Source organism: Loxodonta africana, chromosome 25, assembly GCF_030014295.1.
Source record: "Loxodonta africana isolate mLoxAfr1 chromosome 25, mLoxAfr1.hap2, whole genome shotgun sequence".
NCBI lineage: Eukaryota > Metazoa > Chordata > Mammalia > Proboscidea > Elephantidae > Loxodonta > Loxodonta africana.
The window spans coordinates 19,508,482-19,796,839 of NC_087366.1; the positions used below are offsets into that span (position 1 = coordinate 19,508,482).

A 288,358-nucleotide genomic window follows, 5' to 3' on the forward strand; every position below is an offset into this window, starting at 1 on the left:
AGACAAAATAGAGCTGCCCCATAGCGTTTCCAAGGAGCGGCTGGTAGATTTGAGTTGCCAACCTTTTGGTTAGCAGCCGAGCTCTAAACTACTAAACCACCAGGGTTCACTTGATGGTCAGAAGGTCCCTCTAAAACCTGGTGAGATTGCCTCTGTTTATATAGGTAATTTCAAGGCCTAGCCTTCCTAGCAGGATGAAACGGACCAATCAGTTCCCTAGGTGGACACCAAGTTGCTCAGTCCTGTTGTGTGCATTACAAGCCATTTATGTGTCTGGTAAACTGACCAGTCTCTGCAAGCTGCTTATGCTATAGCAAATAGACCAATGGCTTGCTATACTGGGCCTTAGCCAATGACTTTGGGAAGAATTACAAACCCAGGGCCAGAAGGCCAAGTTAAGGGAAGCCCATTGCACTGCACTGATGCTCCCTAGTAATGTGACAGAAGATGTCTTCTACTTCAGAAGTCCCTTCCTAAAAGCGTTTTCTCTGAGAGTTCCATAGACCTCTGGTTAAGCATCAGGAATAGAAGAGCTTTGCCCAAGTCTTTTTCCTCCAGGAAACATTTCATTTCCTCTGGTATAATGACCCTTTTCCCTTTTCACATAATCAAACAGGCTCCAACACTTAGACAAAAAGCTACTATTTGATCCTTTAAAATACATTTTTCTGATCATAAAAGAGATACGTGCAAATTGTAAAGCTTTTCGAAAAGAAGAAAATGTGGAAATACGTGAAGAACTAAATAAAAATCCACTGAGAAGCCCTGAGATAGTAACTGTTAACATTTCTGTGTATTTCCTTCCAGTATATATATATACACCTTCATGCTGTGCTTTTTTTCATATTCGGTTATATGGTATTCCTGTAATTCTTTTTATTGTGGCAAAAATACATATAACATTTGCCATTGCAACACCCATAATTCTTTTTTTTTTAATTAATTTTTATTGTGGTTTAAGTGAAAGTTTACAAATCAGGTTAGTCTCTCATGTAAAAATTTATATACACCTTGCTATACACTCCTAATGGCTCTCCCCCTAATGAGATAGGACAGCCTTTCCCTCCACTCTCTCTCCTCGTGTCCATTCAGGCATCTTCTGACCCCCTCTGCCCTCTCATCTCCCCTTCAGACAGAAGATGCTAACATAGTCTCATGTGTCTACTTGATCCAAGAAGCTCGTTCTTCACCAGTATCATTTTCCATCCCATATTCCAAATCCCTGTCTGAAGAGTTGGCTTTGGAAACGCTTCCTGTCTTGGGCTTACAGAAGGTCTGGGGACCATGGCCCCCGGGGTTCTTCTAGTCCCAGTCCGACCATTAAGTCTGGTCTTTTTATGAGAATTTGGGGTCTGCATCCCACTGCTCTCTTGCTCCCTCAGGGGTTCTCTGTTGTGTTCCCTGTCAGGGCAGTCATGGGTTGTGACTAGGCACCATCTAGTTCTTCTGGTCTCAGACTGATGTTTATGTGGTTTATGTGGTCCTTTCTGTCTCTTAGGCTCATAATTACCTTGTGTCTTTGGTGTTCATTCTTCCTTGCTCCAGGTGGGTTGAGACCAATTGATGCATCTTAGATGGCCACTTGCTAGCGTTTAAGACCCAAGATGCCACTCTCCAAAGTAGGATACGGAATGTTTTCTTTATAGATTTTATTATGCCAATTGACTTAGATGTCCCCTGAAACCATGGTCCCCAAACCCCCACCCCTGCTACACTGGCCTTCGAAGCATTCAGTTTATGCAGGAAAGTTCTTTGCTTTTGGTTTAGTCCAGTTGTGTTGACTTCTCCTGTATTGTGTGTTGTCTTTCCCTTCACCCAAAATAAAACTTACCGAAAAACAAACCCAGTGCCGTCGAGTCGATTCTGACTCATAGCGACCCTGTAGGACAGAGTAGAACTGCCCCATAGAGTTTCCAAGGAGCGCCTGGAAGATTTGAACTGCCGACCCTTTGGTTAGCAGCCGTAGCACTTAACCACTACGTCACCAGGGTTTCCAAATAAAACTTAACTACTATATAATTAGTGAAAACCCCTCTCCCTCCCACCGTCCCATCTCGTAACCATCAAAGAATGTTTTCTTCTCTGTTTAAACTATTTCTCCAGTTCTTGTAATAGTTGTCTTATGCAATATTTGCCCTTTTGCAACTGACTAATTTCACTCAGCATAATGTCTTCCAGATTTCTCCATGTTATGAAATGTTTCATGGATTCATCATTGTTCTTTATTGATGCGTAGTATTCTTTTGTGTGAATATAGCATAGTTTATCTATCCATTCATCTGTCGATGGGCACCTTGGTTGCGTCCAACTGTTTGCTATTGAAAATAGTGCTGCAATGAACATGGGTGTGCATATATCTGTCTGTGTAAAGGCTCTTATCTCTCTAGGATATATTACAAGGAGTCGGATTGCTGGATCGTAGGGTAGTTCTATTTCTAGTTTTTTAAGGAAGTGCCAAATCGATTTCCAAAGTGGTTGTACCATTTTACATTCCCACCAGCAGTGTGTAAGTCTTCCAGTCTCTCCACACCTCTCAAAAATTTATTATTATGTGTTTTTTTGGATTAATGCCAGCCTTGTTGGAATGAGATGGAATCTCATTGTAGTTTTGATTTGCATTTCTCTAATGGCTGCCGATTGTGAGCATTTCCTCGTATGTCTGTTAGCTACCTGAATGTCTTCTTTAGTGAAGTGCCTGTTCATATCCTTTGCCCACTTTTTTAATTGGGTTGTTTGTCTTTTTGTTGTTGAGTTTTTGCAGAATCATGTAGATTTTAGAGATCAGGCACTGATTGGAAACGTCATAACTAAAAACTTTTTCCCAGTCTGTGGGTAGTCCTTTTACTCTTTTGGTAATCAAACAAATATGAGCATAGTTGTTTGATTTTTAGGAGCTCCCAGTTATCTGGTTTCTCTTCTGCATTTTTAGTCATGTTTTGTATACTGTTTATGCCATGTATAGGCATCCTAACATTGTCCCCCTCGCCCCTCGACGGCACTGGGGCTGGCTGGGTAACATTGTCCCTATTTTTTCTTCCATGATCTTTATCATTTTAGATTTTATGTTTAGGTCTTTGGTCCATTTTGAGTTAGTTTTTGTGCATGGTGTGAGGTATGGATCTTGTTTCATTATTTTGCAGATGGATATCCAGTTATGCCAGCACCATTTATTAAAAAGACTGTCTTTTCTCCAATTAACTGACATTTGGGCAAATAACTGCTCATATGTGAATAGATTTATGTTTGGATTCTCAATTCTGTTCCATTGTTCTATGTATCTGTTATTGTACCAGTACCAGGCTGTTTTGATTACTGTGGCGATATATAGGTTCTAAAATCAGGTGGAGTGAGGCCTCCCACTTCGTTCTTCTTTTTCAGTAATGCTTTACTTATCCGGAGTCTCTTGCCCTTCCATATGAAGTTGGTGATTTGTTTCTCCATCTCATTAAAAAATGTCGTTGGAATTTGGATGGCAGTTGCATTGTATCTATAAGTTGCTTTTGGTAGAATAGACATTTTTACAATGTTAAGTCTTCCTATCCATGAGTAAGGTATGTTTTTCCACTTACATAGGTCTCTTTTGGTTTCTTGCAGTAGTGTCTTGTAGTTTTCTTTGTATAGGTCTTTTACATCTCTGGTAAGATTTATTCCTTAGTATTTTATCTTCTTGGGGGCTACTGTAAATGGTATTGATTTGGTGATTTCCCCTTTGATATTCTTTTTGTTGATGTAAAGGAATCCAACTGATTTTTTTACGTTTATCTTGTATCCCGATATTCTGCTGAACTCTTCTATTAGTTTCAGTAGTTTTTTTTTTTTTTTTTTTTTTTTTAGGATTCTTCAGGGTTTTCTGTGTATGAGATCATGTCATCTGAAAACAGAGATACTTTTACTTCTTCCTTACTAATCTGGATGCCCTTTATTTCTTTTTCTAGCTTAATTGCTCTGGCTAGGACCTCCAGCACAATGTTGAATAAGAGTAGTGATAAAGAGCATCCTTTTCTGGTTCCTGTTCTCAAGTACAATGCTTTCAGACTCTCTCCATTTAGGGTGATGTTGGCTGTTGGCTTTGTATAAATGCCCTTTATTATGCTGAGGGATTTTCCTTCTATTCCTATTCTGCTGAGAGTTTTTATCATGAATGGGTGTTGGACTTTGTCAAATGCCTTTTCTGCATCAATTGATAAAATCATGTGGTTCTCATCTTTTGTTTTATTTATATGGTGGGTTACATTAATTGCTTTTGTAACATTGAACCATCCCTGCATACCTGGTATGAATCCCACTTGGTCATGGTGAATTATTTTATTGATATCTTGTCAAATTCTATTGGCTAGAATTTTGTTGAGGATTTTTGCTTTTAAGTCGAGGGATATTTATCTGTAATTCTCTTTTTTTGTGGTGTCTTTACCTGGTTTTGGTATCAGGGATATGCTGGCTTCATAGAACGAGTTTGGGAGTATTCCTTCCTTTTCTATGCTCTGAAATATCTTTAGTAGTAGTGGTGTTACCTCTTCTCTGAAAGTTTGGTAGAACTCTGAGTGAAGCCGTCAGGGCCAGGGCTCTTCTTTGTTGGAAGTTTTTTGATTACTTTTTCAATCTCTCCTTTTGTTATGGGTCTATTTAGTTGTTCTGTCTCTGTTTGTGTTAGTTTAGGTAGGTAGTATGTTTCTAGGAATTCATCAACTTCTAGGTTTTTAAATTTGTCACAATTTTTCATAAAAGTCTGATACGATTCTTTTAATTGCAGTTGAGTCTGTTTTGATATAGCCCATCTCATTTCTTGTTTGGGTTATTTGTTTCCTTTCCTGTTTTTCTTTTGTCAGTCTGGCCAGTGGTTTATGAATTTTGTTGATTTTTTCAGAGAACCAGCTTTTGGTCTTGTTAACTCTTTTAATTGTTTTTCTGTTCTCTAATTCATTTAAGTCTGCTGTAATTTTTATTATTTGTTTTCTTCTGGTGCCTGAAGGTTTCTTTTGCTGGTCTCTTTCTTTCTATATGTTCAAGTTGTAGGGACAGTTCTTTGATTCTGGCCCTTTCTTCTTTTTGTATGTGTGAATTTCTTGATATAATTTGACCTCTGAGCACCACTTCTGCTGTGTATCAAAGGTTCTGATAGGAAGTGTTTTCATTCTCATTGGATTCTATGAATTTCTTTATTCCATCCTTAATTTCTTCTATAACACAGTCTTTTTGGAGCAGGGTATTGTTCAGTTTCCAAGTGTTTGATTTCTTTTCTCTGATTTTTCTGTTATTGATTTCTACTTTTATGGCCTTATGGTCAGAGAAGATGCTTTGTACTATTTTGATGTTTTGGATTCTGCTAAGGCTTGCTTTATGACCTAATATGTGATCTATTCTAGAGAATGTTCCATGTACACTACAGAAGAAAGTATACTTGGTTGTTATTGGGTGGAGTGTTCTGTATATATCTATAAGGTCAAGTTGGTTAATTGTGGCATTAGGTCTTCTGTGTCTTTATTGAGCTGCTTTCTGGATGTCCTGTCCACCAAAAGTGGTGTGTTGAAGTCTCCTACTATAATTGTGGAGCTGTCTATCTCACTTTTCAATGCTGTTAGAGTTTGTTTTTTTGTATCTTGCAGCCCTGTCATTGGGTGCATAAATATTTAATATGGTTATATCTTCCTGGGAAATTGTCCTGTTAATCGTATAGTGTCCTTTCTTATCCTTTGCGGTGGATTTAACTTTAAAGCCTATCCTGTCAGAAATTAATATTGCCACTCCTGCTCTTTTTTGATTGCTGTTTGCCTGATATTTTTTTCCATCCTTTGAGTTTTAGTTTGTTTGTGTCTCCAAGTCTAAGGCGTGTCTCTTGTGGGCAGCATATAGCTGGATTATATTTTTTAATCCAATCTGCAACTCTCTGTCTCTTTATTGGTGCATTTAGTCCATTTACAATCAGCATAACTGTAGATAGGCATGAGTTTAGTGCTGCCGTTTTGATACCTTTTGTGTGTGTTGTTGACAGTTTCATTTTTCCACTTACTTTTTTGTGCTGAGAAGTTTTTCTTTGTGAATTGTGTGTTCCTCTTTTCATTGTAGTCAAATTTGTTTTTGCTGAGTCTTTGTGTTTGTCTTGGTTTTTATTTTGAAGTATGGGATTGTTAGTCTTCTTTGTGATTGTCTTAATATTTAGCCCTATTTTTCTAAGCATACACCTAACTTGTATCTCCATATATTGCCTTGATTTCACCTCCATATGGAAGATCTATGCCTACTGTATTTAGTCCCTCTCTATTGATTATTGTCATCCTTTACATAATTGCATCAGTCATTCCCTGTTTTGAGCCTTTTTTTTTTTAGATCTTATTTTATTTTTGTGATTTCCCTATCTGAGTTGATATCAGGATGCTCTGTTCTGTGTCCTTGTGTTGTGTTGATATCTGATATAATTGATTTTCTAACCAGAGAATTACCTTTAGTATTTCTTATAGTTTTGGTTTGGTTTCTGCAAATTCTCTAAGCTTGTGTTTATCCGTAAATGAGTTAATTTTGCCTTCATGTTTGAGAGACAGTTTTGGTGGACATATGGTTCTTGGCTGGCAATTTTTCTCCTTCAATGCTTTATATATGTTATCCCATTGCCCTCTTGCCTGTGTGGTTTCTGCCAAGTAGTCCGAACTTATTCTTATTGATTCTCCTTTGTAGGTGACTTTTCATTTATCCCTGGCTGATCTTAAAGTTTTCTCTTTATCTTTGGTTTTGGCAAGTTTGATGATAATATGTCTCGGTGACTTTCTTTTGCGATCTATCTTGTATGGGGTTCAATGAGCATCTTGGATAGATATCCTTTCATCTTTCATGACCTCAGGTAAATTTTCTGCCAACAAATCTTCAACAATTCTCTCTGTATTTTCTGTTATCCCTCCCTGTTCTGGAATTCCAATCACATGTAAGTTATTCTTCTTGATAGAGTCCCACATGATTCTTAGGGTTTCTTCATTTTTTAAAATTCTTTTATATGATTTTTCTTCAAATATATTGGTTCCAAGTGCCTTATCCTCCATCTCCCCAATTCTGCATTCCAATACCTCAGTTCTGCTCTTCTGAATTCCTGTTGTCTAATTCTGTAATTTTGTTGTTAATCTTTTGAATTTCTGAATGCTGTCTCTCGATGTATCCTTGCAGCTTATTAAATTTTTCATTATGTTCTTCAATAATCTTTTTAATTTCTTCAACCGCTTTATCTGTGTGTTCCTTGACTTTTTCTGTACATTGCCTAGTTTTGTTCCCAATGTTGTCCCTGATGTCTTGAAGCGTTCTGTATATTAAGCTTTTGTATTCTACATCTGGCAATTCCAGGAATACATCTTCATCTGGGAGAGACCTTGATTCTTTGTTTTGGGAGTTTGTAGAGGAAATCATGGTCTGCTTCTTTATGGGATTTGATATCGACTGCTGTCTCTGAGCCATCTATAAGTTATTGTAATATTTTTTTTTGTGTTTGCTCACCGTGTCCTATGTTCTTGTTTTGTTTTGTTTCAATATACCCAGATAGGCTACTAGAGTGCACTAACTTGATTATTGGAGCCTTTGAAGCACTAATGTCCTGTTACCAGATGGTTAGAGCTGTTACCAGGTATGTGAGCCTATGAGTCCATTCACTATTCTTGAATAGAATCATGTCAGTTGTCCTGATAGTCAGTCACCTAGTGTGTGGTGTAGGCTCTCACCTACTATCTTAGAGGAGTAGTGGTGATGGTTGTATGAGCTAGTCTCTGGTAGCATCAGGGGGTCACACTCTGAGGAGGGCAGGGTGCTGACAGCCTTCCCGCAAGTGTCAGTGAGGAAGAAGCATCTCTGTTCTCCAGAGCACTCTGGTGGGTGGGCTCTGCCGCTGTACCTTAGGCACCCAGTGCTTATACCTGTAAATACTGGTAGATGCCACTATCTTCAGACCCCTTTCATGGGTGGCTAGGTGGTGTGGATGGAGCCTCAGACCTCAGGTCCCTGCTGTGGGTAGGTGAAGGCTCTGTTTAACAGGTAGAGCGGTATCAGACCTCCAAAACCTGCCTCTTCACTACACACGTGAAACAATTACAGTCAGACGTCTAACAGATTTGCCTTTGCATTATAATAGCCACCTGGTTCCATGCAGGGGTAAAAGCCAAAGTCTGTGGATCATTTATGCCTGGACTGGAGCCGTTTCTGCTCTGATCTTGCAGTTTAGGGGAGTTGGGGAAGTATTTTTCCCCTGTTTGTTTTTTTTGTTTTTGTTTTTGTTAATTAGCTTCTTCTCCCAGGCCAGGAGAATGGGTCAGAAAATGCACGGCACTTCTACCTGAGGCCCAGGGAACTCAAATGTTAATGAAGCCGGCTGGGGCAGGGAGGGGAGGAGTCATATAGATAGGAGAGAGTGCTTTCAGGAGGAACTATTAGATCCACTCGGTAAAATAGACAAAATAGCTTATCTTGTGTCAAGGGTACTGTTTTACCTCAGATTCCAGAGGCATGTGTAGCTTGTGTGTGCTGGCTGAGTCCCTGCTGAGATTGCCCCGGGGGTTAGGCCTGCACCCTGTACTTGCCATGTCTCAGGAAACTACCATCAGCCCCACCACATTCACGCCAAAGAATGGCACCAAGGAATCAGAGCTGAGGTGCTGTGTGGGCTCAGCAACTTGTTGCTGCTTCTGTGCAGTCTCTCACTCCCCTGTCTCATCGATTCCTTAGTTCTGTGTTTGATGGTCAGGGTTCATAGATTGTCACATATGTAATCAATTCACTTGTTTTTTTCAGTTCTTTGTTGCAGGAGGGTTCAGGGGAAGCTTCTGCCTAGTTAGCCATCTTGGCCCCACCTCCCATAATTCTTTTTTATTGTAATTTAGATGAAGTTTTACAGAGCAAATTAGCTTCTCATTGAATAATTAACACACATATTGTTTTGTGACATTGATTGCCAACCCCATGACATTTCAACAGTCTCCCTTTCTTGGCCTTGGGTTCCCCGCCACCAGCTTTCCTGTCCCCTCCTGCCTTCTTGTCTTTGTCGCTGGGCTGGTGTGCCCATTTAGTCTCATTTTCTTTAATGGGCCTGTCTAATATTTGGCTGAAGGGTGAACCTCAGGAGTGACTTCAGTACTGAGTTAAAAAGGTATCTGGGAGGACATACTCTCAAAGTTTCTCCAGTCTCTGTCACACCAGTAAGTCTGGTCTTTTTTTGTGAGTTTGAATTTTGTTCTACATTTTTCTCCAGCTCTGTCCCAGACCCTCTATTGTGATCTCCGCCAGAACAGTCAGTGGTAGTAGACAGGCACCAGGCACCATTTAGTTCTGCTGGACTCAGCCTGGTAGAGGTTGTGGTAGTTGTGGATCATTAGTCCTTTGGACTTATCTTTTCCTTGTGTCTTTGGTTTTCTTCATTCTTCCTTGCTCCAGATGTGGTGGGACCAGTGGAGTATCTTAGATGGTTCCTCACAAGCTTTTAAGATCCCAGACACTACTCACCAAAGTAGGATGTACGTTTTCTTTATAAACTCCATTATGCCAATTGAGCTAGATGTCCCCCAAGACCACGGTCCCTAGACATCAGCCCAGTAATTCAACCCCTCAGGGAGTTTGTATGTGTCTATGAAGCTTCCATGACCTTGCTTTGGTCAAGCTGTGCTGGCTTCCCCAGTACTGTGTACTGTCTTACCCTTCACCGAAGTCTTACCCTTCACCGATGTTACCACTTATCTATTGTCTAGTTATTGTTTTCCCTTCCCATATCTCTTCTCCCTAAACCTGTAAAACCAAACTCATTGCTGTCGAGTGGAATCGAACTGCCCTATAGGGTTTTCAAGGAGAGGCTGGTGGACTCAAACTGCTGACCTTTAGGTTAGCAGCCCTAGCTCTTAACCACTGTGCCACCAGGGCTCCCTCCCTTCCCTACTAACCATCAAAGATTGTTTCTTTCTGTGCCAACACCCATAATTCTTGAGAGTAACAACTGTGTTCATCTTGATCAACATTATATTCTCAGGGTCTAGCACAGTGCCTGGCATATAACAATAATTTAAACCTAAGTATTCGATTTAATTAATAACAATAATTAATAAGTATTTGCTGAAAGAATGACTGCCATAAAATATCCTTCCAAAACTTTTTAAAAGGCTACATAATTATAAATCTGTGAAATAAAATGTAGCTGTGAAATCCCATTAATTACGTAACTAATTTTCAGAGGTTTCACCAGGGTAAAATCAAAGCGGTGTAACAGAAAGAACCCTAGCTCAGCCATTTTACACATAACAAAGCACATGCCACCTTATTGCTTAACATCTCATTTTCCTCATCTGTGAAATGAAGGGGTTGATTGGACTGCTTGCTGAGATTCCTTCTATTTTCATACTATGTCATTTTTTTTCTCTTTTAAATGGTGTTATGGTTTTTAAAAAGATGCACAAGTGCTATCGGTGATCAAACTGACAACAGTAACTTAAAAGGGTAGAATGAGAAGCTTAGGGGGCAGTGAGTTTATGTTAATGGTGGTGAAATACTTTGGGAAAGGACAGTGAGAAAGGCGGCACAAAGTAAAGAAGGCCACCAATGTCACTGAAATGTACATGTAGAAATTGTCGAATTGGTGCGTCTTTTGTTATGCATATTTTCACCTAAAAAATTTTTTTTAAATCACCTGTGAGTAATGTGCCCCCTTAAGTAATCGACTGTATGAGACCAAACACCCAAGAGCAAAGATGAGACGGTAAGGAGGGGAAGGGAAGCTGAATTAATGGCAACGGAATGGAAATTACGAGAATGCCGACACGTTGTGAAAATTGTAACCAGTGGCATGGAACAATCTGTATAAAGATTGTTAAATAGGAACCTAATTTGCTGTGTAAATTTCACCTAAAACACAATATTATTTTTAAAAAAATTTTTAAAGATGCACAAGTAGTACACAAATATATTTTATTTGAAAATATTTTAGTTTAGAATTAAGGAGGTAAAACATGAAATTCCCTTTCACAACCACCTCCATCTCCAATACCATTCTCCTCCCCAAAGGTTACAGCACGTACCAGTTTGATGTATATTCTTCCATCCTTTTCCTATGCTTATATACACGTATCTCCAAACACAAATATGTAACTTAAAAAACCATAAATGGGATCATATTATATGTATTATTCAGAGACTTACTTCCTCTTCCTTCCCCCATTTTCCCATAATATGTCTTTGGGGCTCTTTCAAGTCAGCACATTTAAAGTGACTTCATTTGTATAATATGGATATGGATGTCAGTTATTATTCCACCAGCGGCAGGCATAGGAGTTTTCCAGTGTTTCACTGTTAACAACACTATAATAAATATCCTCACACTGCATAGCATAGTGGTTATGAGTATGGGCTTTGAGATCAGTCTGCCTGCCTTTGAATCCTGGCTTCATTACTCCATGTTACTGAAACTCTCTGTGCCTCAGTTTCCTCATCACTAAAATGGGGATCACCGGGCTAGTTTTATACTAGTTAGTATATAAGTAAAATTCGTGGAACAGTGCCTGGTACGTAGTATGCTAAATGCCTTGCTATCACCATCAACATTATAATTATCATACGTGTCTTTGTGCACATGTGCAAGAATTTCTGGGGGACTGATTACTAGAGATGGAATTGCTAGGTCAAAGCTATGCACATTTAAAATTTTTGAAAGTTTTTGCCAAACCACCTTCCTAAACAGCTTGAACAATTTGGGCTTCCATCGGCAGTGGCTGAGAGCACCTGTTATCTTGCACTCTCACTACACTGGTCGTTATCAGTTTTAAGTATACTCCATTGCTAGGTATCTATGCCCTTTTCAAAATGTAGGCTAATTACCTGCTGTCTTCCTTAGTGTCCTTTACTGTCGGGACTGAAATATAAGGCTTCTGCTAGTTTCTAAGGCAAGTGTTGGCCATAGCTTTTGACCAGGGTAGCTATAAAACCAAGTCAAACCCATTGCCATTGAGTCAATTCGAACCTATATTGGACAGAGTAGACCTGCTCCATAGGGGTCCCAAGAGCAGCTGGTGGAGTCAAACTGCCAACTTTTTGGTTAGCAGCCCTAGCACTTAAGCACTGCACCACCAGGGCTCAGGGTAGCTATACAGCAACAACAACAAAAAACAAACCCATTGCTGTCCAGTCGATTCCGACTCTGTAGAACATAGCAGAACTGACCCATAGACCTCCCAAGGAGCACCTGGTGGATTTGAACTGTTGATCTTTTGGTTAGCAGCCATAGCACTTAACCACTACACCACCAGGGTTTCCCAGGGCAGCTACAGTCAGTGGTTTTAGGCTGATCTTGTCCATATCTTCTATTGCCTCTCTGTAGTGATGAAGTCCATGTGCTTTTTAACACATCTGTTTTTTGTATGGTTTTATGTAAAATGAAACTAAAATCTTACATTTACCTCAAAAAAAAAAAAAGAGCTAAAAACAAAAACAAAAGCAGAACACAAAACAAGCATCAGGGAGTTAGTACACATTGTCAAAGATTAAAGATTTAACAGAACATCACAGTTGAGTTTAGAGAGGTTTTAGACATTAGAGAAATGTGTCCGAGCGTGTCCTTAGCGGAGTGGTGTGCAGTCAGCTTCTGAGTCAGGGCTCGAGCGGCGCCCGGCTGAAGGAATGCTTCAGGCTCCACCCAGTCCTTTGGGATTGGGGCCCTTCAACAGCCGAAAGCTCTCTAGTGCCCTCCTCTGGCCATAATAAGGAGCTACATGCTTCAAAGTTCCCTCCATTTATAGCATTTGTTTAAAGGTTAACATCAAAGGGTTAAGAAGGTGGGAAAAATTAATATTCTAGGAGAGAAAATTGAGTCATTTGGGAATAAATTTCAGACTGGAGTTTTTATTAATATTCTTATTTAATTGTTCACTTGAGGAAACCAAAAAGAAAAATAAATACAACTACAGTTCACAGCGTCCTCTTGTGTGTACTTTCAAAACAATAAAAGTCAAATCTCTACTATTCGAAACTTTCCAATTCCTAAATCCCCAGATGTACCCATCTAGTGTGAGCAATGCAAGCCTTATTTAAAGCCTGATAATATAGGGAAATATGAGAATAATGTTAGTAGTATCAAAGACTTTCTAAAACTGTGGTTATTCATTTAACTATGTTCTTTATATATGAATTGCCCTATGGGGATGACCGGGTGATGGGAAAACGTTCCTTTCCTTGCAGCTCTTAAAGTCTGAAGTTTTCCTTTGACCTTTCTCTGATCTTTACTCAAATGTCACCTTATCAGTTAAGACCTTTCTTTATACTCTATATGGAAACCCTGCGGGCATAGTGGTTAAGACCTATGGCTGCTAATCAAAAAAAAAAAAAAAAGGCCAGCAGTTCAAATCTACCAGCTGCTCTTTGGAAACCATATGCAGCAGTTCAACTCTTTCGTATAGGGTCTCTGTGGGTGGGAATCAACTCGATGGTAACGAGTTTGTTTGGTTTTATCACCCAGCCTCACCTTCTACAACTCTCGCATCCCTGCTCTGCATCTCCCATAGTTGTATCATTCTTCATAGCACTTACTACCATTTAATGAATTATAAATTTACTTTTCAAAGATTGAGATATAATTATATGCCATACAAGTCACCCATTTAAGGTATAAAGTTTAATGCTTTTAGTATGCTCTGAGAGTTGTGCAACATCATTGCAATCAATTCTTGGACATTCTCATCACCCCAAAAAGAAACCCTAGACCCATTAACAGTCATTCTCCTTAAACCCCCTAACCCTTACACCGCCCTGTTGTTGTTAGCTGCCATGGAGTCAGCCCCAACTCATGGCGACCCCATGCACAAGATGAGTAGACCCTAATCCTGGCCGAACGAAGGAAAAGGACAAAAACACGTTTCAGCCCGAAAGTTGGAAAATATATTTTTTGTACTACTATAGCGTCACTAGGAGTCAGAATTGACTCTATGGCAATGGGTTTTTTTTTTTTTTTAATAGTACAATTGTACTACTATAGTTATAAAAAAAATTATATAACTACTATAGTTACACAATTCTTAAAACTTTCACTAGTTATAGCATTGTGTTAAATACTGGGGATAAAAAGTATGAATGCCATTGTCCCTACCCATGAAGTGTTTTCAGTGTAGCATAATGCTGTGCAAAAAGTACTCTAAGAGCATGGAGGAGGGATAGATTCATTGTGGTCAGGCCCATGTAGAGTTTTGGCAGGTGGAGAAGGTGGGCAAGGCATGCCAGGTGAAGAAAACAGCATGAGCAAGGCAGAACAACGGCTACTGGTCTAATCCCTGGGGAAAAGAGACTAAGAATGTCCAGGACCTCAGAACTCTCAAATCCAATTTTGCCAGGGCCAATCATCCCCTTCAAGGTCCTTATGAGAGACAAGACAAGATCAGGAGGTTTTGGCCCCAAAACCCAGTACAGATACAATCCCATGCATGCAAGGACCAAGGACTCTCTCACTGTTCTTAGCAAGATCCTAAATGCTCACACAAGCCCAGCAGCATCCTGCCCTTTCTGTGCGGGCCTCCCCATTCAGCTGCCAAGCTCATGCATCTTACCACCTCAACGGTAAAAAAGGGCCAATTCAAGGACAATCTTCCTAGACAAAAGAGAGGGAAATAAAATTTTTTTTCCCCTGAAGGTCTAGAGCAGTGACTGCCTCATCCAGGACCCAAGGCCTTTCTATTCAAAATCAGTATTCAAATGTGAGAATTAACATTGATTGGGGCACTCATTATGTGTCAGGCACTTTGCTAAACGACTAGTGTTCACAATCTCATTACTCCAACAGTGTTATTTAAGTCTATTTTACACATGAGAAAACCAAGGCCTTACTCATGGTTTTATAGTAGCCAAGCCATTGAACTCAGGCTGTCTGACCATACATAGTTCATGCTCTTGACCATTAATTATATTCAATACAACTTCAACAAAGAAATGAGGGGGACTAACATTGTGTACTCCAGTGTAATCTAGTGTGGTTGAGTGATGTTCTGTCAATACCTGCAGCTAAGTTGGGTTGACTTCAAGCCAATAATTTCAAAGTCTGAAACTAATCCTGCCTTCAGGGCCAATAGCTGAGATGAGCCAGCATCAAGTCCAATGTTTTAGAGTCTATTCTACCTTATATCCCAATTCTGATAACTGCATGTGGTGGATGCTGTGGTGTGCTGCTCTGACCCCTTTTTTGGGACCAAGACATTCATTCTGTCACCTGATGGAAGTGTGGACTGCTGAAAACTCACACCTGAGTGCCTCTCTGGGTGTTGTCCTGGACCAAAGGAAGCTGCCTCATCAAGGCTACGTCCCCTCCCCATGGCGAGCCCACAGCAAAGACCAATAGATACAAGGATGCAAAAGCCTACCCCTTGCCTCAATACAGGACAACTCTGAAGGGCCTTCCCTGTCCAGAGCTTCCTCTAGGAATGGCTAAGGACTCTGTTACAAAACAAAACAAACAAAAACAAACCTGTTGCCGTCAAGTCGATTCCAACTCATAGCAACCCTATAGGACAGAGTAGAACTGCTCCACTGGGTTTCCAAGGAGCGGCTGGTGGATTTCAACTGCAGCTTTTTGGATAGCAGCCATAGCATGCAGTAGCTCTCAACCACTGCATCACCAGGGCCCCCTCTGTTACAAATATATATCACAATTCAACAGTGCTCTCATTCCTTTAGAGGTGTTCTCAAAAGTACTCCCCTAAATCCTCTTTATGCAGATCTTTGCCTTGTACATGGTCTGTTTCCCAGGAAACCCAACCAAAGACAGTTGGATGGGGAGGTGCTGGATCACCTACCAGCCAGCTGTCAGTAGTAACACTGTCTTTGGTGTTAGGTGGAATACTGAGAGCTCCTAGCAAGCTAGACAGCTATACAGGTGCAACTGTTAAAACTTTCACCAGTGGTGAAAGGGAAGAGAATTTACTGGTGGTGCAATACCTGAGGAGTTTCAGAGGGTTTGGTGGAAACAATAACTATAAGGGATATGGAATCAAATGGATCTTGCTGGGTCTCATTGATTCACTGGCAAAAGACAAAGAAAGGCTGAGGGTAACTAATCAACAATTTCAGAGGAAGTGTGAAAGCCAGAAGGCCTACATAGCAGCATATAAAGAGACCCTCAAATCCTGTGGGAGGGCAGAAAAAACTAAAGTCAGGGTTTTTATAAGGGTGTTGAGTCCCAGAGGTTGATGTCTCAACTCCAGCAGGACTGCTACACCAAAATCAGGCTCTGATAGGGAATGAGCAGTCCTGAGACTTGGGGTGGGGATGTCCTGTCTGATGCACTTTAAAATATTGAGCTGTCAGATTCTCCTGAACCCTCTGAGCTCACTTCTCCCCGTAAAAGGCTAGACTCCCCACCCTTGAAGATAACGCATAGACTTCTGACTTAAAGAATCACTCCTGAGAATCTACCCCATATTCCCTCCTGGCCACCAGTCCAATAAATACGGTTAAATCACAATATAACCCAGGAAAGGAAGTGCTGGATTGGCTAAAGGAGGAAAAAGAGGATATACTGAAGAAGCTAGCCAAATATACAGGCAGCCCTTGACTTATGATGAGGTTCCATTCCAAGGACTGTGTTGTAAGTCTATGCGATATAAGTTGAATACCTCATTTTTTTTTTTTTTTTAGTTTTTATTATTATTGCCTTTTATTTTCAGCATCTTCATAAATCTGATGTTTATTTGTCTTTACAGGTTGGAAATATTACATATAAACTTACAGATATGATGGCGTAAGCAAATTACACACTGCAACATTATATGTAGTACATATTACAAACAATAAGATGTACCAAAAAAAAGACAGTTGTTAAGTGCAGTTCATCATAACTCCAATACATTGTAAGTTGAGGACTACCTGTATAAGCAGGACAGTGAAAATTAACATGGAAATGGATTTTGAGGGAGGATGGAATATAAAGTTGGATATGGGAAAGTTTATCCATATGGTACACACTCAACTCATTAACATAATACCTATGACCCTTTGCGATAATGGTTTTTGTATATCTCTCTAGCTTGACTTGACTTTTTGCCCCAACTTAATCTCTATTCTAGCAATACCAAGCTACTTAGACCATGCTCTAAGTAACTCTACGTTCTCTATAAAACCACTACCTACTTTCTCTGCCTAGAATATTTACCCTACTTCAACCTCTGTTTTGCCCCTGCTTAGCCTACTTCTCTTTCAAAGCTCAGCCCATCTGAGAATTTTATATGTTAATGGAAGCATAGACGAATAAATCTTTTTGGGGAAATAATCTGGCAGTGCACACTGAGAGCCTTAAAATGTTTATACATCCTCACTCAGTAATTTCACTTTCCCCTTGGGGAGTGGGAGTCTGAAATGTAAACAAAAACTTAAGCACAAAAGTGTCCAGAATGGCATCTTTACTATCACACACACAAATATATATATATAACCCAAACATCTGAAAATTTAATTATACAAACTACATCATACAAAGAAATTGTTTGCAGCTATTGAGAGGTATGTTTAAATAATTTTAATGATACGAAGATGCTTATAATATGTTAAATAAAATATAAAATTTAATATGACCTAAACTTTGTAATTAAAAGCAGAATTGTGGTGTTGGCAAAGAATACTGAATACAACACGGACTGCCAAAGAATGAACAAATCTGTCTTGGAAGAGGTAAAACCAGAACACTCCTTGGAAGCAAGGATGGCAAGACTGATTCTCACATACTTTGGACATGTTGTCAGAAGGGATCAGTCTCTGGAGAAGGACATCACGCTTGATACAGTAGAGGGCCAGTGAAAAAGAGGAAGACCCTCAATGAGATGGATTGACACAGTGGCTACAATAATGCGCTCAAGCATAGCAACAATTGTGAGGATGATGCAGTACTGGGCAATGCTTTGTTCTGTTGTGCATATGGCCGCTATGAGTCAAAACTGACTCGACGGCACCTAACAACAACAACAAGCGTTGTAATAATCTGATAGGAAAGCATATTTAAAGAAAATATGCCAAAATCTAATGGTAGTTATTGGTAGAAATATAGCCGATGTAAGTTTTCTTCTTTAAGATGCTTTTCTGGTACAACAACAGACACACAGACCAACGGAACAGAATTGAGAACCCAGATATAAATCCATCCACCTATGGTCACCTGATGTTCAAAAAAGGCTCAAAGTCCGTTAAATGTGGAACAGACAGTCTTTTTAATAAGTGGTGCTGCCAAAACTGGATGTCCATCTGTAAAATAATGGAACAGGACCCATACCTCACACCATATACAAAACAAACTAAAAATGGATCAAAGACCTAAATAAAAAACCTAAAACTATAAAGATCATCGAAGAAAAAATAGGGACAACACTAGGGGTCCTAACACATATCATAGAGAGAATACAGAGCATAACTGATAACGCACAAACACTAGAGGATAAACTAGATATCTGGGAGCTCCTAAAAATTAAACACTTATGCTCATCAAAAGACTTCACCAAAAGACTAAAAAGAAAACCTACAGACTGGGAAAAAAATTTTGGTTATGACATATCCAACAAGGGACTAATCTCTAAAATCTATAGAATACTTCAACACTTCGATAACAAAAAGGCAAATACTCCAGTTAAAAAATGGGCAAAGGATATAAACAGACACTTTACCAAAGAAGACAATCAGGTGGCTAACAGACATACGAGGAAATGCTCACAATCATTAGCCATTAGAGAAATGTAAATCAAAACTGCAATGAGATACCATCTCACCCCGACTTTACTGGCACTAATCATAAAAAAACAGAAAATAACACATTGGAGAGGTTGTGGGAGACTGAAACTCTTATGCACTGCTGGAAGGAATGTAAAATGATACAACCACTATGGAAAACAATGCAGTGCTTCCTTAAAAAGCTAGAAATAGAAACACCATAAGATCCAGCAATCCCACTTCCTAGGAATATATCCTAGTGAAGTAAGAGCCATTACACTAATAGACATAGCATGCCTAGGTTCACTGCAGCATTATTCACAACAGCAAAAAAATGGAAACAACCTAAGTGCCCATCAACAGATGAATGGGGGAACAAATTATGGTACATACACACAATAGAATACTATGCAACAATAAAGAACAATGATGAATCCATGAAACATTTCACAACATGGATGAATCTGGAGGTCATATGCTGAGCAAATTAAGTTAATCACAAAAAGGCAAATACTGTATAAGACCACTATTATAAAAACTCAAGAGAAAATTTACACACAGAGAAAAACACTATTTGATAGTTACGAGGGAGGGAAGGGATGGAGAAGGGGAATCACTAACTAGATAGTAGACAAGTGTTAACTTAGGTGAAAGGAAAGGCAACAGACAATATAGAAGAAGCCAGCACAATGTGACCAAGGCAAAGTTGTAGAAGCTTCCCATATACATCCAAACACCTCGAGGGGCCAAGTTACTGGGGCTGAAGGCTGGGGACCATGGTCTCAGGGAACATCTAGGTCAACTGGCATAACATAGTTCATAAAGAAAATGTTCTACATTCTACTTTGATAGTAGCATCTGGGGTATTAAAAGCTTATAAGCGGCCATCTAAGATACATCACGTTCAGAGCAAAAGAGAATGAAGAAAACCAGAGACACAAGGAACAAATTAGTCCAAAGGACTAATGGACCGCATGAACCACAGCCTTCACCAGAGCCCAGAAGAACTAGATGATGCCTGGCTACCACCAGTGGCAGCTCTGACAGGGATCACAATAGAGGGCCCCAGGCAGCACTGGAGAAAGATGTAGAACACAATTCAGATTCACAAAAAAAGACCAGACTTCCTGGTCTGACATAGGCTGGAGGAACCCCTGAGAGCATGGCTCCTAGACACCCTTTTAGCTCAGAACTGAAACCACTTTGAAAGTCCACCTTCAGCCAAAGATTAGGTAGGCCTATAAAACAAACAATAACACATGTGAGTAATGTGCTTCTTAGATTTTGGAACGGTGTGTTTTTATTTCAGTTTCTAATTTTAATTTAAAACACATGGAAGTTGATTAACGTTTGAAAGAATTACCTCCCACCCTACCCCCAAAACGCTTCTCTGTGTTGCCTTAATTGGCTGAGGGAACAGGCATTGCTTTCATAACCAGTAAAAAGTAATAAAGATTATTTTTTAGACTTGGCTGAAATGACACTTTGGGCAAAAGAAGGCCCCTTTTTTCCACAATATCATGGTCCTTACCTTGCTCCTTGGAATTCCTGGGCAGTGCAAACTTTTAATGCATTTGGCTGCTAACCGAAAGGTTGGAGATTCGAGTCCACCCGGAGACACCTCAGAAAAAAAGGCGTGGAAATAACTTCTGAAAAATCAGCCATTGAAAACCTCATGGAGCACAGTTCTACTCTGACACACATGAGGTCACCATGAGTCAAAATCAATTCAATGGCAACACAATCATGTGTTGACCAGTCTGTACCCTTCACTAGATTATGAGGGCAAGAATTTTGTCCTTTATCTCTATACTTCAGTATCTGTACAATGCCTGGTACATAGCAGGTTCCTAACAAATATTTGCTTTGTTAGAGGGGACTGTTGTTTTTGAACTTTAGACTGGGACAGGTAGTCTCTATTATTCTAAACCTAAGAATAAAAACCCCATAATTTATTAAAAGCTAATGGTTTTGAAGAAACACTACAGCAATAGATTTTAGTTTTGGTGAGTGAAATCTGTATTGTTTTAGGTTGGTAGTTCAAACCCACCCATCAGCTCTGCAGGAGAAAGAGCTGGTAACCTATTCCCATAAAGATTATAGCCTAGAAAACCCAATAGGGTTTTCTACTCTATTCAGTTCTACTCTGTCACACGGGGTTGCTATGAGTTGAAAATCGATTTAAGGGCATCTAACAGCAACAGGTACTGTTTTAAACAAAATCCAGGACTCCTGACAAAGAGAAAAAACTAAGAATAGAGTCAAAGCATGACGAATGCTGTAATTATTCCCAGAACTATAGTAACATATTAATATGAATATTTTCCTCAAAATTTAACACAGTGTCCTTCCAGATGAGTGTGAAGGAAGGCAGATGTTTTCCCAGTGCTGTTCTACTCCTTGGGAGTTGTCAGCCCCAGTGCAGTACTTGACCGCTAGACTGTAAACAAAAGTTAATCCAATTGGCTCAATGTACATGCAATAGTAAAATACCAGAAAAAAGTTTTCTCTATTTTTCTCCAAAATGCATTCTCTTGAACAGATTTTTACTGTGAAAGTCTTCATAGTGTGGGCACACTACTCCCAGTTGGAAATTTGGGTCCAGTTTAAGAATTACATAATATAATCTTCTATGTGAGGATTTTGAGCAGCACAGCAGAGGCATGAACACAGACTAACCTATCCTTGTTATTACCACATCTTAGTAGAAAGTGTCTTATTTAATATGTAAAGGGAACTTTAATTTGGGAACTGTGTGAATAGGTTCAGGAAAAATTTAGGTTGAAAATTTGTTCGCTAGGGTTTCCTCTGATAATAACCAGAGGGTTCTAGTTGCCACTGCCTTCCTCGTATTAAAATTTTCGGCCGGGATGTGCTTGTGCAGAGAGGTGTGTAGAGGTGGCACATCTGTTAGGCCCTGGTAACTCGTTTGGCTGCTAGCTGAAAGGGTTGGAAGTTCGAGTCCACCTAAAGGCGCCTGGGAAGAAAGAGCCTGCATTCTACTTCTAAAAATCAGCCATTGAAAATCCTATGGAGTACAGTTCTACTCTGATGCACGTGGGGTTGCTATGAGTTGACATGGACTTGACAGCAGCTGGTTGGTTGGCTGGTTGGATGGATGATTTGGAGGGTGCCTCACAATCACCCTATGAACACATTAAAACCAAAAACCAAACCCATTACCTTCCAGTAGATCCTCATAGTGACCCTATAAAACATAAGACACAGTAAAACTGCCCCATAGGGTTTCCAAGGAGAGGCTCGTGGATTCAAACTGCCGACCTTTTGGTTAGCAGATGAGATCTTAACCACTGCGTTGCCTGGGCTCCCTCAGACACCCACACCTGGCTCTTAAACCCAGGAGCCTTGTCCTATCCCACTCAACCCAGAGCCAGCCCCAGCTCCCTGAGCCGCGTCCCCCAACACCTCACCCGACCTATATCCCACCCCCTCCCAGAGCCGTTCACCCCTCATGCCCGTCCCCCTGCCCTTTCCCGGCCCCGAGCCTCACTCTCCAATATCCCACCCACCCAACCCCTCGCCCCACCCCGCAGGAGCCCCTCGAGCCAAGGCGCTCGTTGCTGGGCCCTAAGGGCGCAGCTCACCCATTGGCCAGCTTGGCCCAGGGCGGGAAGAGTGGCTAACGGCTGCAGCTGGCCCTCAGGGTGCCGGGGAGATGGCGTCGGGCCCGAGGGCTACGGGGCCCGAGGACTCGGTACGAACCATCAGCCCCGGCAGGCGAAGCGACCAGGTGGTGACCACGCTCACCGGGGACACAGTGGCAGCAGCGACCCTGAGGAGCACCGTGTCCGCGGTGCGGTCGGTGGTGGCCTCTCCTCGGCCTGTGAAGGGGAAGGCTGGCCGGGAGGCGGCCCGGCGGCGGCTCCAGCTCCTGCCGGGCTCTCAGGCCAGGGGCTCGGGAGCGGGGGTGGAGGAGGAGGAAGAGGAACCCCTTCTCTCCGTGCCGGAGGACGAGAAAGAGGAGGTGCAGCCGTTGCCTCCAGTCTGCGTGTCGCCTATGAGGGGGATGTGGCGGGACGAGAAGGTGGCGTTGTACTGCGACGAGGTGCTGCAGGGCTGTAAGGTGAGGCAAAGGGGCCCCAAAGAGGGAAACGCGCCAATTCGACCACAAGGCCCGTGCACTACCTCACAGCTAGACTGTTAAAAAAAAAAAAAAGAAGAAGAAGTTATTTGGAGTCTTCCTTCTAGTGTCATAGGGTACAAAAGGCCCAAAGAAAAGCCTGCATTTAAATATATTAAATTTACTCGACATTTGTAGAGCTTCCACCTTATTAGAGATATCCAGGCCATGTCCTTAAGGAGTTAAAATTAGATTTTCCTTCAAACAGAAAAAATTGTACTCAATTAAAAAATGGGCAGACGATGTGAAAAGGCACTTCACCAAAGAAGACATTCACTGGGCTACCAGATACATGAGGAAATGCTCACAATCATTAGCCATTAGAGAAATACAAATCAAAACTACAGTGAGATACTATCTTACCCCAGCAAGGCTAGCATTAATCCAAAAAACACAAAATAATAAATGTTGGAGAGACTGGAACAGTTACACAGCGCTAGTGGGAATGTAAAATGGTACAACCACTTTGGAAATCGGTTTGGCACTTCCTTAAAAAGCTAGAAATAGAAGTACCATACAATCCAGCAATCCCACTCCTTGGAATAGATCCTAGAAAAATCAGAGCCATCAAACGAATAGATATATGCACACCCATGTTCATTGCAGCGCTGTTCAAAATAGCAAAAAGATGGAAACAACGTAGGTGCCCATCAACCAACCAATGGATAAACTATGGTACATTCACACAATAGAATACCACACAACCGTAAAGAACAGAGATAAATCTGTGAAACATCATTGTTCTTTATCAGGGTGGAAAGGAGTGTGCTGTCACATTTTAGGGAGAGCGTCTAGGGTCACATAACAATATGTGTATAAATGTTTTCATGAGAAATTAATTTGAACAGTAAACTTCCACTTAAAGCACACACACACACACACACACACACACAAAATTGTCCTTTAAGGGAACAGCCCTGGTAACGTGTTTTTTGCTTTTTCCAGAGCTCCTAACAGCTGAAGATATATATATATCTTATATATCTTAGGAATACCTATTAGTATTTTTATTTAACAATTTGTGTCAAAACACAAGGGTATGATGGACCATTGTTATTAATTACTTAGCTTTGATTTTTTCACTGGAATGCTAAAAATGTTTGGAATTTAAGAATGGTTCCCAATCATAAATATTTAGGATGTGGAATGATGTTTTGTATAGAAGATACATATCTGGTAATAATGAATTGAGCAAATATTGTATATTTCTAACCTATTTTGTTTTAAAAGGAGTTATATAGCAGGAGAATTTATGTATCAGAATATTCATTGCAGTGATATTTATGAAAATTAAAATTTAGAACCTAAATTTCCAGCCAACAGGGACAGTAAAGAAACTATGGTGGCTCCATATGAGGTACAACCACACAGCTGTAAAAATTGTGGTTTCAAGAACTATAGATATTCTTATGGTGAAGTGTTCAGTGAAAAAAAAATCAGGAGAGAAAACTACAGTATGCTTTACATGAATGAATGAATACATAGCATAGGAAAAAATACTGGAAGGAAATACATCAAAATGTCAACAATAGTTATCTGGCTGCCAGAATTAGGGGTGATTTTTGTTTGCCTTATATTTTCTATAAAAATTAGAACAGTATTAATGACCAAAATACATTTGAGATTGAGGGTTGGAGAAGGCCAAGTCTGTTAAAGGCAGTTTAAAAACTTCGATAAAGTTATTGTGTCATTACTAAGACAGGGTCTAATGACTGAGCTTTGTAATAGTTTAGATTATTTATAATCCTTGAGGTAGCTGAAATTAAGTTTAAAACATCAAATGTGCAAATATTTATAGATTGCTTAATACATTCATTTGTTTTATAGAATAGAATGCTATTTTAAATTTTTATGCGCTAAAAATGTTTAAATAGTTCATTATATCTTTAAAGTCCAGAAATATTGCTAGGTTTTTAATATAATAATTTCTAGGTTTTTAATGTATATAATTTCAGCTCTTTCTGCTGAGTGGGTTAACAAATTATTTGAAGACATAAATAATAAGTAAATGTCTCATATCTGAATTATTCTGTTGAATGAATAGTTCAGTTTATTTTTTTTAATGCTTAAGATATTTTTCATTAAATACATTTTCAGTTAAAATCTCTAAGTTCCCAGGGTTTTCATTATTTAAGGCCATATTGGTTCCATAGTTTTATATATTTAGATGTTTGTTTATTCGCCAGGCGGAAGACGCTGATGGAGCTATGAGTAAATACCTATCCGAAAAATTAAAGTTGAAAGACAAATGGCTTGGAGTCTGGAGGACGAATCCTGAATTGTTCTTTGTGACATACGAAGAAGCTTCTATCCCTTTTGTTGGCATACTGGTGGAGGTAAATCATTTTTACCTGATCTTTATTCTTTGAATGAAATTATCAGCTCTTTTTTTTTTAAGACTATAAAATATGACCTTATTAAGCTTGAGGCTTTGATACTTATACATGGCTTGACAAAAACTTACCTCTATTTTAAATTTCTAAGCAAATTAAGAGAGTAAAAAGAAAGTAAGTGGGGAATATTAGCACCCATTTACACGTAGTTATCATGTAACAGCAGTATCAGACAACATGTGACAGCAGCATCAGACATTTATTAGCCTAGTTGCAATTGCCAAAATAGCTTAAAAGTAACAAAAGTGCATTTCTTGAAATATTAGTAATTTAGGCCTTAACAAACCTGGGCGATTTCCCTCTATTTCCTTTCAATCTTCAATTATCTGAGTTATGAAGTTTAGTTAATTCATATTAGAAAAGAAAAAGAAATTCATCAGAAAACTATTGATAAAACCTGAATTTTTTTCCTTTGAAAATTACCCTTTTAGTATAATACATCAGCTTCCAAGCCTTCATCTGATATGATTTTGCTTTTTAGATTTGTAGGTTAAATACTGTGGCGTATTTGATGTCTTAGGTTGGGCTCTCTAGAGAAGGAAGACCAGTGAAGCAGAGAGAGAGAGAGAGAGATTTATCTCAAGAAAATGGCTCACACATTTGTAGAGGCTGGCAAGTTCCAAGACTGTGGGTTAGGCATTGGTCTGGAGGCTTCTCCTGACTTGTGCAGCTGCAGGGGCTGACGGATCCAAGATTAGCAGGTCAGACGGCAGGCTGCTAGCTCACAGGCTATGCAAAAAAAAAAAAAAAAAAAAAAAACCCATTGCCATTGAGCCAATTCCAACTCATAGTGACCCTATAGGACAGAGTAGAACTGCCCCATAGAGTTTCCAAGTAGTACGTGGTGGATTCAAACTGCTGATCTTTTGGTCAGCAGCCGTAGCACTTAACCACTACACCACCAGGGTTTCCCTCATGGGCTATGGAGGCTGATAAATCCAAAATCAGCAGGCAGTACAGCAGGCCACTGGCTAAAGTCCCAAGAACCGGAGGTCAGATGATGAGCTGGATGCAGGATACAGAGCAAACAAGTGAGCTTTGCTAGGACATCCATATCTATATTGGCTGTAGGTCACACCCCCAAGGAAACTCCCCTTGCAACTGACTGGCTGATCACATCAGATCACATCATGGAGGATGACTACATCATTACATAACTGCCAAACTATATCATTACATAGCTGCCAAACTTCATCATTATGTAACTGCAAAACCACTGAGAATCATGGCCCAGCCAAGGTGACACACAACCTTAACCAGCACATTTGATATAAGTTTGATTCCTTTAAATGTCAATTATCTTTGTATAGAAATTAATCTTTATAATTACAAACCGTACCCCTGCCTCAGGTGGATATCTCAAATCTGTCGTTTTGGTCACAAGAAAAATTTGTGTTTAGAACTCATTACATATTACTTGAAAACAAATAAAAAATACATGTTCTATGGAAAAATATTACCACCTGCCTGTCAGTTTGTCATACTGTGGTGGCTTTTATGTTGCTTTGATGCTGGAAGCTATATTACTAGTATTTCAAATACCAGCAGGTCACCCATGGTGGACAGGTTTCAGTGAACCTTCCAAACTAAGACAGACCAGGAAGAAAGGCCTGGTGATCTACTTCTGATAATTAGCCAGTGAGAACCCTGTGGATCACAGCAGAATATTATCCAACTGGACTCAAACATACCAATGATCATGAGGATGGCACAGCATTAGGCAACGTTTCATTCTGTTGTACTTGGGGTTACCATGAGTCAGAGCTGACGCAATGGTGGCTGACAACAATGGAAAAGTAAGTGACATCTTTACAGCTGAAGAACAGTATATTTTCAATCATAGAGACCACGAAGGAATATAAAAGTCTTTGAATTAGTTGATTTTTCAATGATGCTCTATTTTTAGTATTTCCTGGAGGTTTGCTCATAGCTTTTGCCTGGAATTTTCATAGCTTCCTCGGGATAAAATAAGAGGAGGTGGACCATATCAGTGGTTTTAACTTTTTTTTGTTTTTAGCAGTATAAGTTGTTTTGTTTTGTTTTTTTCCAATCAAGTTTTATGTGGAAGCCCAGCATAACACATCAAAACCACACTAAGTCATGTTAAAGTACCAGGCCTGCCTTGGTATACTGTAGAAGAAGGTATCCAAAGCCTTAGGGAAACTGGCATGTTAGAGTGGATTTATCAGGTTAGACCCACAGACCCACACATGGAGTACCCAGAGTACACAGCTTTTAGCACACGGTGAGGAATAAATTTGTGAAGGTAGCCCCAGCATCCTTGAAGACTGCTGTGATTGCTATTTTATGTAAGTCAGATTTGACAGTGGGAACTGCCCTAACTGAATGAAGACACCTAACTACAATGGGCTGATTGGACCCTATGTTGGTAGGGGCCAAGTGGTGGCACTCAACAAAGACAGAGTAGGCATAGTTACTGTATTGGACAGCAGAGTCGAAGCAGTAATCAAAACAGTCTGACTGGTGTGGGCTTATGCCACTGGCTTCTTAGTCATGGTGTCCCTAGGAGTGAACCCATTGCCACCAAGTCAATTCTGACTCATAGTGACCTTATAGGACAGAGTAGAACTGCCCCATAGGGTTTCCAAGGAGTGGCTGGTGGGTTTGAACTGCCAACCTTTTGGTTAGCAGCCAAACTCTTAACTACTACACCACCAGGGCCCCTCCAGGAGTGAAATAGATGGGAAATCTATTAAATATTTACTTGGTCTGTACAAGCAGAAGAATTCTAGGTCATGTGAACAGCAGTTTAATGTGAAAAGCAAGAAGAGGAAGTCATGGCCCCTCAATCAATCCCTAGACTTGAGCCAGTCTTGAATGAAGGGGTGGCTAGGTCCCCTTGAGGAAGGACCCCACTCCATTGCCAAAAATTTACACTGCTGCTCTTTCTTCTTGTCTTCTCCAAAGGGATAAACAGTTTTTTATGAGAGTGACTGCTCACTGGGAAAAAAGAAATAGACTTTTTGGGAATTACTGGACACTGGGTCTGTACCGACACTAATTCCAGAAGACCCAAAAACGTTACTGTAGCCCACCAATCAGTGTAGGGGTGTATGGAGGTCAGGTTATTACTGCAATCTTAACTCAGGTCCATCTTACAGTAGGTCCCTGAACCCATTTCTGTAGTGATTTCCCCAATTCCAGAATGTGTAATAGGAATAGACATACTCAGCAACTGGCAGAACCCCCACATTAGATCCTTGATGTATGGAGTAAGGGCTATTATGGTAGGAAAAGCCAAGTGGAAGCCATTAGAACTGCCCCTACCTAGGAAAATAGTAAACAAAAAACAATACTATGTTCCTGGAGGAATTGCAGGGATTGGTGCCACCATCAAGGACTTGAAGGATGCAGGGGTAGTGATTCCCACCACATCCACATTCAACTTGCCTATTTGGCCTGTGCAAAAAACAGATGGATCTTGGAGAATGATAGTGGATTATTGTAAACTTAACCAGGTAGTGACTCCAATTGCAGCTGCTGTTCCATATGTGGTTTCATTGCTTGAGCAAATTAATACATCTCCTGATACCTGGTATGTGGCTATTGATCTGGCTAATGCTTTTTTCTCAGTTCCAATTTCAAAGGAACACCAAAAGCAGTTTGCCTTCAGCTGGCCAGGGCAGCAATACACCTTCACTATCCTACCTCAGAGGTATATCAACTCTTCAGCCTGTCTTCGTCATCTAGTGCTGCTATAACAGAAACACCACAAGTTGATGGCTTTAACAAAGAGAAGTTTATTTCCTCTCAGTAAAGTAGGCTAAAAGTCCAAATTCAGGGCATCAGCTCCAGGGGAAGTTTTCTCTCTCTGTCAGCCTTCTCATCAATCTTCCCCTGGACTAGGAGCTTCTCCACACAGGACCCCAGGTCCAGAGGATGTACATGCTCCTGGCACTGTTTTCTTGGTGGTATGAGGTACCCCCCGTCTGCTTGCTTCCCTGTCTTTTTTATCTCTTGAGAGATAAAAAGGTAGTGCAGGCCACACCCCAGGGAAACTCCCTTTACATTGGATTAGGGATGTGAACTGTGTAAGGGTGGTGTTACAACCCCACCATAATCCTCTTTAACATAAAATTACAATCACAGAATGGAGGACAACCACACAATACTGGGAATCATGGCCTAACCAAGTCGACACATATTTATGGAGGACACAGTTCAATCCATGACAAACCCTATTTAGTTCACAGGGATCTTGATTAACTTTCCCTCCCACAAGACGTCACACTGATCCACTACATTGATGACATTATGCTGATTGGATCTAGTAAGGAAGAAGTATCAATGATTCTAGAGTTACTGATAAGACATTTGTGTGCTAAACTGTGGGAAATTAATCTGACAAAATTTCAGTTGCCTTCCACCCCAGTGAAATTTCTAGGAGTTTAATGGTGTGGGGGATGTCAAGATATACCTTCTAAAGTGAAGGATAAGTTGTTGCATCTGGCTCCTCCTACAACTAAAAAAAAGGCACAACACCTACCTAGCGGGCCTCTTAGGATTTTGGGGCAACACATCCCTCATTTCGGTGTGCCACTCTGGCCTATTCATCAAGTGACTCAAAAAGTTGCTAGTTTTAGCCTGGTACTGGTACAACAACAGATGCATAGACCAATGGAACAGAGCTAAGAATCCAGACATAAATCCATCCTCATATGGATAGTTATCCGACAAAGGCCCGAAGTCAGTTAAATGGGGAAAAGATAGTCTGTTTAACAAACAGTGCTGGCATAACTGGATATCCATCTGCAAAAAAATGAAACAAGACCCATACCTCATACCATGCACAAAAACGAACTCAAAATGGATCAAAGACCTAAATATAAAATCTAAAACGATAAAGATCATGGAAGAAAAAATAGGGACAATGCTAGGAGCCCTAATACATGGCATAAACAGTATACAAAACATTACTAACAATGCAGAAGAGAAACTAGATAACTGGGAGCTCCTAAAAATCAAACACCTATGCTCATCCAAAGACTTCACCAAAAGAGTAAAAAGATTACCTAGAGATTGGGAAAAAGTTTTTAGCTATGACATTTCCAGTCAGCATCTGATCTCTAAAATCTACATGATACTGTAAAAACTGAACAACAAAAAGACAAATAACCCAATTAAAAAAGTGGGCAAAGGATGAGGAAATGTTCACGATCATTAGCCATTAGACAAATGCAAATCAAACCTACAATGAGACTCCATCTCACTCCAACAAGACTGGCATTAATCCAAAAAACACAAAATAATAAATGTTGGAGAGGTTGTGGGGAGACTGGAACACTTATACACTGCTGGTGGGAATGTCAAATGGTACAACCACTTTGGAAATGGATTTGGTGTTTCCTTAAAAAACTAGAAATAGAATTACCATACGATCCAGCAATCCCACTCCTTGGAATATGTCCTAAAGAAATAAGAGCCTTTACACGAACAGATATATGCACACCCATGTTCATTGCAGCATTGTTTACAATAGCAAAAAGATGGAAGCAACCAAGGTGCTGGGTGAATGGATAAATTATGGTATATTCACACAAGCAAATACTACCCATCGATAAAGAACAATGACGAATCTGTGAAACATTTCATAACATGGAGGAATCTGTAAGGCATTATGCTGAGTGAAATTAGTCAGTTGCAAAAGGACAAATATTGTATAAGACCACTATTATAATAACTGGAGAAATAGTTTAAACAGAGAAGAAAATATTCTTTGATGGTTACGAGAGGGGGGTAGGGAGGGAGGGAAGGAGAGGGGTTTTCACTAATTAGATAGATAGTAGATAAGAATTATTTTAGGTGAAGGGAAAGAACACAATACAGGCAAAGTCAGCACAACTGGACTAAACCAAAAGCAAAGAAGTTTCCTGAATAAACTGAAGGCTTCGAAGGCCAGTGTAGCAGGGGTGGGGGTTTGGGGACCATGGTTTCAGGGGACATCTAAGTCAATTGGCATAATAAAATCTATGTAGAACACATTCTGCATCCCACTTTGGAGAGTGGCGTCTGGGGTCTTAAACACTAGCAAGTGGCCATCTAAGATGCATCAGTTGGTCTCAACCCACCTGGAGCAAAGGAGAATGAAGAACACCAAAGACACAAGGTAATTATGAGCCCAAGAGAAAGAAAGGACCACATAAACCAGAGACTACGTCATCCTGAGTCCAGAAGAACTAGATGGTGCCCACCTACAACCGATGACTGCCCTGACAGGGAACACAACAGAGAACCTCTGAGGGAGCAGGAGAGCAGTGGGATGCAGACCCTAAATTCTCGTAAGAAGACCAGACTTAATGGTCTGACTGAGACTAGAAGAACTCTGGAGGTCATGGTCCCCAGACCTTCTGTTAGCCCAAGACAGGAACCATTCCCAAAGCCAACTCTTCAGACGGGTATTGGACTGGACTATGGGATAGACAATGTTACTGGTGAAGAATGAGCTTCTCGGATCAAGTGGACACATGAGACTGTGTTGGCATCTCCTGCCTGGAGGGGAGATGAGAGGGAAGAGGGGGTCAGAAGCTGGCCAAATGGACACGAAAATAGAAAGTGGAGGGGAGGAGTGTGCTGTCTCATTAGGGGGAGAGCAATTAGTATATAGCAAGGTGTATATAAATTTTTGTATGAGAGACTGACTCAATTTGTAAACTTTTACTTAAAGCACAATAAAAATTAAAAAAAAAAAGCTGCTAGTTTTGAGTGGGGCCCAAAACAAGAGAAGGCTCTGCAACAGGCTCAGGCTGCTGTGCAGGCTACTTTGCCACTTGGGCCATGTGATCTGGCTTATCCAATGGTTCTTGAAGTGTCAGTGGCAGATAGAGACACTGTTTGGAGTTGTTAGCAGGTCCCTATTGGTGAATCACAGCGCAGACCCTTAGGATTTTGGAGTAAAACCCTGCCATCCTCTGCAGATAACTAATCTCCTTTTGAGAAACAGTTTTTGGCTTGTTACTGGGTGTCTTAGTCATCTAGTGCCGCTATAACAGAAATACCACAAGTGGATGGTTTTAACAAAGAGAAATTTATTTCCTCACAGTAAAGTAAGCTAAAAGTCCAAATTCAAGGCATCAGCTCCAGGGGAAGGCTTTCTCTCTCTGTTGGCTCCAGAGGAAGGTCCTTGTTATAAATCTTCCCATGGTCAAGGAGTTTCTCAGGCGCAGGGACCCCATGTCCAAAGGACGTGCTCTGTTCCCAGTGCTGCTTTCTTGGTGGTATGAGGTCCCCAACTCTCTGTTTGCTTCCCTTTCCTTTTATCTCTTGAGAGATAAAAGATGGTGGAGGTCACACCCCCACGGAAACTCCCTTTACCCTGGATCAGGGAGGTGACCTGAGTGAGGGTGGTGTTACAATCCCACCCTAATCCTTTTAACATAAAATTACAATCACAAATTGGAGGATAACCACTCAATACTGGGAAGCATGGCCTAACCAAGTTGATACACACATTTTTGGGGGGACATAATTCAATCCTTGACACTGGGCCTTGGTAGAGACTGAACGCTTAACCATGGGCTGCCAAGTTACCATGCAGCCTGAACTGCCCATCATGAACTGGGTGCTGTCTGATACACAGAGCCATAAAGTCGGACATGCACAGCAGCACTCTATCATTTAATGGAAGTGGTATATACGAGATTGGGCTTGAGCAGGACCTGAAAGTACAATTAAGTTGCATGAGGAAGTAGCCCAAATGCCCATGATCTCCACTCCTGTCACATTACCTTTCCTCTCCCAGTACGCAGCTGTGGCCTCATGGGGAGTTCCTTATGATCAGTTGACTGGAGAGAAATCTCATGAAATCGATGACAAGGAGGTATGGGGAAGAGGTATATAGGTAGATCTCTCTGAATGGGCCAAAGAAGTGAAGATAATTGTGTTTCATGTGAATGCTCACCAAAGGGTGACCTTGGCAGAGAATGATTTTAACAACCAAGTGGATAGGATGATGCATTCTATGAAAACCAGTTATCCTCTTTCCCCAGCCACTCCTGTCATTGCCCAGTGGGCTCATGAACAAAGTGGCCATGGTGGCAGGGATGGAGTTATGCATGGGATTAGCAACATGGACTCCCACTCACCAAGGCAGGCCTGGCTACAGCCCCTGCTGAATGCCCAATCTGCCAGCAGCAGAGACAAACACTGAATCCTTGATATGGCACCATTCCTCACAGCAATCAGCCAGCAACCTGGTGGCAATTTGATTACATTGGACTTCTTGCATCATAGAAAGGGCAGTCTTTCATTCTTACTGGAATTGACACTTGCTGTGGATACGGATTTGCCTTCACTGCACACAACACTTTTACTACAACTACCACTGTGGACTCACAGAATGCCTTATTGACCATCATGTCATCCTGCACAACACTGCCTTGGATCAATGGACTCACTTCATAGTTAATGAAGTGCTGCATTTGGCCCATGCTCATGAAGTTCACTGGTCTTACCATGTTCCCCATCATCCTGAAGAACCTGGCTTGATAGAATGATGGAATAGCCTTCTAAAGGCACAATTACAGGGCCAGCTAGGTGGCTGTACTTTGCAGGGTTGGGGCAATGTTCTCCAGGAGGCTGTATGTGCGCTAAACCAGCATCCAGTATGTGGTGCTGTTTCTCCCATAGCCAGGATCCATGGGTCCAGGAATCAAGGGGTGGAAATGGGAGTGGCACCACTCTTTATTATCCCTAGTGACCCACTCACAAAATTTTTGCTTTCTGTCCCTGTGACCCTATGCTCTGTGGGTCTAGAGGGAGGTTCCAAAGCGAAGAATGCTCCCATCTGGAGACACAACACGGATTCCATTGAACTGGAAGTTAAGAATGCCTCTGGCCACTTTGGGCTCTTCATGCCTCTAGATCAACAGGCAAAGAAGGGAGTTACTATATTGGCTAGTGCGAGTGATCCTTGTCTTAGTCATTTAGTGCTGCCCTAACAGAAATACCACAAATGGACGGCTTTAACAAAGAAAAGTTTATTCTCTCACAGTCCAGTAGGCTAGAAGTCCAAATTCAGGGTGCCAGCTCCAGGAGAAGATTTTCTGTCTCTATGGGCTCTGGAGGAAGGTCCTTGTCATCAGTCTTCCTGTGGTCTGGGAGCATCTCAGTGCAGGAACCTCAGGTCCAAAGGATGTGCTCTGCTCCTGGCGCTACTTTCTTGGTGGTATGAGGTCCCCATGTCTCTCCACTCGCTTCTGTCTTTTATATCTCAAAAGAGATTGGCTTAAGACACTATCTAATCTTGTAGACCTCATCAGTATAACTGCAACTAATCCATCTTATTACATCATAGTGATAGGATTTACAACACATAGGGAAATCACATCAGAAGATAGAATGGCAGACAATCTCATACAATCATACAAGGGAATCATAACCTAGCCAAACTGACACATATTTTGGGGGTACACAATTCCATCAGTGACATTCCACCCTTTGGCCCCCAAAAAGTTATGTCCTTGCCACATGTAAAACATATTCACCACATCGTATCATAGCAAAAGTCTTAAATGAACTCCAAGTCCAAAATACAAAAATTCCTCTTCATACATGAAATCTAAAATACAAGTTATCTGCTTCAAAAGTGCAATGGCAGAACAGGCACAAGCTAGACATTTCCATTACAAATGGAAGGAATTTGATGGAAAGAAGGCATAACAGGCACCAAGCAAGTCAACAGAACACATTACATTAGCCCTCAAGGCTTGAAAATAATCCTCTGTTCTCGGAGACAATTTACACAATAGCCTTGCCCTCCAGACTCTAGGTATTGGCCACACTGTCCGGATTCCCAGTAGAGTCCCCTCGGCCCCGGGCTTCAGCAGTGCCTTCCAGGCCCACTGGGACGGCAACTCTGCCACCTCAGCTTTAGGGGCACCATTCCCCAAGTTCATCTGAGTGGCAACTCCACCCTTAGAAACACCAGAGGCCATGGGTCCACCCTTTGAAACCCCAAAGGTCGTGGCCATACCTTTCGAGACTGAGGCAGCTTGGCTTCTTGTGTTCCTTGTCTCTTCAGCTTCTGCTTCCTGGTTTCTTGGCCTCTTGACCTCTCGGCTCTTGGGCCTCATGCCCACATTTGCCCTACCGGGGCAAGTGTTCCAAAGCTCTGTAGCTCCACCAATAAGTGCCTGGAGGCACCCAACTCTGCCAGGAAGCCTCCTGCATATGGGCACTCAGCTTTCTTACTCCATGAGCTGGCAAGTCTAGCTCCACCAGTAAGTGCCTGGATGCACCCTACTCCGCCAGGAAGCCTCCTGTGCACAGGCACTCAGCTCTCTCACTCTGTGAGTTGTCTCCAGCATTGTTTGGCGCTAGTATTCTGGTTCTGCTACTGCCAGTTCTCTGCCACTGCTGCTTCTCTGCTGCTTCCGGTCCTCTATCCATTCAGTTTCAAAACCACTTCCACATTTTAGGTATCTGTTAGAGCAGCACCCCACTCTTGGAACCAAATTCTGTCTTAGTCATCTAGTGCTGCCATAACAGAAATACCACAAGTGGATGGCTTTAACAAGATAAATTTATTTTCACACAAAGACTAGAAATCCAAGTTCAGGGTGTCAGCTCCAGGGGAAGGCTTTCTCTCTCTGTTGGCTCTGGAGGAAGGTCCTTGCCCTCAATCTTTCCCTGATCGAGGAGCTTCTCAGGCACAGGTACCTCAGGTCCAAAGGACATGTTCTGCTCTTGGTGCTTCTTTCTTGGTGGTATGAGGTCCCTAATTCTCTGTTTGTTTCCCTTTCCTTTTTATCTCTTGAGAGATAAAAGGTGGTGCAGGCCACACCCCAGGGAAACTCCCTTACATTGGATCAGGGAGATGACTTGAGTAAGGGTGATTTACACTCCCACCCTCATCCTGTCAACATAAAATTACAATCACAAAATGGAGGACAACCACACAGTACTGGAATCATGGCCTAACCAAGTTGATACACACATTTTTGGGGGGACATAATTCAATGCATGACAATCCTGATTATCAAGGAGAAATCAGGTTCATATTACAAAATGGAAGTAAAGAATAGTATGTCTGGAATACAGGAGATCTCTTAGGGCATCTCTTATACTTCCATGCCCTGTGATTAAAGGCAATGGAAAACTACAGCAACCCAATTCCAACATGACTACCAATAGCTCAGACCCTTCAGGAATGCAGTTTTAGGCCACCCCATCAGGCAAAGAACTAGCTGAGGTGATTGCTGAGGGCAAAGGGAGTAGGGAATGAGTGCTAGAAGAAGGTAGTTCTAAATATCAGTTATGATCATGTGACCAGTTGCAGAAAAGAAGAGTGTAATTGTTATGATTATGTCTTCATTTTTTTTAATACCTCTGTGTGTGTGTATACACACACATATATATAGCAAATATTTTTGTTTTCTTCCCTCCATTATATAAAATATAAAATGAAAACAGGGCTAGTGCATTTTTGGTTGCGCACATGCTAGCTGTATCATGTTAGGTACAAGTGTGAACTTATAATTGTCTTTATTTAGAGATTATGTATAGGTTAAGGAGATGTGTACAGGGGCTAAGCTGACAAAGGGTGGATTCTGATGGTTAATGGTATGTGTCAAGTTGGCTAGGCAATGATTCTCAGTATCATATAGTTATCATACATTTTGTGATCTGATATAACTATCCTACATTTGGTGATCTGATAAAATTACCCTCCATTTTGTGGTCTGATGTAATTATCCCCCATTTTGTGATCTATAAGTAACATAATGTAATCACCTCCATGATGTGATTTGATGTGATCAGCCCATCAATTATAAGGAGAGTTTTCTTGGTGGTTTGGCCTGCATAAAATGTATGGACATTCTGGAAAAGCTTGCTTGCTTGCTCTGGATCCTGCATATGGCTCATCATCATCTGACCTCTGGTTCTTGGGACTTGAGCCAGTGGCCTTTTGTATTGCCTACTGATCTTGGGTTTGTCAGCTTTCATAGTCCCAGAGCCAGTGGCTTGCCATATGACCTGCTGATCTTGAGTTTGTCAGCCACTGCAGCTGTGTGAGTCAGGAGAAGCCTCCAGCCTGACACCTGTCCCATGGACCTGGGACTTGCCAGCCTCTACAACTGCGTGATCCAATTCCTTGAGATAAATCTCTCTCTCTCTATGTACATGTGCTCCACTGGTTTTGCTTCTCTGTGGAACCCAGCCTAAGACAGTTTCTTTTTGTTTTACGTAGGGTCACTATGAGTCAGAGTCGACTCAATAGCACCTATCAACAAGAAAGACAGAACACAACATTTGCCAATTCAATCCTTTTTACATGTACTATTTAGTGATAACAATTACATTAATAATGTTGTGCAACCATTACTGATAATTGTTTCCAAAGTTCCATCACCATGAACAGAAACTCACTGCTTCCTAAACAATGACCCTCCCCTCTAAATTATGGTCGATGTTTGAAGCAAAAATTATGACATTGTCTAATGTGGCTCTCAATGTATGTAGAGGAAATATTTAAGACAGTCAGAAATGGGGGGAGGGTAAATGGACATAAGGAGTGGTAAAGGAACTTGACTCTAACTGGGAAAATGTTAACACCAGTAGATTGGTTAAGTTATATGTATATAATGCAGCCACTAAATAGTTATAAAAAGTGATACACTCAAAATCACTGTAGATAAACCAAAATGGAATTCTAAAAACTGTTCAAGAAACAGATTTCCCACCCCCCCAACTCCACACTCTTGGGTGACTGCTCCCCCTCCAGCCTGACAGATTAGAAGTTAATTTTCTAAAGGGAATAAACCAAAAGGTTCTGGGTTGGGAGGTATGGTTAATAGTAGGAGTATCCCATTGACAGGAAGGGAGTTAAGTGAAAGTTCAGTGGTATTAAATGTTGGGGTCCCCTACCTTCTACTCTCACTTAGCTTGTAGTACATAGTCAGCTAGGCATGTTTCTCCAGGCATAAGAATTGGAAGAGTTTTCTCTGATCAACTCAAAAGAAGAGACTTAAAGATATGGAGTTCCCATAGAAAGAGTCACGGGAGGTTATTCTACAGTGAAGCCCATTGTAGCCTTATTCTACCCATCTATCTACACAGACCTTCCAATCATCTATTTAGTGCAGCAAAAAAATTTGACAGCCAAAGATCACTAGACATTGGAGGAAACTCCAATATAAAAGCAGTTATAGGTTAAGTCAAAATAAGCAAAAAAGAAAATGTTTGAAGGAAACAGAGATGAGTAGTGTGTGTAGAGGAATATATATATTAAACCTATTAATATCTCGGAAAGAAAGTAAGATAAAGCATCCATACAAGAACTGGAAACTATAGGAAAGGAGCATTCGAAGAAAGAGTGCTTGGAAATTAAAAATATGATGGCAGAAATGGAAAATTAAAAAGAATGATTAGACATATCAAAAGACAGAGTAAATCTCCCATAAAGTAGAGCTAAAGGAATAAGAAATGGAATAGAGAAGAGAAGAAAGAAATTAGTGGATCAGATCTGACATCAGGGTTCCAGAGAGAAAGGGGTGAGAACAGAGAGGGAATGTTGGGGTGGAGGGAGTGGAGAAAGGGGACAATTGTCAGATTGTAAACTTTTCCCAGAACCAAAGGACATGAATTCCTAGATTGAAAGGGCCCACTGAGTATCTAGCACCTCATAGTGAAATTTAAGAATCCTAGGGCCAAAGGGAAGATCCATCAAACTTCCAGAGAGGGGGAAGAAAAAGTTAATATAAAAGATTAAGGGGCAGAACAGCATCAGACTTCTCAACCCAACAAAAAAAAACAAACCCGGCGCCATTGACTCTGTTCCAAATCATAGCGACCCTGAAGGACAGAGTAGAACTGGCCCATAGGGTTTCCAAGGAGCGACTGGTGGATTCAAACTGCTGACCTTTTGGTCAGCAGCTGTAGCTGTTAACCACAAGGCCACCAGGGTTTCCAAAATGTTAAAAGGTGAAGCAAAACACATTTTCCAAACTTTTATGTGATATCTTAACCTAGAATTCTATACCCAGTCGCACTATCAATTAAGTATAAAAGCAGAAAAAAAGACATTTTCAAATATGTATGGTCTCAAAAATTATGTCCAGTGAACACTTTTTAAGGGAGTTAATGGATGTCTTCAGCCAAGGGAGTAAATCAAGAAACTTGAAGACATCGGATGCAAAATACAGAAAAGCCAATATAAGAGAAAAGTAAAGAAAATTCCCTGGATGACAGTGAACAGATAACAGCTACGTATGTAGCAGGCTTAGAGAGTCAGTTCAAATTTGAACTAGTCAGAGAACCCTGGAAAAGATTGCTTCAAAAACTATGAAACTGATACAGTAAGTCCCTGGGTTATGAACGTCTGCCTTACGGGACAACTTGTGCTTGCCCTTTAATGTTAAGTAAACTTGCCGTCATTTTGAAACCCCTGAACCAACCCCTATCACAACAAATTCTTCATCACAATTACTTCACTTGCTGCACTTGCAGCTTTTAAATCATTGAAAAGGCTTCGAGCCTCTTCTTGCACTAAAATAAGGCTAAATAAGAATCGTGTGCATCTGTTCTGACTTACTTATAAATTCTTAAAGATACGTTTAGGAACGGATCTCACTCGTAACACAGGGACTGCCTGTATTTCATTTCAAAAACAACCTATTGTGTTTGAATATATAGAAAGGAGATTTATACAACTTAGGTGATTTGGGGTTAAATCAACGAAAGGCACATAGAAAAAATGAAGCAAATGAAAACTAATACAATTACTAACACCAGGGAAAACAAAACTGCATGCAGGAAAGGAAAATTAGTAAGTTTAAATTATATGGCTCACCTGCGAATAGTATTTTCAACCGTATTAAGGTAAATATAAATGAGTACTAAAATATAGCCATATTGGTGGATGGAGGGACAGGAAAGTGATGGTGTATGTGATGAGCATGGGGGTAAATGAAAGAGACAGCTGAATTCTCATCTTTCAGAATGGGGAGTCAATATATAATGCCAAAAACTAAAACAAAACTACAAATAGCAATATAAGCATGTTATTTAAAGATACGGAGATAAATGTCAAAAAAATTAAAATTGGGTGCCTCCGGGTTTGGGTCCGAGGTCTAGGAAATAGAAGGTGGTGGGAAGCTGTCAAAGAATTCTATTTTTCATAAAAACTGGGCACATCTATTTAATTCTAAACTATATTCATGTATAAAACTGATTTAAAAAATCAGAACTAAATCTTTTAAAATATAAGGCTCAATATCAAATTTTATACCTACTTTTTGGGAATATATTTGCTCTGTCACACATATGGATCATATATTATCTTCAAACACCCAGTTTTAAATTGTTACTGTATTTGGCTAGTTGTTTTTTTTTCTGTCCCAGAAGTCCCTAGGTGGAACAAATGGTTAAGCACTCGGCTGCTAACCAAAAGGTTGGTGCTTCCGCCCAGAGGGCTTTGGAAGAAAGGCCTGACAATCTACTTCTGAAAAGTCACCCACTGAAAACCCTATGCAGCACAGTTCTACTTTGACCCATATGGGGTCACCGTGAGTCAGAACCGACTCGATGGCAGCTGGTGTTTGTTCATTTTAAACTGTTTTGAAGAATAGAATTAGTATTTGATTGATTATAAAATTTGTATTTTAAAGTTTGGTTGGTGATTTGAAGATATTTCCTATATTTTAAATGATTATTGTCATATATTTGATGATATAACATCCTGCTATTTGAAATGTGTGTTTCTTTACTTGACTATACCTAAAAATAATGTTGAAGCACATGTACTTGAATTTTTCAAAATTGTTTACTGGTAGAGATAAGTTTGTGTTAATATTTAATATAGTTTGTTAAAATTTAAAGACACTGAGGACTTCAGAGTCGTTGGTTTTCAAACACTACATTCAGAGAAGTGCTGGAGGTTATCACTGTACTGTGGTGAAATGAGACGAACGAACACAGCAGAGTCTGTCATTTATGAAGCTAAATTTATTCCACTTAAGGAGTTTATTCTTTGATTATGTCCTTTCTACTTTTTTGATATTGAATAGTTTTTCTTTTGCAAATGATATAATATGGATAGTAGTTTTATTTGGTTTTTAAACATACTTTTGTGGCAAAATTAGTCCAGGGTTTTTTGTTTGTTTTTTTTTTTTTAATATTACTAGCCTATGAAATCCAAAGTTTTGGCAATTCAGAAATAAAAAAATGAAGGAGATATGAAATTCCTCTCTTGAAACTTAAAAACTAATGGGTTTAAGAAGTAAGGTTTAAAAAGTAAGGTTATTTATATTGATCTGTAATTATTCTGTGTGTTTATTGTTAGAGAAGTAATAAAAATGTTAAAGAAGAAAGCTTATAATTAGCCCATATACAAAAAAGAAATCATTGCGATTTACTTTGATTTGTAATTACATATCTTATAATATTTACCTTAGGTAACTTGTAAACCACACCAAAGCTCATCATCTTGTTTCAAAGTTACCGTTTCTGTTGCTGAGCCCTTTTCTTCCAACATTGCAAATATTCCAAGGGGTTTGGTTAATGAGATCTTGGAAGAAGCGGAGCACAGCGTACCTCTCTTGGAAGTGTATCCTGTCGAAGATCAAGATTCTGATACACGTGACATTGCTCTGGCCTTGGAAGTTGTGAGGTATGAGGGCTTGTTACTTCTGAAAGTTAAAATTATATTCAAAAAGTTAACATAATATTGTAAGCCTTCCTCATATAAGCACTTTATATTTATTGCTCTAATTTTATTCACTGCTGGATTCAATTTGTCCATTTTTAATTAATATATTTTACTTGTAACTCTCTTTTAACTAAAACTTTTTTTGCAGAAGTGTTATATATGGGCAGTGAAAAGTTTGCCATTGTTCTTGCATTTTATAAAAATTGAATTAAAACATTTTGTAGATAAAAAAATTTTAGAGATAGGTAACATTAAATTATGTCCATATTTAAGCACTTTAAATATATTTGACTTCATTTTGTATAGTTAAGTGCATTACAAATCATAGATGTCATCATTCATATTATGATGGTTCTTACAAGTTGATACAGTTTGAGAGAAGCTATCCATAAACGAAAAACAGATTTTTTTTTAATGTGTTTTTGTTTCTCTAATGCTTCCCCTCCCAAATTTTTTTATTATACCTTGAGTAAGATTTCTTTGGTGAACGAAATCATAGCCAAAATCTATGAAATTTGAAACTCGATTTTACAATCCTTCTTTAAGGAATATCTTAGCTGCAGTAATACCCTAAAATAGAATGCAGATCATCTAATTTTTTAAGTTTTACCTTTTATTGTTAGCTCATTGGTAAGTCATTTAAAAAAATTTTTTAAGAATTAAGATTTATGTAGAGAATTCTGACATCAGAATGTCTTTTTAATTCTAAACATGGTAGTGACTATTTGGTATCTATCATCTTAATTTGTTTTATCTTAGGTTTTTTTATGACTTTCTTTTTAGGTTTTTTTATGACTTTCTTTGGAGAGACTGGGATGATGAAGAAAGTTGTGAGAATTATACTGCTTTGATTGAAGAAAGAATTAATTTGTAAGTATAGTTTAGAAAATTATTCAGCACATTATAGAAGATAAGCATTATAATTATATTGATACTTTTCAGGTGGTGCGATATACAGGATGGAACAATACCTGGTCCTATTGCACAACGTTTTAAAAAAACTTTGGAGAAGTATAAAAACAAGCGTGTTGAGCTCATCGAGTATCAGAGCAATATTAAAGAAGATCCATCTGCAGCAGAGGCTGTCGAATGTTGGAAAAAATACTATGAGATAGTAATGCTGTGTGGATTATTGAAAATGTGGGAAGATTTACGCCTTCGGTAATTGCTCTATTTTAAATGGAACCAAAATTTTACACGGTCATTCTTTTTTTCATATCACTTAACTTGTTATATATGTTACCCTGATTAAGATAGACTATAAAATTAAATGTCTAATTTATGTCTAAAAAAGAAATTATCAATATTGGAAAATTATTTAATATTAGCTGAATTCACTGGAATCATTGTTTTCTGGGAGGAGGGGCAAGGACTTCATAAATCCAGTCATTTCTTTATGTTTCATCTTTGCCTTCTTGACCCTGACCAAACCATCTGAGAAGAGGAGGTAGCCTAAGTCTCCACAGATAATATGTGAAGTAAATAAGAGAAAGTTGCCTAATTTGGCTGCCTCATAATTTCAGCTTTTCTAACCAACATATTGATAGCTTGGTGTTGATGCTAAATAATGTAGATGTAACCAGCATAATTCTCCAGAATACCTCAAAATGTATTAAAATATTTTTACATTACCGTGCAGTGAAGAGAAGTATATATTTCTGTCTTTGTTCTATGTATGGAGAAGCAGGGATTCTAGCTCATGGTTCCAAACTTCACGGAAAATCCTGAATGGAGCCAAAGGACTTCTGACTGTTTTATATTAAGTTATTCAATTCCTTCTCTTGTGCACCACCCTTACTTGTTCTGCCCTTATTAATTCTGAGCTCTTTTTTACTCACCTAATAATTAGCTCTCAGCCTAAATCTTTTCTTTTCCCCCAAATGTGACCTGTTTTCTAAATCATAAGAGTCCCATCCTTGTGCCTGTTTTTGATGCTTTGCTGTTATTGGGACATCTGTATAATAAAGCCTTGGAATTACTTTGGAAAACCAGCATAGATAAAATTATGAAGCCCTCTTATTTAGAAATCAATAGACGTAAGTATAGTTATGTTGGATGTGTTGAATTTGAATACAAGTTACTATCGCTAGTAACATATACGGTTCTCTCGTCTTAAAGAAACACTGAGAGCTCATTTCCAGGAATGATGGAATGAACTGATTGAGCAAACCTTTTTAAAAGATAACAATTATAAAACTTGGACAAAATATATTAAAAATACCCAACTTATTAAAAATACTATCAAGTGTCCAAAGCAGGCAGCAACCAGAAAAGGGTTTATCCATGAAAGGTGGCAACTGGAATGGGTGAAAAATGAGAATCTGTGGTTTTTTTTTGTCTGAGAGTGCTCCCCAATTTTCAGCACTATGGCAGCAAAAAAAATTGCCGTCTACTGTTTCAAGGTGACAAAGGGCAGAGTTTAGGGCTGGCAAAGCAGTTAGAAATTTAGGGGGGATATCCCAAAAGTAAGAGAAGTACAAAAAAGATTGAAATCCAAAATTTGAGCATACACTGCCCAAATCCTTGGTTGACCACTAAACTGCTGACATGGGAGACAGGCAATCACGCCAAAAAAGGAACAGCTGGAGGTTGAGAGAACTGAGCAGAGATGTCAGCTGCTACATACCTCAAGGGAAACAGTTTTCAGTTTTAAGCCAGACAAGTTAACTGCCTGCAAGAAAACTAACAACCCTCAGAAGAACATAACAGAATCCAGAGTTGCTAGAGCATACTGTCCAAAACACCCAGTTTTCAATCAAAAATAATTCCAAACCAAAACCCAGTGCCATCGAGTTGATTCTGACTCATAGCGACCCTATTGTTGTTGTTGTTAGGCGCCGTCGAGTCAGTTCTGATTCATAGCGACCCTATGCACAACAGAACGAAACACTGCCCAGTCCTGCGCCATCCTTACAATCGTTATGCTTGAGCCCATTCTCCAGAGACTGAAACCTGCTGACAACATGTCCAAAGTATGTAAGACGCAGTCTCACCATCCTTGCTTCTAAGGAGCATTCTGGTTGTACTTCTTCCAAGAGAGATTTATTCTTTCTTCTGGCAGTCCGTGGTATATTCAACATTCTTTGCCAACACCACAATTCAAAGGCATCAGTTCTTCCTTATTCATTGTCCAGCTTTCACATGCATATGATGTGATTGAAAATACCATAGCTTGGGTCAGGCGCACCTGTCTTCAAGGTGACATCTTTGCTCTTCAACACTTTAAAGAGGTCCTTTGCAGCAGATTTACCCAATGCAATACGTCTTTTGATTTCTTGACTGCTGCTTCCATGGCTGTTGATTGTGGATCCAAATGAAATCTTTGACAACTTCAATCTTTTCTCCATTTATCATGATGTTGCTTATTGGCCCAGTTGTGAGGATTTTGTTTTCTTTATGTTGAGGTGCAATCCATACTGTAGCGACCCTACGTAATAGACATACAAAAAAGAAAACAAGCAAACAAACAGAAAAATTAGATCCATATTCAGGAAAAAGGGTAGTTGATAGAAACTGACTCATAGTGGGCTGAGATATTGGATTTATCAAACAACGGCTTCAAAGCAGCTATTACAAATATGTTCAAATAATTAAAAGAAAACATGATTATATAATTAAAGAAAAATATGGTCTTAATGAATGCACAGATAGGGAATCTTAACAGAGAAATGGAACTAAAAAAAGACCCAAGGATGCCTGGTTTCACCTCCGACAAGAGCTTGTAATTCATCACCCTCATTCTTACAACAAGAAAAAGGCTTAACATATTGAAAACAATGTTTCTTGGACCCACTGGAGAATTGAGGTTGTAGGGAAAACCCAGAAATTTGGAGAGAGAGCAAATTCGGAGAGTCACAGCTGAGATATGCTTACCTGGACCAGAAGCCACTGAAGCCATAAAGTGGGAACACTTAAATGACAATTTTGATAAATTGCTGAAGGCTCAGTGTGGACTAGTATGAGACTGGGAAATTCCCTAGTCTTAGAGAGGCCCCACACCTTTTTACTCCCGGGAACCCCACCAGATTCTCAAGTGAAGAATCAAGAAAGATACCATTGTGGCTCTGGCAGAGGCGAGGAAAATAACCTTTGTGAAATACATCCAGAACATTCTCTAAAACAAAAGTTTACTCTCCAGGGTAAAAGACTTTATTAGAGCCCTATCCCACCTGGGGGAAGGGAATTTCCCCAACCCTTAGCTCCCTCTCACCTTCTTGCCTCACCTTAAAGGTAAGAGCTGGGGGAAGAGCTAAGAAACACTTGTCAAGTTCCCTGCCCAGGGATACAGGCCCAGTATAAGATTTAGTCATAACATTATGAGAAATTTCTCCTCTCCCACACCTTACTACCATACCAACAGGACTTCAATATAGTAACAGTTGAGAGCTAAAAGAGCTGCAATTCTATATCAACTGAAATTATCCTTCAAAAATGAAGAAGACCTACTAAGACAGGCAAAAACTGTGAAAATTTATCACCAGCAGACCTGGCTTCAAGAAAGGTTAAAAGAGATTCTTTAGGGAGAAGAATAGTGGTTAAGGTAAAAAAACTCAGATCTGCATAAAGAAGGGAAGATGGTTAGAGAAGGAATAAATGAAAGTTACAAAATCTTATTTTCCTTTACCTAAGATATAACTGTTTAATAGTAACAATGTATTGCATGGTTATAGCACATGGATAAGTGAAATAAATGACAGCAATGTCATAAGGGACAGGCAGTAGGAATTAGGAATTGTCTGTTATAAGGCATCTGTACTACACATGAACTAGTATAGTGTTATTTGAACACGGACTTAAGTTAGTTAAAAATGTATATTGCAAACCTGGCTAGGGAAAACATGAAAAATATTTTAAAAGATGTATAATTGATATAAAGAGAGGAGATAAGATGGGATCATAAAATGCCCAATTAAAACCAGAGGCAGAAAAAGAGGGAAAAAGAAGAAACAAATGCAACAAATAGAAAACAGTTATAAGTTTGGTAGATATTGATCCAACTATATCAATAAAAAAAAATAGTCACTTTAAATGTTAATGATCTAAATACTCAAGTCAAAAGGCAGAGATTGTCAGAATGGATTAAAAAACAAAACAAGACTCAAATATTTATCATCTACAAGAAATCTGGTTTAAATATAAAAACCCAGATCCTAGACAGGCTCACACAAATATAGTCAACTGATCTTTCACAAAGAAGCAAAGGAAATTAAATTGAGAAAAGATACTCCTTTCAACAAATGTGCTGGAACAATTGGTCATCAAATAAAAAAACAGTTACCTAGATACAGATCTTACACCTTTCACAAAAATTAATTCAAAATGGTTCATAGACTTAAACATACAGTGCAAAACCATAAAGCTTCTAGAATAAAACAGAATAAAATCTAGGTGCTTTGGGTTTGGCGTTGAGCTTTTAGACACAGCACCAAAAGCATGATCCATGAAAGAAAAAAATTGAGAAGTTGGATTTCTTTAAAGATGTCTGCTCTGTGAAAGACACTGCTAAGAGAATAAGACAAGCCGCAGACTAGGAGGAAAGATTTGCAACACATACACCTGATAAAGGTCTTGTAGCCGAAAAATGCAAAGAACTCTTAAAATTCAACCATAAGAAAACAAATAATTTTTTTAAAAAGTGGCAAAACATCTGAACAGACATCTCACCAAGGAATATATGCAGATGGCAAATAAGCATATGAAAAATACTCAACATCATTTGTCACTAACCAACCACCAGTTGCCACTGAGTCAATTTTGACTCATGGTGACTCTGTGTGGAGAGTACAACTGTGCTCCATAGGGTTTTCAAAGCTGTGACCTTTCAGAACCAGATTGCCAAGGCTTTCTTCTGAGGTGCCTCTGGCTAGGTTTGAATCACCAACCTTTCAGTTAGTCATCGAGCACTTAACCATTGGCACCATCCAGCGATTCCTCGTCTGTCATTAAAAAACCCAAACCCATTGCCACTGAGTTGATTCCGACCCATAGCAACCCTATATAGGGATTCCAAGGCTATAAATCTTTAGAGAAGCAGACTGCTACATCTTTCTGCCACGGAACGACTGGTGGGTTTGAACCACTGACTGACCTTTTGGTTACTGAGTGCTTAACCACTGTACCGCCAGGGCTCCTTTGTCATTAGGGGATTGCAAATTAAAACAACGATGAAATACCACTACACACATTAAAAAAAAAAAAAAAACCACACACACATTAGAATGGCTAAAATCTAAAAAACTGAAAATACAACGGCTGGTGAGGATGCAAAGCAAAAGGAAGCCTCATTCATTGCTGATGGGAATCAAAATGGTACAACCATTTTGGAAGACAGTTTGGCAGTTTTTTACAAAGTTAATCATACGATCCAGCAATTGTGCTCCTAGGTATTTACAAACTGATCTGAAATGTTATATCCACACAAAAATCTGCACAGAAATAAAAATCATTGAAAGGAATACTATGAACAACTGTATGCCAACAAATTAGATCATCTAGTTGGAAATGGACAAATACCTAGAAAGACAAAAACTACTGAAACTGATTCAGGAAGAAACAGAAAATCTGAATGGGTCTATAACAAATAAAGAGATTGAATTAGTAAGCAAAACTACCCACAAAGAAAATCCCAGGACCTGATGGCTTTGTGGTAAATTCTACTGAGTGTTTAAAGAAGAATTAACACCAGTTCTTCACAAACTCTTCCAAGAAACAGAAGAGAAGGGAACTCTTCCCAACTCATTCTATCAGTCCAGAATTAACTCTGATACCAAAACCAGACAAAAATAAAAAAAATCACAAGAAAACTTCAGAATAATATCCCATATGAATATACACACAAAACTCCTCAACAAAATTCTAGCAAACTGAATCCAACGACATATAAAAAGGATCATATACCATAACCAATGGAATTTATCCCGGGAATACAATGTCTGTTTAGCATATAAACAGCAATCAATGTAATACACCATATTAATTATATAAGGGACAAAAGCCACATAATCATCTTGATAGATGCAGAAAAAGCATTTGGCAAAATTCAACACCCTTTCATGACGAAGCTCTGAATAAATGTGGAATAAAAGGGAATTTCCTCAACTTGTTAAAGGCCATCTACATCATACTTGGTGGTAAAAGACTGGTTTTTTTTTCTCCCCTAAGATCACGAACAAGACAAGGATGTCTACTCTCACCACTTCTATTCAAATTGTACTAGAGGTTCTTGCCAGGACAATTAAGCGAGAAAAAGAAATAAAAGGCATCCAGATTGGAAAGGAAGAAGTACAATTATCTCTATTTGCAGCTGACATAATCTTGTATATAGAAAATCTTATAATGAAATACTACTCAGCTTTAAATAAAAGGAACAAGTTGTTGATGTATGCGGTAACATGGATAGATCTCAAAATTAGGTTGAAAGAGACCAGACACAAAAAAGTATATAGTGTATCATTCCATTTTAAAACTCCATTTATAAATTTCTACTGAAAGAAAATATATAATGATGGAAAACCTATCTATGGTTGCCTGGGAGTGGGTATGGAGGACTGACGACAAAGATGTATGAGAGCACTTATCAGGGTGATAGAAATGTTCTATACCTTAATGCTGTGATAGAGTTAAATGGGTGTATACATTTGTGAAACCTCATGGGCCCAGTTCGCTTAAAACAAATGTCTTTTATATAAGAGAGAGAGTAAATTTCTCTTTGTTGAGGCCATCCACTTGTGGTATTTCTGTTATAGCAGCACTAGATGACAAAGACAGAGTCTTTCTCTATTTCTCAAGATCAAAACCACTTATTTAAATAGGTATAAAAATGCCGAGTGTGTTTGATTTTGAAATGTTTAATGAAACTTTTGCTTTGGGAGACATTGCTAATATATTCAAATTCAAATTTTAATAGCCTGCATGGTAAATTCTTAGAAGCAATTTTCTGAAATATTAAGCTTCACAACAATATTTGATAGTTGAGATATAAACCAAAAAATATTGCACTAAAGTTGCATCAAACTTAGCATCAGAAAATAGTCAATCTTCTGCAGAAAGGGCAAAAAATTACACTAAGTACTGGTATCCAGATCTACTGGAAAGGAGTGTTCTGTTTGGGTTACAATAATGATAAAGGCCAATGGTTACACTAAAAAAATTTCTCTGACTTCTTTGTGAGAACAAGGGAAGAAGAAATGTAAAGAAAAGCAGAAGCGAAAGAATGGAATTAATTAGAAGTGCTGAATAGCAAACAATACAAAAACAATTAAGAGAGAAACCAGACTACCACTGAGAGGCCAACAGCTAACTGTACCTATGGGGACCATATCTTTTGTGACCAAATAATCTGTTAATTGAACATAGTATCTAAAGTTAGACCTGTCCCAAAACATTCTTATGCCTCAGTAGCACAAACATACCCACCTCTGCTTTGTGTGAGTCTACAACTCAGTGGATTATGAAGGCATATTCAGGATATTTTTCTTCTGTATAAAAGGATAAAGTGGCTGAGGCAGTGGTTGTAGTGGGTGGCATTCAGATTCGCAGGTACAAACCATTAAAATGAAAAGATTTTAGAGTTCAAGGATCTAAACACTCAGTTATCTAAAAGATCTTAATCATTCCATTGCTCTCAAGGAACTCATTGCTCTCAAGGAGCTTATAATTAACTAATGATGCTTAGTACCAAGTTTTATTCTCTAAGTAATATAGTTGAGTCTTTTTAATGTTAATTTAATCATAAAATGTTTTTAACTATAGAGTTCATGGACCTTTCTTTCCAAGAATTCTGAGGCGTCGGAAAGGAAAAAGAGACTTTGGAAAGACTATAACACACATTGTAGCAAAAGTGATGACTACTGAAATGGTAAGGATTATACTTTATTCTTATTTGTTTATTTAAGTTTTAGCTGCATATAATCAGAAAAGAAGCTCTTTGAAGGTAGGGTTCTTATCTGACCCATTAATAGTTTATTTTCCTCCTTGCATTCAGCTCAGTAATTGGCATATAATAGGTAATAAACAAACAAATGTCAACAAATATTTGCCAGGCACCATGCTAGTTGCTATGGGGAGGATGGAGCACAAATATGAGAAAGGCAGCATTGGTGGGGGAGAGGGAGTGTCATGAGTTGAATTGTGTCCCCCCAAAATATCCATTCACTTGGCTAGGCCATGATTCCCAGTATTTTGTGATTGTCCACCATTTTGCCATCTGATGGATTTTCCTATGTGTTGTAAATTCTATCTCTATGATGTTAATGAGATGGGATTAGCGGCAGTTATGTTGATGAGGCAGGACTCAATCTACAAGTTAGGATGTGTCTTAAGTCAGTCTCTTTTGAGATATAAAAGAGAGAAATGAGTAGAGAGACATGGGGACCAAGAAACAAGAGCCTGGAGAATAGCGTGTCCTTTGGACCTGGGGCGCCTGCACTGAGAAGCTTCTCAACTGGGAAAGACTGATGACAAGGACCTTCCTCCAGAGCCGACAGAGAGAAAGCTTTCTCTTGGAGCTGGCACCATGAATTTGGACGTCTAGCCTTCTAGACTATGAGACAATAAATTTCTCTTTGTTAAAGCCATCCACATGTGGTATGTCTGTTATAGCAGCACTAGGTAATTAAGATGGGGGTACAGTTGCTTCTTCATGTATGCAACAAATTTAAAGTATGGTGGAGGTATGTGTGGACACATACCATATTTTTACACAAATAACATGCACCTTCTACATTTGTTTACCTTGCAGGGGTAGAAAGTGGTTGGCAAAAAAAAAGTAGGTGTGCGTTATTTGAGTAAAATTACAGTAAATAGGAAATCACAATTATGACACAGAATAATAGAGGCTATGATAGGGATATGTACAAGATGCACATATGATGGGTACATAAGCCAAACTTAGGAATTCTGGCAATGCTGGCTGGACGAAATAGCTGAAACCTGAAGGATGGGTATTAATTTAACCAGCCCAAGATGGATGTTATAAATTGAACTGTGTCCCCCCAAAATGCGTGTCAACTTAGCTAGGCCGTGACTCCCAGTCTTGTGTGGTTGTCCATCATTTTGTGATCTGACATGATTATACTATGTGTTGTAAATCCTAACCTCTCTGATGTTAATAAGACAGAATTCAATATACAGGATTAAGTTGTATCTTAAGTCAATGTCCTTTGACATATAAAAAGGAGAATCAAGCGGAGAGGAGAGGGGCCTCATTACCACCAAGCAGGAAGAGCTGGGAGCAGAGTGCATCCTTTGGACCTGGGGTCCCTGCACTAAGGAGCTCCTAGACCAGGGGAAGATGGAATTTGGTTGGTACTGGGAGTGGGATGCTGCTCTAACAGATAAGTAAAATGTGAAGCGGTTTTGAAACCGTGAATGGGTAGAGGCTGGAAGAGTTTTAAGGTGCCTAATAGTAAAAAACTAGATTGCCTTGAAAAGACTGCTGGTGGAATTATGGACATCAAAGGCAACTTGGTGAGGGCTCAGAAGGAAGTGAGGAGAGCTGTAACACCGGAGATGGCACAGACAGGGAGAAGCAGTAGCCAAGAAATGGTAGCCACAGAGCCAGGAGAGCAGCATGAGATGGCATGGGAGCTGACCCATGGAGCAAGAGAGCTGAGTGCCTTTGGGCAGAGGCTTACAGGTGGAATGGGGTGCCCCGGGCACTCATTGGTAGAGCTAAAGAGCTTTGTAACACTTGCCAGAGCAGGGCAGAGGCTAGGCTAGCCCAAGAGGCCTCAGGGGCCAACAGGCCAAGGAACCAGGAAGCAGATGCTGAAGAGATAAGGAGCACAGGAAGCAGAGCTGCCTTGGACTCAAAAGGTAGGGCCATGACCTCTGGGACCTGAAAGGGTGGAACCATGGCCTGCTGGGTCTTAAAGGGTGGGGCCGTAGCCTTCTAGGTTTCAGAGTCAGAACTTAACAAACTCAGTTCTGGAGTGTGGGGCTGCTGTTCATGAGTGCCAGGGCAATGGGGCTGTATCCCCTGCCCAAAGCTGGGGGAGAGGGGCTCCCATGCCAAAGGGGCAGAAGAATGGGGACTGCTGGGGCCAAGGGTGTAGGATCACCACTCAGACTAGGAGAATGGGTCCACCCAAATCCAAGGGAGCAGAGTTGCCATCCCAGTGGGCCTGGCCCAGGGCTGAGGGTCCTCCACCTACAATCTGGAGAGTGTGGCCAACACACGGATTCTGGAGGGCAGCGCCATTGCCTAAATATGGTCTCAGAGAACAGAGGATTACTTTCAAGCCTTGAGAACTAGTGTAATGTGTTCTGCTGACTTGCTTGGGGCCTTTTATCCCTTTTTTCCCTCCAATTTCTCCCATTTGTACCTTGCGTCTGATCTGCTATTGTACTTTGGAAACAGATAACTTGTATTCTGTATTTCACAGTTGAAGAGGAATTTTTCCCCAGGAGATTTTGGACTTGGAGTTGATTTAAAACTTTTGCTATGAGATGATGGGGTAAATGTGTTTTACGTTTGTCAGGGACATGAATTTTGGAGGACCAAAAGGTTGAATGTCATGGATTGAATTGGGTCCCCCCCAAAATGCATGTCAACTTGGCTAGATTGTGATTCCCAATATTGTGTGATTGTCTACCATTTTGTGATCTGATGTGATTATCCTATGTGTTATAAATCCTAATCTCTAAGATGTTAACTAGGCAGGATTAGAGGCAGTTATGTTAATGAGGGAGGACTCAATCTACAGGATTAGATTGTATTTTGAGTTAATCTCTTTTGAGATATAAAAGACAGAATCAAGGAGAGAGGAGAGGGATCTCATACCACCAAGAAAGAAGAGCTAGGAGAAGAGTGTGTCCTTTGGGTTTGAGGCCCCTGCGCTCAGAAGCTCCTAGACCAGAGGAAGATTGATGACAAGGATGTTTCCCCAGAGTTGACAGAGAGAGAAAGACTTCTCCTGGAGCTGGGGCCCTGAATTTGGACTTCTAGCCTCCTAGACTGTGGGAATAAATTTCTATTTGTTAAAGCCATCCACTTGTGGTTATTTCTGTTATAGCAGTCCTAGATAACTAAGACAAGGGAAAAAGTCCTAAGCCGAAAAGTAAATATTTCCATTCACCTGGCCTTAGCATTTCACAGCTCTCTCCTGAAATATTTTCTTTTCTTGTTTTTTACTATACTCTCCTGATTTTCATTCTCTCTAGTTGCCTTTCTATCCTCCTGTCCTCCAAAGGCTTGGTTGTTGTCTTTTGTTCGGTGCTGTATCATTTCTAAGTGATTTATCTAATCTTCTCCCATCACTTTGATCTTACATACTGATAATCCAAAATGTATATCCACAGACCAAACTTGTTCTGAGCCCCAAACCTGTATGTTCAACTGTCTCTCATCACCACTTGATTATCTCACAAGTACTTCAACTGAAAAGTCCATAATTAAATCCATGATCTTATTCACAGACTTACTTATATTCTAGTGTTGCCTGTTTATGTAAATGGCACCACCATTCACCAGTTACTAATTACAATTTTCTGGGAGTCATCCTAATTATATCCCTCAGCGCCTTTATTCATTCACTTTTCTCCCTCATTAATGCCACACCCTGGTGTAAGCCGTTGTTTCCTCTGCCTGCTGAACCTCTTTTCATCCTTCAAGTCGCAATTTAAACATCATTTTGCCAAAAAAGGCCTCCTTTCAACCTTCCAAAATACATGAATACTGTTATATGCTCTCATAGCACCATGCACTTTCCCTTACTGGCCCTTATCAAAGACTGTATTTAATACTTTCTGTGGATATCTATTGAATGTCTGTCTCTTTAACTAGAATATAAGCTTCTTGAAAGTAAGGAGTGTGTGTCTATTTAGACTCATCCAGTGACCTACCAAGATGCTTAGCATATGGTAGGCACCCAACAATTTTTTTTGAATGAATAAATGAATGCATGTGTACATGCATGTAAAGGCCTGGTGACAAGAGAGTATGGTATATTTGAGGAATTGAAAGAAGTCCAGCAAGGCTGGTGTTTAACACATAAGAGGAGAATGGTGAGAGAGAAAGCTGGCTTCTTTTATTGTCTGGTTTTGTTGTCTTGTCTGCTATCCTACCCATTTTTATTATTTTCAACAAAATTTAATTTTCTTTTTAATTGTTTATTGGGTCAGATTACTCAATAATGTTAATTATTCTACCAACATCTTTGTAAACATCCTTTAAAACATCTTTGTTAAAAGTATAGAGTTTGTTTTTATCCCTAGCCTTATTTTATCATTTTTATTTTTACTTCTCTTTTTTATTTTGAAATGTTTCAGGCTTTATTTTCTTCACTTTCCCATGTGACAGCAAGAAATGTCTTTGATTTTTATCTAGTGCTTTGCAATCCTGTCTTCGTTTGTGTTAATAATCATGGCTGAAGCTCTGTGGCCTATATAACGAGAGGCAGGCCACTTTGAGAAGACAGCATCATCAGCTTCTCTTTGCTTAGACCTTGGATTTTAGGTTTACCTTACTATTGCCTTTATGCTGGTAATCTTCTCAAGAAGTGTAGTGGAAAGACATGAACACTGTAGTCTGCTAGCCCAGTATTACGTAAGGATGTACTCTTGGGCAAGCTACCTAACTTCTCTGAACCTCAATTTGCTTATTTGCAGGGTGTTTTAAAAAGAGAGAGATTAAAATAGTGAAAATAGTACTATTCTGGCTAAGAGATGAGCTCTTGAGTCAAACTGCCTAGATTCAAATCCTGGCTTTGCTACTTACTAGTTATGTGATTTCTAACAAATTATTTAACCTATATATACCTTTTTTTTTTTTTAGTTCCTCATTTGTAAAATAAGGATAATAATACTATGGGCCTTATTTATAGAGATGTTGTGAAGATTAAATGAGTTTATATTTGTAATATGCTTAGAATAGCGCCTAGCTGCTACTATTACCGCTGTTGCTGCTGCTGCCGCCGCCGCCACCACCACCACCACCACCACCTCACAGGGCTTTTAAATGAGATGTTATGCATAAAACACATACCAGTGCCCGGCACATGTTGCAATTCAGTAAATGTGTTCCCTTTTCCCTTTCCCTTCTTGCCTGTATTCATTGCTGACCAATATATCCACACGTCTTTCTAAGCATCTTTAGCTGGAGGGCTCTCAACAGTTCTACATTTGAATTTATTATTTTATGTCCACAGCCCATCCCTAAAAACCAAAACCAAACTTGTTGCCATTGAGTCAATTCCAACTCATAGCGACTGTATAGGACAGAGCAGAGCTGCCTCATAGGGTTTTCAAGGAGCGGCTGTTGGATTCCAATTGCCGACCTTTTGGTTAGCAGCTGAACTCTTAACTACTAAGCCACCAGGGTTTCCAAATACAAAGTGAAGATGCTGGAGAATGAACCCAGGGCCCTACTGTATTCTCTAGCTCAGTTAATGTCATAAATATCTTCCAGTCAATCTAATTAAAATATCAGTCCTTACCTTCTCTCTTATTCCTCAAGTTCTCAAGTTGTGATGACCATGTTTAGGTTTAAACCCAGTCTGGCTGCTGATTATCTTGGCAAAATAAGTACTTGTTCCAGTACCTGATCTAAAGATAAACATTAGCCATTTTCCCAGATCTAAGAGAAACAAAGGTCTCCCCATTTTTCATCACAGGACTCTATGCTGTTCCTTCTCACAGTTGGGAGAGACATTACAGTGTAGTGGTGAACAGCATAGACTTTGAAATCAGAAAAACCTGGGTGTGATTCATGGTCTTGCTTCTTAATACTTATATAAAACTAAATAAATTATATGGTTCTCTTATTTCCTCATCTGTAAAATGGAGCAATGAAGTTATCCCACAGGGCTGTTAGGATTATGTTATGGATTGAATTGTGTTCCCCCAAAAGATATGCTGAAATTCTAACTCCTGTACCTGTGAATAGGAGCCCTGGTGGTGCAGTGGTTAAAGCACTCAGTTGCTAACCCACCAGCAGGTCCGTGGGAGAAAAATACGGCAGTCTGGTTCTGTAAAGATTACAACTTTAGAAACCCTATGGGGCAGTTCTGCTCTGTCCTATACGGTCACTATGAGTGGGAATTGACTTGAAGGCAATGAGGTGAATGGGGTACCTGTGAATGTGACCCTGTTTGAGAATAGGGGTTTAGCTTTTGTTATGTTAATGAAGTCATACCAGAGTAGGGTGGGTCTTAAACCTAATCCCTTCTGAGTGATGTCTTAGAAAGGACAGTGCATACACAAAGAGACACACACACAGGGGGAAGATGCCATGTGAAGGTATGAAGACAGAGGCAGATGAAGCTACAAGCCCGGATATGGCTGGAGCTACAGAAATGGAAAAAGGCAAGGATCTGCGTCTAGAACCCAGAGAGAGAGAAAAAAAGACTAGCCCTGCTGACACCCTCAATTTGGATTCCTAGCTTCCAAAGCTGTGATACAATAAATTCATATTGTGGTATTTTTCATTACAGCAGCACTAAGGAACTAAGACAGCTTAAGTGAAATAATTTACATACATCTCTTAGCAAAGTACATTGTTGTCAGATGTTCCCTGTAATGCTACAAAAGGTGATAACCATGTCTGAAAATAATCCAGAGGTACAAAGGAGAATTTAATCAGTTCCCTTCCACCTATACAACTGATTCTGTTGCCACCTGCTTCCTGAGAGACACTGCTCTTTGTTTTTGCTTTTCTTTCTTTTATCTTTTTTTTCCTTCATTTTTTTAAATTGAGGTGAAATTACATAAAACTAACCACTTTTAAAGTGAAAAATTCAGTGACATTTAGTACATTCACAACGTTGTATAACCACCACCTTTATCTAGTTCCAAAACAATGCTATCACCCCAAAATAAAACTCCATTCCATTTAAGCAATTACTCCCCACCCCTCTCTCCCCACAGCCCCTGAAACACATCAGTCTGCTTTCCATCTCTGTGGATTTGCCTGTTCTGGATATTTCAAATAAATGGAATCGTAAAATATATGACCTTTTGTCTCTGGTTTCTTTCACTGAGCATAATGTTTTTGAGGTTCTGCCTGCTGCTTGTCCCATTCTCAGTCCCTTGCCCCAGGTGGCTATTGGCAGTGTATTTCCTTAAATGCTTGTGTCAAATACTACCTGGAAAGCTGCTCCAGTCTGAGGGGTGTGAAACAAAGATCTGCTTCTGTATCTATGTCTTGGAATTGTCAGACCGGTCAAAATGCACGGCCACAATTTTTTAGAACAAGGTCCATATCTCACCCCCTGGTACCAGCAACCCACACTAGGAACGTGGGCTCCCATTTCCACAGTCATTGCTGAGCTAAGAAATGGAGGATTGTAGGTGGATAAGCAAAAATGCCACAGTGCTTTATTACTCAATTTTAGCAGCTTCTTTCTTCATTAAGCACTCCTCTTGTTTTGTGTTTGGCTAGATCCCAGAGTTCCAAAAAAGTTGATTCTGTCAGGTTTACCAATCGTTGGAACTTTCTACTCCGTCATTTCCTCGGCATCACTTCTTGTATCTTTAACTTCTCATTTCTCCTTCTTGAATACATTGAGACATAGTCAATTCCATTCTATCTTAAGTAACAAAACAACACCTACCCTAGACACTACATCTCTATCTCTTCCCTTGCAGAGAAAAACTTCTTGGAAGTGTTCGTTGGCACTTGTCTCAACTCCTTTCACATTCACGCTTCTATCCACCATGATCTGTTTTCTGCCTCCAGCTTACCACTGAAAATACTCTCGTGGCCCTGTGGAAACTTCCTGTGGTTAAATCCAACAGTCACAATTCAGGGCTTACTGTCAGGCTTAATTTTTCAGTAGCATTTGACCCTATCACCTATGTCCTTCTTCTATGACATCTTATTCTCCTGATTTTCTTTTTACCTCTTTGGCCACTCCTTTTTTTTTTTAGTGGGTTCTTTTGTTTCTGCCTGTCCTTGAAATGTTGTTCCTCAGTGTTCTGTCATAGGGTGCTACAGTCTTTCCTTCCTTTATGAATTCTTGTAGCTAATGTCATCCTTTCCCATGCATATTATCATATAATAATGCCAAGATCTCTATGCATGGTCATACTTCAGTACTATATTCTAGATCCTTACATCCATAGTCTACTAGATAATTTTACTTAGCTTTTCTACTGGAACCTCAAATTAACTGGTACCAAAATTAAACTCATTATCTTCTCACATAAAATTTTCTTCTCCCTCCTGTGTTTACTGTTTCAGTGAATAAAATATGTATATATGTGTATATATATATATATACATATATATAAAAATGAGGATTTCAGGGTTCTTTCAAAATTTTTTATTAAAAGAGGTAATTTTTATACTGTCTGCCTCAAAGTATTTGGAGTATGTAATATGTAATTACCAGCACAAATTAATTTATAGGATTATGAGTTTACATATATAAAACTTCACTCTCACTTATCGAAGGAATGGAGATTAAAATGAAGCCCAAATAGGATTTTTGCTATTAAAATGGAAAATATTTTAAACTTACAAATGCCCCAATGTTGATGGGTTTGCAGCAAAATGAGCATTTTCAAACCAAGCTTTTGTTGGTTAAACATTACTGGAGGGCAATTTGTCAGTGTGTATCAAAGAGTCTTAAAATGTTTTATATCCTTTGACGTAATAATTCCCTAAAGAAAGGACTGTTGTTGGGTGACATCGAGTTGATTCTGATTCACAGCGATCTTATAGGACAGAATAGAACTATAGGGTTTCCTAGGCCGTAATTTTTATGGGAACAGATTGCCAGGTCTTTTCTACCTAGGAGTAGCTGGTGGGTTTGAACCACTGACCTTTTGGTTAGCAGCCCTTTAAGGAAAGGACTAGAGATATACATAAGAATTTATTTGCTGTAGTATTTTTATAATAGTGAAAAATGGTACACCATCTAAATAAACAAGAGTAAGAAAATCATAATATAAATTATTGTACATATCAATATATGTTATGCTATTATGTAACCATTAAAAATTAGGCTTTGAAAAGATATTTAGACATGAGTATACATGATGTAATGAAAAAAATCAGGATTCAAAACTATACAGGGTATGGTATATTTGTTAGGAATAAATGAATACATGCATGGGGAAAAGGCTAGAAAGAAACATCTATATTAAGAGGGATTATATTTAGGTAAAAATTTACAAGTTAATTTTTCCTTTTTTGTTATGCTTTTATTTTCTACTTTTTTAAAATAACAAGTATCACCTTTACAATAAGAAAAAAGGTACATGAATGATAATGCCATTTCCATTGGGATAAAAGAACAATTGGCATTTTTTTCAGAGTGTATTCTCAGTTCCCAAATTTCATTTTTAAAGTCTTTCACTCTTCATAACACTAATAATGTCTCCCTTCTTTTCTACTCCCATTGCAGATTCTTGGAGCTTTTTGTTTTTAGCTCCAAAACCAAAACGAACCCGTTGCCATTGAGTCGATTCCGACCCATAGCGACCCTATAGGACAGAGTAGAACTGCCCCATAGGGTTTCCAAGGAGCGGCTGGTGGATTCAAACTGCCAACCTTTTTTTGGTTAGCAGCCGAGCTCTTAACCACTATGCCACCAAGGCTCTGTTTTTAGCTCCAGAATCTTTAATATATGAAATTTTGTAGATTTACCAAAATTGGAGTGTCAGTTTGAATTAAAGAAAACAAAGTAGTATATTGGCAAGAGCACAGACCTGGATTTAAAGTTCACTCACTAACTCAGCATCCTTAACAAATCATTTTTTAAAATAATAATGTATTCTATTTTTGTAGTTGTTGAGAATATACACAGCAGAACATACACCAATTCAACAGTTTCTACATGTACAATTCAGTGACACTGATTATATACTTCAAGTTGTGCAACCATTCTCACAGTCCTTTTCTGAGTTGTTCCTCTCCATTAACATAAACTCACTACCCCAAGGGTCCTATCCAATCTTTTGAGTTGCTGTTGTGAATTTGATCCCATATAGATAGATCGTAAAAAAGTACAATGCTCAAGGCAGACATTCTTTACTAGTTAAGCTAAACTATTATTTGCTCCTTGGCAAATCATTTAATATTACTGAGCTTTAATTTCCTTAACCTTATAACAAGGATAATAATACTTTACCTCAAAGAGTTGTTGTGAGGCTTACCTGCTACTGTCAAGTTGATTCTGACGCATAGTGACCCTATAGGACAAAGTAGAACTGCCCAATATGGTTTCCAAGGAGCAGCTGGTGGATTCAAACTGCCGACCTTTTGGTTAGCAGCCTGTGCTCTTAACCACTGGGGCACAAGGGCTCCGCTGTGAGGCCTCGGAGGCAGTATTAACACTCAAAACATGACTTCTGGCATGTAGCTCATACCCAGCAAAATTATTAACAAAGAAAATGTCATCTTTCATCATTCATTTAATTAATGGACTGACACTTAGAGCATTTAATGAACATAAATAAATAAATCTTTGGGAAAAGCACTTGTCACCTACAAGTAACTGATTAAAATGACAAGTTTCAGTTGAACTTCTTGTTGACGGTGCATTGCTTTATTTCTTCTTTTCAGGTAAAGGACTTATCTTCAGACACACTTCTCCAGCAGCACGATGATCTGGATTTGGCTCTGGATAGCTGTTACAGTGGAGATACAGTAGTAATTTTTCCAGGAGAATATCAAGCTACAAACCTTGCTTTATTGACTGATGACATCATTATCAAGGGTTAGCAGGGCATCCTTTGCAATCTTTTTAAAGCACTGTGTACTGGACATACTACATAGTATAAACATGCTTAGTGACATTATTTATTAGAACAGTTTGTTTCACAAAAACCCCTACGTGCTTTTTAAAATCAAAATTTGTTTATGATATTTTCTATTATTTCCTTATATACTTTTACCCAAACTACTTATTTCTCCTCTATTCCCACTGTTCTTCCTATCACTTTACTAGGAAAACTCAGATGTTAAAGCAAAAACCAAACCAAACCCACTGCTGCCGAGTCGATTCTGACTCATAGTGACCCTATAGGACAGAGTAGAACTGCCCCGTCGAGTTTCCTACGGCCACATGAAAATATGATCAGTAGTATTTTCTCAGAAAAGCTAATTCACATGCAAACTTACTAAAATGGAAGAAGAAAAGCAGTTAGCTAGATTTATTTTAGATTCCGAACATATTTAGTAACTTTAATTCTGCCCTTTTACTTTGAAATAAGGGTATTTTCACTGGTCAAAAGACAACACGTTAATTAAAGTTTGCCTATTAATTCAAAAACTAAGTGAAATTTTCACTAGATTTTGATGGCTGTAATAAGTATTCTGCTGGACAGTATGGGTAATAAGGATCATATTTGTAATTTAAAAAATTATAACCTTTTTTAGGATCTAATACCGTATTTCTGTATTGATGTTAAATTTAGATTGCGTTGCCTACTGTAGAGTAAATTTATGAGTACGATTACATTAACCTTTTGAACTAATTCAAGAATCTCTGCCACTCTTTTATTCAGTTATGGTAATTTATTACGGTTTTGAAACCAAATCATGGAATGATGTATTCTTTGTATCTTAGATATTTTGTAGATGACTGCTGGTTATAAGATTTACACACGTATACAATGAAACGAGCATGTTGAATAGATAACATAGGTAAATGTAGATTGATCACAAACCTAGATTTTTCCCATCATGCCATCAAAATAAGGACAAAAGGTAATGTTATAGTTCAGTATCTATTTGTTAACAACTGAATAATGGTAACGTAGTAAAAGCATATGTAAAAAGAAAAACTTAAAAAGTAGTAACAAGTATTGTTGAATTGAATAAAGGCTTTAGAAGTTGGGATTACTTACTTAACTGTATGCTTTTGTCCCCGTGAATTAGGAGTTGGAAACAGAGAGGAAATTATGATTACTTCGGAACCTTCTCATGACAGTTTTGTGGTGTCCAAAGCTGACAATGTGAAACTAATGCATCTGTCTTTGATACAACAAGGGACAGTTGACGGTATTGTGGTGGTGGAGTCTGGCCACATGACTCTAGAAAACTGTCTGTTAAGATGTGAAGGAACAGGAGTGTGCGTTCTCACAGGGGCTGCTTTGACCATTACAGACAGTGAAATTACTGGAGCCCAGGTATTTCATCCCATAAACACTACAACTTCGTCTGACTAGACCTACCAACCCTGAGTGATATTAACGTGCAAACAAAGCGTAGCAATTTCTTCATCTTTGGATCTTTGCATGGAATTAGAATTACTTAGACTTAGAAGCTGATAGAAATAAACAAAATGAGGACAAGTATAAGGGTGTCATAGTACACTTAGGAAAGGTGAACTGCCTAAGTCCAAAGTAAGGGGTTATTAGCTTTGTTTTACATGTAATCTTTAAAAATTCTAGGATTCAGTGGCTATAATACAAATGAAGAGTTAGTTACTTGATGGTTTATTTTAAAAGAAACAAGTACTTATAAGCTATCAGGCATTATTATAAGGTATTGTGATAAGTTCTGACAACCTCTAAATAATCAGGACATAGCACACTTGAGTGTGCTCTGATAACAATCACGAAGATCATTAAAGGAATAGAAAAATGAATGAAAAAAAAAGATTAAAGCAGGAAAACAAAAGAATCTTTTTTTTAGAATCACTTTTTCTTAATTTCCACTAAATGAGGGAATAGACTTTAGCGGCATTATGAGAGATGTAAACTGGATATGAAAAAATTTTGATAACTATTGAAAAAGACTTGCTTAATGAGGTTTTGGACTTGCTTCTAGGGGATTCATTTGGGTTGGAGGGCAAGGTAATGGACTGTATGACCTCAACCTTCCGTCTAGGCTTACTCATTCTCTAACACAGACAATAAATATTTAGTTTTCAATATTTTTAACATAATTTCTATAATAAATTGCTGCATGCACTATCATATATTTTCATGTAACGTAAGCATTTAGATTGCTAACATTGAATTACAGTTTTCAAGTCTAACAAAAATTTTGGAGCTATTCGTGTGTGTGTTGTGTAGAATATTTTATTTACTTTTAATTTGCAGGGTGCTGGTGTTGAACTGTATCCTGGGAGCATGGCCATTTTGGAAAGGAATGAAATTCATCACTGTAATAACCTCAGAACCAGTGACAGTTCAAAAAGCACCTTAGGTGGAGTTAATATGAAGGTACTCTCCTATTTCTTTATAAAAGAATTGAAATAATTATTAGAATAGGTAATGAAATGTTAATTTTAGTCTTACAATTTAGCCTTTCCATTCCTTTCTTGTTCCAAGCTTTCATGTCCAATATAAAACTTAAAATACCTTATCATCATTGATTTGGAAAAAAACAATAGCACAAGTAGTAATTAAAATATGGTTAAAATGATGGGAAACAATTTTAGTCTTATAATTTGATAATTTCAACTTAAATTCTTAGCAAACTATTTTTTATTGTGTTTCAGATGAAGGTTTATAGGGCAAATTAGTTTCTCATTAAACAATTAATACACATATTGTTTTGTGACATTGGTTGCCAACCCCGCATGTCAACACTCTCTTCTTCTTGACCTTGGTTTCCCCATTATCAGCTTTCCTGTTCCCTCCTGCATTCTCATCCTTACCCCTGAGCTGTTGTGCCCATTTGGTCTCGTTTTGTTTTATGGACCTGTCTAATCTTTAACTGAAGGGTGAACCTCAGGAATGACTTCAGTATTGACTTAAAAGGGTGTCTGGGAGCCACACTCTGGGGGCTTCTCCAGTCTCTGTCAGAGCAGTAAGCCTGGTCTTTGTGAGTTAGAATTTTGTTCTATATTTTTCTCCAGCTCTGTTCAGGACACTCTATTGTGTTCCCTGTCAGAGCAATTGGTGGTGGTAGCCAGGCACCATCTAGTTGTGCCAGACTCAGAATGGTGGAGGCTGTGGTAGTCGTGGTCCACTGGTGTTTTGGACTAATCTTTCCCTTGTGTCTTTGGTTTTCTTCATTCTCCCTTGCTCCGGACGGGGTGAGACCAGTGAAGTATCTTAGATGGCCGCTCACAAGCTCTTAAGACCCCAGACACTACTCACCAAAGTAGGATGTAGAAGTTTCTTTATAAACTATGTTATGCCAATTGAGCTAGATGTCCCCCGAGACCATGGTCCTCAGCCCTCAGCCCGGTAATTCGGACCCTTGGGGAGTATGGATGTGTCTATGATGCTTCCTTGGTCAAGTTGTGCTGGCTTCCCCAATATTGTGTACTGTCTTACCTTTCACCAAAGTTACCGTTTATCTATTGCCTATTTAGTGTCTTTCCCTCACCATCTCTCTCCTCCCTCCTAACCATCCAAGATTGTTTCTTTTTGTGTGTAAACCTTTTCATGAGTTTTTATAATAGTGGTCTCATACAATATTTGTCCCTTTGTGATTGACTTATTTCACTCAGCATAATGCCCTCTAAATTCATCCATGTTGTGAGATGTTTTGCAGAGTCATCATTGTTCTTTATTGTTGCTTAGCTTTCCATTGTGTATATGTACCATAGTGTATTTATCCATTCATCTGTTAATTGGCACTCAGATTATTTTAGCAAATAACTTTAAATACAAGTATCAGATTCTGCTTCGGTGGGTCTGGGATTTCTAACAAGCTACCAGGTGATGCCAATCCTGTTGGTCCACGGATGAGCAATAATAAGTATTTTAGATTTTTTATGGGTAGGATGTGTAATACATTTTGGAAAGTAAAACACATTAAGAGAAAAGAAGAAGAAACATTTTAAGTCTAACTTTCAAAGTTGCATAAAAGATTTTAAGCTAACCAATCAAAACATTAATAGCAATAACTTACAGGTGAAATGCCTTCCCATTCCTTTGTTTCCCAAATCCTACCCTTCTAGGGCCTCTCTAGGCTTGTGTGGTTAATGACATTTTTCCCTAGAACTCTAGTTTACTTTTTAATTCTTTATTATTTAATGAATGTACACCGTCTCCTCAGTTTACAAACTGCTTAAGGGTAGAACTTGAATTTTATGTATTACTAGTAGAACTATCCCCTCAGTCTAGCATGATTTTGGACACTAAGCCAGATAATTCGTTGAAAATAAGGTGCAAAGAGTAAACTGGAGCAACGTGGGGGCAATTGTGAAATCCTTGATTTACCTTAAAATATCCTTTTGTCTTTATTTTTCAGTGGTTCTCAAACTTCAGCATGCATCAGAATCACTAACCCCTGCTTCTGATTCAGTGGGCCTGGGGTAGAGCCTTTTAATTAGCATTTCTATTAAGTTCTCTGGTAATAACTTTTACCACTAGTCAGAATCACACTTTGAGAACCACAACCCTGCTACTCAGAGTGTGACCCACAGACCAGCAGCACTGGCATCGCTTGGGTGCTCGTTAGAAGTGCTGAATTTTGAGCCTTATCCCGCCGAATCGGAATCTGATTTTTAGATTCCCAGGCGATTTATATCTACATGAAAGTTTAATAAGCATGGTTTCTACAATCTGACAAGATCTCACCCCCGCTGTCTCCAGCTCCTCCTCTCCTACATTATACCCCAGCTACACTGGCTTTCCCTGTGTTCCCAGATCTTATCAACCTTGTTTTTGTTCCAGGACCTGTGTATTTGCTGATCTTTACCTTGAAACACTTTTCCTCTAGATCTTAAGGTGGCCACTTCATTATTCATGTTTGAAAATAATTCTCCCTTTTCAAAGAAGTCTTTCCTGTAAAGAACACTCCAGTCAAGTGGAACCCTCTCCCTATCCAGTCATGCCATTGCATCGCCCAATTTTATTTTCTCCGTATCACGTATCCTTATCTGAAATTATTTATTTTCATGTTCATCATGTTATATTAGAAGTCAGCTTCATGGGATATTGCTGTATCCCCAGCATCTAGAATCAGTTATTTCTAGATAAAGTGGAAACTTCATTTACTATTTTCTCATTAAATATTTTATAGTTAAATATTAATCATTGTGAGGAAAACGGCACTTGTTCAAAACCGAGATAGTTTCAGTTGTTTTAAAGAAAGCTGTTTTTCCAAGAAGTTCTAGAGTAATGTTTAATGATGTGTTCGTTTATATTATCTTTTTCTAAAAATTACTGAAAAACTAATTTCTTTGAATAATTTAATAGGTTCTTCCTGCACCCAAGTTGAAGATGACTAACAATCATATTTATAACAACAATGGCTATGGAGTAAGCATTCTTCAACCAACTGAACAGTTTTTCATTGTAGCAGAAGAAGCTCTCAACAAAGGGGCTGCCTCAGGAGACAAGAAAGATGATAATATGCTCTCCAAAGTAATGCAAAACCTGAATCTGGAAATGAATAATAATAAGATAGAAGCAAACGTAAAGGGGGATATCAGAATTGTCACAAGTTAAACCATCTGGATTAAGGCTTTATATATCAGATATTTGTTTAATAAATCTCATATCCCACAGAAGTGGTGATTTTCATTAAATATAAGGCTTATTCAAAATATTTTAAACACTAGTACTTTATCATTGCATGATTCATTTTAACATGTGTTCTTTCAAATAACAGCTTTACTGAGATTTAATTCACATGCCATAAAATTCACTCTTTTAAAAGTATACAACTTAGTGGTATTTAGTGTATTTTTAGTATATGGTACAACTATCACTAGTATCTAATTCTGGAAACAAATATGGTTTTAAACACTGTGGTTAAGTACTCAGCTGCTAACTTAAAGGTTGGCGGTTGAAATCCATCAGCCGCTCCCCGGGAGAAATAATGTGGCAGTCTACTTCTGTAAAGATTATAGCCCTGGAAACCCTATGGGGCAGTTCTACTCTGTCCTACAGGGCTGCTATGAGTGTGAATCAACTCTACCACAATGGGCTTATTTTGGTTTTAGTCCAATAAAAGGAGCCCCTGGCTGGTGCAAATGGTTGGAGGTTTGAGTCCACTCAGAGGTGCCTCGGAAGAAAGGTCTGGTGATCTCCTGAAAAATCGGCCATTGAAAACCCTCTGGCTGGACTCACAAGGACCTATCGACTGGGCCCTGAGGTATAAAGACAGTAGCTAGGATAATCCTGGCAAATATCTTTCAGAGAACCTTTCACATAAGCCAATCAAACAGAACACAAGACTTTCTCCACTCTTCTTCTATTAGCATTTAGTGAATAGAAAAGCTGTTGGACCAGTAAAGACCCTCCCGACTGTCCTTACTGAAAGCTGTACCAATAATTGTTAAGAAAGACAATTCAAAATGTAGGATCCCAGTTTCTAGCCAATCTGTGAAAAGCTGAAGCTTTCAATGGTTTTGCCCATTTGTAACATTAATATATACTAATGCTTCTGTAATGTTCTTTGGATTCGAGCAGACATTACTGTGGCAGCGCGCTTGTCCATTTTCCCATTCTTGCTTATTCTGTAACATTCTTTGGATTCGGGCAGACATGCCTGTAGCAACATGCTTGTCTGCTTTTAACTTTTGCCTTTTTGAATACATGCCGAATAAAACTTTCTTTTGCTTTAAAAAAAAGAAAATCCTATGGAGTACAGTTTTACTCTGACACAGATGGGGTTGCCGTGAGTCGGAACTGACTCAACAGCAACTTTTGTGCCCAATAAAAAGTATTAGGTGTTCGGTGTAGAGAGTAAATAATATTTTACAGCCAATTCTTGTTCATTCCCAGGTATGTGTGCTAGTAAACAGAATATAGGGTTAGGTTCAACTGCAAGAAACAAGGAAATCCAAAATAAGATGTCAAACAATATAAAAATTCAAGAATTCCGTAAGTATTCAATATAGGGCTGGGCTGGTAGGTGTTTCATTACCGTCAGAAACCTCAAGCTTCTTCTATGTTGTTTTATACTTGTATAGTTTCTATTCCTAAAATCAACTCATGGTGCAAGACAGCTGTTGCTGCTCAAGCCATTAGGTCCGAATTCCAAGCAGGAGAGAGATGACCTTTCTATAAGGACTTACATATTTCCATTTTTATGCCTTAAACTAGAATCTAACCACAAGGCCACAGCTAGCTGCAAATGAGACTAGGAAATATAATCTTGAATTGAGTCTTGAATTGGACGGCCATGTGTCCTCTAACATAGGGCATTTATTTTCTAAAGAAGGTAAAAAGTTATTGGGACACAACTAATCATCTTTTTCACAAAACAGAACTTATACTGACTTTAGGATATAAAAAGAAATAAGCCCTCAAGCTCAGACACTTAAACCTTTCCTTCCCCATTTTGACTTTGACTTCATGTTATCTATAACCTAGTATAGGTGACCTCAAGTTGCTAGAGTCTCTATTCAGGCTAAATTTTGATAATATATTTTTCTTCAGGCATGGTTGTTCATTGTTTTACTGAAGTCTTTTTTTTTTTTTTTTTTAAGTAGTTAAAATCTAATACACAAGTACGTAAATCTTGTTAGCTGGATGCAATAAAAATTACTGAACATGAGGCCTTTAACAAGAACAATCTCTCTCCAATGAATTTAATGAGCTGTAGAGTGAGGATTTTCCCTTCCAACCCTCTTCCTCTGCCATCCTCATTTCTGGCTTCCAAGAAGAGGTGATGGGCAAAGTTAGGCTCTTTGAGGTGAGCAGAAAGAGCAAAATTCTCACTCATTGGCCATTAACTTTCCTTCTGTGTTGTCATTGGTATCTTTCCAGGCCCACTTAAAAAAAAAAAAACCCCAGTGCCGTCGATTCTGTGATATAGTTTTTCCATTCTGATTCCTAAAGTATGGCCAAAGCACTTTCAAGATTTTCTAAGAATTTTGATTTCATAAAGTTAAAAGCTTCTCTCCTTCCTCCACCTCTCCCACTACATACACCTTATATCTGAATTTATATCGTGCAGTGGTTAAAGTGCTTGCTTGCTAACCAAAAGGTTGGTGGTTCAAACCCACCAGTCACTCTGTAGGAAAAGGATGTGGCAGTCTGCTTGCATAAAAATTCACAGCCTTGGAAACTCTATGGGGCAGTTCTACCCTGTCCTATAGGAACACTATGAGTCGGAACTGACAGCAGGGGGTTTGGTTTTCGCAGCTTTTGTTTTCTCCATCACTTGTTTGACAATTTGTCATACTGTGGTGACTTGTGTGTTGCTATGATGCTGGAAGCTATGCCACCAATATTCCAAATAACAGAAGGGTCACCCACAGTGGGCAAGTTTCAGTGTAATTTCCAGACTAAGACTAGGGAAGATGCCTGGTGATTGACTTCTGAAAATTAACAGATGAAAACCTCATGAATCATAACAGAACCCTGTCCAACTCGCTTGTTTTGGACACATCATGGGAGGGATCAATCGGTAGAGGACATCATGCTTGAAGTAGAGGGCCAGGTGAGGGCATGGAAGACCCTTGGTGAGATGGCTTGGCATAGCAGCTGCAACAAAGGACTTGAACTTGCTGGCAATCCTGATGATGCAGGACCAAGCAACATTTCTTTCTGTTGTACATAAGGTCGCCAAGAGTTGGAATCAACTTAAAGTGGCTGTCTTAGTTTATTGCTGCCATAGCAAAGTACCACCAATTTGGTGGTTTAAGCCATGCAAATTTATCACCTTAAACAGTTCTATAGGTTAACAAGGGCCTCAGGAGGCTAAAATCAAGGTGTTCACAGGGTCGCAGTCTTATCCGTAGGCTCTAAGAGGATGATCTATTTCCGTGCTCATTCAGGTTGGTGACAGAATTCAGTTCCTTGCAGTTGCATAACTGAGATTGACGTTTTCTTGCTGGCTATCAGGTGAGTGTGGTTCTTACCTTCTAGAGGCCACCCATATTCCTTGGCTCATGGCCATCTTCTTCCATTTCTTCCCCCCTTCCTCCACCAGTAATGGCTGATCAACGGTAGCTTCAAATCTCTCCTTCCATCTTATCTGACACACTCATCTGCCGTCTTCCAGTATTAGGAACTCTTGTGATTAGATTGGGCCTATTTGGATAATCTCTTCATTTCAATCACATTTGTCAAGTCCCATGTACCATGTAAAATATGTACTTACAGGTTCTGGGGATTAGGACCTAGGAATTTCTTGGAGGCCATTATTCTGCCCGCTGTATGTTATCTTAACCAGTTTTCTAGGCCAAGGGAAGACAAACCCTACTTCTACTTCTCTAGTGGGATTTAAGAAGCGTTTCCTTCACCAGGACCAACTATCCAATACACAGCTTGCATAAATCTAAGAGATTCTCATTTGGAACATTAAGAGGAATAGTTCCTTATTTCTGCTCTGCCCTTCCCTTTTGCGCACCAATCAGGCTTTCACATAGGCACCATTTTAGTCATCTAGTGCTGCTGTAACAGAAATACAAGCTGATGGCTTTAACAAAGAGAAATTTATTGTCTCACAGTCTAGTAGTCTAGAAGTCCAAATTCAGGGCACCAGCTTCAGAGGAAGGCTCTGTCGGCTCTGGAAGAAGGTCCTTGTCATCAACCTTCCCCTTGTCAAGGAGCTTCTCAGGTGCAGGGACCCCAGGTTCAAAGGACATGTTCCGCTCCTGGCACTGTTTTCTTGGTGGTATGAGGTCCCCCGCTCTCTGCTAAGCTTTCCTCTCATCTCTTGTAAGATAAAAGATGGTGCAGGTCACACCCTAGGGAAACTCCCTTTACATTGGAGTAGAGATGTGACTTTAGCAAGGGTGTTACAACCCACTCTAATCCTCTTTAACATAATCTTTTTTTATTAACCACAGAGATTAGGATTTACAATACATAGGAAAATTATTATCAATAACAAAATGGAGGACAACCACACAATACCAGGAATCATGGCCTAACCAACTTGATACACAAATTTTTGGGGGGACACAACTCCATCTATGACAGGCACTGTATCTTTGTAACCATTATATCCCCCATCATACTGTGCATTTCAAGAAGCAACTGTTTAATAGCATTTTTAAAAAATGCTACTAGTGGGGCTCTGCCTAAGCAAAAGACTGAACTGAGTTTCACAACCAAGAAGGACATTTAATCCTAGGTGCTGGGGATAGAAATATTAAGATTCCATAGGTGAAAGGCTGGACAAATCAAGGCTGGAGGAGTGGCCCTGGAGTGGAATGAGAATGGATGCATTAGCTCTCCTTTTTCTTTTCATAAGGGGCTGGCAGTGGAAGTAGAGTGGCGATTTCCCTCACTCCACTGTCATGCCAGTAGCAGCTGGGGTAGAGTCTCAATTGAAGAGGAGAATAGGAATCATAAAGCAGATGTCTTCTCAGTTTATGAAGTAATGATGTACCAGCTGGATAAAAACCAAAGGACCAAATGACACTCCTAAGCAGCACAAAGTACCAAGAGAAGTTCTTTGGTTACAGAAGAAGCTGTTCCCAAGTGGGAAGGTGCATGTGTTTGATTTTATAGATTTAACAGTTAGGTTGGCTAGAATGGAATGTATTTGAGGACAGGGGTCTAATTTTCCCAAAGTATTAAAGTGAAAAATTAGAAAACTAGTCTACACATTCAGTGACTGGGGTAAATCAGGTGTTCTTAAACTGAAGTACACACATATAGCCATTTAATATAACTTCGATGGACTTTAAATTTAAACTTGAGACATTTTAACACTGAAACAGCTATACCATTATATATTTTTGTAATTTGATATTTTGCAGGTTTTTGGTTACATAAGATGAACATCTACTAAATTTTAAAAGACATTCGCAGTTATCATTGGGATAATTTGCAAATGCTTAGAATAAATACTATTGCCAAGGAAAAATTTTACTTAAATCAACGGGCTAACTGAATACAGTTGTGCTTCCTAGTATTTTAGAAAGAGCTATGCATTTTTGATCAATTTAATTTTTAAAGTAATTACCAAAGTATCACAAATAACCACTCAGTACATTACAGGTATGCCAGTTGAGAAAAATTGAATGTTGCATCATATAGCCAGTTCCTTTGTTACCTGTATCTTAAATTCATTTCTAGGTTTGGGAAAAAATGTGGAATTTCAAAGTCTAAAAATTCCTAAAATATTTCAACTTGATTCATCCTAGGGGGACCAACTTACCCCAATTTGCCCAGGGCTTTCCCAGTTTTAGCACTTGGAAGTTCAGTCTCCAAAAATCACTCAGCCCCAGGCAAACCAGACAGTTGGTCATCCTAATTTGCTCCCAGGAAGTGGGCTTTAATATTTTTTCTTGTTGTTAGGTGCCACTGAGTCGGTTTCAACTCATAGGGATCCCATGCACAACAGAACGCAACACTGCCCGGTCCTGTATCATTCTCACAATTGTTGCTATGCTTGAGCTCGCTGTTGCAGCCAATGTGTCAAGGCATCTTGTTGAAGGTTTCCTCTTTTTCACTGACCCTGTATTTTACCAAGCTTGATGTCCTTCTCCAGGAACCAATCCTTCCTGATAAAATGTCCAAAGCATGTGAGATGTAGTCTTGCCATCCTTGCTTCTAAGGAGCATTCTGGCTGCACTTCTTTCAAGACAGATTTGTTTGTTCTTTTGGCAGTCCATGGTATATTCAATATTCTTTGCCAACACAATTCAAAGGTGTCAATTCTTCTTGTCTTCCTTATTCACTGCCTAACTTTCACATGCATATGAGGTGACTGAAAACACCATGGCTTGGGTCAGGCACACCTTGGTCCTTAATGTGACATCTTTGCTTTTCAACACTTTAAAAAGAGGTCTTTTGTGGCTGACATGCCCAACGTGTCTTTTGACTTCTTGACTGCTGCTTCCATGGCTGTTGATTGTGGATCCAAGTAAAATGAAATCCTTGATATCTTCAATCTTTTCTCCATTTATCCTGATGTTGCTTATTGGTCCAGTTGTGGTAGTTTTTTGCTTTATGCTGAGGTGTAATGCATACTGAAGGCTGTGGTCTTTAATCTTCATCGTTTCAAGTCCTCTTCACTTTCAGCAAGCAAGGCTGTGTCATCTGCATAGTGCAGGTTAATGAGTCTTCCTCTAATCTTGATGCCCATTCTTCGTATACTCCAGCTTCTCTGATTATTTGCTCAATATAGATTGACTAGGTATAGCATAAGGATACAACCCCAACACACACCTTTCCTGACTTCAAACCATGCGGTATCCCCTTGTTCTGTTCAAACAACTGCCTCTTGATCCATGTACAGATATGTGCTTGGTCAAGTTTGAAGATACCCTGTTTCTAGCTGTCTGGGCTGACCCTAAACTGGCACAACTGTTCATGTCCTCCTGATTTGTTCTTTTGACACAGGTGATGTCCAGAGGCTTTTGCATGTAGCTTCATGGTGCAGGAGAGCCCATGAATTTGTAGTTGCATCACATGCTCAAGGACTATCAGTGCCCACATTCTCTAGACACAGATCTGTGGCATGACTTCCTGGGACTGCCATGTTAGCTTATTCTTCAAGTTAACCTTCTAATGTCTTGCTGGACCCAAACAAAGTTTACAATTCCCTTCCACACCATTCTCAGCCCCTCAGGAAGCTCTTGTCATCGCCACTATCCTCCAGCTTACAAGTGTGCAGTAAAGATGCCAACTACCAACCAAAAGAATGGGAACAAATCCTGTCCACTCATCCCTACCTTAACTGTTAGGGCAGGCCCAATTTGGTCAGTGCCAGCTACCACTAAACCCCCGAGCCCCAATATGCACAGTGGGAGAGGCAGTGGTGGATAGAAACTCCACCTTTCCACACATCCTTTCTTCCCAAATTCTCTCCGTTTCCAGCCCCCTTTATCTCCCAACCTGGGAGGAAGATAAGGTAGGGATCGGCTCTCGTTTTGAACCAACTTTCCAATCATCTCACACCTGCTGCAGCATCCCTTCAACTCAATATTGTCTTTGTTCTAGGAAGACAGTAGATGGATGGTTGAGGAAGAAACGCAACATACTGCTGATGCCCGAAACAATTAATCTGCCTCAAAATAACACTCCATGTAGTACCCTTGCTCTGCAAGTCTGATTATTTCAAAGGAATGATTTTTGGATTTTAGGTCATAATGGATTCCTTGACAACTAAAACTGATGACCTAAGTGGACATGCACTTACAGCTATGGCAGCCTAACTGGTACTTGACCATCGCACCCATGTAAACTAGAAAATTGAACAGTGTAATGCATGAAACAACTCTATTCAGACATTGGACAACATGCAACACACAACTGTGATCCTTAAGAGAAACAAGTGAGATGAGCCCTATAATCACCTAGACTTCCGTGTGGATGTAGTTTGTTATGGCAAAGGGAGAGAACCAAGCAAAGCACAGGAGTCTTGCTGAGCTACAGATGGGAGTTTGGGAAGAGTAGCTGGAATCTGTGGAGCAGAGTACAGGAAAAAAGAGTTCTAGAAATCTGCGTAAAGAATCTCTTCAGCTGAATGCCAAGATTACACCCCATAAATAAGTCCTCCCATTAAGAAGAAACAAGAGGAGGTAATATAGAAAAAAATCAAGAAGTTGTCTTGACTGCAAGCTGACCCAGTAATGGCAGAAACTGCAGATGAGTTAAGCCAAGATGAGTGAATTGAATGTGGCACAGAAACCAGAAAAACTTCTGGGGCATTGCAAGGACTGACCTGCCTGTAAAAATGGGGACAAGTTTGCTTACTACCACCTGGTTTCACCTCCCAAAGCCTTTCCCACCTGTAAATTTGCTGGAAAATGTTTGTTCATCCAAATTGTAAACATGATAAAAAATATACTGACCAGTCTTCTCAGAATCTCAGTACTGCTTTTAAAAACCAGCAGCTTCAACACTAGCACTACCTTCCAATAATTCAGCTGTTGGTTACTTCCTGTGTTTAAGAAAGTGGAATGTCTCTCCTATTATCCAAAACACTGTAGAGATTCAACTCTGTGTACAAGATCCAACTGTATGTTTTACCATTCCACTGTCACTGTGCCATGGTGACATGCCATGAAATAGATTTGACCTCAAATCAGCTGATGACACCCAGTCCTACCCGGCAGAAGACAATGGGTTTTAAGTTTCCATGTACTGATGCAAGATATTTTACAAGACTTGTAAACGTGAAATATGGAATATACTGCTTTCATAAAATGAAAAATAAGATTAACAAATGTCCTTTGTGATGCTTAATACAGAAAGATTTTGTCAAATTTTAACTTTTATGCTAGGTGACACTTTCTTTCCTTGCCTAAATATAATCTTTATTCAAGAGTTTTGTGGACTGATCATATGACCTTTAATTTTTGCAATGGAAACTAATTAGAAAAGAAAATGTTTGCCTTGGTCTTCAAAAGATTTTTCAAAGACAAAGCTTGGGAGGCGGCCAAAATGTCCAACCCTAGGTCTAAATAGTTTCATTCAGCTGCAGAAGTCCATGTGAATTTGTGCACCAGTCAGTATGTTTTTCAGTATTTACTGCGAAAGGTTAACACTCAGTTTCAAGACTATTTATTCTAACTGCTACCAGTAATATACAATATTACCTGGTATATTTCTGAAACCCAAGAGTACAATTTTTCCTCTGATGTTTTTAATACAGATGTTAACTGGTAATGTAAAATGATCCTAATATGTAAGATCAACAAATACACTGCCAGTATTCAGCATAATACTTTATTGCCTATTGTATTAAACTAAAGCCAAGAAAATATCAAGTTAATTTTAAAGGCAAATCTTTACTCCTTAAAGAAAAAATACAAACGGTGAAATTTTTATAATAGATCATTATCTTTTACATAATATAAACAAAATCACTAATGTATCTAAATACGTGGTTTCCTTAAACTACAATGAACCACAGAGTGGGTGGAAAATGGGTTTACTTACTGGTTGCTAACAAACATCTTGGGAAAATACACAGCATGCAATTTTTTTTTTTACTACCTATGGGTAGATGCTGACATAACCAGGCTTTAATAGCCACCACCTCCTCTTCCTTGTCCAAAGTAGCCACCTCCAAAGCCCCCCCTGCCTCCCCCTCGCTGGAATCCCCCAGATCCTCTGTAGCCTCCTCCACCAGACCCTCTGTAGTCTCCTCCAGAGCCACCTCTATAGCCACCTCCTCTAAAGCCTCCACCACCTCCTCCACCATATCCTCCCCGATAGGAGTTGGAGCCACCGCCATAACCGCCACCACTGTAGCCGCCTCCACCACCTCCGTAGCCTCCGCTACCATACCCTCCACCGCCATAGCCTCCACTGCCGTAACCACCGCCATAGCCTCCACCACTGTAACTAGAACCTCCCCGTCTATATCCACTTCCATTGTCGTATCGGGCCATCTTGGGAGGACGTGGACCATCTCCATACCTGAAAAAAGCAGAAAACAACCCCTTTAGCAAATTATAATACTCTCAACTACTCACCAAATGCACACATTTGATCACATTTAAAATTTAATGCATAAAGGCAATGAAGCCAAACGAACAAATACAAGCTGAAATGAAATAAAACTGCTACCCCAAAACCGACACAGGAGACAATATCAACTCTAACCACCTGTTTTCTAAGGCTCATTCTGGTTCATGCTCAAAGGTCATCGGTTTTGGCAGTATGTCCTAACAACTTTAAGAACAGGTCTCTGTGACTCACTTCAACTACACAGCATTCTAGAAAAACAAGTATTATATAATGTTAAGAATACTATCATCTTGGAAATGGCAATAAGTTGTTTGGTCTTCATCACCAAATACTTTTCTGCTTTATACCTCTGAACCAGACTGGTAATTTGTTCACACCTGGATCTCCTTCATGTGGTCAACAAAGGCTAATGAAAAGTTACTGATATTAAGGTGTCCCACCAATGAGCTCAATTTAACACACTCCTAACCAGTTATTCCTCCTGTGCAGCTTCTCTTAGCAACTAGCACTACCAACTCAGCAGTTACACAAGTCAAGAATAGGACTGACTGCTCTCTTCTTTCCTTCACTGCACTGCTCCCACCTGCCTTTCAATCCATCAGCAGTTCCTACTGATTCTACAATAAACCTATCTATTCACTTCTCCCCGTTCCAATTGTTTCTACTGTAATTCAGGCACTGCCACATGCATACACACTAAACTCTTTCATACCCAACCCTTTCCGGTCCTAACGGCTTTATCAACATCACCTCTTTATATGCAATACTCATCCCTTGGAGCAGATGATCTGTGATGTCTCCCTCCTCCAAAATAATTTCTCCTCTCCTGAACACCTGTGGCAGTGCATCTGTATTTGCCATTTGGCACTTATTTTCTATTGAATGATACAAATAAATATTCTCAATAATAACTCTACACATCTGACCAGCTGGGAGGACCACAGTATCGCATAATAAACATGAACACTGTTTCAGGAGCCATACTGCCTGAGTTTGAATTTGGCTTTACCATTTAGTTGTATGACCTTGGGCAGATACTGTGACCTGGCTTAACACTTCTTCCTAGCTTCCTCATTTATGTTAAAGAGAATAATAACATGCCTACCTCATTTAGTAGAAAAATATTTAAGTTAGTATCAGAAAAGCACTTAGCACAGTGCCTGGCACACACTAGCTACTACATGTTTAATTAAAACTAGAAAGTTATTGACTTGGTTATAACCAAAGCTTACAGCCAAATGCAATAAACTGACCCTTTATGAAATAAAAAAAGCAATACAGGACATTTTTTGGATAACCAGAAAAGTTTGAATATGCTTGCCTATCAGCCTTTTCACAACCTTTGGGATATACAGTTGCCCACCTATATTTTCTGGCTCTAGGGTTTATTGGGAAGTTGCTTTCCTACTGACAGTGCATGCTGCCAGCAAGGGGAGATCCGTATGATAGTTTGAAATGGGAAAAATGGGCATGTGCCTCAAATTAACTGTTTTTACAGGGTATTGTATGTGCTGGTGTTGAATCTATGTTCCTGGTTATGAAAAATACGGATGTGATAAAAAAAAGTTTTTCCAGCATACATGTCCACTGGACTCGGGGAGCAGAATTAGTGTGACACGTATGTCCCTCTGGAATCTGAGGGTAGACTGGTGGGATGAGGCAAGAAAAAAATCCACAGTACCTACCAAAAATTCAAATACACTCAACGATTCAGTATGCATTCCATTAAAAAAACAAAACACATGGAATCAATGAAAAATTTGAAGCAGAAAATAATTGGGTCTTGAACGGGTTAGATGATACTATTTTAACACTTAAATTTTTTGAGGGCGATCATGGTATTATGGCTGTTCTTAAAAGATGCATGAAATATACTAATGTAAAATAGTATATACTAATGGTTACTTCATAAAGTCTGCAACTTAATTCTAAATAATTAAATATGTTTGTATAGTATGCATATGAAAGCAAGTGTCACAAAATGTGAACAAATTAGTGAACCTAAGTGAAGATTGTATGTCAAATGCACTATTCTTTGACTTTCCTGCAGGTGTCAAATATTTCTAAACAAAAAATCATGGGGAAATGAAAAATTAAAAAGGATTAAAAAAAGAAGCAAATAAAAAAGTTTAAGACGTAAGAGAAACTTCATGTTTCTTTGCCTTAAGATAACCATACTTTTCTACTTTGGTAAGAGAAACCCCGAGACTTTCATTTGAGGAAGTAATTTAACCCCTTGTCGACATTTTATTAAAGATGGCCCACCAGTACAATGGAGAGAGAAATGGCTGGGCTCTGTCATTTTAGTCATGTCACCTACTCTGTACTATTATGTATTCTTAGGGTCGCTTTCTATCTCTAACATGCAACAATGTAATACACAGATTATTAACACAGAAATAAAAGTAAATGAAAATTTTTTGTTCCAGGTATTTATCAGTACACATTAGTCTCTGATTTACTATGTATTTGAGTTATGATGAACTGCACCTACAACATCCATTTTTTTGTACAGTTATCGTTAGTAACATGTATTATATACAAATTGCAGTGCATAATTTGCTGATGTTATCTTTCTCATGCCAACACCCAAAGACAAAGACTGGATTTATAAAGATACTGATAATAAAAGGCAGTAATAAAGAAAGCTTAAAGAACTTACATCAAAACCGACTTAAAACGGAGTAGTCAGAATGAAACCATGTCCTAAGTCAGGGACTCCCCGTACTAAATTCCATGTTTAGTTTTTGTGTAGAATTTTAACTTAAAACAAAACAAAACAAAAAACTATGCCTCTATCAACTACCTGAGAATTCTAGGCCTGTATACGATTACTGTTCTCTGGTGGGTTCAAAGAGAACTTAATGTGGTACTCACCGTACACTGCCAATCATAAGGGTGATGCCAGCAGCCGAGGGCCTAGAGATTTGACGGATCGTGTTCAGCATTCTTTCATTTGCGGGGTCCAACTTGCTGATGATGTCAGGCTGTTTGGTTACTTCAACAACCAGAGCCTCCATGGCTGCCCGGAGAGCAGTGATGCAAGCAGCAGCTTCATGGGATATTTGCAGTTTGATCCTGAAGGAAAAAATAATAAAAATGGGAGGGATACATACAGAAAGAAACAATTACCTTTCAGTTGCACACGTAACGAGTGATGGAATGAATTTAACTTCTTACCAAGAATCAATACTTTACACTACTGTAATGGCCTCGGACTTAGGCAATCACAGTATAAAGAGTAACAGTAATCTGTACCAACCTCTTAAAATTCACTGCTAACTATTAAGTCTACAGAGCACAATACTGACAACGTGGAGTTTTCAAGGCTTACAAGAATATGGCTTAACCTACTAGCTGCTCATTAGGTGTTACTCCATTTTTGCTAAGTGCTTACTATGTGCTTACCAAGAGTCTCTAATCAATGTGTAGAGTATGTGATCAGAGGTACCCAGGTGCCAATAAAAAACTACGATTTTATAGTGGTAATACTGATGATGAAACATCGAATCCCTAATTTGCTTCTATGGGTATAGTCAATTTAAGAGCTTAGTTTACAGTAAACTGTATCACTAAAATTTACTAGTTTTTAAGACAAGAAAATGTTATAAAGCACCTTACTTGTGCCAGCAAACTTTGCCATATTTGTTTTACAAATTAAATCAGGTTAGCACATGAATGCCATCACATCTCAATTCTAAGAAGAATTCAGTTTGGAGTTCACATACCAGTCATCTACAAGCACAAGCTGCCCATCAGACTGGACTTTCTTGGAGGCAAACAGTAGCAACTGCAGGGGCGTAACCAAGGTCATGCCTTTAGCAGAGATGGCTCGGGTTCGAATCTGTCGATGGAGAAAGAGACAAGAGAAAATAGTTGAGATTCCAACTGCCAATAAACTGCCACATAATGACAATGAAATATGCTCTGAAAATTAAAACTCATATTCCCACTGATTAAAAACTAAGGTAATTTCGGTCTTTAGTGTAAACGTCCCTCATCTTTCCTTACCTTTTCACCAAATACAAAGAAGGGACAAGGGTACTTCATGTCCTGACTGCTAAAGGGGCAATTAACAGACGACTTGTGGATAAGCGCATTACGCCCTTCAGTGGTGAGAATCTTTCTCTTTTCCTTATGATAGCACACATTGGGATATACACCAAAGGCCAGGAGAGAGATAACAACATCCAAATTATTATCCGGTCCAGTGTTAGTAAACACTTGTGTCAGCAAACATTCTATAAAGAGGAATGAGACAGATCATCAGTTAACTGGCTAACCCTCATATTACATCCAAAGTAAACACAGTAATAAAATGTCGAGTTTTCTTATAGACTCAACCACAGTGTAAGCTTGGGGTGATTACTTATAAAAAAATCTCCCAATAACCACTTACTCTGAGAATAAGAACTAGACTGATAGAACTATAGTCAAATATTCCATTTGCGTATTCTTGAATAGTTGTTACTTCTAGAGAAAAGTACCCACTGGAATGGGCACTGATGTTTTCACCCAGACTATACTTTGAGTATTTTATCATTTGTTGGAAAGCAGGAAGTGCTAAGAGCATGGATACATTTTGTTCTAAACAATGAGTTATGGACAAATGACAAACTTCTGTTTCCTAATTTATAAAATGGAGTTAATATTACCTACATGTCAGGACTGTTGTGAAGATTCAAACAGACCAATGACAACAAAACCAAACCCACTGTCGTCAAGTCAATTCCGACTCATCGTGACCATATATGACAGATTACAACCGTCCCCACAGGGTTTCCGAGGCTGTAAATCTTTATGGGAGCAGACTGCCACATCTTCCTCCCGTGGAGTAGCTGGTGGGTTTGAACCAGACCTTTTGGTAAATAGCTGAGTGCTTAACCATGTACCACCAGGGCTCCTATAAAGATTCTAGCACATAAAAAGCTGATCTTCCTCTTGATTTTGTGAACACTTAAAATTCAGTCAATTTACAAGTTTTTTTTTTTTTTAAAGAATAACTTTCAGTTATTTAGATCATCTTCCTTTAAAACTTATCATCTTGCCCAACTACCCTGTATCTCCCAACTAAACCAGCTGTTTTCGCTTACACATTCCAGCTCATCATGTTTTAGAAAGTAATTCTGCCTTTTCACCTGGCCTGAGAAGAAAAGTACTACAGCTCAATTTTATATCAAGTGAAGAGCTGGATCACTGTGTCTGCATCACAGATCATAAAATCATTTGTAACTGTACACTCAGAATTTAAATAAAAACCAACTAAAATATAAGGTGGAGGAATTTATAAGTCTAAAAATGAACATACAGCTAGACTGATAAATCACTTTTCAAACCACTATTTGAGGCTCTTCAACCTCAAAGCGCTCATTTTAAAGGTTCTGAAAGGTAGCCCAGCATCCTTCACAAGATAAAAAGAGGCAAATAACATCTTGATCAAAACAGACAATTGTCAAAACAGCTATTACCTGTGTACTACACTACAATTGCTTTTATTGCCTTTCTGCGTAACTTTTGCTTCCTTTATTAAAGACTGAATTCAAAAAAAAAAAAAAAATTGAAATCACAAGTGTTCAAAAAACTAAGAAATGGCTGACAACACAAAGCATCTAGTACAAAGTTTGAAGCTAAAATATATCACACTATCAATCTGCACTATGTAAATGTCCATTCAGATATATCTTGACAATGTGGAGAGTCTTACCTTCTGGAAATCCAGAATTAATCAGAATCTCTTTGAGCTGAACTTTGGCTTCCCAGGTCATTCTTAGTGTAGCCATATTGAGTCTTTTGTGCTCACAAAAACGTATCTCTGCCTCTTCCCCACCCATTCTAAAACAAATACACGTAATACAGAGTCACTCTCAAGGACCAAGTAACTAGAAGCCCATTAGAAACTAAGGAGAGTACAATGAAATCTTATGACTCTTTCAAGCCCATACCTAGCATCATCCCAGGCTTGAAATACTGATAAAAGGGCCACATGATCAGAAAATCTGTTCCCAGCGAAATTTCGATGAATATAACCCAGTCGTTTTCCTTCACTGATGAAAGGCTCTGGAAAGCAGGTGGCAGCAGCGATGGTGCAGACAGCATCTCCCACACTGAAACAGTTAAATCCAGACTAGATGAGCATCTTGTCAGCAACTGGAACAATAGTGTTAATAGAGAACAGGATTCTTTTTATTCATTATGGTACTGCTTCTGTGAGCACCAAAGGTGGCTTAAGACCTCTACAACTGTTCTCTCCAGAGGCAGAAAATAATGAACTGTGATATTAACTGCTGCATATTTACCTTAAATCATGACGAAGTATTATATTTTTCCTCTCATATTCTCTCTTCTTCATATTACCAAATTTCTTAATCCTCAAAACTTTCTGATAAAACATGCCTCTTCTCCTAATACTATCCTCTTTCATGGGACAACTAAATTTACCTACTGGGATGAAATGACTTCTCTTTTGAGAAATCTACACTCTTTCCCCCAGCAAAGAGGGCCCAGAAGTCCATGTACTGGAACAGTTCATTCTTCTTATGTTGGGCTTCATCCCTCGGTAGCTAGAGACGCCATGTCTCTCTACTTAAGAACACTTAGTTGTTTCCTCTATCTAAGCCAATCTGCCTTTTCTGAATGGGGGAGGGGGAGGGGGGGGAATAAGATTCTGAAATTGTTCTATCATTTAGCTACCAGCAATAAAACAAAGCACTTACTAGAAAATACACCCCATTATCATCATTTTGCCAAAACGAGGCTCAATGGGGAGCTTAGCCAGGATCCGGCCCAGAGGCGTCAATTCATCATTGGCATCTAATGCATCAAGCTCTGTGGGGAGATATTTCTCTGTGAGTAAAAACAGTAACGACTACCCACTTAGCCTAGGCACAACGAAACACTTCTTTGTAGATTAAGGTTAGGATAGAGCACTCAAAATTTCATCATTTGTTAAGCCAACTGCCAGCACCATACTCCCAGCCAGCAATTCTCTTCACTCAAAAATACAACAAAACCAAACCAATTTCCAGAGCACCTAATGTAAGAAGGTACTGGCACTAGGCCCTGTAAGTTATAAAGCTGAATACAGCCTATAAATTCAGTAAGTATTATAATAGCAGCATAAATATTTACATTTAAGTCCTATAATCATCTTTTGATTTTTAGAGAGAAAAATGAAACTCGGACAAGGAAAGTCTGAAGTCCACATAACAGGTATACGCTAGATTCAAAATTTGAGTTCAGATCCATCTGGCTCCAAAGCCCTTATTTTTTCCTACCATGCTACACTGCTTCTGTAATACGGCTGATAAAAAAAAATTAATAGATTATTTTAGAAGATGCACATAAAACATTGTGGGTGTCATAGGTAATCGATATTATGGTTTTTAAGTATTAAGAGATGACACCCTGCCTTTTCCTTTTTTTATTTCTCAAAATAAAATTCACATTACTCCCTTCTTCCCGCATGTTGCTCATAACAACACTGACCATATTAACTACATAAAGCAACACTGGAAGCAGCCCTGTTGACTATACCTTCTTGATTCATTTGTTAAGTGTTACCTTCCAGGACAAAACAGATGGTATAATTAACACTTGTGTAAAGCAGGTCTGTATTTACAGGTACCTCTGAGTGTGTGCTCTGCTTCAATCACAGCATCCAAAGGTGGAGGTTCAATGGCCTTGGCCAAGAATTGACCGATTCCTCCCAGACGAAGAAGTTTTATGCTCAAAGCTATTTCATGCAATGGTGTTCGGAACATCTCTGGTGTCATGTGGGTTTCAAGTCTAAGAGAAAGTAAACATAAACTAACCATCCTTCGTGTGTATAGACAGCTGTTTAATAAAATCTGTGCAGAGAGGTAAGAAAGGATATACAGCTGCCTTTCCCTTTTAATATTCACTACAAAGCCTCTCTATTGACAAGACCCTCTTAACTGCTTTAGTAGTAGCTTCTGACCTTACCTTACAGCTTGATGGCATTTTCAGCTGAGGGACACTCAACCAAAAACCAGAATCCATTGCCATCATCAATTTCAACTCATACTGGCCCTACAGGACAGGGTAGAACTGCCCCATAGGCTCTCCAAAGAGCAGCTGGTGGATTCGAACTGCTGACCTTTGAGTTAGCAGCTGAGCTCTTAACCACTATGCTGGAGGACACTTAGGAAGATGAAAAAATTATTCCAAAGCCCTAATGTATGTACCCCCTACCTATAGCTTCTTTAGGTCTTGCCTGTTGACAAATGTGGGTTAAAAATGATAGCAGAATGTTCTGTGGGACAGTCTTCTCTAACTTGAAACCAGAAGAACTAGATGGTGCCAGGCAACCACTACTGACCACTCTGACTGGGATCACAATACAAGTGTCCCAGTTAGAATGGGTTAAACAACATGGAACAAAATTCAAGAACAAAACAAAACAAACAAGACTTACTGGTCTGAAAGAGACTGTAAGAACCCGAGACTACTGCCCTAAAACAACCTTCTAACTTGAAACGGGACACTCAAGGAGGCCAACTTTCAGTCAAATAATAGACGAGACTATAAAACAAGCAATTCGCACCTGTGAAGAACGTGCTCCTTAAAACAATCAACTATATGAGACCTAAAGGGCAACATTTGCCCAAAAACAAAGATGAGAAGGCAGGGAAGAACAGGGAAAGAGGACTAATGGAAATGGAGAACCCAGGGAGGAAATGGGGAGAGTGCTGACACAATGTGGGCATTGCAGCCAATGTCACGGAACAATTAGTGAAGAACCATTGATTGAAAAACTGATTTGTTGTGCAAACTTTCACCTAAAGCACAATATTAAAAAGAAATGTTCTGTGGGAGATGGGGGCTAATACAAACATCTCCCCATACCTCTCTTCCTGGTCTAGGAATCTCAGTGCCACTGGAAAGAATCTTACAAATTATCTAACCCTTCAAAATTGTAATAATAAAACTATTATTATAATATTAACAGTTATAATAAGTAACATTTACTAAAAGCTTACTATGTGTCAGGCACTGTTCTAAGTATTTTACATTATTAATGCATTCAGTCCTCACACAAATTCTATGGGTTACATATTACCATCTTCCTTTTATAATTGAGAAAACAGAGGATAAGAACAAACTTATTTTCTAGGAATTCTATGGTATTTCATAGAATGAGGCTTAAAGACTGTAAAGGTTTAGGGTTATATAATGTATTACACACAACTAGTATTAAAACCCAAGTCTTTACATTTCTAATTCAGGCTTATTCCCTAAGAAACCATTTATAGTGAAGATTCATGGGAATCATTTAAAGGTGATTTCAACACTGCTGGCAGGTCTTAGACCAGCTTAAATCAGGTTCACATTAAAAAAAAAAAAGCACATATCATACCTGTTTCCCACCCTATGAAGAAGAAAATCCTTTATTAAAGGTCTATTTATGCTGTTACTAATAAGTGGTTTTACTGTAAGTACGATGCTTGTTTCTTCAGTTCAAGGCCAACCCAAAGTTTAAAAACAATTATGGATATTCCAAACGTTACAGTCTCCTGAGTTACACTTCTGATGTTCAAAACCCACACTGATACAATTTAAACAAGAACCATGTATTACCAGTGTAAAAGCAAATCAAAGCTTTCTTGAGATTTCTTCAGGATATTTTATGTATCTGGTCACCTAAACTAGTCTGTCCCACATTTTATTGTAATAAACACACCCAAATGCTAACTCTACCTTTATCATCAATCGGTTATGCTAATGTATACCACATGAATTCCTACATTAAATACCCATCTTAAATAAAACTATAATTCAGACACAGATAGGTGTTTTTCACCATTTGGCTCCATCCACAAACATTCCCAAAAAAGCCCTGCAGTACAAATGAAACTGGACAGGGAATTAAGAGACGTGGATTTCAGTCCTGGCTCTGGTAGAGTCTGGTTAAGTCAGCTAAACTCTTCAAGCTTTAGCTTCCTTATCCAAGTAAGGCCCTCAGGGATGTGATAAGGACCACAGGAGAAGGTGATGTGGTAACACCGAACAAAAAAAATTTTCTATGAATACAGATGTACCATTATTTTTACCTTAAATTTTCAGAAAATTAACCATTCCTCAAATATCAGTAATCCCAAAAAGATAAAGCTATCTGAAGCCAAAATAATACCTATATAGCCTCCTTTAAAAAAGTTATTAGTAATCAGATAAGTGGGATCAAACATGCCACCACTGACAATTTCTGATTTTTCATTCATACCACAATTTTGCTGTCCAAGCTAAGTTTCCTCCAATATACTTAACCGCAGACATTTGTCTTAAATTCATAGTGGGACAGAGAGGGAGACAGAATGTGTAAAGGTGCTTTAAAAATACAAAAATAAAAACCTTCAATCTTTATTCAAGAATTAGTCTCACTCTCACCAAAGTTTCATAGTGGTTAGCAGGAGGGAGGGAGGAAGGACATTTAACAGTCTTGGGAAAAATCACACTGAAAAAAGGTAGGGTTGCACAGCCAATTATCGTAGTAGCTATCAATGCCAGTAAGTTGTACACTAGTAAAAAGTTGAACTGACAAAAGTTGTGTAATAAAATATTTACAATGACATTAAAAAAAAAAAAAAAAAAAAAAGAGCAGCAGCTGAGGTGCTTAAGTACAACCAAAAACCTCACAGAATTTGGTTCCTTGAAGGTTCCAGGTCACGGTTTCATAGGATACCCCAAGTCAATCGGCCTAATACTGTTTTTAGTGCTTCTATTCTACCTTCTACTTTGTTGACTAGTGCCTGGGGTCTTAAAAAGCTTGCAAGTGGCCACCTAAGGCGAGACAATTGGTCCGTATTTGCCTGGAACAAAAGAGGAAGGAGAGACAGGAACAGGAGAATGTAGACTATGGAATGTGTGGTCAATTGCCTCCATGAACAATGAACTGCCTCCTTTGCCATAAAACCAGAACTAGATGGTGGCCAGCTACTATTGCCAAACATTTTTATCAACTAGAAGAATCCTGATCAAAAGGGGGAAAATGCAGAACAAGATACCAAATTCTCATGGACTCCAGACTTTCCGGAGCTGTGGCAGCTGAGTTAACCCCTGAAACTATTGCCCTGGGATAATCTTTATACCAAAAATATTCCCTGAAGTCTTCTTAAAACCAAACAGTAGTCTATTTAACTAGTAAAAGACTTCTGACTTAGGCATTATGTTCTCTTAAGATCTATACATGAACAAAGTGACAATAGCAACCTGAAAGATTAGATAGGAAACTTAGGAGGCACTGAGTTTATGTTAATGGGGGAGGAACAACTCAGAAAAAGAGGGTGAGAATGGATGCACAACTCAAAGAATATAATCAATGTCACTGAATTGCACATGTAGAAGCTGTCTGAACTGATGTTTTGCTGTGTTATCTTCTCAATAACAGCAACAACAAAAAAAAGTCAGGTTCAAAAATAATAAATACTCTTACCTCTCAAAACGAGCTCGGCTGCAGAGGTGAAAGCAGAATCCAGGCCGCACACGACCTGCTCGTCCTTTCCGCTGCTCAAGGTTTGTTTTGGATGCCCATACTGTAGCATAGTTGGTCATGTTGTTGTGAGCAGTGAATAGCTTCACCTTCTGCCTAAATAGGTAAGGGGGGTTAATTCTAAGGCCAATATACATGGACTACCAGTGACATCTATTATGTTTTCGCAAAGTTTTTTAATGGATGCTTTTCAGATGGCCCCGCCTACATGGGATGCCTATTTGTGAACAGTACAAACAAGAACTAGCAATTTGACTATGCACTTACTCTCCCCTAGCTGTCAACCTACTAAAAGGCAATGTAACAGGCATGTGCCAGTTACCAGCTGGATGACCCTGGCCAAGTTACCTAATTTCTCTGTGCCTCATTTTCCTCATCTGAAAATTAGACAATACTGCTATCTACTTCACAGGATTTTTATAAACTTTAAGTGAATAAACGTAAAGCATTTAAAACAGAACCTGTGACATACATGTAAGTGGTAATTATCCAAGTCGTCTCTACTCCAAAAGTTTAGTGTAACTTTTAGGGTATCATCTACAGGTTAGCTGCTAAACTGGAACGTGTGGCACACCTGAAACAACACCAAACCTCACCAAGCAGCTCCTGCACGGCCTTGTTGAATGACTAAGCAACCTAAGAACCTTTCAATTTTACATATAGGCGGCTGCCAAGGATTAGGATTGGCACAAGAGAGCTGAATGCTATTCATCATTCCCTAAAGTAGGCACTGGCAAATTTTTCTCAATTCCCAGGATAGACTGAAGGACTATAGACATAGAAGACATGGGGCACAAACTGTCCAGATATAACCGAGTTAGCCATCCTCTCTGTGTAGCAATTACCATATAATTATTTATACACAATGCCTCCCCATGTACCCCCCAGGATCATCTCACACCAAATATGAAACCCTTAATTCTTAAATGAGTGCCCTGCAGTAGTAGTTCATTTGTTATGTGCTAAGTATCTGCATGCCATTGTATGGCAGTGGTCAACAAAATACCCAGTGGGAAATGAGCAGACCATCAACAGACAGAAACAATAGGGTGCAGTCAGAAGTCAGTTACTTTCTATCATAACTCATTTGTGATGTTGCGGAACCAAGAGAGTTACTCAAAATAATTATTAATTAGCTCATAGTCCAGTATACACAGATCCACTATAATTGTGAACGTACAATAAGGTGTTTTTGATTGTGTTAACTTGTATTTAAAGTAAGAAGTTTCCAGCTGGTAAGACAACATTCAAATGATTTATTCTAGGCAAAAGGTTCCCTGGGAACTCACTTGCAGGAGTCAATGACATAAACAACATCATTTATGGTGATGCTTGTCTCGGCAATATTTGTGGACAATATAACCTGTGAAGAAATGACACAAAAATTGCACTTCAGAAAATATTCCTATTGTGCACTTGAAAGGATTGATTTGCTTATGCAACGAATGATAAGAGAATTATAGAAACCTTACACAACCAATCATCCAGAATTAGATAACAAGAAACCTACTTAGCTCAGGGAAAGACAACTCCTTCTTTCCTCCTCAATTAGGTGAATTTTCCCGCCTCAATATTTTTGGTAGCTCTTTGAAGAGTTGTAGTATTTGTTGAATATATCTAAGTCACTTCCCACCCCAAAACTGTAATGTTTAGTATTTACCTTGGTTACTCCCACTGGTACTGGATCAAACACTTTGCGCTGCTCCTCTCGAGGAATCTGAGAATGCAGAGGGAGAATCTGATACCTATGGCTCCCTAAAATACAGCAAGGTTAAGGATTAAAATAGGAGTCTGGTTAAAATCACTCTTCAGTACGTACATTTTTACTCAAAAGATGGAAGTAACACTAAATTTTCTGTATTTCTCAGGTTGGCTATGATACAAAGAAAATTATACCTCAAATATATGAGAAAGACCCATACCAAAGTGTGCATTCATTTCCAAATGCTTCTGCATAGTATAAATCAAATTCCAGCCAGGCAGGAAAACCAACACAGCTCCAGGAACATTGAGGGTTTCGATGTACTTAAGCAGAGCCTCAATGAGCTCAAAAGGAGTTTCCTTTTCATTCAACTGAGCCATGCTCATCCTTGTTTCTGGACCATACTCATCACCACAGATCAGGTTACAATTTGCCTGCAAAATAGGGAGACAGGTCATGAGATAAGTCTTTCAGACGTGGTCTTAATGTTCAAATGACACCTAATGCCCTTATTAATTAGAACTGATTAATCATATGCTGACATACAGAAGGAACGTAATCTCCAAAGATGTAGAACCTATTGCACAATTAAGACATACTTAATTTTTCCAATACTAACTATACCTAAACTTAGCAGATAAATAAATCTAGTATTTTAGCAAGCTGTTGTTAATTGTCAACATTGACTCACAGTGACTTTAGTAAAACAGAACAAAACATTGCTCAATCTGATCACCAGCACGTTCAAGTCTAGCACTGTAGCTATTTTGCCAGTCTATCTTGCCGAGGGTCTTTCTTGCCCTCGTCGGCCCTCTACTTCACCAAACATGTCTTCTAGTGACTGATCCCTCTGATAGCATGTCCAAAGCAAGTGAGTCGGACAATGTTCTCTTGTAATTCATAAGGTTTTTATTGGCTAATTTTCAGAAGCAGATCACCAGGCCTTTCTTCCTAGTCTATTTTAATCTGGGAGTTTTGCTGAGCACTGTCCACCATGGATAACCCTGATGGTATTTGAAATACTGGTGGCACAGCTTCCAGCCTCAAAGCAACACACAAGCTACCATGATATGACAAACAGGTGGTGGGTTTCACTAGAACACGACTAAAATTCAAGCACAAACGCTGCAACTTCTAACTGCTCCTTCTATAGAGCGTTTCTTTCTGACTATAAACTCTCGGTTTTTAAAAAATATTTTCCTTACTGATTAATGAACTGTTCCTATGACCTTAATAATCTTGATCTATTTCTGAAATAACTGTGGTCTGTATTTCCCAAATTACTTTAAAAATCAAGGTAAACTAAGACTCCCGTAATGAGAAATAAACTAGTCATTGTTAAAACTGGCCTTTTTTTTTTCCTGCTAAAATTTTCCTTTGCTATTCATTTACACCCTCAGGTTTTCTGATTAAAAACATCCAATCTCAGGTGATTTCCTATCAAATGCTAAACTGCTATCTTACAGTATTTGTTCTGTTCAAATTTCCAGATCCAAGATTCATTTTTTTAAATCATTTTCCTTCAATTATCAAAAATACAAAGTGTCACTCTTTTCCTCAGAAAATCTTTCATTACTCCCTAATACTCCTTCCACCTGAAAATGTCACCACCACCTACTCTTTTTTTTAACTTTACTATACACATGGAGCTCCTTGGAATCTTGTTAAAATGCAGATTGACTCACTAGATCTAGGGTGGGCCCTAGATCCTCCCTTTCTACCAGTTTCCCAGATGCTGTTGGTCCACTGAACATACTTTGAATAGCAAAGCCCTCAACGCTGGAGCTGTTTAAGCATCTTACTCTTTCCTCTTTTTTCTTTTGACCTTTATGCCGAGATGATTTGGCTGATGGTAGAAAAGACCTTGTCACTGAACTTGGAATTCATTAGTGAAATACATCATTTAATCCAAAGACAGACATTATAATCCATTTCCAAAGTTTTCCGTATTTTCCGTAACGCTAACCCACTGCATACTTTTATCAAAGTCATTCTCTTCGCTGCAAAAACAATTTTCCTGTAAGGAAAAATCTTCATGAAATCCACTTACATCATCCTCCTCACCACCATCATCATCCTTATCCTTCTTCTTCTTGTCCTTTGGTGGAGGAATAAAGTGGGTCATCTGAATACAGTCTTCCAGAAAATATTCTGCCAGGAACAACCCAGTCATGTAAGTACTACCAACTTTCAGAATGGAGTTGTTTTAGACTCAGCTGCTAATTCATAATTACCTTAAAACCCTTCAATCTGATTCTACACAACTGACAAGAAATTCTAGTGGTAACAGCCTTTTTGTCCCCAATCAGTGCTCACCTCTCTTAGATTCTGAAGAAGGGTGAGGTATCTATGTTTCCACAAAGCTTGTCAGGGTATGCTTTGTACACCAAAGTCAACCAAACATTTACAGAATGCCTACTGTGTAGAAGCACTATGTTGTATACACAAATGTGAATATACAACTGTCTCCACTCTTAAGAGACAAGTGTGGTATGGGAGTTATATGTGGAAAGAAATAACCTCAATATAATAATGTCCACTCCTTTCTCTATGAGAATGAACACATGAAACGGGTTCCTGTTAGTTCTTACTCTGAAGAGGGATCTCAACGTGAAGACTGGAAGATCTGCTGAACAATTATGTCCGAGGTTCTCTGATGGTCCCAGAAGAGTCTCTATAATCTGAACACTCCCCACTCTATACCCTGAGAGCCCCAAAGTGCCATTCTCATCACATCATATAAGTAAACACACATACTACCAACAGTGTTCACCAACGATGTTAAATTTGATCACATGACCACAGAAGTGTTTGCCAGGTCTCTCCATAATAAAGTCACTCTTCTCTCCCCCACCCCTTGATTCCTTACTCTTCGGAACAAGTCATTAACCACCATCCACTCAAGGGATAGGTAGTTAAGTCTCACTTTTCCTGAGGTAGATTACAGAATATCCACATAAATTATTTGGAGTTTTTCTACATGGGAGATTTGTTTCTATGCATCACTCAATTTATATCAGTGTAGACTCATGAATAGTTACTTTACACTCTGGGTTATAATCCAAGTACTCTGTTACTTTCTGGTACTACAATATGCTCCAGAGGCTTATCTTGTATATTCCCTGCTGCAGTCCCACAACGAGTCGTTTCTCCAAGAAGTACTGGTTCCTTTTATTGGAGAATGGTGTTAGAAACCAAAATCTGGGTGCCAGGCATGATCCTTGCTACTGGGGTGTCACTGCTTTTAGGCTCTCTCACCAGAAAGAGCTGTGTGTATGTATATGTAGGAAATACATGTATGTATATACTAACCACGTATACACATGCATTTATAACCTGTAATTATTTCTGTAACTATCCACATCTGCTAAACATGAGTTTATACTGATGCCTAAGGCTGTAATTCAGTACCTCATGTTTCATTCTAGTCTTTCCCTGTCCTCATCTATAACCTTTCACTCCAACAGTAAGAAACGTGGCTCCCACCACCTACCACTCATTCACTTTTCAATCCCAGTATACACGTATAGCTGTTTCAGAATTGTTAACACGTATCCCCATGAGAGGAAACCCTGATGGCGTAGTGGCTAAGTGCTACGGCTGCTAACCAAAAGGTCGGCAGTTCGAATCCACCAGGCGCTCCTTGGAAACTCTATGGGGCAGTTCTACTCTGTCTTATAGGGTCGCTATGAGTCGGAATCGACTCGATGGCCCTGGGTTTGGTTTTTTGGTTTTATCCCCATGAGAAACAACGCCACTGGCTTTATTTCACAGCTACCGTTCAAAAATAAGTATCCCCCAAAAGAGCCATTCATCATTTCATACCCACACTGCTGACCTCTTACTTTCATGCCCTTAATTAGATTTTACCATAATTCATTTTTTAAATTAAGCTACCTGATGATTGTCCTAGAAAATGTGGTAAAATCTCCTAAAGAAACTATAAAGAAGCTCTTTCTTACCTATCAAAAAAATCAAACTCTGCTGCTTGACCCTGAAATACTCACCTTAATCTCATTTCTCAATCTGCCTATGGTTAACTTAAACCTGGCTGCTTAAATTTTTAACAGAATTACCATGAACATCTACAGATACTACTAATTTAAACTTGACTATATAACTTTTTTTTTTTATATATAACTTTAGAAGTTAAGTCTGGCTATGAGTAAAGGCCAGGAAATTTACTAAATATGCAAACTCAAGTAGTGTACGAAACATCTCTACTTCTCAGAATGTACTGAAAAATACACTGTCTGGCTAAAATCACTGGCAAGAAACTAACCAAGAATGCTACAATGTATTTGATACTCTAAATTGGCCTGTATTTTAAATGCTTTAAAATATTCCTCCAATCTCCAGGATTAAGAAATTCCAAATGCTGCAGACACAAACGTTCAATACCCCATCCCCCTCAACGATATTTACCTTGAACTGGAAAAGTCCTTCCATAAACTTCGATGATGGGGCAATTGAAGAAATATTCACAGAACATGCTGGTATCAATAGTTGCAGACATGAGAACGATGCGAACTTCAGGATAAGCCTGAACCACATCACGAAGCACTACCAGGAGGAAGTCAGTCTATTGAAACACAAATGGAGGGGGGAAAAAAAAAAAACTGCGTAATAAGTTTACGCTCATGGGATACACCTGAAAGATTTCTTGGGCTATATACCCACAAGACATCAGTTTCTTAGGTGGCATGTAGAAGTAGAAGAAAAAGAGATTACAGCGGAACGGAATAACAATGTTTTAAGATTGGGTGTAGCCTAACAGCTCTGCAGATTAGAAGTGGGTGCTATCTGGGTGGGGAAAGTAGAGGAGAACGCATCATTAATGAGAGCCAAGGAATTCGTTTCAAAAATTTCAGTGAAATACAAATTTGTAGATGTACAACTTCAACTAAGAAAAAGTAAAAGAAAAGCCCATGATGAGCTATCATTTGTATGGCTAATCAAAAAATGTTGAAAGGTCAGATTTGGTTTCCTCAAACAAAATACTAGCTGAAAGATTTATTTTTAATAATATAAAGGCTCTGTTAACTGTGAAGTCAATCACAAAAGAATAAATATTTTAAGGCCTCACTTATATGAAACAGCTGCTCCAACAGGCAAATCAATGGAGACCAAAGTTTCTTAGGGGAAAAGGGGGGGGTCATTATTTACAAGTCCTGAGTTTCTGTGCATGCAGATGGAAACTTGGCAATGGATTATTGGTGATTGTTGCACAATGTGATTAATGCAACTGGTGTTACCAAACTGCCAAGTGTTATGTGTGGTCCTTCCACTTATCCCAACCTCTGCTTCCCTAAACCAGAGAAACCACCATCCTGAATCTAATGTTTTTAATTATTCCTTTTTATACAGTTTCTATTTCTTCTATATATGTACCTAAATACATAGATAAAGCCCTGGAGGTGCAATGTTAAGTACTCAGCTGCTAAGATTGGCGGTTTGAACCCACCCAGTGGCTCCATGGGAGAAAACACCCAGGAGTGGAGACTACAGCTTAGAAAACCCTATGGGGAAATTCTACTGTCACACTGCATCACCATGAGCTGGAATCAACTTTATGGGGAAACATGACATTGTGTGTAATCTTCTGAAACTTCCTTTTTCATATATTATAAAACTGGTAGAATTTATCCATACATGTTGTTACAGTCATTCTCCCTAAAGACTCCTTAATATCCCAAAGTATAAATATGTAAGTTACATGTAATTAGTTCACCTACTCTCTAAAGTACCTGGATTGTTTCTGGGATTTTACTACTACGAACATTTGCTATAATGATCATTGTTGTTAACGTCTTCCGTGGTGCATATGCAAGTTCCCATGGGTATATGTAGGTATGGAATTGCAAAGCTATGGCCATGTAAATGTTTTGGGAAATAATGCGAAACTACTTTCCTAGGTGGTTCAATCTATTTATGTATTACCACCAGCAGTGAAAACCAGATCCACAAGCTCTCCAACAGTTGGTACCGTCATCTAAGTTTTATTAATCAAATCACATTAAATCATTACCTTAATCTGTACTTTCACCAATGAGGCTGAATACCTCTTAATGTTTATTAGTTGGATAGGCTTCCTCCTCTTCTATGAAATGCCTGTTGATATATCTACTGAGTCATCTCTACTTTTCTTAGCGACTTATAGGAGATGTTTATGTATTTTTATATTATTCCTTTGCTGGATGTATTGGTAACATCTTCCAGGCTGTGGTTTTCTTTAAAGTATCTTTTGAGGGAACACATAATCTTAATTTTCATACGGACAAATAATAGTGCTTTTGGTGTTTTTAGGAAACCCTGGTGGCATAGTGGTTAACAGCTATGGCTGCTAACCAAAAGGTCGACACTTCAAATCCACCAAGCACTCCTTGGAAACCATATGGAGCAGTTCTACTCTGTCCTATAGGGTTTCTATAGGTCGAAATCAACTTGACAGCAATGGGTTTGGTAGGTGTTTAAGAAATCCTCCCAGAAAGTCTAATTATGCAGCCCAATATAGCAGCCACTAGCCACATGTGGCTACTGAGCACATGAAATGTGGCTAGTCCAGAGTGAGATGTGCTTTAAGTATACAGGTCTTGAAGATCATATACAAAAATAAGAATATAAAATATCTTTTTTATACTGATTACGTATTGAAAATATTTTTAGCATATATGGTTAAGTAAACATATTAAAATTTTTCTCTTTACTTTTTAAAATGTGGTTACTAGAAAATTTTAATTATGTATGTGGCTTGTGGAAACCCTGGTGGCATAATGGTTAAGTGCTACGGCTGCTAACCAAAGGGTCAGGAGTCTGAATCCGCCAGGTGCTCCTTGGAAACTCTACGGGGCAGTTTTACTCTGTCCTATAGGGTCACTATGAGTCGGAATCGACTTGGCGGCACTGGGTTTGGCTTTTTGGTTTATGTGGCTTGCATTGTATTTCTACTGCACAGTACTGCCTAGGAGATGTTTACTTGTATTTTCTACTTAACTGCTTTAAAATTGCTTTGGCATTCAAGTCCTCATGTGGAGTTGATTTTTGTATTTTGTTATAAAGTAGGGATCCAATATCAACTATTTCCTTATGGATGACCATTTGTTCCCAGCTTCATTTATTAGTCTGTCCATTCTCTTTCTCATTCAACATGCCACCGCTCCCTTATAACCAAAGCTACGTAAAACAAATGACAGTCTGTTTCTGGGCTAGGTACTGTTCCATGGGTCAAACTGTCAACCCCTTTAACACACTGGCCAAATTTGTATAACTTCAAGGTGAGTCCTCATACCTGTGAGACAAGACTCTTATTCTGCTCTTCTTCAGAAGTACTATTTTTGGCCATAATCTTCAGTCTAAGTATTTATAACCAGCTTGTTAAATTTTATTAAAAACCCTGCTGGGATTTTGATTAGAATTGCATTCAAAGTGTAGGTCAACTTGGGGAAAATGTGACGTCTTCTGTATGTGATATTAAATCTTTCTATATCCCTAAACATGATCTAGTCTTTTTAAATGTTTTGTAATAAAGTTTTATATTCTTTCCTGTGAAGTTCCACATCTTTTTCTTCTTGCATGAGATTTATTCTAGGTACTTGCTAATCTGATACAGACTTTTGTACATTAACGTTTTATCCAGCTACTTTGTTAAATTCTCCTATTGTTTGTAATAATTGGTCTACAGATTCTTTTGGACTTACCACAAAAAGTAACAAATTAAGATGAGGTTTATTCTGAAAAGAGTGTAAGTATCTACAAAAGCTTTTTTCCATTTTTCACTGTAAATGGCATATTATTAGTCTTGACAATCTGTCAAGGAAAGCTGAGCAAAACCACTTATTTTTTTACCAAAATAGTAATAATAATCCATGTTTCCAGTACGACTTGCGTGTTAACACAGATGTAAAGACAATATTGAAACATTTGTCAATTAAGTTAACGAGAAAAAAAGTTTTCAAAATACTATGAATGATAAAAACAGCATTACCTTGTCCTACTAAATAGATTTTTTATTTACAATCGTCTGACACACCATCCAGACTATCTTTACTTGCTTTAGCTCAGTCATAAAGGTCAAAACTAAAGATAATAACAACGACTACAGAGGTATTCTCTGAAGACGAGGTACTCCAACACGTTTTGAGTAAAGACAGCTTGCTGACAATTTGAATGAGCGTATGACAATCCACCAACACCTATGAAAGAAACTATACTTGGTTTGGCTATGCAAACAGTGGTATATATTTTTTAAAAGCCATTACTTTATGGTGGTTGTTACAGCCAGGCACTGTCAAGTCAATTCCAGCTTATGGCGACCCCGCGTGTGCAGAAAGGAACTGCTCCGAGGGGTTTTCAAGGCTGTAACCTTTCAGAAGTAGATTGCCAGGTCTGTCTCCCGAGATGCCTCTGGGTGGGTTTTAACCGCCAACCTTACAGAGTAGTTGAGCGCTTAACCGTTTGACCTAGTATCACACTACGGTTTAGGAAGTCAATTCTGTACAGGTTTTGCCAGGGGTCAAAAGGGGGGGAGGGGTGGGAAATAAATTCTAGTTTCTTCCTAAATCTGTTATGATTACCATTAACACCTGAGAAGATTAGCGTTGCAAACACCCAAAATGATACTGTTAACTCTATGAAGATAAAAAATTATATAGTTTAACATACATAAACTTTCAAAGAGAAACTAATCATTATTAAAATTCCAAAATTCTCTTCATCGATTAGGCCAGCTCTTACTCAATCACTGCACTTATACTTAATGTATAAGTCATCTTCACTTTTGGAATTCTTTGAGTGAGTTTAACTCTTTTAAAACAAGAAAGGTTTGATAATCTTACTAAAAAATTCCTCTTTTCATATAAAGGAATTCAGTATCTTAATGACTAAAGTTCATGGTTCTGATAGAAAATAAACGGTATAAACAATGGGGAAAAGAAAAAAGAAGCAATCACATTCAATTTTAGTTTCTCTCTATTCTATCTGTAATTCTCAATTTACTTACATTTATGTCTCTTTCATGTATTTCATCAACAATTACGTGACTAATTCCTCGAATACCTGCTTCCAGTTTTCTTAGGAGCACACCTTGAGAAGAAAATCAGAAGAACAACTGGAGGTGAGTTTCTATGCTTATTAGAGAAAAATTAGGGAGGTATAAAAAAGCACAAAAAAAGCAAATTTCTAAACAATCAACTATGGTTCAACAAATACAACCCCAGCATCATTTTAGAGAAAAACCACCCCTTGTATAAATTATTAAAGTGGTGTAAGTATACTCTGTAATACATTTGTTTAATGAAAAGATTATTAAAAGACAAGTTTTGTTGTGTGCCACTGAGTCAATTCCAACTCACAGAGACCCTCATAGGACAGAGTAGAACCACCCCACAGGGTTTCTTAGGTGGAAGTTTTTTATGGGAAAAGATTGCCGGGTCTTTTCTCCAGTGGAGCAGCTGGTTAAGTTCAAACTGCTGGCCTTTTGGTTAGCAGCCAAACACTTAACCACCGGACTCCTATTAGAAGACATAACCTCTACTAACTAAAGATTATTTCTACTGGTGTAACAGACAATTCAAAGGAAAAAAAATGGCAAAAACTTCTACTTAAGAATTCTGAAACTAGCTCTTTATTATTTCCAACCATCCTGTGCTATTACCAAATTCTCCCAAAAATACAATACAAATCCCAAACAGACCAAAACAAAACACATTACTGACCTACAGTACAAAACATTATACTGGCATGAGGGCGGGGAAGTATAGACTCAAATCGAACACTATAGCCACAGCTTTTTCCAGGCTCTTCTCCCCTCTCATATGCAACTCGCTCTGCCACAGATACTGCACTGATCCTCCTGGGCTGAAATAATAAAGAAGTGATTTAAAATCTATAAAATTAAAGTTACACTTACCAGTGTCATTAAATTATTGCTAGCACAGCTGCCTGTTCCACTGCCAGGTCAGTAATTAACAGAAACAAGAACAGCAGATCAGTATCTTTAGAAACTACCTAATTTTTTTTTTTTTTAATTCTGGAAGAAAAATTACCACCTAAGTCTGTGGCAAACATTTTAAAAATTATCAATTTTCACTTTACATAAGGTAATTCCATGGTTTCTTCAGGTAATAAAAAAGGAAACTCTACAATTTTTTGCCACTGGCCGAAACTCTTAATGATGCTCTGCAGTGATTTTCCAAAGTAGCAGTGGAGGGGAGACAGCACCCATGGGAGCCAGTTACTGTTACCACCTGCCACACTGAAGACACGCTTCGAGAAAAACTCTTAAACTGAGCTTTATGAGAATTAGAATTAGTAGATATTGTATCTACTGTGACTACCCTGCACTCACTTATTAACTCATAAATCAAACATTCATTGCCCATTTGCTTCAGGTGCCACAGAAAGCTCTGTAGATACTTGAGTTAAATGAAACCACTGTTCCTAATGAGTTTATAGAGCAGAGAAAACTGAGTATTTATGACTGTTCCCAGCAATAAACCTGTAGAACCCTGAGGGGAATCCGTTTTTCTCAACAGCAGAATTTTCTTCATAGCTAAAGGTTAAAGTTTTCAATGGCAGACCTTGACTTTTTTGAGAACTTACCTTCTAAGTACACAAAACACTCCTTGCTTGGTGGGCACAGTGGCTATGATAATGCGCTGGAAGCGCAGATATGGAGGTACATGCAGATATGACACTTAAAAAAACGGAATGCTTTAAGTCACCTTGAATTTGATTTTGTCAAAAAGTTCCTAGTGACAATTTATATTTTAATCCCTTGTTTGAGAAAATTTTTTGTAAGTTTCATACATAGTACCTATATGACATTCCAGGATATTACATGGTTAATTAGGAAATCAGAGGCTGATAGAATCTCAAAAAACAAAAATCAAGCCAGTAACTTTAAACCGTGATTTATTAATTTGCACATCCCTAATTCAACAGAGCCCCTTAGGCTATGGGACAGTTGAACAAATTCGGTAAAGTGTATAATCATCTAGTTCGTATTTATCCTGTTCACAAAGTCAAGAGATTGAAAACTGCCTCGGTGAACAGACTGTGTAAAATTTTTCTGAGCTACCAGTTTATAATTCTGTCTTTACTTGCTCCACTATGCTAGTTTTTACTGACCACTACCTTTATTAAACTATTCCTTTAATAACCTTATTTAGCAATGGATAAAGGTATTCCTAACTAGGCTACCATTTTCTTGAATTTCTCTGTTAACTTCAACTTTTAAACAGAAGAGTTTCATAGAAACTACACAAATTCTAAGGTAGCAACTGCTACAAGCCAGATCAACTGTTTTAAATGTATTTTATATATCGCCCTTATCCACAGACTTACTTAATGAGATCAAAATGAGGTAGTGGCAGCACTCTGTACCTCAATGACCTGGGTATCAGGTGACATAAAGGAATGAGCTCTCTATCTGTCCATCAAGAGAAAGGTTCTGCTACATACTTAAGTAAGGCAATGTGAAAATAATGGTACAAAAGACAAACGTTTTCTTGCCTTTTCAAGAAAGTTTCCTTCTTAAATTCTGTAAGCAACAGGTAAATGCTCAACTCTATTATTATCTCCCTTCTCTACTTTTGTTTTCCTATAATTTTCAGTATTTCTACTTCAGAGCTGGCTTCTGAAGAACTTCAAAATCAATTAGGGCATCTGACTCTTCTGAGGTATGTTTATATGCTATTGAGTACTCAGGGACTACTTTACCACCTTGTGGCCACTTTAACATCTACCATCTTTGTAGTGTTTCCAGCCTTACCCTACCATGAATATGGGCAGATGACATATTCCTTAAGCAGTATCTATTTTAGTTCTTAACTCTATTGCCCCCAAACACAACTGTCTTGAAATTCAAGGAAACAATGATACAAGCCATTGAAAAACACCCCACCTTCAGAAGCTCTGCCTGCTAAACTTCCTTGAATATTAAACAGACCATCATTATCACATGACTACTCAAACAGCAAAGAAACAAATGATCTTGCTACTTCTTTCTCATTATTTTATATGCTTTTCTGACTTATCAGCTTCCAGTTCCCTCAAAAGCCCTGACTCAAAAAAACCCACAACACTTAAACTAAAAAGGAAAGTGCTTCTTTCATTCAAAGGTGATTTACATCGCAAGTCAGCGCAATTTTTCTGGACAGGAATATGGCACAAAGTGTATAAAAGTTATATATGCAGGTTCCTTGATCCAACAATTCCACGTCTAGAAATTTATCCCACTGAAATAACCAAACAAATGTACAAAGATACACGCATAAGTATGTTCAATCCATAGTATAAAAATACTAGAAATAATCTAAAAAGTCCATCACTTAGGAATAAAGTGTGAATTTATAAAATGGAAAATTATGAAGCTGTTACAAAATTACACTGTAGCTCTAACACCACAGCGTTGTTACACAGGGGGACAGGCTGAAGACGGTGTGCATGCAGTTCATGTATACAATGAGGTCTGAAAAGATGTACACCAAGAGTGATCACTTCTGGATGGCGGGATCCTGAGCGAGCTTTGGTTTCTTAAAAAATAACCTTCTAAATCTCGTAATTCTTAGCTCATAAATATTTGTAAGACAGGCATTTTGTTGGGGCATTTAATGTAAGATGACTGGTAAGTGTTTCAAATGTCTGATTGCATGCCATCTGATAGTCTATGAAGAACTTGTTCTACCTATCCCTTCAATAATTTATCCCTTTTCCCCTTGATCTTCTATGCTTCCATAATTGTTTTACATACTGTCCCACTGTGCATAAATACAAGGCAAGGCTCACAGGTAAAAAATCATTTTCAACCTACACCTGCAGAGCTGCCTTTCCATATATGGTTTAACTATTCCTCCCCACAAGTAATTATCAAAAGGATCAAGATAGCAAAGACCTTCATTCAGAATGATCAGAGTTAACACCTATGTAACATCAATCAGCTTGTTGCCATCAAGCTGATTCCGACTCACAGTGACCCATGTGTGCAGGGTAGACTGCACCACAGGTTTTTCAAGGCTGTGACCTTTGGGAAGAAGATCGCCAGGCCTGTCTTCCGAGGCCTCTGGTGAGTTTGAACCGCCAGCCTTTTGGCTAGTAGTTGAGTGCTTAACTGTTTGCAACACTCAGGGATCTCCTATCCCACTGATGTTGTCTGTTAGTTGTTGAGTCAATTTCGGTTTATAGCAACCCCAAGTGACAGAAGAACTGCCCCATAAGGTTTTCTAGGCAGTTAACTTCATGAAAGCAGGTCACCAGGTTTTTCTCCCATGGAGCTGCTGTATGGGTTCAAGCTGCCAGCCTTTGAGTTAGCAGCCAAGCGCCATGCACTGCACTACCAGGGCTCCTTCATTATCTCGTTACTTACTATTAAAAAAAAAAAAAGGTCACAAGAGGTTAGTGCGTTTTCAGTAGTATGCATGTTAACTGTACTGTCTTAGGTGAAACACACCTTTGTAACCATCTTTATATGGAGATCATGTATGGTTTAAGGAGAGTGCACAGGTGCCAAGTTCACAAAGGGTGAATTGTGATGACTCATTCACGTGCCAGCTTGGCTGGGCTACAACTCTCAGTGTGATATACAACACAGTAAAACCACGGTCAGATACACTATCTTACTGCTTTAGAACAATGGTGTGAAGTAAATATTTTTCTCATTCTAACAAAAACATAAGCTCAGAGAAATTATTTTGCCTAAAGGTATTAGGCTTAAGCTCAAATTTTCTTTACTCCCAATCCAATCCTCTTCCCAGTTACTCTGCCTTTTACTGTAACTTTATGTTGAATTTCGATGATTAATATGTTAAAAAGAACACAGGAATCCCTGGTGGTTCAAACGGTGAACGCACTCAGCTGCTGACCAGAAGGCTGGAGAGCGAGTCCACCTGGAGAAAGGCCTGGTCACCTACGACTGACCAATCAGCCACCGAAAACCCTAGTGGGCACAGTTCTAGTCTGACACACATGGTGTCGCTGATTTACACGAGCCTAGTACTGGTGATAAAAGCAAGGGACAATATTCTTACGCTCTTCCAACAGAATATTTTAAATCATTCTCAAGAGGTGAGCTTTCAATTTTTATTGCATATATGTGCTGAACCTGTTTCCTCTATAAAATCTTATTACTTCTGCATGGAGTTCAGTCATAATAGTAGATAGTTTCAAGTGCTTATCTCTTCTTCACACTTTCGTCTGGTTTAATAGATTAACTGAAATAGCTAGTATCTACTGAGCACTCATTAGATCACCTGCTATGTGCATCAAAGAATATGCAAATTTTAACTTTTATAACACCTTCCACGCCACTGGAGGTTGAAAACCTATCAAAAATTATTCTTTTGCAGTATTTCAGGATCTGCATCTTTGATGCACCCCATTTGACAATTACCCAGAAGTCCTGTTTTCTTATCTCAGGGATTGCTCAACTAGCGAAGTACAGGTCCCAGAACTTTGTTCCTTTATTTCTCATCTGGATATTTAAAAACATGGTAATAGAACTAGGCTGCAGTAAAATGCTTCAAGATTCCTAGGTACCTGATATACCAGGCTCAGCTTTATTTTCAAAGTTCTGAGTTTATTTTATATGAAGAACAGCTGTCTCTTGAAATGATGGGGTGGGTGGATTGACAAAATAGCCACAGGAGATATTTAACATCCTGATTTACATCCCACCAACTGTAATTCATCTCTCTCTCTCTGAAGGTCAGAGAATAACTATTTCTGATTTTCAAAATTTCTGCACAAGTTTTAGATGGCTTGGGTATAGACAGCCTGAAGGCACAGATGAATTCAACAGGTTTGGTTGAGAATTTACATTTAGACTTCTAATAAGGTTAGCGGCAATAGTTTGAGCTACTCAGTCTAATTCCAACTTGTGCTGTATAACCTGGGATAAGCCACCTCGACCAGACACATGAACAGATAGTACTAAGGTAATGACTTCATCATGTGGTTTTCTATACATACAGCTCAAGTGGAAGGAAAAGGAAAAATGATAGAACAGAGTGACTACTATCAAAATTACTAATGTAATCTCAGACTGTTTAAAGCAGTACTATACGATATTAAAAAACAAGGCAAATAATAACTTTATTATATTCTGTAATGGGCAACTGGTATGCTCCGGTCTACTTTTCATATTATAAGTAGGACGCTAATGCATTCAGAAGTAACTAACTAGATCTTACACTCTATGGCTAAACTATGGATGTTTATTTTTCAAAGTACAGCTACTAAGACACTACAGATTTTTTAAATTTTGAAGGCTTGTAACAGATATGAGGTATCAAAGACGGATTTGGGACAAGAAGGACAGCAGTATTAGAATGAAAGATGAAAGCCACAGGCTGTAGATCCAATATGACAGTTCAGAGTCATTCATCCAAAATCAGAACACACAGGCTTGTACTACACAGGTAATACGTATCTATTCCACTGGACATTTTCAAGCACAAGTTAGGTAAACATTCATTAAGAACATCCTATTTTGGGTAGGAAGACTGAATAATTCTCTTCCAACTCCATGATTCTACTACTTTATAAAGGAATAAACGAGGACTAGCTGTTCTCATACTCCAAAAAAGTACAACATATGGCCCACCATTCCACCCTGTAGTTCAGTGCTATACAGTTGTTACAGCCTATATACAGAAACCTGTGCATTTTACAAACCAAACAATTGAGAATGTACAAATTATCTGGGAAGGGACACAAGTTAGTAAACAATACAAAACTGACCATAATGCAAAGGGCCATTTTTAGAAATAATCTAGTTTGAACTACTGAACTTTGTAAGTTAGACAGGCAATGAAAAAATTTCTCACTTGGGCAGGAACTGGTTTTATTCTACTCGTGACATGTAGACAATCTCTGTCTTTAGTTCATTTGTTAAATTCTGCATTTCTACTTATATGCCTGCCCTGTTTTTGAGATTAAAAATGGAAAGTGGTAGTGAGGCAGGAGGGCAGGGCAGAGCTCAAGACTCCTCTCCTGTAAAATAACACCACCTTAAAAATATTCCTCCTGAAAGATCGGGTAAGGATCTAGAGCACGGATATTAGATAGTCACAGTACTTGGGAACTTTCACTGTGAGGCAAAAGATTAATAGTCAGTTTTTGGGGGTAGGAAAGTCAAAGAACATTTTGAGAACAAAAAAGCTAGGGATCCTTTCCCTGAAAAGTGTACTTCGTATTTTTCCAAGTCTAAAATGTCATCAATCTTAAGATGCAACATTCGTTCCCTCACTGCTTCCTTGTCAGACTAAAAAAATCTGACTCAGAAAACACAGATATGCACCTCAGTGTTAGAAATGTTAGAAAAGGAACTACGGTTTGTACATGTATACACAAATGCACACATGCAAACTTTTTTTTACCATTCAAGGTTCATGAACCTCCCTCAAGGATCAATTATGTGCCCAGGTTAATACCTAAGTCAATTATGTACCTCGGGTTAATGCCTAAGTCAAAGTCTCAGCCTACCTAAGAGGTGGTATCTCTGCCTATGTGCAACATTATCCTTCCAAGTGCCAGAAGTCCAGTGTTAGAGCTGTTCCCAACTGCTTCAACCTGAGAAGGCTTGGGAGGCCTAATTAAGTCTTCCCTAAGCACTGGGTCAAACTTACGGGTCTTCCTGCTGGTAAATACAATATACTTGTTAACAGGAAGGATCCAGAAGCCAGATTAGTTGGGTTTGAATCCTAGTTCCAATATTTACTTTGTTAACCTCAGGCAATTTATTTAACCTGTGTCTTAATTTCTGAAAGACAGACGTATCTTAGGGTCATTATGGACTTTAAATGAGTTAAAAACATCACCTATTTGGAACACAACCAGACATTCAGTAAAGGGAAACCATTACCTGTTTTGCTGCCTTGCCTATTCTTGCTCAGACTGGTACTTACCTAGGTAAAATAGGATCAAGGTTTGTATGGGAACTTTTAGGAGAATGAACTCTCAGCCTCATCTCATTCTAGGCCCAAACCTCCCTCTAGCCTAGACAAAAAGAATCCAGTACATGGTCCAGTTTACTGAATCAGTGAAGGATACTGGAGATTGGAACAAGGCTCAAGTTTGGTTTTTTTCCCCTTAAATTTTGATGAACCTAATCCTCTGCCACTCTCACAATCTTATGTGGCTACAAAGGGAGTTGAGCAAAGAAAGAGCAATAGTCTGCTTCTAGGCATTTCCACCTCTCAAACTCTATCCATAGGAGACACACCTAATAATAAGTAGGCTTGCTACTTACCTGAGTTACTACGATATTACACTCTGCTGCTCGGTCATTCTGGATACAGTCGTCAAGAATGAACTGGGGCACCTGTGTGGTTTTACCACATCCAGTAGCACCTCGAATAATGACAACTGAATTTTGACTAATTGCGTCCAGGATTTCATTTTCAAATTTCTTCACAGGCAGTAACTCTCTCTCCTGCAAGATCTATATTAGAAAAGTTACATTTCAGTTAAATTTCTAGCAACACACATCAGAAGCAACTATCTTAATCCTAAAAAAAAAAAATAAAAAATAAAAAATTCCATCTCTAAAAGGGCTCATTCCTTTCCACTGGCTGACTCTCGAATATGTATTCTTTTTCATAGAAGAATATATATATTTATATCTGTAACAGAACTGTCTCTTTTCACTAAGAATCTATCTTGTGGCCTTTTCTATACCTTTTTCTCCAAACACTGCGTGTGTATTCCCTTTCTTTTGACATTTTAATGTCAAATTTTATTTGAAAAATACTGAAAAAACATTTCCCTACCTCTCCAAAAAAGTTACTACTCAAAATCTCTCTGTATTAAGTAAGAAGTAAAATTCTCTCCCACACCATTAATTTACAACTACTACCTTCAGAAGTAACTAGTATCAGTAGTTTGGCACATTTTAATCTACCCTCCTAGAAAGGACAGAATACTTTATGGTCCTTTTGCCCATGCATACAAAGTTCTGAAGCTCTGAGCACCATATGTCTAAATACTTCAGACTTACTCCTTGCAAATTACGATCGTGTTCCAGCTGGTACATTAATTCATTCTTGAGGTCGGTGCTTATTTGTTCTGGAGTAGCCTATAAAAATGGGAAGGCAAGTCAAACAAAAGCACATTAACTTAGCTTCAAACTGGATCCATTTTTTACCTAGACATTCTGATGAAGCACATTTCACAGTAAAACACAAGAACTGGATCTCAAGAACAATGATGCACTCACATAAGCCAGGGGGCCCTCATCAATGTTGCTACTAGTCCAAGGATTCCAGTTGGATTGTGGAGGTGACCAAGGAACCACGCCCATTTGGTTTTGTCGCTGCGATGGTTCAAAGTGTGCTAATTTGTCAATGTTGAGTACAACTGGCACAGAAGGATCCTCAGGCTATTAAAAAAAAAAAAAAAGGAACAAAAATAGCAGTAAGAGCTGCTTGTCTGACTGGAGACGTTACATGCAAAGGTAAACTATATAGCCATATGCTTACTGGTGGCACGATCTCAAGATTTAGCTCTTGAACGACGTTTTGCAGCTGATGTTCCAAGTCGTGAGAAAGGTTAACTTTGTAGGGCTCCAACTACAGAAAAAGCATAATTGCAAAAATCATGTAACCCGCCTATAAGCACTAATCAAATCTACTACAGTGGGTTAAGAGAATGCAGTCAACCCTGGGTCTACTATATTACTAAAGCTCCCTTTAGTGAAAGAGTAACAATTATGTACTTATTTGCCCACTATGAACACACAGCATTATGCCAAACAGAGATGATGAGTAAGGCCATTTTCATTTTTTGAGGTTAGAGTCCTAGAAATTTGAATTAAATTTCTCTAGCCAAATATAAAACAAAAGTTAAATTAAATTTTATGTATCACCGTGGTATTAATTCTATAGACTCACTGTTTCTCCTTCTTTCTTCTTCGTAAGTCCAGAGTATGCTTCAATCACTCCAAGATGGTAGAGTTGCCTAACAAGCGACAGGGCACAGGACTGTGCTGCCAGTTTCTTATTTGATCCATGTTCACGTGCAAAAATCCCTACGATGTAAGATCAAGATTACCAAAGACAGAAGGATAAATCCCCTGAGTAAAGAAACATTTTACCACAAACTAGGGGCTTCAGTACAAAAGAAACCCCAAAATCGAGTATGTCATGGATTCCTTCTAAGTTCTTTTTCAATTTATTTTTTAACCAAAAGCAACTACAGATTACCAACTAAATAACCATTCTTGATTACAGGCTGATATTGAAGGCACATACAAATCAATGTATAAAAGCAAATAACCTATGTTAACAAAGCTGTCATCATTATCATTTGGCATTAAAATAGAAGTAAACATTCAGTTTAACTTTTGAAAAACAAAAAGGTCAAAAAGCAAAACTATCAAAATAGGTCCCAAGCGATCATTTAGACCAGTGGTCCGCAAACTTTTCCTGTAAAAGGTCAGATAGTAAAGATCTCAGGCTTTGTGGGCCATATGGTCTGTCACAATTATTGAACTCTGCCTTCAAAGCATGAGAACAGCCATAAGCAATACTTAACCAAGGGCTGACAAACTACACACTCAGAAACTAAGAATAGTTGTTACATTTAAAGAGTTACAAAAATAAAATAACAACAATACATGACCTGAGAAAATCTACAATATTTACTACATGGTCCTTTACAGAAAAAGTTTTGCCAACCCCTGACAAAAACCAATAGGCGTAGCTGTGTTCCAATCAAACTATCCATGAAAACAGGCAGTGGACTTATAGTTTGCTGGCCCCAGCATTAGACTGAAGCTAGCAGTTACTCACACTCTTAAAGAAAATGCTATGAGAAAGTTTCCTCTAATTCCATAGCATTCAGCTTTAGGGGAGATGACCAGAAAGCAAGAAAGGGAACACAGAAATACCTTCCTGCCTAATCAGCCAACTCCGTCCAACTACTCCTGATGATGAGATCGATGGGCTGCCAGAAGTTAGACTTTATCATCTATCCTTCAACACCCCATCCACTCATTAACAACTAATTCTCAGAATCTAGAACACAAAATTCAACATTATCCCCTGGTGAACCATTCAAAGGTTTGATTCTTTCAGATACTCAGGGACGGACTACCCAATAAGCAAAGTAAGCACGTGCTTAGGGCGTCAACAAAACAGGGGTGCCAGCTGTCCAAAGCAAAGACCCACAGATGCCAAGCAGACAGGCCACAAGAAAAAGCAAGCACAGAACAATTCAAGAAAGACTCTATTCATTATCCTTATTATGCATGTAAGTAGATACTTTTAAAAAAAAAGATACTTCTAGGCAGCTTAATTATGACAAAATCACTGAAGAATTTTTAAGAGTAAAGAATACTTTATAACATGCTGGAGATGAAACATCTACCCTAAAAATAAAATATAGCTATTGTAATGTTTTCTTCTGATTGTTAAATTTTCTTTTATGATTTTTTTTCATTTATAATTATAGCATTTATTATGAAATAAGCATCAAAATTGAAGTATGAGCCACGCAAAATTGGTGAAAGTCAATTTTTCATTGTGGGAGATCAACAGAACTTTACACTGACTGTTGAAACAAGTTCACTGACTCATTTTCTTTGTTGTAGACTATGTGGAATATTCTCTTTGTAGAAAATGCAGTTATACTAAAAACCTTAGTACCACGCATCCACTAAAAATTTTATAATCCAGTTCATCTCATTCTGCTAAAATGGCATGTGCCGTTTTTGCATTTAATCGCTATTATAGTCCCATTTAAAAAGAAGTTACATCGTGGACAGCTAAGACGCACACACATACACAGGTGTATGTCTAACTCACATATCCCATTCAAATGCATGAGTAAGCACCACAGGTTATCAATGCTTAGGGTCCTCACATGCTTTTTAATCCAGCTCTGCATATACTCAATTTAAATCATTCATGTTAGTTGCAGCATTCTCAAGTTGAAAAGAATCTCAGGCAATTTCTCTCAATTTGAAGGTAAGTAAACGGAGCACCAGTGATGTAAATGTGATTTTTTCAAAGTCACAAAACTTCTTAGTGGCAAAACCAGCAGGTGTGCTAGGTTCCTCATCTTTTAAGTTTAACACACTGCCTGCCATAAGTTTGTGGGTAAGAATACACCCATTGTATTTTAACTTTCTTACCTCCTTTATGAATAGCTCCATCTATCCTTAGGCTTCTACTCATTATCATCTGGTTTACTCCTTTCTAAATTTCTCTCACTAGTTTTACCTGAACAAACTGAAAGAACATTTTTGTGAAGATGAAAAAAATGTTTTAAAGTTCTTTGAAACTGACAGGATTTTACTCTTGAAATATTGCACTAACATGAATTTTCTCATGTGCAAACTGGTAGGCTGGGCCCTCTAATTCATACACTCACCCTACACACTACCATATATCGCATGCTCTTTCAATTAACAGGGCTTTACACATACGTAGCCCAAGATTTTAATGTGAAGACTACTGCTCTACACAAAGACTTAGAACATCAGAGAAGCAGTAACACTTACTTCTGCCCAGCTGCTTGATATAAATGGTCATTTCTGCAATAAAGCTCCTGTAACAACATATACAAACAAGGTTAGGAATTTTAATGTTAGGAATTCCTTAATCCAGGATTCCCAAATCAGGCAGGCTTTCCAACTGCTTAGGCAAATCACAGCAAAAACACCACTGTACACATTTAGTCCTGTTCAATCCTAGAACAAATGAAGTACATAAACTTCAAATAATACATAACATGGCATGAGACAACTATAATCAAAGTTGATAAGCCAATTGTTCTTGAAAAAAAAAATGTTATGGTTTTAGATTCTGTATTTACTTGTTCTCATTGTAAAGATTAGCATCTGAATAACTAGGATACATTCAATGAGAACGAATCTTCCACTTAGCGTGAGGCAAGAAATAAAGTAGGCCCCAGAACTCTTCAAATTAGTTTGTGATTATCTTAAGATTCCTTTGCACAGGCTACCCATTAATAACTGCAATGTGTTAGGCCAAATATATGCACCCATGCACACACACACGCACGTATGAATGGTTTGCGCATAGCAGTGGCTCCGAGGCAGGTTCTGGGATCTGCCTGCAGTTGGAAGCCGCCCTTGGTAACAAAAAATTCAGCCTATCATTACCGTATTTATTTAAATCAGGTCCTGGAGAACAAAACACATTTTTTAATATTATAGCTAAAACTGCTAGCAGATTCTAGGGAATAAATTTAGGTTTTAGCAAGGGAAAAACTGCTCTCTGAAAATTATGCATTCTGGTCCTTCCACTGCTCAGGTACATTCTAACCTTGACTTTGTGCTGTGAATAAAAGGTTAGATGAGGCTTAAAAAAAAAAAATGTTAGGCTCCTTCCTATACCTCTTGTGAACTGACCTTCAGGCACAGCGGCTTCAGGGGTCAAAGGCCACTGGCTTTCAGGGAAACAACATCCACCCTTTCATTAATGACACCGATGCCAGTATGTTTCTCAGCCAGGCTTAAAGTCAGCACTCAATCTCATTCTCCTCCACCTAGGGGGAACAGCGACACCAGAAATCAGTTTACAATAGTTTCCCATGTGATTGCTTAGTTCAGCCTAAGCAGCAGCACATGTGTGTATGAACACAGACCTCTGGTGTTGCTGTCTGTTATGCCTTTATATAAAGGCCATACAAAGACCAATGCTGTCTTAGATTGCCAGTGGAACCCCCAACTGTCTGCTGCCTTCCACCATTGCCATATCCTGAATTCTTCAATTCTTTGTATCAGAAACCAATGGTAAGGTACTGATATCAAAAAACGTTTACAACAATGAGCTTCAGGCACACATAGGTATTTTACTATTCTTTAAAGTCACCAAGTGCTAAAGCCCCATCAGTTCAGAAGGACAAAATATTAAAGAAAACAAATCAACAATTCCATTTTTCCTCTGAAGGTTTAAAAAAATCTTCTGACACATGAAATACATTATTTGAGAACTCAGGATTGAACAAAACAGTGGGAAGAAGCAGGGGGAACCACGCTTTGAACATTATTTTGACCAGTGTCAAAGTTTTATTTCAGTAATTATTTTAGAATGGCTAGATGCATCCAAAGGAGAACACCTTGATTTTCAAGGAGGCTGTTTTTTTTTTTTTTAAACATATTTTGAGTAATTTATGCCATATAATTAAAGACAGCGAATTGAATCATCCAGAACCTCCCTCTATCCCCATAAAAATAGTGCTCTCCAGAAGAGTCTAATCTATACGAGCCTTCCTGGGAGTAATAACTACTACACCCTGGAATGCTCTCAGGAAGAACAGCAAGCAGGCTGAGAAACATACTGTCACTGTTACAACAACCTTCCATTATGTTCAGTTTTATAAACATAACGAAAAAAGCACATGCTAATTTAATCCACATAAGACGACGGAGGCCCTCCTTTTTCAGCGTTATAATAAGCCCTTATATTTCAACAACAAGACTCCTATGATAGTTGACAACTTTCAAGGCTGAAGTGAGACGTGGATGCACATCTAGATAAAATCCAATCTACCTCTGAGACTCTTAAACGTAAGGGCCTAACCAAACCCGTTAAACAAACAACTCAGTTGTCTACAATGATACCACCATGAACAAAAAAAACCACCACCTCTGGCTGGTTAAGTCAATTAGGGACAAACCACCACTCGTCAAACAAGACCCTTAAAGGTCTAGCAACACAAGATTTCTGCAGAAGGATGAGCTTCTTACACAACTAAATCACACTCAAGTGAAAACCATGGTAAATTGCACATTACGAATCGATGACAATTCTTTTTGTGCAAAACAAGATCTTCTTTCCAACAATTCTAATCCACAAACTGAACTAGCTAACAGTACAACAACGGAACACATTCAACAACAAACATCCAAAACAACCCCAACTTATTACAGAAAGAAAAGAGCGAAACAATCAAACCTGTTGTGATCAGGACCCACTTGGGTGTACTTATATTCGCCTTGGATCTTTTCTTTTTGGAAATACTGGTTCAAGCGAGCCTTAGCATTTTCCAAGGTCCAGTTTCCATGAAGTCCAGCATTTAAATCCACTTCTTCTGATTCTAGGGTCTAATGAACCAATGATAATTAAATTTTGCTGCACTAATTTTACTTTAGCTATGCATATTTAAGGTTCAGAAATATTTAATAATACCTTATTTATACCACCCTTTACAATGCAAAACCTGTTTTTAATAGTTTCTAAACCACCCGTCCCCCCCCCAATCCACTGCTGTCAAGTCGACTCTGACTCATAGCGACCCCACAGGACAGAGTAGAACTGCCCCATAGAGTTTCCAAGAAGCGCCTGGTGGACTCAAACTGCCAACCTTTTGGTTTGCGGCCGTAGCACTTAAATATGCCACCAGGGTTTCCTAACAGCTTCTAGTACTAGTCAAAACTGGGCAAGAATTAGTTTTTACTGCATCTGAAGGCCCAACAGTATAAACAAGCTCTACTAGTTAACGTACTGAATTTAAATAGCTCCTAAGAAACCCCTGGCAGTATTCTTTTTTTCCCTAACAATTTTTAAATTGAGTAGAAAAATAAGCTGTACTATCAAGACATTTTTACTAGGACAGCCCATGAAATGAGGTTTCCTAATTACAGATTACAGACATGGAAACCTTTTACTACTATGAGGAAAAACTTTTTTTTATACACAATTCCACTGACCAGATTTAATGGGTAGTTTATGGTGACTTATGAGGACAAGCAGCCTCAAATAACCACTTAAAAGAACTCCCAAATTAATTGGGAACATCCTAAACCTTGCTGTGCACCGAGTCCCAATCACATTCCCGGAGATGCAATACAGCGCAGTAGTCTTACCGCTTGTGCTTCTTGTTCCTCCTTCCTTGAATAGTAATCCTTCAAGTTGGCTCCCCGATCCCAGGTGGGCCCAGGAACACCATAGCCAGAGGCTCCAACTCCAGAATTATTTTCTATAAAGAAAGATTGTTTGCTCAATGAGCCAAACTAGAAAAAACTCCTAAATTTTTTTTAAATTGTGATTTAAGTTTCAGTTTATAGAGCAAATTAGCTTCTCGGTAAACAGTTAATACACAAATTGTTTTGTGACACTGGTTGCCAACCCCATGACATACCAACACTTTCCCCTTCTCTACCCCAGGTTCCCTGTTTCCATTCGCCCAGTTTTCCTGTCCCTTCCTGTCTGCTTTGGGGCTGGCATACCCATGTGTCTCATACACGATTGAACTATGAAGCACGCCCGTCACGTGTGTTATTGTTGGTCCTATAGACCTGTCTAATCTTTGGCTGAAGGGTGAACCTCAGGAGTGACTTTAGTACCAGAAAGGGTGTCCCGTGGCCATACTCTTTGGGTTTCTCCAGTCTGTCAGTCCAGCAAACCTGTTTATTGTGCATGCATGAATTTGAATTTTGTTCTACATTTTTCTCCTGCTCTGCCTGGGACCCTCTATTGTGATCCCTGCCAGAGCAGCAGGTGGGGGTAACTGGGCACCATTTAGTTATTCTGGGCTCAGTCTGGTGCAGGTTGTGGTAGTTGAGGGAACTCCTCAATATTTTAAAGGAAGTTTCTATTTTGCCTTTGGCACTCAATGATTGGAAATATAAGGTTTCAATTATTTGGAAAGGGGCCCGATATGTTTAAGACTTACCTGAAAAGTGATGGCTTATGTGTGTAGGTCTAAATTGCACACACCAAGGCTGGTATGCAAGGGGAAGCCAGTTTACTACTGAATGATGTTAAATGACAGACATCTAGCACATGGATCAATGTAGCTTTGTTCTCAACTTGTTCACTATTCAGTAACTGGTTAAATCAGAAAACTAGTTACTAAATATGATGCTAAAAACAAAGCTAATTACTAGTGTTGGTGATGAAAATAAAGAGAAGCTGAAGAAGTGTAAAAAAGTGATGAATACTTATGAGAGCAGAAAAAAAGGGCAGCTAGCCACTGACTAACTACTAATTCTACTAAGTTAATCATATATATACTTTTTCCTTTACTCCTCAAAACACCTTTACAAGGCAGATACTACTGCTATTCCCGCCATGAATACTGGATTTGAGGCAAGTGATTTGACCAATATCCTAGCTAATCTACCCTGCAGTGGACATCCCAATAGTTTTGGCCATATCAAAGGGTAAAATATAGAATTCGGCAATGGCTTGGATTCCAAAGGTAAACAAATAAGCCTACATTTGGTAGAAGTAAGTTAAAAACAGGGAAGTGCAATTCATAAGACCCTTTAACCAAATGTTCTAGCCCGTGCAAAACCTATTCAAAGATAAAATTTAGTAAAAGCTAATGACAGTAAAGAAATTACACTGTACCACACTTTATAAAACAAAGTAAACGATCTGATGGTATCTGCACATGTATGCACGCCTTGGGCTGTCTCTCTTAACATCAAGAGTTCACAGGAGTCATTTCTTTTTAACCAGTGAGAAAGAAGGAAAGAGAGATGATGACCAAGCAAGGTTAGTGTATATTTTATTCTTGCAGTCATGTATACACATTCAAGTCTCTTACCTGCCTTGAGGGCCAGATGTGGAGGAAGTGGTCCTCCCATGGTTGTGGGCAAACTTCCATCAGTGCTTGCTGTGCCATCAGAAGAATCAGTAAGTGAAGGCGGAGGGGGTGCTAACTGCAAAAGGGAAAAGTCAAGGTGGTGTCAGTGCTTTTACTTTCATAGCCAAAAAAACCCCCTCACTGCCGTTGAGTCGATTCCAACTCATAGCGACCCTACAGGACAGAATAGAACTGCCCGATAGTTTCCAAGGAGCGCCTGGCGGATTCGAGCTGCCAACCTCTTGGTTAGCAGCTGCAGCACTTAACCACTATGCCACCAGGGTTTCCTTACTTTCACAAGGACTAATAAATTCTTTTAATACTCAAGGAGGCCCACATTTAATAACATGTGTAATCAACACCTTTGTTTTTAGTGATTACAAAACTATTGAGGTCTCATTTAAGGTGGAAAAGGATAAGAGCAGTAAAAATTATTCATAATCTCCCATCTGGAGATGTGCATATATTACACACACACACAAGCTCACTTTACTTTGGACACCTTATCAGGGAAGACCAATCGCTAGAAATGAACATCATGTTTGGTAAAGGAAAAGGTCAGCCAAAAAATGAGAGAAACCCTCAATGAGATGGACTAACACGGCAGCAACAACAATGGACTCAAACATACCAATGATCATAAAGATGTCACAGGACCGTGCAATGTTTTGCTCTGTTATACCTAAGGTCACCATGAGTTGGAGCCGACTTGATGGCAACTAACAGCAGCAGCCTGTGTGCGTATATATACACGTACACACGTTACGTAAACAAATATAATTTTTCCACAAAAAGTTATGTGAATCAGTTTTTGTATAGTAATCTGTTTTGCATTTATTATGTTCATTAATGCATTCAACATTCAGCAAGAATTACTTAAGCACCTCCTAAATGCTAGACATTGTTCTAAGTGCTGAGATATAGCAGTGAACAAAACAGACAGAAGCTCTGTCCTCAAAGAACTGTATTCTAATGGGAAAAGCTAAATAATAAGTACATATGTCAAGTGGAGATGAATGCTACAGAGAAAAATAAAGCAGGAAAAAAATGTACAAGACTGTGAGAGGTCACTAGTTTAAATAAGGTGATCAGGAAAAGCCTCACTTGTTAAGGTGATATTTGAGAAGAGACTTAAGCAAACGAGGAGCTGGTAACAGAGGATCTGAGGAAGAATATTCCCGAGAGGGAATATTAAGTTTCAAAGCAAATTCACAATGTTTCACATACATCTTCTACCTCTTTAAATACTAGCCTATACCAATTTTAATGACTTACTACTCCAATGTATGGATGTATATATGTAATTTAACTCAATCGATATCATGTTGATGGGCATTTAGGTTGTGAACAGTTCTAAACAAGTTGTAAAACTGCCACAAACACCTTTGTACTTAGGTTTATTTCCTTTAGGAAAAATTCATGATGGTGAAATTCCTGGGTCAAGTGGCACCAACATTTTAAAAACCATCTTACAAACTCCCACCAGCACCATGTATGAGGACCTATTTTCCCATACCCTAACACTAATTTTACATGTTTACCAATCTTAGGTTTCATTTTGTTTTTATAAAAGTAAACTCTTTTCATTTACACTTTCTTTGCCCATTATTCTATCTGGATATTCACTCTTCTCGGTAATTTCTAAAAATTTTTAGTATTTTAGTGCTATTTATCCCTTGTTATAAAAGTTGCAAATAGTTGTCCGGTATTTTCTTGTCCTTTTCACTGTTGCTAACGTACTTATTGCACTATCAAAAAAAAAAAAACAAAAACCCAACCGCGTTGCTGCTGAGTTGATTCCGACTCATTACTGCACCAGAGGGGTGTATTTTTTGTTTTGTTTCTGAAGCCGAATCTATGGTCTCTGCCTTTGGTGTCCTCCATAAAATGGTCTTCCCTATTCTAAGTTCTGTTTTGCGTTATTTTCTAATATTTTTTGGTTTCTCTTTACTTTGGAAACAGTATCATTCAAATTTAGTTATTTTAAGACTAAAATAATTCAAACTTTTATTTAGTCAGTCTCCCTTTCAGCTTTTTAAAATTCTTGGGTATTCTTTGACAATTATTTTTCCTAAAGGACTTTTTTGTCTACCTTCTCAAATAATGCTAAATTTATACAAGTAGTCAAAGTGAACTGATTTCTTTACAATACTGAACTGACATCTTACTATAATGAAGTTTTCCATCCAGAAACACTGCGTGGCTCTACATTTAGTCAAATCTTCTACCTGTTCAGACAATTCTGGATGCTACTTTGTATCCTGCAAGTCTTATTTACACTTCTTTTCAAGGATGTTTGGACAGCAAATAGCCTTAGCCTGTACAGGCGTAATACGTTTCTTTAAGGGAAAAGGGAGATTTGTTTTCCAGGATACGATAACGTTGTCTTGAGGCAAAGGTTCAGAAAGTTTGCCCCAGTAGTCCCCTTTTAAGATTGGGTGGTTTCCTAATGTGGAAGAGAATTTCAACTTACGGAATCCAGACTTTCTGGAGCCACTGAGGCTGGATGAACCATTGAAACTACTGTCCTGAGGTAATCTTTAAGCCTCAAACCAAATCTCCCCTGACATGTCTTTAAATCAAACAGCAGTTCAGCTTAACTAGTAAGGAATGCCTGCCTTAAGCCCTTTTAAAGAACTATCCTTTGCACTGTCCATGTCGATATTGTCGAATTGGTGTATGTTCTCAGCAATAATAAAGGACTGAGGGTTTCCTAAGCTCATAGCCCCTAAGCTGTGACACAAACCCACTGTATGCACTGTGTCCACCTGGGCCTGCTCAATATTGTCTCCACGGATTTGGGGACAAAAGGACATGGTGTAAACATGAAACTCATGCTGCTTGCTATGCCGTAAGTAATAACAGTGTGTCTCTGACTTGGAAGTCTTATGTCTTCTGCCAGGACCTATTACACTGTGCAGGCTAAACTGTTAAGCTTGTAAGTATGATAAAATCGCAGATCCTTCAGAGTTCTAGACACTGTCCTTCAGTAAAGACTTGTTTCTTGGTCTTATCCACCACCACCAACTACTTTCATCAAGTCAACTCCAACTTTTGGCAACCTCAAGAGCGTTAGGGTAAATCTGTGCTCCATAGGGTTTTCGATGGCTGATTCTTCAGAAGCAGATTGCCAGATCCTTCTTCCTAGGCATCTCTAGGTTGACTCAAACTTCCGACCTTTTGGTTAACGACCCACCTTAACAGTTTGTCTGCACCATCCAGGGACTACCATTGGTCTCAGAGGCCCTACAAATGACATATTCCCTCATTTCTTTACAATTTTTACTACTGTGAATAGGATATTTTTCCAATTAAAAAAAAAAACCATCTCTGTTGTGTTGATTTTTATGTATTAATCTTACACCATGTTACCAATCTTTTAATAGTTTCATCAAATTATTACTGATTCACTTGTCTGAATTTTTTAGTCATGCTACCATCTACAAAATACTGACATTTTTGTCTATGCCTTTGTAATACTTACACTTCTATTTCTTATCATGCTACATATCTCTCATTTCTCTTCATTAAATGCATTACACTGAACAATGGTGGTGATAGGAGACATCTTTGCCTGAACTCTAAGGGAATACACCTCAAACTATCTGTAATCAAGAACTGGTTTGATCCACTGGGAACAAAATTTTTGTAAAACATACCAAAAGTGGACTATTAAAACTACGAAACAGAAAGACATGAAATCCAAGCCCAAATTTTCTGATTCAACAAACATAAAACTGCTCTGTCATACCCAAAAACCCAGTGCTCTGTCATAATGCTAATCAATTTCTCTACTTAGCTTCTCAAGAACTATAACAAATACTTTGAACAGCACTGCCCTAAGGGCTCATTTTTGTGTTTACTACTGATTTTATTTAGGTGGTAACTTTTAGCATGTCAAGGATGTAGTTCTACTGCACTGCCTGAACTACTCTACTGGTAATAAGTGTTGAATGTTAGTAAATGCTTTTTAAAACATCTATTAAGATGATTACTGGTATCTGGGTGACAAAAATGGTTTGCACTTGACTACTAATCTGGTAGCGCAGTGGTTAAGAGCTCAGTTGCCAACCAAAAGATCGGCAGTTCAAATCTACCAGCCGCTCCTTGGAAACCCTATGGGGCAGTTCTACTCTATCCTACCGGGGTGCTATGAGTTGTAATCAACTTGACGGCAATGTTTTTTTACTAACCTAAAAGTCGGTGGTTTGAATCCACCTAGCACTGCCACATGAGCCCCGGTAAGCTGTTTCCGCAAAGATTGTTGTTGTTGTGTGCTGTCAACTCCACATGTTATAGACTGTTCCAGAGTGTTCTTGGCTATCTTAGTGGAAGCAGATCACCAGGCCTTTTCTTCCACGGTACCATTGGGTGGGTTTGAAATGCCAATCTTTTGGTTAACAATTGAGCACAAACCATTTGCACCACCTAGGAACCTCCATGAAGATTATTTACAGCCCCCAAAAACCTACAGGACAGTTCAACTTCATAAAATGGTTCAAGCATTCTGATAATGATCAATGGGGTTGCCGTGAGTCAAAATCAATTTGAAGGCAATGGGGTTTTTTTTGTTTTGAAGATCTGACTATTGAGTAGTAGTGTTGACTGAACTGCATCCTGCAAAAAACGTGTGGTTGCCCCTCCATTTTGTGATGTAATTATCCTGCAATTCACGATGTGCTATAAATCCTAACCTCTGTATATTAACAAGGCAGGATCAGTGTGGGGTGCACCCTGAGTCAGAGCCTTTATGAGAGGGTGTGGCTCAAGTCATATCCTTACTTAAGTCATACCTTTTATCTTACTAGAGATATAAAAGGAGAAACAAGCAAGCACAGAAGAGAGGGAACCTCACCACCACAAAGAAAGAATACCCAGGAGCAGAGTGCATCCTTTGGACCCAGGGTCCCCATGCTGACAATCTCCTAGACCCAGGGAAAGATTGATGCCAAGACACATAAGATCCCCAAGGAATGCCAGCCCACAGATACTCAAAGGAGACAAGGCCTTCCCAAAGAGCTGAGAGAGAATGCCTTTCCCTAGAGCTGGTACCCTGAATTCAGACTTCACTTCTCAACTGTGAGAGAATTTCTGTTCATTAAAGCAATTTACTTGTGGTATTTGTTTATAGCAGTACTAGAGAACTAAGTAGACAGTCTTTTTCTTAAATTTAATAAATATACCATATTAAGAAAGTCTGATTACAGAGTTCTGCCTCGGATTAGCTGGTGGTGTTACAGATTTAAGTATATGCACGGTATTATTTTCTAAAATATGAAAGATTCTGAATTCTCAAACCCATCTAGCCACATGGGTTTTAAACAGGGATTGTAAATCTACAAAACTTTTTTCTTAATTAGACCTGGGATGAACTAACTACCTTTTTCAAAGAGCATATAAAAGTTTTACTTATCACTTGACTTTCTTTTGCCTTCTAATTCAGTAATTTATGCTTTTCTTTGTTTTCTTAATTTTGTTCTACCTTCTTGAGTTAAAACATCACATCATTTAAAAAATATTTCTTATGCAATAATAAAGGCATTGACTGTTCTTAAATAATAAATGACTGTCCTCTGAGTGAGCCCTGGTGGTGTGGTGGTTATGACCTTGGCTGCTAACCAAAAGGTCAGCAGTTGGAATTCACCCGCTCTCCCTGGAAATCCTGTGGGGCAGTTCTACTCTGCCCTACAGGGCTGCTATGAGTCAGCGTAATCCACTGGATGGCAATGGGTTTGGTTGGTTGCGGGGGGCGGGGGGGGCCTCTGAGCACCCCAGGGTTTATCTATAGGTGTATAATCTTAAATTTTCAGTTAGATCCAAGTGTTCGAACATCCAAATGTTTTGTTTTTTTGTCCTTTTGTTACTTCTCACATTACTACTTTAGTTTTGCCTACACACACAATAGCGTTTCTAATACCAGAGTTGTAGATTTTCTTCTTAAAAGTTTATTTCGATGTTAATGTTCCTATTTTACTTCACACTGTATTTGCCTAGTGTAGTTTTATCAATGCTTTTATTTTCAGTCTAAGGTAAAATTGCAACTCCAACGTTAGGGTTGTGGAGTTTGGTAGGCAACTAGGGCTTAGGGCTTCTCTGGGGACAGCATTAACAGCCAGGTCCCCAGAAAAATTACTTGGAAGCACTGGTGCCATTATGGTTACTTGTCCTTCCTCTTCCCACCACCTTCCCCAACCCAGGGCCACAATTCCTTTCTACCTCACTTACCAATCCCAATTTAGAGAAAATTCCTTCCTCAGGTCTTACAGCATTTGCGTGGGACAATTCCCTATTTTCCAGTGGGGGAGGGGGGTTTCTTTTTTACATTTCTTGGTAACGGGGGAGGGGGAAGAGGTAATAAAAGTGTGTCACAAATATAACTTTGACTCTGCCTAGAGATGTAGGTTTAATGACATTAAAAAATGTTTATATTAATATAAGTGTAAAAAGCAAGTTTTAAAATACGTATTCCACCATATTTAAATATTTAAACAAAAAAAAGATTTTAGCAACTTTGACAACATTTAGTTAATTTACATTTTCTTTATATCTTTTTGAGTATTCCAAAATTTCTGTAATGAACATGTATTATACTTCTTAAAAAAATTTATTATAAAGGAACCCATACACAGTAAAACATGAACTACTAACAATGGACAATTCAAAGGGGCAAAGGAGAATCAGTTAATGCTTTCAAGATATATTCTATTTGTCAGTAACTGAAGAAATACACATTAAAACAATAAACTATCCTTTTCTTTGAGTAGCAAATAATTTTTTTAAAAAAAGGACTACCAAAACTAATACAGATATAAAAACTAAACCCGTTGCTATGTCTTTGATTCTGACTCAGCAACTCTAAAGGACAGAGTAGAGCTGCCCCCAGAGTTTCTAAGGCTGTAAAATCTTTATTAAAGCAGCCTGTCAGATCTTTCTCCCACAGAGCAGCTGGTGGTTTCAGTTAGCAGCCAAATGCTTAACCACTGCACTACCAGGGTTCCAGTAACACAGCCATCGAGTTGGATCTGACTCATAGCAACCCTACAGAGCAGAGTAGAACTGCCTCATAAGCTTCTAAGGCTGTAAACTCTTTATGCAAGCAGACCGCCACATCGTCCTACTGTGGAGTGGCTGGTGGGTTTGACCTGCAGACCTTTTGGTTAGCAACTAAAAGTTTTAACCACTGTACAACCAGGGCTGCTGTAATATATAGACTTAAAAACAAAAACCCAGACCCACTGCCACTGAGTCCATTCTGACTCACACCAACCCTACAGAACAGAGTAAAACTGCCCCATAGGGTTTCCAAGGAGTGACTGGTGGACTTAACTGCTGATTTTTTGGTTAGCTAGCAGCCGAGCTATAGGCACTGATAAACTAAAATGTAAAATGGTTCCAGCATTCTGATAACCTTGCAATATTAAGAATTCACAGAAGGCATTCAGCATATACTCACCAACAGACTGATGTGACCACTTCCTGCCCCAAACGTGATAAAATAGGTTCCCTATTTCAGAGGGTATATTGTTCCTAAGACTAAACAAAACCCCCATCAAAACCCAAAGGATTTTTAACTAACAGAAGGAAGAAAGGCGAGAATAACCACTCACCATACACAGTTTGTTAAAAATTCAAGTTTAAGAAAGGTGAAAAGTTGTACAGGGAAGTTCCATAAATTCTTACTGTATTCACTTTTTTTTAATGCCTGTTTGTTTAAAAGGGATCTACTGGGACTAAAAGTTTTATTCAAGGTGAAGAAACATAGAGCCTCCTGTCAAATAATAACAGAAGATTAATTATCAGTCTAGGTTAACAGAAGAATCAATGCATTCATTATAAAAAAGGGTATCAATACCTGACAGAATGCCCAAGCTTACAGAGTAGTAGGGTACTACAGGTGGGATATTTAAGGTATGGAACACTTACACATAAGGATATAATACCAAACTCTAATAAAATATGGGAAGACAAAAAACAGAATTAAGGAGTAGCCAGAAGCACAGGAAGATAAACAGGAAAGTCCTGTGCTAGGGAATGATGGGAGAGTGTGCTGAGACGAAGGGTGTGAGCAACAGAGCTAAATGATGACGAGTGGAAAAAGGGGGCGGGGGGGCACGTTTTATGCTAAGAAAAACTTGGGTGGGGAGGTGGGGTATGGCAGAAACCACCACAAGCAAAAACAAAAATACAAATGACAAACTGGGAAAAAATACTTGCAACACATCTATAATGTATAAATAACTTAAAGAAAAGACCAACAATCCGAAAGAAAAATTGCCAAAACATGACAGCAAGTCACAGAAAAAACCCGGAAGACTCTTCGACATCAAAAGATGCTCATCTTCACTCAAAATAATAATTTAAGAAATTCAAATTAGAAGTACAGTGAGGTACGTATCACAGATTGACAAAAATCATGAGGTTCAACAAAATACACTATTGGTGAGGCTGTAGACCAAAGTTTCTAAACCCTGGCACTACTGACATTTTGGCCTAAATAATTTTTTCGTGTGAGGGTTGTCTGAACATTGTGCAACATTAAGCAGCACTCCTGGCCTCTATCTAGCAGATGATAAGTAGTACACACCCTCCTCGAGTTGTGACAGTTAAAAATAGCTCCAGAAGTGGGCTGTCTCATTAGGAGGAGAGTAACTGGGAGTACGTAGTAAGGTGTAAAAACCAAAAAAAAAAAAAAGTCAATGGCACCAGGTTTTTGGGTTAGTAAGGTATATGTAAGTTTATAAGTGAGGGACTGACTTGATTTGTAAACTTTCCCTTCAAGTATAATAAGAATTGAAAAAAAAAAAAAAGCTCCAGATACTGCACTGTTGGGGGGACTGCAAAATAATACAATTCTTGCAGAGAAGAAAATGGCAATGGCTTGCAAAAACACATATGCATGTAACATTTGACTCAGCAATACCATTTCAAGGACTTCCTACCACAGATACACTGGCAAAAATATAAATGTACAAGGCTATTCATTTCAGCACTATTTGTAGTAGTACAAGAATGGGGGGCGGAACCCCAAATGTTCATCAACAGCAGCTAGCTGAATATACTTTGGTACTATGGAAGTGAAAAACAGGCAGACAGAAAAAAAGAAAAGTACACAGAAAGACACTGTTAGTATAAAAAATGAAAGTTCAGGTAGCCACACACACACACACACACACACACAATTATTTGCTTACAATTAGAAAAAGGATAGTTAACACCCCAAGCCCCAATACAAAACACAGGAGATGGGGAACAGAAGAAGGAATAGCAAGAGACAAGCTTTTCTGAATATACCTTCCTTTGTAGATTTAACTCCAAAACTTTATACATTTTACATAATTGTCAAAATGTAAAAGGCAACTCCTAAAAGGCAAAAGGAAACAAACCTGCATATACAGATGATGGCATAACCAAAGAGGAAACATTTCAAAGTATACCAATTTGTGTATCTGTAGTGGGAAGTATCCTAAGTATGAAAACAACCCAGTATGCAGTGCCGTCAAGTCGAATCTGAAACAACTACATAAAAATTTTAAACTTTGTATTTTAAACTGTGTGTACTGTTGGATAAAGCAAAAAAACAATTATGTTGGAGCTTTATAGGGCACCAAGGTTTTTTGTGTAGAGGAAAAAAAGACAGATGTGAAAGTCCTACCAAAACGAACCAAAAACCCCTCTACAGCCATAGCGTAGATTCCAACTCATAGCAACCCTATAGCACACAGAACTGCCTCTTGGGTTCTGGTTAGCAGCCAAGCACTCTAACCATTGTGACACCAGGGTTTCTCCAAAAAAAAAAAAAAAAAAAAAAAAGTGTTGTAGTCCCGACTATATTTCAATCTAAAAAAATTTTCCTCCGGCTCTGTACACTGAAAAGGCTAAAATGACTCATCGAGTAGTAATGAACATTCCTAGCATTTAGTTTTCGGCTTCTAAAAACCAGCCCCCACTATAAAGAACCAAGGCTCCTGAAGAAATGTCTGATTTCATGTCTAGGATAGAAAATTCAAGTTAAATCAAATATATGGTATACCAAACGCAAGAAACTGATCAAGACTATGAAGTACAGTTAAAAGGACACAGGAATCAATTTGAAGAAGCATCTGGTGGCCAAAAATCAAGACAATTTGAACATCATTAAGAAAAGTTAAAACCCACTATTTATTTGAAGAGGAGCCCTGGTGGTACAGTGGTTTTAAGTGCTTGGCTGCTTACCAGAAGGTCAGCAGCTTGAATCCACCAGCAGCTCCGCAGAATAAAGATGTGGCAGTTTGCTGCTGTAAAGGCTGACAACCTTGGAAACCCTATGGGGCAGGTTCTCTGTTCTACAGAATAGCTATGAGTCAGAATCCACGGACAGCAATGGGTTTTTTTTTTTTTTTGGAGGGACCAACTTATTTTTTATTGTCAAATAAGGGAAAAGGACCAAACATTTATCTTGCTTTTCTTATATACAAATTACACCTCAGCATGACAAATTACTGATAAGGAGAGGCGTTACTTTATAAAAATGTCCTAGCTAAAAACAAAGAACCCTTAATGAAACACTGGGTCGACACAGTGATCATCAATGACTAGTAACATCACAGCATCATATGCCTCCTCCAGATGGAGGTCTACAACATTACCTTTTACTTTTTTTTTTCTGCCCATCTCCCTTCCCAAGTCAAAACTGAATCTCAGCAAACCCCTAGTTCTAATTACTCATCTATAGGAAATACAGGGGCAGAGGAACATGTTAATTGATACCACAGAAACGTAATCTGCACAACTGAAGAATAAATGACCTGGTTTCTTCAACAAAACAAGTTGCAATGAAAAAGAAGACAGAGACAGATAGAAGACAGCAGAGAGAAACTGGTGATTAAGACTTAAGAGATATCAACCAATTGCAATATATGAACACCACCTGGATCATGATTTACACGAACCGCAAAAAGAAAAAAAAGCACTTATGGAACAATTAGAAAACTTTGAACCTTAACTGGATACTTGACATTAAGAAACTATTTCTTTGACAACGACACTTTTTTTTTTTTAAAGTATTTTAGAAATACACATTGAAATATTGAGACGACTGATAGGATGCCTGGGATCTGCTTCAACATAATCTGGTGGGAAGGGAGTAGTGAGGAATCAAGATTGCCCATGTTGAAAAGTATTGCAGTTGGATGATGGGAACACAGGGATTCATAATAAAGAATCACAGTAAAAAAAAAACTTAAAGTCTCCTTTGCACTTAGAAACATGTAGGTCACGTAAACTCCACTTGTGGAGTTTAAGGCTAACTCCAAAAGGAGTGGCATGAAGGATTTGACTGGACTGGGGAGGCTGAGATGGGCTTGTAATATGAACTTCCTCCAAATTCATTCATTCATCATTCAACCAAGAAATGTTGAAGTACCTGTTACAGTCCAGAAACTATTCCATTAGGGAACCAAAGTAAACTGAACTAAAAACAGACAAAAACCCCTGTCCTCATGAATTTACATTCTAACATGAGAATGGGGGGGTGGGGGTGGGGGCAAATTAAAACAGGGTTTCTCAACCTTGGCACTACTGACATTTTGGGCTGGATAATTCTTTGTTGCAGGGGGAGCTATTCTGTGCATTATAGGATTTTGAGCATCATCCCTGGCCTCTATCTACTAGCCCCTCTACCAGCAGCCCCCTCTAGTTATAACAACCAAAATGTCTCTAGACACTGACAAATGTCCCTAACAAGTAAAATCGCCTCTAGTTGTGAACAATCAGGTTAGACAGTTCTAAGTGCTATGGAGAAAAATGAAGCGATGAAAGGGAGAGGACGGCAATGACCTTGCAATTTTAAACAGGATGGCTGGAAGACCTTATTGAGACGATATTAAATGTCCCATGGATAATCAGGGAAGAGCACTCCAGGCACCAGAAAAAGTACAAAAGTCTTGAGGCAGAAAATTAACTGAAGTATTTGCAAGAACAGGTAGAACCAAAGAATTGAAAGACAGATTAGGAAAGAGTATTTTATGGGAAAGAAAAGGCCCGAGCCTGTTAAAACGTTAATGAGAAAGTAAGGTACTGCTTCTGCCAGGCGAAGTAAGCTTCTATTAGATCTATTAGATCGACCCTTCTGCAAACAGAAATTCTAGGGCGGAGCCGAAGGGAAACAACTATAGGAAGGCACTGAAGAGTGAACGAAAGCAAGGAGATTCTGGAGGAGAGTTGATATAGGGAAGCAGGGAACAGCAAGGGTGTAATTTCTGCTGATTAAACCTTCTAGCCTGAGGGAAGGCTATGAGTGCCAGCTGAATTCTTTCTAGCCTGAAGAACCAGGGGATGGGGGGGTGGAAACCAAAGCTGCTAAATGTAAGAGCGTATCCTAGAAGAGCCAGAAACTCCGCCCAAATCTCTGGCTAACTCCTGAACCATGCATGTGGTTCAAGGGCAGACTCCGATGCCATCTAACATAGGATCACAGAACTGAAATGAGTTGGATTTGAGCTCACAGTGTTTGCAGTTTGAGCCCAACCAAATTAACTGCTTGATAAAATTGACAACAAAATCGATCTTTTTGGAAGAATATAACATTTTTCAGAGTTGCCACAATGTAATATTCACAATGCCCAGGATACAGTCCAAAACTACTTGACATACAAAGAGAAAAATATGATTCAATCTCAAAATATGATCAACAGCGACCAATTCTGAGATGACCCTGATGCCAGAATTAGTCATCAAGGATTTTAAAGCAGCTATTATAACTATACGGAAACCCTGGTGGCGTAGTGGTTAAGTGCTACGGCTGCTAACCAAAAGGTCAGCAGTCCAGATCTGCCAGGCACTCCTTGGAAACTCTATGGGGCAGTTCTACCCTGCCCTGTAGGGTCGCTATGAGTCGGAATCGACTCGACAGCTGTGGGCTTGGCTTTTTTTTTTAAATCATTATAACTATGTGGAAACCTTGCTGGCGTAGTGGTTAAGTGCTATGGCTGCTAACCAAAAGGTCAGCAGTTGGAATCCGCCAGGCGCTCCTTGGAAACTCTACGGGGCAGTTCTACTCTGCCCTATAGGGTTGTTACGACTCGACGGCAGCGGGTTTTCTAGGTTATTACAACTATGCTCAATGACATAAATGAAATTCACATTCACCATGAACACACGCTTGCATGAATGCAAAGATACGAAATGCCAGCAGATAAATAATATATAAAAAAAACAGCATGCTGGCAATTCTAGGGACAAAAAAGACTATCTGAAATAAAAAAAATTCACTGCATAGTATAAAGAAAGTGACAGAGAAAAGTCAGTGAATTTGGAGACTGTTGCTGGGTGCTGTTGAGTCAGATTTTGACTCAAAGTGACCCCATATGACACAGCAGAACTGTCCCAAAGGTTCTTCTAGGCTGTAACCTTTACCGAAGCAGATTGCCAGGTCTTTCTTCCACGGAGCTGACTGAATGAGTCTGAACCACCAACACTTTGGTTAGCAGCCTTTGCACCATTATGGCTCCTTAAAACGAAACAAACACATTGCCATGGAGTCGATTTCAACTAGTGCTGACCCTAGAGATCGGAGTAGAACTGCCCCCGCCCCACAAGGTTTCCAAGGAGTGGCTGATGGATTCAAACTGCTGACCTTTCGGTTGGCAGCTGAGCTCTTAACTACTGGACCACCAGGGGTTCCTCAGATTAACAGATTTCATTTAGCTGAAAGACCAGGACATAGAAAAAAGAAAAAAGGAGACCCTCAGGGACCTGTGGGATAAGAGCAAATGGTTTAACATACTTTGTAACATATGAGTCCTGGAAGAAGAGGACAAAACAAAAAAATACTTGAAGAAACAATAACCAAGCCTTCCCAAATTCAGTGAAAGACATAAATTTATGGACTCAAGAAATCTCAGGAACCTCAAGCACAATAAAAATAAAGAAACCCATGCCCAATCACATAGTCAAACTGCTGAAAATCATGGATAAAGGAAAAAAAGAATCTTGAAAGGAGCCTGAGAAAGCAGCACATTACATTTAAGGGGAAAATAATTCAAATACAGCTTGACTTATCAGAAACAACGGAAGTAAGACAACTACAGAACAAAACCTTTCAAGTGCTGAATGGGGAAGAAAAAACAAAAACCTGGAAACCCAGAAATTCTGTATTTAATGAAAACATTCTTCAAGAAAGAAGGTGAAATCGAAATAATCTTGGATAAAATTAAAGAATTTGCCACCAGCAGACCTACACTCTAATAGAAAGGAAGCGGTTAAAAGACAGGTTGTAAGAGGTGAAGCAAACTCCAAGGACATCAAATATTTGCAAGACTATTTGCAACATTCTTTTCATAGTAAGCATCTTAAAGGTCATCTTGTTCAAACCCGTCATTTTATAGATAAGCAAACCAATGTAATTAAAGACTTTAAAATTCTATAATTATTCAGGATTTAAAACTCTAAAATCCTGTAGTCATATAATCATTACTAGAAAATCTCCTGACTTCTTAGCCAAAATAAAATAAGGAAATAAAACACGTATTTTTACTTTTATAAATAAGCCAGAATACAAAAATTCAGTGAAAATTCTGACTGTTAAAACTGATTATCAGTATCATTCCTAAACCTTTTATAAAAAATCTCATGTTATCTACAGGATTTAAACTACATGAATCTTTTAATGTCAACAATCCCTCTATTTTTTGTAAAAACCCAAACTTTCTTTTTTTTTTAAATTAAATGGGAAATAAACTTTATTTTTTAAAACTACAATCAGAGAGAGGTTGCTAAATAGTCACATAATTAAGCCAATCATGGTATCAAAAACACTGGACTATTATTCCACTGAGTGAAATACTTTGGTTTAAAACTTGGCTACTAACCAAAATGTCGGCAGTTCAAATCCACCAGCTACTCCTTGGAAACCCCACAGGGTGGTTCTACTCTGCCTTAAGAGTCACTAAAAGTCAGAATCATCGACTCGATGGCAATGGGTTTAGTTTGGTTATAAAAGGAAGTGCCAAGACAGCAGAAATAGTGTCCAAAATGTCACTAGTTTTTATACTTAATAAAAATGTCTAATATTTTTAGGGGTCCATGGAACCAAATAGGTTCTGAAAAATCTAGTGTCATGACTGAATAAATAAAATCATAAGACAAACAGATTAAAAGAATTTCTCCAACCCATAAAATAGGTACATAATGAGAATGAATTTCATATTTTCAGAAACTTATCCCAGTACTCCCAGAAAACAAAATGTCGTATCTGTACGTACTGGGTTAGCATAACCGTAGAATACATACATGTTGAGTACTTACCCCAACAGCTGGGACTTCTTCACTCTTTACTTCATTTATTCGAACCAAATAGTTAACAAAGTCTCTGGCAGCATTGCTCTGTGCGTCTTTTTTATTGGTGGAATTGCCCATGCCAGTATAATTATACCCTTCCACTCGAACCTTCAACAGCCAAGAAAAAAAAGTCTTAAGAGACTGACCTGGGTAACTCTGGGATTTTAAAAATTCATAATTTAACCATCTATTAAGGGACAGCATACAGCTAACTGCTGGAAATACAATCTATAATTACACTAATACATTTAAGAAAATTCATGAGCTACCTTATAAAAAACTTGAACCATGCTGTCCCTTAATAAACTAAACCAAAAATATTTATTTGGCTCAAATATTCTCTTCTCACATGACAGAACATTCCACACTAAAATCTGATTTTGTCACAACTAAGAATAAGTTCTCCATTTGTCTATATTTCAAACCAGGGCTTCAAACCAGTTGTGTTCTAGTTTGAACGCTGGCTGAGAATTTTCATTTCTAACAAGTTCCCAGGCAATGCTAATACTGCTGGTTAGGAACCAATTCTGAGAACCACTAGTAGAGCAGTGGATCTTACAATTTATTATACGTAAGAATCACCTGGAAATCTAGTTAAAATGTAGATTCTGATTCCGTATATCTGGGGTGGAAGCCCCGTTTCATACATTTTGAAATAAAACAGTCAAGAACTGCTCCTACTTTCTGCCAGTTAATAAACCAACAGCTGATCCAACTTTTTCTAATCTGCACTACTGGTACTAAGGAAGCTGAGGAGGAAAGGGGCTGTAATTAGAATTAATCTACTCGTCATAATGAATTATAATAAAGAACTACTCTTCCCCAACCTGCAACACATTAACATTTCCAAACAAAAAACATTCTTCTTTTAATTCCCACATGTTCCTCATAAATTACACAGATATATTCTTTAGTACCTCGCACATGAATTTCTGCCTGTTTTTGTTTCCCACTGCTCTAATTTCATAGGATGGGGTCATCTTCTTTTTGCCACACCAGGCATACAGAAAATTTTTGACGTCACCCATGATTCAAGTGTCTTCTTCAGACCTAAAAAAGTTATTTACAAACAGCATTATTTACAATACTAAAAACAGAAAATAACAAACAACTGAAAATTCAAACTAAGTACAGAATAATCTGTCATGAAACTATTTAAATTGCCCATGAGGAAATTTTAATGACATTAACTGGAAAGTTTATGAGACGCTACAAGACATAAACTTTGTAATTTTAACTACATAAAAAGTATATATGCATAAATCAAGACTGAAAAGAAACACTTCAAAATGGCTACCTTTGGGTGACTGACTTTTTTGTATCTTTAAAAAAAAAAAAATTTACCTCTATGGAATGTTCTACTTTCTACAACAATCACCTTATGTATTTTAACTCAATTTTCATTACGAATGATAGCTAGGGTAGACACTATTATATAAATACCATAATTGCTTTTAAACAGAGAAAATAACTAGGGCTTAGAAAAGTCAAGCAACTTTTCCAAGACACCCACTGTGGCGTCCTAAACGCAAACCCAAACTACTATATTTAAGAAATCAATCATATCGTATATAAAACAAACGGCTTGCTACCATTCTGATATGACTGCTAACAGATTACCTTCAAGGGTGTAAGATACACATATGTGTATGTGTACATGTATATAAAGTCCAAATACAGTCAGTATTCAGTAAATGTTTACATGCCTCCGAAGTGTCCCTCATGTCCACTCTTAGCTCTAAAATTGCCTCATCACTTCAATCCTTCTGAAGCCCAATGTTCAAAGTGCTCCCACGTAACTCACTTCTGTTCCTAAGATACTTGTACCAAATATCAAAATTAAAAAAAAAAAAAAATTGCTTAACGCATTAGAGAGATAACTGAACGAATCCTTTTTCATACTCTAACAGTGGAAACAATGTAAGGAACACTATCAGGGAGCAGTCGACCTTTTAATTTTCCCTTTGCCAAGTGCATAAATGCTTGCTATTACTTATAAATTGCTAAATATCCTCTGGTTGCCTCTCATTACTTTGTTTAAAAAAAAAAAAAAAAAAAAGTCTGTTGTCTGAATGTAAGGGGGCAGAGTACCAAATGTGTCCTTCAGGCCTTGTTACTTGATGATGAAGTTTTCCTGAATTGTATCAAGACACTGGAACAAGCATCATACTTGCTGGCACTCCCCCTGCACCCCAGATTATTGGCACCTGAATCTGAATTACAAGCAAGATATGAGTCTGTATTTAGAACCAGAGAAAACATCCTATGATTTGTTTGCTGTGAGGAGAAATCTCTACTACCAGTGTTAAACTAAACCTCTGTCTTCTGTTCATGCTTGGTACATCTGTTAACACCTAAATCTAATGTAATCAAACCAGACCTTGGTGTAAGGTTAGATTTATTCTGTGGCCACAGGGTAATCCTGATCAGTCATTTGGTGAAGGGCCACCCTACTCGAAAAGCTGAATATACCTAGCTGTACATTCCACCCGAGATTAATTTAAAAAACAAGCCCTCAGGGTGGCTCGGTATCATGAAATAGAAGGACTACACTACCAAATTCCTTTCTTCCTAGATAGTCTCATCTAACCCCAAGATATTCAATACCAACTATATGCTAATGATGCCCAAATATGTACCGAAAGCTCAGTCCAAAACCATAATTCATCCAACTGCAGTATTAACATACTCATTTGAATGCTTACTTTGCAACCCAAGAGGAAAAACCGAATTTTAAATTTCCTCCCCAAACTTGTCTCTATCTTTCCTTCCCATTTCCATAACGGCACCATCATCCACCTCTTTCATCACAATCTAGGAGTCATCTACTCCTCAGGAGTATCCACAGCAACCCCTTTGAAAGCCCTTACTATGTGCCACAGTATCTTAGAGGATCATCTTCATGAATTTATATAATCCTACAGAACTGCTACTGCTACGAGTCGGAATCGACTCGAGGGCAATGTTTTTTTAAAAAACAGCTCTAGAACCTTGGTGGCACGGTGGTTAAGAGCTCGGCTGCTAACCAAAAGGTCGGCAGTTCAAATTCACCAGGTGCTCCTTGGAAACGCTATGGGGCAGTTCTTCGGGTCTCTAAGCGTCGGAATCGACTTCCCAATGGGATTTTTTTTTTAATCATTATTCCCCTTTTACAGGCGAAGACACTAACACAAAGGATAACTTACCCTAGAAAACACAACTAGTAATTGGAGCAGCCAGAATACCAAGCAAGGTTGGCAGTCTGACTCCAGATGTGCCATCTGCCACCGTTATGCAATTCTGCCTCCAAAATGTCTCCAACCCATTCGCTTCTCTCCATCTTTCCCTGCCAGCACGACTGCACACCCAGAGTACTGCAATAGAGTCTTAAAATGGCTTCCTTTTCCAGTGTTGCTAAAATCTATTCTTAAATCCTTCTCGCCACACTCCAGTTACGTGGCCTTTCTTTTTTCAGCCCCTTTCCAATTTCTGGCTTTACGGCTAACTAATCCCTTCTGCAGCTCTGCTTTGCCTCCGCATCTCGATGACGCATTCTCGGCCTTCAGCTATCAGCTCAAAAGTCCACTTCCTCCGAGACCCATTTCCCTGCCACACTATCTCAAGCAGCTCTCTGCCTTTACACTCTGATTACTATTTTTTACAAAAGCCTGCAAATACTCATTTTTGTATCGCCTGCCCCTCCCCGCAACCTCTCGAGGGAAGGGCAAGGATTCTAACTTGCTTACTGCTCCATGAGAGTGCCTGTAGGATGGCAACGAGTATTTGCGGCACGAATGAATGGCGCTAGGCCTTGCCTGGGGTCTCCGCCGGCTAAGAAGTAGACAAGTCACCCCCCTCTCCCTTAGCGGCACAGCGCCACCACCGGCGTTCGAAGGCTGATGGAGGAAGCGGGGGTTGCGCGTTAGAGGCTGAAGGGAGAGCTGGGCGGAGGACTAGCGGCCCACAGCGCGGCCTCGAACTGCGCAAGCGCGCCTCAGCGAGCAGCGCACACAATCCGCAATCCGGGGACTCGCAGGGCCGTTCGTCCCTTCCCCCACCCGCCGCCGCCACCCGCGCTACGCAACAAAGCCAGGCTGCAGTGCCGCAGGGCCTCTGGGCCAGCCGCCCCGCAGAGTGGAAAGGATGGGAAGTGTATCTTCTCCTTACCAGTCTTCGCCTTCTGGTGCCCGAGAGCACAGCGCGCTTAGGGCTGCCCGTAACTCCGGCCTTCCACAGAGACGCCTGCAGAGCGCACCCCAACCAGCATGGAGACGGCGGCGAAATGGCTCCGACCGTCGCGAGAGGGGCGGGGTTAGTGCACGCACGCATGCGCAGAGGGCGAGCGTGGGGGCGGGACGCCCGGGTGGGGGCGGGGCGGGCCTGCTGCAGCCTCGCGCGGCTTTCATCTTACCGCCTGGGAGCTTGCTGCGCTTAGGGCGCCATTGCATAGCTGCTAGTTTTAATGCTTTTGAATATTTTAGGGAGGGGACGGCGGGAGGTGTTTAGCTTTTTAATGCAACAAGATGTTTCCCAGTTTATGTCATAAGGGCCTCTGGTGAGAGAGACGCCCTTCTTAGACAGAACTGGAAATTTTAGTGTTTATTTCATTGGATTGTAGTGATTAAATAAGAAGACAAAGGACGAGGCTTAACTCAGTACCTGGCACATACGTATAAAAAATAGGGGCTCAATAAATGGTAATGAAAGTTACTAGTGATTCAGATACTCTGAATGTGAACATCCCCTGAGAAGGAAATAAGCTCTATGAAAGCTGGGACCTTCATTCATACGACCCAAATGAATAAAACCAACACGGCCATTTCTGCTTAAATTGAATATCCTTTTGTCTTCACAGTCGTTAGAATAATTTATATCCTTAACTACATAAAACCCAAACCAACCCACTGCCATCAGTAGATTCTGACTCATAACGACACTATAGGGCAGAGTAGAAATGCCCCAAGGGATTTCCAAGAGTGTAAATCTTTACGGAAGCCAACTGCCTGCCCCATCTTTCTCCCGCTGAGCAGCCAGCAGGTGGGTTCAAACCATCGACCTTTTGGTTAGCAGCCAACTGCTTTAACCACTTCACCACCAGGGCTCCTCTTGACTAGATACAAAAAAAAAAAAAAAAGGCCCATTGCTGTGGAGTGGATTCCATTCATAGAGACCCTATAGGACAGGGTAGAACTGCCCCATAAAGTTTCCAAAGAGCAGCTGTGGATTCAAATTGCCAACCTTTTGGCTAACAGCCAAGACTCTTAACCATTACACCACTCATGAAGGCAACAATACAAAGTATTTTTTTTTTTTTTTGCTGGGGTTGTTCTGGAGACTACAGACCAATCAATAATATGAGAGCATCATACCTATCCATCCTTATTTTTCACCTCTTTCATGACATTTTTTCTCTTAACCCTTCTAGTTTATAGTGATCAATTCCTTCTTTAAAACTCTCTTGCACTTACAATCAGAACAATACAGTTTAGCATTTATTCATCCTTTTATTTTCCTTATGTGAATTGAGAATCAAATCATTGAAAGACCTTAATCTTTTCTTTCTTTTGTATCCTTCAGCGTGCTTAAGCTGCAGGTGTTATTGATACTTATTTATGCTCTTAATAAGGAATCAACAAGCATAGATGGATTGCAAGTGTTTTGTAGTAGATAATGAACACAGCAAAAGTGCCAACATATTTCATTAAGTGCAAATAAAATTTTCAGAAGTGGATCTTTAACTTTCAGGGATTAAGGAGAATTTTGTTATTGACTTGGTTCTTAGTTTAGGCTTTGCACCTGAGACCCAGAGCTCCCCAGGGACTGGATCCCATAACTGGCATTACCATTGTAGGTTGCCCTGGCAACTGGCACCTTCTAAGATCTTCATTTGCAGATGAAACCTGAAAGCACTCAACTGGCCCAGAAGTCCAGAGAGTGGCTGGATTTACACTAGATGTTCTATCTAGGAGACTGCAGAGATTAGCAAAGCAGGGTAGGAATTTTTTTTTTTTTTTAGCTTATAAGAAAATAAGTAATGTTCTTGCTACCTAAGAGTTTGGAACTGAGGCCACAGGTCAAATAATGAGAGGTCTGTTTCAACTGGACCACTTAACATTTCACATTTACCTTTCTGGCTAGAAATAAGTTTAGAAACATTGACTTCATTCCTAAGTTTGGTAGATGCAAGGCGTAGTTTATCCCTTGCACTAACAATTCAGTGTTTGGTCCTGGTTCCAAAGAGGCCTGAGGCCAGTGAGTGGAGGCTGATCAAACCAAGAGGAACTGCTTGAGGACCTGATGCTGACTAAACCTCAGGAGGCATGAACAAGCAATTTTCAGAAGAGGAAAACCAAAAGGTTACCAAGTGTACTCAAGGTGGTCAAAAACATCAGTAACAATAAAAATGCAACTAAAACAATATCACAACCTGCCCATTAAAAACTAAAATTAGAAAAGTGAACAACGTCAAGTGTTGGTGGTGACATGGGGACTGTTCTGCACATAGAGCTTTCAACTATACACAGGCCAAGCTGAAGGAACTCACTCAATAATTCATTTCGTTAATCCTGGACCATCTAGTTTTTTTTTATTGAAGTATAATTTAGACACAGCTGATAAGTGGTGGCGCTGGGCCTTACATTCCCTCAGCCTGGATCTAAGGCCATACTTACAACCATGAAGCAATTCTACCTCCCATACAACCATTTTATACTGTTTGCCACTTTGTACCATACTGAAGCTGATTCTTTGTATCAGGAGGTCCCTGAGTTTATATCTTAAGGATAACATTGGCTAAGAGGTATTGTTAAAGACACATAGTAAGTGGACATAAGGTTTTGAGATTCTTGATGTAAAATAGTCTGGTGTCACTCAGTTAAGCTCCAAATTCTGGCTCTGCCACAGACCATATGTAACTCCACTCAAGATATTTAACCTCTCTTTGTCATGGTTACCTCATTTTAAAAATGGAAAGATGCTATATCGTTATCACTTCTAAAACCTCAAAAACATTTTTGTATCTCTGGAATTAGATGGCATGTTACGCTTTGTCAGTGTTTTTTCCTTTCTTAGAGGTATGTAAAATAACGGTGTTTTACAATCAATAGCATCTTAGATTTGATGAAATATCAGTACTACACCATAAAGTAATTCTTCTTGTTGTGTGCCATTGAGTTGACTCCAGCTCATAGCCACCCTACAGGTTTCAGGAGAACTGCCCCATTGAGTTTCTCTCACTGAGCCACAGGTAGGTTTGAACCACCAACTTTTTGGTTAGCAGCCAAGAGCTCAACCATTGTGCTACAAGGGCTCCTTATAAAGTAATTATAACAAATGAATATTTTACACCCTCACATATACCAAAAAAACCAAACCCATTGCCATCGAGTTGATTCTGACTCTCAGGGACCCTACAGGGCAGAGGAGAACTGTCCCATAGGGTTTCCAAGGAGCTGCTGGTGGATTTGTACTACCAACCTTTTAGTTAGCAGCTGTAACTCTTAACCACTGTGCCACCAGGCACTTTCACATATGTGATAAATATTAGTCTTTACACCTTACACATGTGATATTCTTTTATACATGTTAAATATTTAATCAAAAATACTTTAAAAGGTGGGAAAGCTTGTTCAAGGATACATGGGCAAGCCTCTGCTTTCTCCCCAAGGATGAAGATGTAGCTCTGATGATGTTGAGTTGGTTGAAGAATCAATATAGCCTCATATTTTTAAATATTCCATTAAAACACATAAATTTTTAGGGCAAGTCCTTTGTTTTTTTAATGTTTTTTTTGTTGAGAATATACACAGCAAAGCATATACCAATTCAACAGTTTCTACATGTACAATTCAGTGACATTGATTACATTCTTTGAGTTGCACAACCATTCTTACCCTCCTTTTCTGAGTGGTTCCTCCCCCATTAACCTAAAATTACTACTCCCTAAATTTCCTATCTAATCTTTTGAGCAGTTGTTGTCAATTTAATCCCATAGAGGTCTTAAAAGAACAGAATGGTCAAGGCAGACATCCTTCACTAGTTAAGCTAAACTATTGTTTGGTTTTAAGACTTCAGTGGTTATTTTTGGTTTAAGGTTTAAAGATTATCTCAGGGTAACAGTTTCAGGGTTCATCCAGCCTTTATGGCTCCAGAAAGACTAGATTCCATGAAAATTTTAAATTCTGTTCTGCATTTCCTCCCTTTTGATCAGGATTTTTCTATAGAATCTTTGAACAAAACATTCAGTAATGGTAGCTGGGCACCATCTAGTTCTTCTGGTCTCATGGCAAAGGAGGCAGTTGTTCATGAAAACAATTGGTCACACTTTCCATTTCTTCCTCCTATTCCTGAACTTCCATCTTCCTCTGTTGCTCTAGGCAAATAGAGACCAATTGTACCTTGGATGGCAGCCACTTGTAAACTTTTAAGACCCCAGGCATACTCAACGAACTAGGAAGTAGAACAGAAGCATTAAACAAGGTACCGTATTACTGTGACGGAAAAATCACATTGATTAAGACTAGGGCTGCACAGGCAATTAATGTAATTGCTATCAATAAGCTATACACCTGTAAAAAGTTGAATTGGCAAAAACTATGTGATAGATATGTTTCCAACAACAGCATCAAAAGGAGCAATTGCTGAGGCTGCTTATGTACAACCAAAACCTCATGGAATCTGGTTTCTTGGTTTGAAGGTGTAAGGTCATGGTTAAGGGCTATGGTTGCTAACCAAAAGGTCAGCAGTTCGAATCCACCAGACACTCCTTAGAAACGGCATTGGGCAGTTCTACTCTGTCCTATGTGTACTGGAAACCCTGGTGGCATAGTGGTTAAGTGCTATGGCTGCTAACCAAAGGGTCAGTGGTTCAAATCCGCCAGGCGCTCCTTGGAAACTCTATGGGGCAGTTCTACTCTGTCCTGTAGGGTCGCTATGAGTCGGAATCGACTCGACGGCACTAGGTTAGGTTAGGTACTCTGTCCTATGGGTCACTATGAGTTGGTATCGACTTGATGGCGATGGGTTTGGTTTTTTTTGTTTATAGGGTTCCTATGTGGTGCAGTGGTTAAGAACTCGGCTGCTAACCAAAGGGCTGTTAGTTCTAATCCATCAGCTGCTCCTTGGAAACCCTATGGGGCAGTTCTACTCTGTCCTATAGGTTTGCTATGAGTTGGAATTGACGTGATAGCAACGGGTTTGGTTTTTTTTTATAGGGTTGCTATGAGTCAGAATCAACTGCAACAGCACACAACACCAACATCCAGTCTTTTAATTTCTTAAGCTTTTTGTTTTCGTGTCTTCTCTGAGTAATTGCTTTGCTCGTGGCAGAGGAAAAGTATTTGAAATTCTTATCAGTTTTGCTTTTTATTTTTTCTCTCTTCAGATTGAAAACTTTTTCAAAATAAGAATTTGAAGTTATTAGTAAACATCAAATATTTTTGCTAATCCTCTCTTTAATTGGTCAGCTAACTGAGGGTTGCCATAGTTCTATCTCCCTCACCTCTCTTTTTATCCAGGAATGTCATGTGCTGTTTCCTTGTGTTTTTTTCTTCTGGACTCAGCTATCTGAACTAGAAGCTAAACCACAGTGGTTTATGTGAGTGTATATTCTAGTTTCATTAATTAAAAAAAAATTTCTTTATAGCTGTTAAATTTCTTAAAGTAGTGAGATTTCTGTTACAGCCTTTGGTTCACATCACATCATCTTTGATGTGATACCCTTACTTAATGACACTAAAGCCAAATTAATTTTTCAATAGAAATAAATTTCTTGGGTATTCACTAAGCACAGAACTCTATTTTTCTATTTTTGTTCTTGTAAAGTCAGTGCTTAGAGGACTTGTAAGATGGTTAATGAGATCCTGTAAACATGAGAAGTATGGTGATTTAAAAAATGATCAGAGCTGAGTTTAGCTCTTAGATTTTTCTTTTAATGTCTAATTCCTTAGAAATGAATAATTATTATATAGCAGTAGGCTAGTAATATGATATAGCAGTAGGCTACTACAATCATGAGTAAAAATTTGGAGTATCATGAACTTATTGTTGTCTCTGAATTTTCTAATTGTTTTTCATGTTAAAACTATGCTAACATAACGGTATGTGAAATATTTCATTCAACAAAATACTAAAAACTGGTTTTTAACCTCTATTTGTTTCAGGGATCTGATTACCAGTCCAGTGGGGATGTTTGGAGGAACACAATGATTTCAGGGAATGATTTTTGGGAAAAACTGTGACATCACAATGTGAAGGCAGGTGATCTAGAGATGGACTGAGCAGCCAAACTTCCTGATATGTAATTATGTATAATTCAGTCATATAACTTGGCATGAAAGTTAATGCACCTTTCTAAATGCAACAGCTCAGTTTCCCTAGATTCTGAATATTTATTAAAATGAAAGTACATTATAATGCTTTAAAATCAGAAAACTTTAAAAAAGGATTAAGAAGTAGAAATCAAGATAATGAGAACTCTCAAAGGCACATAAAATTAATCAATTACAGTTTTGCTCTTGATTCCATTTCATCCATGGAAGTAGAAATTTCTCCATCAAAAATTCTGTGAATTGTTGAATGATTTAGGGTTCATAACTGCTTTTGGAGTTTTTGCCCCTTTCACAAAACTTATTGTGGGCTCCTATTTGATAAGTACTTGTTGATTGAATGACACAGGGTTTAATTTAGTAGGAGAGAATTTAGTTCATCTAAAAAATCCCTGAGAAATGAGTATGTATACTATTCAAGGCAGATTATGTCTCAATGTATATACCATGATTTGATACAGAGAGACTAGCTACAGGCTTCCAAGTTTCTATCCTTTAAACCCGTGAAAGGAAGGAAATCTAGGCTCTTCAGTTTAGCTTCAGCATTATCAGTAAACTCCCTGGAAGCTTTCTGCAGTGGAAGTCGGGGTGGGCCCATTGGAATCCCAGAGACAAGAGTCATGATGGCTTTGGTCTGCGACACTCCAAAACCTAGACAGGAAAAATAAATGAGGAAACGTCTGAATCAGGCATATACTGTTGTTAATTGAATGACACAGGACTTCATTTGCTAGGACAGAATTTAGTTTGAGCTCATCTAAAAAGTCCCTGAGAAATGTGCTACTTAAGGTGGTTTATGACTCAGTGCTGCTGTCTTAGTGCTGGTGTTGTAAAGCTGGTGCAGGAATGCAACATGAAGCCTTCTATCTATGCATGGTGGGGAGCTGGAATTAAACTCTCCATGGAAAACTGGGAGCCAGACTTCTATGGAAAACAACAGAAAAAACCCAAGTCCACTGATCTCAGAATGGGAATACAAAGAGACTTAACTTCTGCCAGGGCTGTGAGTGGAACAAGATCTTATGAAAGCAATTCCAGGCCTATCCCACATGTGAATGCTATATCCAAATTTGCATTATGCATTTCATATAGGAATCAGATTAAGAAATGAACCGAAAAACTGGTTCTGAACTGGTGGAAGTGTAGTGTCTCGGCACAGGCATAAGTAAAGCCACTTGACAGGACACATCACAATCTGGGGCACAATGGATTCCCCAGAAAACAGCAGTCACTGAAGATGAGCTCAGAGCTAAAACTTATGAAATACATGAGGAAAAAGAAGTAGCATGAGAGCCAGCAAAGAAATGACAAAGTTTACATCTTGAAAATAGATGATAAAAATTATGAAAGACTTCAGAGATAAAAGAATAAAAGCCATAGACTAAAAGAAGGGCATATGAATAAGGGACAGGTAGATTTGAAAAAGAACAACACAAAATACTGGAAGTGAAAAATATCGGGTCAGCAAAATTAAACAGTAGAAAATGGCTGAAGAATTAGCAAATTTGAAGGTACATGTAAGGAAATAACCCAGAATGCAGCAGAGAGGAAAAGTGTGTTATAAAGAATTTGACTGGCCTTTCTCCCTGATTCCTGGAAGGTAACCTCTAAAACCTGTGTAAAAAAGAATTTGTCTAGTATTTGTCCTGGCTCCTGAAGGGCTTAAACCAAAACCAAACCCATTACCATCCAGTCAATTCTGACTCATAGTGACCCTATAGAACATTGTAGAATTGTCCCACAGGGTTTCCAATGCTGTAATCTTTATAGAAGCAGACTGCCATATTCTTTCTCCCATGAAGATGCTGGTGGGTTTGAACTGCCAACTTTTACCTAACTACTGCACCACCAGGGGCTCCTTACCTGAAGGGCTTAGTAACTTCTAAACCCTTTGAATTTCCCAAGGGACTGGACTATCTTTGGTGGTGTGCCTGACAGTTTATGCTAAAGGAAGTGACTCAAGGTGGGCCCTTGATACTTTATGCTAATGAGATGACTCAGGATGGGGGTGGACCACACCAGAAAAACTAACTAGGTAATTAAAGGTTTAGAGCTTTGAACCAGGTGATATTAGCCAGGTAATATCAGATAGGGGGCTGGAGATTGAGTTCGATCACATGGCTAATGATTCAATCAATCACAATGAAACCTGCATAATGACGTCTCAACACAAACTCTGGACACCAAGGTTTGTGTGTGCTTCCCTGACTGACCATATTCTGTGTACATTTATATCCTGGGAGGTTGACACACCCCTGGGGACATGGAAGCTTCATGTATGGGATCCTCCCCGACCTTGCCTTATGTGTCTCTCCCTTTGACTGGTTCCGATTTGTATCCTTTTGCTGTAATAAACTGTCATCCTAAGTATAGTGTTTTCAGCACATCCGGTGAGTTGTTACAGCAAATTATAGAACCTGAGGGGATAATGGGACCTCCTGAATTTGAAGCCAGCTGGTCAGAAGTAAGGGTGGCCCTGGGAACCCTCACACTTCTGGCTGGTATCTGAAGTGAGGGTAGTCGTCTAGAGGACTGTGGCCTTGATTGTGAAGTCTGGCCTAACTCCAGGGAGTTGGCTGTAAGAAGTCATTTGCATTGTAGAATATATATATAAGTTAAGATACAGATTTGAGAAGATCCACTATGTTTTATAGGCTTTCAGAATGAGACTTAAGTGAATGTGGTGAATTATCAATACTCACAGATGCAGTAAAATATGAATATTTACACATAATAGTAGAGAATTTTTCAGAGCTGAAGATAAAGGCCTTCAGATTGAAGGAGAGGAAAAAGCAAATGCACTCTATTTAAAGAACACTAGTAAAAATTACTCATCATAATCCCCACCCCAATCTTTTAAAGTATCTGTGATTTGATTTTTTTAGTTAGCTATTTTTGGCTTTGAGGTATAAAACAGAACTTTCTTATGCTAGAAGTTAACTTATTTACAGTAACAACTGAACACTGGGAATACTAGCATGATTAAAGTAAATAGAATGTAGTTCGTTCATGAAAAATGGACACTTTTAGGCTTATTATGAAGAGGAATAGGCAGCTGCCTTCATGATAAGACTACTAGTTAAGTCTCCCCTTTTGACTAAACCATGAAAACCCCAACCCCCAAGGAAGTCTCACTGAAATAAGCACTTTAAAAAACTGTCTTCAAGAGTCCCTTTTTAAAATGCAAATAATCTGGCACTCCGGCATGAAAGAAAAAGTCTTTTAAGCTAATATTCGGAGCAATATGTCACAGAACTGTTATAGTACCACTGCTGGCATGCAAGATAATCTTATGTGGTACACGGATGAACTTTTGTTTTAAAATTTTAATAGCTCAATATCTTTTTTAAAAAATAATATTTTATTTTGTTTTCAGTAAAGGTAGACAGAGCAGTTTAGGTTTCCACTCAACAATTTCTACATAAGTTGTTTGGTGACATTGATTTTATTCTTCACAATGTGTGAACACTCTTATTATTTCCATTTTGGTTGCTCTGTTTCATTAATCTAGTTTCCCTGTCCCCTTACATTTTCATTTTTAAAGTTAATTGTTGACCACTTGGTCTCATATAGGTGATTTTTTTTTTTTTAATGCACACTCTTATTCTTTACAATTTTTTTTTTTAATTAATTTTTATTGTGCTTTAAGTGAAAGTTTACAAATCAGGTCAGTCTCTCATACAAAAATTTACGTACACCTTGCTATACACTCCTAATTGCTCTCCCTCTGATGAGATAGCACAGTACTTCTCTCCACTCTCTCCTCGTGTCCATTTGGGTAGCTCCTGGCCCCCCTGCCCTCTCATCTCCACTCCAGACAGGAGATGCCAACGTAGTCTCATGTGACCACTTGATCCAAGAAGCTCGTTCTTCACCAGTATTAGGTGATTTTTTAAAGAAGCACAATACTTACAGGTGATATTATTTTGTGAGCCAATCTGTTATTTAGCTACAAGGTGACTTCAGGGGTTAGTTTTGGTTCAAGGTATGAAGAATATCTCAGGCAATAGTCTAGGGGAGTCTTCCACTCTCAATCAGTCCAGTAAGTCTGCTTTTTGTTTGTTTTTTTAGGAATTTGAGGTTCTGTTCCACATTTTTCTCTCATTCTATCAGGATCCATCTATTGTGGTCCTGATTAGAACAGTTGGTAGTGGTAGCCAGGCACTATCTAGTTCTCCTGGTCTCAGGGTAGACCAGGGAAGCCGTGGTTTGGGTAGACTATTTGTCCTGTAGTTTGAGTCTTTGTTTCCTTCTTTCTCTTTTGCTCTGGTCAAGTAGTGACCAAGAATTGTATCTTAGATGGCCGCTCAAAGCTTTTAAGACCCCAGGCACTACTCACAGAACTAGGATGTAGAGCATAACTTTATGAAGTATATTATGTCAATTGACCGAAATGTTCCACAAGACTATGGTCCTAGTCCTTCAAACCCAGAAATCCAACCCCATGAGGTGTTTGGTTATGTTTAAGAAGTATCTGTAACTATGCCCTCTATGTGCTTTATTATATACATGAATATATGTGCATATAATCACAGAGATGCATAAACATCAATTTTTATTTTAATGCACACTGGAAATAACTATCATATCAAATGTACAATTTTGTGGAAAGTGCTGCTTAGGAGAAGGGAATAATTTTAAGTAATTGATAGTACTGGTGGCACACAGATATGACAAAAATCAAGAAAGTGGCAATGCAAACGGGAAACATTGTCTTTGAAGGACTAAGAAAGCTGAGAACCCTGCGGAATGAGGGGCATGGCAGGTGGTTAGGCGAGGGAGGTAATGCAGGAAAAGAGGCTCTGAAAGGAGGTAGCAAGTCTGCCAAGAATGTACTTCAGACTTTTCCTGGAGTTGACCTAGGCTTTCAGGAAGGGGGAATCTCTTTCTCTTTTTTTTTTTTTTAATTGTACTTTAGATAAAGGTTTACAGAGCAAATGAGTTTCTCATTAAACAATTAATACATATATTGTTTTATGACACTGGTTGTCCACCCCATGACATTTCAACACTCTCCCTTCTCAACCTTGGGTTCCCTATTACCAGCTGTCCTGTCCCCTCCTGCCTTCTTGTCCTTGCCCCTAAGCTGGGGTGCCCCTTTAGTTTCATTTTGTTTTATGGGCCTGTCTAATCTTTGGCTGAAGGAGTGACTTTGGTCCTGAGTTAAAAGGCTGTCCAGGGGCCATACTCTCAGGTTTCTCCAGTCTGTCAGACCGGTAAGTCTGGTTTTTTTTTTTTTTGTGAGTTATAATTTTATTTTACATTTTTTCTACAGCTCGCTCCAGGATCCTCTATTATGATCCCTGTCAGAGCAGTCGGTGGTGGTAACTGGGCACCATCTAGTTGTGCTAGTCTCAGTCTGGTGGAGGCTGCGGTAGTTGTGGTCCATTAGTTCTTTGGCCTAATCTTTCCCTTGTATCTTTGGTCTTTTTCATTCTCCCTTGCTCCAGATGGGGTGGGGCCAGAGGGCCAATCTCTCACAGAAGTGGAGCATCTGTCATGGGATAAGATTTAACAGACTCTGGAGGGTTTTATCTACTCAAATTCTCTGTATTTCCCCCAAATTTCGCTTTGTCATATTATCCAAACTTCTATCCATTTAAGCTTACTTGTGTTAATAAACTCTTTTAAAATTACAAATACTCTTGGGAGGCTTGTCAGTCATTCACAATTTAGTAAGATCTTAATTTAGACTGCTTCCTTCAAGTACTTCGGCTGAAATCAGGCAGTGTGGTCTAGAATTTTAATGAGCAGAAACAACTAAAGGAAGGGAGTGGTGAAGGTGTAGGAGAGAAGGAATAATGCATGTGCTAAAATGGAAAAAAGATATTTTAGAAAGGTGCCAAAGACCTTCCAATAATTTACTTCACTATTTTATAGGGTCAGCCCTGGAAGTGTTGGAAATAAAGTTCTGTGTGCAACAGAGTATAAAAGTATTCTTGTTGGATTTCTCAGAAAAAGTGCGGTACTCCATTTCCTTTATCCTCTCCAGCAGCAGACAAAGCAGGGAAGAGATCTAGCACTTACCTAGTTTGACCACAAAGTTGATAAATCTCTGGATACAAAACTAGAAAAGCAAAACAAATTTACAGTCAGTATTACTGAACTGTGGTAACAATTTAAAAAACTCAGAGGCAAAATGGCAAAACCCCCAAACTAAAAAGTCTGCATAACTTAATTTTCTGAAGGTCTGTCAGAGTGGGAAACAAACAACCCAGGGTTGAGACCCATTCAGGATAAGGTCAGATTGTTTCATACATGCAGGCTTTATTAAATAGGTCTGTGCAGAAAACGAGCTCAATGACAGAATAGCATAATGAAGAGTAAAGATGGGAAAGGCACCCCTCATCTATCTGGCTTACACAGGTAAATTTATTGACTGCTGCAGTGGTTTTCAAACTGGGGTACATGTACCTCTGGGGTACTTTCCAAGACACCCAAGGAGACTTTCCAGGTAGCATTCAGCCAAGGCTAAGATTTCTCTCTTTTTTTTTTTTTTTTGTGGTTACAACTCTTTATTTTCTCCCCCCTTGAATGAAATCTTATTTCTTTAGTGTTGTAAAACTATATGTAACACAACATTTGCCAACTTAGTGTTTGTCATGTGTATAGTTTAGTGACATCAATTCCATGAATCATGTTGTACAACTATCACCAATATCCACTGCCAAATTTCCATCACCATAAATGGAAACTCAATGCTTCCTAAACAATGACTCCTCCTTTCCCCTTCCCTCCTGCCCCTGGTAACCACTAATAATCTTTGGTCTCTATATATTTACCAAAGCTAAGATTTATGGGAATCAATTTCTAGATCCTCAGCTTCCAAAAGTACCATTTTCTAAAACTGATCAGCCTAAGAAGTCACATATAATGGAGGTGCAGGTTGATTTCTTATACTTCCCCTTTACAGTCCTCCTTTGCCTACTTCTGAAAAAATAAAGATGAACCTCCCACATCATTGCCTTGGGACACCTCTGGGGCACCAAGCAAAGGAACAAATAAAAATGTTGGTATTGATGTTGATTAAGAGAGTGGCAGAGTCATTCCTCTACTGAATGGACAACAAATCCCCTTGAAAATCAAAGGGTTTTCAATTCTTTCAATGTTGCAACTCTGGTTGTCAGCTGAAAATCATTAAATTATCAAGCATTCTGTGATTTTTGGCATATGACTCAAAGTGTTCAAAGAATTAGTGACATTGCTACTGCAAAAATTCTTCCATTCTTATCTACTCATTTATATGAATGGGGTTTCTTGGCACTTCTCCAAAAAAAAAGAAAAACAAAAAAACCCCAGAACTATACTGATGCTGAACCTTAGCTCATCCCAGCATTAAGAAATATTCATCCATGATTTCATAAATTAATTAATAAAAATAGTTACATCCATCTCATTAAGAGATGCATTTTTAATTACATTTTACCTTTATGGTAAAGTATTTATCAAAATGTGTCATACATTTTTGTTGTTTTAATCAATTGTGTACTTAGTAACAAAAATTCAGTGCAGGATAAAATTTTAATACTCAAAGTTTTACAAACATATATATATGTATATGTTCTCGCTCCCCACCTCCCACTCAGACTACAGCAGACTACTTTCACTATTCGGTACTTAGCTGCTTTTTTCAACTAAATATATCATGGAGATCTTTCCACAGCAGTACATCTAAAGGTATCTCATTCTTCTAAAGGGCTGTACAGAGTTCCATGGTATAAGTCAAACAATATATTCAACCATTTCCTATATGTGGTTGTTTCCATCTTTTGCTATCAGCAATGCTGCAAGGAGTATCTTCGTACATGTGTCATTTACACTCACATAAATACAACACGTGGCATTTAAGTCCATGAGAATGAATAACATAAACTTTACCTTTTTAACTTGTCTGCTTCTCTACTTGACTGAAAGCTCCTTGAGGGCAGAGATCAGCTTTATCAAAATTATGTACCCAGCCCAGGCCCTGGCATATGAATGAGTAAAGGAGACCTATTCACACTTGCCCTCTCTGAGAAGCATAGAATGTGGTAAACTAAATTCCTTACCCACATTGTTTTGAACGAGATGCTTTATTTGAGTAAGACTAATGGGAAAAAAGGAGCCCTGGTGGTACAGTGGTTCAAGTGCTTGACTGTTAACCAAAAGGTCAGTGGTTTGAACCCACCAGCCGCTCAGCCACAGTCTGCTTCCGGAAGGATTATAGCCTTGGAAACCCTATAGGGCAGCTCTAATCTGCCCCATAGGGTCGTTATAAGTCGGGATTGACTCAGTGGCAGTGGGTTTAGTTTTTAATGGGTAAAAAAAGATGGAAACTGGCCCAGCCATTTTCATTTGAGAAATCACTAAGTGGAACAGTCAACATCCCAGCTGTTAGGCAGTTTATTCCAGTCTATTATTTCCCTGTCATTCAGCTCAGAACAGGTTTGGAATTTTCAAAAATAAATTTTCCTAGGAAACTAAGGCAAAAGAAAATAAGCATTGATACATAGAGAGGGTAGAGTCTATAAAAGTCAGAGTTCTTATCCTAATTGAAACCAGAGTTTAGCTAATGTTTAGTTTGGTTGGCATAGTTTCCTAAGTCTCCACCCTGTTCCTGCTCTCAGCCTCACCTGGTGTGGGGCTGAACAAAACTGTCAATATTAGATTAAGCTATTCAAACTTTAAGGAGGAAGTAGAATTTAGGCTGGATCAACTTTCAGACCCAAAGGGTGGGAATCTTGCTTATCCCCTCTTCCATTCCAGCATATTTTCTTGGGACACTCCTTGCACCCACTTTTACTAGCCTGAAAATCCCTGTGCTTCTTAGCTCCGGAAAGTCTTCCTCTTGCTCCTACCCTATTTCTGTCTGCTCCCCTCCTAAAAGTACACACACTATCTAGCTGTTGAAACTGGTTCTACCCTTCAGTGAGGCCCTTCTTTCCCCAGACAGCTAAGCTGGCCTCCGCGTTACAGTAATGGCAGACATCATTTCCCCTGGGGTTGTCCCCATAACACATCAGCTCCTGCTGCTTTCCTCTTCTGTTTCAAAGTCAGTGACTCCTTTTGATTTACCCAGCAGGCTCCTGTTTCCTGCCTGGTGGCATATTTCCAAGGTAAAGAAGGCTGACCTGCTCCAATTTTGGATTAAGCCTTCCCTGTTTAATCCAAGTTTTATAGCTTTCTCACATTCTCTGATGACTCAGGTGTGATGTCCTCAAGGGGACAGTGTCTGGTCATTTTCCCAGAACTTGGTCACTTTATTTTACAATTACAAAAGTACTTTGAACATACAGTAGAAATATGATCGGTGGAGAAGAGCAGAGTCACTCTCGTATTAGCCTGTCCTCGTTGGACATCTAGGGGACACATACAATGCGGACAGGTTTGGTTTTAAACAAGAAAAAGCAAGAAACAGAAGAAAAGTAAAGAAAGAGGCAGCTAGGCAATGTTAATGAGGACAGGTGGTAGGAATGTTGATGAGCAAGAAGGATAAGAATTCTCAAGCAGGAAGAAAAAAGGCTATAATTTTGGTGAAGAGAAGAAAAAATTTACCTGATAATTCAGGGCTGTAGAAAAATCCTTTTGTTCAAAAGCCTCTAACATCTGGTTTGTCTTTTTCCCCAGGTAGTTATAGGTACTGGCAAGAAAACAGAAAATTACCACAGGTTCAATAACTCAACTGGAAGGGTCTAGATCTTCAAACCCAGGCCACCTGGAAGTCTGTTTTTAGGCCCTCACCTATTAGAAGAGTGTCCCAGCAGTACTAAGTAGTGCCAGAGGAGGAGGAGAGGCAGAGAACAGAAATGGGGATAATGAATAGAAGGAAAAATGGAAAAGAAAATATGGAATTTGATAGGGAGAGCTGAGGCAAACACCTGCACCAAGGAACACACACAGGCTCAACGCTAGGTAAGAAATGTGGTTAAAATCTGGTGTCTGAGGCAAGTCCTATAAAACCCTTAATGTTGAAAAACTGGGTCAATGAAACACCACAGTAAAAGAAGCAAATTCCAACAAATTACTGAGTTCCCAGCCAACTTAGAGACTAGTTTCTAGAGAATAATGTTGAGAATGATAATAATAAAACGAGAAACTCTTAAATGCCTATTAGATTCCAGGTGCTTGACATAAATTATGCCTAATCCCTTCCAAAGCCCTGCAAGGTAGGCCTGACTTCTATTTCACTGTGAAGAAACTATTGCTCAAAGAAGGGCTACAGAGTTATCCCAAAGGCCTTCCATCACTTCAGGTTGTCTTGTATGACAATTCAACAAAAATGAAAGTGAGAATGGTTATTGGATCTGATACATTCTTGGAAATGTAGAAAAACATCTTTAATGTTATCAGTAAGGACAAATGTCTAAGACTAATCACTGAATTCTTATGAGAGAAGCCTGCAAGGTAGAAGATTGTAGAAACCCATAATAAGGGTGTCTCCCCCATTTCTTTAAAGGAGAAACATAAGCACAGAGAGGTTAATAGCTTCTCACATAATAAGTCAGTATCAAAAAATCTATCTTGATACACCAAGAACACAATGTTGTTGGTCCTTGTATATGCAGCTAGATCCTGGGATCAACAGCAAGGGATTCTCAGAACATGAACAAAAGTAGGAAAAAAAAAAAAAATATATATATATATATATGTAATTGAGATAAGTCACTTGTACTGGTGAAACACCCCTAAGGCACAGTATGTACTTGGGCTGGACATCTGAAGAGTTTCAGAACCCTAAAATCTGCATCCTAATGGCCTCAGGTGTATCCTCACTTAGACAGAGAGGAATGCGTTAATAATGAAGAAAAACTGAAGTCTGACCAACTGTACTTTGCTTAGTCTGAGAAAGATTATATTGACAGTTAAAATGGCTAGTATGGAAGCCAAAAAAATTGGAAGAACTTTCAGGGAAAAAAAGTTCCAAGGTCAGCAGGTACAGACACTTAGGTTTCCTTTGTTGATTCATCCCTGCAGTGATAAGGGGTACAGCAGGCCACCCTAGCTTGGTGAACAAGCCATTATCTGCCACAGTCTGTCTGTATCAAAGCCATATTCACCAATATAGGTTACGAATATTACTTTGCTTTCCCTGTACTTTTGCTATAGAGGGGTCCTGGTAGCACAGAGGTTAAAGTGCTCAGCTGCTGATGGCAGTTCAAACCCACAAGCCGCTCTGAGGGGAGGAAAATGTTTGACAGTCTGCTTCCATAAGGATCATAGCTTTGGAAACCCTATGGGGCAGCTCTACTCTGTCCTGAAGGGTTGTTATGAGTTGGAATCGACTAGATGGCAGTGGGGGTTTTTTTTTTTTTGTTCGGTTTACTTTTTTTATAGGGAGGGCACTTTCAAATGGAAATATTTCAAACAATCTACTTGCAGCCATACTTATAATGAATTAGGTTAGCATGTGCAGTGAACCTGCTAATCTATTTGCTTGCTCTTTGGCACTTGACTACATGATTCTGCTTCCCTGGCTGCAGCTGACTGGATCTGGGGTAGACGCTTGACTGAGCTGTGCTATGGAGTGAAATCCTGAGATGTCACTTTTGGGCAGCCATTGTTGGTCACGTGCATGCTGGGGCAAATGCCCATCTGGAGAAAGAGAGAGAGAAGGAAAATGAACTGATGTGCAGACAAATGCAGGGATGAGAATCTCCGAGGACCACAATGGAGAATGACCTGCCTAGCTGTTGGGAGCGTCACAGTTCCTGGTTTTCACCCCTCTGAGGCCTCCCTGCTCTTCCTCCTCTTAGTTTTGAGTCATTTCCCAGTATTTCTATACCAACTTGTCTTCCTTTATATAAGCTAGTTTAAGTGGTTTTTTGTTACTTGTAACCAACTAATTTCTGACAAAATAGTGTGAGCCCATTTCTGAGACACTGATACCTGGGGCCTACAGAGCTAAGGGCCAATGAAGTCAGAACCACTGTTCATGTTCTCAGCTGCTGTACTCATTTGTCTCATCTCTAACTGCAACAGGTGCTTTTAAGTAACAATAGCTGAGTTTCCAGCAAGCTGCTAAACCCCAATTAATTCCACTTCACTAAAGAATGTGGGAAAGAAAGGTAACTTGTATTAGAAAGGGTGTATGTGTAAGAATCACCACGCATTTGTCAATTTGTTGAACTATGGTGGCTTACACATGTTGCTATGATGCTGTAAGCTATGCTACCAGTATTTCAAATACTATCAAGATCACCCATGGTGGACAGGTTTCACTGGAATTTCCAGGCTAAGACAGACAAGGAAGAAAGACCTGGCAATCTACTTCTAAAAATTAGCCAACAAAAATCCTGTGGATCACAACAGAATATTGTCCAATATAGAGCTGGAGTAGTCCCTGGGTGGTGCAAATGGCTAATGTGCTTGGCTGCTAATTGAAAGGTTTAAGGTTTGAGTCCACTCAGAGGCACCTTGGAAGAAAGACCTGACAATCTATTTCTGAAAAACCCGCCACTGAAAACCCTATGGAGCACAGTTTTACTCTGAAACACATGGGGTTGGCATGAGTTGGAATCAATTCCACAGCGACTGGTTTGTTTTTTTTGTTCTTCTCGTGGTGGAAGATGAGTCCCCTAGTGGCTGCAACAATGAACTCAAGCATACCAATGATTATGAAGTTGGCACAGTACCAGGCAATGTTGTAGTCTCTTGTACATGGGGTTGCTGTGAGTCAGGGTCGACTCAACGGTAGTTAACAACATGTAAGAAGTATAACTACCATATTTTCACACAAATAATGTGCAGTATTTTCATAACTGCTGTTATGCCAATTTTTTTACATGTTGCTGTAAAAAAATTAGCATAGCGTGCTTATGAAAATACCTTGTGGGGGAGAGGTATGGACTGGCAAACAAATGTAGACGGAATGTCTTCCTTGGTACTCAAGTGATGAATGCCTTTATGGGGGGACTTTACAGTTACAACCATTGGGAAAAATGAGTCATGCTTACCTGCCCACTGCTCCAGTTGCTCCCATCACCAAAGCACTCAACAGTTGCTATCAGAAATAGATAAAGAGTATTCACATTCATGAAAAAAAGAAAGGAAAAAAATGCTATATAAATAGCTACATAAATTGCTTTGGAAGGGAACTAACCTGCTGAGGTATGCCAGTGCATGACTTACCTCATCTACACCAAAAAGGAAAGCAAACTGTCGCTGGCGATTCTGATCAACACATTGCCCAAAGTCTAAGAGATCTGTGTCACTGAACTTCAGCCCTTGGAAGGTGGGGATCTTATCCTGAATCCCAGCCAACAATTCCTCAGCACGAACTGTGCAAAACAATCAATGCTTCATGAATCTGCACACTTCTAGAAAATACCAAATAACATCTCACACAGCCTCACACATCTCCACTAAGATGCCAGGGCTTGTGGATGTGGATTGGGCATCATTACTTGACTCCAACTAGAAGTCCCTACGTAGCTGCCAAATTAGTCCAAAGGTTTCCATTCTCTCAAAGGTAATAGGTGGATATTTATAAGGCACACTTCTACTTTGTCTTTTAAGAATGTTAGAAATAAATAAAATTAAAAAAAAACAATCTCTGAAGTAATGTCATCCAATCGTAATAATCTTCTAGCTGGAGAAGTACAGTAATGATTAAGAAAAAAAAAAAAAAGCTAGGAGAAAAATCAAAAAAGATCAGAGTACCTTCCCATGCGCCAGGCCCTGACAATACAGTAGAATACAAGGTAGACACAGCCTGTGTGAAGGGGCAACTGTGTCTGCTAAAAGTGGCTAGGAGTCAACTCTTATTTCATGCTTAAGAACTTCCATTATAAAAAAGTTGGTGTAAATGCCTGATGTTGTTGTTGGGTGCTGTCGAGTCGGTTCCAACTCGTAATGACCTTATAGGACAGAGTAGAACTGCCCCACGGGGTTTCCAAGGAGGGGCTGGTTATCGGCCAAGCTCTTAACCGCTGTGTCACCAGGGCTCCAAATGACTGATAAGGACTGGGATATTAGAGTGACTTACTTTGGGGCAATTGGAACTGTCTAGTGAAAGGTGTCATGCTTTTGTGCTGTGAGGAAAAGTTTGGCTGGAGTGGGAATTACTTAGCAAGATAGGGTAAAATAAAGTGTGAGGGGTGGAGGGAAAGGAACATCTAAAGACACAGTACTTACTCTTTACCCCTGTCAAGGCAGGAATGTGATAGTAATAAAAAGGCAATGCAGGAGCCGCAGCAGCCACCTCCTTTAGGAAATTAATTAGGACATCTGAAAAACAGGAGGAAGAGTCATGAGGTGAACAAGTGTAAGGCAGTGGCTCTACTTGGTAAAAAGAAAAAACAAATCATCTAATGAAATGCAACCATCATTCTTGGAAGCAGAGAATTCTTGACCGCGTTTACCAGCTTTTATTGCTACTGCAATGTCTTTGCAATTCACTTCATCCTGAACCTTATTTTCCTTTCTGTAGAAAGGTCAAAATAAGATTATCATTTTGCCATCATATGAAACTATTTAAAAATTGGTACAAATGTTCCCACACATTAAGAGAAGATCATCAAATATTTTTATAAAAACCAAAAGCCTTTCAACCAGGAGATAGGATTCTTATCCTCTCACTTCAGAAGGACTAAGTGTGGTCAGTGAGCCACAGAGGCTTGCATTAGAAATAGAACAATAAGATTATAACTGGGAAGATTCTATAACAAAAAGATGAACAATGTTTTAGGTAAGAGTAGCGACACACCGCACACTAATTTAACGAGTTCAGTTCTTCCTCCTTTTGGGAAAAATTCAGATACATCAGAAGATTATTCAGAAGACTGCTCACTCTAGTTTACTGAGGAACTGGGATTTCCTATGTGTCATCCAGCATGAGTTTCAAATGCAACATTACCACAGATGACGGATAAATCCAGCCGACTTGCTTATACTTTGGATGTCATCGGGGAGCAAGAGAGAAACTTTTATGTACTCCGTCTGAATACTGCGATGGTGTATTGTGTCTATAATAAACATTTCCTGATGTGTGAATTGTGCGTAATGCAGTATTTTTCCTTTGTTCACCTTTTGGGAAAAATATTCATGTGAAATTTCTAAAAACCATGTGAAAAAACTTCTAAAACGTTACTTCTAAATTCCCAAATTAGCAATATTTTGTTTATCTACATTAATAACTATTCCTCCCTACCAACAACAGTCGACATTTCATGATGATATTGACCTATTATACATTTAACTATGAATTTAATCATGCATGCTAATAGCATCTTGCCTAATTTTTATCCTTTAAAAATGTCTTATTTCTTTTTTTGCTAATCAAAAAGTATTAAAAAGGATCAATTTACTTGGAAATCTCAAGTGATTTCCATAGAGAAAACAGTGGAGAAGGAGAAAGCAATAACCTGATATTTTGGAAGGTAGTTTTTTTTTTTTTTTTTTTTAGTGGATATTTCTGTGAAATCTCTTCAAATCCATCATTCACTCATTGCCTAGAATGGGACAGTAGTCCTAAAGTGCCTGTCACTTGTATTCTTCCCATACTTTGTCATCTGACCCTGACACCCTATTCAGTTGAATGACCCAGGAACAATTACCTATCAGCTGACCAGGGGACTGGTGGATGGCCCAATCAAATCACTTGGTGAAAGAGTTGAAGCCCTTTAATGCAGTCTCTTCTTTTATGGATCCAGGAAGCAGAAATGCTCCAGAGGATCATTATACCACTGCAATCTCATGCTTCTAGTCTCTAGGACTTTACTTTCATGAATTAGATATAACCATTTTGAATGGCAGCAAAAAGAAGGGGACCAGGTGAGACACTATGAGCTTGGACCTATTGTTATGGATTGAATTGTGTTCCCCTGAAAGATAGGTTGAAGTCCTAACCCCTATATCTATGAATGTGACCTTGTTCTGGGAAAGAGGGTCTTTCTCTCAAGACATTATCAATTAAATTATACTGAAGTAGTGTGGGACCTAGTCCTAATCCTTTCTGAGCGGTGTCTTACAGAGAACAGACATGAAAAGGGACACACATGGGGAAGACATCATGTGAAGATATGTCTACAAGTCAAGGAACACCAAGGATTGCCAGCAGCCACCAGAAACAAGGACAGAGGCATGGAATGGATCCTCTTTCAAAGCCCTCAGATGGGATTGACATGGCTGAGATCTTGATATGGACTTCTGGCCTCCAGAATTGTTAGAAAACAAAATCCTTTTCTTCAAAGCCACCCACTTGGTGGTATTTTGTTATGGCGGCCCTAGGAAACTGAGACCTATTTGCTTACCTTTGTTCCATGGCTTGAGAAAGAAAGGTGCAATGGCAGCAATGCCATCAGCTCCTATTTCTGCTGCATGTCGGGCCTTTAAAAGAAGACCATATTGGAGGAAGTGATTTATCAAAGTCACCCACAGCTTAAAGACATTAGAGTTTAGCAGCAAACATTTTAAATTTGCCAACTGATGCACCACTGACAAGTGGAAAAATTAACCAAACTTAATGATAAATGTCACTGCCAGGAAAGCCCCAGGTTTCAAAGTAGAGCTCCTTAGTGGAGGTGAGCTGTGCACTTAATCTTATTCTTCTTTGGACATTAGTCCAAAATCTATAGGTGACCCTGATGGTATGTGAAATACTGGTGGCATCGGTTCCAGGCTAAGGAGACATGAGCAGTTCATTTTGTTAAGTTCTCTGTTAATAGGAACTCTTGCAGATGTAATTTCTCTTCTATTGTTCATTCCACTGGGTGATACTGTCTCTCCTGTCCAGTGATATGACAGTCATATTTTGAATTTTATATTATAGATAAGAAATGAACACAGTTGAGAAAGGTTGAGAAGACAAAAATTGTACATATCACAGAAGATACACTGCACCATTCCTCTGATGTTTTCTTAGCTCTCCTCTGAAAAAATTTAACTTTTCCTCCTGCTGGGCCCCTGTAGAATTTTGTGTCTATCTCAAGTAGAGCACCTCAGCCTACTACATTGCAAGACAATTAATTGTTTATGATGACTGTCCTCCCACTAGCTAATAAGTTCCCTGAGGGCAGGGATCAGATCTTATTCCCTCTTGTGCCCAGGCCTATCATGGTGCTGGACACATTGCAGGTACTCCGTAAATGCTCGTTGATTATCTTAGGACATGCTCCACTTTCCAAAAGGGAACAAGTACCTCCTTCTGAGACTTTAACTAGTAATATCTACATCCAGTAGATGTGGTTAACTTTCTGCTGAAGTAAACTTCCCATTGCCGTTGAGTCGATTCCAAGTCATAGCAACACTGTAGGTAGGGCAGAGAACTGCTCCATGGGGTTTCCAAAGCTGTAATCTTTATGGAAGCAGACTGCCATATCTTTCGCACATCTAGCAGCTGAGCGCTTAACCACTGCACCACCAGGACTCCTTAGAAGTAAACTAGGAGAACTAAAAAGAAAAGATTTGGATATAGCCCAAAGACCAATCAAGATGTTCCGGGTATAATTTCATTAGCACAGGTCTGGAATCTGATGTATGTGAATCACTTATTTAGTATCCTGTCTAGGAAAAGAGTGAAAGGGTAACCTTAGCCAGAAGCAAAGAAAAAGGAAACATCCTGGAGTCTTGTGAAGAAGCCAATATTAATGTCTCCTTAGCAAGATTATCCCATACCAGGGATTATCCCTATATCTAGATTATCTCTATAGTTTTCTAGTATTCAGAGCATTGATACTGTCTTTAATTTCATGACATGACAATCATATTTTAAAGTTTGTATTACAGACTGGAAAATAAAAAAATTGAGAAGAGAAGAAAAGGGTTTCCTACATCATGCTACCTTCATTGAGAGACCCTTTCTGAGAAAAACAAATCAAGTGTAAGAAGAATAAAATAAATCTCCAAGTTCTAATACTAGGCTTATCAAGTAACTGTCTAGTAAAAAGTCTTCCCTCATGGCTTGCCCAAGAGTACCGAACTGCAATTTTGCAAGTATATATTATACATCTCATTTCTTAATCCAGATAATACAAAAAAATAAACAAATGATTAGATCAAGTCATTGTGAACTTTTGGAGTTAAAGTATCTAAATTCTAGAAACATAGTTAATTAGTAGCAGTCTAGGCACTGGACCTTCTTATAAATGATTCTAAGCATGTTTGTGCTTTCTTTTCCTACCCAATTCAGCCCAGACCTCAAAACTGCTACACCACCTACTTTGCTGCTGGCAACTTTAACTCCTTTCTCCCTTGCCTTCTGCCCCACCTAATCTGCTAGTCCCTAAACCTAGAGCAATCCAATAGGCTGCATTCTTATTTCTATGTTCTGGGTAGAGTGCCTGGAAAAAAATTTGTCCACAGTCGTGTTGACAAATTTATGACTTACAACTTTAGTTGGTCTTCAACATCAATGGGCAATCCCTTTGTGTTTCAGCAATTCTCAACTTTTCCTACTCTTCCAGCCTTTACCCATCTTCCATCCCTTTATGCCTCCTAATTCCCAGAGAAAACTGAGGTTGGCTCAGGTTCTGCTTCTTACCTGCAAGCTTAGCTACATCTATACTCATCCTTACTTTCCTTGGAGGAAGAGGTGCCTCCATCTCCTATCCAAAGCTCTGTGGTAGCCATCACCTTGGGCTATAGCCCTTTCTTTATGGCTCTGTGCCTGCCTCTAGACATTGAGCTCCCTGAGGTTCCGCATCTTATCTTCTCCAGGACAGCACCCAGCACATAGCAAAAATGCTACTGACTTTAGCGTCTGCACAAAAATGGAGGCCCCTTGAGCGGTCTCTCCCAGATGGACCTTCATACATACCAGTTCTTGGGACTCCTTCAAGCTTAGTGCTCCCACATGAATCACCACCTGATCCAACCTGCAAGACGGAAAACACTGTTGCAACACTTGAAGTTTAGCAGTAACACAGCAGTAAGGATAAGCAACATGCATTGTCCTGATTTGTGCTAGTTTTAGCCATTAGCAAACACCTTATCAGGAAGAAAAGCCTGGTGATCTATTTCTGAAAATCAGCCAGTGAAAACCCTGTAGATCACAATGGTCTTATCCGCCATCATTCATGGGGATAGTGCAGGTCTGGGCAGTGTTTTGTTCCTTTGTGTATGGACTCACCATGAATTGGGGGCCAATTTGACAGCAGCTAACAATATAATGCCTTATTAATCTCAAGGCTATTAAATTCTACAGTGGCCTATTGAAAATTTAGGTAAGTAAAAGGGTTTATGGTGATCTTTTTTAAAGAGCCCACCAATATCATGTTATTGAGAGGGTGGCTGTGATTTGAAAGTACCTGGGATGATTGTGATTTCACAATAGAGAAGAGTCAACTCTATAGAAGCACTTTCAAGGTAAAGTTCAAATTATACTCCATTTCTTCCTTATTGGGGAGTCATTCCTGCAACTGCCTTAGTTTAGAGCCACTGAGAAAGCAGTGTGGTTATACAGTAATAGAGAGTTTTCACATTACCAGCGGCAAAAATATATGCTGAACGCTGTTGAACATGCACAGAAATGGGATTAGCATAGTCTCTCATGATGTTAGAGGTGGAAAACCCTGAGATAATTTAGTTCAAGCCTGTTATCTCACAGCAGAGGAAATGGGGACCTGCAGAGATTGGTATTTTATAAACATGCTTGCATAAAAACAGCTCTAGGCTGTGAAAACAGCTGTAAAATTCGTAATTCAATTCTAGCTAGAATAAATGATCTAGTTTAATACTGCTTAGAATCAAAAATTTATGTGTCAGACATTATATTTTTGTAAGTGAATGGCATTGCATGTATTTATATAATATTTATTGATTTAAATGAGCAAAAGTACATTAAACAATCAAGAAGCCAATGGTGAATGGAGCACTAGGAAAAATATCTGAGTGGGAAGAGGTGCAAGGTAGCTGTTAAAATCTTATACTCTCTGTCATGGATCGAATTATGTTCCCCCCAAAATCTGTGTATCAACTTGGTTAGGCCATGTGTGGTTGTCCTCCATTTTGTGATTGTAATTTTATGTTAAGAGAATTAGGGTGGGATTGTAACACCATGCTTACACAGGTTACCTCCCTGATCCAAGGTACAGGGAGTTTCCCTGGGGTTTGGCCTGTACCACCTTTTATCTCTCAAGAGATAAAAGGAAACGGAAGCAAGTAGAGAGTTGGGGACCTCATACCACCAAGAAAGCAGCACCAGGAGTAGAGTGCATCCTTTGGATCCAGGGTTCCTGTGCCTGAGAAGCTCCTCGACCATGGGAAGATTGAGGACATGGACCTTCTTCCAGAGCCGACAGAGAAAGAAAGCCTTGAATTTGGACTTTTAGCCTACTTTATCTTGAGGAAATAAACTTCTCTTCGTTAAAGCCATCCACTTGTGATATTTCTGTTATGGCAGCACTAGATGACTAAGACAGAATTTTGTACCAGGAGTGGGGTGCTGCTCTAACAGATACCTAAAATGTGGAAGCAGTTTTGAAACTGTGAATGGACAGAGTTGCGACAGTGGCAGAGGACTGGCGCAGCAGAGAACCTGCAGTGGCAGAAAAGTGGCAAGAGCAGGGAACCAACAGCAAGAGAGAACCAGGAGACCAGTGTGAGACAGCGCAAGAGCTGACCCATGGAGCGAGACAGCTGAGTGCCTGTGTGCAGGAGGCTTCCTGGTGGAGTGGGCTGCCTCTAGGCACTTATTAGCGGAGCTACAGAGCTTTAGAACACTTGCCCCAAAAGGGCAGATGCAGGCGGGAGGCCTGAAGAGCTGAGAGGCCAAGAAACCAGGAAGCAGAAGCTGAAGAGACAATACAAGAAGCCAAGCTGCCTCAATCTCAAAAGGTATGGTCAGGACTTCAGGGGTTCCAAAGGGTGGGGGCATGGCCTCTGGTGTTTCTAAGTGTGGAGATGCCACTCAGATGAACTAGGAAAATTGTATGCCTAAAGCTGGGGGAGCAGAGTTGCTGTTCTAGTAGGCGTGGAAGGTGGAGCTGAAGCCCAGGGCTGAGAGGCCTCCACTCAGAATCCAGAGTGTGGCCAATAGTTATAGTCTGGAAGGCAGGGCTACTGTGTGAATGGTCTCAGAGAACAAGGGATTATTTTCAAAGTTTTGAGGGCTAATGTAATGTGTTTTGCTGACTTGCTTGGTGCCTGTCATCTGTTTTTTTCCTACAGTTTCTCCCATTTGTAATGGAAATGTCTAGCTTGTACCTGTTCTGCCACTGTACCTTTGGAAACAGATAATTTGTATTGTAGATTTCACAGATGAAGAGCAATTTTTGGATTTTGGACTTGGCATTAAGACTTTTGCTATCATATGATGGGGTGAATATGTTACGCATGTTGCAAGGATATGATTTTTAGGGGGCCAAAGGGTAGAATGTCATGGATTGAATTATGTCCCCCCCAAAATATGTGTATTAACTTGGTTAGGCCATGTGTGGTTGTCCTCCATTTTGTGATTTTAATTTTATGTTAAAAGGATTAGGGTGGAATCGTAACACCACCCTTAACACAGTTACCTCCCTGATCCAAGGTAAAGGGAGTTTCCCTGGGGTTTGGCCCGTACCACCTTTTATCTCTCAAGAGATAAAAGGAAAGGGAAGCAAGCAGAGAGTTGTGGACCTCATACAACCAAGAAAGCAGCACCAGGACCAGAGCACATCCTCTGGACCCGGGATCCCTGCGCCTGAAAAGCTCCTCAACCATGGAAAGATTGAGGACAAGGACCTTCTTCCAGAGCCAACAGAGACAGAAAGCTTTCCCTTGGAGATCACACCTTGAATTTGGACTATTAGCGTACTTTACTGTGAGGAAATAAATTTCTCCTTGTTAAAACCATCTACTTGCGATATTTCTGTTATGGCAGCACTGGGTAACTAAGACACTCCCTGAAAAATAAGGAACAGAATTTCAATTTTCATGGAATCCAGACTTTCTGGAGCCATTGAGGCTGGATGAACGCCTGAAACTATTGCCCTGAGATAATCTTTAACCCTAAGGCCTTAAACCAAAAATATCTCCTAAAGCCTTCTTTTAAGCCAAAGAAAATTCTAGCTTAACTAGTAAAGAACGTCTGTTGTGAGCACAGTGCTTTTTTTTTAAAATAATTTTTAGGGTCGCTATGAGTCGGAAGGAAACCCTGGTGGCATAGTGGTTAAGTGCTACAGCTGCTAACCAAAGGGTCGGCAGTTCGAATCCACCAGGCGCTCCTTGGAAACTCTATGGGGCAGTTCTACTCTGTCCTACAGGGTTGCTGGTGAGTCGGAATCGACTCGACGGCACTGGGTTTGGTTTGGTTTATGAGTCGGAATCGACTCAACAGCAGTGGGTTTTATTGTGCTTTAAGTGAAGGTCTACAAATCAAGTCAGTCTCTCACATAAAAACTTACACACACCTTACTACATACTCCCAATTACTCTACCCCCAATTAGACAGCCCCCTTCCTCCTTCCAGTCTCTCTTTTTGTGACCATTTTGCCAGCTTCTAACCCCCTCTACCCTCCCATTTCCCCTCCAGACAGGAGATGCCAACATAGTCTCAAGTGTCCACCTGATGCAAGTAGCTCACACCTCATCAGCAATCCTCTCCAACCCATTGTCCAGTCCAATCCATGTCTGATGAGCTGACTTTGGGAATGGTTCCTATCCTGGGCCAACAGAAGGTTTGGAGACCATGACCACCAGGGTCATTCTAGTCTCTGTCAGACCATTAAGTCTGGTCTTTTTATGAGAATTTGGGGTCTGCATCCCACTGTTCTCTTGCTCCCTCAGGGGTGCTCTGTTGTGTTCCCTGTCAGGGCAGTCTTCGGTTGTGGCTGGGCACCGTCTAGTTCTTCTGGTCTCAGGATGATGTAGTCTCTGGTTTATGTGGCCCTCTCTGTCTCTTGGGCTCATAATTACCTTGTGTCCTTGGTGTTCTTCATTCTCCTTTGATCCAGGTGGGTTGAGACCAATTGATGCATCTTAGATGGCTGCTTGCTAGCATTTAAGACCCCAGATGCCACTCTTCAAAGTGGGATGCAGAATGTCTTAATAGATTTTATTATGCCAATTGACTTAGATGTCCCCTGAAATCACAGTCCCCAGACCCCCTGCCCCATGCTACGCTGGCCTTCGAAGCATTTAGTTTATTCAGAAAACTTCTTTGCTTTTGGTTTAGTCCAGTTGTGCTGATCTCCCCTATACTGAGTGTTGTCCTTCCCTTCACCTAAAGTAGTTATCTACTATCTAATTAGTAAATAACTCTCTCCCACCCTCCCTCCCTTCCCCCTCTCGTAACCACAAAAGACTGTGTTCTTCTCAGTTTAAACTATTTCTCAAGATCTTGTAATAGTGGTCTTATACAATATTTGTCCTTTTGCAACTAATTTCACTCAGCATAATGCCTTCCAGGTTCCTCCATGTTATGAAATGTTTCACAGATTCCTCACTGTTCTTTATCGATGTGTAGTATTCCATTATGTGAATATACCATAATTTATTTACCCATTTATCCGTTGATGGGCACCTTGGTTGCTTCCATCTTTTTCGTACTGTAAACAGTGCTGCAATAAACATGGGTGTGCATACGTCTGTTCGTGTAAAGGCTCTTATTTCTCTAGGATATATTCCGAGGAGTGGGACTGCTGGGCCGTATGGTAGTTCTATTTCTAGCTTTTTAAGGAAGCAACAAATCGATCTCCAAAGTGGTTGTAACATTTTACATTCCCACCAGCAGTGTGTAAGTGTTCCAGTCTCTCCAACATTATTTTGTGTTTTTTGGATTAATGCCAGCCTTGTTGGAGTGAGATGAAATCTCATTGTAGTTTTAATCTGCATTTCTCTAGTGGCTAATGATCTAGAGCTTTTCTCATGTATCTGTTAGCCACCTGAATGTCTTCTTTAGTGAAGTGCCTGTTCATATCCTTTGCCTATTTTTTAATTGGGTTGTTTTTCTTTTTGTGGTTGAGTTTGAGCAGAATCATGTAGATTTTAGAGATCAGGCACTAGTTGGAGATGTCGTAGCTGAAGTTTTTTCCCAGTCTGTAGGTGGTCTTTTTACTCTTTTGGTGAAGTCTTTAGATGAGCACAGATGTTTGATTTTTAGGAGCTCCCAGTTATCTGGTTTCTCTTCGGCATTTTTTAGTAATGTTTTGTATTCTCTTTATGCCTTGTATTAGAGCTCCTAACGTTGTCCCTATTTTTTCTTCCATGATCTTTATCGTTTTGGACTTTATGTTTAGGTCTTTGATCCATTTGAAGTTAGTTTTTGTGCACGGTGTGAGGTATGGGTCCTGTTTCATTTTTTTGCAGATGGATATCCAGTTATGCCAGCACCATTTGTTAAAAAGACTATCTTTTCCCAGTTAACTGACACTGGGCCTTTGTCAAATATCAGCTGCTCATATGTGGATGGATTTGTATCTGGACTCTCAATTCTGTTCCATTGGTCTATGTGTCTGTTGTTGTACCACTACCAGGCTGTTTTGACTACTGTGGCTGTATAATAGGTTCTAAAATCAGGTAGAGTGAGGCCTCCCACTTTCTTCTTCTTTTTCAGTAATGCTTTACTTACCCGGGGCTTCTTTCCCTTCCATATGAAGTTCGTCATTTGTTTCTCCATCACATTAAAAAATGACATTGGAATTTGGATTGGAAGTGCATTATATATATAGATGGCTTTTGGTAGAATAGACATTTTTACAATGTTAAGTCTTCCTATCCATGAGCAAGGTAAGTTTTTCCACTTACATAGGTCTCTTTTGGTTTCTTGCAGTAGTGTCTTGTAGTTTTCTTTGTATAGGTCTTTTACATCCTTGGTAAGATTTATTCTTAAGTATTTTATCTTCTTGGGGACTACTGTGAATGGTATTGATTTGGTGATTTCCTCTTCCATGTTCTTTTTGTTGATGTAGAGGAATCCAAGTGATTTTTGTATGTTTATCTCATAACCTGAGACTCTGCCAAACTCTTCTATTAGTTTCAGTAGTTTTCTGGAGGATTCCTTAGGGTTTTCTGTGTATAAGATCATGTCATCTGCAAACAGAGATAATTTTACTTCTTCCTTGCCAATCTGGATGCCCTTTATTTCTTTGTCTAGCCTAATTGCTCTGGCTAGGACCTCCAGCACAATGTTGAATAAGAACGGTGATAAAGGGCATCCTTGTCTGGTTCCTGTTCTCAAGGGAAATGCTTTCAGGCTCTCTGCATTTAGGATGATGTTGGCTGTTGGCTTTGTATAAATGCCCTTTATATTATGTTGAGGAACTTTACTTCTATTCCTATTTTGCTGACAGTTTTTGTCATAATGGGTTTTGGACTTTGTCAAATGCCTTTTCAGCATCAATTGATAAGATCATGTGGTTTTTGTCTTTTATTTATGTGGTGGATTACACTAATTGTTTTCCTAATATTGAACCATCCTGGCATACCTGGTATAAATCCCACTTAGTCATGGTGGATTATCTTTTTGGTATGTTGTTGAATTCTATTGAGGATTTTTGCATCTATGTTCATGAGGAATATAGGTCTATAATTTTCTTTTTTGTGCTGTCTTTAGCCGGTTTTGGTATCAGGGATATGCTGGCTTCACAGAATGAGTTAGGGAGTGGTTTGAAATACCTTTAGTAGTAGTGGTGTTAACTCTTCTCTGAAAGTTTGGTAGAACTCTGCAGTGAAGCCGTCCAGGCCAGGGTTTTTTTTTTTTTGTTGGGAGTTTTTTGATTACCTTTTCAATCTCTTTGTTTGTTATGGGTCTATTTAGTTGTTCTACTTCTGTTTGTGTTAGTTTAGGTAGGTAGTGTGCTTCTAGGAATTCATCCATTTCTTCTAGGTTTTCAAATTTGTTAGAGTACAATTTTTCATAGTAATCTGATATGATTCTTTTTTAATTTCAGTTGTTTCTGTTGTGATATGGCCCATCTCATTTCTTACTCAGGTTATTTGTTTCCTTTCCTGTATTTCTTTAGTCTGGCCAATGGTTTATCAGTTTTTAAAATTTTTTCAAAGAACCAGCTTTTGGCTTCGTTAACTCTTTCAATTGTTTTTCTGTTCTCTAATTCATTTAATTCTGCTCTAATTTTTATTATTTGTTTTCTTCTGGTGCCTGACGGATTCTTTTGTTGCTCTCTTTTCTATTTGTTCAAGTTGTAGAGACAGTTCTCTGATTTTGGCTCTTTCTTCTTTATGTATGTGTGTATTGATATAAAATGACCTCTAAGCACTGCTTTCACTGTGTCCCAAAGGTTTTGATAGGAAGTGTTTTCAGTCTCGTTGCATTCCATGAATTTCTTTATTCCCTCCTTAATGTCTTCTATAACCCAGGCTTTTTTGAGCAGGGTATTGTTCAGTTTCCAAGTATTTGATTTCTTTTCCCTGGTTTTTCTGTTATTGATTTCTACTTTTATGGTCTGAGAAGATACTTTGTAATATTTTGATGTCTTCGATTCTGCAAAGGTTTGTTTTATGGCCTAATATGTGATCTATTCTAGAAAATGTTCCATGTGCGCTAGAAAAAAAGTATACTTTGCAGCTGTTGGGTGGAGTGTTCTTTGTAAGTCTATGAGGTCACGTTGGTTGACTGTAGCAATTAGATCTTCCCTGTCTCTGTTGAGCTTCTTACTGGATGTCCTGTCCTTCACCGAAAGTGATGTGTTGAAGTCTCCTACTATAATTGTGGAGGTGTCTATCTCACTTTTCAATTGTTAGTTTGTTTTATGTATCTTGCAGCCCTGTCATTGGGTGCATAAATATTTAATATGGTTATATCTTCCCGGGAAATTGTCCCTTTAATCATTATGTAGTGTCCTTCCTTATCCTTTGTGGTGGATTTAACTTTAAAGTCAGAAATTTTGTCAGAAATTAATATTGCCACTCCTGCTCATGTTTGATTGTTGTTTGCTTGATATATTTTTTCCCATCCTTTGAGTTTTAGTTTGTTTGTTCTCTAAGTCTAAGGTGTGTCTCTTGTAGGCAGCATATAGGTGGATCGTGTTTTTTAATCCAGTCTGCTACTCTCTGTCTCTTTATTGGTGCATTTAGTCCATTTACATTCAGCATAATTACAGGAAAAGTACGAGTTTAGTGCTGTCTATTTTGATGCCTTTTTTTGTGTGTTGTTGACAATTTCATTTTTCCACTTACTTTTTTCTGCTGAGAAGTTTTTCTTTGTAAATTGTATGTTCCTCATTTTCATAGCAGAATTTATTTTTGCTGATTTGTTATGTTTATCTTGGTTTTTATATTGAAGTATGGGATTGTTAGACCTCTTTGTGGTTACTTTAATATTTACCCCTATTTTTCTAAGTAAAAACCTGACTTGTATCGTCCTATATCGCCTTGGTTTCCTCTCCATATGCAAGATCTATGCCTCCGGTATTTAGTCCCTCTTTTTTGATTATTGTAATCTTTTACATAATGACATCAATGATTCCCTGTTTTGAGCATTTTTTTTTAATTAATCTTATTTTGTGTTTGTGATTTCCCTATCTGAGTTGACATCAGGATGTTCTGTTCTGTGACCTTGTGTTGTGTTGGTATCTGATATTATTGATTTTCTGACCAAATAATTTCCTTTAGTAATTCTTGTAGTTTTGGTTTGGTTTTTGCAAATTCTTTAAGCTTGTGCTTATCTGTAAATGTCTTTTAAATTCACCTTCTTATTTGACAGAGAGTTTTGCTCTACATATGAATCTTGGCTGGCAGTTTTTCTCCTTCAGTGCTGTATATATGTCATCCCAGTGCCTTCTTGCCTGCATGGTTTCTGCCGAGTAGTCTGAACTTATTCTTATTGATTCTCCTTTGTAGGTGACTTTTCCTTTATCCCTGGCTGCTTTAAAATTTTCTCTTTATCTTTGGTTTTGGCAAGTTTGATGATAATATGTCTTGGTGACTTTCTTTTGGGATCTATCTTGTATGGGGTTCAATGAACAGCTTGGACAGATACCCTTTCATCTTTCACGGTGCCAGGGAAGTTTTCTGCTAACATATCTTCAACAATTCTCTCTGTATTTGCTGTTATCCCTCCCTGTTCTGGAACTCCAATCACACACAAGTTATTCTTCTTGATAGAGACCCACATGATTCTTAGGGTTTCTTCATTTTTTTTAATTCTTTTACTGCTTTTTCTTCAACTACATTGGTGTTAATTGCCTTATCCTACATCTCCCCCGCTCCGCATTCCAATTCCTCGATTCTGCTCCTCTGACTTCCTATTGTCTAATTCTGTAATTTTATTGTTAATCATTTGGATTTCTGAATGCTGTCTCTCTGTGGATTCTTGCAGCTTATTAAATTTTTCACTTGAATAATCTTTTTGATTACTTCAACTGCTTTATCAGTGCGTTCCTTGGCTTTTTCTGTAGATTGCCTTATTTCATTTCTGAGGTCATCCCTGATGTCTTGAAGCATTCTGTATATTAGTTTTTTATATTCTGTATCTGGCAATTCCAGGAGTGTATCTTCATCTGGGAAAGATTTTGATTCTTTGATTTGGGGGTTTTAGAAGCAATCATGGTCCGCTTCTTTATGTGATTTGATATCGGCTGCTGTCTCCGAGCCATCTATAAGATATTGTAATGATTTACTTTATATTTGCTCACTGGGTTTTATCTTCTTGTTTTGTTTTCTTTTAATACACCCAGATGGGCTACTAGATTGTGCTATCCTGATTGTTGTAGCCTTTGAATCACTTACATCCTGTTACCAGCTGATTTGAGCTGTTACCAGATATATGAGCCTATGAGTCCATTCACTATTCTTGAATAGAATCAGCTTAGGTGTTGTGATAGTGGGCCACCTAGTGTGTGGTGTAGGCTGTCACCTATTAACTTACAGTAGTAGTGGTGATGGTTGTCTGCACCAGATTCTAGTAGCAGCAGGGTGGTCACACTCTAAGGAGGGCAGGATGCTGACAGCCTTCCCCCACGTGCCAGTGAGGTAGGAGTGACTCTATTCTCTTGAGCACTCTGGTGGGCGGGCTCTGCAGCTGTACCTTAGGCACCCAATGCCTGTACATGTAAAGATTGGTAAGCGTCACTATCCTCAGACCCCTTTAGCAGGTGGTTAGATGGTGTGGGTGGAGCTTCAGCCCTCAGTTCCCTGCTGTGGATCAGTAAGGTCTCTGTTTAATAGGTACAGAGGTAGCAGACCTCCAAAACTTGCCTTTCCACTGCTCAGCTAAAACAATTACAGTCAGATCTCTATCAGAATTGCCTTTGCATTATAATAGTCACCTGGTTCCTGGCAGGGATGAAAGCCAAAGACTGTGGATCTCTTATGCTTGGCTGGAGCTGGTTCTGTATTATTATTCCAGTTTAGGGAAGTCAGGGAAGGATTTTTCCAACTGATTGTTAATTACTGCTTCTCTCAGGCCAGGAGAATGGGCTAGAACCGCACCCCCCTTCCCCCCCCCCCCCCCCCGCCCCTCGCCACAGAGCACTTCACTCCTTGGCCCAGGGAATTCCAATGTTAATGAAGCCAGCTGGGGCAGGGAGGGGAGGGATCAGATTGATAGGAGAGAGTAGCAGGAGGCAAGACAGACAAAGGTACTTATCTTGTTTGGTGAGGACTGTTTTATCTGAGATTCCAGAGGGGTGTGTAGCCTGTGTGCACTGGCTGGGTCGAGATTGCCCCTGAAGGTTAGGGCTGGGTCCCGTGCTTGCACCATCTCAGGAAACTGTGAGCAGCTCCTCCGCACTTAGTGCAAAGCTCAGCGCCAATGTCTTCTGGTTGGGACGCTGTGTTCCAGACTCTGAAGCCAGTGGCTGCTTCCCCGTGGTTTCTTGTTTTCCTGCCAGCCACATTGGTGTGCAGCCTATGTGCGCTGGCTGGGTCCCCACTGAGGTTTCTCCAGGGGGTTAGGGCTGCATTCCACGCTAGCCCTGTCTCAGTAAGCCACGATCAGCCCCACCACTCTGGCTCCAGGGAACCTTGAGGGCTCAAGGCTGTGGTGTGGCACACCAGCTCCCGAAGCGGTCACTGCTTCAGCGTGTGGCTTTTCACTCCCCTGTCACTCAGGTCAGCTCCTTAGTTCCGTGTTTGATGGTCAGGGTTCGTAGACTGTCATGCATGTAATCCATTCACTTGTTTTTTTGAGTCTTTGTTTCAGGAGGGATCAGCGGAAGCTTCTATCTAGTCAGCCATCTTGGTCCTGCCTCAGCACAGTGCTTTTTTAAAGAACTTTCTATATGGGTTCAAATTGACAACAGCAACTCAAAAGACCAGATGCAAAGATTAGGGGAAAGTGAGTTTATGTCAATAAGAGAGGAACAATTCAGAAAGGGAGGGTGATAATGGCTTACAATTTGAAAAATGTAATCAATATCACTGAATTATACATGTAGAAATAGTTAAACTGCTTTGTTTTACTGTGTGTATTTTTAACAATAATAATATCTAATATCTCAGAGTTAGTCAGTCCTGGGCTTGAATCCTGACTCTGTTACTAACCAGCTGTGAACCTGTCAGTAAAGCACTTAAATAGTAGTACCTGCCTCAGGGCTGTTGTCAAGATTCTAAGAGTTCCTGCGTGTAAACCACAGCACGGTACATGACACATCATAAATGCTTAATAAATATTAGCAGTTATTACTGCTGAGCCTTAAGAATAAAACCTTGGAAATTTGTAAAAATACAGAAAACAGTGAGGATAGGAATCATTAGGCATTAAAAAAAAAAAAAGTCCAGGGAATGTACGATTCAACCAATTAATCGAATTTTGAAACCAGTATTCAGTTAATCCAGACTTGAGTACTTGTTTTGATCAAGCTTGTTTTAGATGGTTTATGTGCTGGTGACATGTATACAAAGGTAGGTGTAATACTGAGATATTTTTTGGTTAGAGAAATAAAGAAGTTTCTTGAAGAGTACAACCAGGAACCAGCCGTATGAGAAATTATTTTACTGTAAAAAGCTATTTGCTATCTTGTAAGTCCTTAGAATTTGGCCAAAAGAAGGTTGCTTCTGAGACCTCAATGTTCATCTTTGGAAGCGTCCTATGTGGCACTGTGGGGAGAGGCCACGGTTAGCACTGGTCTTCTCAGAGGGACGATGAACAGAGCTCAGCCATCAATTCAGGCGTTCCAGTGAGTCTTCTGAGGGACTCTGGATGATATATATGGCACATTTTTGGGGGTGGAGACACCACATTCCCACTTAGACCCAAACATTTATTGAGTCCTCCAAGGATTCTTGGTTTCCCATGTCTTAGGTAAAATGAGAACCAGCTGAGAAATGACATGATCAGGTTTGTATTTTTACAGTATGATAGAAGACTTCTGAATGGAAAAAGGGAGGCTGACAGATTTGTTTTACTCTCACCAGCTTTACTGCATGATGTCCTTAATCTTGCACCACACCCCAGCCCCCCAACAGCCTCCTGGCTTAGGTTAAACCAATCATCCACTCCCTCCTCCCCTTCCCCTGGGCTGCAAGCAGGCACAGCTAGAGAAAACCAATTGCAAGGCTACAGACACACTTGCAAATTTCCCTATTAAGGAGAAAAAAAAAAAAAAGAAGGAGGCTCCAAAATGCCTTCTGTCTGTCAGGACTCAATTCCCTTTCTATTCCCCACAGTGACTATTTCAAATCCTGGCTCTTCTCCTCAAGCTCTAAATTCCACCCCAACTCCTTGTTTTTGGTCAATGTCCTAGCCTCTGAGACACCAAAGATAAAGAACCTTACATGCATGGAAGCCCTCACTTTTCCTCCTCCACACCTCTCAACATATCAACATCACCATCCATGCTTTCCTTCCAGCTTCTTAGCTGTCTTCTAAAGCTACTCTCTCTAACTCTGGTTTTACTACAACCCCCCTAAGGCCGTGCACCAGTTCTCCACTTTCTTTTCTTTATCTTTAATCTCTTCTCCCTGGCAGTGTCCTTTCAGCATAGCAACATGCTCAAGACTTCCCCACCTTAAGGAAAAAAAAAAAAAAAAGATCCTTTCAATCTTGCTTACTCCTTTTTCCTATGACCACATCCCTCCTTCCCTTTTACCAGAAAATTCCTCTTGCAAATGAGACACACTCAATGCCCTGGCTTCCACATATTGGCTGCAGTCTACATTTACTGCAGTCTAGCTTCTGCTAGAAAAAATCCGACTGACTCTCCTCTCTCTGAGGTCACTGGTGACTTCCTACATGTCAAACTAAGCGGCCTTCTCAGTCCTCCATCTACTGACCTTTGCAGAATCTATTAACTATTGTAACAGACGTTATAACGAACATGATGTCTGCTGCAAATAATTACAGCTACTTATTATACAGTTCTTAGCACATGCCAAGAACTGTTCTAATCCCTACCACAATCTTGTAAGATAGGTACTATTATTACTCCTATTTTACAGATGAGGCATCGAGAGGTTAAAGTGACTTGCCTGATGTCATGGAGCTAGTAAGAGGCAGAGCCAGGTCTCACACTTGGGCAACCTGGCCTCATCAACCAAATCAACTCGTTGCTGTCGAGTTGATTCCGACTCACAAGAAACCTATGGGACAGAGTAGAACTGTCCCATAGGGTTTCCAAGGCTGTAAAGCTTTATGAAAGCAGACTGCTGCATGTTCCTCCCACAGAGTGGCTGGTGGGTTCAAAGTACCGACCTTTCGGTTAGTAGCTGAAAGTTTTAACCACTATGCCACCAGGGCTCATCTGTCCTTACAGTCTTCTTTCTTAATTACCATGCTACATTGGTGCTCTCCAGAACTATTCTCCTCCCAGGCTTCACTGTCAGGGTTCACTCCTGAGCTCCCTCTTGCCCTTCTGGGTGCTTTCTTTCTCTATTTACTTCCCTATCACAGTCTCTGATGCTTTTCCTAATGCTTATCCTTAGCCTCCTCTGTTCTCATTCTGTTCATGATCTTTAATCTTTCTGGGCCCAGGATCTGACTGAAAATTATCTGAAAGCTGGTGGATCACCAAAAAACGCTTATATGGACACACACTAAAATTTGGCATGTAATTTCCGAGTATTCAAGGGTGCTCAAAAGCCATTTAAGGACACCCCAGGTGTTCATGGGCTTCACACTGATGACTTCTGCTCCAGACTCACTTTGGACTTAACCTCCAATCTTTTGCCTCCACCTTAGGCAATACCAATCACTCCCTTCTTTGATCCCTATTTATACTATTTATCAGAGAGTTAGCTTTCACTCTGTGACTTCCCCATTGGACTGTAAGCAACCAGAGGACAGAGACCCTGCTTTATTCTACCTCGTATCCTCAGTGCCTAAAACATAACAATATGATATTGAAAAAGCCAAACCCACTGCTGTTGAGTCAATTCAGAGTCCTAGCAACCCTATAGGACAGAGCAGAGCTGCCCCATAGGGTTTCCAAGGAGCAGCTGGTCGATTTGAACTAGCGAACCTTTTGGTTAGTAGCCAAACTCTTAACCACTGCACCACCAGGGCTCCGTGAATAAAAAGTTGCTTCAACGTGCTTACTGAATGTGCTCGTTGAACAGACACTGTTCTGCTTGTCTTACCATGCCATGAACGGTTACAGTGAAAGGTATCACTACACTGAAGTTTAGAGAATGCATAAAGTCCCTGGACACCACAAGAGGAAACACCATAAAGAGCATGTTGAGTCACAGGCACAGAGAAGACCTGTAAAGAAAGCAAGGGGCCACTACAAGCATCAGACACCTAGCCTGAGATGGGAGTTCTTGGGATTCATGTTTATGAGATCCAGGAGTGGGAAGTGTTCAGCAGAACAGCCAGGGATACAGCAGAATCAGCTGCCAGCATCAGGTAGGCTTTTTTCCTTCCTTTTTTTTTTTCCTTCTCCTATCCCTTCAGCCCAAGGACATTTAACTCGAGGGGAGTGACCTTATAGATGGGTTTTCCAGTTTTCCAGAGGGAACCAGGGAACTAGGTGGGCCTTGCAGTCTGGCTGTCCTTCCTTCCTCATAGCAGAGGAAGGGTGCTCCTCTGCCTCAGCTGCTCGCAGAAGTGCCAGGATCCTCCCCTATCCCTACCCTCCCACATCCCACTCCTTGAATCCCCCCACCCACAACAGGTCCTGCTCATTTCCCACAAGCTGACCTCAAGCCAGGCCTCTGACCAGAAGGTAGGGAGGCTGTATTATCAGAGAAGAGTGTCACCCAGCAGAGCTCCTACTAGTGGGTGGTTTTATCCTGGCAAAGCTACTCACTTGTTTCTCCCTTTGGTCACCCACTCCTCTGCAACCTGGCGACGCTCTGAGATGCTCAGGGATAGGCCTTCTCCCGTTGTACCATTCACTGTCCAAACAAACAACCAGTCAGTGGGACCAATGAATACCTTTTGCCCCTCCAATGACAACTCTGGAAATGCACAGGAAGGGACACGGAAACACCAGAGGCTATGTTAATGTCAACTTTTACCTGAACCCAGTGATACTGGAAAATAGTGATGGTTAAAGAAATCTCCCCACCCTCTGTATTCAGGAAAACAGGTTACTGCAAATAACCACCTTTTCCTTATGACTTAGATGACTCACCAGTGCCCCTGTTTACCTATGACAAGGCCAGACACAGACCCTCCAAATTCTCATTCCCTGCCTGTCAAATGAGTAAATGAGTTGCTTGTCCCCACTGATCAATCGGAAACAAAGTGCTTGTTAACCAAACCTTGGTTAAACATCTTTCCTTCCCCCAAGTTCCTGAACTTTGGCTCACCCTCAGCTTGAGGCAACATACTCCCCTCTTTAAGGGCCACTGCCAGAGAACAGGCTGACCTCAGCGTAAAACATTCTGCCTTACTATCCCATGACGTTGCCTGCTCATCCCAATTCCCCATACCTGGGTTTTTTCGATGCTTGTTTTCTCTCTATAAAAGAAAAACGTTTTTCCCCTCTTTGAGATGTTTGCAGACCTTATGGTCAGAGTGTTCTCCCAACTCTACTGGGTCCAGTACTATAATAGTCCCTTTTCCCCTTTTCTGTCTCAATAAAGCTTCTCCCTATCAAAGTCTGGAAGTGTTTTGTATCTGACTGACAGCTAGAATCTGGGGGCAGGGGGGAGCATGATGTATTTCCATTTCCACTTCAGACTCAGTCTTTTTTTCAACCTTCGCCTTGCCAAAAGCAGCAGGAAGGCTAATTATGACTTGTAATTAGAAATCTGTCCTTGTTATCAGGGATTTTGAATGGAGACAGAAATAACTACCCACACTTTAGGCCAATCTCCAAACCTCACCACCCAGTTCTGTGTTTGTGACTGAATAGCAGGAAAATGAACGCCATCCAGTACTGGGGTGTCAAGGAGGTCATGAGTGGGAGTTACTCATGAGGGCACTGGTGTTTACTGGAGATCAAAAACTACCTCTGTCTATAGTCTGACGTGGTGGCGGTGCTCCAGGACAACTCATTTTTTAATGATAATTTATGAGGAATCACAAAAGAGATTAACTGTTCTTGTGCCAAACATGCTGTTGCATATTCATTTATTCTCACAACCACCCAGCAAAGCAGGAGTTATTATTCTCATTTACAGATAAAATACAAGGTTCTGAAACAGTAAATAAGCTTGAATCCAGATCTGTGTGATTCCAAACCTATCATCTTTCCCTTTACCGCAGTTGTTCCATGACGGATCAAAGAAAGGATGCGAATGTACTAGGATACATTACTGGGGCCTAATGCATATGTAAGGTCCCTGGGCGGCACAAGTGGTTTGTGCTCCACAACTAACAGAAAGGTTGGTGGGTCAAACCAGCTCATTGGTACCACGGGAGAAAAGCCTGGCGATCTGCTTCCGTAAGGATTACAGCCAAGAAAATCCTATGTTCTACTAGTTCTACTCTATAACACATGCGGTCACCATGCGTCAGAATCAACTCAGCAGTGGGTTTGCTTTTTGTTTCTTTAATGCATATAGCAGCACTTTGGCTGTTCAGGCACCGAGCAGTGGTTGGGAGGGAGGGTAATGGGGTGTGGGAAGAGTGCTTTTATCATTCTCTGTGGTCCTGGCACACGTGGAGAGTGTTCCTGTAGAAGGGATGCTCCCGCTTCTTCACCATACTCTTTAAGGAGTAAGAATCAGGCTTCTTACTACGGTTTGGAGCTTGGTTGGGGGCGAGGAGGGCACGAAATGGTTCTGTAATCAGGTTTCAATTTTGACATGTGGCCTGAACACCTTTTCACAGAAGTTTTAACCTGCTCTGGTAATAACAACAGGTGCCCCCAGTTCTGAAGGGGCTTCTGTTGGTCTGGGTCAAGGTGTAGTATCCTCACAATGAAAACCAACCCAAGGGGCAAAGAGCCCCGAAAACAATACATGGGGTAGCTCGGCTCCAGGTAAGTACAGTTCTCAGGCTTAACATTTTTAAGGCCCGAGTTTTTTTTTTTTTTTTTTAATTCCACTGTCTATGAATAAATGGGGATAACTGCTAGACCTGTGATTCCTTTGGGTGCTCCATTTACAGTCTTACATTCATAATTTGAAAGGTCAGGCGAAGATGGAACAAAGCCCGTTTTCAACAGCTAGAAAGCATGGGTTTAGTTGTTACTCTACCACTTCTTAGCTGAATAGCCTTAGGCAACCTAAATAATACATTTGTGACCCTAACTCCTTTTCAAAATGGGTGATTGAGAGCTTGACATAACTAACGCCATAATGATACTCTAAGTAATCTATAAGCATTTTTTTATTGCACCAGCTGCACTGGTCTCTTTCCAAAGGGGTGAGGAGCCCTCTCAGCTCCTGTGACCTTGATCTCTATCCTCTTTTTTGTTCTCTTGAGAAATGGCCTGCAGCCTGCAAGATAGCAGCTAGGAAGTCCGCCTGGCGCTCTTTGTCTGCAACTTTCTTTCTTGTTCCTTATCTCAGTCAGAGTGGATTTGGCAGGCCAGTTCCACCAGCTGAGAGATTCTTAAGTTTTTTTCAGCCTGTTACAAACATGTAGATTAGGGTCCAGATGTCCAACATGCATAACTTTAGTTTACTAAAGAGCTTCTTGTAGTTGTTTTGTGATATATATGACCATCTGTGGGCTACGTGCTCAAAGACATTAGGTAATCCTTGTCAAAATTATACATAAGCTCTGATGTAAAAACTGCTTTTGGGGGACTCCATAAAGAACAGCCTGTGTTGCTGTTGGGGCCCTCCTGTTGGTGTCACCTCCTAATAAGCTTTCTCTGTCTTTCTGACTTGGAGTATGTTTCATTGGCTTGACTGCTACAGGGTTCAGACCCCGAATGGGTAACATATCTGAGCCATAGATTTTCATCTCTAAATTAGGATGAAAATAATACCTTAGCTGTTTTGAAGGCATACCACCAAATTAGATAACCTCTTGAGGTGCTTTGTAGGTCTAAAATTAGTGAGTCTACAAATTCATAAACTGTGTTAGTTTAGCCAGGCTCAGTAATAACCACCAGTGCTACTGTGACCTCCTGACTAGTAACCAGATAGGAACTGCCTTCTGAGGACTAAGCTAGAGAGATGTAATCCCAAAAGAAAAACTTACCAAAAATGCTCTTCACTCCCTGTTCTTCCACAAGATAGTCCACATACCGACCAATTACTGAAAAGTTGATTTCTCTAAAAGACAAAGGGGAAACGGAAAGAATACATATTTAAAGTCTTTCTTATTGTTATTTATTGCTAACCTGATTATACTAGATCTAAAATGGAGTCATTGTGCTGAGCCCCACGTCAGCAAACCAAAACCAAAGTTTCTATTTCTTGTACATGCCTAACCTTCCCAGGAGCTGAAATCCCAGTCAGTCAGTGACTCTCCCAGAAACAGAAACCAAAGCTAGCCAATCAGAACTTGCCTGCTCAGTTTAACCTAGTTCAAAATTTCCCCTTAATCCCAAATAAGGAAAGAAAATGCCCGCCAGTATATTTGCCCAGTACAGCTTCCTTATACCGTGTTATGTCTCTGCTTATAAAAACCCGTCTGCTTTGTAGCATGCTTCGGAACTCATCTGGCTTCCAAACCAGACGTTCCCCAGTTCGTGAACTGAAAAATAAAGTTTATGAGTTTGTATACAAATTTAATATTGTGAAAATTTTATTTTTAATCTTACAAATGCAGAACTTTAGGCCCCACACAAGCCTACCCAGTCCAGATCTGCATTTAAACAAGATCCTCATGATTTGCATGTATATTGCTGTGTGAGAAGCACTGACCTTGTAAGGATTTGATGCTTAAGGCACTAAGAAACTTTTTCCTTAAAATCACTTTGATTTTAAAATCTAGAAACTGACATGCATGCAAACAGTATAAAGTGACTGGCCTGAATCAAAATGCAGGTAGGGCGGATCAGGAATGGAGAATGAAAATCCAAAGAAAAACTGTGTGGCAAATCTGGGTTAAATGTTGCCAAGACCACGTAGTGTCAGTTAGCTGCCTCTTGTACTTCTGTCAGTGGGGTCAAAGAATCCTAATTTATTTCTAGCCTTATTAACATTCTTTACATCTTTACTTATTGTGTTCCTAAAAAAGAAAACCAAAACAATATATCTGATGCATCTAGGAAGACACCAAAGGGAAGGCACCAAAAGGAATAGAAACAATCAGAGACAGAATTGAAAACAGCTGACTCTGATTAAAGGGCTAGATGCTGAGCCAATGCACAGGCAACCAACTGCCCACAGTATGCAAAGAGAAAACAAGCCCGCTAGTGAAGCAGAGCCAGCCACTCGGTAAAACGTATACGTCACTGTAGCTATGAAACATCTTGGAAGAAAGGTCTGGTGATCTATTTCCAAGACATCAGCCACTGAAAATCCTGTGGACTACAGTTCTACTCTGATATACACGGGGCCACCCTGCGTCAGAACTGACTTGATGACAACCAGAAGCACCGCCACCACCACCAATGATGCAGTCATTAGGCCTCCGAGGTGCTGAGAAGCTACTAAAAACAAAATCTACTCTCAATCCGGAAAACTTCCCCACAAAAACAGAAGAGAAAGAGAAGATTAATTATTGAATAAACATTAAAACCAGAATGTGATGTATCACGAGTAATCTACTACAGAGTTTACAGAGATGGAAAGGAATCTTAACCGTTACACAGCTAAGCAGATACAACCCATTACACTCATGTTTTTAATATTACTAATTTTTTAAACCTTTATTTATTTCTTCTATCTGCCCAGAGGACTGAGGATGAAGGGACATATAATAGCTTATAGTAACCTGCAAACATTTGCATAATTTTCAGACAATAGTAGAAACAAAATGACTTTTTCTGTCCGATTTAATATGTTCTGCTATGTGGCAGTCGGCCTCTTTAAAGACTTACAGGCTTGGAAACCCTAAGGGGCAGTTCTACTCTGTCCTACAGAGTCACTAGGAGTCAGAATCAACTCAGCGGCAGTGGGTTTGGTTTGGTGGATTTTGGGTATTCCAGGAGAGGGAATTATGCATATTAGGAGAATCGTCATCACTGTCTGAGCATTAACCTTTGAAGAAAGAAAGACCTCAGGCCATCCAGACATCATACCTACCACAAGTAGACAAAATCTCCTGCCTTTAGTGGGCATTGATTTTGTGAAATTTAACCAACACCACGTTTTTGGTAGAGTTGGTCAGGGAAAGTTTCCTGCACTTACCTTGGGAGTAACCCGTAAAGAATTTTGTTGACAAATAGCACATCTCTTTAACAGGTTTTCAATAGTTTTATCTTTTTCGGTTGGCAGAGTAAGAATCTAGTGCCTTTAACATTTTCCTCTTACTCAGATGATCTTGTTGATGACACAACACTAACCAGGCAAACAGGGATTGAGGTACAAGAATTATTTTGTTAGATAATTCCCATGGTCCACTAGAATTTCTTGTAGCCCCCTTTTTTGATCCAACTGTCTGTTTTTTTTCCCCATGATGCACACTTTTGGAAATGAATAAAAGTTTCTTATTTTATTAAGGAGCTTTTGGGGTCGTCCATGGTTTGACAGTGCCCTTTGCAGCTCGGTCAGCAAAATCGTTGCCCTTAGAAATTTTGTCATTCTGACCCACATGAGCTCTAGTGAGTTACTGATATCTGAGCAGGAAGCTGTAAGGCCTCTAGCAGATTAGCTATCAATTTTCTATGAGATATTTCAGTTTCCACTGAAGTCAAGAATTTCCTGTTTTTCCAAATTTGCCCTGTTGCATGACAGATACAAAACACAGTTACTTCAGTGTAAATATTCACTTTTTAAGTCTAGAACTAAGAATTGCAGCTCTAGTAACTACTATTAATTCAGCGGCCTAAAAAAAAACAAAACCAAACCCATTGCCATCGAGTTGATTCAGACTCACAGTGATCCTACAGGACAGAGTAGAACTGTCCCATAGGGTTTCTAAGGATCAGCTGGTGGATTCGAACTGCTGACCTTTTGTTTAATAGCTGTAACTCACTGTAGCTCTTAACTACTGTGTGAACATAATCTTCTAGAATTTTCTGAGAAGTCACTACAGAAGTCTTAAGCAAGCCATTTTTATTACATGCATATGACCCATCGGTAAACATTATCACATCAGCATTTTGAATAGCAACATCAGATAAATCAGGTAAGGGACTGGTGTCTTCTATTACCATTGTATAAGCATTATCATCCATTTGGTCAAGATTTGGCAGGAGAGCAGCAGGATTTAGAAGACTGCATCTCCTCAGCACAATATTTGGATTTGATAACAATGCTTGATTATAACCAGTTTGATAGTGCACTGACAAATGCTGGGTTTTATGCACTTATAAGATGGCAGTCAACTGCATGTGAGACTTGCAAATTAAGTCAAATGTCCCAAAGTTAGAGCTTAGGCCTTTTCAACAAGAATGGAGGTGGCTGCTACAGCTTGTAGTCACCTGGGTATTCCCCGTGCCATGTCATCTAGAAGAACTGAAAAATAAGCTATTGGTCTATAGGCTAGTTCCAACCTTTGAGTTAATATTCTACTAGCAGCACCTTTACGTACAGGACAAAACAAGTGCGAAGATTTTTTTAAAAACTGGAATTCCCAATGTTGGGGAAGAGGCTTTAGCCAATTTCAGTTGTTTCAAGGCCTAAATACTTCACTTCAGGTTGGCAATATTGTAATTTGTCTAGTGAGACCTTATGCCTCTATGAACCCAGAAATTGTTAACAAAACCAAAGTTCAGTTTTAGCTTTCCTCTTTGGTTTCTGTGGCTACTAACAGATCATCTACATATTGAATAATTATAGATCACTCTGGTGGGACAAACTTCTCTAAGATTTTCCTTAAAGGACAAGAGAAAATAGCAGGGGGAATCCTCTGCCATAAATATAGGGCTCTTCCATAAGTAAAAGCAAACAAGAATTTAGACTGGTCTGTTACAGGGACAGAAAAAAAAAAAGAAAGAGCATAGATCGATTACAGAGAAAAATTTTGCAGACGATGGTATAAAATCAGAACAATTGCAGACTTAGGGACTACGGGAGTTAACGGGACAACAAATTAATTTTATTAAGATCTTGTACAAATCTATGTGGTGGTCTACCATCTTTATCAAATTTACATTTTTTTTTTAATTGGAAGTATGGGCCTATTACAGGGTGAATGACCTTTTCTAATTGTCCCTTGTTTTTCTAATTCTTTTATAACCAGTTTTATTCCTTCTAGTTGAGCTCTCAATAAAGGATACAGGGAAGGCTAAACATGAAGTGGGCTCAGAGCTAACCACCAAGGAACACAAACTCGTGTCCTTGAACAGCACTGGTAACTCATTACTGGCTAAAGAAACTGTGCCTTCCTCCTTTCCAGAAGGACCCACTAATGAGGAGAACCACTTGTCTAAGAGATCATCAGCTTCCTCTTTCCCAAAATCAATTTGAGACAGGGAGGGATAAAGACAAACAGGGGAAACAGAGGGGGCAGGAACAACAAAGAAAGGAGGAGGAGGATGTCATGAAAAATAAAGTGCCTTTAATTCTCATATTCCTCTCCTATTTTCTTCAATCTTTCCTTCTGGCTATCCAAAATCCTTTTAGACTTTACTCTTAGAATGATACTCATCCCATTTGTTGTTGTAGTTAGTTGCTCTCAAGTTGGTCCCGACTCATGGTGACCCCATGTGTACAGAGTAGAGCTGCTCCATAGGGTTTTCAAGGCTGTGATGCTTTGGAAGCATATTGCCAGGCATTACTTCCAAGGCACCTCTGGGTTGGTTACTAGTCCAGTGCTTAACCATATGTGCCACCCACGAACTCCTGCATATTCATTTCATAAGTACCAGTAATTCATTTGTTGGAAAACCTCCACGAATATGTTAATTTATCTGAAACAAAAGAATCATTCTCAGGCCATTGCAAAACTGGATTCTCACAACTATACTTATTCCAAATATGACAGAAAGACTTTAGCTGTTTAAGATAAAGACCTGCAAGCAACATTCCTGGCTTCCCATACTTCTCTACCATAAAATCTTATGGTGATTCTGAGGGGATTTTAGATTCCATATTACCCCATGCTTATTCAATACTAAAATCCTGAATTTGCATACAGTGGTTCACCCAGCTAGTACTCCAACAGAGGAGAGCTTGAAGGAGACTTGCTGTAATTTAGGATTTCTTACCTGACTGTCGCGTGGCCACGGACCTCCAGCTGGTCCACTCAATTCAGAAACTGCCTGGGCTACCCCATTCGTTTCGCCAATTGTTAGGGAAAAGTTACTAAAAACAAAACCTCTCCACAAAAGTAGAAGAACAGAAGTTTTATTATGGAACAAGCATTAAACCATAATGTGATACATCACAGGTAATCCATTAAAAGAGATTTCAAAGATAGAATGGAATCTAAATTATCATTAAATTCATGTTTTTAAGATACTATTGTTAATTTTCAGCATTTTTATATGGCCAGAGGTAAGGCTAGGCTACCTAAGGTAATGCTTATCTCCTTCTAGGAAACAGCAATATAGGGGAGGATCACCTCAAGTTACACTTCAAAGAAGTGGCTTCTAGGAAAATGTAAAATGGGAGGCGGGGCCAAGATGGCAGAATAGACAGACGCTTCCAGCGAGCCCTCTTCACAACAAAGACTCGAAAAAACAATTGAAACGAGTATATTTATGAAAAGCAAATAGCCCTGAGCATCAAAGACAAGCTTAGAAAATGAACTGAGGGGCAGGGGGAGGAAGAGACGGTTCAGAAGCAGAGAGGAGTTACCAGACCTGAGTCGTGGGGAGTCCCCAGGCACCATTCCCGGAGCTGCGGCGGCGGGCTGGTACGAGCGTTCAGCTGCGGTTTCCTCAGGGAGAAGTAGCCAGCCACACAGCCTACTCACACCTCCGGAACCTAAGAACAGCGCTCTTGGCAAAATCTAAGTACTTGCATATATTTTACTGCGCCCCCTCCCGCCCCCTGGCCGGCTTCAGTGGCTGAATTCCCTGGGCCTGAGATAGGCCCTGTTGAGTACCTGGTGCCATCCTCCTGGCCTTGGAGAAGGAAAAAATTTGCAACTGGGGGAAAAGATAATTTGCCAGCTCCACTAACTGGGGGAGCTCAGGACAAAAGTGGTACCTGTCCAGGCATAAACAGTCCGTGGACTTTGAGTACCTTTCCTCTCTGTGTGGACCTGTGCGGGCCTACTTCAGGAGAATAGGCCCTTGTTGGCAGACTCCAACTGTTTCAGCTGTGCGGCAGAGAGTTGGGTGTTCAATGTTTGACATTGCTTTGCCTATTAAACAGGGTCCTCACCTACCCAGATCAGGGGCCTAAGGACTGGTAGCTCCATTCAGGTCACCCAGCCACCCATGACAGGGGTCCAAGGATAACTGGTAACTCCCAGTCCTTACAACCCAAAACACTGGGTGCCCATGGTCTGTCTGCAGAACCCACCCACCTGTACGCTCTATGGATCAGGGAAACGCTTTCCTCAGAGACACGTGGGGAAGATTCTCAGTCCCCTGCCTTGTTCACAGTGTGACCCCCTGCTGCAACCAGATACCGGTACCTACGCCATCACCCCTGCCCCTCTAAGACTGCAGGACAGAGCCTGTACCACACACTTGATGATCAGCTACCTGGACACCTGAGCTGAATTCATACAAGAAAAGTGAATGGACTCCTAGACTCTAGCCATCTGGGGACAGGACATCAGAGCTCCAAAGGCAAAAATAATCAAGCTGGGACACTCAAGCAACTCATCTGGGCATATCAAAACAAAACAAAGCAAGAAGCTACGACACAGTAGGCAAACATAAAATAAACTAATACAATAACTTATACATGGCTTGGAGACAACAGTCAATATTAAGTCACATAAAGAAACAGACCATGATTGCCTCAACAAGCTCTCAAAACAAAGAATCAAGGGATCTTCTAGATGAAAGCGCATTCCTAGAATTACCAGAGGCAGAACACAAAGATTAATATACAGAACCCTTAAAGACATCAAGGAGGAAATGAGACAATATGCAGAACGAGCCAAGGAACACACAGATAAAGCAACTGAAGAAATTAAAAAGATTATTCAGGAACATAATGATAAATTTAATAAGCTGGAAAAATCTATAAACAGACAGCAATCAGAAATTCAGAAGATTAACAATAAAATTACAGAAGTAAACAACTCACTAGAAAGTCAGAGGAGCAGAATTGAACAAGTGGAAGGCAGAATTTCTGAACTTGAAGATAAATCACTTGGCACTAACATAATTGAAGAAAAATCAAAGAATTAAAAAAAAAAAATGAAGAAACCTTAGGAATCATGTGGGACTCTATAAAGAGAAATAACCTACGAGTGATTGGAGTACCAGAACAGGGAGGGATAACAGAAAATACAGAGAGAATGGTTGAAAATTTGTTGGCAGAAAACTTCTCTGATATCATGAAAGATGAGAAGATATCTATCCAAGATGCTCATTGAATTCCATACAAGGTAGATGTTACAAGTCACCAAGACATATTATAATCAAACTTGCCAAAACCAAAGATAAAGAGAGAATTTCAAGAGCAGCTCGGGATAAACGAAAAGTCACCTACGAAGAAGAGCCAATAAGAATAAGCTCGGACTACTTGGCAGAAACCATGCAGGCAAGAAGGCAATGGGATGACTTATTTAAAAAATTGAAGGAAAAAAGTTGCCAGCCAAGAAAATGTAAAATGTTAATTTCTCATGGAATCCAGACTTTCTGGAGCCATTGAGGCTGGATGAACCCCTGGAACTACTGCTCTGAGATAATCTTTAAACCTTAAACCAAAAATATTCCCTGAAGTCTACTCAAAACCAAACAATAGTTTAGCATAACTAGTAAAGAATGCCTTGAGCATTGTGCTCTTTTAAGATCTATCTATATGGGATCAAACTGACGAGAGCAACTCGAAAGATCAGGTAGGAAACTTAAGAGGCAGTGGGTTTGTTAATGGGGGAGAAACTATTCAGAAAAGGAGGGTGAGAATGGTCGCACAACTCAAAGAATGTAATTAATGTCACTGAACTGTACATGTAATAATTGTTGAGCTGGTGTATGTTCTGCTGTATACAACAACAGAAATAAAATTATATGTCTCCATATCCTTGGAGGTATACTTACATAATTTTTAAAGAGACAAAGAAAGAATTTACAATTTACAGTTATCTAAAGTGAATTTTAAAAGAACAAGGGAGGAGGGGAGCCCCTTTTCTTTTTTTCACCAGGGGAATTTAACACTTTTAATTTGTATTTGTCCTTACAAATGGAAGCAAGGTTCTTCCACAGTGGCTCGTATTCCAGTATAACACTTCCCCACTCTCTCTGCTCCACTTGTCCAAATGCCAAATCCTGGCGTCTCAGTCGTGTTGAGGTGGCTCCCTGAATGCAGGACAGGCACGAACTTAGGTTGTTCTTACCTAATGATAAGATGGGGGAGTTCACTGGCTTAGATAATTCATCTTAGGACACTTACTTTGGTCAGCTTAACCTGTTCAACTTTTTGAAATCTCTCTGCCTCAGCCATTTTTGGACTACTTGGAACCATACCTTTACAGTACACCTGTTCCTTGCTGCTCCCATTACCTCTTCCTGACTTATGATAAGCTCTGTGAAGCAAGAACAGTCAGCAAGGGCTTTGTGTTATACCAATTCTGGGTTTGACCAATGATGTCCATCTACTTATGCAAGCAACCAGGAAACAGCTGCAGCAGATCCAGGGGACTTTGGAATGACAGATCGGAAACAGGAAATAAAACTAGACTGGGCAGTGGCCTGTGTCGGAGTCACAAATTCAAAGATGGTGGCTCCTGTACTTTCAGGGACCCTTTGACACACATCTCCCCTAAGCAGGCCACATAAACAAAGACATGGAAAGCAGGGCTAGCCTTCTCACAAGGGAGGAACCTGCAGAGCTTTCACGGGGATATGCCCTGTTCTCACTTGGATTTGCATTCTTTGGGTTTAATCCAATAAACCCTTTCTCATTTTGAAAAGCAAGCTGGAGAGCTTGTTTCTGGTTTCTGGAATTCTTAAGGACAGAAAGTGACTTACTCGGTCTGTTAGGCTATAGGGTATAGGTGTGGATCTCCAAAGTAGACTCTAAACTCAGCAGAGAACGCCCACTTCAACATCTAGCACGAGCGCTCAGCGTTATTTATGGCTCAGGGTAAATACACAATAGTTATTGCCGCTATTATTCCTGACTCGAAAAGACAGGAAATCCTTCACACTTTCACCAAAGAAGTTTGCATTTCTAATATGAATATCACTTTATACATTGTTTATGCCCACTTTCCAGGCTAAAGTGAAAACTTCCTGAAGGCAGAGGCTGTGCCTTCTTCCATAGCTTGCAATTTCTAAACTGCACGTGGCATGCAGCAGGTGTTTGACAAAGTTTGGGTAAAGAAGGGGTGATGAGAGACCTTACAATGACGCAGAACCACCACAATTGCTGATTTCACATGCAGCTTATCCCCACACTTGTATGATGCTTTTCCATTTCACTATTACATTAATTCAGTAAAGAAGATAGTGTATATGAATAACTAAAACATAAAGGAAAATATGATGAAGGCTACGACTGAGTCAAAAATAAAGTATATGCGAGCTCAGAGGAGTAACTGACAAATTACAACCAGGGAGACTGGGAAGGAGGCTTCAAAAAAAAGAAAAGAAAAAAAAAGAAGCATTTGAGCTGGGTTTGGAAGAATAAAGATGGAACCTTATGATGCTCCTTCCCTACAAAATTCCTTTAGAGCTCCTATTTGGCCCTTTTCTGATATCTTCCTCTCTCTCGGGATTTGGCTCAGGCAGACCTAGGCGCGTGTGTAGCTGGTAAAGAAGGGCCTCACAGTCCCTTCTTCCTCAGTGAACTACACACAGTTTTACAGTCTCAGTGGGTAGTGTCCAACCAGACATGCTTTCCACCTATATTCATCCTTCCCTTCCCCTGTCAACCTCACTCAGGACTTGGTGGATGTCAGGTTCCTTAATCTGACAAAGCTCACTAACCTACCCCAGGTTAGGGGTGCTAATGAATGATGCAAAACCTGCCCCCTTCCAGATAACAGTTTGCTCCTCTGGTAAAATGCCCTGAACCTACAAGAGTGACACTAACGGTAACATTTCTGAGGCAGAGCAGACTCACTCAGAAAATGTCCTTGGTCTTAGAGCCTTTGGAATTACCAAGTCTCCTCAAAGAAATCAGACATCTAAAAAGGGTTACTTTTTCTCTAAATTTTATTGTTGTTGAGAATATATATAGCAAAACATAACAATTCAACCATTTCTACACGTACGGTTTACTGAATTTGATTACATTCATGTTGTGCAACCATTCTCACCCTCCTTTTCTGAATTTTCCTTCCCTTTAACATAAACTCACTGCCCCCAAGACTTCCATTAAATCTTTTGAGTTGGTGTTGTCACATTGATCCCACTTAGAAAGTTCTTAAAAGAGCATAATGCTCAAGGCAGACATTCTTTACTAGTTAAGCTATAGTTTGGTTTTAAGACTTTAGGTGGTAATTTTGGTTTAAGGTTTAAAGATTATCTCAGGGCAACTGTTTCCAGGGTTCATCCACCCTCCATGGCTCCAGAAAGTCTGCAGTCCATGAGAATCTGATATTCTGTTCTGCATTTTCCCCCTTTTGACTAGGATTCTTCTATGGAATCTTTGATCAAAATATTTAAAAATGGTAGCTGGGCACCATCCAGTTCTTCTGGTCTCATGGCAAAGGAGGCAGCTGTTCATGGAGGCAATTAGTCACACATTTCATATTCTCCTATTCCTGACTCTCTTTCTGTTGTTCCAGGTGAATAGAGAGCAACTGTTGTGCTTTGGGTGACTGCTTGCAAGCTTTTAAGACCCCAAGCACTACACAATGAACTAGGAGGTAGAAGAGAAGCACTAAACATGTCATTAGGGCAATTAACTGGTATGTCCCATGAAACCATGACCCTAAACCTCCAAACCAAGGAACCAAATTCCATGAGCAGCCTCAGCAGCTACTCTTTTTGTTTTTGTCATTATAAATATACTTATCAAAAGTTGCCAATTCAACTTTAAAAATTTTTTTTATTATACTTTAGATGATTGAAGTTTAAAGTGCAAATTAGTTTCTCATTGAAGAATTTATTCACAAATTGTTTTGTGACATGGTTGCAATCCCTGCAATGTGTCAGCACTCTCCCCCTTTCCCTTCACACCCTGGGTTCCCTGTATCCATTCATCCAGTTTTCCTGTCCCTTCCTGCCTTCTCGTCTTTGCTTTTGGGCAGGTGTTGCCCATTTGGTCTTGTATACTTGATTGAACCTAGAAGCATGTTCCTCAAGTGTGTTAGTTTGTTTTATAGACCCTGTCTAACCTTTGGCTGAAAGATGGACTTTTTACAAGTGTACAACTTATTGACAGCAATTACAATAACTGGCCGTGTAACCCTACCCTTAAACAATGTGATTTTTCCATCACGTTAACCCTCCTTTTTTCCTTCCCTTCCACCCCTAGTAACTACTAATAAACTCTGGTCTCTGTATATTTGCTTTTTCTTGTTTTTTTATATAAGCGAGGTCATACAATTATTTGTCCTTTTGTGATTGACTTATTTCACTCAACATAGTATCTTGAAGCTCCACCCTAAATGTGTTTTGTCTGACTTTCACAGTATTAATTTTATGTTTTAAAAAAAAAGGGGCTTTATTTGAATAGCCAGAAGGTCTGACAATGTCAGGCCTACATTTCCATACTTCAGTGATTATCTGGAATGAGCAGCAGCTGCTCCCTTCTCTGGCACAGCCATGCCTAGGCCACCTCAGACATTTAAAATCCCCACCTAACTCTGCAGCGTGAGTACACAGCTCTGGGCGGAGATGTCTACCTGTTCCAGTGACAAGTGGGCCCAGTCAAATCACTCAGCATTGTTACTAGATTTTTCATGAAGGCGCCTGAAACAGCAGGGTTAGGGCGGCAACATGTTAATAATCCTCTCTGGGGACACATCTCACTTCCCTGTTTTCCCACCCTACTCTACCTCCCCAAGGTACCCTGGTGTCATGGACTGAACTGTCCCCCAAATATGTGTTAACTTGGCTAGGCTGTGATTCCCAGTACTGTATGGTTGTCCACCATTTTGTGATCTGATGTGATTATCCTATGTGTTATAAAGCCTAATCTCTATGGTGTTAATGAGGTAGGATTAGAGGTAGTTACGTTAATGAGGCAGGACTCAATCTACAGGATTAAGTTTTGTCATGAGTCAGGTCTTTTGTGATATGAAAGAGAGAAGTAAGCGGAGACTAGAGGGACCTTATGTCACCAAGAATGAAGAACCAGGAGGGGATCGCATCCTTTGGACCCAGGGTCCCTGTGCTGAGAAGCTCCTAGAACAGGGAAAGGTTGATGACAAGGACCTTGCCCCAGAGCCGACAGGACAGAAAACCTTTCCCTGGAGCTGGCACCCTGAATTTGGACTTCTAGCCTCCTAGACTGAGAAAATAAATATCTGTTTGTTAAAACTTTCCACTTGCGGTGTTTGTGTTATAACAGCACTGGATAATTAAGACACCAGGTTTATTGTCATTGCTAGAGAAACTGTATCAATTATCATGAAGTCACTACAGAGAAGGGAAACGATGAAATGGCATTATTCCCTCTGCTGGATGAGTGGTGACTGGGGCTCTGTGCTTCCCCAAGAGAAAAGTGATGCAAGTTGGTTTACTTGAAAAGGCCAGACTGGCTTTCCACTGCATCTTGTCTTTCTCCAGGAGCCCTGCAAACACATCTAACCACTGAACCACCTCAGGGGAGAAAGGCCCAGGACCAGTTCCATGCTTGCTGTGGTCATTCTCATGTCTCTGACTCCAATTTTAATGTTTTATTTCAATTTCTATGGGTTCAGATTCTTCGGCCTAGATCCATGTTTGTTTTTTAATAAATGAACTTTTCTTCACATTACAAAACCTAAACAGTTTATTTTAGAAAATACACACCATCAAAAGTGAAAACACAGTCACGATCTCCCCAGAGATGATCACTCTTATTAGTCTGATTATTTTTCTAATAATAAATACACAATATATTATCTGCTAATATAATGGAGTCACGTTATAAGTAATTTTGTAATGTCTTTTCACTTAGCATTCTAAATTCTACATCTTCCCATAATGTTAGATATTTTGTTACTATAATTGGCTACACAGCATTCCACTGTCTGGAAGAACAAAATTAATTTAGCTGATCCTCTATTCTTGGATATCTAGTTTGGGCAATTTGATACGAGAAATCTTATCAAATTATTTTTAATACAAACTGAGATCCAGAGTGGGTGAGTTGTGAAACTGCACATAGCCTCTACACCTCTTCTCTTAGGGTATAAACAAAACAAACAAAAAAACCCATTGCCATTAAGTCAATTCCAACTCACAGTATAAGAGAATTTTTTTTGAAGTGACTTTTCCGAGAAAAATCCCTATTGCTGTCCACTCCCTCTCCTGGTGCCGGACACACAGTGAAAGACTTTACTTCATTGAAGAATACAGAATCTACAGGTCAGACTATTTTCGTAACCAGCATGATCTGGCATGCATATCAGAAAATCTGATTTTCCATTCTTTTGTCTTTCACACATTAACTCTTGGGATTCAAAATCAGATCAAAGAAATGTGTGCTTTAGGCAAAATAACTACTTGGCTAAATAAAAACTCCTTTGTCAGAGAAGCACGCAAGACCTGTAACTGCCCTGCAGAAAATGTTCTGTCTTGGGAGTCTGGATCACTTAGTCTCCCAGACACCGCTGAAACAATAACCCACACAACTCCTGCTCTGGCAGCCCAGGCCCTTTCTGACCGAGGTAGCAGGTTCATTTTTACCAGAGCATCTTGCAAAGACTCCCATGCCATGGCCAAGGGCATTTGAGGAAGAAAACACAATTTTTTTTCCTAGACATTTTGGCTAATCTGAAATAGACTTTCTGTTCAAATAACTGTTCTGTTTTTCCCGAAGGAAAAAGTGACTTCTTGAAACAACAATGGAAAGCAGAAGTCTTTTATTCTAATGTAGGGAAGATGAAGGTTGGGATGGGTAGAAAAAGGCCTTCCTTTCCAGCTACATGACCTGCAGCAAGTGTGTCAACCTTTGGTATCCCAGTTTATTCAACTGTAAAAATAGAGACTACAGCTACCTCACAGAGGTTACTGTAAAGATTAAATTGGAACATGCTAGTGAAAATGCCCAGCACAGTGACTGGCATGCAGCTTCCTTTTCTCCTTCCTCTTTGACCAGCAGTGCTTTTCATTCCTGTGGTATATTCACTCATGAAATAAAAAGCTGCTGGATGCTGAAGACACAAAGACCCACACGCTCAGTCCTTGTGTATTGCCTGGCATGCAATAGATATTTGTTGAATAGGTTAAACAGCTCAAGCTCTGCTGGCAGAGAGAGATGTAATAAATAATTATTGAAACAATTATTATAAACAAATACTTTTGATGCAGTGTGGAAGGACATGCACAAGGTGTTGTGAGTTCATAGAGGAAGAACCCTCTTCACTCTGTTCAGGGAAACTGGGGAAGAATTTCTAGAGGATGGGTTTCGATGGATGGGCAGAAGTGTTCCGGTGGAGTAGAGGAAGGAGAGGGTGGCGGAAGACAGGGAGAGGAAACAGAACCTGTAAAGCCACAGAGGGGAGAAAGAGTGTGATATATTTGGGGAAATAGAAATGAAGCAAGAAAGGTAAATTGTGGAGACTTCTGGTACCATCCCAGGGGGCCTGGGCTTTCATCTGTTGACTAATTCATCTCAGACTTTGATATGCTTGAGAATTACCTGGGGGACACTGTTAACAATGCAGATTCTGATTCACCGGGTAGGCAGCAGGGCCTAGAGTCTGCATTTCTTTCAATGGCTGTGATTTTTGTGCAAGTAGATCTCCAGGACTTGCTTCCAAGGCACCTCTGGATGGATTCGAACTGCCAACCTTTCAGTTAGTAGCCAAGTGCTTAACCTTTGGCACCACCCAGGGACTACTGAGAATCTGCATTTCTATGTGTCTCCATGTGATGCTAGTGCAACTGGTCCATGGACCCTACGATGAGCTTAGAAAAAAGGGAGTCAAAAGAGATTCTTACAGAGGAGAGCGACATGGGGGATCAGATTTATTTACTAGGAAGCTCACTGGGCTACAATGTGGAGGATGGACTAGAATTGTAGGTATTTCATACATTCTTAATGGTGATCACCACAATATTCCTAATGACATAACATTAAAGGACTGCAGACCCTGATAACTGGAACAGGCCTTAAAAATTACATGTGGTTGAACTCCTTCTCTTTACACAATATGAAAAAGAGCGCTTAAAAAGTGACATGACTTCCCCAGTATCAGACAGCTAATTGGTGGCAAGGCCCAGATACATTAACTAACACCCATTTTTTAAAACAGTTGTAAAATATATATATAACACAACATTTTCAGGTGTACGACTTTAACTAAAATCCATCTTAAAAATACCATGTTCTTTCTACCAACTTCCCCACTCTATGACATGAATGTATATTCAGAGTTGAACAGTGAATATTCACTGGAATTAAAAAGAAAAACATGCAGGCAACAGTCCTCACCCAGCCTTTCAGAATTACAGAGCCCATGGCATACTGCACATGCCAACTTAGGTAAACTCCCACGACTGGCAGTCACCTGGAGGAATCTCCGGTTACTAGATTCTGCGTGCCCCTTCTTTCGTCTTGTCTCTTGAAAACACGTAACAAGTGCAGGTTCCATGTAAGTGGCAAGTAGATGAATGCTTGCCTGCTCTTGGTGGTGTTCCAAACCTGCTCTGTGCCAACTGGAATGTTTAGGTGGACCAGGTTGTCATGGGGGAAAAGGGACTAATATAGCTTATGTGCCTGAAAAACCAAACCAGGTGCCATCACATCGATTCTGACTCACGGTGACCCCGTGTGTTTCAGAGAACTGTGCCCCGTAGGGTTTTCATGGCTGTGCCCTTTCGGAAGCAGACTGCCAGACCTTTGCTATATATTGACATACCTTATTTAATTCTTACAAAGCTCTTACAAAGAATGCATTCTTATTTTGATTTCATGCTTCAGGGAAGCGAGGTTCACAGAAGAGAAAAGGAGAATTGATGGAAAAAAAGAAGAAATAGTGACATGGAGGCAGCAGGGCCAGAGGTATTTGGGATATGGCAAAGGATCCAGAAAAGTCATTTTAGTTATATCTTATACATGGGGCCTGGCCTCCCAGGGAAACAGCAGAACACACTGGCTCAGTGACTCCCGGATGAACAAACAAAACCATTTTAAGGAGCCACTTCCAGGCTGAGAGAGCTCCGATTAAAAAGGTTAAAGTGGCATCCACCAGATGCAGTGTTGGGAGCTTACAAACAGGGCTCTCATTCTGTAACAGGAAGTAAAAACTGCCTACTCATGAATCACATGTGTTCTCCTTAATCTGACACATTGAGAAACAGCTGACTTCAGTCCTTCTGAGACCTTGTGGAAAGGGAGAATCAACAAGAAAAAAAAAATGAATATTAACTAGTTAAATAATTTAAAAGCCATCTCAGCAAGAATTTCATCCTAAATTTGTGTTAACTGTTTAATGGTAGCTAATTTGCTCTGTGAACTTTCATCTAAATCACAATTATTTAAAAAAAATTTTTTTATCCTGGTAAGGATAAGATTTTGCATGAATCATAGGGGCTGTTCATTTTGTGCTCGATGATCTAAGGGAAGACTGTGGTGTGGCCAACTGTCAATGAGGGTACTAACAGTCAGTCATAAGAAATTTCATCTACTTTGAAGGGGTATGATTAAGGTTTACAAATTTAGCAACCAAAGACCAAAAAGCAAGACCTTATTTAAAGGTTTTTTTTTAAATACCTTACCTTCCTTTTACCCTGCTTACGCCGCACTAACAATTCAAGCTTACTGACCTAGGTGCATGTGGACCCTGTGCTAAGCACTGTGGTATGGATTACCTCACTTAATTCTCATGATTCCGTGATGCAGGTATTACTGTTACTACAATTTATAGAGAAAGAGAGAAGCTAAAAGAATTCCAACTGCTTCAGCAGTCTGACTCCCCTGACAGGTCAAAAACGGTTAGATCCAGGGGTTGAATGAAATATACTGTCATTAGGGGCAATGTCCACAGAGAATTATCCAGAATGTGTGGACACCCATGGCACATGACCACCATCTGCCTGCGCAAGCAAAGGGGCTGTGATAATAGTCACCTGGAAGTCAAAATACTTGCTTGGGTAATGATTACTCAGCAATCATCTATTATCTTCCCAGCCCCACTCCTGCTCCACCCCAACATTTGACCAGTGTTGAAAAGAGACTAAAAACATATCTAAGGGATCCATCTTGGAGCTACCCTCCCCACTTCCCTCAGGGTAGGAACATTTCCATTAAGTCAGATCTCTAGGGATAGGATCCCCAGAGGGGCCAGGCCGGTGCTTGCTAATGGGATTCTCCTCATCCAGTTCTACCTGCTGTATGTGGTAAAGCCAGGACTCTGGTGAAATCCAAGGGGAATTTACTTTATGGATCTACAGACGTTGAGAGAAAGGCAAGCTGCCATACCTTCTCCCTTCCTGTACTGTTTGAGACAACAGAGGTCTCTTCTCTGACTTGAAGGATCCCTGGTGCCACAGTGGTTAAGCACTGCTAACTGAAAGGTGGGCAGTTTAAATCTACCAGCCACTCTGCTGGAGTTAAGATGTGGCAATCTGCTTCCGTAAAGACTACAGTCTTGGAAACCCCATAGAGAAGTTCTACTCTGTCCTAGAGGGTTGCTATGAGTTGGAATCAACTCAACAGCAATGGGTTTTGGGTTTTGGTGCTTTGACTTGGGGGTCTGAGACAGTGCAGAGTCAGGACCAACAGAAGCTGCCATCTGGCAATCATACCAGAGAGCAGCAGAGTATAATGTCCCTGTTATATAGAGAAAATACCGTACCAACTGCTATCTAGTTGACTCCGACTCATGGCGACACCATGCGTGTCAGAATAGAACCGTGCTCCCTTTTCGATGGCTGATTTTTCGGAAGGAGATTGCCAAGCCTTTCTTCCAAGGTGCCTCTGGATGGACTTGAACCTCTAACCTTTCTATTAGCAGTGAAGCACATTAACTGCTTGTATCACTCAGAGACTCCCTATGATAGAGAACTTCTCTCCATTTTGGTGGACGGAGAAGAGATCCCTTTCTGGCCCCAAATGATAGTTACCCATTCTCAGTCATTGGTGTGATCGTTGCAGCCACGAGACCTTGAAGTTTCTTCTTCGGGGCAGCCATAGTGCTGCTGGAAAAAGCGTGGAAAACACAAAATGTAATCCCTTTCCTTTTTTAAGGAATGTTAATTATGATAAAACTCTTGGGCAGGGCAAAGTCCAGTTCCCAGTATAGAACTGGACTTACAAGTGTGCACACACACACAGCAACTGAGAGGAACGTTCAATTTTAGACCTTCATTTCTACTGGGTAGAAAGCTCTTTTAAAAAAAAGACAAAAGGGTGGAGACACAAAGAGGACAACGTCCCAGAAAATACTACCAGAAAGGCCTCCCATTTTATCTACGAAGATGCTTTGAGGCAATCTGAAACCTCAAAGAGTGGGGGTAAACTTAACAACAGCAGACCCAAGAAAGAACCTGGACATAACTCAAGGAGGCCAAGTTATTATTAAATTGAAATATGGTCAAAAAACAAGAAGAGGAACATTCTTTTCTCTCTTCATGTTTCTCTTCTTTTAAACTAGGATCTCACCTAAAATCAATTACAGTCTCAAGGTTTCAGCATGATTTACACAGCTACCTTCAGACCTACCTATTCTCTCATATGCTAATTCTGACCAGTTTTATCCTGTTTTCCTAGCTCTAGTATAAACATGTAAACTGCATCACAATTATTCATCTCTCTTACCCATTAGACCAGGCTCCCAGAGGGCAGGAAATAATGCTTTATTCGCCTTTGCTTTCCCTGTACTGAGTGCTCCCTCCAACCTATGGAGCTCAATTGAAACCTGATGAATATGCTGGGGGCTGAGCCAGATAAGAGCTCACTGCTGAAAGAGTCATCCTGACACCACTCACCTGGGGCAAGAGGACCTCTAGCCACCTGCCAGAGAGTATACCTGTTCATTCCAAAACCAAATCTACTGCTGTGAAGTTGATTCTGACTCATAGGAACCCTACAGGACAGAGCAGAACTGCTCCATAGGGTTTCTAAGGCTGTAATCTTTACGAAGGCAGATTGGCTGGTGAGTTTCAACCACCGACTTTTCGGTTAGCAGCTGAGTGCTTAACCACTGTACCACCAGGACTCCTTACCTGTCCATAATCAGTGTACAAAACCCAAGAAGCTGTTCAGAACATAGGCAACGAGAGGCACAGAGCCTGGTGATTAACAGCCCAGATTCTGCAGGCAGAGTGCCTGGTTCAACTCCCAGCTCTGCCACTTACTAGTCATAGAAGTTAGTATTATTTATCTATTGTGGCGCAAATACACATAACATATGCTAATTCAACAACTTCTACAAGTACAATTTAGTGACACTGATTATATTCTTCAAGTTGTGTAACCATTCTCGCTATCCTCCAAATCACTCCCCCCACTATTAACATAAACTCAGTGCCCCCTAAGCAAAAACTTTCACTTCTCACCCCTGGCTTTGGTTTCTATATACTCACTTATTTCACGTACGTGAGATTATACAGTGTTTGTCCTTTTGTGACTGAAGAAATACAGGCAGTCCCCAGATTACGAATGAATTTCGTTCTTAAATCTGTCTTTAAGTTGAATTTGTACGTAAGTTGGAACAGTTTGGTACGGTTTGTATCTAACACTAGTCAAATATTTGCCTTAGCATATACTGTACTTCTCTATGCATAATATTAAAGAAACACTTCCAGATACACTAAAACATCTTTAACCTAATAATAGAGAAATAATAATGTCTCGATGTGCTCTACAAAGTAGTGCCCAGTTATTAAGAACCATTGTATACACCTCAAATTTTTAGTATAACAGGCTTTATGGGTGTTGAGTTGTAACTACGGGTTATACAGAAGTTGGATATTTGTAACCTGGGGACTGCCTGTATTATTATTTTCTGAGCTGTAAGACATAATTCAAAGCCACAAATGAAAAGCCTAACAATTAAAGAAGAAAACAAAACATAATCAGATATTTGGTGAAAACTATACAAAAGACATTGGGCTTACTGCAAATAACAATGTTGTCTACAGGTGACAAACAAGAGGGGATATGTTATAGTTCTATGGTCACTGGCACATTTAAGGGAGTCCCTGGGTGGTACAAATGGTTAAGCACTCAGCTATTAATGGAAAGGCTGGTGGTTCAAATCCATCCACAGGCACCTCAGAAGAAAGGCCTGGCAATCCGCTTCTGAAAGATCACAGCCATGAAAACCCTATGGAGCACAGTTCTATTCTGCAACATGCGGAATAACTATGAGTTGGAATTGACTTGAGAGCAATATGGTTTTTTGGCCACATTTAAAACCCAATATCCACTGTACTTACATTACTTACTTGTAATGTAATAATTATAAACTGCTTTCTCTGTTCTTGTTTTAAAACCGTTCATTTCATCTCCCCAAGTTGGAGTATAAACCTCTGAAATAAACAGGTCATATCATCTACTTTTTCTGTTATCCTTCAAGAGTCCTGGCTCAGGTGAGCCCTTGAGAAATACTGTTGCTTTAGTGGAAAACCAACATGATATATTCCCTTACAGAGAGATACATTCCTAGGAAGACTTGCTCCTGAAATCGAGCCCAAATTCTGCCTGAAGCTTTGTTCTATATTGTAGGGCAATAAAGGGGAATCTTACCGGATATATAGGACACTAGGGATTTCTGACTTTTCCTGGTTTGAAGAATGTGACTAAAATCATGCTGGAGGTTTGGACAGACAAATGTAATCACCTGGCCACGGGGAATAACACAGGATGAGAAGTCATAAAATGTAGCTCTAATCCTTGAGCTTCATGTGACCATCTTTGCTATAATGGGTAGGTCACCTGGCCTCTGAGCCTCCAAGGCCGTTAACATATGCCCTGTCTAATTCAAAAAAATGTGATGAGTATCAAACAAGATTGATGCTGCACCTGCTGCATATCTTCACCTGGCACTACTGCAGGCATCTCATCTCAAGACACCCAAAAGTGAGCCTGCCATCTTGTCCTCTAATGATTTCTTCCTCTGTTTCAGTAGAAGAGTGAGAAGGCCAGCTCTGAAGCCAGACCTCAAGGGCGTGCATCCTGGCTCCACCACTTACCAGCTGGGTGACCTTGGACCAGTTACTTAATCCTTCCCTTATACTTAACCAGTTATTTAGCCCTTTCAGTAAATGGGGATAATAGTAATAGCGTTTCATAGGGTTGTTGAGAGAATCAAATGAAGGAATTCACGTAAAGTAATTAACAAGTGCCAGATACATAGTAAATACAAATTTAGCCCCCTCTATGAAGTCTTATCTGTTGGTTATAGGACTTTAGCAAGTATTATCACTATTCCGTTACCCGTACCAGCTTCCCTGTCATTTCGGCTTTGCTGGTGCCTCCTTGCCAACCCTCACAATGCTCTTGTCTATTAAGGGATTATTTCAATTCTGTTATCTTCTTCCCCTGCAATCTTTCCTTCCTCCCTTACTGCCCCTCTTATAACTTACCCCTTTGTTACGTCTTATCTAGATCAATGGGCACAACCCCAGGTGCAAGGGGCTCAAGAAAGTTCACGTGATAAAAGCCCTGAAAGCTAGATTGGACATTAAAAAATTCTCCCAATTCAAACAGTACTAGGTTGTTCACGCTAAAGAGACTTCCATATTCTTGTGCTTTGCACTGCAAATTTATATCAGCTTAGGGCAGTGACACTGGTATTCTTAGGATGGGCAGAGGCTCAGATTGGCAGCTTTATGTCTTTGATGGAAAGAAATCAAATCAACTGCCACTTAAGTGCAGTTGTTTGGTTAAAAAATTCAAAACATTGGGCCTGTGGAGGTGTGGGATGGGAGTTGGGAATCACTGTCCTAATCTCACTCTCCCCTCCTTCAGTCAACACAGGCTTCCAGTTTCATTATTTCTAATCTTGCCTCTGCCCTACTTAGAAGATGACCACGACTTCTCCTGGTGTTTTGTTGTTAGGTGCCATTGAGGATATCTCGAGTCATAGCAAGCCCATGTGACAGAGTAGAACTGCACCAGAGCTTTTTGCTAGGCTTTAATCTTTACGAAGGAGCCCTGGTGACACAGAGGTTAAGTGCTGGGCTGCTAACCGTAAGGTTAGTGGTTTGAACCCACCAGCCACTCTGTGGGAGAAAGATGTAGCAGTCTGCTTCTGTAAAGATTTACAGCCTTGGGGACTTTCTATGAGAGCAGATTGCCAGGTCTTTTTTCCTTGGAAACCCTATGGGGCAAGTTCTACTCTGTCCTATAGGGTTGCTATGAGTTGGAATCAACTTGATGGGCAGTGGGTTTGGTTTGCTTTGGAATCTTTACAGGAGGAGTCTGCTTCTGTAAAGATTCACAGCCTTGGAAATTCTATGGGGCAGTTCTACTTTGTGGTATAGAGTTGCTATGAGTTGGAATCAACTCAGCAGCAGTGTTTTTTTTTTTTTTTTGGTTTAATCTTTATGGGAGCAGGTCACCAAGTCTTTCTCCTGAGGAACCACTGGGTGGGTTCGAACCATCAACCTTTCGGTTAGCAGCCAAATGCTTTAACAGTTGTGCCACCAGGGCTCTTTCCTTCAATCTAGCCAACAATTAAAATCCATTTTAAAAGCCAGGGAAGATTCCCTGACCCTCCAAGCTGAAAATAATCTCTTAACCCTTTAGAATTCCCGCAAACACTTCACTATCATTTTTTAAACTTAACATCAGAGTTATTACTGGAGTAGCTCTGACTCTCTTTTTAAACTGTAAACCATACAGGGGGGCAAGAAAAGCTTCACATTTATCTTTGCACAGAGCGATATACTAAATAAATAAGGTTTCTGACTTTGTGAAATGGGATAAAAAGATGATAGCAACTTTAGGATTATGACAGATATTTGTAAATTCGACTTTAAAATCTGGGAATGTTACGCTTTGAGATCTGTCATAGCATGTATAATTCAAAAGCAAATGGTTAAAATGTTCTCCAACATTAACATTTGATATGAGTTTAGAATGTTATTACTAAAACACTGGGAAAAGGTGTTACCCTTAAAATACCTCTATCCATAAGCAAGAACTTGCAGTGCAAATTCTGAGATTAAACTTTTTTTTTTTTTAAAGAGCAAAAAACAAAACAAAACCCGTTGCAGTCGAGCCGATTCCGACTCATAGTGACCCTACAGGACAGAGTAAAACTGCCCCATAGGGTTTCCAAGGAGCGCCTGGTGGATTCGAACTGCCAACCTTTTAGTTAGCAGCCATAGCACTAAACCACCGTGCCACCAGGATTTCCAAAACTGCAAACTTTCAAGAGAAAGTATCTCTGGAGATGGGAGAGGGTTTATCTCGGGGCAAGGAGAATGAGAAATACTTGGAGAAAAAGAAATACAAACAGAGAAATTGAGAAAAACAAAAACACAACAAAAAGCCTAAAGACAACCGTTTCCCCATAAAATGAAGGTGCTGTATCAAATGAAATCGCTAAACTCCCTTCCGGTCAGTTGCTGCCTCTGCCATTTTGAGAAAAGGGGCCTGGGGACCCGGCTCTGTAGTCTGGAGAGAGGCCGGGGCAGGGGGTCCCTGTGCCCCGTCGCCTGTCAGGACACTGCCCAGGCCCGGAGGGTGTCGCACCCGCCTCTCTCCCAGTCCACTTCCCAGGTTTAGCTGCCTTCCCCTTTTCCTCCGGGTCCATCACCGCCTGACCCACCCCGGGTTGGCGTCCCCCGCGTCAGTCTGCCCGAATCCGCCTGTCCGTCTGTCCGTCTGCGTCCGTCGGTCCACGGCAGCACCGCCTGGGGCCGCGCTCACCCGAGACACCACCGGCCCGCCTCCGTTGCCGTAGCAGCCGCCGCCGCTGGGGGCAATCCAGCCGCTGGGCTCCGCGCTGCCCTTGCCGACTCTTTATAGCCGCCGCCGGGCGCAGGACCACGTGCCCGCCACGCCCGGGGGCGTCTGGGGATTGTAGTTCCCGCCCTTCCGGCCGGGCACGCCTGGGGAACCGCGTCCGCACGCTGGGGAACCGCGTCCGCACGCTGCGGAACCGCCGGGTCGGGAAAGCCCCGAGGCTTGATGCGTACGTGCAGTTTGCGTCCCTGTGCGTTACCTAAGCGACGTGGGCTGAAGTAACACCGCTGCCCCGCAAGGGAGCCTCCAAACTGGGTCCCCGGCAGGGCGTGGCTTACGCCACCTCAACACCGAGGCGCACACACCTCCGCCGCCCTTTTCTCGCCGGCGAGTCCTTCCCGCCTGCGACCTGCTTCCTCCGCACCCTCAGTTTTTGTTTTCTCCTGCTCGGGGCCGTGCAGTGACGCGGGTGTTCCGTAATTCTGGAATTTGAGATTTGGTCTGCTGTTTTAGCCACGAGCCAAGAAAACTGATGCCCATCAGGGATTTGGTTTTCTTCAGGGTGAAATACTATCCGGATCCCACACACCCATTGTTGAAAGAGAGATGAGGGCATAATAAAAGTGGGTTAATACAGTTAATACAGTAGTTTTCTGACGTAGCCTGGAGAACAACTGAAAGAGTTTTGGGAGATAAAAGTCTCCCAGAATATCTCTACTTGCAGAAATATCAAGAATTCACTTTCTATTTCGTGTACAATGTTAACAAAGCAGGAACACAACCATAAGAATTCTTCAGCTAACACTTGCTCATGTTGAATAAACCTCAGATTTCCATAAAAGACGATGGCTGATGGTTACTGTTTCATTTCAAGAAAATAAATTTCTCGAAGGGCTTTGTAGTTTGCTAAGTGTTTTTCTTTCTGGTGCTTTCATTGCACAAAACCCAGAACCCAGTGCCCTCGAGTCGATTCCGACTCATAGCGACCCTATACTACGGAGTAGAACTGCCCCATAGGGTTTCAGAAATAACCGCTGATAATAATGAGTACTTTATTGAGCGCTTACACTGCCTGCCCCGTTCTAGCTGTTCAACATTTAATTCATACAACCGTCCTATGTAGTTGGTACTATTATTTTTATTTATATTTTATACATGGGGAGACATCCCATTTTACCCATCAAAAACCGGTCTAAAGAGTTTAATTTGCCAAAGGTTCTAGAACCAGTGAGTGGTTGAGCTGAAATGTGATCTCAAGCAGTCTGTGAACTAGTATTTTTTACCATTGTCCTGTTATCTGGAGTCCTGGTGGCACAGCTGTTAAGAGTTTGGCTGCTAACCAAAAGGTCTGCAGTTTGAATCCACCAGCTGCTCCTTGGAAACCTTATAGGACAGTTCTACTCTTTCCTGTAGGGTCGCTGTGAGCCAGAACTGACTAGGTAGCTATGGGTTTGGTTTTTCTTTTGGTTATGTTATCTAGCCTCCACCCTTCCACCCTCAAAATACCCTATATGGGAAAGAAGTTCTCTTAAGGATATATCATAGACTTTAAAAAATGTTAATGAAAATATTATATCATAATGGGACAATGTCAGTGATTTTTTTAAGTCATGCTTTAATATATGGAAAACTAAATATTTTCAATACCCAGAAAGTATAAGCCATTAGGCTTAAAATTGCCAACCAATAAACCAGTATTCTAAATGCATAAACAAACTACAGCTTATATAAATACAATAGTACAAACTAGTTCTTTATACTAACGTATTACTTTGGATCTGATGCCAAGGTGGGATTAGATATGCAAAAGATTTATTGGGCGCAAGAGCCAGAAAAGGCAGGGAGAGCCTTCAGACTGTGATGCAGGTCTGACACCTGTGGAAGGAGAGAAGGCAGGACAGAAGATGGGGTAGGAAGAGTCTCAAGTTGCAGTGCTGTTCCAGGAAAAATTCAGCCAGCTCAATGGGAAGTTCTTCAGCCAAAGTCACCTGCTGGAGGAGTCTCATCTCTTGCTGGAATAGGGCACATCACAGAATCCACTATATGCCCTCAAGAAACTCAGAGTCTATAATGTGAATTGCTGGGAGGCAGTGACTACAAGGTCGGTGGTTCAAATCCATCATTTGCTCCCAGGAGAAAGATGTGGCAGTCTGCTTCTATAAACATTTATGGCTTTGGAAACCCTATGGGACAGTTCTACTCTGTCCTATAGGGTTGGTATGAGCCAGAATGACTTGATGGCAGTGGATATGAGTTTTTGGCAAGCGCAGTGATAGGCCTGTGTAAAGATATTTTGGGAAAACTGAGAGGGGACTCTAATTGAGCTGAGGGGTCAGCGTGTGTGTGTGTGTGATGAGGCAAAGGGGTGTTTCAGAAAAAGTCTTCTTTGGACAGGTGACACTGAGGGAAGTCTTAGACAATGAGTAGGACTTAGGGGACAGGAGAGGCAGCAAGGGCTCTGTACTGGGCTGTGGTCCTCCAGTACTTTTCTGATGAGTGGCAAGGGCTCTGTGACATTTCTTGTATTGTTACCCAGTATTATTTGATCATAATTACTTAACATTTTATGCTTTTATTTCTTGCACCCCAGCTCCACTGTGAGGTGTTAGATGTATCTACTTTCAGGCCAAGAAGGTGGAATTTGGAGATGTTTACTCCCTTCAACTCTCCTTTTCCTCCTCTTTTTTTCTCTCCTCCTTCTTTTTTTTTTTTAAATACATATATATTTGGGTTTCAGATGAGATTTTGTTTTCTACAATTCAAGTTTGAAACTCACAGGTGCAGAGGACAGGAGCTGAGAGGCTATGGTGTACTCTAATTGGTCAAATTGACTATGTGTTCCACCTCTTGAACAGGAAGTGGAGCCCTGTCAGACTCCTGAACTAACTGTGGGTGAGGGACGTTCCCCTAAAACAAATCAGGATGCCTTTACCAGAAAAGAGGAAATATTTTTAATTTTTGAAATATATTCTATTTTAGACAGCCAAAACATACTCCCCTGCTACACTAGGAAATACCCATGTAGGAAGGAGAGTGTAAGTTGAATCTTAAAGTGTTGCTCTCCATTGAGGACCAGAGAAAGTTCTGTCCATAGGTGAGCAAGAGTCCTTTCCATACACTATAAATGACATGTAACCAGGGTGACAAGTGTGAGAGTTACTTCTGGAAATTCTGGCTTGCATAAGTGTGTCAGCGTGGACTGGTAGAATTGCCGGGGTTTACTTTTGCATCAGAGTCCAGAGATCTTCAGGGAGGGGAGTGAGCCATGACTAGAAGTTGGGCAGGACTCCAGGACAAAGGCCATTCCCCTTTAGGGTTTAACTTCTGAGGCAGAATAGCACCTAGTAAAGGGACATCTCTTGAGGGGAGAGAAGTCCTGTTCATAAGCTTGGTTCCAGAGCACCATTTTGGGGCCACAGGAAGGAACAGTTTTTAAGGCAGTGTCTTAGTCATCTAGTCTTGCTAACAGAAATACCACAAGTAGTTGGCTTTAAAAAAACATTTATTCTCTCACAGAATAGGAAGCTACAAGTCTGAATTCAGGGTCCAGCTCCAGGGGAAGGCTCTCTCTCCCTCTTCCTCTGTTGGCTCTGGGGGAAGGTCCTTCTTATCAGTCTTCTCCTGGTCTAGGATAGTCTCAGTGCAGGGACCCTGGGGTCAAAGGACATGCTCTGCTCCTGGTATTAGTTTCTTGGTGGTGTGAGGTCCTCTTGTTTTTCTGCCTGCTTCTCTCCTTTATAACTCAAAAGGAATTGTCTCAAGATACAGCATAATCTTGCAGATCGTGTCCTGCCTCAATAACATAACTGCCTTTTGTCCTGCCTCATTAACATCACAGAGGTAGAATTTACAACGTGTAAGAAAATCACATCAAATGACAAAACAGTGGACAGTCACACAATACTGGGAATCATGCCCTAGCCAAAATGACACATATTCTTGTGGGACGTGATTCAATCCATGACAGGCAGTATAGTGCAGTTAAGGAACTCGGGTGGTGCAGTGGTTAAAGCACTTTGCTGCTAACTGAAAGTCGGGGGTTTGAACCTACCAGCCACTCCATGGGAGAAAGGTGTAGAGGTCTGCTTCTGTGAAGATTACAGCCTTGGAAACCCTATGGGACAGTTCTGTTTTGTCTTGTAGGGTTGCTATGAGTTGGAATCAACTTGATGGCAGTAGGTTTGGTTTTTGGTTTACAGTGCAGTTCAGTTTTCTCCTGGCTCAACTTTTTAGTGATGCACGCCAGATTTCTAAGGGGAAGGCTGCTAGAAGGAAAAAATGAATTCGATAAAAGATGAACTTCCAATTTGGTATTCTTAAACTGAAATGTATGACTGTAGATTAAAAAAAAAAATACTGATAGCTTTATTGAGGTATAATTCACATACCATACAATTTACCTACTTAAAGTGTACAATTTAGTATGTTCACAGAGCTGTGCAACCATCCCACTGTCTAATTCTAAAACTATCACTCCAAAAAGAAACCCCATACCTATTAGCAATCATTCTCCTTTTCCCCCATCCCCTAGCCCTGTTGTTAGGTGTCATCAAGTCATGTCTAACTCATAGCGACCTTATGTACAACAGAACAAAACACTGCCCCGTCCTGTGTCATCCTCACAATCGTTGTTATGCTTGAGCCCATTGTTGCAGCCACTGTGTCAAGGCATCTTGATGGGGTCTTCCTCTTTTTTTGCTGACACTCTACTTTATCAAGCATGATGTCCTTTTCCAGGAACTGATCCCTCCTGATAACATGTTCAAAGTATGTGAGACGAAATCTCACCATTCTTGCTTCTAAGTAGCATTCTGGCTGTACGTCTTCCAAAACAGATTTATTTGTTCTTTTGACACTCCATGGTGTATTCAGTATTTTTTGCCAGGACCATAATTCAAAGGCATCAATTCTTTTTCAGCCTTCCTTAGTCATTTCCCAGCTTTTGAATACATATGAGGCAATTGAAAATTCTATGGCTTGGGTCAGGCACACCTTAGTCCTCAAAATGACATCATTGCTTTTTAACACTTCAAAAAGGTCTTTTGCAGGAGATTTGCCCAATGCAATATGTCTTTTGATTTCTTGACTGCCGCTTCCATGGGTGTTGATTATGGATCCAAGTGAAATCCTTGACAACTTTAATCTTTGCTCTGTTTATCATGATGTTGCTTATTGGTCCGATTGTGAGGATTTTTGTTTTCTTTATGTTGAGGTATAATCGATACTGAAGGCTGTAGTCTTTGATTTTCATCAGTAAGTGCTTCAAGTCCTCTTCATTTTCAGCAAGCAAGGTTGTGTAATCCACATATTGCAGGTTGTTAATGTGTCTTTCTCCAGTCTTAATACCCGGTTCTTCACGTAGTGCAGCTTCTCAGATTATTTGCTCAGCATACAGTATGGTCAAAAGATACACCCTGACACACTTCTTTCCTGACTTTAAACCATGCAGTATCTCCTTGTTCTGTTGGAATGACTGCTTCTTGATCTTTGCACAGGTTTCTCATGAGGACAATTAAGTATTCTAGAATTCCCATTCTTTCCCCTAGGCAGCCACTAATCTCCTTTCTGTCTCTATTTTATTCTGGACCTTTACTATAAATGAATCATATGACATGTGGTCTTTTGTGACTGGCTTCTTTGACTTAGCATAAAATTTTTTCAAGCTTCATCCATGTGGTAGCTTGTATCAGTTTTTAATTTTTTTTTAAATAATATTTTATTGTGTTTTAGGTGAATCTTCATTTTTTATTGCTGAGTAATATTCCATTGTATGGATATACCATATTTTGTTTATCCATTCATCGGTTGTTTAACCTTTGGGCTGTTTCCACTTTTTGACTGTTGTGAATAATGCATCTAGGGTGACAGCAGATGTTAGGCCTCCTGGAATTTTGTGGAGGTATCCATTTTTCTATGGAGTTAGTTTACAGCATTCTGGCCTCCTTTAAGTTCTTCAAAAACCCTCAAGTTCTTACCAAGCTCAGGGCTTTTACATGTGCCTAGGATGCTGTTCCGAGTCCTTGTGGTGCAGTGGTTAAGAACTTGGCTGCTATCTGAAAGGTCAGCAGTTCGAATCCACCAGCCGTTCCTTGGAAACCCTATGAGGCAGTTCTACTCTGTCCTGTAGATTTGCTATGAGTCAGAATTGGCAGCAATGGGTTTGTTTGTTTGTTTTGGTTTTTAGGATGCTATTCATCGGCTGACTTCTACTCATCCTTCAGATCCTGGCTCAAATGTCCCTTAGAGGGTCCTGCTCAGACCCTCCCACTTTGGGCAATATCCTCCTGCTTATAACACCCAGTGTTTTCTCCTCCTGTTACAACTCATGTACGTGGCTCTGTTTGTGCGCTTAGTGCTCATCATTAGCCTGTAAGCTTTGTGAGGACAGTGGTCTGTCTGGTCTGTGCACTGTGACACACATTGTGTCTGCGACATGGTATGTGCTTGCTAAGTAGTTGTAGAATGAAGAGTGAATGTTGCTAACAAGAGCAGTATGCTAACGTTGGGGCCTGCAAATAGACTTTAGCACTGATGGGAGGGGAGTGCCTCCTTGTTGACTGGTGTTAATGCGACAATAGGAGCCCTTGTGGCTAAGAGGAATGCTGTCAGCACAGAGCAAGAGACTGGGGAGTACGCCAGGACACAGGAGCTGGGGGAAGAGTACAGAACGCCCCTGAGGGCAAGAAAGAAGGGAGTTGAGGACTCAGACTCTGACAGTCTCACTGGTGTGGATTGAATTTGGGGAATATTGCCTTGTTGCTAACTTTGTGACCCTGTTCCTGAATTGTATCACTAAACTCGTATGGCCAATGGGTTATACACATTTCTTTTGTCAAACCTAATAATGGGGAAAACTTTTGAATATTTGGACTTGCTTTGACTATCAGTAAAGGGGAACTATGAAGCTATGATGGTGTCTTAGGTTGTAAACAAAAGCCAAATTTTGCTTAGGAGTGTCTCTTCGACAGTATCCAAATAATTAGAGAGACAGAACTGTCTTTTGCCGGATGTTCAGCCTATATTTGCTAATGATTACATGAAATTAGGCCTTTGGGGATCACACAAATGAATTATATTTTACTTGTGAGAGTACTCCAAAAGTTTTCCCAGGGATCTCAAAGAGTGTTAAGCAAGTCTAAAAACTGTTCAAAGCTCATTAGTTGTTCATATTATGACTAAGGTAAAAGCCCACCACTAGGTGGCAGCCTATCTGCAGAAATCGCTTTCTCTTTTAGGAGTCTTTTCCAGTACAAAGTTTCTTGGAATATTAGTAACAATAAAAATGTTAGATAATCTTTTCTTGCACTCATTTCCCCATCCTCCTTTTCCCAAAATCTATGCAGTGGATGTTTTCAATTTTACACGCTCTTCTTTAATCTCTTTCTCATTTGAAAAATGACGTACAAAAAATACAGACACCAGATGGGGAAATTTGTTCCTTCCCACCCCAAGTAACTGGCTTTTCAAGTTTTGAAGATAAAGATGGCTGTAAGAAGAGTATACCCAGTGGTCTTGACTTTCTGATATGTAGTCAATATATAAAAATCTGGTTAAAGTATAGTTCATAAGTATTTTCCATGGATAAAACTATGCTTCAGCATTTGTGGTGAAGACAGGGCAATTAGGAGAAACATATTTTAGTTTCTATGAAGAACTTTCATTTGATGTGTATTTTGAATGAAGGAAAAAACTCTCTGGAAAGAATTCAGTGAGATAGGTGAAATTTAATTCGTTCCACCCAAGGTTGGTTTGAGTCTAGGTAACAGCTAAATTTAGGGGCTAGTAGTCTGGTCTCTGGGAGGCTTAAGCCCCTCATGGCAGCTGGCATCAGCGAATAGGAGCCCCGACCACCTCAGAGGGGCATTTGGGGAGATTTACTTGGTCCTGTCCCTGCTTGGAGCCCCTGCACTCGATTCCACAAAAGAAAGTCCTGACAAACTACTTCGGAAAAACCAGCCATGGAAACTCTGTGGAGCACAGTTCTCCTCTGCCACACACGGGGTTGCCACGATGTGGAATCCACTTGAGGCAGCCGGTGGAGGTGGTAGTGGTGGTGTCCCTCCTCACTCCTGCTGCCTAAGCCTTTAGGGCACTGTTCGCCTAGACTAGCTCAGATTCCAGCTTTCCGTGTTGATTCTGGAAACCCTGGTGGCGTAGTGGTTAAGAGCTACGGCTGTTATCCAAAAGGTCAGCAGTTCAAATCCACCATGCGCTCCTTGGAAACCCTATGGGGAAGTTCTATCGGGTCGCTGTGAGTCGGAATCGACTCCATGGCAACAGGTTTGATTTGTTTTTTTTTTTTGGTCTATGTTGATTCTACTGCCCCCACCGGCCAGGTTCTGCCTGGGCTTACTGGAAATCTTCATAAATTCTTCCAAAGTCTCACTCTATTCCTGTGCTCCATTTCTCAGGTTAGGTGTCTTAGCTATAGCCAAAATTAGGTTATCTCTGAAAAGAAAACATGCAATCTGTATTTGGTCACGGACCAAGTCAATGGAAAAAAGCAAACTACAGAACAGTATTTTCTCTAATTATATTAAAAGTTTTTTATTAAAAGAAAAAAAGAGGCATGTGTAGGGATATACTTGTACATGAATAGATAATTTCTGGAAAGATGGCAGTGGTATTTGAAATATTTGACAACTGGCTCAGGATTGACCTACAAGGATGGCTGCTGCCATTAGAGCTGGAGGGATCCTGACTTTAGCTTTATCTAAGTTCTAACTCCTTAATAATGGATTGAATTCCTGGGGGTGGGGGGAGGGGGGCACTCCAGGGGCTTGAAGCAGTGGCTGTTTACCACTTATAGGGAAGTATTGGAATATTTTAACAACCTGCGTGGCTATACTGGTGCATACCAGTAGCTATCAGCCCTTTCTCTGGAAAAGAGGACTGAAGGCGGGAGGGACTTACTTCTCATTATGTCCTTTCGTACTGTTTGAGTTTGTGGAGCCCTGGCAGTACAATGGTTAAGTGCTTCGCTACTAACCAAAAGCTTGGCAATTTGAACCTACCCAGCAGCTCTGCTGAAGAAAGACCTGGTGATATGTTCCAGTAAAGATTACAGCTGAGAAAACGTTATGGGGCAATTCTACTGTCACATGGGGTCACGTGAGTCAAAAATTGACTCAACGACACCTGACAACAACAACTGTTTAACCATGTTCCAAACTTGTTGCTGTCAAGTCAATTCTGGCTTGTAGGGACCTTTATCGGACAGAGTAGAACTGCCCCATAGGGTTTCCAGGGAGTAGCTGGTGGATTCAAACTGCTAACCTTTTGGTTAACAGCTCTAGCTCTTAACCACAACACCACTAAGGCTTCATACCACGTTCATGTAGGTAGAATTTTGCCCTGTTCAGCCCAGGGGATAAGTCTTATTTTTAGAATTTGCTTCTGGACGTTTTTAGCCAGTCATCTGACTTCAGTCTGTCCCCAACCTCAGGGCCATTTTCTTTAGTTCCATCTTGCTGGATCCTCCACCAAGAGCTTTCCTGAAGCTCCTCTAGTTCCTGGAGAAGCAGAAGTATGGCTATCCCCTCCCCACCACCATCTCCACCCCCAGTGTGGTGTCTGAATTTCTTTTTGTTCCTTATCTTGGATAGCTTTTCTCTCTACCTACCATAATTCAGGTACATTACTAACCACACAGGCATCATCCTGCTTAACCTTGCAACCAGAAAACACAAGCATTTTTGTGTTCCTCACTTTTGTGTATGTAGAATCTGAATTTCCTAGGCTTTACCAACACATCAGCACTAATGGTAATAGGTATTACGTTAGTGGTAAGAACTCACATTTTATTGCCTTGTGCCTCCACCACCTGGTGCAGAACCAGCCCCTCACTAAGTCTCCCCAATTATTTCTGGGGGGCATAGTGCTGTCTCAAATGTGCTTCTTATCATCCATTCTTGCTCTTTCAATTTGCTGTCCTTGTTGATGTCACTGTCATGAAGCCACTGGGGGGCAGTGTTTCACCTCAGCCACTGTCATGGCTACTCAGCCAAGATTGCTCTCTCCCAGTGCTCCCAAGGCCATGAATCACAGAGTCCCTAAAGATGTGGAGAGAAGCCCCTTTTCTTCCATTTTGTGTCATGTTTCTTCACCTGGGCCCCAAAGCATCATAAGTTGTACCCAGTGTCCCACCAAGCCCCTTTCCCCTCTACCTGCAGTTTCTCCTTCCACAGGGTTTGAGCAGGAGTCTTTGGAGCAAAGGCAAGGGGCCAAAGTTAGAGATAAACATCTTTTCCTTCTCATCCCCCCTCTGTACCCTGAGGCTGCCACAAAACAGCAAACCACCTTCAGTTCCTTTCCCTTCAGGCTAATCAGCTCCTGCAGCCTAGCCAACTACCCCCTTAGATTTATCAGGACTAAGTTGACTCTTAGTGGTGGGCCCACCAGTACTCAAGCTGACGTCTGCCCACACATACTTCATTCACACTATCTCACTGTGTGGTAATTATCTGAGACATGTCTGTTTCCCCCCGTCAGACTGTGGGTTCCTTGAGGACCTAAACGATGTGGCATTCATCTTTGTATCTAGGTCTCCTGCCTGTTATATGACAGACCTTTGATAATACATACGTACATATGTGTATATATTTATTTATTGTGCATTAGGTGAAGGTTTACAGAGCAAATTAGATTCCTGTGCAGTAGTTTGTATGTGAAGTGTTTCACGGCCTTGGCTTCATTCCCCGCAATGTATCAGCACTCTCCCCATTTCTGCCCTGGGTTTCCTTTCGTCCTGATTTTCTACCCTGTTGGGCCTTCTCATCTTTGCTTTTGGGCAAATGTTGCCCTTTCGTTCTGTTATAATTGATTGTTCTAAGGAGCACGTTCCTCTTGAGTGTTACGGTTTATTTTGTGGGCTTGTCTATTGTTTGTCGGTGGTCTCTGGAAATGACTTCAGTTCCAGGTCAGAAGACTGTCTTAGGGCTGTAATCTCAGGGGTTCCTCCATTCTCTGTCAGACCAGTAAGTCTGGTCTTCTTTGTTAATTTGATTTTTTGTTTTACATTTTTCTCCCTCTCTGTCTGGGACCCTCTGATATAATCCCAGTCAGAGTGGTCAGTAGAGGTAGCCAGGCACCATCTAGTTCTTCTGGTCTTGGGGTTGTATAGCCTGTGGTTCATGTGGTCCACTAGCCCTTTGGACTAATGGTTATATCTTATTGATTACTATTTTTGAAAGAATAAATGAACACAGGGCTTTAACATAGGTACATAAAAGGAAACAGCCCTCTTTACCGAAGACATACTTAGTCAACACGTACAGAGGGAGTGAAGCTCTTCCCAAATGGAGTCTTCTATCCTTAAAAGCCATTCAAAGCTCTCCAGACTCCTTGGATCCTCAGTGGTAGAGAAGACTCAGGGTTAGAGCAGCACTTCCAAGAGAGGTTTAAATTGACCTTGTTTTGGAAGAATAACATGTTGAACAACTATTTGTCTAGTTAGATGTTATTGTGTACCTGTCAGTTGAAAACACAAGGACAAAAACAGGAAAGGGTACAGTATGGCAAAACATATTGATCAGAGGGGAAAAAGCAAGTGACACATAAGGACAGAACATTTTATTTGTATCCTCCTAATTTCACAGAAATAGGGTTCACTCAAGGCTTGGTTCACCTAGATGTTTATAGCTGAGGTGAAAGTGACAGACTGAGGCATGGATTTGTTACTGCTGGATATTGGGTGTTTCTTCCCTTATTATTTACTAGAATTCAGTCTGATGTCGTGAGATAAACCACTAAGTGTAACTGACTGTTAGGCCAGGAAAGATGAAGAAATCGTGTTACTCTACTTGCCTTTGTTCACCACACATACAGAGAAGCAAACCCACGAGTCACAGCCTAGGGAGTCACTCTTCAACTAGTATGCTAGATGAACAAGGTATTCATTACGTTTATTATGTTAACAATAATACTTAACCCTTACTTCAAGGCATGATGTTTTCAGGAACTGGAAAAAATAAGAATCCTGCAGCAGGCTCAAGGACCTGTGTCACTATTCCTCAGTGGCAATATCGCAGATAATCACAGTCATTGGAATAATTTCAGAGAAGAGGAATCAGAGTTTAGTTTCAGCGAGATTGAGGTGGTGGAATAAACAATTTGTTGAAGATCGCACGGCTGGTAGGAAGTCTCACTAATTCCAAAATGTGACCTCTTTCCTCTACAGGAATGTGCCTCCCCAATTGGAGGGTGTTATGATAATTTAAAATCTTCAGATGAAAACCATGAGACTTTCATGTGATTTTTAAAATGGCATTGCCTGGTCACATGCTTCAGTTTTCCTGTTCCGTGTACATAGAAAGGCTTAGGAAGAGAGATGCTACATGACTTGCTAGGCAACAAAGTAGGTTGGACTGAAGGACAGTGGCTAGAATGACCATGGTTACAAGTCTTCTGCTACGAACACTTTATGCTATTTCCTACTCTAGGTTCTAGATAACTCAGCCTACCTAAAGCCCGTCAGAAAATCAGTCAGCCAACCTCCCAATCCACCCACACAGTCGCCCACTCACTAACCAAGAACCAGCCAGCATTTCTTGAAGGCCTACTTGGTTGTGCCTGGCACAGCCTTGGGCGCTGTGGGAATGCAAAAGCAGGACCAGACAGGGGCCCTGCTACCCTGGGGCTTGTAATCTAGGTGGAGAGACAAGACAAAAATATATGACACAATTATGGAATCTGACAGAATGTAATAAAGTGCTAAATTGTGTGGTACAGACAATTAGAGAACAAGACAGTATATAATAAAGTGCTAATTGTGTGGTACAGACAATAAGTATAATAGGAGTTCAGTGAAAGGATGGATGAGTGTGGGCTGCAGTCTTCAGGGAAGGCTTCTTGTCATGTCAGGGCTGCTGTGTTTGCCCAGTGCATGATGGGAAACGGAATATGAAATAGGAGATGGATTAAGAGCAGAATAATTGCGCTGTACTGTGTTATCTTAGTCTAGATAAGGACAGAAAGAGAAAGGATCCTTTGAGACGTGTATTCTCCATGGGGGGGAAAATCAAATAGAGAAATACCTAATTTTGTTTATTGTGTTTCAGAAAATTTCCACAGGAATTTAAAATCTTCTTTTAAATTGAATAATGTTTTAAATGTACTAGGAGAGAGATCACTGTTCAAAGAAACCGTGTTGTAAATCCTTTCCTAAAAGGAAGAATACTTTTGTATTATAGATAATCACTTACTAGTTTATACAAGGTTCCTTCAAGCAAGTAAATAGGTACTTCTGTATATTAGTGGTAGGATTGAAAATATTTGGCAGTGTCTATTCCAAATTTTGAAAACGTGCACCTATTTTTTAGCCGATCAGTCTTACTTCTGGGAATTTGTCTTAAGGATGTAATCATGACTAACTATAAGAATAACTTTTCTTTTAGGGTAATTATCACAGAGTTAATAGAACCTTGGGACAATCTAAGTGCTCTCAGATAGAGGACTGATGAAATAAATTAACACATATTTATAAAATGGAATGTATAGTTATTAAAATGGTACAGTAGAAAAAAATTTATTTTGGTGGAAAATATTAAAAAATATAGATAAGTGAAAAAAGCAAATTCTAAAACTTATAGCCTATGATATCACTTTCATTAAAAAAATATGTTTTATGCAGAGAAAAGTAGAAGTTTGTTGTGAGTGATGAGGTATTATGGAATCTCCATCTTCCCTATGTTTTTTTGAAATTTCCGAATGTTTTCCAATCTACAGAGCTTACTCTGTAATAAAACATGTATTAAAATTCTGTGGTTCTCTGATTTAATGTCTGAAGTGTCCAATTTCTGTCAAGTTGATTCCGGCTCATGATGACTCCATGTGTGTCAGAGTAGAACTGGGCTCCACAGGATTTTCAGTAGCTGATTTTTTGGAAGTATATGGCCAGACCTTTCTTCCAAGGTGCCTCTGCGCCCACTTGAACCTCTGCGCCCACTTGAACCTCCAAACTTTAGGTTAGCAGCTGAGCACATTAAGCATTTGCACCACCCAGGGATCCTTTTAAAGCTTAGATAGTCATAATTTGGACTGTCATCCAGTGAGTTTTCTTTGAGCGGGGTAGATCTGTCATAAGGAATTACTGTAGCGCTAGAGGTGAAGGTGGCTTAGAGCCAAAGATCCTGCAGAGCAAATAAGCTTTTGGGCCCAGAGACGAGCATTATCAGCACTACTCTATTCCCTTTGGAACTACAAAGTAATCCCTATTTAGGAGAATGTAGCCCTTCTTTTCTTAAACTCACGTCAATGTGCGAGCTGTTTCGGGAGGTATGCACCCTTGTTAAGGCCTATACCACATGAAGTTTTAGCAGCAGGCCCTGTCAGAGGGGTCAGAAAGCCCAGGGCATGGGCCAGTTTTTAAGATTTTTGAAGTGTAGATGTGCCAAAACAGAGTTTCAAAAATTGGGGTGTATTTTAAATGTTTGCCTTGAACAAATTAATACCTTTCACAGAGAGAATACAAGGACAGAAAGTTAAACTTCATCGTGTCAAAAGGCTGAATTTGAGATGTGTGTGGTGAGTGTGGGGTTCAGGCCAAACTAGACCCTGCCTGGAAACTATGTGGAGGATGTGGGAATATGGAAAGACAAAAAATCAGAAAATATCTGGAAAGGATTTTGGAATTTTTGGTCAAGGGGATTTTCCAATAGAAAACAAAACAGTCTTTTTCTATTTCGAGAACTTTATTTAGAACTAATTTGAAAGGGGACTTTCTCTGAAACATTTCAATACAAAACCACTTTATTTTCCTCATCGTATGACCCGATGTCTTCCATTTCGTAGATTTTGACTGATTTAAGGTATTAAAGACATACGTGTTTCAACCCTTTTTAGTTAATAATTTTCTATTTTTACCTCACCATCTGGCTTCTCATCTTTCATTCGACCTAGTAAAAATAAAACACGGTGAGTCAGAATTTTACTTCCTTTTTTATGCACAAAGAATAGAGAGGAAATCCTTGAGTACCCAGGTTTTAGGAAAGTTAAATCTTAGCTAAAACTGGGAAATTTTTGCTTCCCTTTGAAGAATCCATCCTACGGGAAAACTTTCTTTTGTTGAGTTGGGCAATATCCCTAGAGTATGATCATGAGGCCTTGTTCCTTGACGTTCCATTGTCTTCCAATTAATTTGGGTGAATTAATTCCCCTGTGCTCCAGTTTTACCATTAGGTGGGTGGTACAGCATCCAGCTACAGATGAGGGGCACATATAAAGTAATTAAAATTTCTTGCAGCGTTGCAGAGTCAGCTGACATGGACAAGTCTTTCCTCCCATTATTGTCCTCTAGAAAGTCTAGATAAAATGTGGAAGCAATTTAAAATATTTATATACAGCCGGTCTTGAAAAAGTGAGGAAAATAATTCCAGTCCTCAGAGCTAGAGTGATAACTGTAGTTAATATTGCTAGACATGCTTATACATACAGGTCCTAGACTCTGGGGGTGTAGGTATTAAGGCCCATGTGGGGCCAGGGCATGTGACCTCAACCTGAGTTTAGGCAGAGCACTGTGATTTAGCAAATAAGAACACTGCATGCTCGGTTAAATTAGAGTTTCAGATGAATGACAAATAAATTTTTAGTGTAAGTATATCCCAAATATTGCATGTGATATACTTATACTAAAAAAAGATTATTTGACATTCAATTTTAACTGGGTGTCCTGTATTTTATCTGTCAACCCTAACTGGGACAGAGTTCTGTCAATGAACCCTGGAGCCTTGAAAGGTGACTTATCCGTGAAGAAGGGACTAGAGAAAACACTGACAGTTGTTGTGGAGAAACAGGAACAAAGCTTCTAGGTGGTCGCAGGTGTGAATGGAAAAAATATAAGTGCCCTCCAGATCTTTCTGTGAATGGGTGTAGGATTCAAATTTATACTACCTGGGAGATACAAAAATCTCAAACTGAGAGATTACTGTAAAAACTGGCCCAGGAATTTTGAACCCTCAGAATTTCACCAGAAACTGCTTTGTCGGGCACTTCTACAATTATTATCCGTTGGAATAATAAGCCCTGCTGAACATGAACTTTTAATACAAAAATTACAAATCACATGAGGAAATGAATCACCCTGAAGGGGAATCCGAAGATAAACAGAAAAATTAGCAACCCAAGAATAGAATTCAAAAAACCTGAAAAAGGCTGTGAAATAAGTATGTTTTAAATGTCAAAGACACAAAGAAAAGAACAGTTTTTTATGAAGAAAGATCAGATTTATTTAAAAAGGAACCAAATAGAAAGCCCAGAAATTAAAAAATGGATTTGTTCACAAGAGAAACTCAAAGACACAAAAACTAAACCCATTGCTGTCAAGCCAATTCCAACTCATAGTGACCCTGTAGGACAGAGAAGAACTGCCACATAGGGTTTCCAAGGCTGTCATCTTTATGGAAGCAGACTGCCACATCTTTCTCCAGTGGAGCAGCTGGTGGGTTTTAACCACTAACCTTTCGGTTAGCAGTTGAATGCTTTAACCACTACACCACCAGGGCTCCTCAGAAACAGAGGGGCATGTTAAATGGTGGGTTAGGCATCTGAAAAGGACTAGTGAACTGAAAGAAAGAACTAAGGCAATCACCCAGAAGGTCATAAAGAGAAAGAGATGGAGAAGTCTGAACATGATTAGGAGAAATGGAGGTTAGAATGAGATCACGTATGTACTCACATGCATACATGCATACGTAGATTAAGAAAGGCATTAAGAAAGGGAAGAATAGAGACAATGGGTATATAATTGTTAAGATATAATCAAGTTGCTTTAAAAGAAACTCTAAAATACTGAGGCCTAAACAAGGTAGAAATTTCTTTCCCATATAAGGTCTAGATGTTAAGGGCTGATACCGTGGCTCCGCTAGCCTCAATTTGTGGCTTCTGTTTCGAATCCCATGTGGCTACTTTAACTCTTTGCTAATGTCTCCATCCCCGCCAGAGCTGGGGGAGAGTGCAAGGAAGAGAAAAGGGTCACGCATGCCCTTTTCTTTTAAACGCACTTTCTGGAAGACAAACCAGGGCTTCAGATCGGTTCTTCCCAGTTCAGTCATGGCCAAAGAGGCGACACCAGAACGGACCTGAATTTTAAAAGTTTGGGTGACCAGGAACCATAACCGGAATGGGAAAAATTAAGCCCTGCTAGAGACTTAATCTCCCTCTTAGAAAACAAGGGCAGCATAGGTATTGCATAGCAACTAAATTGCTTCCCATCAGATTCTGTGCAGAGTCAGAAACAGTGGTGCCCAGTTCAAAGATGGCCACCGACCTTGTCGCTTTGAATGTGTGTTGCTCTCCTTAGTCCTGGAAATAATCCAGTGTCTCACATCAAGATCCTGAAAGGGGTCACTATACCTCCTCTGAGTTTCCCATTCTAGGGCTCTGACCTGTAATTTTTCCCATTCCAGTTATGGTTTCAGATCACCCAAATTAAAAAAATTCAGAACTCTTCCAGTTTCACTTCATTGGCCATGAATGAACTGGTTGGAAGCCCTGAGAAAAAACACTTCACTTCTCCCATCAGATAGTCACACAAAGCCTGTTAGGGAGTCTGGGATGTTCCAATCATATGCCTAGAAAGAAACTAATAGTTTTACTTTAAAGGAAATAAAGGAAAGTGGATATTGGAGGGCAACTAGCAGTTTAGTCTACAGAAGTGAAGCAGTATTAGAAAGACTATGATTTAGAGTTTTCCAGAAGTGATGAAAGACCAGGGTCCTAAGAATGAAAATCAAAGTATGTCCCAAGCAGGATAAACCAAAAAAAAAAAAAAGACCCAAAACAAACCTGTTGCCATCAAGTCATTCCAATTTGTAGCAACCCCATAGGGCAGAGTAGAACTGCCCCATAGGGTTTCCAAGGAAGAGCTAGTGGATATGGACTTTTTGGGTAGCAGTTGAGCTCTTAACCACTGCCACCAGGGCCCCAGGCAGGATAAATGACAATAATTATGTGAGTTATCTTTCTGGTTTAAGGATCCTTTTCCTGCTTAGGCTGACAAAGGTGGTTTCTTCACAGGCAAATGCCCTGCCTGGCATGCCTTCATTCTATGAGATTATGTAATGCTTGACACAGTGTCTGGCATACGATAAGTACTCAAAACGGTTAACTCTTGTTATGATGAACATCTGTTTCCTTAGCTAAAAATGGGTGTGCCTTACCGTAGAGAGTGTTTGTAAGAATACAGTAAGAATTGCATGTAAGAAAGGTCCCTGAGAGCATAAAATACCTTATACCTATAAGGCAGCATTCTCTTCTATCACAAGTACCTACCTTGGGAACATAGTATAATGCTTGAAGTTCCAGAAGAAAAGGAACAATACTATCACACAATGAATGAAACATATAAGAGGAACAATGACCATTTGTTCATTTGACCATTCTGTATTCAAAAGTTATTGTAAGTGAAACATTAGCTAAGAGATAAATGACAGCCAAGAACAAGTTTTTATTCCAGCCCTATCACCTGTTTTGACGACTGGTTATTCCATCATTCATTTACCCTCAGTGTGTAATTGAGATGTTTGAATTTCAGCTGTAATATGACTTTTGAATGTATTCATTTGAGGCTTCAAATGAGACTGATTCAAAAATTCTCTGGTATGTTACGGTTATTCTCAGTTAAATACACTCAAAACCTCCTTGCCAGAGCCTCAAGTGGTAGGAATGTGTCCTCATAGTGCTGTATCTCTCTCATGCTTCCTATCTAATGTGTATGTATACGATTGATGTTTCCTTTTTGTAGCATTTAGAATGCAAAGTGATGGCTGAAGGAATTTTTAACTCTGTGGGGCTCAGTGAGTGACGTGTTGAGGAGCAGGCCGTCTTGGGAGATGGTGCGGGGAGGCCCTGATTTGTAGCATCTGTTGATTTAGCAAGGTGTAAATACTCCCACCATGGCCAGCTTGAAGCTTTCAATGTGGTGTCACTGAACATGGAGCTGGAGAGAGATGTGCACCATCAGCTCTTGCTACTTGGAGGCAGCCAGTTCCAGAAGCACTCCCTCCACTGGCAGTTTGCATGCTAAACGCTTGATTTTAAGATTGTATAGTAGTTTCATAGGTTTTAAAGCTGTAGTGCCAAAAAAGCAAATTCCTAATAAAAACATTTTGTTCCGAGAAAACCTTCAAGCCTATTAAAAAAAGAACTCCTGCTGTCGAGTTGATTCCGACTCATAGCAACTCTATAGGACAGAGTAGAACTGCCCCACAGGGTTTCCAAGGAGGAGGCTGGTGGATTTCAACTGCCAACCTTTTGGTTAACAGCCAAATGCCTAACTAAGCCTATAGTCCCTCTAAAACTCTTAAGAATTTGCTAATCTAAATGAAAAGAATGTAGAGGCATCTCTTTAAACCCTAGAGTGAAGAAGATTGAGACGTCTGCTTAGGATGGAATGCTTTCTGTGAGTTAATGTGTGAAGGGGGTCATTGCTGACTATTTAGGATAATTTCTTATATGATGTTTTACAGTTTTCTTCATTTGATCCTCCACTTTTAGAAAAGAGGAAATTTTAGGTGGCTCCCTGGGTAGTACAAGTGATAAGCACTCAGCTACTAACCGAAAGGTTGGCAGTTCTAATTCACCCAGAGTTGCAATGGAAGAACGCCCTGCCAGTTTACTTCTGAAAACCCAGCTATTGAAAACCCCGCGAAGCACAGTTCTACTCTGACACACATGAGGTCACCAGGAGTCAGAACTGACGATGGTAGCTGGTACCAAATGGAAGAAGAGAGGTTTGATTCTTCTTATTCCAAATCTAGTGCTTTTCCCACTGCCCGACACTACCTTCCCAAGGTGGCCACAGCCTTCCCTGTCTCCTCCCTCACAGTCCCGCTCAGACAGGATGTTTCCTTCTCACTGCCAGGAAGCTTCATCTTTCATCATCCCTTTCTCACTTTCACAAGGGGATGTTCCCTTGGCTTTGGATGGACTTGCTATTTTCGGTGTCTCCTTGGGTCGCATTTTTGCCAAGGCCCGTCTCCCCTTCCACTGTGACTCAATAACCTCTCACAGCCCTCCCCTGGGAGCTGTGACATTTGCTTGGGGGCTTCCCAAGGAAACTTTACGGCCCTCCCCGCCCCCGAGATTACATGGTTGGGCCAAGACAGGCTGCTACCCCAGTGGTAGTATTTATCTGGTCTTTTAGTGGTGCCAATAATAAATTTTTATGATAACAGTGATTATCATACTGTCTCTGAGATAGTACAGAGCCTTGTGAAATGACAGATTCTGGAGCCAAGTTATAAAAACTTTAACAAAGATTTTACTTGGGAATAAACCAAATCGCTGCAGCAAGGAAGCCAGGCATGTAAGGATTTCAGTTCAAGAAAGACAGCAATTTTTTTTTTTTGTGAACATTTTATTGTGGTTCAGGTGAACGTTTACAGAGCAAATTAGTTTCCCATTCAACAATTTATGCACAGCTTGTTTCATGACGTTTGGTTGCAAACCCCTCAATGTGTCAGCATTCTCCCACCTTCCTCCCTGGGTTTCCTGTTTCCATTCGCCCAGCTTTCCTGTCCCTTCCTGCCTTCTGAACTTTACTTTTGGGCAAACGCTGCCCTTACTTTTGGGCAAACGCTGCTCTTTCGGTCTTGTGTGGTTGATTGTTCTGAGGTGGACCTTCCTCAGGGATGTTAGTGTTCCCATTATAGGCCTGTCTGTTTTTTGGCTAGGAGGTGATTTCTGGGGGTGAGTTTACTTCCAAGTCTGAAGGGTATCTAAAAGGCATAGTCTTGGGGGTTCCACTAGACTCTCTCAGACCAGTAAATGTGGACTTTTTTATGAAATTGAGTTTTGTTCTACATTTTTTTCCTACTGTGTCCAGAAACTTCTATCGTGATCCCAGTCAGAGTAGCCGGTAGTGGTAGCTGGGCACCATCTAGTTCTTCTGGTCTCAGGCTAGTAGAGGCTGTGGCTCATGAAGTCCATTAGTCCTTTGGACTAATTGTTTCCTTGAGTCTTTGATTTTCTTCATTCTTCTTTGGTCTGGACTGAAAGAGACCAATAATATCTTAGATGGCTGCTTGCAAGCTTCTTTTTTTTTTTGATTGTTCTTTAAATGAAGGTTTACAGAACAAACTAGCTTCTCATTAAACAGTCAGTACACATATTGTTTTATTACATTGATTAACAACCCCATGACAGGTCAACACTTTCCCTTCTTGACCTTGGGTTCCCTATTACCAGCTTTCCTGTCCCCTCCTGCCTTCTAGTCCTTGTCCCTGGGCTGCTGCACCCCTTTAGTTATGTTTTGTTTTATGGGCCTGTCTATTCTTTGGGTGAAGGGGGAACCTTGGGAGTGACTTCATTACTGAGCTAAAAGGGTGTCCAGGGGCTGTACTTTTGGGGTTTCTCCAGTCTCTGTCAGGCCAGTAAGTCTGGTCTTTTTTTGTGAGTTGGAGTTTTGTTCTACATTTTTCTCCATCTTTGTCTAGGACCCTCTATTGTGATCCCTGTCAGAGCAGTCAGTGGTGGTACCTGGGCACCATCTAGATGTACTGGACTCAGTCTGGCGGAGGCCTTGGTAGTTGTGGTCCATTAGTCCTTTGGACTAATCTTTCCCTTGTATCTTTAGTTTTCTTCCTTCTCCCTTGCTTGCAAGCTTTTAAAACCCCAGTCACTACTCACCAAGGTAGGATGTGGAACATTGTCTTTATGGACTATGTTATGCCAAGTGACCTAGATGTCCCCCAATACTATGGAGGCTCTCAAGTAAGCTCTTAAGTCCAGTGCTTCAGTCCTGCAAGGTGTTTGGTTATGGCTAAAAAATTTTCATGACTGCACTCCCTGTGTGCTCTGCTATATATGTGTATATATTTGCAGTATATGAAAATATGTATGTAGAAATGTCCACTGCCAAACCTATATCTGCTTGTGGGTATACTCCCATGAGCTATCCCACATTTGTTCAGTTTACATATCTGCCTGTGTATCTACTCGTAAATTATTATCTGTTATTACTGTTGTTAATGTGTTTACAGTTGTTGCCTATTACTCTCGCATACCTCTCAGTGTATTCCAGGAATGTCATTTTTGCCTTGCTATAAGAACTTTTGAGGAAGTGAGTTGGGAAAAAAGGAATAGGTTTTAGAAACTTATTGCTTAAGCAAAGGAGGGTACTTTTGAAGTGGGGGCAAATTTGTGATTGGAGCATGTGTCCTTATTTATTTATTTTCATTTATAATAGGTGCAAGGGTTCTTGACTTTACTATGAGGAAGATTCAAGAGAATGTGGGTTTGGAAAGTTCCAGTTAAGTAAGGTTTATAATTTTAGGTGGAAGCACCTGGGTCTGGTCTAAAATGGTTGTGATAATTTCTAGTTGACAACTTTACCTCATTTGGCTTAGAACCAGCCACAGCAATAGCAATCTCTCAACGGTTTCACGCAAAAAAAAAAAAAAAAAAACCAGTTGTCGAGTTGTTTCCAACTCACGGCAATTCTGTGTATTGCAGAGTAGAACTGAGCTCTAAAGAGTTTTTATGGCTGTGACCTTTCGGGGCCCCTAGGTGGGCTCGAACTGACAAACTTCTGTGCCACTCAGGAACCTCCCATAGCAATAGTAACCACCCAACAGTTTCACGCAATGAGGGGAAAATACTGACTGCATGGGAACCTTGAAAATGTTAAATAGCATTTAATTAATGCATTCATCATTAACCAAATATTTATTGTGCACCTAGCATGTTCATGGCTCTTTTCTAAGTCCTGAAGATTTAAGAGTAAAATGACTGTCTTTGAATACCTCAGACTTTTGCATAGTGGGGAGGCAGACATACAGGTCCACGATTGTAATTGCTTGTGATGCATACAACAGCAGAGATAAGTGCAAGCGTGCAGGAGAAGGAGGTGTGTAACTGCCCAGGGGAATGAAAGACCTTCACAAAGCCTTAAAGCTGGGTCTAGGACTTGAAGGACAATAAAGACAGTAATTATACAGTACTTATTATGTGCCCCGGAACTGTCCTAGTCTAAGAATTTTCCATATAATAACTAATTTAATTTTCTAAAAGCCCCACAAGGTTGGTACAATCATCATCCCCATAGGAATCTGAGTCACAGAGAACTTAAGTAACTTGCCCACAGCGAGGGAACTGTGGAGCTGGAATTTGAACCTGTGCCATTTAATACTTGAGTCCATTCTCTTGACCTCTGAACTATACTACTATGACTTGCTGGATTATAGGGGGGAGGAAGGGGTGAGGGAGGGGACATTTTAACCTGAGGGAATAGCATGGGCAAAACCCAAAGATGGGAGAAAATATGACATATTTGTGATTTTTGTTTTGAATTTCAGTGGGAAAGCAACATAGAGGCATTTTTTTCTGTCTCAGATGTTTTTCTAGAGATATTTGGAAAATGATTATCAACATCATTTCTTGAAATTAGAGTGTTTTCAAATGGCTGCTGTCCAACTGGTCATTCTGCTGAGTTGTTGGCTGTGGAATGATTTAAATACTTACCCAGAACAACTACATGCTTCCTGATTTCCCCTGTTTCCTGAATCTGACTTTTTCTAATACTTGCTTGCTGCTTGAGGCCAAAATTGTAAGATTGAGTCCCACAGAAGACAGCATTTCCAGAAAAAAATTCTTCGGCATTGTCTCAATTATCTAGTGCTGCTATAACAGAAATACCACACGTGGATGGCTTTAACAAAGAGAAATTTATTCTCTCACAGTCTGGTAGGCTCCAAGTCCGAATTCAGGGTGCCAGCTCCACGGGAAGGTTTCTCTCTCTGTCAGCTCTGGAGGAAAGTCCTTTTCATCAATCTTTCCCTGGACTAGGAGCTTCTCTATGCAGGAACCCTGGATCCAAAGGACACACTCTACTCCCAGCACTGTTTTCTTGGTGGTATGAGGTCCCCATATCTCTTTGCTCTTTTCTCTCTTTTATACCTCAAAAGAGATTGGCTTAAGACATAATCTAATCTTGGAGATCTCATCAATATAACTCCTGCTAATCTATCTCATTAGCATTATAGTGATAGGATTTATAAGACAGGAAAATTACACCAGATGGCAAAATGGTGGACAATCATATAATACTGAGAATCATGGCCCAGTCAAATTGATAAACATATTTTTGAGGGACACAATTCAAACACAAAGTGTATTCCTGATCATGGTTAAAGTTCTTGTCAATGTCGACTCTTGGTCACCAAGTATAGTACCTCACCACCACCTCAGAGTCTGTAACAAGGACCCGAATGTATGTGTATTAGTAGCAGAAACAAACAGGGGCAGAATGTGGCCCAGAACAGCACCAAAATGGAAGATAACCTGGACAGCTCCATGTTTCTTGGGTAAATTTCTGCCCCTGATACACTGGAGGGTAGGTCATTCATTCATTCTTTTGTTCCTTCAGTGTTTTCCAAGTGCCTACTATAATAATAACTAATAATTATCAGTTATCATATACTAGACAGTTTACTATGTAACACTGTGCCAAGGACCTTAAAGTTATTCTCACATTCAATCCTCACAATAATCCCATGAGGTAAGGATGTTGTTATCCCCAGATGAGAAAATGGAGGGATTAGGAAAATTGCTGTGTATCACATAGCTGCTTGAACTGCTGAGCTTGATTTCCATCCCAGACAATCTTACTCCACATTATATGCCCTTAACTGCTGCGCTTATGCCATCTCCTTACGAAGGAAGTACTGTTGTAGGGATGGAGTCAACAAACTGTAATCACGTCAGAATGAAACAGGTGTAGAGCAGTGGTTCTCAGCCTTTGTTCACTGGCAAGTATGCCAGCTGATTTGCATGCAAGAGATGTACTGTCCCGGAAAACACCAGCATTATGCATAATTCTATGCCTTTTATCACCCCCCGCCCCAGTGAAAGGATATTGGAATGCAAGTGAGCAAGAGTGACATTATCATAGGGATGACAGTGAATCAGTGCTAATTTATGAAAGTGATAACTCCTGTGCACATTTTCTTCCTACACAATGGCAATGGGTATAATTCTCAGGACACAAATTAAGGCATTCAGGAAATACGACATTCCTTTTGTTTCTATAAATCGACTTAATTTTGGCTCTGGGCCTCCAGCCTTTTGGGCTGGCAGGAAATTTAGCCTCTGTCATTCTGGACTTACCCTTCCCACACACCATCCCTGTCCGTTGTGAGATTATATAAAGAGTCTGGGGTCTTATGCAGGGTCAGAAAACCCTGTTGTAGGGCTTCAAAGCCATGGCTGCTAACCAAAAGGTCGGCAGTTCAAATCCACCAAGTCCTCCATGGAAACCATATGGAGCAGTTCTACTCTGTCCTAGAGGATCACTATGAGTCGGAATCGACCCGTCGGCAATAGGTTTGGGTTTTTTGGGTTATGCAGGGTCAATATGTTGTGTTGGGCAATTATCTATAATGCTTTCACTGAGGCTACTGCTGTCTTTAGCCTACAGGGTCTCTTTGGCCCTTGGGGCCCTGAAACCTGTGAGGAGGCTGGGAGACCTTGTCTAGAGCCCAGTTTACTCGTCACTGCACCTGGCCTTTTTCTCCAAGGAGCTGCCTCACACCTGTCTCTCTCTACCTGGCCTAGGGCCATTTCTTTCTTTCTTTCTTTTTATTGTGGTGAAAATATACACACCAACACAACCCCTTCCACATTTACAGCTCAATGACTGGTTATATTTTTCATGTTCTGCCACATTATCACTATCCTTTTCCAAAATATTCTACCACCATTAACATAAACTCAGTGTCCTCCCTAGACAAAAACTCCTGCGTTCCTCCTCCATCCCCTCTCTGGTAACCACTGATAACCTTTGGTTTCTATGTATTTGCTCATTTTATATAAGTGAAATGTTACAGTATTTGTCTCCTTGCAATTGGCATGCATCAGGGCTTTATTTCTCTTCATGGCTGCATATATTTCAGGGCCATTTCTTTTATCAGAAGGAAATCCTCTCCTCCTCACTTTATCTCCAAGGAACTTTCCTCTCATCAAACCCCATTCTCCTCAATGGGTTTTGCTCTTTGGAAACAAAGAAAGACAAGAAAATTAAGTACTTTTCTGTTCTCATTCTTTTTTTTTTTTTTTTTTGTATTGTGCTTTAAGTGAAAGTTTACAGTTCAAGTTAGTTTATCATATAAAAATTTATACACACATTATTATGTGATCCTAGTTGCTCTCCCTACAACATGACAGCACACTTCTCCTTTCCACCCTGGATTTCCTGTGTCCATTCAACCAGCTCCTGTCCCTTTTTGCCTTCTCATCTCGCCTCTGGACAGGAGATGCCCATTTAGTCTCATGTTTCTACTTGAGCTAAGAAGCACGCTCTTCATGAGTATCATTTTACGTCTTATAGTCCAGTCTAATCTTTATCTGAAGAGTTGGCTCCAGGTGTGGTTTGAGTTCTGGGCTAATGGAGAGTCTGGGAGCCATGTTTTCCGAGGTCCCTCCAGTCTTAGTCAGACCATTAAGTCTGGTCTTTTTACTAGAATTTGAGTTCTGCACTATACTTTTCTCCTGCTCTGTCAGGGACTCTCTGTTGTGTTCCCTGTCAGGGTGGTCATTGGTGGTAGCCAGGCATCAACTAGATCTTCTGGTCTCAGGATGATGGAGCCTCTAGTTTATGTGGCCTTCTCTGTCCCTTTGGCTAACATTTTCCTTGTGTCTTTGGTGTTTTTCATTCTTTGCTCCAGGTGGGTTGGGACCAACTGATGCATCTTAGATGGCTGCTCATTAGCTTTTAAGACCCCAGACGCCACTCACCAAAGTGGGATGCAAAATATTTTCTTAATAAATTTTGTTATGCCAGTTGACCTAGATGTCCCCTGAAACCATGGTCCCCAGATCCCCACCCCTGCTGCTCTGTCCCTCGAAGTGTTTGGCTTTATTCGGGAAACGTCTTAGCTTTTGGCTTAGTCCAGTTGTGCTGACCTCCCCTGTACTGTGTGTTGTCCTTCCCTTCACCTAAGATAATTCTTGTCTACCATCTAGTTTGGAAACCCTGGTGATGTAGTGGTTAAGTGCTACAGCTGCTAATCAAAAAATCAGCAGTTCAAATCCACCAGGCACTCCTTGGAAGCTCTATGGGGCAGTTCTACTCTGTCCAGCAGGGTCGCTGTGAGTTGGAATCGACTCGACTGCAACGGGTTTGGTTTTTTTTTCTGGTTTACTATCTAGTTAGTGAATACTCCTCTCCCTGCCTCCCGACCCCCACAACCATCAAAGAATGTTTTCTTCTGTGTTTAAGCCTTTTCCTGAGTTCTTTTAGTAGTGGTCTCATACAATATTTGTCCTTTTGTGACTGACTAATTTCACTCAGCATAATGCCTTCCACATTGAACAATGTTAGATGTTTCGTGGATTCATCGTTGCATAGTATCCCATTGTTTGAATATACCATAATTTTTTTATCCATTTATCTGTTGATGGGCACCTGGGTTGTTTCCATCGTTTTGCTATTGTGATCTGTTCTCATTCTTGCCACAGACCTCTTGCAAGGCAAGTAAATGAGAATCTGTTAGAATTGGCAGGGGGAAAATAGTAGTAAAAATAATAACCGGCCATCAAAGTGGGCTTGACTTGGAAACAGACCCCCTTGTTTCTTTTTCTTACCTTCCTCTTCTCTGTCTCCCTATTTTTCCTCCTTCTCCTTTACAAAATAGAAATAACCTTGCTTTTAATTTTAATTATATTCTTAAGTATAAAAGATATCGTTGAGCAAGTTGGTATTTTTTTTAGACCCCCTCTTTTTTTTTTACTATACATATATTGAACAATATTCAAGAAATATTTGTTCAATGGTTATTGTGACTTGTAAGTTTTAATAAGGAGATTGGATTTTACTTGAAGCGTCAACCCATTGGACAGTTTTCAGGGTAGTAACCTGGTCTTCTTCACGTGTTTCAAAGACCACACTGGCTGTTTCATGGAGAGTGAATTGTAAGGATAAGAGACTATTACAGAGGTCCAGAGAAGAGATAGGGATGGCCAGGGTGGTAGTCATGAAGATGGAGAGATGAGCAGGGAATCTGGATATGCTTGAGAGGATAAGGTGACAAGGCTGGCTACAGAGGTAAGGGGTGGTGAGGATGGAACGTGGTTCTTGCATTTGAAGTTTGAGCAACTGTATGGATAGTGGTGCCATCTACAAAGATGGGAAAGACTCATGGAGGGTAATGACTTTCATTTCTTAAAATTCTCCACTGGGAGAACACTCCCCAACTTCCAGGACCTTCTGGAGCCTATAGCAGTGGACTCCAAGGTGGGGGTGTATCCTAATCAGGGGAGGCCCAGAATGATCCAGTGGTTGCAGGAAGAAAATTAGAAACTTCTATTTACCAGACTTATTTTCTTCTTATCCTTTTTAATGCATACTTCTGTAAATGCTTTACAGTATGCGTATTAGTACTGTCTATATATTATACTGGAAACCCTGGTGGTGTAGTGGTTAAGTGCTACGGCTGCTAACCAAAGGGTCGGCAGTTTGAATCCGCCAGGTGCTCCTTGGAAACTCTATGGGGCGGTTCTACTCTGCCCTATGGGGCCGCTATGAGTTGGAATTGACTCGACAGCACTGGGTTTGGTTTTTGGCATACATTATACCATATATATGTATAATAAGTATAATTGTAATTTATAAATTATTTTGTTGTTGTTGTTGTTAGGTGCCGTCAAGTCGGTTCCAACTCATAGCAATCCTATGCACAACAGAACGAAACACTGCCTGGTCCTGCGCTATCCTTACAATCCTTGTTATGCTTGAGCTCATTGTTGCAGCCACTGCGTCAATCCACCTAGTTGAGGGTCTTCCTCTTTTCTGCTGACCCTGTACTCTGCTAAGCAAGATGTCTTTCTCCAGGGACTGATCCCTTCTGACAACATGCCCAAGTATGTAAGAGGCAGTCTCGCCATCCTTGCCTCTAAGGAGCATTCTGGCTGCACTTCTTCTAAGACAGATTTGTTCATTCTTTTGGCAGTCCATGGTATATTCAATATTCTTCGCCAACACCACAATTCAAAGGCGTCAATTCTTCTTCGGTCTTACTTATTCACTGCCCAGCTTTCACATGCATATGATGCAACTGAAAATACCATGGCTTGGGTCAGGTGCACCTTAGTCTTCAAGGTGACATCTTTGCTCTTCAACACTTTAAAGAGGTCCTTTGCAACAGATTTACCCAATGCAATGCGTCTTTTGATTTCTGGACTGCTGCTTCCACGGCTGTTGGTTGTGGATCCAAGTAAAATGAAATCCTTGACAACTTCAATCTTTTCTCCATTTATCATGGTGTTGCTCATTGGTCCAGTTGTGAGGATTTTTGTTTTCTTTATGTTGAGGTGCAATCCATACTGAAGGCTACGGCCTTTGATCTTCATTAGTAAGTGCTTCAAGTCCTCTTCACTTTCAGCAAGCAAGGTTGTGTCATCTGCATGATGCAGGTTGTTAATGAGTCTTCCTCCAATCCTGATGCCCCATTCTTCTTCATATAGTTCAGCTTCTTGGATTATTTGCTCAGCATACAGATTGAATAGATATGGTGAAAGAATACAACCCTGACATACACCTTTCTTGACTTTAAACCAATCAGTATCCCCTTGTTCTGACCGAACAACTGCCTCTTGATCTATGTAAAGGTTCCTCATGAGCACAATTAAGTGTTCTGGAATTCCCACTCTTCCCAATGGTATCCATAATTTGTTATGATCCACACAGCTGAATACCTTTGCATAGTCAATAAAACACAGGTAAACATCCTTCTGGAATTCTCTGCTTTCAGCCAGGATCCATCTGACATCAGCAATGATATCCCTGGTTCCATGTCCTCTTCTGAAACCAGCCTGAATTTCTGGCAGCTCCCTGTCGATATACTGCTGTAGCCATTTTTGAATGATCTTCAGCAAAATTTTGCTTATGTGTGATATTACAATATTCTATAATTTCCACATTCGGTTGGATCACCTTTCTTGGGAATAGGGATAAATATGGATCTCTTCCAGTCAGTTGGCCAGGAATCTGTCTTCCATATTTCTTGGCATAGATGAGTGAGCACCTCCAGCGCTGCATCTGTTTTTTGAAACATCTCAATTGATATTCCATCAATTCCTGGAGCCTTGTTTTTCACCAATGCCTTCAGAGCAGCTTGGACTTCTTCCTTCAGTATTATTGGTTCCTGATCATATGCCACCTCTTGAAATGGTTGAACATCGGCTAATTCTTTTTGGTGTAATGACTCTGTATATTCCTTCCATCTTCTTTTGATGCTTCCTGGGTCATTTAATATTTTCCGAATAAAATCCTTCACTCTTGCAACTTGAGGCTTGAATTTTTTCTTCAGTTCTTTCAGCTTGAGAAACTCCGAGCGTGTTCTTCCCTTTTGATTTTCCATTTCCAGCTCTTTGAACATGCCATTATAATACTTTGTCTTCTAGAGCTGCCCTTTGAAATCTTCTGTTCAGTTCTTTTACTTCATCAATTCTTCCTTTTGCTTTAGCTGCTCAATGCTCAAGAGCAAGTTTCAGAGTCTCCTCTGACATCCATCTTGGTCTTTTCTTTCTTTCCTGTCTTTTCAGTGACCTCTTGCTTTCTTCATGGATGATGTCCTTGATGTCATTCCAAAACTCATCTGGTCTTTGGTCACTAGTGTTCAGTGCATCAAATCTATTCTTGAGGTGGTCTTTAAATTCAGGTGGGATGTATTCAAGGTCATATTTTGGCTCTCGTGGACTTGGTCTGATTTTCTTCAGTTTCAGCTTGAACTTGCATAAGAGCAATTGATGGTCTATTCCACAGTCAGCACTTGGCCTTGTTCTGACTGATGATATTGAGCTTTTCCGTTGTCTCTTTCCACAGACATAGTCAATTTGATTCCTGTGTGTTCCATCTGGCGAGGTCCATGTGTATAGTCGCCATTTACGTGGTGGAAGAAGGTATTTGCAATGAAGAAGTCATTGGACTTGCAAAATTATGTATGTATATGTATATAATGCTGTATAATACATGTATATATAATTTATAAATAAGTAAATAAGAATGATTGAATAAAGGAATGAATAAACTAAGATTCATGGCAGACAGCTAGCCATTCACCAAAATCTGTCCTCCATTCCTGAATATACAGATGTGGCTGGGAAGCTACTGCCCAGCCAGAGAAAACTTTTCCCAGACTCCTTGCAGTTAAAAAAAACAAACAAACAAACTTGTTGCCATCAAGTCAGTTCTGAGTCGTAGTGACCCTATAGGACAGAGTAGAACTGCCCCATAGGGTTTCCAAGGAGCAGCTGGTGGATTCGAACTGCTGACCTTTTAGTTAGCCGCCATAGCTCTTAACTACTGCACCACCAGGGCTCCAAATCAAACTCGTTGCCATCGAGTGGATTCTGACTCACAGCCACTCTACAGGATAGAGTAGAACAGCCCCATAGGGTTCCAAGGAGGAGCTGGTGGATTGCAACTGTGGACCTTTTGGTTAGCAGCCCTGTCTCTTAACCCTTGCAGTTACATGTGACCATTTTCACCAATGGAAGGTGAGTGGAAATGATATATGTCAGTTCTGGACCAACGTTGTTGGCTTCTGCTGGCTTAGATGCAGAATATGGCCAGGCTCTGGGGATGTTGAAGGCCCAAGATGAAAGGAGCCTGCATCCCTGAAATGTTGCATGACAGGGCAGCTGCCCACTTACCAGGAACATCCACCTCAGGCTCTTAAATGAATAAGAAATAAACTTCTGCTTATTTCCGCCATTATACTTGTTTGGGTTCATTTATAACCACAGCCTAGCCTACACAAAGCATGGTTAACATTTTTAATGGTTGGGGTATATGGGCAAAATGTTTGGAAGACACTGGTCTAAGCACTTGCCAAATGCAAATGAAATAGTCAGGGTTGTCCTATCCTGTTAGATGCAGAGAACAACAGTTCAACATTCCTAAGGCAGCCTTTTTTTATAATCAAAGCTGTGATTATCATGAAATGTTGCTTAAACCCGCTAAGTTTTATTTTTTCAGAGCTGATAGTAGTGGAATTTTTTTTAGAAAGGCTCATGAATTTAGATTACCCTTTATTATGAAAAATGACGAGCCTTATTGGTAATCCAAGGGCTCTCTTAGAAAGTGTGGAATCACTCAACGAACATTATTAAAAGAAATCAGTGGATTCCCCAAGATGGAGCATTTGTTTGGCAGAGATTTTGCTAACATTTGCAGCTACCTGGATGTTTTCAAATTTTAACTTAAACTGTCTTCTTTCAAGGCCCATGAATTTTTAAGATCCAAGTGTGTTCCAATTACCTTTGCAAGTGAAGTAAGAGTTGCCTGCATTCTCCATGTGATGATTAAGGTTGTGTGTCAGCTTGGCTGGGCCATGATTTTTAATGGTTAGGCAGTTATGTAATGATGTAGTTTGGCAGTTATGTAATGATGTAGTTTGGGAGTTCTGTAATGATGTAGTTTAGTAGTTTTGTAACGAGGTAGTTGTCCTCCATGATGTGATCTAATGTGATCAGCCAATGACTTGTTAGGGGAGTTTCCTCAGGGGTGTGGCCTACATCCAATGTATATACATGGATGTTCTGGCAAAGCTTACTTGCTTGCTCTGGATCCTGCATCCAGCTCATCATCATCTGACCTCCAGTTCTTGGGACTTGAGCCAGTGGCCTGCTGTATTGTCTGTCAGTTTTGGGATTTGTCAGCCTCCACAGCCTGTGAGCCAGCAGCCTGCCACCTTACCTGCTGATCTTGGGACTCATTAGCTTCCACAGCCCATGAGCCAGTGGCATGCTGTCTGACTTGTTGATCTTGGGTTTGTCAGCCCCTGTAGCTACATGAGTCAGGAGAAGCTTCCAGCCTGACGCCTGACCATGGACTTGGGACTTGCCAGCCTCTACAACCATGTGAGCCATTTCCTTGAGATAAATCTTTCTCTCTCTCTCTCTCGATACACACACACACACACACACGCGCGCGTGCGCGCTTCACTGGTTTTGCTTCTCTAGAGAACCCAGCCTAAGAAGACAGCCCTGCATTCTCCTCCCTAGGGTATTGATGGTGAGTCTCAGAAAGGCTTCCTTAAAGCATTCAGCTTGGAGAAGAAATAGAATGATGCATCGAGGCAATATTCCTGAAAGCTGAGATCAACAGACCATGATTAAAGTGAGCTTATGGTTATATTAGCTAAGAACGTCACACCAGCTACTTGTAAACCCCACAAGATGATGGATGTCTTGCTGTTATCCCTACTGCTCTCCAGAATTTATCAGCAGAAAAGAAAAATGGGGAAAGGTTGTTAACTCCCAGAGGTTCCAAAATTCTTTTTGCAACAGCAAGTAGTAGAGGCTTGGATGTCAGTTATGAATGAATCACGAGACATTTGTATGGAGGCAGGGAGGCATGTCACAACCTTGGCACTGTCATCCAGAGCAGTGGGAACATGTGGACAGAAAAGGAGAGCCAGGTGTTAAGAAATAAGGGCTAGTATTGCAGGGCCTTTCACCATTCTAACCTGAGGATTCTAGCCAGTTGCTGTGGAGGAAAAACTAGTAATATAAAAAATAAAACAAAACCTGCTGACTTCAAGTCAATTCCGACTCATGAATACCCCATGTGTTACAGAGTAGAACTGTTCCATAGGGTTTTCTTGTCTGTAATCATCGCAGAAACAGATCGCCAGGCCTTTCTTTCACAGCCTTCTTCTGGGTAGGCTTGAACCTCCAACCTCTAGGTTAGTAGTCGAGCACAAACCATTTGCGCCACCCAGCAAACTTATTTGTTAATGTTGTTGCTGTCTAGTGCTGTCAAGTCAACTCCTACACATGGCGACCATGTGTGTGACAGAGTAGAACTTCTCCATAGGGTTTTCTTGGCCATAGTTTTTTTTTTTATTGTACTTTAGATGAAGATTTACAGAACAAACCAGCTTTTCATTAAACAGTTAACACATATATTGTTTTATGACATTGGTTAACAACTCCACGACATGTCAGCACTCTCCTTTCTTGACCTTGGGCTCCCTATTACCAGCTTTTGTGTCTCCTCCTGCCTTCTCATTCTTGCTCCTAGGCAGGTGTGCCATTTTAGTCTTGTTTTGTTTTATGGCCTGTCTAATCTTTGGATGAAGGGCGAACCTCAGGGGTGACTTCATTACTGAGCTAAAAGGGTGTCCGGGGGCCATACTCTCAGAGTTTCTTACTGTCAGGCCAGTAAGTCTGGTTTTTTTTTTTTTTTTTGTGAGTTAGAATTTTGTTTTACCTTTTTCTCCAGCTCTGTCTGGGACTGTCTATTGTGATCCCTGTTAGAGCAGTCAGTGGTGGTAGCCGGGCACCATCTAGCTATACTGGACTCAGTCTGGTGGAGGCCATGGTAGTTGTGGTCCATTAGTCCTTTGGACTAATCTTTCCCTTGCATCTTTAGTTTTCTTCATTCTCCCTTACTCCCAAAGGGGTGAGACCAGCAGAGTATCTTAGATGGCCACTCACAGGCTTTTAAGACCTCAGACACTACTCACCAAAGTAGAATGTAGAATGTTTTCTTTATAAACTATATTATGCCAAATTGAGCTAGATGTTCCCCGAGACCGTGGTCCCCACAGCTCTCGACTGTAGTTCTTATGAAAGCAGATTGCTTGGCCTTTTCTTCCACAGTGCTGCTGGTTGGGTTCGAACTACCAACCTTTTGGTTACCAGCTGAGTGCAAACAATTTATGTCACCCAGGGACCTTATTTGTTAATATTAGGAAAACAAAATTATGTGGCTGTCACTGACTGTGAAGGAATGAAGTCTCACAAGGACCGGAAATCCTGACTGGCGTCCTGACTGGGGTACAGGCATTCAGATACCTGTGGAGCTGGAGAAGGGCTGTATGGGTGGGAAGCTAGAGGCACATGGCTAGGGAAGCAGAGAGATGGATTTGAATCCGTCATCTTGGGTCTAGAAGCTAACGTCAGTGCTCTTTCCTTCCCTTCTCCTTTCTCCTAGTAAGGCAGCTAAGAATAAAAATACTGGACCCTGCTGTTTTATTTTTCACTCAAGAAACTGATTAATGAGGGCTGCTGGGTTTAATCCATGGTTGTCTATCTTAGCCCAGAAAACACTATTTTTGGGGAGTGGAAAAAATTTTGGCAATCACTCACCTTGTGGAAAGCTGCATTACTTTCTAAGTGGTTAAAGGCACAGACTTTGCCTTTAGAGAAGCCTGGATAGGGATAGTGTTTCTTCACAAAGTCCACTTAATAGCCATGTGAATTTTGAGCAGGTTGCTTCCCTGCACTTCACTTCATATGAGCCTTAGTCTCCCTCACCCAGGAAATGGTGATAATAATACTACTCCCCTCTTCAGTGTGTTGTGAAAACTGGGCCAGAGGTTGATACACAGTAAACCTTAGATAAATGTTAACTCTCCGTTATCTGCTTTTCTCCTTTCCTTTATTCAGAAGTAAGTTGAAGAATATATTTGCTTATGGGTGCTTTAGGAGCCCTGGTGGCACAATGGTTAAATGCTCGGGTAGTAACTGAAAGGTCAGCGGCATTAGCAGCTCTGTAGAAGAAAGGTGTGGCAGTCTGCTTTTGTAAAGATTACAACCCTATGAAACAGTTCTACTTTTTAAAAAAAATTTTTATTGTGCTTTAAGTGAAAGGTAACAAATCAAGTCAGTCTCTCTTACAAAAATTTATACACACCCTGCCATATACTCCTAGTTACTCTCCCTCTAATGAGACAGTATACTCCCTCCGTCCACCCTCTTTTTTCATGTCCATTCAGCCAGCTTCTGACCCCCTCTGCCCTCCCATTTCCCCTCTAGACAGGAGCTACCCACACAGTCTCATGTGTCCACTTGATCCAAGAAGCCCACTCCTCGCCAGTACCACTTTCTATCCCACAGTCCAGTCCAATCCCTGTCTGAAGAGCTGGCTTTGGGAATAGTTCCTGTCCTGGGCCAACAGAAGGTCTAGGGACCATGACCTCCGGGGTCCTTCCAGTCTCAGTCAGACCATTAAGTCTGGTCTTTTTACGAGAATTTGAGGACTGCATCCCACTGCTCTCCTGTTCTCTCAGGGGTTCTCTGTTGTGTTCCCTGTCAGGGCAGTCATCGGTTGTAGCCAGGCACCATCTAGTTCTTCCGGTCTGAGGCTAATGTAGTCCCTGCTTTATGTGGCCCTTTCTGTCTCTTGGGCTAGTAATTACCTTGTGTCTTTGGTGTTCTTCATTCTCCTTTGCTCCAGGTGGGTTGAGACCAACTGAAGCATCTTAGATGGCTGCTTGCTTGCATTTAAACCCCAGACTCCACTCTCCAAAGTGGGATGCAGAATGTTTTTTAACAGATTTTATTATGCTAACTTACCTAGTTGTCCCCTGAAACCATGGTCCCCAAACCCCTGCCCCTGATACACTGGCCTTCGAAGTGTTCAGTTTATTCACGAATCTTCTTTGCTTTTGGTTTGGTCCCGTTGTGCTGACCTTTCCTGTATTGTGTGTTGTCTTTCCCTTCACGTAAAATAGTTCTTGTGTACTCTCTAATTGGTGAATACCCCCTCCCTCCCTCCCTACTCTCGTAACCATCAAAGAATATTTTCTTCTCTGTTTAAACTATTTCTCCAGTTCTTATAAAGGTGGTCTCATACAACATTTGTCCCTTTGCAACTGACGAATTTCACTCAGCATAATGCCTTCCAGATTCCTTCATGTTATGAAATGTTTCACAGATTCATCACCTATAACAGTTCTATTTTGTTCTATAGGGTCACTATGAGTCTGAACAGACTGGATGGCACACAACAACAATAATATGGGTATTTTGGTTTTGAGCTTTTGCGCCAGGCTAAATTTCCTGCGGAGTATTTTCCGAATTCCTATGCATCATTATTGAAATTGGAGAGTTAATGTCACCCCCATTATTTCAGTCTGGAGCATTTCTCTCTCTTTCTTGCCTCTGTTGTTGTTGTTAGGTGTCATTGAGTTGTTTCTGACTCATAGTGGCTCTATGGACAACAGAATGAAACAGTGCCTGGTCCTGCACCATTCTCACAGTCAATGCTGTGCTTCAGCCCATTGTTCAGCCACTGTGTCAATCCATCTGGTTGAGGCTCTTCCTCTTTTTCGCTGATCCTCTACTTTACCAAGCAGAACTTCCTTCTCCAGGGACTGGTCCCTGCTGATATATGTCCAAAGTATGTGAGATGAAGTCTTGCCATCCTCGCTTCTAAGGAGCATTCTGGCCGTACTTCTAAGACAGACTTGTTTGCTCTTCTGACAGTCGATGGTATGTATATTAAATATTCTCCACCAACACCGTAATTCAAAGAGATCAATTCGTCAGTCTTTCTTATTCGTTGTCCAGCTTTCACGTGCATATGAGGCGATTAAAAATACCATGGCTTGTGTAAGGTACACCTTCGTCCTCAAAGTGACACCTTTGCTTTTTACCACTTTGAAGAGGTCTTTTGCAGCAGATTCTCCCAATGCCAATACGTCATTTGATTTCTCGTTGGCTACTTCCATAAGCATTGATTCCATAGGCATTGATTGTGGATCCACGTAAAGCGAATCCACTTTAATCTTTTCTCCATTTATCATGATGTTGCTTATTGGTCTAGTTGTGAGGATTTTTGTTTTCTTTATGGTGGGGGGTAATCCATACTGAAGGCTGTAGTCTTCGATTTTCATCAGTAAGTGCTTCATGTCTTCTTCAATTTTAGCAAGCAAGGTCGTGTCATCTGCATATACCAGGTTGTTAATGAGTCTTCACCCAATCCTGATTCTGTGTTCTTCTCCGTAGAGTCCAGTTTCTCAAATTATTTGCTTAGCGTACAGATTGAATAAGTATGGTGAAAGTATACAACCCTAACTCACACCGTTCTTGATTTTAAACCATGCAGTGTCCCCTTGTTCTCTTGTGACAACTGCCTTTTTGTCTATGTACAAGTCCTACATGAGCACAATTAAGGGTTCTGGAATTACCATTCCTTATAATGTTATCCATAATTTGTTATGACCTACACAGTTCAATCCCTCTTCATAGTCAGTAAAACACAGGTAAACATCCTTCTGGTATTCTCTGGTTTCAGCCAAGATCCTTTTCATATCAGCAGTGATATCCCTTGTTTCACGTCCTCTTCTGAATCTGGTTTGAATTTCTGGTGGTTCCCTGTTGATGTACTGCTGCAACCGTTTTTTAATTATCTTCAGAAAAATTTTACTTGCATGTAATATTAATGATATTGTTTGATAATTTCCACATTCTGTTGAATCACCTTTCTTTGGGGTAGGCAAAAATAAGGATCTATTCCAGTTGGCTGGCCAGGTAGCTGTCTTCCAAATTTCTTGACATAGATGAGTGAGCACCTCCGGTGTTGCATCCATTGGTTGAGACATCTCAATTGGTATTCAGTCAACTCCTGGAGCCTAGTTTTTCACCAGCGCCTTCAGCGCAGCTTGAACTTCTTCCTTCAGTACCATTGGTTCTTGATCATAAGCTACCACCTGCAATGGTTGAACACCTATCAATTCTTTTTGGTATAGTGACTTTGTGTATTCATTTCATCATCTTTTGATGCTTCCTGCATCGTTCAATATTTTTGCCCATAGTATCCTTCAGTATTTGCAACTCGAAGCTTGAATTTTTTCTTCAGTTCTTTCAGCTTGAAAAATGCCAGATGTGTTCTTCCTTTTTTGTTTTCTAACTCCAGGGCTTTGCACATTTCGTTATAATACTTTGTCTTCTCTAGCCGCCCTTGAAATCTTCTTTTCAGCTCTTTTGAGTCATCATTTCTTCCATTCCTTTTAGCTACTCTGCATTCAAGAACAAATTTCAGAGTCTCTTCTGGTATCCATTTTGGTCTTTTCTTTCATTCCTGTCTTTTGCTTTCTTCATGTATGATTCCTTAATGTTATTTTACAACTTGCCTGGTCTTGTGCCATTGGTGTTCAGTGCATCAAATCTGTTCTTGAGATGGTCTCTTATTTCAGGCAGAATGTTCTCAAGGTCGTACTTTGGCTCTTGTGGACTTGTTTGAATTTTCTTCAGCTTCAACTTGAACTTATATGAGCAATTGATAGTATGTTCTGCAGTTGGCCCTTGGCCTTGTTCTGACTGATGATATTGAGCTTTTCCATCATCTCTTTCCACAGACGTAGTTGATTCCTGTCTGTTCATTTTATTTGTCGAGGTCCATGTGGTCTTGCCTTAGAAAGTTAAAAATGAACTGATACTAAAGGGAAGTTTGCTTTAATTTCTTAAAGAGAAGCCATGGAATAATAATGTGAACATTTATTATTTGTTGAGTTGGTCAGTGTTAGACACCTTTACAGAATTTGTGCAGAGGTGTTATCTCTGTCTCAGGACTACATAATCTAAACAAGAAAGGTAATTCTAGATGCACCAAGTCAGTGTTGTTCCATGGACAGGGTACACTAATATAGCTGCTATTGTATTTGATTATATAAGAACTTCATTCAAGCAGTGCATCAATTTAGCCTCTTGTAACCTGACTTTCTGTATCTGGAAAATAGGAAAAATCGGTCCACGTTCAGTTTGGGAAACAGAAACTACTCTAGGTATTTTAATTAAAAGAAAAACAAAACCAAACCAGATACTGTAGAGTCGATTCCAATTCATGGTAATCTTATGTGTATCAGAGTTGAACTGTGCTCCATAGGGGTTTCAATGGCTGATTTTTCATAAGTAGATTGCCAGGCCTTTCTTCTGATGCATTTCTGGGTGGACTTGAACCTTCAACCTTTCAGGGAGCAGCTGAGAGCATTAACCATTTGCACCACCCAGGGACTCCAAGGTATTTTAAGTATGTTGTTGTTAGGAGCTATTGAGTCCGTTCCAACTCATAGCAACCCTATAGTACAGAGCAGAACTGCCCCTTAGGGTTTCCAAGGAGTGACTGCTGGATTTGAACTGCCGACCTTTTGGTTAACAGCTGAGCTCTTAACCACTACGCTACCAGGGGTCCCACGTTCAGTATACGGGCTTAATATAGGAGGTTGGGTACTTCCAGAATTGTTGGAAGGGCTATAGGCTAGCCTCCAGAAACAACTGCTAGAACACTGCAAAACTGACCCATGAGTGAAATGACTACTTCTGCTGGGACCACTGAGTTTATGACACAATGGCATGGCCATGATCTCGAAATACGGAAAGACAGCATTAAGAAGCTGCTACTGCTGCTCCTCCCCAAATTGTCTGGACGGTAGAATGTGGAGGCTGGTGATCTGTGTTGCCCAACAGCCTCTCAACACTCATGAAGGCAGATACTAGATGCCTGCCAGCAGAAGACACAAAAGCACTAGGAAGACAGCTTCCACTCTAGTTTGACCTCCAAGTTTCTTACAAGCGCATCTAGTTGGTAGAATCTAAGCCACATCTAGTTTCCTAACTGGAATCTGGGAAATGTAATGTTTCACTTCCAGCCTCTGCAGCACTGGAAGGTACCCTGGAAATAGGTGAGAATGGATGCTGAGCAGCAATCACCGATGTCCTGCACACTGCCCTACCATCGCGCATTGCCATTGAGTCAATTCTGATTCATAGCAACCCTATAGAACATATTAGAACTGCCCATAGCATTTCCAAGGCTGTAATCTTTACGGAAGCAGATCACTAGGTCTTCCTCCCACAGAGATGCTGGTGGGTTCAGACCACCAACCTTTTGATTAGCAGCCAAGCCCTTAACCACTGAGCCACCAGGGCTCCTTTATAGTGCTCTACTGAGTTGCATTATTTGTAGATTGAACTCTCTTGAATTCAACTATGTATATTCTGCAAAACCAAACCAGTTCACAGAGGGAAAGACATGCTTAAACACTTGGGCAATTCTGTTGAGTACTCAAGGAGAGAGTACCAGATCTGGAGTTTGAGATGAGAGACATGGATATTCTGTTCCCCCAGCTGGTTTCTGATCCTATGTATGTCTCACAATGAGAATCTAGTCTAAGTCTGTGTACTCTGAGCAAGTGGAGTGACTAAAGAACTGCATTTTTGTCACAGTCGAGCCTCTCCCATAACTTTCAACCTTCTGTGTTTAGAAAATAATGGAGTAAATATAAAGAATATTCTAGGAAATTGATTATTTTATTATTTTTTTTTGGCCTTCCTGGCTGAAATTTTAGATCTCTCCTCACCCCCTCGCCCTTATAAGTTATGGCTTCACTGAAGTTCACTGAGAATTCAGTGAGAGTGAAATTAGATGAGAAATCACGTGAAAGTAGGTCGTTAACTATAAGTCCTACATAATATCAGGAATTATTTTTGTACATAGTGCCTCACATGTAACGAGCACTTTTAATACTTTGACAAATTTGCTTTAGCATTTTCTCATGCTCCCTCTTCATATCTACATACAATTTTTTTTACCAAGTTGCAGAAATCATGCCCCTTTTCCCAGTGTCCATTTTCTAGGATGAACATTTACTCATGATATTTAACACAGATGTAATATTATTATCTGATCTTCAGACCTTATTCACATTTTACCAGTTGTCCTCATATTGTTTTTTAGAACAGCACCAGGTCCAGCATCTAATCCAGAATCATACATCTGGAATGATTTCCTGGCCTTTCTTTGATTCTCATGACATTGACATTTTTGAAGAATTTAGGCCAGTTATTTTGTAGAATGCTTCTCAAATTGGATTTTGTCTGATGTCCCCACAGGATTGGAGTTAGATTATGCAATTTTGGCAGGAATATTATATAAGTGATTGTTTCTTGAGCTAAATAGAAAGCACAACCCGAGATTCACTAAGTGGTAGTTTGAAGACCATTGGACTGGGAGTCAGCCAGTCTAGCTAAAAGACTAGACCAACTTTGCCATTAACCATGTGGTATTGAGTTACAATAATGATGATGATGATAAGGATAATAGTACTAATAATGATCTTATTTGGTGTCACGGATTGAATTATGTCACCCCAAAAATGTATCAATTTGTCTGGGCCATGATTCCCAGTTTTGTGTGATTTTCTTATATGTTGTAATCCTGCCTCTATAATGTTAATGAGAGAGGATGAGTGGCTGTTGTGTTAGTGAGGCAGGACTCAACCTACAAGACTGAATTGTGTCTTGAGGCAATCTCTTGAGATATAAAAGAAAGAAGTAAGCAGAGAGACAGGGGGACCTTATACCACCAAGAAAACAATGCCAGGAGCAGAGCCTTTCCTTTGGATCCGGGGTTCCTGCACAGAGATGCTCTAGTCTAGGGGAAGATTGACAAGAAGGACCTTCCTCCAGAGCCAACATAGAGAGAAAACCTTCCCCTGGAGCTAAGGTCCTAAATTTGGACTTCTAGCCTACTAGGCTGTGAGAAAATAAATTTCTCTTTGTTAAAGCCATCCACTTGTGATATTTCTGTTATAGCAGCATGAGATGACTAAGACATTTGGCAGTAAGCAAAGTGCTTTTATATATATTGTCTCATTTAATCCTTCAACTAATGAGATAATTATGATTCTTATTTTACATATGAGGAAACTGAGGCTTGGGGAGATCAAGTGACTGGCTCAAGGTAACTCAAGTGGAGAGGGGCAGAGCCAGGGGTCAAACCCTAGGTTTCAAACCAGACTCTATAGCTTGTTCTTCTAAACCAACACGCTCAAGTGAGAGTCACATTGCTCTATTGGGAATTCATCTCTAAAATGAAAGGAATGAATAAAACAAAGTACATAAGGTTGTGCTTCCAAGCTCTTTTGGATTTCATAGAGCAAAAACAATAATTTTAAAAATGGGTGACAGACATAGGGCATATAATACTTTATGTTGCCAACTGAGGATATTAAAATAAAAAAAAATGAAAACAGTATATAACATCAGTACTGTTTTATGAAAGAAAGGGCATTTTTAATATAAAAATATAAAAAAGCCATAATCTCAGACTAAAGAACATTCTTTGAAATTGGATGTATTAGTGCTGTAACATATTCACTACCTTGTCGTTAATTTTCCCGGTTCACAGGGACCTTGTGAAAGCTCTGCCCAGGACAGTTCTGCTCAGTGAACTGGCATTTGGGGAGCACTGTACTATGGAGCCCTGGTGGCACAGTGGTTAAGCATTCAGCTGCTAACCAAAAAAAGTTGGCAGTTCGAATCTCCCAGCTGCTTCTTGGAAGCCCTATGGGGCAGTTCTACTCTGTCCTACAGGGTTGCTATGAGTCAGAATCGACTCGACCTGCAGTGAGAGTTTGAGTGTACTATGGTGGGAGCCCTGGTGGCACAGTGCTTAAGAGCTCAACTGCTACCCGAAGTGTTGGCAGTTCAAATCCACCAGCTGCTCTTTGGAAACCCTATGGGACACTTCTGCTCTGTTCTATAGGGTTACTACAAGTCAGAATTGACTTGATGACAACAGGTTTGGTTTTTTTTTAGATGGTGTCTTCCAGTTGTATCATCTAGTGGCTTTCTTCTAAATGATAAAAATATGTGGGTAGGGAAGGGAAGAGTCTGCCATGAGATGGAGCAGGGTTTGGGTAGGGTGGGGAGACTCACCAATATTGAGAAGTATTTATTTTGTCAGCTCTTGGGACTTTTTGGGTGCCTTTGATTCCTCTTCCTTCTTACTCCATAGTTCCTTGTTCACTACTTCCTGCCCTCTGTGTACTTCTATTGGCCTTTTACTTTTACCCTTTCCCATTTTCTCTTCTCTTGTTCCTCTGCTCCTTAGCCATAACTTTCAAGGAATAAGGAAGAGTTGGCAGGAGACCAAACACAACATCACCATTTGGGTGGAGTGGAAATGAAGTATCACCTGGTTTGTGTCTGAGGACTCAAGCAGAAGGCTCCTGAAGGAAGCTTCTGTCGTTATGTTAGGCCCCCGGCAGAACACAACGGTTTAAGCTCCCATAATGGTGGACTCCCATAACGGACTTTTTCAAAACATAGGGCCAGGGTGCTGTGCTCTGACTATTCTGAAGGACACAGTTTGGGGTGGGGTTTAATGCTACACAAGTCATTCCATTTTGTACCAAATGGTTAAGAATCATGCGTTAGTGATTTACGAGTATTTAATGTATGTTTTATACTCACAACAATAATCATCACCATTGTCATAATAATAGCTATCATCTTAGATATGTAATTTTTTCTCTCCCGCTGAGTTTTGAAGCAGAGCCCTCACTTAATCCTTTCTTGGCTTCGTTTCCCACTTTGAAAGTGAAAACAAAAACAATTACAGGAACCCCACTTTCTTCAACAAGGACTGTATACATTAATGAGGAAATATCTGCAAAATGCTTGCAGTGTCTAGAATCAAATGCATTTTGTGAGAATAGATATCATTATTTCTTTATTTTGGAAGCAAACAGGGAGAAGGCAGAGTCAGATCATAAATGCCCAGGGTGGCTTGTTAATTGCTAATTCATTGGCAGTGATACACTGTTAGTCTGTGTGTGGCAATGTGGGATAAACAGGAAGCACATGTGTGTAGATGCTGGGTTGGTAGCCAGCAGACCTAGAGCAGAGCCTTAGAATCATGGAGACACAGAAACATTGACTCTCAAAGTTGGAAAAGACCATATCAATATAAAACCTGTTACCGTTGATTCTGACTCATAGCAACCCCATGTGTGTCAGAGTAGAACTGCACTCCATAGGGTTTTCATTGGCCGTAATGTTAAGGAAAGGATCCCTGGTGGTATAAAAGTTAAACCCTCTGCTGCTAATCAAAAAGGTTGGTGGTTCAAACCTACTCAGTGGCTCTGTGGGAGGAAGAGCTGGCGATCTGCTTCTATAAAGATTACAGCTAAGAAAACCTCCTGGAGCAGTTCTACTCTCTAACACATGGGTTCCGCCACGAATCAGAATCGACTCGAAGGTACCCAACAACAACAACGGCAACAGCAACATTAACAATGTATAGATCACCAGACCTTCCTCAGTGACCCTGGGTGGATTTGAACTGCCAATCTTTTGGTTAATGTTGTTGTTGTTGGGTGCCATTGAGTTGATTCCAACTCATAGCAACCCCATGTGACAGAGTAGAACGGCCCCCCAGGTTTTCTGGGCTGTAATCTTTACAGGAGCAGATCGCCAGGTCTTTGTCCTGAGGAGCTGCTGGGGGGTGCCAGCCTCTCAGTTAGCAGCCGAGTGCTTAACTGTTGTGCCACCAGGGCTGCCTTTGTGGTTACTAACTAAATGTAAATCATTTGCATCTCCCAGGGACCTTCAGGGTCTTCATTTTCATCCTTTATCCCATGCTTGAGTCCCTGTTACAAGATTAGAGCTGCTTTACGATTTTCATGAGTCCTCAGGTACTTTTGCCTTCATAGGTCCTATGCTCCTTTAAAAAAAAAAAAAACTAAAAATTATATTTTATGACTGACTTGGTATAAAAAAAAAGATGACTGTATTTCAGACTGGATTCATTACTATTAAATTCTTTTTTTTCTTTTGATTAAAAAAAATTAAAACAGGTTTATAGGCTCCTGAAAGTCTCATGGGCCCCAGGCACAGTGTCTGTGGTGCCTAGTGGAGAAGTCGGCCCTGTTTCCAGAGTTGACAAGAGGGAATCCACTGGCTTACGAAGCAGCCCATCTATTTTCATTTAAAGGTAATTTTAGTTGATAGAAAGATCCTCTTTATTTTTAGCTGAAATTTGCTTTTTTTTCCTCAGAAAAAAAATGACTTCTGTCCTTTTTTTTTCTAGTTCTCTTCCCCAGACCCAATTTATTTTCTCTTCCTCATGTCCCGTGTGCTAAATCCTGGCTACTCATAGTGTGGGTCACAGACCAGATGCATTGACACCACCTGGAGGCTGGCTAGATGTACAGAATCTCAGGTCGCACTCTGTACCTGCTGAATCTGTATTTTAACAAGGGGGAGGTGAGTCCTGTTCACATTGAAGTTGGAGAAGCACTGTCCCAGAGAGAATAATAATAAAAACCCAGTGCGGTCGAGTCGATTCCGACTCATAGTGACCCTATAGGACAGAGTAGAACTGCCCCATAGAGTTCCCAAGGAGGGCCTGGTGGATTTGAACTGCTAACCCTTTGGTTCACAGCCATAGCACTTAACCACTACACCACCAGGGTTTCAGAATAATAATAGCAAAAGTTTATTGAGTGTTACCCTGTGTAAACCCTATAGGGCAGTTCTGCTCTGTCCTATGTGGTGGCTACGAGTCGGAATCGACTTGTAGCAGTGAGTTTTTTTCTTTTTTTTTACTGTGTGCTAGATGGAGTCACCGTTAAGTGAGTCTCAGAAGAAAAGGCCTGCAGTCTGCTTCCAAAAGGTCACACTGTAAAGCCTATGGAGGGCAGTTCTACTCTGAAACACATGGGAGTAACTCAGTTATTCCAGGAGTCAGAATGGACTCAGCAACTGGTTTCGTTTTGTTTTTAAGACACTACAGTAGCAGAAGCTGATTGCCATTTTATAGCTCGGTCACCTTTAACTTAACTCAGCTGCAGGCCCCTCATATGTTTTTTCCTGCTCCTGTAACAACTAGTAAATTCTTTCCACATTTCTTCATCTGAATACCACTGAGAGTCCAAGAGGCTTGGCTTACTGTTAATTTTAGCAGCCCACCCAAGTGGAATAGCTACAGATTACCTGGCCATGGATCCAGCCCTTACCCAATCAGCTATAGCAAGAAGGTGGGGCTGAGTGCTATAAAATAGTACTGCTGCCCTTGCAGCTGGGCTGTGAGTAGGGCAGTAGCAACTCCTTGAAGGAAGCATGGGTAGGCTAGCACAGAGGTTAAGAGCATAGATCCTGGAGTCACACTGCCAAGGTTTGAATTTCTGCACCCCACTTCTTAGCTGGGTAAACCTTGAGTAAGTCACGCGGCTTCTCTGCACCTCAGCTTACTCAGCTTTGAGATGGGAAAAATAAATAAGATTGTTGTAAGGATGAATTAGGCAATCCAGGTAAAGCACTTAAAATGGTGTTGAGCATACCAAACCAAAAAAACCAAATCAGTTGCCGTCGAGTTGATTCCAATTCATGGCGACCCCACGCGTGTCAGAGTAGAGCTGTGCTCCATAGGGTTTTCAATGGCTGATTTTTTGGAAGTAGATCTAAGGCACCTCTGGCTGGATTTGAACCACCAACGTTTTGATTAGTAGCTCAGCTAGCTGCTTTCACAGATCACTTTAAGTCCAAATCCACTCTTCTACTCATTTTGCCGGGAGGCTCAGGCCTTTTAAGTTTCCGTCTCCTGAATTTCCCTGAGAGCTCCCTTATTGTGCCATCTGAAGCCCTTTAGAAAACCCTGGTGGCGTAGTGGTTAAGAGCTACAGCTATTAACCAAAAGGTCAGCAGTTCGAATTTACCAGGTGCTTCTTGGAAACCGTGTGAGGCAATTCTACTCTGTCTTATAGGGTCGCTATGAGTCGGAATCAACTCAAAGGCAATGGGTTTACGGAAGCCCTTTAGCTGCTTTACTTGAGCTAGCTTAGGTGGGCCTCTGTTGCGTATTATCATAAGTGCCAAACTACTGTAACACAATGAGCCTTGCGGCAGTTTGAACCTACCAGCTGCTCAATGGGAGAAAGATGTGGCAGCCTGCTTCTACAAGGATTACAGTCTTGGAAACACTATGGGGCAGTTCTATGTCCTATAGGATCACTATAAGTCGGAATCGACTTGATGACAATGGGTTTTGTATGCATCTCCTTGAGATTCCCCTTCTCTAAGTGAAACACCCCCGGTTCCTTCAGTTAACCCTCGTACCGTGTGTCCACTCCCTCTCTTCTTCCCTCCTCTCTGGACATACAGTTGACGCTTCTTTTAATGTGTAGCCATCAGAACTGGACTTATGTGGAGGCTGGATTTGGAAGTTACCTTCATGGACCAATTTGAAAGGTGAAAAGTGGGCCTGCCAACCCCCAAAATTTTTGTCTTAGCACTTTACAAGAGTCTTCCTTGAAGCCTAAAACTTGCTTCTATTTACAGGAGGGACTTTAAAGGGCTACAGGAGAACTGGGTTTATGACAGCTGAGAGCAAGCCCTGGGTATATGACAGCTGAGAGCAAGCAAAGCAAATAGGGTTAGGGGTAGGTCACTCAAAGAAAAGCAGCTGAAATCAAGGATGGCAAGAAGACCAGAAGGGGAATTTTACCTACGCCTCCCCTGGCTTGAAGGAATTTTAATGGAGAAACTCTGATGGAAGATTGTGTTCCTCAAACTTGGGGGAAGGAACAGGTGTGCAAACAGACAGGTGACTAGTTTGCAATAGCAGAGAGAAACTCTGGTCCATTCCCCCTGAGGTTGTCATGTTGAGATCAGTACTAACTTTAGCCCTGCAGTCCTCAAATGGGGACAGTCCACTAGTGGATTGAGAAACTTTTAGCCAGAGATCAGATGAAAGGAAATTATTTTGTCTGTTCTGTACCTGGTGCATGATGACTTTCGGGGAAGCCGTTCTCCAGCGTTTGGCGTTATTTTAACACCTTCTTATTCATGTAGCACGATCTCCCAGGAGTTCAAAGTCCTCCACAAGCACTTCGTCAGCTACTCTCACCTGGGGTACCTGGGCAGGAAAGAGGAAGCGAGGACAGCCTTTGGATTATTTTCTTCCTGGTAGTCACTCTTTTAGCCAAGACCTTTACCCCTCTGGAAGAGGGGGCCAGGAAAGCAAACCCAAGGACTTTGTATAAATAGGTTCACAATATTGCTCTTCTACAGGCTTCATGTTGGGTGTCCAAATGCCACCACTATGTAATTATCCTCATTCCATCATTTGCCTCATTTCAACCTGGGGTAAATATCCTCATTTCTGGTTTGGGAAACTGAAGCATGGAGAAGCCAGGCAGAATGACTGAGCCTGAAGTATCAAATATTCAGTTACCGACATGTCCCTCCACCTTCTTTCTGCCAGCAGTGAGCTGGGGGGTATTCCAGAGCTGAGGTGGGTTGTGACTCTCTTAATTTGAAGAAGTTTGTCCTGAAAAGACCCCCTTCTAAGCCTTTTCTGAGGAGCTCTGGTGGAGCAATGCGTAAGCGCTCAGCTGCTAACTGAATCTACCAGCTTTGGAGAAAAGACCGAGTAATCTGCACCCGTAAAGATTAAAAAGAAAAAAAAAGCAGCTTTACTCTGGCCTGTAGGGTTGTTAGGTGTTGAAATCGACTTGGTGGCACACAGCAACAACAAATCCTTTCTAGGAGCTCTAGTGGTGCAACAGTTAAGCACTCGGCTGTTAATCTAAGGTTGGTGGTTTGAACCTACCCAGTGGCTCTGTGGGGTAAAGACGTGGTGATCTGCTTTCATAAAAATTACAGCCTAGAACACCCTGTGGGGGAGCTCTACTCTGTCACATGGGATCTCTATGAGCCAAATCAACTCAACAGCACTTAACAAAAACAAACCTGTTCTAAATGGCTTGAGGAAAGTGTGAGGATTAAAGGATACAAATATATCATTCAGACTGGAAGGCATGACCCCGAGGTGGTTGACTATCCTTCAGATGGGGCTCTCCTCAGACCTACCTCCACTGCTGTTCTCATCAGATCAGGCTGCCTCTCTGGGATGTGAGCATTTCAAAAGGATCTAAAGGGCCTTTCAAATGGTGCTGGGACATAAATAGCTATTGCAGGAGAATGTCGCCTCAGTGATGTGAGGACTGAATCAGCACTGCATTGAATTAGCAGCAGTCTGGTTCTCAGAGTAATGGAATGATGGTAAATGAGCATTATTACGTTTTTTACCCTGTGAATGAATCCTTAATAAAAAAAACAAATGGCTTCCAGGTGTCTTGCCACAGACTTAGACAACTGAGTCATTTGAGTTTGATGAAGAACAAGAGGCAGCATAGAATCTCCTCATGATTCAGCGGCCGCCAACTTCGATTGTCCCTAGTTACAACCTAAGCATCTTTCTTTAGTCACTCAACCACACAGTGAGTTCTCTGTAGATGTACAATAGAAGGAAACTCTAATGATAGAGACAATGCTGCCACTGTCCCACCTGACCACACATCCCCGGAAAGAAGAGGGTGCCCACGTCAGGAAAGGCTGTGCTTGAGGGGAACCACCTGTGGATGTTGTGTTGAACCATGGATGACTGGCCGTCCTAGAGCAGGGTAATTGATGTGCCTGCTCCTACAGTTGCCAAGGATGTAAGGTCATCCCTCAAGAATGTCAGAACACGTTGCTTAGCCCAGACTCTGCTGTCATGGCAGGAAGTAGGATAGAGTAGGAGGAATATTGGCTTGGGAGTCTTGTCTTTGCCATTAACGAATTGTGTGACATTAGGCGGGTTAAGACTTTTGTGAGGCTTAATTTTCTCACCTGTGAGGTTAATGACCAAGAATGTGGTTGGGCAAGAATCAGAGATAATAAACTCAAATGCCTCTAGGGCCAGACAGGTGAGGTAATGATTGAAATGTCTGGATATAAGACAATATGAATGGTGGGATGTATGAGAGCCTGCAGAATAGATGCCTTGCCTAAAGATATTCAAGCTCAAATTGAAGACCAGACAAACCAAACTGCACATAGGCCAAATAAAGTTCCTTCTAGTTTTAATGATCTAGCTTTTATCTGAAAGTGTGCATTCTGATTTATCAGAATTCCTAATTTAATTACATGTCTGATCTATCTTTTTGAATGTGAGAAAGTATAGGTATCTAATGCTGGGAACAAAGTTTAGGAGAAATGTAGACCAATATAGATTTTTGCAGGTTAAAGCATGGTAAAAATCACTGATTCGAAGTTATTGGTTAGAAAAATCTATTAAATGTAGGAGTTATCAGATGGTAGAATAAGCTTCAGAGGTCATTTGTTTGGGTTACTGTCTGGAAAGTCTGGGAAATTGAACTCCTTTTTTTTATCCTTCCTTTTTTTTTTTTTTTAAGGCATAATTATCTCTTACCTCAAGTGCACATGTACACAAGTTCAAGGACTGTGTCTGTCTTCTTAAGTGCTGTATGTGACCGCGGTGCTTGGCACTTAATAGAGGTTCAATAAATATCTGATAAATAAATGAGTGAATGAAGCTAGCACTGGGTTTCTAGGTTTCAGTCGCTTCCCTCTTAAATAATCTAGTAGGCTGCTAAGGAGCCCTGGTGGTGCAGTGGTTGAAGCACTCGACTTCTAACTGAAAGGTCACTGATTTGAACCCACCAGTGCTCTGGGAGAAAGATGTGGCGGTCTGCTTCGGTAAAAAATGCAGCCTGGAAAATCCTATGGGGCAGCTCTACTCTGTCCTATAGGGTCGCTGTGAGTCAGAATCAACGTGATGGCAACAGGTTTGGTTTTTTGTTTTTTTTTTTGCTAATAATGTAACTTATTTTAAAAGTATAGATATAATCATGCCATTTCTTTGCTTACAGCCTATAAAAAACTCTCCATTGCCTACTTAGCAAGTTTCAAACTTCTTGGCATAGTTTTCATTTCTTTCCATATCCTGATTCCTTCTATCTCTTTAGTTCTGTCTCCAAGTGACATTGCCCTCCCACTCACCCTATATTGGAGCCCAACTTAACAACTCATTGTTCTCCAGTCAAGTTCTGCCATTTCCCTGGCATTCCCTCTGAAACGCTCACCCCACCTTTCTCTCCATCAAAATATTATCTATCCTTCAGGCTCAAATTTACCCTCTCCAGGAAACCTTCCGTTATTTCCAAGCCAGATCAGAAATAATTGCTTTCTCTGTGCTCTTTGTGTCTCAGTTACAGTGAGTATTATATCCTGTCTCATGTTGTAGCTATTTGTTGAGATACCCATGACCTCTAGATAATAAGCTCCTTAAAAGCATAGTACAAGCGTACTGATCAACGTAAATCAAAATCCCACTTTTTTCTTTTCTGACACCATGCAGCACTTTTTCCTCTGACCCACACCACGTGGAGCTCACAAGTTAAAGGATACAGTCCTCTAGACTACCAAGTTGGTCCAAGGTCTCAGAAGTCAGTCACAAGCTTGGGAATTTACTAGACACCCTTACTTTTGACCTAAAACCAACCATTTGCCGTGGAATCGACTCTGACTTGTGGCAACCCTATGTGTGTCGGAGTAGAACTGCACTCCGCAGAGTTTTCAATGGCTGTAATTTTTCAGAAGTAAATTGCCAGGCCTATTTTCCAAGGTACCTCTGGGTGGACCTGAACTGCCAACTTTTTAATTGGTAGCTAAGCTCTTAATGGTTTTGCCTGTTGGCTATAAATTTGGGGTTTCCTCTCTACCGCTTCAGGATGCAGGCCATAACCTTGGGGCCCCATGACACCCTCACTTCAGACCTTCTGGCTATAAATTTGTGGGTTCTTTTTACCCCCTCAGAATACCAGTTGTAAGCTCAGGGGTTCTCAGCCCCCTTCACTTTTGATCTACTGGCTCCCATTACTCTCTGGGGTTTGATAATTCACTGAACCAACTTACAGAACTTCTGGAAAGGGGTACCCTTACGATGACAGTTTTATTATAGCAAAAAGGATACAAAAGAAGAGATGCATAGGACGAGGTCTGGGAGGGTTCAGCTTCCATGTCATGAAAAGGGACACACTACCCTTCTATGTGCATCACTGTCTTTTGCCAACCAGGAAGGTCATGGAGCTTCTGTGTCCAGAGATTTTATTGCGGGTCTCATTACGTAGGCGCAATTGATTGAATCATGCCTTGTCATCCCCCCAGGTTGGCTGACATCATGAGGTGATCTTTCTGGCCAGGCCCGCACCTGCCTCACTAGCATAAACCCTCAGGTGTAGTTTGGAGGCCTCTTAGACACTCAATTACTGGGAAAATTCCAAGGTGTTAGAGGTTATCTCTCAAGAACCAAGGGCAAAGACCAAATTCTTTGGGTAAAATAAATGTAAGCCCCATAAAAGAAAAAACCCAGTGCCCTCGAGTCGATTCCGACTCATAGTGACCCTATAGGACAGAGTAGAACTGCCCCATAGAGTTTCCAAGGAGCGCCTGGCAGATATGAACTGTCAACCCCTTGGTTAGCAGCTGTAGTACTTAATCACTACACCACCACGGTTTCCGTAAACCCCATATGTGGACCATATATGTGTCTTCTTTGCCTATTTCAAAAATGTAAAGGCATTCAATGCATTTATGTTAAATGATAAAACTATAAAGTCCTACATTCATTAGCTGTCTTTTACTGATGGTGGAACTGGTGGCGCAGTGGCTAAGCGTTTGGTTGCTAACCAAAAGGTCGGTGGTTTGAAGCCACCAGCCACTCTGAGGGAGAAAGATGTGGCAATCTGCTTCCATAAAGATTACCGCCTCAGAAACCATATAGGGCAGTTCTAGTCTGTCCTATAGGGTCACAATGAGTCGAAATGGACTTGATGGCAACAGATTTTTTGGTATCAAACAGAGGAACCCCCAAACAGATGAGCTTAGTGATAGAACAAGATACTCAAAGGAAAAATATCACCTTTCGTAACTGAGTTTTATAAAAATACACAGAAAACCTTCAGAAACAACCCAACCTAAGACATAAGGAATAGTTTGCCACTGGGCTTAAGTATCTTTCTATAAAGAAAGAAAAATTGTAAAGTCTGAATCTGAAATTATTATTGATATAAGGATGGGGAGATGTAAATATAGTTATCAGGGAAGGGTGCTGGTCTGCATGAAGCTGAAAATAGAAACTATGGACGTGGAAATTGCCACCATGTTTTCATTGTTGTCCAGAGAAGAAGGCAGGGCATTCTTGATAACAGCGCCCAATTCTTTAGACAAGTTTGTTGTTGTTAGTTGCTGTCAAGGTGGCTCTATGTATAACAGAATGAAATGTCACCTAGTCTTGCTTCATCTTCATGATTATTGGTATGTTTGAGTCCATAGTCATGGCCACTGTGTATTTTCAGTGCCTTCCAACACAGAGGGCTCATCTTCCAGCACTATACCAGACAATATTCTATTGTGATCCATAAGGTTTTCGTTGGATAATTTTTGGAAGAAAATCAGCAGGCCTTTCTTTGTAGTCTTCCTTCATCTCAAAGCTCTGCTGAAACCATCCATGGGTGACCTTACTGGTATTTGAAATACCAATGGCATAGCTTCTACCATCAGAGCAACGTACAAGCAACTACAGCATGAAAAACTGACAGGCAGGTGATGGTTAGATACTTTTTTGTGTGTGTGCTTTAGGTGAAAGTCCACGGCTCAAGTTAATTTCCTGTATAAAAATCCATACACACATTGTTACGTGACCCTAGTTGCAATCTCCACAATGTGACAACACACCCCCCTTTTCCACCCCGTTTCCCGTGTCCATTCACCCAGCTCTTATCCCTTTCTGCCTTCTCATCCCACCTACAGGCAGGAGCTGCCTATCTAGTCCCGTGCATCTATTTGAACCAAGAAGCACACTCCTCATGAGTATCATTTTATGTCTTATAGTCCAGTCTAATCTTTGTCTGAAGAGCTGGCTTCGGGAATGGTCTCAGTTCTGGGTTAACAGAGAGTCCAGGGGCCATGTCTTCTGAGATTCCTCTAGTCTCAGTCAGACCATCAAGTCTGGTCTTTTTACATGAATTTGAGTTCTGCCCACACTTTTCTCCTGCTCCATCAGGGAATCTCTGTTGTATTTGCTTTCAGGGGGGTCACTGGTAGTAGCTGGGCACCACTAGTTCCTTTGGTTTCAGGCCGATGGGGCCTCTGGTTTATGTGGCCCTTTTTTCTCTTGGGCTAACATTTCCCTTGTGTCTTTGGTGTTCTTTATGCTCCTTTGCTCCAGGTGGGTTGGGACCAGTTGATGCATCTTAGATGACTGCCCATAAGCCCCCAAGACCCAGATGCCACTCACCAAAGTAGGATGCAGAACATTTTCTTAATAAACTTTGTTATGCCAGGCAGTTCATTTGACCCAAGATGGCCACACCTGTGTGCAGTGGGGCATGCCGGCTGTGAGTCCTGGCTGGAAGCCAAGAGCTGCTGTGTGCCTGGTGTGCCCTGCACGCTTGCTCAGCCTGCAATAAGAACCCAGCAGCCTGAGTCCATGTGGGCAAAAGCGACAAGCCAGTGAAGTAGGAGGAGGCACACGGCCCACGCTACATTGCCCACTACAAGGGCTGGCTGTTGCTGCACACAGGTGACCTGGATGAGGAGAACCACACTGCAGCCCAAACAGTGGAAGAAATCTCCCTTTGCAAGTTCATGCTCGGAATCTTCCCAGGCTGCCTGGCTGACCAGCTGATCCTAAAGCATTAGGCTAACCAGGCGAAGACCTGTGCCCTGGTGCTGAGACATCTGCCTGCCCCGAAGTTCTACTTCCTTGTGGGCTCCAGTGAAACTCTGCGGTCCCACTTTTACAAGTGTCCTGTGCTTCTGCACCTCTAAACTGTGCCCTCAAAGGTGGTGTATAAGTACATCTAGGACGATCGCCTGTTTTGTTCAAGCTCCAGCCTACCAAGGACAGGAAATGGGTGGGAAAGGAATGAAGAAGAACATGGGGAAATGCAACCCATCAGAGCACTGAGGTGTTGTTTCCAAGGCTGCTGTTGAATAAATCCCTCTATGTTGTGGCGGGGGGGGGGGGGGGGGGCAAACAATCAAAAAAACTTTGTTATGCCAGTTGACCTAGATGTCCCCCAAAACCATGGTCCCCAGACCCCTGCCCCTGCTACTCTGTCCCTCGAAGTGTTTCGTTGTGTTCAGGAAACTTCTTAGCTTTGGGTTTAGTCCAATTGTGCTGACTTCCCCTGTGTCATGTGTTGTCCCTCCCTTCAACTAAGATAATTCTTGTCTACTATCTAGTTGGAAACCCTGGTGGTATAGTGGTTAAGAGCTATGGCTGCTAAACAAAATGTTGGCGGTTCTAATCTACCGGGCAGTCCTTGGAAATTCTATGGGGCAGTTCTACTCTGTCCAGTAGGGTTGACTATGAGTCGGAATCGACTCCAGCAGTAGGTTTGGTTTGCTTTTTTGTATCTAGTTAGTGAATTCCCCTCTCCCTCCCTCCCCACCCTCATAACCATCAAGGAATGTTTTCTTCTGTGTTTAAACCTTTCCTTGAGTTCTCATAATAGTGGTCTTATACAATATTTGTCTTTTTGCGACTGACTAATTTCACTCAGCATAATGCCTTCCAGATTCACCCACGTTGTGAGATGTTTTGTGGATTCATCATTGTTCTTTATCATTCTGTAGTATTCCATTGTGTGAATATACCATAATTTGTTTATCCATTCGTCTGTTGATGGGCACCTAGGTTGTTTCCGTATTTTTGCTGTTGTGAACAGTGCTGCAGTGAACATGGGTATGCATGTATCTACTCGTGTGATGCCTCTTATTTCTCTAGCATATATTGCAAGGAGTGGGGTTGCTGGATCGTATGGTAGTTCTATTCCTAGCTTTTTAAGGAAGCACCAAGTCGATTTCCAAAGTGGTTGTACCATTTTACATTCCCACCAGCAGTGTAGAAGTGTTCCAGTCTCTCCACAGCCTCTCCAACATTTATTATTTTGAGTTTTTTGGATTAATACCAGCCTTGTTGGGGTGAGATAGTATCTCGTTGTAGTTTTGATTTCCATTTCTCTAATGGCTAATGATTGTGAGCATTTCCTCATGTATCTGTTAGCTGCCTGAATATCTTCTTTGACGAAGTGCCTGCTCATATCCCTTGTCCATTTTTTAATTGGGTTATCTGTCTTTTTGTTGTTGAGGTTTTACAGTATCTTCTAGATTTTAGAGATTAGACCCAGATCGGATATGTTGCAGCCCCCAATTTTTTCCCAGTCCGTAGGTAATCTTTTTACTCTTTTGGTGAAGTCTTTCAAAGAGCAGAAGTGTTTGATTTTTAGGAGCTCCCTGTTTTCTAGTTTCTTTTCTGGTGTTCGTGCATTGTGTGTTTTGTATTCTGTTTATGCTATGTATTGGGGCTCCTAGCACTGTCCCTATTTTTTCTTCCATGATCTTTATTGTTTTAGACTTTATATTTAGGTCTTTGATCCACTTTGCATTAGTTTTTGTACATGGTGTGAGGTGTGGGTCTTGTTTCATGTTTTTGGATATCCAGTTATGCCAGCACCACTTGTTAAAGAGGCTGTCTTTTCCACATTTAACAGACTTTGGACCTTTGTCAAATATCAGCTGCTCATAAGTGGGTGAATTTACATCTGAATTCTCAATTCTGTTCCATTGGTCTATGTATCTGTTGTTGTACTAGTACCAGGCTGTTTTGACTACTGTGGTAGTATAATAAGTTCTAAAATCAGGTAGTGTGAGGTCTCCTACTTTGTTCTTCTTCTTCAGTAATGCTTTATTTATCCAGGCCCTCTTCCCTTTCCATACGAAGTTGGTGATTTGTTTCTCCATCTCATTAAAAAATGTCATTGGAATGTGGATAGGGATTGCATTGTATCTGTAGATTACTTTGGGTAGAATTGACATTTTCACAATGTTGAGTCTTGCTATCCATGCGTAAGGTATGTTTTTTTTTTTCTACTTACATAGGTCTCTTTTGGTTTCTTGCAGTAGTGTCTTGTGGTTTCCTTTGGTTAGGTCTTTCATGTTCTGGGCATATTTATTCCTAAGTATTTTGTCTTCTTGAGGGCTATTGTAAATGGTATTGTTTTGGTGATTTCCTCTTCAAAATTCTCTTTGCGGGTGTAGAGAAATCTGACTGATTTTTGTATGTTTATCTTGTATCTTGATACTCTGCTGAACTCTTCTACTAGTTCCTGTAGTTTTCTTACGGATTCTTTAGGGTTTTCTGTGTATAAGATCATGTCATCTGCCAATAGGGTTACTTTTACTTCTTCCTTATCAATTTGGACACCCTTTATTTCTTTATCTAGCCTAATTGCTCTGGCTAGGACCTCCAGTACAATGTTGAATAACAGTGGTGATAAAGGGCATCCTTGTCTGGTTCTTGTTCTCATGGAGACTGCTTTCAGACTCTCTCCATTTAGGATGATGTTCGCTGTGGGCTTTATATAAGTGCCCTTTATTATGTTGCAGAATTTTCCTTCTATCCCTATTTTGCTGAGAGTTTTTATCATGAATGGGTGTTGGACTTTGTCAAATGCCTTTTCTGCATCAATTGATAAGATTGTGTGGTTCTTATCTTTTGTTTTATTTATGTGATGGGTTATGTTGATTGTTTTTCAAATGTTGAATGATCCCTGCATACCTGGTATGAATCCCCCTTGGTCATGGTGAATTATTTTTTGATATGTTGCTGAATTCTATTGGTTAGAATTTTGTTGAGGATTTTTGCATCTATGTTCATGAGGGATATTGGTTTGTATTTTTCTTTTTTGTGTGATATCTTTACCTGGCTTTGGTATCAGGGTTATGCTGGCTTCATAGAATGAGTTCATGAGTATTCCATCCTTTTCTATGCTCTGAAATACCTTTAGTAGTACTGGTGTTAACTCTTCTCTGAAAGTTTAGTAAAATTCTTCAGTAAAGCCATCAGGGCCAGGCTTTTTTTTTTTTGGAGTTTTTAAATTACCTCTTCAATTTCTTCTTTTTTATAGGTTTATTTAGTTGTTCTACCTCTGTTTGTGTTAGTTTAGGTAGGTAGTGTGTTCCTAGAAATTTGTCCGTTTCCTCTAGGTTTTCAAATTTGTTGGAGTGCAATTTTTCATAGTATTCTGTTATGATTCTTTTAACTTCATTTGGTTCAGTTATGATATCACCCATCTCATTTCTTATTTGGGTTATTCGCTTTCTCTTCTGTTTTCTCTTTTGTCTGTGTGGCCAATGGTTTATTTATTTTGTTGATCTTTTCAAAGAACCAGCCTTTGGTCTTGTTAACTCTTTTAATTGTTTTTGTATTCTCTATTTTATTTCATTTATTTTTGCTCTAATTTTTATTATTTCCTTTCTTCTGGTGCCCATGAGCTTCTTTTACTGCTCCCTTTATTTGCTAGACTTGTAGGGTTAATGTTTTGATTTTGGCCCTTTCTTCTTTTTGGACATGTTCATTTATTGCTACAAATTGACCTTGGAGCACAGCTTTTGCTGTGTCCCAAAGGTTCTGGTAGGATGTGTTATCATTGTCATTTGATTCTGGGAATTTCTTTATTCTATCCTTGATTTCTTCCATAACCTATTAGTTTCTGAGCAAGGTGTTGTTCAGTTTCCGCGTATTTGATTTTGTTTTTTTTCCTTGCTTTTTCTGTTGTTGATTTCTACTGTTATGGCTTTATGGTCAGAAAAGATGATTTATAATAGTTGGACATTTTGGATTCTGTTAAGGCTTGCTTTGTGGCCTAATATGTGGTCTGTTCTGGAGAATGTTGCATGTGCATTGGAAAAGAAATTATACTTGGCTGCTGTTGGGTGGAGTGTTCTGTATATGTCTGTGAGATCAAGTTGGTTGATTGTGGCATTTAGTTCTTCTGTGTCTTTGCTGAACTTCTTTCTGGATGTTCTGTCCTTCACCAGAAGTGGTTTGTTGAAGCCTACTATTATTGTGGAGCTGTCTGTTTCTCTCTTCAATGCTGCTAGAGTTTGTTTTACTTATTTTGGAGCCCTGTCATTGGGTGCGTAAGTATTTATTATGGTTATGTCCTCTTGGTGTATTGAGCCTGTGATCATTATATAGCAACCTTTCTTATCCTTTGTGGTGGATTTTGCTTTAAAGTCTCTTTTGTCAGAGATTGATATTGCCACTCCTGCTGTTTTTTGATTGTTGTTTACTTGATATATTTATTTTTTCCATCCTTCGAGTTTTAGTTTGTTTGTGTCCTTGAGTCTAAGGTGTGTCTCCTCTAGGCAGTGTATAGATGGATTATGTTTTTTTGATTCATTCTACCACTCTCTGTCTCTTTATTGGTGCATTAGTTCATTTACATTCAGTGTAATTATTAATAGGTGTGAGTTTAGTGCTGTCATTTTGATTTTTCTTTTGTGTGTGTGTTGTTGACAGTTTCTTTGTTCTACTTAATTTTCTGGGCTAAGTCATTTTTCTTTATGTGTTTTCTTTTCATCTTTTTCATTGTTGTTCATTTTGTATTTGCTGAGTGTCTTAGTTATCTAGTGCTGCTGTAACAGAAATACCACAGGTGGATGGCTTTAACAAAGAGAAATTTATTTCCTCACAGTAAAGTAGGCTAAAAGTCTAAATTTAAGGCGTCATCTCCAGAGGACGACTTTTTCTCTCTGTCGGCTCTGGAAGAAGGTCCTTGTCCTCAATCTTCCCATAGTTGAGAATCTTCTGAGGCATGGGGACTCCAGGCCCAAAGGAAGCACTCTGCTCCTGGTGCTGCTTTCTTGGTGGTATGAGGTCCCCCTGTCTTTCTGCTCACTTCTTGTTTTTATATCTCAAGAAATCGACTCAAGACACAAACCAGTCTTGTAGGTTGAGTCCTGCCTCACTAACACAACTGCCACCCATCCTCCATCATTAACATCATAGAGGCAGGATTTACAACTTATAGGAAAATCACACAATACTGGGAATCATGGCCAGCTGAATTAATACACACTTTTTTTGGGGGGGGACATAACTCAATGTTCTTTCTTATCCTTTGTGGTAGATTTTGCTTTAAAGTTTACTTTGTCAGAGATTGATATTGCCATTCCTGCTGTTTTTTAAATGTTGTTTGCTTGATATATATATTTTTCCATCCTGTGAGTTTTAGTTGGTTTGTGTCTTTGAATCTAAGGTGTGTCTCTTGTAGGTAGCATATAGATGGATTGTGTTTTTTCATTCATTCTACCACTCGCTGTCTCTTTATTGGTGCATTTAGTCCATTTGCATTCAGTGTAACTATTGATAGGTATGAGTTTAGTGCTGTCATTTTCATGTTTTTTTTGTGTGCTGTTGACAGTTTCTTTGTTCCATTTAATTTTCTGTGCTGAGTTGTTTTTCTTTATGTATTTTCTTTTCATCTTTTTCATTGTTGTTGATTTTGTATTTACTGAGTCTTTATGTTTTTCATTTTGATGTGTAGGATTGTTAGTTTCCTTGGTGGTCACCTTAATATTTACCTCTATTTTTCTAAGCTTAAACCAATCCTTTATTTCTTTATATTGCCTTGACTTCCTCTCCGTATGAAAATTCTATGACTATATTATTATTATTTTTAATATTATTTAGTCTCTCTTTTTTGTTTTAATGTTGTTATCTTTTACATATTGATGTCTTTGATTTATTTTTCTGACTTCCCCATCTGGGCTGATATCTGGTTGTTCTGTCCTGTGTTCTAATTTGATGTTATTGATTTTCTAACCAGAGGACTCCATTTAGTATTTCTTGTAATTTTGGTTTGGTTTTTTACAAATCCCCTTAACTTTTGTTTATCTGGAAATGCCCTAATTTCATCATCATATTTGAAAGATAGTTTTGCTGGATATATAATTCTTGGCTGACATTTTTTTCCCTTCAAGGCTTTATATATATCATCCTGTTACGTTCTTGCCTGCATGGTTTCTGCTGAGTAGTCAGCGCTAAGTCTTACTGACTCTCCTTTGTAGATGATTTTTCATTCATCCCTAGCTGCTCTTCAGGCTCTCTCTATCTTTGGTTTTGGCAAGTTTGATTATAATATGTCTTATTTATTTATTTTAATAATTTTTATTGAGCTTTAAGTGAACGTTTACACATCAAGTCAGTCTGTCACATATAAGATTATATACACCTTACTTCATACTCGCACTTAATCTCCCCCTAATGAGTCAGCCCTTCCAGTCTCTCCTTTCATGACAATTTTGCCAGTTTCTAACCCTCTCTACCCTCCCATCTCCCCTCCAGATAGGAGATGCCAACACAGTCTCAAGTGTCCACCTGATACAAATAGCTCACTCTTCGTCAGCATCTCTCTCCAACTCATTGTCCAGTCCCTTCCATGTCTGATGAGTTGTCTTTGGGAATGGTTCCCGTCCTGGGCCAACAGAAGGTCTGGGGACCACGACCACTGGGATTCCTCTAGTCTCAGTCAGACCACCAAGTCTGGTCTTTTTATGAGAATTTGGGGTCTGCATCCCACTGATCTCCTGCTTCCTCAGGGGTTCTCTGCTGTGCTCCTGTCACGGCAGTCATTAGTTGTGGCTGGGCACCATCTAGTTCTTCTGGTCTCAGGATGATGTAAGTCTCTGGTTCATGTGGCCCTTTCTGTCTCTTGGGCTCATAGTTATTGTGTGACCTTGGTGTTCTTCATTCTCCTTTGATCCAGGTGGGTTGAGACTAATTGATGCATCTTAGATGGCTGCTTGCTAGCATTTAAGACCCCAGACGTCACATTTCAAAGTGGGATGCAGAATGCTTTCATAATAGAATTATTTTGCCAATTCACTTAGAAGTCCCCTTAAGCCATAGTCCCCAAACCCCTGCCCTTGCTCCGCTGACCTTTGAAGCATTCAGTTTATCCCGGAAACTTCTTTGCTTTTGGTCCGGTCCAGTTGAGCTGAACTTCCGTGTATTGAGTATTGTCCTTCCCTTCACCTGAAGTAGTTCTTATCTACTAACTAATCAGTAAATAACCCTCTCCCACCCTCCCTCCCTCCACCCCTTGTAACCACAAAAGTATGTGTTCTTCTCAGTTTGTACTATTTCTGAAGATCTTATAATAGTGGTCTTATACAATATTTGTCCTTTTGCCTCTGACTAATTTCACTCAGCTTCATGCCTTCCAGGTTCCTCCATGTTATGAAATGTTTCACAGATTCCTCACTGTTCTTTATCGATGCATAGTATTCCATTGTGTGAATATACCACAATTTATTTAACCATTCATCTGCTGATGGACACCTTGGTTGCTTCCAACTTTTTGCTATTGTAAATAGAGCTGCAATAAACATGGGTGTGAATATATCTGTTCATGTAAAGGCTCTTATTTCTCTAGGGTATATTCCGAGGAGTGGGATTGCTGGGTTGTATGGTAGTTCTATTTCTAACTTTTTAAGAAAACGCCAGATAGATTTCCAAGGTGGTTGTACCATTTTACATTCCCACCAGCAGTGTATAAGAGTTCCAATCTCTCCACAGCCTCTCCAACATTTATTATTTTGTGTTTTTTGGATTAATGCCAGCCTTGTTGGAGTGAGATGGAATCTCATCACAGTTTTAATTTGCATTTCTCTAATGGCTAATGATCGAGAGCATTTTCTCATGTATCTGTTAGCTGCCTGACTATCTTCTTTAGTGAAGTGCGTGTTCATATCCTTTGCCCACTTCTTGATTGGGTTCTTTGTCTTTTTGTGGTTGAGTTTTAACAGAATCATATAGATTTTAGAGATCAGGCGCTGGTCGGAGATGTCATAGCTGAAAATTCTTTCCCATCTGTAGGTGGTTTTTTTACTCTTTTGGTGAAGTCTTTAGATGAGCATAGGTGTTTGATTTTTAGGAGCTCCCAGTTATCTGGTTTCTCCTCGTCATTTTTGGGAATGTTTTGTATTCTGTTTATGCCCTGTATTAGGGCTCCTAACGTTGTCCCTATTTTTTCTTCCATAATCTTTATTGTTTTAGTCTTTATGTTTAGGTCTTTGATCCACTTGGAGTTAGTTTTTGTGCATGGTGTGAGGTATGGGTCCTGTTTCATTTTTTTGCAAATGGATATCCAGTTATGCCAGCACCATTTGTTAACAAGACTATCTTTTCCCCAATTAACTGACACTGGGCCTTTATCAAATATCAGCTGCTCATATGTGGGTGGATTTATATCTGGGTTCTCAGTTCTGTTCCATTGGTCTATGTGCCTGTTTTTGTGCCAGTACCAGGCTGTTTTGACTACTGTGGCTGTATAATAGGTTCTAAAATCAGGTAGAGTGAGGTCTCCCACTTTCTTCTTCTTTTTCAGTAATGCTTTACTTATCCAAGGCTTCTTTCCCTTCCATATGATGTTGGTGATTTGTTTCTCCAACACATTAAAAAATGTCATTGGAATTTGGATTGGAAGTGCATTGTATGTATAGATGGCTTTTGGTAGAATAGACATTTTTACTATGTTAAGTCTTCCTATCCATGAGCAAGGTATGTTTTTCCACTTAAGTAGGTCCTTTTTAGTTTCTAGCAGTAGTACTTTGTAATTTTCTTTGTATAGGTCTTTTACTTCTTTGGTAAGATTTATTCCTAAGTATTTCATCTTCTTGGGGGCTACAGTGAATGATATTGATTTGGTGATTTCCTCTTCCATGTTCTTTTTGTTGATGTAGAGGAATCCAAGTGATTTTTTTATGTTTATCTTATAACCTGAGACTCTGCCAAACTCTTCTATTAGTTTCCGTAGTTTTCTGGAGGATTCCTTAGTGTTTTCTGTGTATAAGATCATGTCATCTGCAAATAGAGATAGTTTTACTTCCTCCTTGCTAATCCAGATGCCGTTTATTTCTTTGTCTAGCCTAATTGCTCTGGCTATGACCTCTAGCACAATGTTGAATAAGAGCGGTGATAAAGGGCATCCTTGTCTGGTTCCTGTTCTCAAGGGAAATGCTTTCAGGCTCTCTCCATTTAGAGTGATGTTGGCTTTGTATAGATGCCCTTTATCATGTTGAGGAATTTTCCTTCAATTCCTATTTCGCTGAGAGTTTTTATCATAAATGGTGTTGGACTTTGTCAAATGCCTTTTCTGCATCAATTGATAAGATCATGTGGTTTTTGTCTTTTGTTTTATTTATATGGTGGATTACATTAATGGTTTTTCTAATATTAAACCAGCCTTGCATATATAATATGTCTTGATGAATTTCTTTTGGGATTCATCCTCAGTGGGGTTCAATGAGCTTCTTGGATAGATATCTTTTTGTCTTTCATGATATCGGGAAAGTTTTCTGCCAACAAATCTTCAACAATTCTCTCTTTATTTTCTGTTATCCTCTGCACTGTTCTGGTACCCCAGTCACTGTGAGGTTATTCCTCTTTGATAGAGTCCCACATAATTGTTAGGGTTTCTTCATTTTCTTAAATTCTTTTGTCTGATTTTTCCTTAAATAAATTGTGTCAGGTGCTTTGTCTTCAATCTCACTAATTCTGACTTCCATTACCTCAATTCTTTTCCTGTGATTTTCTATTGAGTTGTCTAATTCTGAAATTTTATTGTTAATCTTTTGGATTTGTTTTTCCTGTCTCTCTGTGGATGCTTGCAGCCTGTTAAATTTGTTATTATGCTCTAGTATAATCTTCTTAAGTTCCTCTGTTGTTTTGCCTGTATGTTCCTTGGCTTGGTCTGTGTTTGTCTGATCTCCTTCCTGATCTCTTGAAGAGCTCTGTGTATTAATCTTTTGAATTCTACCCCTGGTAATTCCAACATTTTATCTTCCTCTGGGAGGTTTCTTGGTTCGTTGTTTTGGTTGCATGCTGAAGCCATCATTGTCTGACTCTTTATGTGATTTGATATTGACTGTTGCCTCTGAGTCATCAATAATTATTATATTTATTTATTTTATGTTTGCTTCCTGTGTCCTAGCTTCTTGTTTTGATATGCGCAAATAGACTGGTCATGTGAGCTACTTTGACTATTGGTGTCTTTGAAGCTCTCATGTCCTGTCACCAAGTGGTTAGAGATGTTACTAGGTGTGTGAGCCCAGGAGTCTGTTTACTTTTCTTACGTGGATTCAGCTCAGGTGTCCAGGTTGTCAGTCACCAAGTGTGGTGCAGACTCTCACCTACAATCCTAGATGGGCAGGGCTACGTAGGGGTGATTGTAGTATGCCCAGGTGTCTTGCTGCAATAGGGGGTTGTGTGCTGGGCAAGGTAGAGGGCTGACAGCTGCCCCTAAGTGCCTGGGTGGAAGGCATGTCCCTGTTCCCTAGGGCACATAGGTGGGTGGGTTTTGCATTTGGACTTAGGGCACCCAATGCTGTTGGCTGTAGGGACTGGGAGGCATCACTTATTCTTGGACCCTTGTCATGGGTAGCTAGATGGAGTAGGTACAGCCACTAGTCCTCAGGCCCCTGATGTGGGTAGGTGAGGACCCTGCTTAATGGGCTGAGTGGTGTCAGATGTCACGAATCTGCCACTGCTCCTTAGCTATTGCAGTTGAAAATAGGCTTCAGGTATATACTCTGTTGTGCCATACTAATGAGAGCCTGCATTGTTGAAATGGCCCACACAAGTCTAGGTAGGGGTGAAAGGCATTCAAAGCCTGTGGAGTCCTTAGGCCTGTGCCCAGGCAAAGGGCTGTACCTGCCCTGAGTTCTTGGTTTAGTAGAGCTGGTGGATTACTTTTTCCTGTTTGTTAATTTGTTCCCTCTCCAAAGTCTAGAGAATAGCTTGGAGTGTGCAATGGGTCACACTTCTGGCCCAGGGGGTGCTGCAATTGCTGAAGTCAGACCAGGACTGGAGTGGAATGGGGAGGGGGCAGGTAAATGGGAGAAAGGTGCCTCCCAGCAAGGGGAAGGGTTTTTTTAATCCCATGCATTAGGTTAGATGCTTGCACTTAACTTTTGCAGATTCAGCACTGCTTTCCCCTGGTTCTGCAGGCCTGTGCAGACTCTCCACCACTCGGTCTCTCCTGGTGTGGAAAATGCGTGCTGAGCACTACTGCTTGCCCCAGCCTGCGCACGCCTGCTGATCCAGCCTGCAGGGTACCTGCCAGGTCAGGTCTGGCAAATGCTTGCAGCTCCTGAGCAGTCTCTCCACCCCACTCCCGCCGCTTAGTCCGACTCCTCAACTTTGTCTTTGATTACTCCACTATCTTGTCCCCTCCCCCCCATAGACTCTTGTTACCATTGCTGCAGAGCCGTTCTCACTCATGGTGACCCCATGTGTTACAGAGTAGAATTGCTCCATAGGATTTTCTTGGCTGTAATCTTTATGGAAGCAGATTACCAGGCCTTTCTTCCATGAGCCACTCGGTAGGTTCACACCACCAATCTTTTGGTTAACAGCCAAGCGTAGACAGTTCATGCCACCCAGCAAACTGCTCAGATACACGAAAAGGGGGCAATTCATTAGGTTCTCATAGCCCAAGATAAAGAGCCTTTAAACATAGCCCACTCCCTTTATTCTAATTTTACATTCACCAAAGAGCTTTCTGATCTGTAATTTATTAGTTACTGTTAATGAAACACCTAGTGTGTGCCTGACCCTGTATTACCTTACATGTATTACCTTACATTACTTTGCATGTATTACCTTACATTACTCCTTACAACCACCTTTTGAGGTAGGTATTAAAAGCATATTTTACAAAAAGAAACAGACTAAGGGTGGTTAAATAATTCCCTCAAAGTCACATATCAGAAAATGGTGGAGCTGGGATTTAAACGCTGCTTGGACTAACTTTCATGCCTTCTTTCATTTCTGCATGCTACTACCTATTGGAAGAGAACTGCTTGATGCTTCTTGCTTTTTCTACTCTTGGTCCAGAGAGGCCTCCCTGCCTGGAAATTGAGGAGCTATCACAATTGGTGGATTTTAAAGCTGGCTTCCTACTCAGTAAACTGGGTATTGTCGTTGAATGTATAGGATGCAGGTGGATCAGCCCTTGAACTGCAATATACTGTGACCGTGGCCAAAAATAGCTGTCAGTTCTACCCCTTGCCTTTTAGCACTGATCAACCACTGCAAGGATTTCTGAGAGCACAAAACATGCTCTTTGTGGTATCTTTAAATAGGAAGCATACTGACACTTATTCCTTCCTGGGAAAGTGCCAAATTAAGTGGATAGAAGTAGCTTGGTATTATTGCTTTTGTTTCCACAGCTGCTGAAGCAGCTCTTTCTTGCTTTCCTGGTTCAATTCATGTTAACTTCAGTTAAAATTATATCTGATGATAGGAGATGCAGGTCAGAACTTCTGAATGGATATTGTCCTTTGTTTTCACGGAATCTGCTCATTTTAGCTCAAGGCAGTACCTGACCTATTAATGAACATGAAAAGCCCGTAGAAGTCCCTAAGTCTGGAAGATTTCTTCTATATATTCTCAATAACACCATATACATTGTGTTTGTGTTTAAGAGGTTATTTTCGCAATAGACAGGAGGCATGCATGGCTCCTTTTTTATTTGAAAACACATTGGGAAGGCTCACAATTAAATGCATTCTTTGCAGTTTTGTAATTATAGGCAGCAACAAATGGCTTCAGTGGTAGGTGATCAGAAAGGTAGGGGCTGGGGGTGACAACAGTATGGGAGTGCAGCATAGGGGGTCTGCAAGTCAACTGGTAAGCTGGCTTGGGGTTGTTTAGACCAAGGAAGAAAGATTGAGAGAGGCAGGCAAAATTGTCTTTAGATATTTGAGGGAGTCACTTGCCCTGGGCTGAAAGAAGTAGGCTTCCTGTCTTTTACCCTAGAGAGTAGAATCTGGACTAAAAGAAGGTGGTTGCAGGGGGGCAGTCATGTACATGTGGAAAAAAAATCTTTAAATTAGAGGACCTGAAGGGTTTAGTTACCTAGTATTGCTGTAACAGAAATTCCACAAGTGATTGCCTTTAAAGAACAGAAATTTATTTTCTCATAGTCTGGAGGCCAAAAGTCCAAACCAGGTCTTGGTCATGTCTGTTCTTTCTGTGAACCTCTCTTCTGTTCTGGTTTGCTGGTGATCCTTGGTGTTGCTTTGCTTGTAGATAATCCTCACATATTGTTTATCTTCCCCTGTGTGTGTCTCTGTGCTCATTCTGCTCTTTTTTTTTTAATAATTTATTTTATCTTAGTTACTGTTGTTGAGAATAAACACAGCAAAACATACACCAATTCAACAGTTTCTACATGTACAGTTTAGTGACATCGATTTCATGCTTTGAGCCATACAATCATTTTCACACTCCTTTTCTGAGTCGTTCCTCCTCCATTAACATAAACTCACTGCGCCCTAAAGTTCTTATCTAATCTTTGGAGTTGCTGTTGTCACTTTGATCCCGTATAGATAGATCTTCATTTTGATTTTTATTGTGCTTTAAGTGAAAGTTTACAAATCAAGTCAGTCTCTCATAAAAAAATTTATATACACCTTGCTATATACTCCCTGTGAGTCAGAATTGACTTGACGGCAGTGGTGGGATATACTCCTAGTTGCTCCCCCCTAATGAGACAGCACACACCTTCTATCCACCCTCTATTTTTGTGTCCATTCAGCCAGCTTCTCTCCCCCTCTGCCTTCTCATCTCCCCTCCAGACAGGAGCTGCCCACATAGTCTCATGTGTCTACTTGATCCAAGAAGCTCACACCTCACCAGTGTCATTTTCTATCCTATAGTCCAGTCCAATCCCTGTCTGAAGAGTTGGCTTTGAGAATGGTTCCTATCTTGGGCTAACAGAAGGTCTGGGGACCACGACCTCTGGGGTCCTTCTAGTCTCAGTCAGACCATTAAGTCTGGTCTTTTTATGAGAATTTGAGGTCTGCATCCCACTACTTTCCTGCTCCCTCAGGGGTTCTCTGTTGTGTTCCCTGTCAGGGCAGTCATCTGTTGTAGCCAGGCACCATCTAGTTCTTCTGGTCTCAGGCTGATGTCTCTGGTTTATGTGGCCCTTTCTGTCCCTTGGGCTCATAATTAATTGCCTTGCGTCCTTGGTGTTCTTCATTCTCCTTTGCTCTAGGTGACATCAGTCGATGCATCTTAGATGGCCGCTTGCTAGTGTTTAAGACCCCAGACGCCACTCTCCAAGGTGGGATGCAGAATATTTTCTTAATAGATTTTATTATGCCAGTTGACCTAGATGTCCCCTGCAACAATGGTCCCCAAACCCCTGCCCCTGCTACACTGGCCTTTGAAGCATTCAGTTTATTCAGGAAACTTCTTTGCTTTTGGTTTAGTCCAGTTGTGCTGACCTTTCCTGTATCATGTGTTGTCTTTCACTTCACCTAAAATAATTATTGTCTACTATCTAAATAGTGAATACCCCTCTCCCTCCCTCTCTCCCCACTCCTGTAACTATCAAAGAACATTTTCTTCTCTGTTTAAACTATTTCTCGAGTTCTCATAATAGTGGTCTCATACAATATTTGTCCTTTTGACTTTTCACTCAGCATAATGCCTTCCATATTCCTCCATGTTATGAAGTGTTTCACGGATTCACCATTGTTCTTTATCGATGAGTAGTATTACCTTGTGTGAATATACCATAATTTGTTTATCCATTCATCTGTTGATGGGCACCTTGGTTTCTTCCATCTTTTTGCTATTGTAAACAGTACTGTAATGAACATGGGTGTGCATACATCTGTTCGTGGAAAGGCTCTTATTTCTCTAGGATATATTCCCAGGAGGGGGATTGCTGGATCATATGGTAGTTCTATTTCTAGTTTTTTAAGGAAGTGTCGAATCGATTTCCAAAGTGGCTGTACTATTTTACATTCCCACCAGCAATGTCTAAGAGTTCCAGTCTCTCCACAACCTCACCAACATTATTGTTTTGTGTTTTTTGGATTAATGCCAGCCTTGTTGGAGTGAGATGGAATCTCACTGTAGTTTTGATTTGCATTTCTCTAATGGCTAATGATCATGAGTATTTCCTCGCATATCTGTTAGTTACCTGAATGTCACCTTTAGTGAAGAGCGTGTTCATATCCTTTTCCCATTTTTTAATTGGGTTGTCTTTTTTTGTTGAGTTTTTGTAGTATCCTGTACATTTTAGAGATCAGACGCTGATCGGAAATGTCATATCTAAAAACTTTTTCCCAGTCTGTAGGTAATCTTTTTACTCTTTTGGTGAAGTCTTTGGATGAGCATAGCTGTTCGATCTTTAGGAGCTCCCAATTATCTAGTTTCTCTTCTGGCGTTTGTGCGTTGTTAGTAATGTTTTGTATACTGTTTATGCCATGTATTAGGGCTACTAACATTGTCCCTATTTTTTCTTCCATGATCTTTATCGTTTTAGATTTTATATTTAGGCCTTTGATCCATTTTGAATTAGTTTTTGTGCATGGAGTGAGGTATGGGTCTTGTTTCATTTTTTTACAGATGGCTACCCAGTTATGCCAGCACCATTTGTTAAAAAGGCTGTCTTTCCCCCATTTAACTGTTTTGGGGCCTTTGTCAAACATCAACTGCTCATATGTGGATGGACTTATGTCTGGATTCTCAATACTGCCCCATTGGTCCATGTATCTGTTGTTGTACCAGTACCAGGCTGTTTTGACTACTGTGGAGGTATAATAGGTTCTAAAATCAGGTAAAGTAAGGCCTCCCACTTTATTCTTTTTCAGTAATGCCTTATTTGTCCAGAGCCTCTTTCCCTTCCATACGAAGTTGGTGATTTGTTTCTCCATCTCATTAAAAAAAGTCGTTGGAATTTGGATGGGAATTGTATTGTATCTATAGATGGCTTTTGGTAGAATAGACATGTTTACAATGTTAAGTCTTCCTATCCATGAGCAAGGTATGCTTTTCCACTTATGTAGTTCTCTTTTGGTTTCTTGCAGTAGTGTCTTGTAGTGTTCTTTGTATAGGTCTTTTACATCTCTGGTAAGATTTATTCCTAAGTGTTTTATCTTCTTGGGGGCTACTGTAAATGGTATTGATTTGGTGATTTCCTCCTCAAAGTTCTTTTTGTTGGCGTAGAAGAATCCAGCTGATTTTTGCATGTTTATCTTATATCCTGATACTCTGCTGAACTCTTCTATTATTTTCAGTAGGTTTCTTGAGGATTCTTTAGGGTTTTCTGTGTTAAGATCATGTCATCTGCAAATAGAGATACTTTTACTTCTTCCTTATCAGTCTGGATGCCCTTTCTTTCTTTATCTAGCCTAATTGCTCTGGCTAGGACCTCCAGCACAACGTTGAATAAGAGTGGTGATAAAGGGCATCCTTGTCTGGTTCCCCATCTCAAGGGGAATGCTTTCAGAGTCTCTTCATTTAGGGTGATGTTGGCTATTGGCTTTGTATAAATGTCCTTTATTATGTTGAGGAATTTTCCTTCTATTCCTATTTTGCTGAGAGTTTTTTTTTCTCATGAATGGGTGCTGAACTTTGTGAAATGCCTTTTCTGCATCAATTGATAAGAGCATGTGGTTCTTGTCTTTTGTTTTATTTATATGATGGATTATATTAATTGTTTTTCTAATGTTGAACCATCCCTGCCGTATAGATGGATCTTAAAAGAGCACAGTGCTCAAGGTATACATTCTTTACTAGTTAAGCTAAAGTGTTGTTTGGTATTAAGAGGATTTCAAGGGATTTTTGGCTTAACATTTGAGGTTTAAAGACTGAAATGGTTTCAGGGGTTCATCCACCCTCCATGGCTCCAGATTCCATCAGAATTTGGGTTCTGTTCTATATTTTCCCCCTTCTGATCAAGATTCTCCTATAGAATCTTTGATCAAAATGTTCAGTAATGGTTTCTGGGCACCATCTAGTTCTGGTCTCATCGCTAAGGAGACAGTTGTTCATGGAGGCAATTAGCCACATATTGCATTCCGTACTCCTATTCCTAGCTCTCCATCTTCCTCTGTCATTCCAGGGAAGTAGAGACCAATAATTGTACCTTGAATGGCCACTTGTGAGCTTTTAAGACCCCAGGCACTACACGAAGAAATAGGAGGTAGAATAAAAGCACTAAACACGTTATTATGCCAACTAACTGGGTTGTCCAATGAAACCATGACCCTAAACCTACAAATCAAGAAACAAAACTCCAAGAGGTTCTCAGTTGTACATAATCAGCCTCAGCAGCTACTCTTTTTTTTGGTTGTTCTTTTAAATATATCTATCACACAACGTTTGCCAACTCAAGTTTTTACAGGTGTACAACTTATTGAAAGTAATTACAATAATCGGCTATGCAACCCTACCCTTAATCAACTCTATATTTCCATCACCTTTCCCGTTAAAAACCAAACCCATTGCCGTTGAGTAATTTCAACTCATAGCGACCCTATAGGACAGAGTAGAACTGCCCCATAGGGTTTCCAAGGAGCAGCTGGCAAATTTGAACTGCTGACCTTTTGGTTAGCAGCCAAGCTCTTAACCACTGCACCACCAGGGCTCCCCATCACCTTTAGCCCTCCCACTTTTTCCCCTCCTTCCCACCATTGGTAACCACTAATAAACTTTGTTCTCTATGCATTTACCTTTTTATGTAGGTGAGGTCATACAATATTTGTCCTCTTTTGATTGACTTATTTTGCATGTCATAATGTCTTCCAGCTCCATCCATATTGTAGCAAGCATCAAGACTCCATTTCTCTTACTGACTGAGTAGCATTCCATTGTATGTTTGTACCACATTTTGTTTATCTATTCATTTGTTGGAGGACATTTAGGTTGTTTTCACCTTTTGGCTATCGTGAATAGTGCTTCAGTGAACACTGGTGTACAGGTCTCTGTTTGAGTCCCTGCTTTTGAGTCTTTTGGGTATATACCTAGGATTGGAATTAGTGGGTCATATGATAGTTCTATTTTTCTTTTTTGAGGAACCACCACACTGTTTTCCACAGTGGCCGTACCATTTTGCATTACTACCAGTAATGGATAAGGGTTCCAATTTCCCCACATCCTTGCCAACATCTTTTTTTTTTTTTTAATCTTAGCTATCCTAGTGGGAGTGAAATGGTATCTCATTGTAGTTTTGATTTGCATTTCTCTGATGGCTGATGACACTGAGCATTTTTTCATGTGTTTAATGGTCCTTTGAATGTCTTCTTTGGTGAAATATTTATTCAAGATCTTTGCTGTTTTTACAATTGGGCTGTCTTTTTTTTTGGTAAGTTGTCGAAGTTTTATATATATATTAGCTATTAGATTCTTGTTGGATATACGGCTTCCAAAAATATTCTCCCAGTTGTAGTTTGTCTTTACTTTTTTGGTAAAGTCTTTTGATGAACAGAAGTTTGTAATTTTTATGAGGTCCCATTTATTTTTTCTTCTGCAGTTTGTGCTTTTGTTATTGTAATAGAAAATCCATTGTTAAAAGCTAAGCCTAACATGATTGCCCTTGCTTTTTCTTCTAAGAATTTTAAGGTTTTAGTTTGCACGTTTACATCCTTAATCCATTTTGAATTTGTTTTTGTGTATGGTGTGAGGCATGGATTGTGTTTTATTTTTCTGCATGTGGAAATCCAATTTTCTCAGCACTTTTTATTGAAAAGACTCTTCTTTCCCCATTGAATGGACTTGGCACCCTCGTCAAAAATCAGTTGACTGTAGATATGTGGGTTTATTTCTGAACTCTTAACTCTGTTACATTGATTTATGTGTCTGTTGTTATACCAGTACCAGGCTGTTTTGATTACATAGCTGTAGAGTGTATTTTAAAATTAGGAAACGTGAGTCCCCCTACTTTGTTCTTCTCTTTCAACAGTGCTTTAGCTATTCAGGACTTTGATTCTGCTCTTTTTACAACTTAGAAATAATTAGGCTTAGGATCCACCCTACGCTGGTATGACCTCAACTGATTGATTACATTACATTAGCTTGCATTATGGAAGGTGATTACCTTACATTGTTGCTGTTGTTAGGTGTGACGGAATCAATTCTGACACATAGCAGCCCCATATGACAGAGGAGAACTGCCCGATAGTGTTTTCTAGGCTGTAATCTTTATGGGAACAGACCACCAAACACATTGGGTGGGTTTGAACTACCAACCTTTTGGTTAGCAGCCAAGCACCTAACCATTGTGCCGCCAGAAGTCTTTTTCATTGCATTCTGTTGTTGTTAGGTGTCATTGAGTCAGTTCTGGCTCATAGCGACCCTATGTACAACAAAACAAAACACTGCCCCATCCTGGGTCATCTTAACAATCCTTAATATGTTTGAGCCCATTGTTGCAGCCACTGTGTCAATCCATCTTGTTGAGGGTCTTCCTCTTTTTGCTGACCAAGCATAATGCCTTTCTCCAGGGACTGGTCTCTCCTCATAACATGTCCAAAGTGTTGTGGGATGAAGTCTTGCCATCCTTGCTTCTAAGGAGCATTCTGGATGTACCTCTTCCAAGACAGATTTGTTTGTTCTCCTGGTAGCCCATGATATAGTCAATATTCTTCTCCAACACCATAAGTCAAAGGCATCACTTCTTCTTTGGTCATCCTTATTTATTGTCCAGCTTTCTTATGCATATGGGGCAATTGAAAGCACCATGGCTTGGGCCAGGCGCATGTTAATCCTTAAAGTGATATTTTTGCTTTTTAACACTTTGAAGAGGTTTTTTGCAGCCTACTTACCCAGTGCAATGCTTCGTTTGATTTCTTGACTGCTACTTCCATAGGCATTGATTGAGAACCCAAGTAAAACGAAATCCTTGACAGCTTCAATCTTTTCTCTGTTTATCGTGATGTTACTTATCGGCCCAGTTGTGAGGATTTTTGTTCTCTTTGTTTTCTTTGTTTTAAGGTGTAATCCACACTGAAGGCTGTAGTCTTTGATCTTGATCAGTATGCGCTTCAAATCCTCTTCACTTTCAGCAAGCAAGGTTGTGTCATCTACATATAAGAGGTTGTTTATGAGTCTTCCTCAGATCCTAATGCTGAGTTCTTCTTCACATAGTGCAGCTTTTCTGATTACTTGCTCAGCATACAGATTGAATAAGTATGGCAAAAGGGTACAACCCTGACTCACACCTTTCCTGATTTTAAACCATGTAGTATCCCCCTTTTCTGTCTGAACAACTGCCTCTTGATCTATGTAAAGGTTCCTCATGAGCACAATTAAGTGTTCTGGAATTCCCATTCTTTGTAATGTTATCCATAATTTGTTATGATCCACATAGTCAAATGCCTTTGCATAGTCAATAAAAACACAGATAAACATCTTTCAGGTGTTTTCTGCTTTCAGCTAGAATCCATCTGACATCAGGAATGATATCTCTCATTCCACATCTTCTTCTGAATCTGCTTAAATTTCTGGCAGTTCCCTACTGATGTACTGTTGCAACAGCTTTTGAACAATCTTCAGCAAAATTTTACTTGTGAGTGATATTCATGGTATTGTTTGATAATTTCATTGCATTAGATATAAGGTAATCTGTACTGCCCAAGGACAAGTGGTTTAATCCCATGTAACGACTCCAACGCAACCAGAGTGCTCCTTAGAAGCACGGGTCGCTAGACTGCATTTTACATACTTTGGACATATTGTCAGGAGGGGTCAGTCCCTGGAGAATGACATCATGCTTGGTAAAGTACACTGTCAATGGAAAAGAGGAAGACCCTCAACAAGATGGATTGATACAGTGGCTGCAACGGTGGGCTCAAGCATAACAATGATTGTGAGCATGGCGCAGGACTGGGCAGTGTTTTGTTCTGTGGAACGTAGGGTTGCTGTGAGTCAGAACCGACTTAACGGCACCTAACAACAACAATGACTCCATGGCAGCAACTAGACTATTGTTTGGCCACAGTACTGAGAAGCACAGCCTAGCCAAGTTGACACATAAAATTAACCAGCACAAACAGTGTTTGAAGATTAAAGTGGTTTGAAATGGTGGATGGGGTTGCCTCAAGGATTGATGTGCTCGTTATCACTGGAAAGCATTCAGGCCAGGGAAGCTGCGAAAGGGATTCCAACATTGGGTAAGACATTATACCTAATGACCTTAAGTTCCATCCCACGACTAGAACTTAGTTTATGGTTTCACTTATACACTGATGTCAGTTTTTTGTACGTAAATTGGATATGAAGAGTGGTTTAACAATCTATTTGGAGAAGAGTATGTTTATGCAGTAAAATCTCACTAATTTAAAATAATTGAAGGGGAAAGTCATTTTGATTGGTGGAGTCAATTACAAAATGCTTGTAAGTAATAAAAGGTCGTGTTGTTACTGTTGAGCCCATGGAGGTGTGGAATTGTGTCTGCTGAAGTTGCCTGACAGAGGCCCTGCTTTGGAGAATACAGAATGTTTTGCTATCAGCGTATCAAAGCAACAGCCTTGATGGCCGCTGCTTAGATTACAATTAAGAGAATTAAATCATTTGTAATTCAGAGTGTTTGAAAGCAGTTGGTCCTCTTAACTAAATAAACAGGCCACTTGGAATTTCAAATATTTATTTGCTCAGTCAGCCCTTCCTTTTTGAGTTGATAGAGCAGAGGGAAGCTTATGTTCAACTCTTGTCAAAATGTCACAAGTAAAACAAACCAAAAGTGCACCACGAATAAATAAGATTTTGGCTGTCTTTTTGACACATCAGTTCTGTCTGCTAGGTTGAATGTTAGATTGCTCAAAATTCATGGGGAAAAACTGTCTGAGGGGTTACCTATCTCCAGAGGGTGTGGCAAAGAATTGGATTCAACAATTTCAACTTCATACAAAGTTCAGTTTTTAAAAAGCCACATATGGTATGATTCTATTTATATGAAGGAAATCCTGGTGGCGCAGTGGTTAAGTGCTATGTATGGCTGCTAACCAAAAGGTCTGCAGTTCAAATCTGCCAGGCGCTTCTTGGAAACTCTATGGGGAAGTTCTACTCTGACCTACAGGGTAGCTATGAGTCGGAATCGACTTAATGGTAATGAGTAGACGGGTATGTATTTATGCGAAATGTCCAGAATAGGCAAATCTAAAGAGAAAGGAAGTAGATTAGTGGTTGCCTAGGCCTGGGGTGAGAGGAAAATTTTTGTGGGGGAGGTTTGAGGGATGACCGCTAACAAGCACGAGGTTTCTTTTTGGGGTGATGAAAACCTTCTAAAATTGTGTTGATGATTGCACAACTCTGTGAATATACTAAAAAGCATTGAATTTAACACTTTAAATCACTTAATTATACGGTAAGTGAATTATATCTCAAAAAAGCTCTTGCGTAAAAAAAAAAATTCAATGTTCAACACATATTTATTAGTGTGTTATGAGTCAGGCACTGTTCCAGGCACTGGAAATAGAATGTTAAGCAAGACAACATCTCTCCAGTCATAGAGCTTACACTTCAGTGAGCAAGCATGAAAAATGTAACTTCAGGAAGAGATAGTACTCTGAAGAAGAATAAAGGAGGATAAGGATGTTGAATATATATATATACGTGTGTGTGTGTGTACGTATGTGCACGTACATGCATGCATGGGTATAGTGTGTATACATGCATGCAGTATATATATTGGTTGTGCACGTATGTATGTGTGTTTAGACGTATACATACATACGTGTATGTGTGTGTATGTGGGTGTGTGTTCATGCGTTATCTATTTTATGTGGGGTGAAAAGGGAGACCCTCTCTGGGGAATGTAACTTTTGAGCAAAGATCTGAATGAAGTAAAGGAATGAGCCATACAGAGAACTGGGGTAAGTACATTTCATCCATAAACCCTGAGGCAGGAATATTCTTGGCTTGTCTGACCCCGAAGAGGGACCGGGAACTAATGGGAAATGAAGTAGATCATGTAGTTAACAACCATGTAATTGCCGTGAATTATATAAAGAGTCAATCTTAGCACTAATTATCACCACTAACTTTGCATGGCATATATAGTCCACAAGGCCTATGTGCAACCATTATATTGTCTGATGCTCATAACAATTTTAAAAAGTCGGCATTAGTTTTCTGGGTCTATAAATAAGGAAAATGTAGAAAATTATTTGCAGTTCTCCGTTTTCTATAAGTCCATGACCCATTTCAGGACATGGCCTATATCCGGTAATTATTATTTCCTCAGCTCCTAAATCAGTACTTGGTGAAAGGCATAGGTCCAGTAAATATTTACTGAATCGACTTCTTTGAGGTCACAAAGTGAATGAATGGCCAAGTCAAGACGTAAGTTCCGGTCATCTCACTCCGAAGCCCACGCTGTTTGCGCTGACTCACATGGTCATGCTGCCTTTCTCTTAGAATCACAGAATGATGCTGATGACAGGGTCTTCAGGGGCCATCCTCCCAGTCAGTCGACATTTACATCCAACAAGGCTCGTGGGTGTTTATGTAGTTTATCAGGTCTCTGTTAAAAGAGATTGATGAGCTTTTCTTATAATTATACAATCCCTCTTTAATTGAGGCATAAGCTTTTCCTAACACATTCCAATACGTGACTTTAATATAATTGACTTTTATCCACTGATTCTTACAGTTTGGTAATTTCCATCTCTGCCCAGCATCCAGGCTCCCTCTTATCAAATCCCACCACATAACAAAGTGGTTAAAAACTTGAGTCCTGATTCTGAACTGAATTCAAATTCCAACCCTGCTCTTGATAAACACATGGCCTTTGACAATTTACTTAATTGCCCCGAGCCTTAGTTTTTCTCATGTGTAAAATGGGGATATAATATTACATTCTGAAAGTTAAACATCTCTGTACAGTGCCTAGCACAGTGCCTAGAACAGAGAAAGGATTCAGTCAACATCAGCTATTACTAGCTAGTATGCTTAGGCCCCCTTCTCTCGTACTACTCGATGTAGAATTGAGGCAAAAGGTGAGAGACTTGGTTGTCAATGCCTCTCAGCACACAGCATGTAGGACTCTATTATGCCAGAACAGTAGGGTGGTCAAAATACATCCTGGACTCCAGTCCTGACTGTATTCTTTGTCTGAAATGTCTTAAAGGAGGAAACGTAACACGTGTACAGATAGAAACTAGGGTTGACTAACTTCTGAGCATTCTACACTGGGGTTAAGGGGGGTAGTGTTTATTAAGTCTCCCCATGTGCATTATCCCATATGAATTTCTGTAGCTGTTATCAACAGATTGGAGGCTATTTTTACCAGGTGTGTAATTCAGGAGACCAGTACGGGCGAGGTGGAAAGCCATTGATAAAAAGAGCCATTTGCCTCCCTTCCCTTTTCCTCTTTTAGGTTCTGGAAGAGGCTGGTCTCCACTGCTGTTTTGTTGCCTTCTGGCATGATTGCCATTGCTGCCAAGTAACTGCTGGTGTCGAAAGGGCTTCTGGGGGAGTGGTCTGTGCTGGCTGGGTGACTGGGCGGGAGGCTCAAGGAGGCAGAGGTCAGGGACGAAAGACAGGAAGCAGTAGTGCCCGTACGTATGAACCAGGGCCGCTGAGGTCCCCTCTAGGCTGTGGAAGAGGTGGAGGCCAGAAAAAACAAAGATAACGAGGAAATACTCAGCACCCCTCTTCTCATGCATAATAACCTCTGGCATAAATAAAAAGCCAGTAAATATATAATACCTTGGAAAAAGAATAAATGAACAATTTGGCTTTTTTTCTTCTCATAAATTCTAGGAAATGTGTGTGTATGTATGGGACTGCTGTGTGCCTTGAAAGCTCCTATCCAAACCGGGTCAGGTCCTCACACAGAGAAATGTCCTCCAGGTTGGGTGTCTTCTCCTCTCACATAAGCACTGATTCTCTGCCTAAATGAGGAGAAACATACTGACACTAGCCAAAGAGCAGAAAGGGCAGCCAAAGAGCAGCCTACTGTAACCAGCACACTTTATTGTTCATCTGAAAGCTGAGTGTCTCCCAGCACATTGTGGGGGGAATAATCTGTTTTCACATGGGCGAAAAACCCAGAAAAACCAACCCAGTTGCTGTTGAGTCAATTGTGACCCATCGTGACCCCATGTGTTGCCAAATAGAACTGTTCCACAGGGTTTTCTTGGCTGTAATCTTTCTGGAAACATCACCAGGCCTTTCTTCCATGGTACCACCATTCATGCAGGGCGTATGCAAACTGCCAACATTTTGGCTAGCAGCTGAGTCCTCAACTCTTTGCACCACCCAGGGACTTCCAGTACATAGGCAGAAGCTGTGAATATAAGCCAGAAGGGACCCAGGAGATGACCCAGCATAAATCCTCATTACAGGAATGAGGACAGGCCAGAGGGTAAGTGCTTATGAGGCTCAGGGTTGAGACTCCAGATCAAACCTTCCATGAGAGAACTCCCCCTAATTCTCTGGCTTCTATATCTTCCAGTGTCTTTACCACTATTAACCTTTAGCCTCTTGCCCCACAAAATGCTGCTGAAACTGTCTCCCCAGCTCTCCATGTGATTACAGCCTCCTTAGTCTGCCCTGGCCGTGTAATTGGGCCTGCCATCGATCTCTGAATTGAGTTTCCTAGACTCATGCTTGGTTTTCAGGGCCTTTATTTGTTTACTCTTGTTAAGTGATTGCATCATTTCTCTCCATCAATAAATGCTTCCCTGACTCCAGCTAAAACAATTTGGCTTTGATTTCTTTATCTGTTCCTTCATTTTCTGATTCCATACTTTAACTGTCCAAAGTAAAGACTAGATTCACGGACTCATTTTCTTTGTTGTAGAATATCTAGAATATTCTTTTTGTAGAAAATGTGGTATATAGTAAAAATCTTAGTGTCCCGCATCCATGAAAAGTTTTATAATCCAGTTCATCTCATTCGCTAAAATGGCACGCACCACTCTTGCATTCAATCACTAGTATTATATAGTTGCGTTTAAAAAGAAATTACTTGATGGATAGCTAAGACACATACAAACCCATATGTATATATACATGTATATATATAATTCACATCCCATTCAAATGCATGAGTAAGCAGAGGAGAGGGCACCACAGATTATCAATGCTTAGGCCCTCACATGCCTTAGTCCAGCCCTGCGAAGAAGTACCCATAACTGCATCCCGTATGTGGTTTATTGTGTGTATGGATATACATGCATTCATACACATATCTGCGTGTATTTACGCCTATAGATACTTCCCTCTGTATATGCATATGTACCCACATATTCATACTCATATACTTATATGCCTATATACATATTTGTGTAACCGCACACTTATTTTTTGGCTGTTGTTGTAAAATTATATTTGTCATATCCTTTATCAAAAAGATCCTTTAATCTTGTGTGCTTCTTGGTGACATCATTTACCTTGGTCAAGCTGTGTGCACCACACACACATTCGATTCTACCTTTCCCATCATCAAAACTAACAAGTGTCTTCTATCTTGAGAGTGCTTCACTCTCCCCCGACCCCGTCCCTGGTAACCACTAGTAAGCGTAGGTCTCTGTATACATATCTATTCTTGTCATGTAAAAGTGGGACCATTCACTATTTGTCCTTTTGTGATTGACTTATTTCACTCAGCATAATGTCCTCCAGAGTCATCTCTGTTATGTTTTGAGGACTCATTATTCTTTATATCTTTGTGGTATTCCGTTGTATGTATGTACCACATTTTGTTTATCCAATCATCCATCGATGGGCACTTAGGTTGTTTCCATCTTTTTGCTACGGTGAACAATGCTGCAATGAACATAGATATGCATCTGTCTATTCTCGGTCATGCTATTAGATCTCTAAGTTATATACTTAGAAGTGGCATTGCTGGATCATAAGGTATTTCTACTTAAAAATAATTATATTTTCTTGAGGTTCATAAAAATAATGTAGGATACTACTTATTGAGTAGAGTCCCTGGCTGGTACAAATGGTTAACGCACTTGGCTGCTAACCAGGAGTTGGAGGTTTGAGTTCACCCAGAGGCACCTTAGAAGAAAGCCCTTGGTGATCTACTTCCAAAAAATCAGCCGTTAAAAATCCTGTGGAGCACAGTTCTCCTCTGACACACGTGGGGTCACCATTAGTCACGGTCGACTCAACAGCAACTGATATTTATTGAGCACTTACTGTATGCCAGATCTTTAATTAGATACTACACAGGTCATGTTATTAAATCTTATCAACGACCCTTTTAGAAAGTATCATCATCTCTATCTAACACAAGTAGAGAGAAAGGATCAGAGAATTAAAACAACTTGCTCAAGTGAGCTTTTTCTAATGCTATAGTTTGTGGTCTTTGCACAACGTCAGGTTGCCTCCAGTAGTAAAATAGTTTTGGTTTGACTCTCCTCCTAGACAGATGGGAATACAGTGCGATGAGTTGGCATTTGTGAGCTCTGAGCAAGCAGCTGTTAGTTATCTGTTGCTGTGTAACACATTATCCCAAAACTTAAAAAATTATCCCAAAACTTAGTCACCTAAAAGCACTGTCCCACAGTTTCTGTGGGCCGGTAATCTGGGCATGGCTTAGCTGGGTCTTCCGGCCCAAGGTGTCTCACCAGGCTTCCGTCAGGGCTTCAGCTGAGCTGCAGTCATCTCAAAGCCCCACCGGGGAAAGCTCTGCTTCCACGTTCCTCACTCCTGTAGTTGTTGGTGGGCCTTAGTTTCCTGTATGCTGTTGAACTGAGATCCTCAGTTTCTCCCTGGCAGTAGATCAGAGGCTACCTGTTGTGGGCTGATGGGTGGCCCCCAAAGGCATCAGATTTTACTCTCTGGAACCTGTGAATAATACTTTATATGGTAAAATTTTTAGCAATGTGATTGAATTAAGACTTTGCGGTGAAGAGATTATCCTGGGTTATCAAAGTAGGCCCTAAATGCCAGCACAAATGTCCTTATAAGAGAGAGGCAGAGGGAGATAAGACAAAGAAGAGGGAAAGGCAATGTCACTACGGAGGCAGAGACAGAAGTGATACAGCCATAAGTCAAGGAATGCCAGCAGCCACCAAGAGCTGGAAGAGGCAAGGAATGGATTCTCTTCTAGTGCCTCTGGAAGGAGCACAGCCCTGCCCACACCTCAGTTTCAGCCTGGTAAAACTGATTCTGGACTTCTGGTCTCAGAACTGTGAGAGAATAAATTTCTGTTGTGTTAAGCCACCAAACCAAGTTTGTGGTAATTTGTTGTAGCAGCCACAGGAACCCAATATACCACCCTCAGTTTCTTGCCACATGGGCCTCTCCCTAGGGCATCTCATAACATGAGAGTTTGCTTCATCAGAGTGGGCACACAAGAAAAGCCAGAGAGAGTGTGTGAGCAAGATGGAAGTCAGTTTTAGAACCTAATCTCAGATGGAATGTCCCATCACTTTTGTTGTATTCTGTTTGTTACAAGCAAGTCATTAGATTCAGCCCACACTCCTGGGGAGACGGTTACACAAGGACATGAATACCAGGAGGCAAGAATAGTTGGGAACCATCTTAGAAGCTGAACCTATAATATTTAGTGTAAGAAAAGGGGAAACCAGAAACCGTCTTTAATTACAGCCAGGACTCTGCTGAGGTTTTCCTGCCTCTAGCTGAGTCCATTGGCCAAGTCAGTCTTTACCTGGAGGACTTCTGTTAGGAATGGCCTTATTTTCTATAGGATTCATTCTGATTTACTCCATTTTGCTGGAAAAAGTCCAATTATTAACTTCTCCCCCTCTTTTTTTACACCAACCTTAAATCTCACATCTTTCACATGGAATTCCGTGATTAAATGGAAGTTTTTATATAGATTTCCAACACCCTAAAGATAATAAATACATAACCTTTACTTTCTCTGGAAACCCTGGTGGTGTAGCGGTTAAGTGCTACGGCTGCTAACGATAAAGGTCAGAAGTTCAAATCCAGCAGGTGCTCCTTGGAAACCCTATGGGCATGAGTCAGAATCATCTTTACGGCAGTGGGTTTGGGTTTTTATTTTCTCTAAAAGAGAAGAAAAACAGAAGATGCCCACAGAAAGAGTTCAGCTAGGACTGATACATGCAATTTATTTGTAATTATCCGTAGAGAAGTGATTTAGTTTTGGGTTTATGCTAAAGTGAGTGGCTTGTGCATTAAGCCTTGTTCATATGGAAACGTACCTTCTACGAAACAGTGGAACTGATGAAGGTGATCTTCATAGCCCTCTCCTCTCCCCACCCCTTTGCTCCACCTTGGAATCCTGCTGCTTACCCAGGGCTATAATCCATCATCACCTTGCTTCCTACCTCTCCTACTGAGTTGTGTTCTGTGCCCCAGGGTTTCCTACCGTGGTTAAACATTCAGCTGCTACCAAAAGGTCCACGTTTCAAACCCACCAAGGTGCTCTGCGGAGGAGAGATGTGGCAGTCCAGTGTGATAAAGATTTACAGCCTTGGAAACCCCCTGGGGCAGTTTTACTCCGTCCTGTAGGGTCACTATGTGTTGGAATCGACTCGATGGCAGTGGGTTTATACGTGTGCTCTATGAGACTAATGTTTTAGCAGTAGCCTTTTGGAGATAGTTCCTTAACTCCACCTCAAACAGAAAAACAAACCAGTTGCCATCGAGCTGATTCTGGCTCATGGTGGCTCCA

The 288,358-nt window shown here is 40.1% G+C and overlaps 3 protein-coding genes and 2 pseudogenes across 8 annotated transcripts; 3 read left to right on the top strand and 2 right to left on the bottom strand.

The window, feature by feature from the left end:
* The first annotated feature begins 22,345 nt into the window (after positions 1–22,345).
* On the top strand, positions 22,346–67,415 carry SHCBP1L (SHC binding and spindle associated 1 like). The gene is made up of 10 exons (XM_003410852.4): positions 22,346–22,753; positions 24,997–25,146; positions 41,616–41,830; positions 42,653–42,739; positions 42,812–43,030; positions 50,621–50,726; positions 61,377–61,530; positions 62,694–62,944; positions 63,863–63,985; positions 66,920–67,415. Exons 1-10 carry the CDS (start codon positions 22,346–22,348, stop codon positions 67,169–67,171), a joined length of 1,965 nt encoding a protein of 654 aa, XP_003410900.1. The 3' UTR covers positions 67,172–67,415.
* A 2,679-nt stretch (positions 67,416–70,094) lies between these two features.
* LOC111750909 (zinc finger CCCH domain-containing protein 14-like) lies at positions 70,095–75,670 on the top strand (annotated as a pseudogene).
* A 620-nt stretch (positions 75,671–76,290) lies between these two features.
* DHX9 (DExH-box helicase 9) lies at positions 76,291–136,409 on the bottom strand. 2 transcript variants are annotated; one of them, XM_003410964.4, is made up of 28 exons: positions 136,279–136,409; positions 133,050–133,182; positions 132,100–132,240; positions 116,779–116,893; positions 115,091–115,203; positions 114,180–114,328; positions 111,758–111,804; positions 109,146–109,282; positions 108,735–108,824; positions 108,473–108,634; positions 108,254–108,331; positions 107,507–107,698; positions 99,975–100,116; positions 99,260–99,342; positions 94,687–94,843; positions 92,312–92,412; positions 90,482–90,695; positions 90,220–90,314; positions 89,849–89,922; positions 88,503–88,655; positions 84,678–84,838; positions 83,767–83,878; positions 82,996–83,157; positions 82,758–82,885; positions 81,065–81,294; positions 80,782–80,897; positions 79,931–80,131; positions 76,291–77,002 (listed from the first exon to the last, which is right to left on the bottom strand). In XM_003410964.4, the coding sequence occupies exons 2-28, from the start codon at positions 133,158–133,160 to the stop codon at positions 76,606–76,608; spliced, it is 3,861 nt and encodes a 1,286-aa protein (XP_003411012.1). In that variant the 5' UTR covers positions 133,161–133,182; positions 136,279–136,409; the 3' UTR covers positions 76,291–76,605. The 2 variants fall into 2 exon arrangements, with proteins under 2 accessions (XP_003411012.1, XP_010589265.1); XM_010590963.3 differs by lacking the exons at positions 114,180–114,328; positions 115,091–115,203; positions 116,779–116,893; ... (1 more) ...; positions 133,050–133,182; positions 136,279–136,409 and adding an exon at positions 112,631–112,743.
* Positions 136,410–137,269: 860 nt separating this feature from the next.
* On the bottom strand, positions 137,270–203,765 carry NPL (N-acetylneuraminate pyruvate lyase). Of its 5 annotated transcripts, none has more exons than XM_010590964.3 (12): positions 203,685–203,765; positions 197,927–198,001; positions 179,776–179,849; positions 176,480–176,567; positions 161,170–161,227; positions 158,666–158,741; positions 156,549–156,641; positions 155,544–155,692; positions 155,369–155,415; positions 151,971–152,055; positions 148,464–148,503; positions 137,270–143,087 (listed from the first exon to the last, which is right to left on the bottom strand). In XM_010590964.3, the coding sequence occupies exons 2-12, from the start codon at positions 197,992–197,994 to the stop codon at positions 142,903–142,905; spliced, it is 963 nt and encodes a 320-aa protein (XP_010589266.1). In that variant the 5' UTR covers positions 197,995–198,001; positions 203,685–203,765; the 3' UTR covers positions 137,270–142,902. The 5 variants fall into 5 exon arrangements, with proteins under 5 accessions (XP_010589266.1, XP_023404976.1, XP_023404975.1 ...); XM_023549208.2 differs by having other exon boundaries at positions 197,927–197,998; positions 203,685–203,754; XM_023549207.2 differs by having other exon boundaries at positions 197,927–197,998; positions 203,584–203,740.
* Positions 203,766–258,437: 54,672 nt separating this feature from the next.
* On the top strand, positions 258,438–258,941 carry LOC100672431 (small ribosomal subunit protein uS3m-like; annotated as a pseudogene).
* Positions 258,942–288,358: the final 29,417 nt, after the last annotated feature.

What these genes read in the sequence shown, in the direction of transcription:
- DHX9 (XM_003410964.4), bottom strand. Translation starts at nt 133,160, where the DNA reads ATGGGTGACGTCAAAAATTTTCTGTATGCCTGGTGTGGCAAAAAGAAG. An exon ending in ACATCTGGCCCTCAAGGCAG is followed by an intron (nt 115,204 to 116,778) that starts GTAAGAGACTTG and finishes CTTTCTTTATAG; the next exon opens with AAAATAATTCTGGAGTTGGA. An exon ending in TATAATGTTTTGTACTGTAG is followed by an intron (nt 99,343 to 99,974) that starts GTCAGTAATGTG and finishes TTTCTTCTCAAG; the next exon opens with GTGTGCTCCTAAGAAAACTG.
- SHCBP1L (XM_003410852.4), top strand. Translation starts at nt 22,346, where the DNA reads ATGGCGTCGGGCCCGAGGGCTACGGGGCCCGAGGACTCGGTACGAACC. An exon ending in CTGGCCTTGGAAGTTGTGAG is followed by an intron (nt 41,831 to 42,652) that starts GTATGAGGGCTT and finishes CTTTCTTTTTAG; the next exon opens with GTTTTTTTATGACTTTCTTT. An exon ending in TGATGACATCATTATCAAGG is followed by an intron (nt 61,531 to 62,693) that starts GTTAGCAGGGCA and finishes CCCGTGAATTAG; the next exon opens with GAGTTGGAAACAGAGAGGAA.
- NPL (XM_010590964.3), bottom strand. Translation starts at nt 197,994, where the DNA reads ATGGCTGCCCCGAAGAAGAAACTTCAAGGTCTCGTGGCTGCAACGATC. An exon ending in GTGACCAAAGGGAGAAACAA is followed by an intron (nt 161,228 to 176,479) that starts GTGAGTAGCTTT and finishes TCCGTCTTGCAG; the next exon opens with GTTGGATCAGGTGGTGATTC. An exon ending in GCAACTGGAGCAGTGGGCAG is followed by an intron (nt 152,056 to 155,368) that starts GTAAGCATGACT and finishes TTTTCTTGCCAG; the next exon opens with TACCTATAACTACCTGGGGA.